This window comes from Oreochromis aureus, linkage group 19 (genome assembly GCF_013358895.1).
Source record: "Oreochromis aureus strain Israel breed Guangdong linkage group 19, ZZ_aureus, whole genome shotgun sequence".
NCBI classification, from domain to species: domain Eukaryota; kingdom Metazoa; phylum Chordata; class Actinopteri; order Cichliformes; family Cichlidae; genus Oreochromis; species Oreochromis aureus.
Window position 1 is genome coordinate 2,043,253 of NC_052960.1, and position 267,226 is coordinate 2,310,478.

General features: G+C 45.8%; 4 protein-coding genes and 1 long non-coding RNA gene across 15 annotated transcripts; 1 reads left to right on the plus strand and 4 right to left on the minus strand.

Annotated features, from left to right (window-relative positions):
* Positions 1-8,024: 8,024 nt before the first annotated feature.
* Positions 8,025-9,243, minus strand: LOC116310421. The gene is made up of 2 exons (XR_004198714.2): positions 9,093-9,243; positions 8,025-8,589 (listed from the first exon to the last, which is right to left on the minus strand). It is a non-coding gene; the product is annotated as an uncharacterized LOC116310421 (long non-coding RNA).
* Positions 9,244-11,463: 2,220 nt separating this feature from the next.
* On the minus strand, positions 11,464-16,979 carry LOC116310437. Its single transcript, XM_031727213.1, has 3 exons — positions 16,812-16,979; positions 12,190-12,391; positions 11,464-11,956 (listed from the first exon to the last, which is right to left on the minus strand). The coding sequence occupies exons 1-3, from the start codon at positions 16,977-16,979 to the stop codon at positions 11,649-11,651; spliced, it is 678 nt and encodes a 225-aa protein (XP_031583073.1). The 3' UTR covers positions 11,464-11,648.
* On the plus strand, positions 16,817-21,226 carry LOC116310496 (galectin-8-like). Its single transcript, XM_031727304.2, has 8 exons — positions 16,817-17,076; positions 17,255-17,343; positions 19,389-19,599; positions 19,679-19,798; positions 19,871-19,897; positions 19,983-20,071; positions 20,160-20,325; positions 20,405-21,226. The coding sequence occupies exons 1-8, from the start codon at positions 17,038-17,040 to the stop codon at positions 20,552-20,554; spliced, it is 891 nt and encodes a 296-aa protein (XP_031583164.1). The 5' UTR covers positions 16,817-17,037; the 3' UTR covers positions 20,555-21,226.
* Positions 21,227-22,350: 1,124 nt separating this feature from the next.
* Positions 22,351-70,856, minus strand: LOC116310466 (palmitoyltransferase ZDHHC14-like). Of its 6 annotated transcripts, none has more exons than XM_031727244.2 (10): positions 70,240-70,856; positions 69,364-69,658; positions 52,101-52,261; positions 40,490-40,642; positions 36,125-36,262; positions 34,325-34,373; positions 32,214-32,316; positions 30,424-30,533; positions 27,679-27,784; positions 22,877-23,347 (listed from the first exon to the last, which is right to left on the minus strand). In XM_031727244.2, exons 2-10 carry the CDS (start codon positions 69,603-69,605, stop codon positions 22,877-22,879), a joined length of 1,533 nt encoding a protein of 510 aa, XP_031583104.1. In that variant the 5' UTR covers positions 69,606-69,658; positions 70,240-70,856. The 6 variants fall into 6 exon arrangements, with proteins under 6 accessions (XP_039459743.1, XP_031583104.1, XP_031583112.1 ...); XM_031727252.2 differs by lacking the exon at positions 70,240-70,856 and adding an exon at positions 70,100-70,227; XM_031727261.2 differs by lacking the exon at positions 70,240-70,856 and adding an exon at positions 69,900-70,075.
* Positions 70,857-78,307: 7,451 nt separating this feature from the next.
* On the minus strand, positions 78,308-236,168 carry LOC116310428 (AT-rich interactive domain-containing protein 1B-like). 6 transcript variants are annotated; one of them, XM_039603461.1, is made up of 22 exons: positions 234,262-236,168; positions 213,762-213,965; positions 194,264-194,434; positions 180,909-181,013; positions 127,283-127,580; positions 115,809-115,895; positions 111,719-111,892; positions 103,634-103,955; positions 102,562-102,702; positions 96,890-97,014; positions 95,328-95,431; positions 93,218-93,412; positions 92,449-92,664; positions 91,172-91,394; positions 87,234-87,375; positions 85,127-85,296; positions 84,084-84,216; positions 83,850-83,969; positions 83,664-83,739; positions 82,176-82,902; positions 81,745-81,875; positions 78,308-81,487 (listed from the first exon to the last, which is right to left on the minus strand). In XM_039603461.1, exons 1-22 carry the CDS (start codon positions 235,501-235,503, stop codon positions 79,703-79,705), a joined length of 6,891 nt encoding a protein of 2,296 aa, XP_039459395.1. In that variant the 5' UTR covers positions 235,504-236,168; the 3' UTR covers positions 78,308-79,702. The 6 variants fall into 6 exon arrangements, with proteins under 6 accessions (XP_039459395.1, XP_039459393.1, XP_039459392.1 ...); XM_039603459.1 differs by having other exon boundaries at positions 82,176-82,899; positions 83,838-83,969; XM_039603458.1 differs by having other exon boundaries at positions 83,838-83,969.
* Between the last annotated feature and the right edge of the window lie 31,058 nt (positions 236,169-267,226).

Here is a 267,226-nt window from a genome sequence, read left to right on the forward strand (position 1 = left end):
TCGGAAAAAGCTTCTTTAATTTGTTTTGTATTACCCTGTAATAAGCAGGGATATAGGTTTTGAATTTTTCCTTTAATTTGTCATCTAAGGCTTCGATTTTACTCACGATAGATAAATGACGACCTCTCGTGGTCAGTCGCTGTTATTGCAGCTTCAGATTCTCCCATGACCCGGCGGGACTGTGTGCGTTTAAAGCTGGAGGGTGCTGAGGTGTCTCCGTATATCACAGGGACCGCTCAGACCCAGTGGTTTGGAGGTCAAGTTGGCGAGAAAAGGTCAAGATGGTTGGCAGCATCATCATCATCATCACCACCACGGTTGAAAACCAGGAAGTTAACAGTCCAGTTTCCAAACATGTCAGAATGAGTACTGGCTTCTGAAGTGTGTGAGCCGCTCGGACGCATTTTAAACACTTTGATTTCTAGTTGTTATTACTAATAATTACTGGTAGTAGTACTACTAGTCATTGTAGTATTATCCAGTTAAAATAACGGTTACATAAATAACCTTTGTCATGAAAGAAAAAACGCATCTTTGCGTTTAAATGAGGAAATACAGTGTTAGAGTTTGTCTGCCCATTAGAGGGCGCCAGAGAGATGTGGCATTTTATAAGCTACAAAATCAGAGACGAGGAAATAAAAACCAATTAAAAAGATTAGAGACAAAAATACTGTAAATAAACCCTGTTGTGACACCAGTTTCTCCGCTTCTATTCTGAAGGACTCACAGCAGAAAAAGCGAGTTTTATTCTAAATATTGTGTCAATAACGCGCACACACACACACACACACACACACACACACACACACAGGAGGTCCCTAAACTGCATAAAATAACCCAACTATGAACCGCTGAGACCTTAATGACGGCGTGTCTTCAGCTTACTGTAGATTTAGTCACAGGTGACAAATGTCTGAGATCATTCCAAACAGATGCACATGCTATGAGAAGATGTGCAAAGACAACAGAAAAGGACCCAAGATAGAGCCTTGTGGAACTCCAGATGCAGAAATTTAACTGAGAAATTCCTTTAAAAATCACATTTACACCAACTTAAAGCCAAACTCTCAACTCTTGCACAATATGACAAAGTGTCCTGTAGGTTTCACACTACATTTATTTTTTATCCACTCAGATTTATTTTGCACAAACATGTAAAGCCGATTGCTAATCTACAACATTGAACATATTGTGTCATTTCCAGCAGACTGAGCTGTCATGTATTAGTGAACTTCGTCAAAATTTCACAACCGAAAATTAAGTAACTTTGGCCACAAACATCTGAATGTACAGAAACACAAAAGCTTCAAAGAACCATTTTAAACAAGTACAGGAAGTACATTTTATTTTCAACTCTCAAGTGTGTATCTGCACAGAGCCTTTGACATGCATGTTTGTACATTACAACCTTTTTTGTAAAACAATTAACCATAATAAATAAATTAAACTTGCCATGTTTTTCTAAACTGGTTAAATAATTTAGTAGTATCATTTTAAATACATGTTACATTTCAATCAATAATAATAAGTATTTAAAGGAGCAGTACAAACAAATGTTTCCTCATGCCTGAGTAGCATCAAGCTCAGTCCAAAACAATATGTTCAGTGTACTTTAGAGTTTTTGTTTAAAATGTCTCAACAGTCTCAGGTTCCAGTTTTTACAGGATGTAGTGACAGGCTGAACATGTTGCATCAGTGCAGCATGTTTAAAAAGGGAACTTTATGATCGTACAGACAACAAATTACTCATCATGGCTGAGGTGCTGCTTCTCTTTTGTTCTTATTCTTGGTGAAATCTCTACATCATATACTGTACAGCGTTGATAGAATCCTTTATAACGTCAACTGAGCTGAGTCAGGCATCCTGCAAACCACAAGATTGCTAATTTTGCCAGCTAATCCCGTTTCTTCTTCAGAGTCATCACCATACAGTGGGATGCAAAGGTTTGGGCAACCTTGTTAAAAGTCATTTTCCTGTATAAATCGTTGGTTGTTACAATAAAAAATATCAGTTAAATAGATCATACAGGAGACACACACAGTGATATTTGAGAAGTGAAATGAAGTTTATTGGATTTACAGAAAGTGTGCAATAGTTGTTTAAACAAAATCAGGCAGGTGCATAAATTTGGGCACCACAAAAAAAAAAAAAGAGATGAAATCAATATTCAGTAGATCCACCTTTAGCAGAAATGACAGCTTCTAAACGCTTCCTGTAGCTTCCAATGAGAGTCTGGATTGTGGTTGAAGGTATTTTGGACCATTCCTCTTTACAAAACATCTCTAGTTCATTCAGGTTTGATGGCCTCCGAGCATGGACAGCTCTCTTTAACTCACACCACAGATTTTCAATAATATTCATGTCTGGGACTGAGATGGCCGTTCCAGAACGTTGTACTTGTTCCTCTGCACGAATGCCTTAGTGGATTTTGAGCAGTGTTTCGGGTCGTTGTCTTGTTGAAAGATCCAGCCCAGGCGCAGCTTCAGCTTTGTCACTGATTCCTGGACATTGGTCTCCAGAATCTGCTGATACTGAGTGGAATCCATGTGTCCCTCAACTTTGACAAGATTCCCAGTCCCTGCACTGGCCACACAGCCCCACAGCATGATGGGACCACCACCATATGTTACTGTAGGTAGCAGGTGTTTTTCTTGGAATGCTGTGTTCTTTTCCTGCATGCATAACGCCCCTTGTTATGCCCAAATAACTCAATTTTAGTTTCATCAGTCCACAGCACCTTATTCCAGAATGAAGCTGGCTTGTCCAAATGTGCTTTAGCAAACCTCAAGCGGCTCTGTTTGTGCTGTGGGAGGAGCAAAGGCTTCCTCTGCATCACTCTCGCATACAGCATCTGCTTGTGTAAAGTGCGCCGAATGGTTGAATGATGCACAGCGACTCCATCTGCTGCAAGATGATGTTGTAGGTCTTTGGTGCTGGTCTGTGGGTTGACTCTGACTGTTCTCACCATTCGTCGCTTCTGTCTATCCGAGATTTTTTTTGGTCTGACACTTCGAGTCTTAACTTGAACTGAGTCTGTGGTTTTCCATGTTCTCAATATGTTCCTAACTGTGGAAACAGACAGCTTAAATCTCTGAGACAGCTTTCTGTGTCCTTCCCCTAAACCATGATGGTCAACAATCTTTGTCTTCAGGTCATTTGAGAGTTGTTTTGAGACCCCATGTTGCTACTCTTCAGAGAAAATTAAAAGAGGAGGGAAACTTACACTTGACCCCCTTAAATACTCTTATAATTGGATTCACCTGTGTATGTAGGTCAGGGGTCACTGAGCTTACCAAGACAATTTGAGTTCCAATAATTAGTTCTAAAGGTTTTGGAATCAATAAAATGACAACAGTGCCCAAATTTATGCACCTGCCTGATTTTGTTTAAACAATTATTGCACACTTTCTGTAAATCCAATAAACTTCATTTCACTTCTTAAATATCACTGTGTGTGTCTCCTATATGATATATTTAACTGACATTTTTTTTATTGTAACAACCAACGATTTATACAGGAAAATAATGACTATTAACAAGGTTGCCCAAACTTTTGCATCCCACTGTATATAAGGTGAGGATCATGAGGATGAGGAAATGAGGATCAGCACCTCCAAATCTGAGGCCATGGTTCTCAGCCGGAAAAGGGTGGAGTGCCCACTCCGGGTCGGGGATGAGTTCCTGCCCCAAGTGGAGGAGTTCAAGTATCTCGGGGTCTTGTTCGCGAGTGATGGGAGAAGGGAGCCGGAGATCGACAGACGGATTGGTGCTGCGGCTGCAGTGATGCGGACGCTGCACCGGTCCGTCGTGGTGAAGAGGGAGCTGAGTGTAAAAGCGAAGCTCTCAGTTTACCGGTCGATCTACGTCCCGACCCTCACCTATGGCCACGAGCTGTGGGTAGTGACCGAAAGAACGAGATCGCGGATACAAGCGGCAGAAATGAGCTTCCTCCGAAGGGTGGCTGGCCTCTCCCTTAGAGATAGGGTGAGAAGTTCGGCCATCCAGGAGGGGCTCAGAGTAGAGCCGCTGCTCCTCCACATCGAAAGGAGCCAGTTGAGGTGGATCGGGCATCTGACAAGGATGGGCACCTCCTGGGCGCCTCCTGGGTGAGGTGTTCCGGGCATGTCCCACCGGGAGGAGGCCCCGGGGCAGACCCAGGACACGCTGGAGAGATTATATCTCTCGGCTGGCCTGGGAACGCCTTGGTGTTCCCCCGGATAAGCTGGAGGAGGTGGCTGGGGAGAGGGAGGTCTGGGCTTCCCTACTTAGGCTACTGCACCCGCGACCCGGCCTCGGATAAAGCGGACGAAGATGGATGGATGGATGGATGGATGTATAATACCAGTCCTGACAGTGCTGACCCTGTAACAGCTGGGATGGGCGCCAGCAACACTGAATTAGACTAGGAAGGAAATGAATGGATGGAATTCTGAGTTTTCGTGTAATCTAGTGGTAGGAGCCACACCTGAGGGAAGAATCACGACACAGGGTGCACACAAGGATGTGTTCAGTTTAGCTTTTAAAGTTAGAGCAGTTTTATTGGCTTTATGATGAAACACTGCAAATGAGCAACTTTCCTGTTTCACTTAAGTGAGGTGGAGAAAAAAGGGAATGTGCCATTACACACCATAATCTTGATTTTTCCACTGCACCCTTTGGTGTCACCACAGTGGATCCTCTGCCATCATCTCATTGGATGCTCAGCATCAGAGATTATAGATAATCAGGTTGGTACAGTTGTTGGGTTATTTCTTAGTTGTGCTGCAGTATGTGAAACAATTATTAAAAGCTACACTTTAGCTGAGTGTAGGCCCTTCAGGCCGGCCCATCAATCCAAAGTGGGTCGATCCACCGGGAAAACGCCCAGTATGTCAGATTGCAGCCCTGCCGAGCATCCTCCTCTGCACAGTTTCCACTGGTGGCCAACACCAGGTCTCTTTAACCCTGACTGATCCAGCACGGAGACGTTATTATTAATGATTCACATGTTTGACTTGGTCATGATTTTACTTGAATGCCCCATGGCAGAACCCGACTGCCTCAGTTAAGGTCAGAGGTCATGATTCAACTGTAAAGAAACACTGTGGGAGAGTCGAAGAAGGAAACCACTGCTGACCAAAAGGATCACAAAAGCTCATCTCACATCTGCCAACAAACAGCTGGATGATCCCCGAGACTTCTGGGTATTTTCTGTGGACTGATGAGACAGAAGCTGAACCATTTCCTGTTACGTCTGCATCAGACTAACAGCGTTTCATAAAGAGAACATCCCAGCAGCTGGCATACACTGTGGTGGTGTGATGGTCTGGGATGCTGTGACTGAGGGAAACATGAATTGTGATCTCCACCAGGAAACCCAAAAGGAAGATGTCCGCCCATCAGCTTAATCATTGTCCTGGTGTATAACCCAAACACACGAGCCAGTCACCTCTGAATGTCTGAAAACGCCAGAATTAAGGTTTTGGAGTGGCCGAGTCAAAATGTGAACTTTAATCGGGTGGAGATGTTTTGGCGTGACGTCAAAGTTCATGCTGGAAAACCTCCAATGTGGCTGAATTCATTTCACACAGGCCTGGCAGGTTTGGACAACTTTGTTTTAACAAAGAAAATCTGCATTAAAACAAAAACACGAAACACCACGTTGTATTCACTGACTTTTTCCCAACACTGTACATCATGTGGATTTATAAACAGGACTGAGTTACAGTACTGACTTTACCCACAGCCTCACAGCAACATCATCGTACCCTTATCATCTTATCTACAGGTTTTATCAGGTTTATGAGGGAAACAACCTCAGATAAACACCATTTACAAAACGCAGAAGCACCGTCTGAAACACTGAGTCTGCACCATCATCAGCTCAGAGAACCACTTTTAGCAGCAATAGCTTGAAGTAATAGTTTTCCGTGTGACTATATCAGTCGGGAGGAAATTACACACTCTGCTTTACATCATTGCTTCATTCAAGGTTGGTGGTTTGGGCTAGTGCAACCCAGGCTTCAGCTGCGGGACAGACGGCTAACACTTTAGTACACAGGAGCTCACGGGCCACTCAATGACTGCAAGGTGCCCACATCATCAGCTGTGCAGGTGTTTGTGTCGATATGTCGAGTTTGGTTTTCTTGAAACTGTGCTCTGCATTCCGGGCAAACGTCTCCACTTTGTAAAAGGACAGATTTCTTTCTCTTCTCAGTTTTTACAGAGAAGAGAAAGACTCTTTTTAGAGAGAGAGGAAGTGCCGGTTGGGCCTTATCATCGGGGCATAATTAGCAATTTATCTTAAAAGTGCATTTCTTTGACTTATGACTTCCTCGTTCACTTCATCTTGGGTTTGATTATTATTTATTTTAATGAAATGCTAAACTGTTGGTTATGTTACTTACCAGAGGATTTTATGAATATTTATTTCCCCCTCATGTGTTGAACCGGTGTGATCTGCCAACATTTAAGTTTCCTTTATTTCCTGTGTGTTAGGCTGCTGTTATTCTGTCAGTTTGGAGGCTTGAGTTCAGGGCCTGCTGTTGTTAGTTTACTTTGGATATTTCCACATTTTAGGGTAAATAAAACCCACTTTTTCCCTAATCACCACAAACTCACACTCACACTGACCTTGAGGTGAATTTCCTGGGAAAATTGTCAGCCTCTTAAACGTCTTCCACTCATGGATAATCTCTCACTGCAGAATGATGATCGTTTGTTCTTATGAAAGCCTTCACAGACTCTGGTCTCTAAAATCACTACTGACGTTGTGTCAACACACCTAAATGTTGCAGATCTGCTAACTGGTCTGACAGAGGTGCTCACACCTGATGAGGATCAGTTAATCGAGTGTGTTTGATTAGCAGCACCTAGCTCATAGTTACCCTCATAACGAAGCAAGGCTGGACTTTGGCTTCGTGTTTGTGAAATAATAGTGACACATCATGTAATATGTTGTTCATGTGAAACTGTATTTACTTAACTGAACTCAAACCTTTTAACCACGACCACATATCAAATAATCAGCCTCGTCACATTTATCAGACTCCTCACACTGTTTTCAGCGCTGTGACTAAAACCTGCTTTATTTTTTCAGTTCATCCTCACTCCCTCATTGGGTCTTGCTTTCACCTGTGATCTACACCTGTCCATTATTCCCCAGCCACACCCCTGCATCCTGTCACAGCGTATACACTCCGTCTACTTTACTAGATAGTCTCCCTCAGTTTGTCAGTCTTTCTAACGTTCCTACTGTTTCCAGTTTTCACTTCCTTTTTTATTTCTCATCTGTTTGTGTTTGAGCTTGTTTACTGATTCTGACTTCAGCTCCTGGCATTTTCCCTTTTCTTCCTCTGAGTGTCTCCCTTTTGAGTCCTTTCCCTCCAAGTTATCACAGATTCACTTTGCAAATATTATTTCATCTCTTGGATCTCTGAGCTCATACTGAAAATATAATATGAAGGAAGTTGGTATAATTTTACAATCCGCTCCACTTTTAAGTGATCCGTGCTTTTGACACATCCAGGCAGAGTTACTGCAGTTTTTTGTGTCAGATGGGCCAAAAGGCTCCTGGAGATGTGTCTACATGTTAGAATTCACTTCATAGTTTTCATACTGGTACTTTCAGCAGGTCTGCAAATGTTAAACAAGCTGAACGTAAAGAAGTGATTCAGCTTTTGTGATGAGATTCAAATTATAAATAAAAGTTTTATTCAAGCGAGATGTTTGACCATCAAACCTCTACTGCACAACCAAGTGTTCTATGCAAAAGAATAAATGCAAGCAGCTGCGTAAATGTGCATAATTACATATTTAGAGCAGAGCACGCTTAAAATAGCTGCTTTTCGATTCTATCAGCCACATGTTTATTTACAGTCACCCGAAACCAGATTAAGCTGAGCCTGATAATCCGCCTGTGCGGCTGACACGGACACCAGACCTGATTATCAGTGTTCTCAGCTCACCTGCTCCAACTCTTCCAGTAGCATCTATACTTCATACTGCAACACTCGACGGGGAAAAACAAGAGCTCAGTCACGTGTTCTTACAATTTACAGTTTTATTCTTTGTATAAAATTCGAGAAACCTGGTCTAAAGTACAAAACTCGTTCGTGTACAATCACTTTAAACGGATTTTCTTCTTCACAGGTGGAGTGGCGTCATGCTCCTCCCTCCCACAGACCCCCACCCTGAGGTCACCGGCCTCTGTGCGAGTTCACAGCGTGAAGAGAAGAGGCAGGAAAAGCAGCGGTGCGCGTGCCCGCCGGTGCGTAAAGACCGGAGCCAATCGGGGCGGCGCGCGCGCCTTTTAAAACCGTTCCCATCAACACTGAAAATTATTTCACTTCAAAGAAAAAAAAAAAGAAGAAGAAAAACATTGAATCTGTAATAAAACTAAAGATGCGTCTCCAGTCCACGCGTGGCGGCTGTGCCGTGTCCGCTCCCTCACATCAGGCGTGAAACAGAAGAGCCGCGAGCAGCAGCGGGGACAGCAGCAGCGTGGAGAGGGCGGGACCCCCGCAGCCACTCTTAGTGGGTTCACTGGTGGAGACGGAGGTGGGGGTGGTGGTGACGGTGGTGGGGGCGGTGCTGTTTGCCTCAGCCCTCTGAAACACACAAAAGTGAACTGATCACGGAGGGTCACGACAAACTGCTGATCCCGTGAAATCTTCATTTTTAATCATTTCATCAAAATTCCACAAAAACAGAATTTCCCCTCAGGTTTACTTCTACCCTCAAATCTGGTGAAGAAATCTTCCACTCGGGATTCTTTGCGCTCCCACGATAAATGTTACTCATTCCACATTTTTAACACTGACGTTATTTTTCTAACTCATCAGGGAGGAGGCCGCTCCTTTTTCTCCTCGGTGTCAGCACGAAACCCGCCGGTCTTTATTTCTGCCCAACTTTATTTCCACAGCACTAAACTCGGAGTTTATGGAAGTTTCTCCTTCAGCCTCTGATGCTCCTCAACATAAGCCTTAAAGCTCATTAAGTCCGCATTTAATTAGGGGCAAACAAACTGCGCTACTACAACAGTTCGCGCCCATCTTTAAAAGAAAAGGTGCTGAAAGATTTTTAATACAAACGATTTAAGGGTGAAACTGACCTGAGAGGTGAGACAGAGAGCCAGCAGCAGAACTGCGAGGGAAACGATGCTCAGCTTCTTCATGCTGGAGGTGATGGAGGTGATGGAGGCTCCTTTACTGTGCCGGGTGGAGGAACAGTGAAAGGACTGGAGGTGCAGGTCGGGCTTTTATAGGCTTTGATTTTACCGCTGATGGTGACCTCTAGCGGCCACTCGCTGCCTCACAGATGCTGCTCTGAAGAGTGTGTGTGTGTGTGTGTGTGTGTGTGTGTGTGTGTGTGTGTGTGTGTGTTTTAACCTTGAACTCTATTCCAGCCACGTGATTGGTTCAGCACTCCGCTATTCTCATTGTCATTGGCCTGTCAGTCAAAACAGGGACAGAATGACTTCTATTGACTTTATATTGATCATGTCTCACTGTTCTATTGAGGAAACGTTATTTTGACATCATTAACATGTCATCAGCCACACTGAGCTGTAAAGACTGTGAACACACTGATTTCTGCTATGCAGCTGGATGTTTTGGTGCGTGAGTCTGTGGGGACCCAGAGTTGTCTGTTGGGCAGCGAGCAGGAAACCCGTCCTCCAGCCTGCTGATTTAACCTCACAGTGCAACGGCCAGCTGGAGGTTACCTCATCAATGTGGATTGTTTACCTGCAAGCTAGTAAGACTCCTGTTACTAAAAACATCCCCTGCATGAAGCTTCTACACAATGACCCACAGAAGGTGTTTTGTGAGATAAGGTGGGCCGTGCATACCTGCAGGCTGTGTCGACAGGAGTCCGAACTGTTAGAAGTGATTCAGGCCGTTAAACTGGCTGAGAAGAATCGTGGTGTTTGTACCAAATTTCAGTCCATTGTGCAGAAATAAAGAAACCTCAGAGGTCATATAGAAGAAACACTAACAGGCTTTACTAACCAGACACTACAAGTACTCAGCTCTGCATCATATTTAGAAAAATAAAGAGTGAATTATGGATGTTTTGAATGCAGCACCATCAGGTGAACACCCTGAGAGAAAGAGGAAACCAGCACCGGTCTCAAACAGTAAAGGAAATACGCAGTGTTATTTTGAGGAAGGTTACATCATCCTCACAGACCCACACATATCTCTGCTCACGGCTTCATCGCTTACTTTCTATAAACGCCCTCTTTCTTCTCACTCGCCCTGTTTCTGTTGTAGTTTGTTTCTAACCAACGTGTTTCCAGTATTAACACGTCTGATGTGAAAATCTGCATAAACAAAAGGTTGTTAATAATTCACAAAGTGTCTGTGCAACTCGAGGCAGCAGAATAACTGAAAACATATCTTCACTGAGTCATAGAGACAGAATATGTGGGGACATCTCAGTCTGGACTAACAGAAAAAAACATTTTAAAGTGTTTTAGCAGCGCATCAAACATGACGACATGTTGGTGACAAATGTGCCTCCTGCTCTTCCCTTAAAAGGAAAGTGCACTCTTCAGCACATCGTGACATCATCAGCTTCACCTCCCGCTCTGACCTCAGAGCTTCCAGCTGATGGCGGCGTCCTGTTGGGAATCACAGCGATGGAGGGATCTCCACCTCCAGCATCTGTGGAACTATGAGCTGTTATTGATGAGCAGCAGAGTCTGAGCTCGTGTTTGAGACCCACAGGGAGACATGAGACATGGTTGGAGTGCCCCTCCCATCAGCTAAAAACAGGAAACAGGCTGATCAGTCTGGATTCCTGTGATTTGGACAGTGGAGTTAGATTTTGGTGTAAACATGTGAGCATGGATCCATCCCGCTTTATACCAGCAGCCTGTGTTGCTCAAGGTGTGGTGAGTTTCTGTTGAACCCTCATCAATGACCACGGTGTGGCATCTGACGGCTGTTTCAGCAGAATTAAGACAGGCCCGCAGGCAAAAGCGCTCCAAACCAGGACTACAGCGTACATGCTAAAAAACACACTTTATATAAAAGACGGACGCAGTCACGCGTTTTGGTCCCGAGGCAGTTTCACATTTATGTCAGCTGCAGATTTGATGAGTTCCAAATTAAAATTTTTCTGCATGTACACACAGAAACTTCTGAATCTGCAGTCTTAAACCCAAGTTCACCACATCTGAGGCAGAAGGTGTGCCCCGTGTTAAGAGCACCATTACTACAGGAAGCTCAGATTTTAAGATAAGATAACCTTTATTAGTCTTTACTGGGTCCTCGTAATAAAGATAATCTTTATTTGAAGCCTCAGACACAGTTCAGGGTTAAGGTGCCAATTAAAAATGCAAATACCTGAAACCAGATTAAGAGGCTGAAGGAGCCCAATAATCAGACGTGTTTTGACTGATCCACAGTGGGTCAGATCATCGGGCTGAGCTCACTCATGCAGCTTCACTTCTCCCGCACAGGAAGGAAACAGTGACGTGGTCTTAGATTTTAGTTTTATTCAGTTTACATCGAAGCACAGCCTTTCAGTCCCAAATGTTTTACAGCATTTATACAAACTTCATAATCAGTGCCACCAGAAACAGGATCACCTCCACGAGTCACTCCTGTTCTCTGAGTTCAGGAGGAAACCCAGCTTTTTATTAAACCTCCTTTAGGAAGACCTAAAGTTTCCATGGAGTCCAGGCCGATTCGGATCCAGTCATCCGGACCAGCCGTGGAGGAGAGCCAGGAGAGCCAGCAGCGGCGTGCAGGCGGCGGGACCCCGGGAGCCGGTCCCTGTCGGAGGCCTGGTTCTTGGAGAGGTCGTAGTCTTCAGCGTGGAAAGGGTGGACGCCTTGACAGTGGACGCCTTGACCGTGGACGCCGCGGTCGTAGTGGACAACGTGGATGCGCTGAACGTAGAGGCCTTGACCGTAGACGACTTGACCGTGGACGCCGGGGACGCCGTGGACACCCGCCCCCAGGCCACCTGCAACACAAGAGACGCCAAGAAGCTGATGAAGTGCGGCTGCGCGCCGTGAGGAGGCTGAGAGGTCAAAGATCACCTACACCTTTGATCCGAGTCTCGTGTTTAAATTTAACGTTTGACAAAAAGATTCTCCCGCAGCCTCCCCCTCCACGCGAGATTTAAAGCTTCTTAACGTAATGCAAATTCTCAGCACGAACACGACACCCACGCCACTTGGACAAAAGGTGACTCACCTGTGAGCTGAGCTGGAGAACCAGCAGCAGCGATGCGAGAAGGACCACGCGCAGCGTCTTCATATCGGCTGTGATAGAGGCGCTCTGATCTGCTGGGGGAGGAAAGGTGAATGACTCCGGAGGCGCAAAGCCCACCTTTTATAACCCCCACGCCTCGACACACCCCTTTATCTGCTGCGTTCACGGGATGTCGCAGATGTCGCTTCTCAGAGAGATGAAGTCGACCGGGATCATGTTTAACACCTGAACTTAATGTTGTTTTATTTTTATCCAAATATTTAACCAGTCATGATGTTCCAGAACAAACAAACAAACAGAAAAGTACAATAAATTGCACCGGAAGTACATTTTTTTGGAGTTATTTATTGCACGGGATGAAATTTACACGCCTGTGAGTATCTATCAGCCTGAATCGTTGGCACCTGTGTGAGTTCATCTCCATGAAGGATGTCTGCTTTGTCCAATCAGAATGAGCCTCCCACCTGTCAGGGCCCTGGTGGCTTCTGAGACAGATTTTTTTTTTTTTACTCCAAAACAAACCATGGCAAAAAAAAAGTTGGATATAATTAAACAAAAGTCTCATATTTTAATCACAGGGTGTCATGAACATATTATCTTGATTTGAACAGGTTGGGTCTTCTCAGTGCTGTTTGAGCTCATTAATAAAGTGTTTGGTTCAATAAGACATGATGAGTGATGACTGTTTTTAAATAAGAAACACCTGACAGGACGACACACGGTGTAAACTCCTCTGCATGAGACAGAAAAACATTTTGATTAAACACCTGACCCACTGTCACATCTCCGTCACCAACCCACGTGTGATAAAGGAGAACCTGGTGTTTATATCAGATGTCCTTATTGTTCCATACTAAGTCTCTGTGTGGGGAGAACAGATGAATCCTGTGATCACAGGTCGTGGTTTCTCCTGACGATGTGCCACGTCCAGCACACCTGAGGTGCTGCGATCGGCCTCAGGGACCAGATCTCCTCCACTCCTCTTTGATGCTCTCACCAGAGCCTGAGGAACTCATTCATTTGTTCTGCAGCTCGGTTCTCTTTGCATCAGCTTCACCGTCTCCTTAAAGACTGAAATGAGAGCTTCACTGATGGCTCCAGTCTTGGTTGTGTTTTCCTTTGCTGTGTCTTCAAATTTATTCTCTCGTTGATTTTATCACAAATATTATGAATTATATTATTTTGGCCTTAGACGTCTGAGAAGCTGCTTGGGTGGATGATGTTTCTTTCTGTTTGACACACAATCATCCAATCTTAGATTTGCAGGAACAGGAATGTCGCTTTATATTATATTATATTATATTATATTATATTATATTATATTATATTATATTATATTATATTATATTATGACCTGTCATGAATAAACGGCGCCCTCTACCGGTCACTTGCTGTTACTGCGGCAAACGTGTGAACGCTTCACGCATGATCCCGCCGGGATTTGTTTATTTGTTTATTTATAAGGAACCCCATTAGCTTCCACAACAGTGGTTGCTAGTCTTCCTGGGGCCCAAACCATCAAATACCATCGAATTAAATGTTACACAATGAAGTGGATGCAAAATATCCACATAATTTGGCTCTTACATCCACAGTAAGGTTTTACAATTCTGAAAATATAAGCATATAAATATAAAAAACACTCAAACAAAATACACAATTTCCATTACAAGTGACATTACCCTCTTACAATATTTACAAATAAAATTAAAACTGCCTAAATAGGCTTTTAGGTGACTTTTAAAATTATGAATAGAAGCCAATTCTCTAATTGCATAAGGCAACTATGCAACGGGATGCCGTAGTTTTGCTTCCAGATTTCTTCGGGACGAAGCACAAACCGGCAGCTTCACACAGACAGAATAAAAATACAGAATCTGCTTTAGTTTAAATATGTTCAAGCATCACGTTAATATTTTTTAAACTAATAAGTTAGAAAATTATTAATGAAGGTTTGTTGTACTAATGTTCACTCCAGGGGCGATTCTAGGATCAGAGCTTTGGGGGTGCTGAGCACCCAGAGAGCTGCCCAGCCAGGCAAGATAAACTTTACACGTCACGATGAGACTTCTTCCCTGTCTCTGTCAGTCCCTGCATCCTTAAATGTCTCCAGTTGTCCCGAGTTCTCTCTGACTGTCTCCTTGGTGCATTTAAACCCCTGTTCCTCCCTGTCCTCATCATCTGTTGTCTTCGTCTCCGTTATCAGTCATCATAATTTTACCATCTCTGTGCAAGTCTGCAAATTTCTTTATTAAATCATAAGATTCTTAAATTCATCAAGTCTCTCTGTGCCTGGGTCCTCGTCACAAAACATGACATCACTGTTTTGTACATTTTAACACAATTTAATCCCCACATCTGTGAAAGAAAAGCAAAACACTTTTTTTAAAGTCTGTAACAAAATCATAAATCTGATAAAGTTTATTTAAATGCTGCAAAAGAAGAATGGATTGGAATAAAAAAATACATATCCTAACCTTAATTACTGGGGGAGGATAATGAATGATGCTCATAGTGAGTAAAAAGTAAGCTGAGTGCATTTTTTGGACAGAGATTCACTTTTAATGTGTATGTATAATATAATACAGATACATAAAAAACACTCCCAAAACAGAATAAATTATTACAAATAAATTATTACAAAATATAAAAACGGAGGCAACTTTGCCTGTGGTAAAGTGTATACAATGTATGTAAAAATCTTTACTGCAGATACTAATTTTACTAATTTAATAATACTAATTTTGTGTTGTAAGATTTATGAGTTTCATGCTTTCATAGTGGTCCTTGGGAGAGCTTGACATTTTTTCTCAGGTGGTACACACTGTAAAAAGTTTGAGAAACACTGATAAGTGTATGTGTGCTTTTGGAAAACATTTAAAGCTGCAGTACAGAATCTTTGAAACAAGCTTAAAACATTTTTAGAATATAAACAGAGCACTCTGCTTCTCTCTACAGCTCCTCACTCCACCAGGGCTGTTTGGCACTTTCTGATAGTGCGCAAATGTGGTGCACGTATTGCGGCAGTCATACAGACAACTGGACGGTCCAAAAGTTGGCCCACCTATTACTGGCTGAGGTTTTAGTAGAGTTGTGGCTGAACCACATAAAAATATATCATTAATTTTAATCTCCCCAATCAATGATAATGTTATGTTGGAATGTTGTTAAAGAGGGTCAAAAGTGTTTCAACCCAGTTTGTTTTGCAGATTCTGTATAGCAGCTTTAATATAGGGAGGACACAACTTCCAGACTGTGTGAGTAAAATCATTTTTTTTGTCTTTGTCAGTTTAACAGTTTCTGTTTTGCCTGTCACTGTTCCCTGTCTGTTTCCTTACCTGGTTCTTCCTGACCTTGTACTTTCTCCTCACGTTCCCCTCTTTCCTCTCTCCCTCTTTGGACTGACAATCATACACAAATAGATTGTATTCAAATAGATGAAAAAATTACATTAATATGAAAAAATACTATTAAGATCACTAATGAAAAGTCCTCTCTCAGTGTACTTTCAACCAAAAGGCAAATAACTAAACCACATGAACATCTAATAAAAGATATAAATATTGAAACACTGATCTAACATTATCCTTGATTGACGGATCATTTGTTCTTACACTTTTACCTGAATGTTGCACCTTTTTTTTAAAAAAAAAGACTTCCTTATATCCATTATGAACCTGACTGTCTCTCTGTACACACACACACACACACAACAGGAGTTATAAGGTTAAAGGGCATTCAGTCAGTTAGCTAGTTAGTATCCATTTACAAAAACAGGACAGTGGTAACAACAGCAGGCTACGGACAATTTTAAGTTTTAGATTTTAAATAGGCTGTATACATTTCAGTGGGAGCAACAGGACGGTCAAATGTCGCTGAATTTACTACAGAGCAGGACGGATTGTAGGGTAGCAAACATCGTCGGAAAACACATTTTCTACACAGCAGGTTACCTGGTGTAATGTTTTTCAGCTAAAAAGAAACATGGTCTGACTCCTACCGAACTATATAAAGAGTAACTGCAGGTAAAATGCAGCTAATATGTCCTGTTTTCAGCCAGTCACACCTCCGCTCCGCTGCGTAGCTGGAACAAACCATTTTGGGAGGGGGGGGTTATCTATACTTTTGTTGTTGAAATGTTACGTCTCAACCAAGTACTGTATGCTTTTTAGATTTTTAGTAGTGTGTCACGAAAACAGCAAATATTGTCAAAAAAGTAAGAAATCTTTGGGGGTGCTTTGATTCATTGGGAAAAAATGGGCTAAAATCGCCCCTGGTTCACTCACATTTGGTGAAAATAAGTCGGATTGTTTTAATATCTGGTTTAAAGACTGCAGAGCCTGGACATCCCTGTTATCATTATCATCATCATCATTATTATCATTATCGTTGTTGTTGTTGTTGTTGTTGTTATTTCAAATACTTCCCGCTGCTCGTTTTGCCTGCAGGTGAGCGCCAGGTGTTCATTTAATTAATTAGACTCTTTAAATGCTTTGAATGAATCCTGATATTTAATTAAAACACCGGAGATCACGTGGGTTCTGTTCTCGGATGGATTATGACTGACGTCATGTACTTCCTGCAGGTTCACGTGACGTTCTCACGGTCACGTGGGTGGGCTTCATCCGTGTTGTTGTTGTTCTCGGGTCCTGATCACATGGTGGAGTTTTGCGCATGCGCGTGCTGTTAATGGCCGATGGAGAGAAGATGCCCACTGCCTCAATCCCCGTGTAGCGCAGGAGAGCTCCAGCCCGCTCCCGTTTGGCGCACATTGCGCAAACTGCCGTTTTTCCGCACAGCTGCAGGCCGCAGTCCGACACGAGAGGCCCGATGTCCGTGGCTAACGCGAAACACACGGTTCTGAATCCGGTAAGCGGATTATTATTATTATTATCATCATCTCCATCAGCCCTCTGATGGCTGCATGCTCTGTTGTCTGCACGCATGCAGCTTCTAGAGCTGCCCACACATCTGCCCACATCTGTCTGTCTGACCACACTCGAATGAAGACACGAGGCTCTCTGAGGTTTCCATGTCCGCTCTGCAGGTGATCCCATACACCGGACCCATACCTGGTGGCCTGCACCCCGGGGAGATCATCATTATCCAGGGCACCGTCCCCCCGGATGCTGACAGGTAAGATTCAAAGATTCAAATCAAACAGCAGCAGTTTGTTCTGTTCATGCAGGAAAACCTCCAAAGAAAAATTCACCCCTGCAAACATTTTCAGCTAAAAGAGAATGAAAGTTGGCCCATGACGCTGTTTTATTTACTGTATTACTGAACTCTTCCGCACCTGCTTTGCTTGATTTAAAGTTCACAATAATCCTTCTGTATATTATTCTGGGACGAAGTGCAGCATCTCAGTCCATCCTGCCTGAAACAAACCCCCCTTGTTCTGATTGGCTGCCCCTCACAAACTGTGCTCACAGCCTGAGCCTGTCATGTTTGGCTTCTGTGTCTCGCTGCAGATTCAAAAACTTCATTTTGTGTTGATTTGAAAAATCATGGAAAAGTTTTTTACTTTAGCTTAATAGTTTCACAAGTCGTATAATCAAAGATATTTAAAGTGCTTATTATAAACTGTGGCACCTTTCACAATCATATAGATTATATTATTGAACCACAGTTATTGATCTTTGTGTAACTTCAATGTTCCAGCTGCTGCTGATTGAGATGATTTTTATATTGCAGGGTAGTTTGTATCTGTGCAGGTGTGCTGTCACATATGTTACCGACACTGCTCTCTGTCACGTGTGCGAAATGCTCGAGAACCTGCTGACGTGAAATATTCAGTAATTCATATTTTGGTGAAATGCGTCATTGAGCAGCAGCGTCACATGCGAAGCAAACGAGTGACGCTGAAAAGAGGAAGGAGAGCGAGACGAGGCTGTGGCGGTGAACAGTTTGTTTTTATTGAAATATTGTTACCACACACAGCGAGACCTGTGGTTGGTTGTTTCCAGATGTTACAGCTGTTTTGTTTGCTGATAAAATGAAACTTAAATCTGTTCTCCTGTGAGTTTGTAGCACAAACGTGTCTGACTGCAGGTGCTGTCCGTGGTTTTGATGTTGTTGATGTTACGTGATATTTTTTTGGTGTGTACAGTGTGTGTGTGTGTGTGTGTGTGAGGGCGAGAGAATGTGAGGTTGTGTATCTGCTCGGGTACGATGTGGCAACAAGGACCCAAAACCCCCGGAGCCTCTCACAGAGCTGTTCACTTCTCACTCATGCTGCAGACCTAACCTGCTCCAGAGCAGTTTGTGTTTCTAGATTAGAGATCAGCAGGTTTGAAATCATCGTCTGCTGGCCAATCAGAAAACAGTGCCACTGTTCCTGGAGCCTCACAGGGTCTGGAGGTTTTTAGCATCCAAAGTCTTTATGTTTTGAGCATCAGTAAGAAATATAGAAACTTCATTCCTGATTTATTTCCTGTAATTTTCCATAGCAACACATTGTTCTGTGATCTTTAAATATGGATGTTGCCCTAAAATGCAGTTTTTATACTTCTTTCCTTAAACGGCCCCGATGCTGCGGCTGAATCGAATGTCTCACTCACATCTAAACCTTCATTTAATGAAGATCAGATCACTGCCAACTCTTTCCTTCCAGATTCAAATAAACTTTATGGACACAGCCTGACAGAGCAAAGCTCTGGAAGCTCACACACACAGTCTGTGTTTAACTCGTCAGAGTTTCTAATCTTACAGTTTTATCTTCGTCTGTACACTGAGCCACTTCACTGTCAGTAAACCTGTCCGTGTTTCTGATTGGTCAGATGCTGCAAACCCCCCCTCCAGCTGGGTTTACTGGGATCGCTGAGACGATGAGAAGTTACCCTGGATGTGCTGATCTGTGCACATTCAGTTTCAGTTGCAGAGAACAGGTCCAGGATCAGTTTGGATGAATTTTATGCAGTTTGATGGAAAAGTAAACAGCTGACATAAATGAGCTTGTTATTCTCTTCAGTGATCATGCATCGCTCCCAGCTCTGCTACAGTCAGGCCACTCAAAGTCTCTTTTTCTTTAATCACACCTGTTCTTCCAACTGGGTAAAATAAAAGGGTGGAGTTACCATCACACCTCCATCCACGTGGAGTTTGTTTAGGTTAAACGTTGATGCACGACAGCACGGCATCATTTAATAATCGGCAGTCAAACTGTGGCATCCTTTGTGCAGGTTTCAGATCAACCTGTCGAGCGGCTGCAGCACCAAACCGCGCTCTGACGTCGCCCTCCACTTCAGCCCTCGCTTCAAAGGCTCGCCCTGCGTGGTGTGCAACTCCCTGCTGCAGGAGAGCTGGGGCAGAGAGGAGACGCTCCACCAGCTGCCCTACAAGCGCGGCGCCCCCTTTGAGACGATCATCCTGGTGCACGAAGACGTCTTCAAGGTCGGTGAGCCCGAGCTGGTAGAGATGAAGGTAAGCCCGCGTGTGGAACCGAAAGATAATGCTCCGTGTTCACCTGCAGGTGGCGGTAAATGGAGCTCACCTGCTGGAATACAAGCACAGAATTCCTCTGAACAGGGTCGACACCTTCTCCATCTGTGGGAAAGTCAGGGTGCACGCTATCGGCTACATCCCAAACTCAGTGAGTACACATCAGTCTCATATTTGAGGTTTTTTCCCGCTCTGGTCTAAATGTGCGGTTTCTCCCTCTCAGGCAATATACTCTGAATCAGGTGACCTGGTGAGTTTTTACCTTTAAACTGCTAAAACTCGATCACATGTCCAAACTCTTATCAGACGTTTAGAAGGTTTCACTGCTGTTTCAGAGCCTCCCTTACAAAGGCAGCATCCTCAAAGGCCTGAGCCCAGGACAGCACATCACAATAAAAGGGCAGGTCAGCATGTATCCTCACAGGTAAACATTCAGACACGTATATGAATCTGTGTGCGAGCTATCCAGGACCGACCATCTCACAGTGATGCACGCTCATACGTTGCTCCAGTTTTACCGTGAACCTCCGGAACAGCCGGACGGAGAACATCGCTCTCCACCTGAACCCCCGCATGAAGTCCGGCGTGTTCATCAGGAACTCGTACCTGGGTGAGTCCTGGGGTCAGGAGGAGCGGGAGCTGCCCTTCTTTCCATTCTCCTCAGGAGAATACTTTGAGGTAAGGACCACCTGCAGCTTCTCAGCATTTTTAAGGCCTTCTGGTTCGTCTGAGACTCGATTTTAAATTTCTTCCTCAGATCCTTCTCCTCTGTCAGCCCCATCAGTTCAAGCTGGCGGTGAACGGCTCGCACCTGTTCGAGTTCAGACACCGGGTGCAGGACCTGAGCAGCATCGACCAGCTGGAGATCATGGGAGACCTGGAGCTCAGCGACATCAAGCTGTGGTGACTCACACGGAAACCGGCGTCACCGACGCTTCTCGGTTCTGGTTATCGTGCTAAATTAGCTTAGCCACAGCGGCCTGGGCGATGGTTTTAAGCTAGTCTGGCACGGAGGCCGTGGACGGGTCCTAAATGAACGGTTTCCAGCTGAGACTGGATGGTGCATGACGGTAAGCCGTGCTGCAGACTGTGGTGTCCCTGGACCGTTTCTTCTCTTGTCTCTAGTGCATCTCTGCTGTGATACAGCCTGTGTAACTAAACCAGGAAATAAATGTGAATGTTAAGAAGCTCTCAACACCTGGCTCTGCTTACATGTTAATTATAAGACGGTCAGCAAAACAGTGAAATAAATATAAGGACTACATTCTTCTGTACAGATCATATACAAAAAAAATCCAGGAAGTGCAGTTTTTACTGCATCATTGCGGTCACAGCTTTCATTTGCATTTGTTTATATAATTTTAAAATAATATTTGCAACTTATGAAAATGTCCCACACACCTGACACGCAGCAGTGGGTGCAGCATGGGATAATAATATTTAAATAGTCAGAGCAGCGACTATTTAAAAGCTAAAGCTCCCTCTCATCTCCTTTACGATCGCCTGTGGTTAAAAATGTAACCAAATCACGCTGTATGTACCACACATTATTTAATGACAAATAAAAGTGTTGCTGTTATCATTCTGTTATCATTCTAACCTGAGGATGACCAGAAGCCTTCAGCGATTCTTCACCTCCTTAGATTTTAAGAGTGTGCAGCTGATGTACCAATCACAGCCCACGTCCATCACTGGGAGCCTTTTTTAATACGATAGCCTCACATGTTCGCCGGCCTCTGGATTTAGACCGCCCATAGCAAAGATTTAAAAGTATTCCCACACATGCTGATGAATACGTTTTCCTCCATATCTGTGTCCCCGTCTTTGGTAATAAAACATGTTAATAAAAACAAAATAAACCTGAATTTCATTCATAATAGAACAGAAAATATGTTCCTCGGCACAGAAATGTGAAGATTTCAAACCTGTGCAGCCTTTAAAAACATGTTGCTGCCCTCAAATTCAAAATTAGCCCATTTTTCTTAATGCGCTTCATCTTCTCAGTTTAAATATTTAATAGTTTTTGTTTACGTTCTATTATGAATAAATTATGGGTTTAAGAAGCATATCCTTGTTATTATTTATATTTTACTTCCTCCCAACTTTCAGGAATTGTGTTTGGAGTTCTTTAACTTCACAAACACAAACATGGTCCCACTGCAGAGGGGTCACATGGGGTCAAAGACTCATCACGAGGCTCAGATATGAACTTCAGGGATCCTTAAATAATAATGTGATTTTTGCTCGTAACTGCAGACCAACAAAGAACTGTGCGAGTCATCCCGCCGTCTTTGAGCCTTTAAAGTCAGCTTACAGCTGGTGTGACCATCACACCAATGCTAGTAAACATGAGACGCACTGACATCATTTCCTGTTTGTTTAATAAAAGAACGTAAATTAAAAAATTCAATCTCAGCTGCAGTGTTTCTGCTCGACCACAAGGGGGTGGAAGAGGATTAAAGTGGGAGTGTCAGCGCGGGCCTTCTACCAACCAATCGACGTCTTTTCTTTGGCCACAGACTGACTGACCCTCTGAGGTGTGCGGACCCACAGCTCGTCTGCTTCAGGTCTTTTCTGTGCGTCCGGCTCACAGAGCTCCTGAAAATCATCCATAAATGTTGAAACTTGATTTGAATGCGTCTCACTGAAGGCGGCTTTCACCGCCACGACTCACATCACGCCTTCAACAGAAACACAGTCGAATGTGATAAAAAGATGGTTTTATTAATATCCACAGGAAATATAATCTGTAAATTGTAATAACCATGGTACAGTACAACAGTCTCTTTTACATAGAAAAGCTTGATGATATGCAACATGAAGACATCAACCATCGCACTGCTGACAATGTCCAAGAAAAAAAGGCAAGAAGACACCGTCCAATCAGCAACGGGCACAGAAAGCTTTAGAAAAGGAGTGCGTCAGAGCTGCGACACTCAGCCTTCTCACCCAAACTTTTATTTTGGAATTTTTTTTGCTTGAAATGGAACAAAAACCTGAAACGTCTCCTGTGAAGTTTCCAAAGAGTTAACGGATTAAACTTCCCCGGAGTTTCAAACAAAAATAACAGGAATGATCTTCCGGTTCCAGCTGAGACGTTTGGGAAGAAAAACGTCTGAGACAAATCTCATTTAGGTCCACAGGTTCCAGCAGCTGAGTTTAAACCACCACCTGTGAGCAGGGGTGGGGGTCAGCTGATTTCAGTGATCTCAGTGTTTTCATTAGGGCGTCAGACGGAGCTGAGCTTCACCAGCCCTCTGACAGAGTCCTCGTGCAGCGAGTCTTGGCTGGCCGGGTCGTAGAAGCCGGCCTGCGCCGTGTGGCTGTGGCCCATCGGGCTGCCGCAGTGAAGCATGCCGGGCGGCGACGGCACTTCCTCTGGCGTAAGGAAGTGGTGCTGGAACACCGACTCCTGCAGGGGGTTGCTGTGGTTGTGTGTGAGAGTGTGTCCGTGGACCGGCAGCTTGTCAGTGGCCTCGTGGCAGCTTAAGCTGGAGGTGGAGGTCGGAGGGGTGGGCTGGCCGAGGGGCAGCGAGGTGCAAGGCCCCGTCAGGGCGAGAGAGGCGCGGCCAGTTAGCGTCCCTCCGTTTTCCGGGGATGTGGTTAGGATGACGGGCTCGCTGCTCTGGTGCTGGAGTAGCGGGGTAGCGGCGGCCTGCAAAACGAATTTGGTGCTCTGAATGCACTGGTCTTGGTCACACTGAGAGAAAGCGCCAACGAGGAGAAGGGAGATGAGGGAGGGGGAGTGCAGGTCAAAGCAACAGACATGGGGGGTGGGAGGGGAGGGGATGGCAGTGATGCAGTTTGAAAATTGCACAGAGGCAAAGAAGAAAACACCAACGAAAGGAAGGCGTGAAGACGACAAAGGAGGGAAGGGAGAGAAAGAAAGAGAAGGTGTTAGTGCCCCGTTAGGATGCAGAGCCACACAAACAGCCGCTCAGGTCAATACACAGAGCTGCTATTAAGTCCCTGCTTCATGGCCTATTGATCGTCATCGCCTCGCTGTGGATGTGTCAATAACGAGCGGTAACTGGGTTAGGACGCCGAGAGTCGGCGATAACACACATCAGCCACAGAGAGATGAGCTTTAACCCCGAGAGCCGTTTGTCACCACAAAGTCATCAATGTTACAGACCGGCTGCAGATGAAAAGCCCACAGGGTGTGAGAGGTACCCGAAATTAAAAGCATAATAATCAGGACGAGCCCCGTGCCGCTCCCGAAGCCTCACAGAGAGGAAATGTGAAGCACAGAGGTTCGTCCTCCATATCTCACCTTTCTGCCTCAATCTCACTGACCTGAAAAGAGCAGATTACAGACATGATGTAAACACAGGCCGGGCGACCTTTGACAGCAGAACAGAGGTGCTTTTAAGTGCTATCCGTCCTCCACGTATCGACTTACGGAAGCTAGGCTCAGGTTGTTGCACTGCAACGACAGAAAACACGCTCACCTCCACCTTAGCGCCACGCTACGTCATTTCATGGAAAATAAAAATAGAGTGCTGTCAGGCTTTGTGAACACTGACTGACTCATCGTTGGCAGGAAGGCAGAAACAATATGTAGACAGGCTGCTGACCGCAGGCCGTGTTCACATTCCTGTAATCCCAACATGAAGCCCACATTTACACCTTACTCTGGTTTGGCCTCAGTAGAAGGAGACGCAGCACTTTATTTTCTCTGAACCATAGAGCAGGAAACCTGAGAGTAATCTTGTGGGGTCACGAAATCTGACCTTTACACTAATGTGCGAGCCTCTCTCAGAGTGACTCAGACACTGATGCATGGTTCGATCAAACCAGACGCTCAGCTGTAGGAGCAGAGAGCACAGCAGCGTTTCTGTTTGTATTTAGGACAGTTTTATTTGCGGTCACGTGTCGAGTACAGCCAGGTAAACAGATTTTGTGTCGACCAACATGCCGTCGTTTGTTCTTCGTCAGATTTACTGATTCTACTTGGAGCTCAGCTCTCGCAGCGTGCTCAGCGTGTTGTACAAAGCCGATTCTACTTGTGTTTCATATTTAAACAAATCTGAAGAGGACTGGAGATTCAGCAGGTGAGTCCTGCTCGATGTTCAGAGGTTAGAGTCACACGTGTTATTCCCGACAACATTAACTGATCATGAGTCAGACAGTGGTCTGGGACATTGGAACGTCTGACCCGAGCTCTCTGAAGGTCCGAGATGCTTTGCGAGATCTTCCCTCCTGCAGGACTTAGTCCCAGTTTAAAGTGGGAGGCCTGTGACGACTGCAGTCAGTCTCTCTCCCTTTACTGAGTCAAATCCAGAAAGCAGGGTTTGTTTATCAAAGCGCAATGACATCGTTTCAACACGCAGTTACCGTGGCAACAGCTTAAAAAGTCTCCTCTGTCAATTTAAAGCTGCATCACAAAGAAACAAACGCGCGTTTGCCAACACGGAGCTAAAAATGGCCGGCTTAACGTGCGACACACACCAACAACAAAACAACACACACAAAGACGTGCTTCGTGTGCGCGCTCCAACCTGCCAACACTGACTCTTTGCTTTTAATCAAAAATCTGATTTAAATGCACTGAAGAACATCGTTGTACACACTGGTCCCACAGCTGACGGCGTCCAGACAAACAGCCAGGACGGCTGTGGCCGCTCATCATGACCCCTACAGAAGACAGATGGTGGTTATTTGTGGACGTGCTAACGTTGGGGAATGTTCCCGTGGCTTTCAGCCCAACACAACGGTCCATTCAAGAGATCATGACTGATGACGTCAGTGTTTAACATCTCAGAGAATAACCAGGACGAGGTCGAGCCTGGGTGCCAACAAGGACACGACAGAGGGAAAGATGTTCAGTAGCTGTGTGGAGGTGGTAAACTGGACCCTACGAGTGAGGCGGGACTCAGCCTGACACTGCAGGAAAACCTGTTCACGGCCTGCGGTGTGATCTCCATTCTCACCTTTTCATAGGCCTGCTGCAGTGACAGACGCCAACCCCTAGCAAAAGTCATCGAATCAACACATTTGGATGATGTTCATTCAACACATTCAACACTTTTCTTTTTTTGGGCAGTAGAAGAAAAATAATGTTGGAATAAATTTGTTGTTTTCATTTCTATCTGCACAAATCTGAATATGAAAAGTCTGCAGAGCCAAAATAATGTTTGTTTGTTCCCTGATGACGTAATGTTTCATATCAAGGGCCAGATTTACTCAGCGGGGTCAGTTAGGTGAGGTTAGTTTGGGTGACATACAACAGTTGCAGTTTTCTAAACACAGACGAGCTCCATGTCAATATCAAGCACAAAAAAATAAGACATGCTTCTTGTCCTGTTGGTGCAATTAGCAGTAAACTGCATCTCAAACTTTGTAACTCAGTTTAAACACTTGATTTAAATATTTTCTTCTCTATATTTTGTGCAAAGGAACATCCAAAGACAGCGTCCGCCCCTCCTCTGTAATCTTGGCTCTGTGTTTGTTGTCAATACTGACAGTATTTCGTTTTAGTTTGTGCACAAAGCTAATCTGCGAATTGAAAAAGTTGAACAAACATCCTCCAAATGTGCCGATTCCAGGAGTTTCCATAAGATTTCAAAGTGAGCGTCTTAAACATCCTGACGATGAGCAGCTGACCAGAAATCAGAGACTGCACGCCACCACATCACCAAAACCTTCACGGCTTCTGCTGACCTGACTTAAAGAAACATGACGTGGTTCATGCAGACTCTGAGAACTCGCCCGCTGTAATCCAGAGCAGATTCATCCATTTCAATCTAGCGATGAGAAACACTAGCTGGATTTACTTTCCCCGACCAGAAAAAAACAAAAAAAACAAGCGGGGTGTGTGATTCAGGGCGTCCAGCCTCCGTGCCTGGGCCGACTTATCCGGCCAGCACGGGATGCCTCAATATTCCTCAATCTGACATCATCATTAGAGGGTCGACCGTCGGCATTGTTCACGACAGCCGCACGAGGACCGGCCAGGACAACCTGATCCACGCCGGAACCAGATTTGTTCCACACGTGTACGAAAACAGACGTACTTCCTGTCAATGCTGAAATGACAGCAATAATTAACTCGTAAAAACCATGTAGGAGTCGGATTAAAACTATTAAACTGTTTCTACCTGACAGCTGTAACTTTTTAACACTGAAGCACGTCTCCCCTCTCTGAGTCAGTTTATTAGATTAGGACGTTTCACATTTAATAAACATTTGATCTTCATTGGTCTAATTCTTCAGCCACACATACTGATATAATAATGTTTAAAGACACAGTCTTTGCTACAATAATAATAATAATAATAATAATAATAACAATAAACTTCACAATTTGTGTACATGGATCAAAAAGTTCACTTGAAAAGTTTTAATTTAATTTCTGTTTAATTAGTTCCATATATAAGAACCAAAGCAAGAAAAAGTAATTTTTTAAAAAATTTATAACAAAAATAAATGTTCTATTTCATAACCAGTAAAATCAAAATTTTATGTAATGCTTAAACACAAGCCATTTCATCTTACAGCAAAAATGTCAAGGGCTTTTACTGTGAAAGGAACAGGAAGAAGGCCTTTTCGCACATGTAGAACAAATCAGGTGCAGATTATACACTCACTGCAACTTTATGTAAACTCTCTAAAGTTAGGAAGCAGCTTGATGATTAAAATGAAACTCAACTCTTTAAAGTATTTTAGCTTCTAGTTACTGAAATACCGCGGTCTTTATTATCCTCTCTTTGTACAGGGTGGCTCTTATTGTGAAGCAGTTACAGAAACAGATTTGTGCTGGTTCGTTTAAACGTATATAAAGGGCAGAACCAAACATCTGTCATGTCCAGCAGGAGTGAGCTGCACACGTCTCATCAACAACATGGCTGAGAGAAAAATGGATTCCATGGTTTTAGTTTATTTGGTTATGGTTTCGCCATGAAAAGAGATGAAACACTGTTCTGTGCCATTTCTGACACAGTGATATATGCTGCATAAAGCTGCATTTGAAGGGGAGAGGGAGGGGGGAGGGGGACGGTGGTGGAGTCGGTGGTCGGTTGACAGTCTTACCATGTGGCTCTGCTGAGACTGGGTGGAGCCATACATAGTGATACCATTGGTTGGTGGTGCCAACTGTGGCACGTCTGCCTCGACGAAGCCGCGTCTGTCGATGAGACTAATGAGAGAAAAGCCGAGAGCATGGTTACCGTCAGCAAACATTACACAGCAAAGGTCACTCAGCAGCACAATAAGACAGCACAACGCTCCGACAGGTCCGACCCGCTTTAACCAAGAAGGAAGGAAAAGGTCGAGCTGATCTCGCTGCGGGTCAGCAGACGACCAAACAAAGAAAAGGAATGAAACTGATTTTGGGGGAACGAACAAAAGAGCTTTGTCACTCTAACAGAGTGACTTTTATTAAACTCTGACCCTGAGGTTTCACTGTTGACGATAAAAAGCAAAGATAACTACTGTGTGTGGTGTGAACTGTTTTCTGATACCCCTGCTGGAGGTCAGGAAATACCAGCTTCTAAAATGATTTAAATACAGTCTCAGATGAACAACACATGACCCGTTCCAGCGTGTCATCATTTAACAAACAGCCCTGTGAAAAACTGAGCCCGCCCCATGATTCAGTAGCTTGTAGCGACACCTTTGGCTGCAGTAATTTAAAGTAATGACTTTCTGTGACAGTGTTGTCCTCTTTCTTTGCAGCGTTGCTCTCATTCAGTTGTGCAGACATGTTTTATGCACAGCTCTCTGAAGGTGCCACTACAGTATTCAGTCAGGGTTGAGGTTGGACTTTCACTGGACCGTCGCTGCTGTGTGTGGGATCACTGTCCTGTTGATGACCTCGTGCCCACACCCTGTGGCTCTGGGCACATTGCCCTCTGCCAGCCTGCTGACAGTCGGTCATGCTCGGATGCTTCAGACCAGCAAACTACCAAAACTTGTGCTTTTATAGAAGTGCTCGCACTGCTGGCTGTTACTTAAAGAAAGGATGGTCTTAGTGATTATTTAACAAAAACTGAGACTGTACTATGTCACCTGAGGTTGTATTTGCCTCATTTTAAGAGCAGCTAATCTTATTATGCCCTGATATGCAGCACCTTGGAGGTAAATGAGGGCGTACTTTCTTTTCACTGTGACTGCACAGTCGTTCATCTGTGGAGCGAACCATCATTTCCAACCCAAGGTTAATGCTGCACAGCTCTGACATAGCTGGTTAGAGAACAACCTGCTGAACTGTGCACAGTGATGGCTGTGTGCGATGATAGGGGCTATTTATCAGCCAAACACAGGCTGATCGGACACAGCTGAGGCATCAAGCTCGATAATAATTTAACACAAAGTGTTGACGGCGAGTTCCAGCAGGACTGAGCTGGAATTAAACAGAAACCTGCAGTTTGATGCATTTGAAAGTGTGAGTGGAGAATCTGTGCAGGGATTAAAACAAAAGGCTTTTGTCTCTGTGGGTCTGAGCTCACTCAGTCCGAGAGTCCGGTGAGGCCAGCTGTGCGACGCCTGTGGCCACACACACGAACACACGGCAGCCACCTGTGCGCCGAGGACTCTCCTTTGCCACCCGCTGCAGCCGTTATGGGAGATGTACAGCTTGTGACGGCAAAAGCACAGAACAGCCAAACACACTGACACATCACTGCTGTTCTTATACATGTGGATATACTGAGGAACTCTGCAGGTACTTAAATGCAACGTTAAAAGCTGCAAATTCCTCAGGATAAAAAGATATTTGTGCTGCTCTGCTCTGAGTCGATCAGAGGTGGCGCCTCATTTCTAACCACGAAATCAGAGGAAACTGCAACTTCGGGTTCACGGATGAGTAATGAGAATTAGCGCTGACGGGGAAACAGAATCAAATGAATTTGCAGAATAATCACCATCTTCTGAAACATTAAAACCAACCACAGAGAAAACTTTGAATCTCTGTAAAACCTGCAGCAGAGAAAAGAAACTGCAATAAGAACGAGGAAGCTGAAACTGGAAGAAAAAGAAATGAGGAATGGAAACAGAATTCATGAAACTACTGATTCCTTGTTTCAGACAGAGTTTTCTTACCTACATAATCTTTAGTCATGTAAAGTACAGTTTGCCTTCAGGACTTCTTTGTCTTTAAGCTTTTCTAAGGTTCGGTATTTAAAGGTGGAATGTGGTATTGTGGGGAGACCTTTCACTCTCCTTTAGTGGAAAAATATGAGAAGTACAATATCTAATCTACAAAGTAAGGAACATGGATGATGTGTTTGACAGAATGTGGAGTTGTACGATGGAAAACTAAAGTAATGACTTCCTGTGTTGTTCCTTCATGTGATAAGTTTTAAAGGTTGTCCACGTGTGCAGGCATAAGGAGGAGCAGTATGTCGACATATACAGATGGGGAACTGAAATCTACCCTAGCACATAAGAACGACGCCGGGGGGGAAAGTGCAGTCGCACAGACACGAGCTGACAGCTGCTCTGTGTTTTTGTTCGATCACATGGGCAGAAAAGTATAAAAATCTAATCAATGTGGGAAACTTTGATCTCGGATTTGGTTGAAATAGGCCTGAAATGCTTTGCAGTATCTTTGCTATGTTTAGAGAAAAGGCTGCAGGCAGGCTCATTTCACAGCAGCTCCTCACATCAAACACTTCTGAGTAACAGTTTTATTTTTGCCTTTGGAGAAAACGGAAAACTACGATGACACAGTGATGGCTTTTCCCCCCCAGAGCAGGGAACGATAGGCCTTTTGTCCTCATCTGACCATCGAGGAATGGGTACATCGCCTCACAGAAACACCCACACCCAGCCTACCTCGGTGGCAGGGGTCCACACAGCGCTGCGCAGCAGTTGGTGAATATGTTGCCATAGCTGTAGGGGTTATAGTTGTCCTTCCCTCTTTTAGATGACCATGAACCTTTTATCTGCAGAGATGCAAAGCTTCAGTGAGACAGATAAATATCCAAAGTGTCACAGATAAACAGACACCGCTGTTTGTGTCTAGTCTGGAGCTCAAGCAGGCCGTGCGCACTTCTGTCCTGTGACCTTGAAAATTATCAGCGCCATTCTTGAACCAGCTGAGCTCACCGACGAAGCTCAAGCACCACTCACTCACAGTCTGACTGAGAAAGGAAGTTAGAGCTCCAGCTGTGAGTCCATGCTTCTGTGCAGCTTATGAACACACACCATACAGATGAGCAAATAAGCAGAAATAATATTAAAAACACTTCTTGTAAAAGGATTCAAATGCACAGATCAGTGTGTTTGCAGTTTCCAGATTTTCAGGCGAGCAAGGAGCACCAACGTCACTCAGAACACTGAACTTTAAAGCTGGTTTTACAAAACAGTCACAAATCAGAATCTCTGATTGAAACAATTAAAAAACAACTAAATGTGATGAGCTGGAATTTTAGAAGCTAATTTTGAATTTTATGACGGGAATATGCTTCCAAAAAGAGTTGGGACACGGACATGTTTACGTTGTTTCAAACATTATAAATAACCACATCATTATTTCATTAATTCGGTTGAAATACTTCATTGGTCGTGTGTCCAGACACATGACAGAATGCACGTGCAGAAATACGCCCCACCCACCCACACACACACACCCACACACCCCCACACCCTTCAGCATTAATGAGGCCTTTACACATTTTATTCAAGCTGCACCAACACACACTCACGATGTCCGGCTCCTGTGTCGGCTGTTGAACTGTTCTCTCTCCTCTTTCCTCCACAGGAAACAACCCCAAATTGTCCAATTTTTGTTACCCATAAATATCTGGTCAAGAGGTCAGTGACCTCAGTGACCTCATGGCTCAGGGCCAGCGTAAAAGAATAATAATAATAATGATAATGATAATTTTGGGTGACCATTTACAGCTACCACAGTTATGCATTTATGTGTGAAGCAAACAGGCTTAAACAACTCATCGATGTTTTTGATCATTTCTATCAGAATTTAAAATTGAAACTGTTTCAGGAAAATGAAACAAAGAAACTTTGCTTAGTGTTGAGGAAAACTGCAGGAAGGCGACGCGCGTGCTGCAGAATGTGAGAACGAGCGTTTCCCTCACATTTGTGACAAAAAATAGAAACGTGCTCTGTGAATAACAACTTTTCAAAGACTTGGCTTCTGTTTCTCCACAGTGAAAAGACTAACAGCACAGCGGCAGTGAATGCGATCACATGTGTAATTTAAATATGAGCTCGTCTTTGTCTCTCGGGCCAGTAAAACTCTGATCCGCTGCCTCGGGGCTCCTGTGGGGAGCCGTTCCCCCACTGAGTCTAATCACGTTAATATTAAAACTAACGAGCAGTTCGACGCTGCGGCAGGTGTGTCGTTTTAGTATCACACAACTCTTCCCGTGTCGTGTGCCTGCTACCTTCCAGTCTGTTGCTGGCACCGAATTTAAAATGAGTGAATGAACCAATAAAAATATCAAAAGGTTTTAGTGCCGTTTCATTTTAAATGATTAGAAAATAACATTCTCCGGCGCACCTGCCCTTTAAATGGAGTCTGTAAGCACACAGCACATATGGAAGATTGTGCCTCGTTTCTGCAGCATGTGTGGTGTAATGCACTTCGTGTCCATACTCACATCTTCATTGGTGGTCTGGTTGGAGCTGATCAGGTAGGTATGGAAGCCTGAGAGGCCCACAATGGACCACACAGAGAAGAAACACACCACCACTTCCAGCACAGTGACATGAAGAAGTCAAGGAATAACTCTGCTGTGGTTTTCATGCAGTGACAGATGATAATATGAAAGTTTGTAGGAACCACGGAGCCAGCCCGGACACTGAGGTGCTGCTGTAGCAGCGAGCACATTGACCATCAGTCTGGGGGCCGTCCTCCTCTCGCCAATACTTCCCAGTAACCAGTTTGTTTGGCTTGTACTGCAGAATGCTGCTCATTTTCTCTGCCCCACATACACGCACTGTTCGAGATGAATCCTCTACACAAACAAACACCGCTGACCCTTAATGTGCACTGCCTCCAAGGATGACATACAAATACCCAGACACCATAACTAAGTGCCTGAAGGGCTGCTGGAAAATACTCAGTAGGTTAGCATCATACTGCATCCTCTCAGAAACTTCACATAATGCCCTCACGCTCTTCTTCTCTCTCCTCCAATCTCTTCCTCCTCAGCAAGGACAAAACATGTCATCATTCTTCGAGCACAAAGGCCTGCTGCGATAGTATCGACTGCAATTCAGCTTTATTAAAGCCCTGTAGGACAGCAGACTTTATCAGCGTGGCTTGGCACATTTCTCTGCCTCACAAAGTTATTGCACTCAGCCACAGAGAGAAGGGCGGCGAGCGAGCGGCGGCGTGGCAGCCCGTGCTCTGAACCGGATTTGTGTTGTACACCGAGCACCGGGATCATTTAGAGCTGCTCTTTATTTTTACCTCTGAACGGGCTTATCAGTCCTGACCTCGCACAACTCCACGCCGTATTTAAGTGAGAGAAGACATCAAAATGTTTAAAGCAGAAGAAAATACATTTAAAGGGCTGACAAAATATTCCTGAGCTGTTTAATGATTCTTTGTGATTAAGAGGTAAAATAAAAGGAGACTCTGCTGCCTTTATCTAACCTTCTGCAGCAGAGGCCACATTAACACTAAATCATCATGTGAACAGTTCACAGCTGAAAGGCTGAGACGAACCTCTTTGCTCGACTTTATCTGATTTACAACAGTCCAGACGTGATTACAATAAACACAATAATTGTAACAACACCCGCACACACCGTCTGAGTCACATGACATAGCTGAAGAGCGACGCAGACGAGTCAGAGCCAGATAAAAATCAACCAGAGCGGCGCTGTCCTGCGTGCTGCGTAAGCCCCGCAGTACAAGACTAATCAGATGCATGTAAGTCATGCAAGAAGCACAGCTGGAGAAAATAACAGAGCGATGGAAGGCATGACATGCAAATAAATCTGACCTATGGAATAATCTACATGTGTAACATCAAAGTAATCATTGGGAATATAGATGTTTGTGAGAACACTGGCCGAAATTCAGATTGAGCCAGTTCACCACAACGTTCACCTGAAGGAATTTTATATAGTACAGATCCAACAACCAGAGCAGCGCTCGGCATCCTGGGAAGTCCCAGAGGACCCTGAGCCTGAGAAAGACAACCAACGGAGTCACCTGATCCAGCTGTAACCATAAGCTTTAAAAAACGGTTTTAATGTTAAAAGTAGAGATGGTGTCTGTCTCCTGAATCCACACTGGGAGCTGGGTCCACAGAAGAGGGGCCTGAAAACTGAAGCCTCTGCCTCCCATTCTACTTTTAAATACTCTAGGAACAGCAAGTAAGCCTGCAGTGTGAGAGTGCTCTGTTAGCATAACAGCTACGAGTTACTGAGGTCCTAAAGCTTATTATAGCTTATACTTATTCAAGTAAATTCAGCCAATGCACAGAAGCTAATTTGGGATAAATATGATGTCTCATGTTCTCTAGTCCCAGTTAGTGTTTAGGATCACATGAAGGTTTTTCTAGTCTGATGATAATGAATTACAATAACCCAAGCTGATAATAATCCAGCAGTTCTCCAGCATCACTCAGGCAGATGTTGCTATTTTTAACAACACTGACGAGATGAAGGACAGCAATGACACATGTGTGATTAATGTGAATGCTTAAAGAAATATCCAGGTTTAAGTGGGCACCAACGTGGAACAGTGAAAGGATATCTGGCAGGGCTGTCTTTAAGCGCGCTGAGGAACCCGTTTTGATGAGAGCCTGTGAAACAGGAAAAACAGTTTCTGTTAGAGCAGCACGCAGCTCCTGTTTGCTGTTACATACACAGAATATCAGCAATAAACAATGAATGTGGGACTTGTACGGGATACTGAGTGCTACGCCATTACCTGCTGCAAACACTGTCCTGAGTAAAGGTTAAGAGTTGACAAGAAGAAATGAGTTCAGCTGAGCGTGCCGCTTTAATTGGCTTTCCAATTTAGCTTCCAAGAGTGTAGAGAAGCAGCACCAATAAGTGGTTATAGGAGGCATCTGTACTTACTGTGCTCTTCCTTCATTCTCACTTACAAAGTGGATTAAAGGTTACAATCAGTATCTATGAAGGACTGCAGCCACCTGTATACCCACTTTGAGCCAGGAACATTCACAGTGTCTAACATGGTCTGCAAGAAGAGTTTTAATCATCCCTACAAGCTAATCCTGACCCACACCACTGTTCCCAGCACTCGCAGTCATGTCTCCTTGGCTTCAGAGGACTTGGTCCAAACTTCCTCTAACTATAACTCAACCTTAAGCTAACTTCATGTACCTTTTTAAATAAAAGGGAGATTGCACATTCATCAACATGAGCACGTAGGTCCATTTTGTAAATTTGCTGCCTCATTTACATCTGCAGTCCCTGAAGGCTGATGAGGTCAGAATCATACGAATAACACAAAGACACGATCACTAAACCACAGATGTGTAAAAACAGTGACTTACAGGATGCTGTTTCACATTACGACAGATTTAATTTTCCTCTATTGTTTGACAGTCTAGGAGAAAGATGTCAGAGATATTATGTTCTCAGCTGTGTGGGTTCAGTATTTTTCTCAAATCTATTTTACAGTCCTGTCTGGTAGATGTGGGCGTGTTGTGATTCGCTTTAACAAACTGATCTAGAGCAGGTGGATGCCACGATATGAAAACTCAAACAGTAGTTTCCCAGATTAAGAAACACATTCAGTTATAATTTTACACTGACATGAATCTGTTAGAGATTCAGTCTGTTGATTGTAATGTTATCCAAACTGCATCCAGCTGGTGAGACAGTGTTGATGTGCACCTTTTTAGGCCTCGCTAGTTACAAAGTTACTAATGTCTAAAATTTGCTCAAAAAAATTTGACACAAATTTCTAACTTGTGTTTTAAAAGAGAGCAAAGTTCCAGTATGTGGACATCAGTCATTTATTAACTGAACATCAGAGGACCTACAACTGAACCTTGAGGTGTGCCAACAATATTATTGTTTTCCTGCTAATATATATCGTTTTCTCTCAGTAAGACATGATTTTATCCACCTGATTACAAGAGATGAAAACAAAAAACTTTGATAATTTGGTAGGATTAGCTGTATGAGAAGCTCGACTACACCTCTACGATCCTACTTAACATCCACATTTTGGTAAAAGAAAACAACTTGCAGGTTCTGTCGAATACCTGAGACCAAAACTGCAAAGGATGCAATAATTTGTTTTTTTTGTCCCCATAAGAAAGGCTCTCTGATATGTCTCGCTCCCCACAACATGAGTAATGAGAGAAACACAAACACACACACACACACACACACACACACACACACACACACACACACACACACACCCCCCGCTGCCTGCTCCCAGCTGGAAATATGGTAACGAGCCAGAAAGCTGCAGCTTTTCACGACGCCCACTTACAACCTGCTGACTGGAAACAGCCCGGAGGACTGTGCGTCTGCACTACGCCGGAGAGCACGCGTCCTTGTGGCTACTTACTTAAAATGATGTGCGTGATGACAAAGGCGAAGATGAAGATGGTGAGGAAGGAGAGCGAGAGGATGAACATGTAGAAGAAGCGGTAGTTCCTCCTCCCCACGCAGTTCCCCACCCAGGGACAGTGGTGGTCGAAGCGCTCTGTGTGGAGAGGGAGAGACGCACAAGTTTATTCTGGTTTCAAGGACAAGCGCACCTAACGTGGCGTCCCTCCAACGCCTCAGTAAAACTGGCTGAAACATCACGTTTCTCATAAAGCACAGATGTTCACAAACAGAACCAGGTCACTTCAGTGCAGATAAACAGCACAAATCCAGAACTGTGGGAAACTGGGGGAAAGGGGAAGTGTCCCTCTGGGTCTTGGCATAATAATATAAAACATTTTCACAAAGAACAATCTTCCTATTTATATAGCGAGCTAATAGAGAAATGATGGGCTTTCTTACATGACTGAGTAAAACACTCCCTGCCACGGTGGGACCAGCTTAAATCCAAGAATGTTTGAAATCGACCGCTTGAATAAAATTGCCGGTAATTTTTGATAAACTGCGCTGTAATTCTTGATGCAGTTTGAAACCTTCAGCTGCTTGTGAAATCCTTACCAGTAAAAGTCAGCCGGTGACATTTTATTCAGCCAAACTGAAAGCAGCTCCAGGGCACCAATCATCTCACTGATTGCTGTTAGAGCTGTTACTTCATCAGCCTCACTCCACAGTCCCATCTCTGAGTGTGGAACACTAGCTGTGCACAGTGGTAGCCCCTTAACTAATTAATCAGAGCCATTATTGGTTTAGTGAGATGACATGACCTCATTTTGTCTCCATGAATCACCGCCTGGTTGAACCGGTGCCTCCCTTTAGACAAACACTGTAAACACAAACAGTAAAAGCTGACGATCACAAAGTGCGCCCCCTATGGTTACCGTTAGGTGACCAATGATAGTGGAAGAAGGAAAAAACATGTTTTATTTGGTAATCGTGCGCTCTTTGGCTCGAGGGATACCACAGGGTCGCGACCCTGCTTTGAAAGAGTTTTTTCAGACCTAAATAAAGTAAAAACAAAAGCTAAATATCATTCCTACAGAACAAAACCAAAGACAGCAGAATAAACCACTTTACATGTTCACTTGGATGACTTTGACTGAACCTTTTTTATTTCTACATTCCAGCGTCTTCCTTAAGTCACTTCCTGTTCCTTTCTTCTTGAGGTTGTACAAACTTGTGTTGACCCATCTTATCAGACTGTTTGTCAGGGTCCCTGTGACCCGGAGCAGTCCAAGCAGTGATGCTCAGACCCGGCTCTCCTCCAGGTGACTCCACCAAAGCTCCTCCTACCCAAAGGTCACAGGTGAGAGGTGGGACATAGTAAAGCAATCGGTAAAAATCAGCCGCTTGATCTTCACCACAACAGACCGGCATGGCGTCCACATCCCTGCTGATGCCACACCAGCCTGTCTCCACTCTCCCTCAGACATGAACAAACTCCTCCACCCTTGATACATGACTTGACTTTATCATCTTGGAGTTTGAAAATCAAATTTAGAACTTACAAATTCAAAGACTGCAGAAATGCCGTGCAGATCTCAGCGCACGGAACAATATTCTGCAGCGATTGAAGGATGAAGCGTAAAATAGATCCTGTTTCATCTCGTTACCTCTATACTTTATGGATCAGGTGGAGACGGCTAACACAAGATAAGACTGCAGTGATATTAACCCATAATTAAAACTTAAATGTATTGCCCTCGCAGTTTTAGTACAATGATTCAATACATTCCTTTTCTTGTTTGTTTTGGTTACGTAGTAATGTCATTTCCCCAATGGGGTCATTAAAACTTCTTCTAACAAAATAAGTATCAGAAAAAAATGCATCACAGCAAACGACCCTGAAGTCCACCTTCCACAGCGTCCACTCACAGCTGGAACACAAACACAGACCCCACTGTACACACTGTAAAGAAAACAACAGAATACGACTGCAGGGAAAAGGAGGTGGCATCTGTGTGCTTCATAATTCTGCACTTTTATAAGCTTCTTCTATGACTCCCGAGGGGATAACCCTCTTAAAAGGAAGTGACTCTACCATCCTCCTATCCTCCGCTTGCACCAGGGAGGGCCTATCCATTCTAGCTCCTTACTTATTTAAGAGCTTGTTATCCCCCTGGCTTTTAGAGCAGCAGCGGCGGGGAGCGAGAGAGTCGAGAGGCAGGGAAACATTGCCAGAGTAATCCCCATTTACAGTTTAAGAATAAACGCCAGTCGAGAGAAGAGGTCCCAGAAAAAGCCTTATCAGACCCGTGAATGTAAGTCATCCAGCTCCCAAACCATTTTTCATCATTAGTCGGGTGGAGGCCGAGAGCTTAGAGAGCAGCCTGGAGAGTAGAGTTTATCACCCGCACCCACCTGCAGCGTGGAGCCCAACTCTTTGTCCCGTTTCCCTCCATCTGTGACTCACATCTCACAGCTGGAATCTAAACAGCGTGTTTAGAATTCATAACCAAGGGTCTTTATGAGCCGCACTGCTCTGTGACCATGTTTGGTTTGGGGAAAGCTTTTTGATTCACTTTTTCCAATCATTTACTTTGCTGTGTGTTTTTGGGGAAACGTATAAAATGGGCCTTTCCCGCTACGTTTCACAATTTGATCGCGTGCATATAAAGTGCACAAATTCATTAAAACGTGCCCCTCTGTTTGCCAGGATACCTGCCCTTTTATCTCTGCGCTCAGCTTCCAGTCTGTCTTCCTTCCTGTCAGCGTGCATCTGTCACATCTGCTTACCGCCACATCTTCCTGTGTTTACTACTTCCTCATCTTTGTCTCCCAGGTTTTCAGTTCCTCTTCTGACAAGGAAACAGACAATTCAAAGGCTGAGCTGTCTCTGAAGAGTGAGGAGCACAGAAACCCAGATGAGACAGATACCGACACAAAGGTCTCCGCATCTCTGTCTCCATCTTTTACTAATTACCTTGCTGTGTCTCGGTTCTCTCAGGAGACGGAGGATGTGGTTTTATAGAGCAGCAAAACTGTTTCAGCCTGTTGGTTTCTAATTCCAGTCTACTCCGTGGATGCCAAACACCTCCAACCACACAGTATCTGCTGTATATTCCCAGAAGGCCCGCATCACTAGCTAAACATTTATGTATACAGGTTCATACATGTTCATATACACAGATGCAAACTGTAAAATCATTTTGACCCAAACAATTTCCAGGATATAGTTTCCTATTGGAAAAAACAGGTTTGGGTCTGAATCAGAGGACAGCAAAAGCTGAACAGTTTGCTTTTATCCTCGTGTGCTAAGTCTGTCCTTTTTCATCTTTCTGTGGCTCTTCAGTTCATCAGGAGCTAAAACAGCCTGGTTTTCTATACAGGGAGAAAAAATGAGGATCGGGGACAAAAACACTAAAACAACAAACCAAAGGAAGAACAGGACTTCCACTGCTTCTAAGTACCATCTGTAATGACGTGAGAGAAAAGGCAGTTGGAAGTGACTTGAGGAGCTAAATTTAAAAGAATATAACAAAGACCTATTGCTTTCAATTTCACACAGGGAGCAGGCACACAGCACAGAACAGCCTGTTTTACAGCTCTCTGATGAAACACTTGGGCTTTAATGAAACATCTTTACCTTCGTGTCCATTCTGGAACTATTATTTCTTCTCTGCAGGTTGTAAAACTCCCAAAAACACTTTTTGTTGGGGTAATAACATTTTTTTTTTTTTTAAAGTGATGATTTGACCTTTTCACACATTGCTGCCCGGAGACAGCGAACTTCCACATCTGACTTTAAACCTACATTCCTACTAATAGCCACCAGGGGGCATGCCGGTGGTGGGGGGGAACCAACAACAACAAGCTTCAGTTCTTTTTCTAGAATTTAGTCATTATAAGTTACAGTGCGGTTAGACAGTAAGCTCCGCCCCTCACTCATCACATCCAGTGATGGGTGGAGTTACTGACAGCACCCACCTCAAAGTTTCATTAACAACACTTCGTGAACCAGTGGGTGATGTCTTATTGGCTCTCCCCATTTTTTATACAGCCTATGTTGCTGATCTGTTCTGCTATTATGTTTTAATATTTTTATTTTAATAAATCCTAATTATTAAGCTTCTTATTGGAACATATTTAGATTTGAGCTTATTTTGTGATCCTGAATTTGTTTATTGACCATCCCTGGATTTTATGTTTTGGCTGCTTTAACATAAGAGTTTTTGGATGAGTAAAAGCTTGCTTCTTACCTCACTGACCTTTAATTAAAATACATATAACCCAGGAAGTGGACAGAGAACGAATAGATGCTCCGGGGTTTGTCTCGACTCTCCAAATCCCAAATTCGTAATCTGCAGACAGCATAACTGCCACTTACCCACACAGTTGTCACAGAGGCTGCAATGAGAGGCACGCGGTGGTCTGAAGATTTTGCAGGTGAAGCAATACTTCAGTTTGACTGTCTGGCCGTTGATGACCACCTCCTTAGTCCTGGGAGGGGGCCTGTAGCCGGTACCGCCGTTAGCCACATCTTGGGGAAAATAAAGGAGAGAAAAACAAGAGAGAGACATAAAGATCAAAGAGAAAAGACACCTGATGTCAAAGCTCCCACACACGCTGCAGCGTGCACGTGGCATTATTGCTGTGGGCGTGTTATCACTACTGCACTGGCAGGGTGCAACCAGATTAAAAACAAGGAGAATAGTAGTAACCCTGTGAGAAGTAAAGTGCCACAACTTAACTCAACATTTGATAGAAAATCTAATGCAGGCTGCACGTTATGAAAGGTGATCCTGTGCAACTACTAAACTGATAAATCCATTAATCCTGGTCTTTACATTTAAAATGATCCAGTTTGCTTTTGAGTGCCTGAATATGAGTGACTATGGATGAAAATGGCTGTAATTCCTAAACAGTTAAAGCTTCAATCACATCTTGATTGCGTAATAAAAAAAATCCTGTGTGGTGAACAGACGCAAAATTACACACCGTGAGTCGCTGTCCAAATACTAACGAACCCGACTGTAAAACTGCACCCAGGTCAGGCACTACTAAGTGGAATTAACACAACAATGCTCAGACTACATTATGAAAAGAAAACCGCTGCCAAGCTGCCCTCAGTGGCTTCTGGTGGCGGAAGACAGCGGCGATGACGGGCTAAACGGTAAAGATGAGAGCGATGACGGTCGTGAAAAGGTATAGACTGGATCCCATTATTGCTCTGCTTGCTTTGAGCACTCTCACACATGCTGAGAGCAGGAGATGGTGTGTGTGGGAAGATAATTTTGAGATCATTTACACAGAAGCGTGTAGCATTGCCAACAGAGTGGGGTGTGGGGGTGTGTGTGTGTGTGTGTGTGTGTGTGTGTGTGTGTGTGTGTGAGAGCAGGGGGATGGCAGGGGGTACGGGCTGAGAGGCTTATGTGGGTGTTTGACATTTCTAAAGGAGAGCAGAGGAAATGCAGCCACAAAGTTCTCTTCTATTGAATTTGTCTCATTGTGGTCGCTGCCTACAGAGCGCCATCCCAGTCTCATACTTGCACTCGTCCCGTTTCTCTGCCGTCTCAAACAAATGAGGGTGAGAACTATTCAGAGCTCTGTTCACCTTCCACGGTGTTAATGCTGCATCGTTTAGGTATTCTTTGCACAGTAAAATCTATATTTAAATTAGCTCCTATCAAGCCAAATAAAGAACGATGACAAGTGGAGGGTGTTTCTGAAGCATCAGAGTAAATCTTTGTCAAGCACATTCTCTGATCTGTGTAACGCTGGAAAGAAGGGAAAGGCACATACTGACAGACTCGTGTCACGTCATACAGCAATTTTTAGCAGCAGAGAGGCAGAATCAGAAAGTCGAGCACACGTTTCTAAATCAGATGTGCAAATATTGTGAGCTCTCTTTCAAACATTCGCTTCGGTGTCTCACTACAGGGAACACTCTCTCTCAGCGTCGTCCTCTGAAGCTTCTACATCATCACTCCAGCCCGGCATCGGCAGTCGTGATGCTTGTGTCACAGAGGGGCCACCCTCCTTCCTATAAAGTGTGCAACGCAGCATCGCCCGTCATTCAAATTCCTCTTCTCACTTCTTAGAAACCTCGTCTCTCCTGACTGCTAACCTGTGTGCTAGCTTGACGGTCCACTCGAGCGAGCTAACACCTTGGGCATCGGGCGCTAGTCGCCTGCTCTTCACCATAGAGCCAGGTTGGAGAGTATGTTAACTGCCACCACACACCTATTACAACACCTAGCTCAGCGGTCCACAAACACCGGCAAAATCTAGTCCTTATTCTGACCCCTGAACCTGGAACATCAGGCACTAGGAAATACTCGAAGTGTTACAATTTTTTCTTTAATTATTTTATTGCTCAGGTTTCCTGATGTGATTTCCTGTGCTCTGTAAAACAGTCTGTGACAGTTTTGAAAAGTGCCATAAAATAAAGTTTTATCCTTCTTCATGTTTTCACGCAGATGCCAATCTACTCACAGCCAGGCCTTAATCGCCACTATTACTGCAAATCGGCAGCATGCACACCTTAAGCAGCCCATCAACATTCAGTGCACGCTACACTCAAAGCAGCTTTTCTGCTGAACAAAGCCATTCGAACACTCAGCCGACGGGGCGGCTGAAGCTTAGCCTTACATCAGTGTCTGGTGGGAGATCCCTCAGAGAGATAGGCCGGGTCCAAGAGCTTGAAGCGAGATAATAAGGCAGACTGGAAAGTGATGTAACAGAACACACAAGCATGCACACGTACACAGTGTGTGCCCACTTACACCCTCACACTCAAAGTTAAATGAGGATTCAATGTCAGCCAAACTGGGCTTGGTGCTGCCTGCTGAGGTATAAAGAGAATCTAATCGCCATCGTGTTGTGTACACGCAAGAGAAATCTGCACAAGGTCTGCTGGAAAACAACTCCGGTACAAAACACACACACAAGCACACACACACACACACACACACAAGCACACACACACACACACACACACACACACACTGACCTTTAACTGAAAGCCAAAATTTAAAACTAAACCCAGAGTGCAGCACAGAACTAAGAAATACAAAGGTGCAAATAAAACAATGATATATAACCCATTTAAATACCAAATACAGGCTTGTGTTAGCAATATTAAAAAAAACACAAAACTGTTTTTAAAAACATTTGCATCTGTTTGCTGTGAGTTTTACAGCAAAACAACAATCCAGTGCAGAACAGAGTCTGTCATCAGTTTGTAAAGGATCAGTATCAGCTGGTGTTAAATATTTGGTCTAACTGTACAGCCTAACACTTGATTTTATTATGAAACAGCTGCTGGTATCATGGACGCTGCCACTGTTGTGGTCACCGAGTTCACCGAGGCAGGACCAGCACTTTGTTTCCATTTAACCAAAAAGCAGTTCTGGAACATTAAAGCACGCTGTGGTGATCCTGGCTTGACTTTATCAAGGTAAATAATGATAATAATAGTAACAGTTAGGATTTTTTGTTTATGTAATATCCAAGTTTGACATTTTTGCTTTTATTTTCACACAGTCTCTGTACTTCAGTCAGTTATAAAAAGATTGTTCAGTGCAGCTACTCTGGACTTTGTTAAGTTCACCTTCTGCACATCGAGTCAATCTGGCTAACAACAAAATCCATGTCAGACAGTTAAAACAGAGTGGATATTTTTCAAAATGAAATCCTTTAAAAACAGCCTCACACAACAGAATTCTTAATGATTAAAAAAATACAAATTTAATAATTACACTTTCCACCTTTATCCAAAGCAACAAAGCTTCAGTTCAGGACTGACAAAATGATACAAAGTTTGTCGAGTGCCTTTCAAACCTAACATCCAGCTCCTTTCCTGGAACATTTGTTTATTTTTGTTTGCCACACCAATCTGCTTTTACTCAGGCTTCATATGTGTGTGTAATGCAACGCACAGTGTTCCTGTCTGCTGTGGTCTCTGTTCAGGGGACTGAACTTATCTAAATCGAAGTTATTTAACAACATTTCAGAGTAGATTCTTCCGTCAAAGCTCAGCCTAGAACAATCTAAACCGTTTGCCAGAATGAGAGCTTGATGTGAGACGTGCATGCAGCCTTTCACATTCACAATCACACCTATGATATTTTAGCTAATCTGGGAGGAACAGAGACCACCTACACAGACCCATGGAGAACATACCTGTGTGGGTCTAAGACTGTTAGTCTTCTAGACTCTGTACTTTGTCTCAGAGGTAAACTAAGAAAGACCATGAAGACTCGATTCAGCAGAGATGTGACCTCTGCCTGAGTGAGATATGACAACTCGGAAGGAGACAGCTGCTGCTTCACGGAGGACTCCTGACCGGTTAACCGAGAACAACGAGACCACCGCGAAAGACCAGGCCAAGGCAAAAGCAGCAAAGACTGGTGCTAAAGTCATTCTTAGCCACGTGGTCCTGCCTGCACCGTGTATATAAGGGGACAGGGTCAATCCAGGCCAGTGTAACGGCTCCACGCCAAGTTTGTTTGTCACTGTCTGTTATTTCTCTTTTCTCCTGTGAGCTTCAGTGAAACAGCTCTACAGTGACGGCTCTATTTCTGTGCATTCCTTTGTTAGTGTCCCCTGCAGCTCTGTCATCGACTCATCTCTTTCTCTTCACGTCCACGTCACTGTAGATCTGCGAACGAGCCATCAGCAGCCTCGACACAGAAGAGACAAAGACTAGAGAAGATGGCTGTTTTACATCAGCCGCAGTAAAACGACTCCACAGCACACTTGATCATGACACAAACTGTCAAGGGTTTGGATGAACCTGTGTGTTTGTTACATAACACTGCTCTGTGTCTTTGGAGCTTTGCACGCAGATGCCACATGTAGAAACCGTCACTTCAGACAAGGTTTAAACACAGGCAGCACCTGTGGCTCACACCTTTGGTCAGTTCTGTATGTTTCTTCCCAATTAGCTTCTCGTGCCTCCGAACAGTTTCTCTCTGTCTCGGTGTGATGATGAACCCTGTTGAGCTTTTCTTTCTTTATTGACGTCCCTCCTTTATCAGGAGATCCATGTAAAAGCAATTCACAGATGCTAAAGTGAAGCTTTGTAACAGAGCCTCTTTCCACTAGCTGCAAACCTTATTACTTATTATGAAGCCGATAACAATGAAGTCAAACACAAATGTGATCGAAGGCGCTCGCCACCAATGAGCAGAGGGAGGTGAAGCGTGCGGCGGTTTAAGTGTGAGCGTGAACGATGAGAAGATCGTAATTTAAAACAAGGTATTATTCATTCATCCCTGAGACGGGGCAGATGTGGGGTATTTTGAAATTCAAAGAGCCAACCAGGCTCCAGGATGAATTAAACTAGCTCCCGATACAGCAGGTCACTGCGAGAGCATCTCTGATCTCTTCTTAAAGCCTCTGGTGTATTCTGGCTCATTTATCCCTGCTTGTACATTTGGAGAGTTGGCGGTCAAGACTGGGCCAGCATCGACACGGCTCTGTGGACTCCATCTATGACCAAACGAATTCAAATCGGTGCCAGCTTTTAGTGGCATTTAATGGCCGGGATTGAAGGGCCAAATACGCCAGAAGGGAAGAGACGAGCCGTGTCAGACATCTTATGATGCTCAAGAAGCAGCTTGTGATCATAAAAATCGTTTCAAGGATAAAAGCTCTTATTTGTTGTGCAGTCTCGAAATTTGCCCCCAGCCAAAATACATGAAATGCTGTGAGCAGACCTACAAGGTGTTAAAAATCCAACAAGCATGTTTGCAGTGTCTTATCGCTGCAGGCAAAGGAAGCTGTATCTAATGTGATTAAGCTGGCTCTCTTCATAGAGAACAGCTCAAGCTAGTCTCTCTCTGGTAATGGGGTGTGTTTGAGCTTGCCATCTAAATCAAGGTTTTGCCAAAGGCGCAGGCAAAGAATAAACACAGTAATTAAAAACAGGGTGCAAGTCAGAAAAGAGACTTGAGAGCAGAGTATAATGTGGGTTTGGTGATAAGATTACAGGAAATGTGTTTAATAACTGCCGAACACTCCAGGCCTGTTATGCTATTATAAACAGTCATAGTGGACTACTACAGGTTGTGTGCAGTCAACCTCAAAGATTAAAGCTAGCATTAAGAACATAAAGTCTAAAAATAGAAGCAACAATTGAAGGTTATGAATGTTTGCAGGTGGATAAAATGGTGTCATCTGCATAACAGCGGCACTGACTACTGAAGGATAAAACGAGGTGTGAAATGTGTATCAAGAACAAAAGAGGACCTATAATGGACCCTTGAGGGATCCCGCCTTTAGTGGAAGCTTGCGATAAAGTGAAGAGTGAATGACTAGACTAGCCGTTCCCAAACTCAACATCACTGCGGCTCAGTTTGTGTGATAATCATCTGCGACTTCCCAAACTTCCCACAAGTCTGAGCGACAGACGAGCTGAAAATCAAGTGTTTACTTTGATTTACTCGTTGACTTGAATCTCCTTCAGCACATTTACGTTCCAGATTACATTTTTCCAATTAACGGCAGTCTCGTTCATGATCTAAAGGATCAATAATAGTAAGTAATGTTTAAACTCATGACATTGTTGGATTAGTTCAGTTTCTGTTTATAAATATAAATAATATCAATAATAACAATAATAAACAAAACACGAGTCTACACATTCCAAGGACTTAAAAAAAAAAAAAAAGATCTATTTAATTTGATCTTATAGCACTAACGAACGATTTCAGTTTCAAATGGCTCTTAATCTTAAGATCATCTTCTTTGGACACTGGTATTTCTTTTGAACTTTTGATTTGTACTGGCTAACCGGTATATTTTTTCTTTTCTTTCCTGTTTGTTTGTGTGTTTGTTTTTCTTTTTTTCTGTGCTTGAATGTTATCGTTTTTGAATCTTATGTCCTTTGTCTGGCAGAGATGGGCAGTAACGCTTTACTGTATTCTGATTACTTTTTTCAAGTAACGAGTAATGTAAGGGATTACTATTGCAAAAACGGTAATTAGATTACCGTTACTTTCCCGTAGGAACGCTGCGTTACTGCGTTACTAAAACCGTGATTTTTTGCAAGAATGTCTCATGACAGTGACGTAAGCGAGTGCAACGTTGGTGACAACAGCTGTCTGCAGATCAACAATGGATCGAGTGCAGAGAGAGTATGAGCGTGCAGCGTTTAAAGCATGGAAGTACTGACCTTACTTTGAGTTTGATTCCATAAAAAGTGACAAAAACATTAGTGTCCGTTGTGCGTGGGAAGAAAACTTCTTTTTACAGCGAAAAAAACCCCTAAACTTCCAAGCAAGCACCCAGTGTACTACGAGAAACTCGCGGATTCTTCCACTGACCGCTGCGGCACACCTGCACCAGGGTAAACCTCCGCCTACCCCACTCCTGCTTTACAGGTGAAAATAGAGCAACAGGGCCGCTAGTCTTTGATTTTATTTATTTTCTGCTGTGTTTTACTTGCATCTATTTGAAAGAGTGAGTGTAAACACAAAAAAATATTTTATTTTATGTGCTGGAATGTGCAGAAAATAGGTTTAAATGTTAAACAAATTTCTTCCAGTCAGAGAATGTTGCATATAATTTAATTTTTGCTTGATGCATAAAGTTAAAAGATTAAAACTAATAAAACAAGTTTTAAAAAGAGACGTTTCCATTTGATTACATTTTGTATGATGGATTATGCAGAAAAAGTAGAATTGGGTTGAAAGATCTATCGCTTTATCACCTATTCAGGTTGTAAATTGTGTTTTTAAAAAGTAACTAAGTAATTAATTACTTTTGAAAATAAGTAATCAGTAAAGTAACGGGATTACTTTTGGGGGGAAATAATCAGTAATTAGTTACTGATTACTTTTTTCAAGTAACTTGACCAACACTGTTGTCTGGTGTGATTTTATGTAACTTCGAACTTAAAATCTTATAAATAAACATTTTTTTTTAAAAATGGCTCTTAAATACACCTCCTGCATTTATGCAACATTTAACTTTATCCATTAAACTGAGCACAATTCCATTTTCTGAGTGCTTTCAAACTTTTGTCTTCTCCTGTATAACCAACTAGTCAATCAGACACAAGGAACTGGACTAAACACAGATATAAATATACAACGATAAGGAGGGGAAAATAATGTAATGTAGTTCTACCTTCAAACACCCAGTGATGAAAAGCCTAAATGTGGCTGTATCCCCTACTGATGTCCCCGTCCTTCCTCCAGCAGTCCACGCTCTAAGCCTTCCAAAATCTATTTCCTCTGCTGGCCTTGAGTCTGGCTGGTGGCTTTGGAAAAACAGCGAGGCTGTCCTGACATTCACCAACTGGCCTGGACCACATTAAGTGGGAAAAAGGAAACCGGCAGCTCTGACCATCTTTCCCTCTGATTAATGCTTCAGAGAGTCTTTCGGATTTGGCATGTGATAGCTGAACTGATGCCAGCCTGTCTAGTCCTGACATATTGGGCAGGCAGGCAGACATGCACACACGTCAAATGTAGCAAACTGAAGAGAAATCAGCTCTTGTCTCGAGTTCAAGTTGAGATAAACAACAAGCTGTGCTGCCTTTCCTGACCCCAGACGTCCTCCTGCAATGATTAACTGCACTAAGTACAGTGACAGGAAGCAAGAATGTGGATCACAAAAACTGCGTTTTATCTCATAACTCTCAAATTTCTGCCTGTCCGAACATGCTGTATATTTGATTCAAGAAGGTAGGCAAAACTCCAGGCTGACCACTCTGAATATCCGCTCACGATGATGGCATCAGAGGTCGAGTATCAGCATCGTGAATGCAGGGATGCTGAGAGGCCTCGATGTCTCGTACTGTACAGACATCTGCTCCTCTGGTGTTGAGCCAACCGATCAATAAGAGTGGTGTCATTTTTGAGCCTTGCAGTACTTTAACCTGAAAACATCATTATTTATGTATGAGGTAAAGGCTTTATGGCGCTATATGCACTCAGAACACATAAAACACATGCATTCGAAATACCCTGAAATATCTAGTTTTGATTTATATTTCTGTTAACTACGTTTTTTCTTTTTTCCACACTTCGTTTTAGCTTTTGTTTCCTTAGTGCTCAACAACACTATCACCTTGTTTTACCTGGGATTCACACACACAGGTGTAGGACTCTGTCAATATACAACCACAGGTGTGCATTTCCAAAAACGTCGCGATTTCTGCTCATTCATAAAACGGTGTCAGCGCTGCTTACACAGGTTTGATTTCAGGTATCCTAAAGCAGCGTAGTACTGTGGATACTGGACATAAATATAGTAAAGCTGCATGGTTTAAAAAGAAATAAGGGTGGATGTAGAGTTGGGTGTAGTAATGCTATAGGAAAAAGAAACAAAAGCAGCAACTGAGCACATGGGAAACAGGCCTGGAGCGGAGCAGAGACATTACATTATGGCAGCGCATGTGAAGAAGTTCCCCAAGCTCGCAAAGCTGCTTTGCGATTATGAATATCTGCACAGTTACATAAGCACATATTAGGTTTGAAATTAAAAAAAGAGAGAGATGAGAGCCGTCTGAATCAGAAGATAAGGCTGCCAGGAGTGAGTCGTGTTGCAGATAAGAAAGGAGGAACTGAAGAAGGAGCGGACGACAAAAGCATGGCTGTGCAAATTCACTGATACCTGAAAACTAGACAAAAATTGTTTTTTTTTGCTTTTTAAATCTCTCTTTTAAATCCCAGCAGTGAAGAAGAGAGTGCCTGAAAGAGACGGGCACATGCTGGGCTAGTTGTTGCTGGGACTTGAAATGGATGATCAAGTTAAGAGCTAACACATGTGCTGCTAATGTCTTGCATATCAAGCTTCCACGCCATCGCTAGAACCAAAAAAAGAACTGTGAGAGTGTGCACCCAGGAAAAAAAGGAGGAGGAGGATGAGGAAGAGGAGGAGGAAGAGGAGGAGGAGACAGTGTTTGAATGGAAAAAGTAACAGGAGGTGTGAGAAGAGACAGGAGCTCTATGGAAAATACATTTGAACCAAGTTTTTACCACGTATGAAGCGTGTGCATGTGTGTGAGATCCTCATGCCATTACAGCTGAGGTTCTTTCAAATTGCACATAATAAGATCTACAATGGTACCAATAATTAGGCAGCCTATTAATCTACTGGCATGTAGAGGATTGGATGGGATAGACTACAATCCTGGAATGTAAAAATTAAGGTGAACACTCCTGTGGCACAGCGGTGCTGATATACACCCTGTGGTTACCTCAGTGAATGGCATTTCGGCTAATGATTCTCATGTCCCTGTCATTTTTTCACTTGGGACCCGTGTAGAGGGTTGACTCTAATATTGTTTCAATCTATCCTAATTCATGCAAATCCTGCATCTACAGGTTACAAAGAAGAGTTAAATATGAATAAGAATGAACACCAAAACAAAAATCGGCATGCTTAATGCCTCTAATCATTTCACAGCCTGTGCACAAAGAATCAGCCAGACACCAATCATCAGTCTGTGAGTAAGAGGTTCCAGTTTGGAGACAGCCTGCTTGGACATGCACAGCACAAAAGCCAGTTTTGGTGGGGGTAGAGGGGGTAAAGAGGTATTTGGGTCAACATTTTTCATATTTTCGGCCTTTCATTTGTTTATCCTCTGGAATACCAACATAACATACTTCTGCACAGCGCTTTCTCAGCCCCGCCGCTCCGAGCTCTCTGTACTGTACCTTCCCTCCAAAAGCTTTTAAGTCTCCTAATGAGATTAATTAAGCCGGTCCAGAGTTTGTTTAATGAGGCCCTAGTGGCCTGAAGCACGGAAAAAGACCCATGGCTGGGAAATGGGAGCTTTGCATTCCAAATACAAAAAAAAAAAAGAAAAAGAAAAACAGCAGAACTTTAAAGAAGGCTTTAAAAAATAGGCTTTGCAAAGTTAAACCATCAGTTAAGTGGTGGTAATCCATTTAGCTACAGAGCAGCTGGACACATTTACAGATCAGTGAGTCAGTAACTAAAATTGATACATTTTCCAGTGCAAATTCCAGTCTGGAGCACCCTTGATTGTTTCCTTTCCTTCTCTGAAAGAGGCCTCAGGAAGCAGACTACACTCCCACCATCACTGGACAAGTTTAGTGACTTCCATCAATCTTTGTCTAATTCACTTCTGATCAGGTCAGTTGCCTTTTTTTACATTTTGCTTGGATCAAGCTACAAAGCTCAACTTCAGCAGCTCTAATTTAAATAAAAAGAATTAATTTCGACGACTTCAGAGCTTGCCATCACCTTTGATGTGGAATCAAACGTTTGCTACTGCCACCAAGTCTCTCAGATGGGAGAAGCAGCACTTTTAGGTGTGCTCACAGGAAAGTGAGCCTTCATTTTTAACCGCTGCCCACGTTTCTCAACACTGCCAGCAGCCTCCTAGTACTATTTGCTTGTAGTAATGCCTCAGTATCTGTGCACCGATACGACATCACGCACGCATTTTTTCTTTTCTGCATATCGGCTGATTTTGCAGCTCGCTTTGGTAACAAAATAGAATCAAACACAGCAGAAAAAACACTCAGTGACACAGCAACAAACTTCATTAACAGATCCACATCTCAAAATAATCTTGGCTGTTTTTTGACTTGTGCTTGTGCTCTGCTGCCAGTAATTCACTTACCTCATATCAAGTATCTCCTAATGCATCAACAGTCTTATCTTTCACATGACAAATTAGATTTGGAACTTATCAAAAGATAATTTAGTATAGTAAGTATTACATCAATGGCCATTTGGTTAAAGTAGCGCCAAGAACTTATCTCATCCTGGATGCAAAGTGCTGTTACAGTCAGTCGGAGCTGGATTCCCGAAAACAAACGATAAACACAACACAGGTGCTAAATACACACAGAATGCTAATTAGCCATGTGCTCATATACCTGTAATCTAATCAAATAATAACTAAACAGTGTGATGTGAACAATAAAGGCCTCCCATATGCAGAGAGTAGCACAAAAATGCAAACTTTAGTTCAGTAACAGGTTTGGATCCCAGTGTTTTTTGTCTCTTACCTATCTGCCGCTCCAGGTCGGCGGCCTCGTCTGGGGTGGCCCTGGGCAGCACTCCGGGGTCACTGAAGCTCGTTCTCAGGAGCGTCCCCAGCACAAACAGAAACAGCACACCTCCTATGACCGGGATGACTGGAGTCAACTGCTGTGCCAGGAACGGACAACTGTAGGACAAGAAGAGGCAACGAGGAAAAGATGAGCAACAATGACAGCAGAAATGCAGTTTTGGTGCAACACTGGACAAACGCCGGCAGACTGCCGGGCTCGATTTAATCGTTAGCACATAACGGACACCAGCGGAGACGAGCGCGGAAGCTGATGAAGTGGAGACACCAAAGTCTCGCTGCTTAATGACCAGTAAGTGGATATGACCGCTTAATAGACCGACGCACATGTAAGAGTCAGTCCCCCGTGTTTTAATCTGCTTTAATGAGACAAACTCACATAATCCCATTAAACATCCAACAGCGCAGGTGGTTATTACAGTAATCACATTTAGGTCCCACAGAGGCAGGGCACAGGCTGCTGCATCCCATTTCATCTGTTAGGCCGTGGTCTGCTGGATCAGATTTGAGGTCTGCAAAGAGGAACTACTCCAGACACGGACAGCCAAAGGAACATGTGGCAGCCGTATGCTGTGAGGGATGTTGCTGAGCAGTGCAGAGCAGCACTGCCACACCAGCAGGACTGAGCACATGCCGCTGACATGTTACGCAATTTATGGAAACTCCAAACCATGCAGCATGCATGCTTTTTCCCTCGTGATGATGTTTTACTCACCGTGTGATGTCACTGACCAGTGTTATGCTCTGTATTTTGAACACATTTTTGGGTAACTGAGCTGTACCCATAAACTTCATGGGCCAATAAGTAAGCACACACACCAGCGAATCAGCAAACACAGTTTTTCATGCTGTACTATGCAGCTCGACCAGCCTCGAGTGGCCTGCAGAGGAAGTGCAGATGTTTAGCATCGGCTTCTTTTTTCAGCTCAGGTTGGTTTTATCATGCTGGTCTTCAGATGGAGGCACCTTAGGGGTAGATGCATCCTCTGATATGTGCCAACAGCAGGTAATCTGCTGAACTGGGCCATATTTAGACCTGCCATGCTGGGTTCTTCTAACGATAGTGGTCTGAGTGGACGTACATTTGAACTGGGATCCAGTATCTTCTGTCCTCTCATAAGAAAAGCACCCGAGTGTAGAATTTACACATCCTGCCGCCATCAGTTCGTTTTGGTGTGAAGTTAAAAATAAAATCTACATAAGAGGCTCTGTGAGATGAATACCAAGTAAAAGATTTTATGATTCAGGAAGACTGAAGCTGACCTGAGCTGTACCCTGGCTGAGTGCAGACAGTCCAGTCCTGCTGCTCTCTGCATCTGCAGCGACACCGAGCTCAGCAGAAAACTCTCGACTGTCAGCGGGAGGCTGCAGACGGCACAGCTCCCAGCAGGAAGGCGTTTCTCCTGCTCTCCTTGGTAATTCATTAGTGTTTGCTTCAAATTTGAATCTCACCTCTTTTACGTCAATATAAGTTTTAAATGATCTAAAAACACTGCTTTCTCTTTTTAGGGTGTGGAGACCCTCTGTGCTTCACGCCTCCTGCTTCTACACACCACAGGAGAGATATCATCCTCTAACACTGTAATCAAACAGAGCATGTTCTCGTCACTCGACGAGGCAGCAGTGCAGCCCACTTTTATTTATACAAATCTGGGAGGAAAAATCATCACCAACTCAACTGTAAATATTAAATCTGGCTGCTCTTCACCTCCAAATATGTTTTAGTGTTTAAATACAGCACAATGAGCAATATAAGAGTATTTATCACATAGATATGTATGAGCTAGGGCTGCACGATTTTGCATAAAATGAGAATCACGATTTTTTTGCTTAGAATTGAGATCACGATTCTCTCACGATTTTCTTTTCGAATATAAATATTTATTGCACTTATTAACTGCACATCAACTTCGTAACAGTTGAGACTGAACATAAAAACAATAAATGCCTCACATTTTGTGGTTGCCGCAAAATGTTGTACTGCTTGTAATTCCGTCTCCACCGTTGCTCGACACTGCGTGTATAGAGCAGGTAGTGCAACAATAGAAAAATAGTTGCGGGACGGCACTGTGTAGCGTTTGTCTAGGGTGTTGATCATTTTCCTAAATCCCTCGTTTTGCACAGTGTTGATGGGAGCCATATCTTTGGTCAGGTGATAAGTAATAGCCTCCGTAATTTCTTTGTGCCTGCGGGAGTTCTACGTGTATAGGGAAGCGCTGTATAAGGTTCCCGTTATTGATGTTTGGGTGGTTGACCGGGACGGATTTTCTCCTGTCACTTTCTCGTCATCCCTGACGTGCTCTCCGTTGTTTTTTCCCTGCCAATTTGAGCATCTCGGCACAGCTTCTGTATCACGTGGTATAAGGCTCCGCCCTTGTCATTTGTTGAGCAGGAAGAGTGAGCGCTTGTTTTCATGCAGATTACGTCCCGGATCAAAATGCGGTACAATCGTCGTCGTCGTCATCTTTTTTCTTTTTCTTTTTTTTTTTAAAATCGTTGTCATTTGGAAATGAGATCGCACATAAGTATGAATTGAGATCGCGATTTTCTAACGATTAATCGTGCAGCCCTAGTATGAGTAGTATAATATTTGTTTCCATAAAAACCCAACAAGGGCCTATGCTGTAAATTCGGGGTGTTAAACATAAGGCCCGGGGGCCCCAGTTGCCCCAGCAAAGAGGCCCAACAGGACATCTCTGGAACACCTGAAGGAGGCCATAAACTTTGAACTGTTTTACTGCTTGTCCTGCTGATGAGGACCTCCCCACAGTCTTTCACACCACACCAAGTAACAGAAAAACAAATGACAGAAGTTATTGAAGCCCCCTCCCCGCCCCCCAAATAGAAATTTATGTTTTGGTTTGGTTTTTTTTGTTTTGTTTTTTTTTAAATAGCATGTCCACAGTAAAATACATGAGTGTAAATAAAAATAGGATTTTTTTGGTGAATTAACGAAACCTTTCAGCTTTATAATTCCAGGACAGTGAAAAATGAGCATTGAGAACGTTTCCTGTACATCTACGGATCCTTTTACAGTGTAAGCTCAGAGTTGTGCCGACAGATTTCCTTCATTAAATCGAGCAGCGTTATTTCCTCGTATAGTAAAAGTGAGACGTGCAGTTAAATTCTTTTTCTTATATTGAGCAGCGCGCTGATCAAATGTGCAGCTAAACTGACAGAAAGGGGTTTTTACTGGTCCGGGTCACTGACACTCTAGTGTGACCTCTCAGCTGTAAACGCTGAGTGAGTAAACGGAATGTAAAAATAAATCAATAAGTGATCAATAGGAGGCTCAATCATTCAGAGATGTGAGTGAATCAGATTTGTAATCATGTTGTGTGTTCTCTGTGTTTGGGCCACACAGTGTGCACATACAGGGCGGCTCGCACTACTTAAAAGGTGCACGTTAATCCCATCCTCCACCTCAGCAGCGATCAGCGTTATCTGCCATCGGCAATCACACAGGGGTGCGTGAGGGACGGGGACAGGAGAACTGGACTATGGAGCCGATCGGCCGGCCCTGCCATTGATCCCTCTGTGAGCTGGGAGACACAAACTGACTGGGAAACTGCTCTAAGTTGCTCTACTGCTAAGAAGCTGCAATATGTGTGTTTTTAGAAACTTAGCTGTAGCTGCAAGACTGGAAACAAATCAAGCTGTACCGAGAGGACTGTTCTGGTGCCAGAAACACATTTTTAGCAAAGAACATTAAACATAAAAAAAATGTTTCCATCGAGCTCATTCTCGTGTTGACATTCATAACTTTCCCATGCCGTCCAAACTGCTCTTTGCTCTCGATGGGTTGTTTAACTTTGTGGTGTCTAAGTAACTTTTTCACTTTCTTTAACCTAAAATGCACATAGTAGCAATCTAATCTAATCTAATCTCAGGTCATTTCAATCAAATCATGACAGTTTATTCAGGACTCTAAGCCATGTACATCCCATAATTCAGTAGCAGCAGGAAGCTGGAGCAGTCAGTGACTTTATCACTCTCATATAACTGCGGAGGCGACCCAGTGTTTCTCACTTCATTTACATTTACTTACACACAGCTCTCTTTAGGTCAAACTAACCTTAACTATTCCTGGTCTAAACTGAATCCTCATGGCCCTCTCTGCGGCAGTCCCAGACTCTGGAATAATCTTCCTCTGAATATCAGATCTGCACAAACGCTCAAACATTTTAAATTGTTACTACAGACACATTTTTATGGTCTGGCTTTAAACACACCTAAACATTTTGGTTTTAACAGTCGTTGTTGTTGTTGACTTATTTCAATATTTTACTGCATTATTGTTGTGCATTTTATTTATTTTAGTGGCATTTTACATGGTTGTACAGCATGGACTGTTGGTAATGTGCTGTATAAATAAACTTAACCTAAGTCCCACCGCAGCATTTCAGTCGGGTCTGCACTCTTACTGGGTCAGTGCAACGCCCAGTATGACCCAGTCTAGGCCGAGCTTCAGCTGCCAGACAGCTGGCCTCACACCTGACTCTAGAGAGGAGTTCATGGTCTACTCAGTGACTGCAAGGTGCTTAAATCATCAGCCCTCCACCACCGTGCTGACAGCTGGTATGAGGCGTTTGGTTTTCTCCAAACGTGCTGCTGTGCATTCTGGACAAACATCTCCACTTTGGTTTCTTCTTTCCAAAGAACATGCTTCCAGAAGCCATGAAGGCTTTCCCCTCCAAACCAGCCATACTTGTTCATGCTTGTAAACAACTGCACTGTCATGAATTTTAGCCTTTAACATGCTAACTTAGGACAGTCTTTTTTGCATTTCTCTGAGCATTGCAGACCTGAATCTTCCAGATCTGCAGACTGCTAAAAGATCTGCTCACACTTAATGATAAGATAATCAAGGGCATCTGATTGTCTGGCTGCTACTAAGGCAAGTAAAACCATAAAGAAGGAACAGCTGATATTCTGTCTGTATGACTTCAATAAGCAATAAGTTAAGCTAATAAAACAATAGCATAGCACAAAGGGGAATTTTTTTAGCCATTAATAAATGAGCCTGCAGCTTGATGCTGGAGGGTGAATCACAGCAGCTGACAGAGACCCACAGCCTGCCTCTGTCAAGTCTGCATCTGTCCCATGAAAACACACAATTTCAAAGTCTTGTGTCATTATAGAGCATCTTTTCATCCGCCTGCTCAATCTTGCCTCTATTCTCTATGATTGGTCACACACCACATTAATGAATCCACTAATTAGAAGTGCTAATGGGAAATCATTACAGTTGTAAAAAGCTTGGCAGACCTCGTGTGAGGGTGCTGCATCTGTAACAATTAACCCAAAGCTGAGATCTGCACAATTCTGAAGTAATCAAAATCAAATGAATACATGAAGGACTGCGGGGGATGTTCTCTTTCTGCTGACCAACAAAGTGCACGTGAATGTGCGCTCTGTTGCAAAAGAAAACATTTCTTTCATTTCAAAACTTGTCATCCAGGGAATGCCTACGGAGAAGTCTGAGAGCAGAGCGAAAACCTGCTGCCTGTGTCCTCAGGTGCTGTGTCTCAATGTGTCAGACATGGGGAACATAATGAAAAGGCAGTCATGTGTGATAGAAAGTGACAGGTGGGTAGAGCTGGGCAGAGATTAAGCACTAAAGCCATTAGAGGAGCAGGACAGGAGCGACATGAAGCCTGCCTCTTCTATCCACATGGATCGATAGAAAAACATGGACATGCTCTAGGCAACCAACATCTCGCCTGGTTTAAGATCTTCCTGACAAAGTCTTTAAAAAAAAAACCTTCATCAGCCACCGAACATGAACCGTAAAGACTACAGGCCACTCTCGCTGCCTTTAAGCTTTCACAAGGAAATGCAAATTAGCATCTTTACTTCTCTTTACTTGACACAAAATCTTATATTTAACTGGGCCTTTGTTGCCATGGAGACGGACAGTATCCAATGTCAGACGTGGTAAATTTCGAAGGGGGATGTGGTTACCCTGGAAACAGCCACAGGAGTAAGGCTGAAGCTTCCAAGGAACAAGGAAAAAAAAAAAAAAAAACATAAAAAAATCAGACGAGACAGCACGATGGCATTCGATGCAGCCCCTTTTAGATGTCTCAAGAAATCGTTTGGTTAATAAAGACAAAGAACTGCTGTTGATGTGATCCACAAAGACCACAGGGGAAACCTGAACACATGTGACTAAATAAGAACAAACAGTGACTTATCTGATGTTGGTATCATCGCAGTGACAGTGAAACAGAAAAAATGCCTGTTATTTATTACAACCTACGAGTTTATGGGCCTTTGACGAAGTTTACGAGCAGAGTGAACTCAATGCTGTGAGTTCACTCGGCTCGCAGTGAGTCTGTTGGGTTATTTTGCAAAACCTGTTCATTTCCTCTTGTTTGTCATCTTTACTAAAAAGACTCATCCTGATAAAACACAGTGAGCTGTATTGGGGGGAAAAAATTAAACTTTCACTATTAAACGTGAGCAAAAATGAACAGCTGCACTGTTTGTTTAAACATTTAAAAGGTTTCCACACCAAAGAGGACCTTTGTAAGCTGGCGTCTGGTGAACTCTACAGTAATTTTTCCTATTTGAATGTAAAAATCAAAGCTCAGTTTCAGCTCCTGTTTACAGAGAGTTTGCATGGTTCTGTCCACTGTGACACATCAGTGTCGTCAGTCATAAGAAGGTAGAAATTATAACTTTTAACAACAAATGATGCGACCCAGTCGGTTCCACTGCGGTTCTGCAGCTGCTAGAGCACCGCTAACATTTCTGCAGACCCGTCCAGCAATTCATGTACATGAAACCAAAGAGGCGGAGGTAAAAATATAGGGAAAGAAAAACAGTCTTCCTGAAGCTCATTTCTAATTTACTAACATCACTGAAGTAAGAGCAGTGTGTTCCTTCTAATGGGCAGCAGGCAGTAAATCCTCTCACCGCACAAAGTGTATTTGAAAATCCTACACGTCACTGATCTCCAGCAATCCCTCTACTGAGAGCTCACTCAATAAAATGATGTTCATTTTGTTAGTTATACTTCCTTTTAAAAATAAACTAGATAATAAATGCAGGGAAGCTTTACTTCACTGTGACTGAGCCATGAATATGATGGCCAAAACGTGGAAGTTAGGCCCTCAAAAGAGGACTTGACAAACCACCGGGTGATGTCACGGTGGTTTAGATACAGCCTACGCACCAACTGCAAAGGTGACAGATGACTGCTCTCTTTCCAGCTCATACAGATAATTATTTATAGGGACTCTTGGTGAGTGAGTGTACAGCTTGATTTCTCAATCTCTATATTTTGCCTGCAATAAAACTAACAGGTGACTCCTCAGGCAAACACTGTAATGAGATGACATGCAAGAGATATGAGGGCATGTCACTTTTAGGCAAACGACCACATTACACAGTAACAAGTAATGAGTTGAATCAGAAGATTATAATATGATATCTGTTTCACATTAAACACGGATGCTAACAGTACACCACTGTCTGCTCATTCTACTGGCAGGGCGTCGCAGTCAAAAGCACAGCGCCACTCCCCTCATAGCTGGGTCAACTTTAACTTTTGGACCTTTGTCCCCTAAAATGCTCTCATGTTATCCTTCACATACATACATACTGGACGGGGAAAATAAGTTAACTGATTACTTTAAATATTCCCAGTTTAATCTATGATGCAGCATATTTTTTGTATTGACAATAAATAAATAATAAATCATGATTAACAGCTAAAACTCAGCTCTGCATGCTGCAAACATCACTTTTAGAGAGAGCCAACAGCTGCTGTCAGATTCATACAATTATAAGATTTCTCCAAACTAAACAAACAGTTGGTCTGCAAACAGACAGCTCACATTTTAGCTGCGATGCTCTGTGTAGCACGACCGAATTAAAGGCTCCTCTGTGCAATTACTATTTCCACAGTATGCCAAAGATACAATCAGGTATATGAAGCACACCACATGTAAAACATGAGGGACACAATGGCTGCCAGTGGAGCAGGTCTGTGCTCAGATTCAGACACAGCTCCACAGTGCAGATGGATAATGACCCAGAGCAAACTGCAAAAACAACCCAAGAGTTTCTCGCCGAAAAGAAATGGGATATTCTTCAACGATCAGCAGAGTCTGCAACAGTTTTTCATCCAAGTATTAAAAACTGCCATTCTATGTAAAATGATCTGAGCTCCTCCTGATCCCTGAAAGTTGGGGCTGTAATTCCTAAACAGTTAATAGCTTTTCACAGCTGCTCCCTTAATTGCGAGGGGTTACCACAGCAGATGGATCTGCATGTTTGATTTGCCAGATTTTACTGATGCCCTCCCAGAGATGTATGCCTCCTCCCAGTTTCCAACTGGGGCTCTTTCACGTGTTAACCACAAACTACAGGGGATCCCTAAACAATTTATGCAGTACTTTCATTAAACCCCAGGAATTGAAGCTGAAAGTCTGCACTTCAATCTCATTTTAACTGATGGGATTTAGAAACGCTGTGCTCGTGTACTCGCACAAAAAAAAAAAAAAAAGGAAAAGGAAAACTGTCCAAATACTTTTGGGCCTTTGTACCTCAACAGGGTTTCCTGAGGTTTTTCTACTCATTTGCCTCTCAATGGGTGTACTAATCTTAACAATAATCCAATCCAGATTTACCGTTATCACATTTCCTATTAAATCCTCTTATGATGCCGACCAGTTTTTCTAAACTCAGCTGGGAGTTAAGCTTGGGGGACTTTCATCTCTGCTTGATGTGACCATGTGACTCAGTGCTGTTCCCTGGCTGTCCTTTCACTGTCACCTGAGATAAACCCCTTTTTTATTTCTTCTTCTGTCATACAGCTTTGAAGGAAATCAATATCCTGTGATCTATTTAAAAAGACAAACAGCTATCAAACACGGATATCCTCAAACATACGATAGCTGGACTTTTTTTATTATTAATCTGTGCTTTTCTTGAGAGGAGATGTACTATATGGTACTATTGTGCCCCGAGATATCCTCCATGATATCGCAGCACCAAAGTGTTCAAAAATGTGCTTAACACTGTGTTAATAATGCACTTGAAGCACTTGGCTTTGTGGCCTTTCATTCTAAAGTCTCATTACTCATCTGGGCTACATGGATACAAGGCTTTGTCAGCTTTGTTTTTTATTACATTTTGATTGCTTTTGATGGAGGCAAGGGCAGAACATGAACCTCCACTTAGCTGCAGGCCAAGTCATTTGTCAATGAAACAACTGAACATGACAAGCTTCTGCAAATGCTTACATTTTCCCCCAGACTGCTTGGTGCATTCACCACTTCCTGCTACACGCCAGAAAAATGTCAGCAGTGAGCGGGACAGCTTCGGTCAGTCGTGCTTTAGAGAAACTCTCCACATCTACAAGAATAACCTTTAAACGTGTGCCAGAGGTCCCATCAGTTACCTCTGGCACAGGGAGCTGGTGCCAGCTCAGAAGAGTGGGATGACAAACAGTGGGTGCAGGGACGATTAAAGGCTTGACAGAATTCAGGAAGAAAACAAAAAAAGCCTGCAAAGCCTGGACAGACATGTTGGTTTGAGCACAGGAGAAAGGCAAAACAGACAGCTGTGAATAAAACGTATGCAGAACACATTTACTTCTAAATGACCCACATCAGACTGTCAGGTTTTTCATTGGGCAGCGCCAACCTGATAACTGGATCGGATATCGCTCCCATCCTGGCTCTAAAAGCTGGAGCAGCTGATCCATGTCAATGAGCCGAACTATTGCTGATCCATTTACTACACCATACATCAGCAGCAGCAGCGTTGTTAGCAAGAGAGCTGAAACACTAGGCACACAGGACTAGAGACAGGTTAGCGATTATCTGGCAACCACAGGTCACCAGAGAAAGATGTGCATTCTCCATGCGGGTGGGGAGCGGAAAATTGCTGTCTGTGCAACCAAACAGGTTTTTTAGTGATATCCACAGAGTTTAAGAGGAGCAGTTTACTTGCATGAACTTACCATTTTCTCCAGCCGCACTCAATAGTTTCAGAGAGCTCCTCCCTTTTTTGGTGGTGTCATGAGAGTCCCAGCTGATAAGTTTTTACAATGAAGTCTCAACTAAATTTTGAGCTAAAGTTGAAACACAAGCTTGGCCTCTCTTTGTGTTGCCCATCAGGTCGCCTCGCTGCATAAACTCTGCATTCTCACACTGAGCTGAAACCAGAAACAACCCAAAGAAATAACCTGAATATGATTTTTGTTTCTAATGTATTTTTGTCCCGCTGTTTGTCACATTTCATTTGCCTTAAACATAAAGCACGATTCCCAGTCTCTTCCAAACATTGATGAATCCAGCTGATTCATTTAACACTGGTATCAAATCAATATTCAGCACTCGCAGACGCCTGAGGACGAGGTATCTGAATCGGGGCTAAGATGGAAAAAGTTTTACTCATCACTAAAACAGTCCAGTACGACCTGCCCAGTGTCTGTGTCGTAAAACCAGAGTGTCATGCCGTCAAGTGAACCGCTTCATTTCTGCCAATGAGCTGACTGGAAGCCAGGGAGGGTAAATCTAGAATGGCAGCGCACTGCTGACAGCTCAGTTTGAGGAATGCTTTTCCTGGGAAAGCATGTCTACACTGGGTGTGACTGTGGACAAAGACTGTTGTGCAACAGCTCGTCTTGTGACACTCCAAAAAAATGACTTTTCATTATGGCCCAGAATGCAGCAAACACTTACTATTCTTCTAGGGTATTACTCAGAATCAACAGCGTAGGAGACACACTGTTAGCATTTCATCGTTTTCACCACATTAAATTTGTAGCTACAGGGCACAAACATGGCTTTTGCTAACAAGTCTGATGTATATATATGTGTAAGCAGTCATACAAGCACTGGTGTATTCATATAATGGCAGAAATGACCCAAAGGAACCAGATCCCAGCTTGTGTGTTTGTCCAGTTCTTAACAGGTCGTTGTATAAACCCATTAAGAGAGACACGATTATTTTGGATTAAATGTTTGAGGTCTCTGTACAAGATCCCAAGTACGTGCCACCAGAGGACATATTTGTGTCCCGTACACACGTGTGTGTATTTGAGAATCAATGTTTTTGTCTCCTTGGATTCTTTTCTTAAAGAGTATTTTAATGACAACAATAAGAGCTGTGTGTTTCAGTACCAGCTATAAATAAACCTTTGCTAATCTAAGATTGTAATTTTGGTCCAGTACCACAGATTCATCTGACAGCAGGTCTGCAGGCTGGTGCTCAGCTAACATTATTGTTACAGTGTATAGTTTATAGTGAAGTAGTGCTTAGTTGTAAATAAAATAAGGATTTCTGTGAGTAAGATGCTGTGACAGCCACGAAGCAGGCTGGACGACTTCTCAAAGGCAGCTGGACTTGCTTCTTCCACAGGTCATGTGACCGGCTCAGTTTACCTGTTTGTTTTTGGATTTCTTAGCTGACTCACTTTAATGATGAATTTACATGAAATTTGAGGTGTGGCTTGGCTCAACTTTGGAGTCAATCCAGGAGTTTTGAAAAGGATTCTTTACAATTACAAGATCGGGCAGAATAAGATGTTTCACCTCGACCTTTAAAAACACACATTAAATGAAACGGAAAATTCAGAGACGTCGTGATGTTCAGGGGGAAAACATTTAAAAATCAAACCAATCCATCTGGATCCAGGGATTTAGTTGTTGTATGTTGTGCAGGGACGTGTCTGACCTGAGTAGAGTTATACAGCACTCCTGCTGCACACTGTAATTTTTTGCTTCCCTGAGAGCATCCACTCTTTTCTTTAAGATCTAAATTAGATGTGACTAAACATGTCAAACAGTTAAACCAAAGCCAAACAAATAGTTGTATCAATGTAAAGAGCAGCAGCCTGCATATGCCAATATCAAGTAAATGTGCTGCCGTATTTTCCTGACCACATACTTGTCTTTTTCCTAAGCATTTCCCCATGGTAACAAGTGAGCCGTGTCCCATGTTCTCACTATAAGACAGCAATAACACCACTCTAAAGGAAGGATTAAAGAAGACGGGTACACGAAGAGTAATGGGGAAAGCCGTTTTCCACATTGTTTTGCTTACAGTGAAATTACAAAGTCAGTTTGAATGTATGGAAATCAGACAACAGCAGCTTGGAACTCACAAACACTGCTATGCAAACTTTGTCTGCTGCAGGTTCACATTCCTGTAATAACAAAATCCTAAACTGTTTCAGTGATTTTCACTAAATCATTTTCATCTCTGGTGAAGCTGGTAGGCCTCAGCCTTACTGCTTATAGGTACTAACACAGTACCTACATTTATTTAACCATCATACCTGATGGCCAGGTGATAAAGAGCAGAGCACAAAAACAACCTGACTCTTTCACCAAAATCAGCACGAGTTTCAAGACAGACAGAGGGCCTCGGTACTGACGACAGGAACTTCCCATACGTTACAGACAAATGCAAATCAATAATTCAGATGGGTGCAACACAAGAACAGCCTTATAAAGAGTCCAGGAAAACACCATTCAAACATACAATAGTGGGCATTAGCTTTAAGGGTTGTAAAAAGCCTCCAGTGCATATAAATGACCATCATTCAGCACTAATATAAATACAGAGGCAACAAATTTCTGTCACGCTTTATTGTTTGCAAAGGATTTTTTTAAAGTCTGTTCAATGTGGATGTTTCTGATTTGTCTTTTTAATCACCATCTGCTTCAAACTGTAATCTGTCTTGAAATAACTCGCCAACTTGGCGTCATTGTTCAGAATGATTTCTTTCTGAATGAATGGAAGCAGAGCTGTAACATTACATCTGATTTTAAAACAACAACAACAACATTATTTTTGTGACTTTGGACCTCAATATTTTTAAACGATTTTCGCACTGTTACACTACAACGGCAATAACAATACGGGCTCTACATGTGTACTATGATAACAGCAGATATGCCTGTGACCAACACAAATGACTTCAGTGCTTTGATTGGTTCTTTGGAGCAGAGGGAGGACAATAGCCACCTTTGCTGTTGTAGAATTGCCCGTTAGATTTTTAGCTCTAATGTCACCAACACTTGTTTTCTGGTGGCTCAGAAAGTTAAGCAGCTGTCCTGCTGCCACAGAGATGTTGGTTTGATTCCTCGTGCACAGCAACTACATAATGGATTTATCTTTAAAGGTCATTCAGTAATCAACACATTGCTCAGTGTCACAACCCAGTCCTGTGTTAGTACCTACATTGCAACACAGTCTATAGTTTGTCAGCTGCAAACAGTGCTGAAGCCAACTTCTTGTCCTTTTTTAAAGTCTCAAACTGTGCTTCAGAACAACCCTTCAAACATCTGCCTGAGTGAACTTTTACGAGACATAAAGGAGAGAATGTGCAACAACAGCCCACATGTACGTCTGGGGGAGCCAGCAACAGAATAATAAACAGAGCAAAGTCTGCCGGTAACTAACAGGGTTTATTGTGCATGGCTGAGCACCCCTCAGACAGACACTAAGAAAACAAGCAGAAAAAAGAAATAGGTTTAATGTAGTGTACACGTCTGCAGCCCTCACTGACCATCTGCTGACTCTTTCTGGGGCCCCAAAATAAGAACGTCTTTAAATACATGTAAAGCCCATGTTATCAAACCCAAGGCTAAAATGAAAAAACAAGAAAGAACTAATAGCACACGAAGCAACAAAGACAGCAAAAGCCACTAGAAAGCAAGTGAGTAGATGTTCCTCTCTATGCTGACAACCGGGGAGCGAGGGAAGGAAAACACAACTAATCGAAATGCATTACAGTTAATGACAACAGAAGCCAATGTGCAGGTCTGCTGACTATCGCCCTGTCTGATAAATGTCTCCTTTCAGCTGATGGGAGAAGGCTAGAGGAAGGGAGGCAGGAGGACTCGGCCAGCCTGCAGGCAGGGACAGTTAAACAGGGTGGACAGTGTGAAGCTCAACGTGGCCTCGTGGTTACACACTGAAGTTTGGTTTTTTTGGTGAAACTGAAACATTTGATTGCTTTGCTCATTTTTATTTATTTATTTATTCATTCATCGTTTTATGGAAGTGAAACTCGTGAGATTAACAATGTTTTTGCAGGAGTGCACTGAGCGTTGATTTTCTGACACATCAAATGAGTATGAACTGTTACGTTTTGGACTAAACTGAAGAGCCTACCAGATCGAGGCGCCGCTCCTATTAACCAAGTCATTCTAACCGACAGATTATTGAACTGGGTTGGTATCTCTGGCACTGCTCTTGAATGGTTTTCATACTTATCCCACATAAACTTCAGAGATAGTATTAAGTACATGTTCTCATCTGCTGCTCCAATGTGGCGTCCCTCAGGCTTCAATCCTTGGGTCACTTCTGTTTTCCTTATATACACACGTTACCTCACAGCTCATTACACCTTTTAATTCTCCCCCTAATTCTAGTTTACTGTGACTTTTTCACCTGTCAGATCAGAGACTTTCGGATGTTCCACCCGCTTATTTCAAATGCAGAGCCTTCACAGTTGCAGTGTCCTCCTTACATCAGGTCAGCTTACTGAAAACTCACTTTGCAACTGTACGTTTTAAAAACTGCTTTACAAATAAAGACCTAAACATGTTTTTCATTTTACTTGCACGGTTCATATTTAATACAGATTCTGAAATCAATGACTCACTTCCTACTTACTTTCCTGTGTAGTCATCCCCCAAAGGCTCACTTTGAGGCAGGAAAAACCCTGATACCGTCCCTGAAAACTGCCCCCTCTCGTCATGACAAACAGGACAGCGCCCGGCTCCACTCACTGCACCACGTAGGAAGCAAAGCTGTTCGATGGGAGGGAGAGGTATCATCAGGAAGCACCTGGCATCCTACATGTGGGTCCCGAGGGAAATCCAGGTTCAAACGGACACTCCGTGGAGTTAACCTCTCATTATGGTATTTCATCAACTGTGTCACTATGCAGGGAGCTGGGTGTTTTAAGTCCAGAGCTCCCCCTCTCCAGCTGTCTACCCTTTGGTCTTGGGTTAAGTCTGTATCTCTGCTGAAGTGACAACGTATTGAAAGATGAAGTGGTCCAGAGGTTACACATGTGTAGCACTGCAAGGGAAGGAGTTCCAATAAAAGGCACACACAAAAATCCATTTCAACCATTCGTTTAGCCAAATATTAGAGCTGAAAATTAGAGTCGCTTCAGTTTTCAACACATAAGATTAATTGCTTTTCAATTAAATCGTTAGTACTATAAGTTCTTAAAAACACTTGTTTTCCGGAGCAGATGGGGATATTTTTAAATGTCTTGCAATTAATCTACTTACTCTAATGCAATCCTTCCTTTATGTTTTTTTAATTGAGTTTATCGTCATTAGTGGTGATTGCATTATAGGGAAAACTGTTTTTAAAATTTCAACACTCCATTTACACACACAGAAGAGGACAGAATATTAGGAACACTATAGTGTAGATAACATTAACCTATGCATGCATTTTGCCTATAGAGCATTCTTTAACTGTGAAGCACTTTACCCTGAAGAAGACTTTTTTTTGTACTGAACAGCAAACGATAGAGCACGACTCTTATCTAGCATAGATGTGGTTTCAGAGATGGCAGATGACACAGGGACTGTTAAGGGCTAATCAGATAGACACAGACTCTGACCTCAGCTATGTGCTGCATTGTGCACCAAAGCGGGTTTAGTCTGTGATGAGGTGAAGATGAAGGGTTGAATGAAGAATATGCTGACAGCTGATTACAAGTTTTATACCAACAGTAAAAAGAGAGGACTTATTTTAGGATAGTGGGGCTGTAATTAGAGACAGACACTGCGGTCGATTAGCGGTTAGACTGAGAACCTTCACCTGTAGTTAAACTATCAGTGGTGAGGTTGCAGGCTGCGAAAGTTGAATAATGAGTCGTTCCTTGATAGTTCATCAAATACGTGTTTTTAAACATTTTGGTTATCATAACCGCTCGTTCTGTTTCCAAAACAATCTTTGGCTGCTGTATACAAATGACAAATGATACACCAGTCAGGTATAACACTATGACCAGTGCCACGTGAAGTGGATAAAACTGATCATCGTGGCACCTGTTAGTGGGTGGGATATGTTAGAGAACAAGCGAACATTTCACCCTCAAAGACGACCTGTTAGAAGCAGGAAAAAGGGGCAACTTAAGGATCTGAGCAACTCTGATAAGAGTCCAACTGTGATGGCTATACAAATGGATCAGAGCCTCTCCAGAATCACAGCTCTTGTGGGGTTTGAAGTGGACAGTATCTATCAAAAGTCATGCAAGAAAGAAACAGTAGTGAACCAGCGACAGAGTCATGGGCGGCCAAGCCTCACTGACATACATGGGGAGCCAAGGCTGGCTCCACATGAGCTGCTGTAGCTCAAACTGCAGAAAAAGTTCCTGACAGAAAGGTGTCAGACTACACATTCACCTGATTTGAACTGTTTAAAGAATATTATGAGTTTGGCATAAATCAGATATCAGTCCTCTAACTGCAAAACTACTGTTTCTACAGGTCTCCAAATCTGCTGACAGAGACTGGACGTCCAAACAATTTAGGGACTTCAACCTGTTACCCCGAGCTCCCCTCCTGAGTGTCCATAATGAGCCATAGCTCAAAATATTTACCCTGAAACACTTCAATGACAGCTGAAGGAGTGTTGTAGATAATGGAATTTTAAAATGAAGAGTAACGACAGCAGGGACCTGATTTTTTGCACAATTCCCTTTAAGAAGGGTAACTTATCACTGGAATTTTATCAGGCAACTCTGAGATGTTCAGGTCATTCTAGCTAAATGAATGCCTGCACACAACAGCCTGAAGAACTCAAGCTGTAGGGTTACATGACAATGGTGACGCTGACACTGAGCACTGCCTTTCACCTCTTTAGGCTGAAATCATCACGCGAAACCACGTAAACTATAACCTGCAAAGAAATGAAGACCAAGGAAACCCACACCCTGTACTTTCAGCTGCAGTCGCTGGCGAACTACACCTCCCACATAAATAGATATCAAAAAAGAAACATGGATGCCTCCACCTCTCCCACTAGTTTATAGTAACATTTTCCTGATACACCCACTCCACGCAGATGCCGGTGACATAACTGAATTGTGTCTTAGACATTTCATTGGCACCTGCTCGTATGAAATGTAATCCTGAATGTTGCTTTGCACAAATAAAAAGCAGATGGGAGCAAAGGGGAGACCGCACATGCTCACTACTTACTCAAAGGTGAAGAAAAGTCCACAAGTGACTAGAATGAGGATAAGGGTGAGGTAGAAAACCCCGGTCTGCTTGGCCATCATAATCCTGCCATCGCAGTAAAACTTATTCCGCCCCGGGAAGATCTCCCACTTCCTCTTCTTTGGGGTCCTTTTCTTGTACGGGGTCTCCATTGGTGTCGAGCTGCGAGTACTGATCTGGCTGTACTCGCACTCTCTCATGGACTCTGACACCCCGAGATGCATCAACGGCTGATTAAAATCCCCAGAGCTGAACAAATCCCGGGGCAGAGGAGCCTCTGTGGAGGAAATACACCAGTTCAGTTTAGCATTCAGGCTAGGAGAGCAACTTATCCGACACAGAAACACAGGGTGGGGGTGAAGAAAAAAAGTTTGTGAGGGGTGCAGCACACACTTCCTGTTATTAATAAAACCTCGGCTAAAGTTCACTTTACACCTGTGTAGCTCCCCAAGTCCTGGCTGTGGAGCCGGGTTCGTAAAAAATGCAAATTTAGCCATTAAAAAAGTTAGCTAACTTACGCTCACATTCCACAGCTTAACGTTAACAGCCCCTCTGTTAGCAAGCAACCTGGCTAGCTACGACACGGCAACCGAATCCAAAGTGTCGCTAAGGAGCTAACATGGCTAGCAAGTTGCTGAGATAAGTTGTCGTTATACACGTTGGCCAACTCTGGCAATTAACGACTAGCCCTCCGGCCAGTCATCTCACCCACACACACCTACAAGTACTGACTTCGATGTTTTTACTCCTAACTGTCCTGCACGGTGCCTGGGAAGCTTTGAGGGCACTCCTCGGCTTAACGGTCACAGACATCCCGGGTGGTGTGTGTCTGCTCCGCCCGCCGCCGAGCCGACTCACCGAGGGAAAGTCGTCGTGTCGGTGTGTTGTCGCGTAGCTTCTCCTCTCGTTACCCGGGTTTGTTACGAGCCGAGGACAAAGCGAATGACACCATCCTTTAAAAAAAATAAGTTTAAACAAATGAGTTTTTAATTTGGCTCGTCGGTTTAAGAAAAGAAAAAAAATAAGTTGGTTGTGGAAGCGAAGGGAAATCCAGACACGGCTCCACACACGGCGGGGTGCTCTCAGACGAGCTCCAGCATCCTCAACGAGTCCCTGCGCTCAACACCGACCGAGCAGGACCGAGCAGCCATATGGCCAACTGTTTCTACAGCAACCATCCGCGGATACCGTCAACATCCAGCCAGAGATTGGGAAGAAAAGTTGCAGCTTTTCCCGGTAAACGCGCCGCCAGGCCAGTCGACAGCCCTCCGCTCACATCGTGTTCCTGTCCACGCACGTCGCTGCCACCCTCGCAAACAACAAACATCAACATGGGAGCGGAGCACACAGCTACTCAGCCTGCTCCTCCCCTTCCACCCAGGCTGGAGCCCGAGTCACCACACTGATGAGATGCACAGGGAGGAGGAGCCGTTGAAGTGGGGCTTCCCAAAACGGGCTCCGGAATCCTCCGGGTGGTTGTTTCGGGAAAGGTGGGAAATAATGAATCCCCAGGAGCAGGGGTGTATCCAGAGGTGGAGCCGAGGTGACCGTGCATAGGGTGCAGTTTGAACTCCACCGTTGCGCTGTGTCAATAGACTGTATAAAAAGGTGGAGTTGGCTTCAGGGACAGTAAAACCCAACCCTGCATTCTCTTTAGTGGTCACCAGGGGGCGATACTTGTGGATGCAAATTAGACAGATTCTATGAAAGTCTATGGGAAAATGACCCCCTGCCCCTCACCTCTGTAAACATTTTCCTGATGAACTGAAGGCTCAGAAAAACACAGCTTATTCTATAAATTATCATCATTGAAAGTATTAGAAAGGAGGATGATTCCGGCTATGCTCAGTGACCCGATTCACCTCTCTCCCCAATCACAAAACACCAGACGTGGCAAAAGCAAAGACACTCAGCTCAGGGTTACATCACAGTAACTATGGCTAGCTGCTAGTGTTCAACAGTGTTCTTCAACAGCATGTCTTTATCCTGTCTTCCTTCTCTCACCCCGACCGGTCGCAGCAGATGGCCCCGCCCCTCCCTGAGCCTGGTTCTGCCGGAGGTTTCTTCCTGTTAAAAGGGAGTTTTTCCTTCCCACTGTTGCCAAAGTGCTTGCTCATAGGGGGTCATATGATTGTTGAGTTTTTCTCTGTAGGTATTATTGTACGGTCTACCTTACAATATAAAGTGCTTTGAGGTGACTGATGTTGTGATTTGCCGCTGTATAAATAAAACTGAATTGAATTGTTATTGTCTGTTGTTCTGTTGAAGTAGATCCATCTGATTGCATAGCCTGCTGTATTCTGCTTCTGGATACTAATGGGAACCATAATTTACTAAATCAACACCTGAAACTAGCAAATGAGACCATGAAATCATGGAAACCTTCTTACAGAAGCACAGGCTGATGTCCCATATACATGTACAGAATCAGACTTTTAATTTGTAACACAAACAGCTGCCCCCTGCTGGTCATTAGAAAAATCCAGGTTTAACTTTTCAAACCCAGATGCTGGTTTTCCTTCTGTTATCAGATGATAGCTCAAATGTTCCCAGACTGTAAAAACCCAACCTAATATTGGGGATAAGTTGTACTTTTAACAGCTTGCTGTATTTCCCTTACAGTAAAAAGATAAATAAAGACAGCTATCGTTTTGATCCTTTTAATAAGCACTGGCTGTGTTGCCTCTAGCCAAGGCCTCATTAACTATATTTCTTTGTGCACAGCTCCACCATAACGCACCAAAAGCCACCGGGCAAAATGTTCCTTTGAAGGTGTGAATACAGACAGCCTCAGTTATTCAGACTCTGCTTAAAAACTATATCTGAATGGCTAATTAGACAGATAGGATCTATTTTTGAAGATTAGTACATTGCTAGGATTGAATGGGGATACAAACCACAGGTGGGCTGAGGAAATCAGATTAAAGGTGCCTACACACTGTGAGACTTTAGCGGTTTTACAGGTTCCTCCAGTGAATCGGGGCCAAGAGGCATGACTGTTTCCTCTGATGTTCATTTCTGCGCTGCAGCTCCTTTGCAGCTGTTGTGATAGGAGTCGGATATCGAACAAACAAGCTTCTGCTGCACCAACTCAACTAGATTTTCTTCTTTGTTGGCATCTCAAACATTTTGTTCTGCATGTTTTACCTTCACTTGTGTCACTAGGGTTTGTTTGGGTTTTTTCCACAGTGAGTACCCAAACAGCAAACTCCACTGCTGAGGAATGAAGCCAAAGCCAAGCCAAAGTGCCAAAAACTTCTCTTCCTCCAGCCTCGTTCTAACTGACTGTGTTACTGAGCACTAATTAGAAAGTATCTGTGCCTGAGCAACGCACCCGTACAGAGCCTGCTAATTTAATGTAGCGATCCACTCTCTTGTCCTATGATGGGAACTTTTGGCTCTAAAACACAAATTTGGCAGCGGCCAAACTGTTTCAAATGTAAAGTCCCAAAACAGTGGGCAACATCACAATCATAGACCGCATGAAATATGGATGTTACCCATTGTTTAGTGAAGTCCTGTTATGAAGTCTCGAGGTAAACTTAGTATTTCTGGATGATGAGATCTGACTGTGAAACAATACACTCGTGTCCTAAAACTCCCTGAAAAGCCTTCAGTTAATCCAAAATGCTGCAGCAAGAGTCCTGACAGGGACTAGAAAGAGAGAGCAGATTTCTCCTGTTTTGGCTTCCCTTCATTGGCTTCCTGTTAAATCCAGAATTGAATTCAAAATCCTGCTCCTCACATACAAGGTCTTAAATAATCAGGCCCCATCTTATCTTAATGACCTTGTAGTACCATATCACCCTATTAGAGCACTTCGCTCTCACACTGCAGGCTTACTTGTTGTTCCTAGAGTATTTAAAAGTAGAATGGGAGGGAGAGCCTTCAGTTTTCAGGCCCCTCTTCTGTGGAACCAGCTTCCAGTTTGGATTCGGGAGACAGACACTATCTCTACTTTTAAGATCAGGCTTCAAACTTTCCTTTTTGCTAAAGCATATAGTTAGGGCTGGACCAGGTGACCCTGACTCCTCCCTTAGTTATGCTGCAATAGACGTAGGCTGCCGGGGATTCCCATGATGCACTGTTTCCTCTTCACTCACCTCTCACCTTCACTCTCATGTCTCTGTTCAGACATGAGATTCTTTTTTTGCATTTAGTCATTAGTTGTTTGGAACTTTATAAATAAAATTGAATTGAAATAAACTCAAATGTCATGTCAGTCGAACATTGTTAGCCAATGAGCACAATCGTTTATGACTCTTTAGTTTTTGGTGGTCATTGAAAAGAATGCAGGTTTATATATGTTCCTGACTACGTGCAGCGTGCGTGTATACACAGCTTAAGGTGGACCCAGAGAAGCAGATCCAAGTGGCCTGCTGTGGTACTGCAACAAGCAAAGAAACTAAATAAAATGAAGTAGTTTCACCATAGATTTCTATCATGACTGTCCCTTTAAAACTGATGACAGCACAGCTGAAGTAGCATTTATATATAGTCACTTCATATTCACTGTATTATTACTTTGCTCCAGTTCCAGTCAGTTAAATGTGTACTGGTCTTTTGCGCAGCTCCAGGGTGAGACAATAATTCATATATGCAGTGCATATAACACAGACCATTGATATTAAGGTTCTCATATCACACTGACGATTTCAGCCAACTCTAATAAAATGGTCAGTGAGTCAGTGAAATATTGTGTGTCACAGGTTTAAGTGTCCTCCAGCAAACTCCATATATTAGGTTGAAGGTCTCTTTATAGTCCTCACCTGCAAAGAAACATTAACCTTCAAAAATGTCCCTCAGCATGTCCTCAGGAACGTCCTAACACGCAGGTTAACCAGGAAGGAGGAGCGCTGAAGACAGATACAACAAACATTTGCTGAGAGTAAATTGTTTGTTAAATGGAGCCACCACTGCTCATATTTACTGTTTCTACTGAAAACAGGCAGCCATGCTGCACATAACTCGTGCTTGCTGAGATGCCAAGTGCAGTTCAGCTGTGACGCAATTTCCTGTTCAGCTAGATTAGTACAGATGATTTCATCATCAGCCCACAGTTCTTCTGTCATCCATGCTCCCCTCACACACACACACACACCTCCTCATCATCAGTCATTGGCTGCAATTATCCACTTTCTCTGAAAAGAGCCCTGCTGCTTTTCCTGTAATGTGAGAGGACTTAATTGGCCAGAATCAAACACCATGCAAGGAAGGAAAGTGTGTGTTCTCGTTGCACTTTTCTAGCCTGCAAATGCATTTTTTATGTGAAAGCTGGGTTTCGTGTTTGCCATGCCGCGCCCGGTCTCAGGCTGTAGGTTTAACACGCTCCCCCCCGTGTGAGTGCAGAGCGAGCAGCCACGGTGTGCTTTCCGAGGAAGTGGTCTTTTACCCTGCTGCGACATGCTTCCGTCATGCATCTGCAGATTGAGGGCGAGCAAAGCTTTCACCACCGGCCATGTGAATCCACCAAGTGGCACATGCCACACTTGATCTGCTGCAAAGCTGTGGATGTTTGTAATGGTTGCTAATGATCTGTAAGGCCTCCAGACTAATTCTTTAACCGCGGAGCTCGTTAAGCAGCCTGATGACATACGGCAAGAGCCGTGTTTGTGTTGGCAAACGGGTGGACATGATAGGCCCTTTGAGTCAGAGTCCAAGAACAACATAGGCTTGACTGACATCCTGCCAAGGCCTCGTGCAGACAGTATTGTTTAGTTTAAAAAGCTGGACTGAATGAAAGAACACACGAGCTCAAAGCCTCATCAGGGGGCTAATATACTCTCTATAGTCAAAATTACCGGATGAAGTCAAACCTGACTCATCACTGCTGCCTTACGTGTACTGTAGCACATCACTAGAAAGGTCAGTCCTGTCTGTTTTGTTTCCACCCAGTGCTCATTAATCTACCAACGAGAGCAGTGAGAGGCAGCAAGGCAGCGGACCCCAGCCAGCGGTAGCCAATGACAGGCTCGGTTTCCTCCCGGCCACCACATCCATCCTGTCAGAGCTCAATGACTCAGCTTTTCAGAGGCACGGGAGAGTGGGAGGTTTTCTCCTGCGCTTGGCTGCCTACGTGAAACGCATCCTCCATCACCAAAAAAGTACAGCAGCCCACTTTCCCTCCAAACTCTGAATGACGGGCTGAAATCAAAAACACTCTGAAGTATGTGGGCGCTATTTATAATGTGCAGGTGTGTACCTGTAAGATGCGCTCAGAAGGATATCAGTCATTTCCTTCTCTGCTGAAACTGGCTTCAGTTAGAGATCAATCAAACTGTTAACCACGTCTCAGGCAGGCTGTAATTAATTTTAAAGTGTCAGTGAGAGTTAAATAAGACGAAGATGAGTGATCACACTTCTCTGCTGTCAAGCAGCCAGACTCGCTCTCATTCTTTGAAGCCAAACCTGTGATGGGACCACTTATCGGCTGTGTTGTTAACCTCAGAAATGTTATTATTAAAATCAGCTTAAAATAGGACTTGATTTCATGCCCATGTTTCCCCTGGCAAAGGAAGACGAGAGAAAGATGTCAAAATTCCAACTAAAGAGGAAGTAACGACACTGGGGAGACACAAAAAAAGAGAAAACACCAAACAAACTGTAGACTCTATTCAGTAAAAACTCAAGTGTGGTTGATGGTATTTGTGTCCTTCTTGGAAACACTGCTAGAGGACGCAATAAAGTCAGGGGGTACATAGAGTGCATCAGTCATGTGTCTCTGCTCCTAAAAGCACTTCTGATGATCGTGTTTGCACATGTGCACGTCTTCATTAACAGAGGAACCTTTATAACCTGTGATAATGAATGAAACACAGCAGATTAGCATTTCTGGAGAGAATAAGAAATGAGCTTTCTATCATTCGTCACAACATTATCATCTTTGATGTAAGACTGAGACGTTTATGTCGACTCGTACAGTAAAAGCTTGTAAAGCTCGAGTTGTCTAAGGTCAAACACAAACTGAGTGTTTTAACGTGAAAAGCCTGAAAACAGGGGGAAACACAGAGTGACTGTTGCTTATGTTGTCTGACTAAACTATGATGATAACATGCACATATGTAAGGTTTTATGAGCTCAGTGTTCCTCCTCTGAGAGCAGATTAGAATAAATATAATTCCATCTCTAAAAAGACTCAGATGCTACATCTCTGAATCCAGCTTAGTTCTTTGATTTAACTGTGCTGGTTAATTTTGCACATTTTAATGAACTAATTCCAAAGTGAGCTGTAAAAAAATTGAAACCAAAATGAGTGAAACTATTAATTATGGAGGCTTTCTGAAAGCGAGGGAGTAATGTGTACAACAGATGGGAAGCAGCAGCAAAGAGACGGGGTAGCTGTACCTCCCATGATCTGGAATTGATCTAAGTGTGCAGCACAAAAACAGAATATTTTTAATCACAATTAGCAGAGTTAACTAAGAAAATGGGTGTAAATAACTGATCTAAGCCCTGCATGGGCTGATTTTCCGTGACCGTGCAGCGACACTGCTCGATAGATCTGTTTGGGCTGAAACACCTTGATCCAGGACCTCAGTTGTGCTAAACAACACAATTAACAGCACGTACAGAGAAATGCCAGGACAAATATGATAACTTAGCACTGTGTGTGTAGTGGAAAACAAACAAACCACAACAAAGAAAAAAGAACAGAAGATAACAAACAGCTGTCTTTTCTCTACGGCTATGAGGAAACTTCCAGATGGAGTAATAAAACTGTTCTCATGGCACCCAGTAGTATGTTTTCTACTTGATATTAATACTTGTAATATAATTACTTGTATGTTTATCAGGTCGAGGCTGTGAGATGAATTCTTTCTTTAGTTTGGCTTTAAAGCGCTGGCTTTGAGTCCAGTGAATCTGAGAGCTGGTGTTTCTGCAGCGCCTGAAGACTGAGATGATCCATGACACAATAAAATCTGACTCTAACTGAAGGGCGGGACTGATGCCCAGACCTGCGTTAGATACACAGCCTGAGAGTTGCTGTGATCTACATTTTGTAACAATAATCAGCACGTTGTCCAAGAAACAGTCAGCTTTCAGGAGAATCATCACATTCTGCTTTTTACTCTTCCCAACAGCAACTTATCACCGTGCTCACTTATACACTTTATTAGGGACACCATTGGATATTGTTGCATTAACACAAATATGTAATCAGCCAATCATATGTCTGCAACTAATGGATGCTTTTGGGTGGTGGTGAAGACGAGCTGCTGAGGTGTTTTGAATGTGGTGTGGTTGTTGGTGCCAGGCGGGCTGATCTGCTGGACTTTCCCAAACAGCTATGGTTTACATAAAAATCCAGCGAGCAGGGGCTCTCCAGGAGAAAATCCTTGTTGATGTCAGAGGAGAACTGGAGCTACAGTCCACACAGGCTCACCAAAACTGGACAACAGACGATGGAACGACGTTTCGTGATCTGATGAGTCTTTCTCTGCTGCAACATTTGGATTAGAGTCTGAGTTTGGTGTAAACAACCAGAAGCATGGATCCATCCTGCCTCGTACCAACAGCTGATCATTACAAGGATAGGATGGTGGGGGTGTGACGATGTGGGGATAGTTTCTCGCCACAGTTTGGGCCCCTGAGCACCAGCTGAGCATCATTAAAGCTCCACAGCCTACCCAAGTGATGTCCGTCCCTTTAGACCAGTCTACCATCTTCTGCCCACCATGCCATGAAGCTCAAATCCTCTCAAACTGGTTTGTTGAGTTCACTGTACTCTAACGGCCTCCACAGTGTCCATCGCGATCCAACAGAGCACCTTTGGGATGCGGTGAAACGGGGGATTCTCGTTACGGATGCAACTGACAAATCTGCAGGAACTTTAGATTGCTGCAGACCAAACTCTCAGATGTTTCCAGCACCTTTTTGAATCTGTGCCACAAAGAATCTGGATGAAACCAATAAAAGACAGCCCACGTAAGCAGTTGATGTTTGTTTTATTGGCCTAAGATTGTCTGGACATAATGCAACGTCTCCAGTGCTTAACGATGTTCATCGTACATTTATTTGTGACATGTGCAGCACAGAGTATAAATGTGTATACTGAATAAAAGACATGGAGTCATATGAAAAAAGGCATTTTTTACAATGAGCTTTCAGGACGTTTTGATGGATCTTTTCACGTGTTTTGTTTTCGAGCATCGTGTAGATTCAAAAATATGCCCACTGACATGAACGGAGGACAGGAACAAACAGAAACATGTTCGGTTTCCTCGCGTGGCGTCTCCACAGTCATCCTCTCACCCTGGCACTTCCACGTTTCATTACCAAAGCGATTGTTTTCTCAGCTATAATACAACGCATACAGGATTTTTTTCTTCTTTTTTTGTTGTTTTTGTGTGTTTTTTTTGAACGGTGAAACATCAGATACATCTGCCATGTTCAAATATTTGACCCCATTAACAAAATATGTATAATAACAATACCAAATTTACCAACAATAAAAGCATTTGTTATAATAGTCAGAAAGTCCCGTCTCCTGCTATGCTAGATAAAGACCGAAAGAATCGTGTGTACAACAGTTTATATACACAGTGATGAAAAAATACAGACATAACACAAGTGATCAGGAAACACAAAGTTCATCTGTGAAAGTCATTGAGGCTATGATTGATAAATTAGACGCTTCTCTGACGGATGCGCTTCTCTGATGTCGATTGGCTGGTGCAATGCTGCCTCCTCGTGGCCTTGAGCGCACACTGCGGGTGTCAGAAGCTTTTACATCCTCTGGTTTTCAAAGGGACAACTTGCTCCAAGTCCTATTGCACAACGTATGTTCCAGCGATGGAGACGTTTCAGTTTAAAAACTCAGTGTTTTCTTTGTGTTTTTTTCCTCCACCGCTGTTGGCAAAAAGTTCAAACTACTGTACAGTGTCACATTTTAAATAAATACTCTCCATTAACAAAATGTTGATGAGCATATTGGCGTTTATAAAACTGAAAAACATCTCATCGACTCTAAAGGAACCACAGAATTGAGCACCAAGATCTGGTGGCAGCTTTGGCTGAAAAAGTAAACAAAGGAACAAAAGAAAATAATGCCAAACCAAAATATCAAACGCAGCAATCCAACACCAGCAGGTATTAAATATTTGTATTAAAACGAGCTTTCAAATCCCGACATTGCCCAGAAGCTATACATATATATATATTTATATATATATGTATATAGATAGAGACATTTTGTTTATGTGGATACTTCTTTTAAAAAAACACAAACATTTTCTGTCATTTTAATAAATAAAAATAGAAAAACCACAGAAATATCTGGTTAGCCTCAGCGTGTGCCGCGCCAGTCCCGCCTCTCCTCATGTCATAACTTCCCCAAGTGAAACAGGACTTGGCAAATAATGGCAACCACTCCCACATTGAGCACCGAGGAGATGGAGATGTCTAATAATCTGCTTTCATACAGTACAAACTCTTTCTTGTTCTCTTGCACTTTGGCCATAGCCAGGAGGCCTTTAGCTGCTCTGCACATCATGTTTATACTGGGCGGGTCCATGGGAGGGTGGCCCATGTGCAGCAGGCTGTGAGGGTTCTGCTGATACTGCGCCATGCTAACGCCGTCCTCCAAGAAAACTACCAGGTTACCCACGCTGCCCTTCTGCATGGCTATGGCACGCGCCGCTGTGGGGTCTCCCTGTGCCAGGTGGGAGAGCACAGCCACCGCCATCTCCCTGTACACCTGGGCCTTCCTCTGACCCACGTAGCGCACCAGGACCGTGAACAGTTTCTCCTGTCGGCTGAATGGCGGCGTTGCCAGCAGGAGGTCCACGTTGCCCTCCTGGATGCTCAGCTTGCAGAGGCATTCCAGCACCAGCCTCTGGGGGGTGAGCTGAGAATGGGGTCCAGCCGACGGAAAGGGGTCCTGGGCTTCGGCTGAGGGGCAAACCATCCAGTGGAGGAGGCCGTCCAGGATGGGAAGGCAGATGGTATCTGGGTAAGTGGAGAGATCCAACTGGCCAGCGATGTTGGCCAGAGTGACCATGGCGTTCTCCCTGAGCAGACTCAGACACTCCCACCACCACTCGTCCTTACTGCTCGACAGCCCCCGCTCCTGCTGCTCGTCTCTTTGGAAGCTGGGAGGTAACCTGTTCCTCTCGGGGTGCACGTGGTGCAGCAGAAGCAGCCTGCCCAGCAGAAGAACCAGAGCAGGGTGGCGGGACATGTCCAAGTCATTCCCAGGGATAAAGGACAGACTCCGCACGATGTTGGAGACGCAGATGCACCGCTTGGACAGCGAGTCCTGCCAGGCAGACGTGGTGGTGAGCGGAGCCTCGTCCAGGCAGCGTGGCTCATCCTCCAGCAAGGTGATGTGGTCCTCCTCCCCATCTGGGTGCACCCTGAAGGGGTACGAGGGCAAGGAGCGCGCGGGGTGGCCGTAAGCGAGGGCGTCAACGCGGGCGCACAGAACGTCGTCGATAGTCGCGGTGATGTTTTTCAGAGGTTGCTTCTTTTCGTGGTCCATCTTATTCTCCTGTTTGCTCTTGTTTCTCCTGTCTTCATCCTCGGGCCCTTCGCTCCGGGGTTCAAAGTGTGTCTGAATGTGTGCTGTGGAGTCGCCTCCACCCGCCTGCCAATGCCGCAGCCCGCTGGTAAACTCTGTGAGGTAACCGGACATGTCGTCCCTCAGGTCCTCTTTGTGAACAATCTTGATGGGGAACTTGTCGTATTTGCTGGCTTGTTTGGGTTTAGGCTGTCCCTCTGCTGCGGGCCGATCCACGGACTCTGCTTCACCCTCTGCTGCCTCCTCTTCTTCTTCTTTTCCCTCCTTTTCACCATCTTCTCCACTCTTGTCCTCCCTGCTAACGCTCATGTTGGACTCCTCTGTTTCGCAGTTCACCTTGGCCGGCTCTGCAGCGACAGGTGTCACTTCCTCCGTGACGCCCTCGGCATGCTCCACCTGGGTCTCCTCGGCTTTGGAGAGCTCAGGCTGGACAGGAGAGCCAGAATCCCACTCAGGTCTTTCTTTCTGTGCAGACGCTGGACTTGAGGACCGTTTCTTAGTCCCCACCTCAAACTCTTCCAGGATGCCAAAGATCTGAATCAAGCAACGGCGGAAGTACTCGACGATCAGCTCGAGGAATCCAGGCAACTGGACAGAGAAAAATAAAATGTGATCAACGCTGAGCAGAAAGAAGTCAGACGAGCTATCAAGTAGTCCCAGACGATGAATACGAGCCAAGAATTTTTAAGTAGATATAATACTGCAAAACCTCAGAAGTGCATAACTGACTTCAATCTCATGGAGTTTTATTGCAAAAGAAAAACAGGATCTAGAAGATGGTGATAAAGAAAGGCTCTGTGCTGTCACAGCATGCTCTTTTCTGTGGGTCATTCAATCAGTTTTACCTGGGAGAGGTTAAAGGAGGCCACTGTGCTGTCATCGTACAGCAGGATATTGATGGTATCTAGCGCCCACGTGCTCTCTGCCAGCAGGCCAGACTTCAGAGACATCATCACGCGCCAGGCCTCAGGCGTTCCTGGGATTAAAAGAGTGGGATTTTTGGAACCAGGAAGAAAAAAACTGGCAATCAAACGTCGCCCCGAAGATAAGAGGGACGCTAACCAAAGTAGATGGTTGTAATTTCTTTGATAAAATTTGCCTCATGTTGTGCTACTGTTAGCTGACAATGAGCTGTACCAGTGCAGCGCTAGCGGAGCTAAAACACAGTTTCTTTACAGCTGGAAAACACGGAAAACTACAACCTTCCACCGGAGAAGAACCAGGTTTAAACAAGCTGCAAATATGTTGTCACTTAGAACCTAAAAAACGATCTTACCACTGTCCTTGGATGTTAGCTTGCGTCGAGGCTTGAGAATCGGCAGGGTGCCCTCCACTGAACCCGGTGGGTAGTTAAGGTCCCTCCTCAGATTAGGAGGAAACTGCCCCATGGGTCCACCGCCCTGCGATCCCATCATGGCCAGGCCGGGTTTAGGCATCTTCATGGGGGACATGAAAGGCGCTTTGCTGGGGGACAGTCGAGAGTCCATGGAGCGCTGGAAGGCCCCTGGGCTCGGCGCTCTGGGCAGGTGGTTGGCCATGGACGGGGAGTTGGAATAAGACGACGGCTGGCGTGAGGACAGGGGGGGCATGCCGCCCGATGATGACATGTACGGAGACTGCCGGTGCCACTGCTCCGGCCCGGGCCGCCCGTCCATGTCGTCTCTGCCCATCGAGCCGTACGGGGGCATTTGTGATCCCGGCCTGCTGGGGTAGGGGTAGCCGAGGTCTGTCCTCGAAGGCCACATGTTGGGCCCGTCGGCAGCGTGATTAGGAGGGGGGCCCCCGCCCAGCATACTGTGCTGGCTCTGGCCCGAGGGGGCCATACGGTCGCGGGGGTACGGGTAGGGGAACTGTCCCTGGAGCGGTCTGTGTTCAGAGTAACCGCTGCCATAGTGGTTGTACATGTCCGGCTGCTGGTTGGTGTACTGCATGGCGTACATGTCGCCCTCGTGTCTCTTGGGCGGGGGGCCGTACATTCCATCCAGCGGACGTTTGTAGCCCTGCTGAAGCAACGGGGGAGATCATTAGCGACGACGCTTAACAAAAAGCAATCACACGATGAAAACATGCTTCCACGAGACGTGCACATGAAGCTCACGAGAGCATCCATCCTTTTTCTTCACATCCACCTGTCAGTGGGCGAGAGGTGTGGCGCGCGGCTCGTACTTCCATTATCATAATTATTTTACTGGAATGCTCCATTACATCTCCAGCCGGGAGCTCCGCCGATCTATCAAAGACCTGAAATATTCTGAGTTGTGAACTAAATCTGAAACCACGCTCGTGTGGCAGAAACGCTGCAGGACGCCGCAAAAACATGCGCTGGATTCTGCTCAGAGCGGTCACCTAATGGCCAATTACCTCACACTATTTTCCTCCGAGACACAGAGAAACAGTTCTACTCGACACCATAATTACGCCGCTAATAATCTTCAGTTTGACAAATGACGTGCACCGGCGAGAGAGGACCATTGATTAGGCCCATTCATGAGGGTCATTATTAGGAACGACTCAAAACAAGCAATCATCGCTCTGCTTTACTTCATTCTGATGGTTCAAAAAAGGAGAAATTGATTGTGATCATAACGACAACAAGAAACAACCACAGTCACAAAACACATCCCACCCACTGTGCTGCTATCTTATTAATTTATTATCTCTGGGCTGAGATTTGACACTCTAATCAAATGTCTTGTTCACAGCAGGTATGATTACAGTAAAACTCCAGAAGAATGACTGAGAGCGCCGTGATGAGCTGTCTCACCTGCTGCTGTGGGTACATCCCAGATGGATGCATCCCGTATGGCATGTTGGAATACTGCTGCCCGTAGCCGTCGTGTCTGAAGCAGAGGACAGAGGGGAAAGAGAGTATCACTCACTGATTGTTACAGAGCACAGGCCTCCAGAGAGGCACGCACACTCTGCTGGAGACACGTACGAGAGCGCTGACCTCTGCTGTGAGGAGTATCTGCTGGGTGAGTACATGCTGCCCTCACTGTTGGAAGGTCCCATGTTGTTCTGGCTCCCAGGGGGGCCCATGGTCCCCTCCATCCCCATCATATGGTCCGGTCTAAAGACAGCAGGACATGCTTTACTGATGCTGTGCAGTACACCACGGGCCGACGTTCAGGACAGAATAAAAAAGAGGAAACTGATTCCCCCACTTTGTGTTTTTTATACCCACCTCCTGTCGTAGCCCGGCCCATACGGGTACTGCGACCTTTGGCTCATGCTCAGGGCTGATGGGGGTCGACCATACATGTCCTGCATACCGCTTCCGGGCATCTGGGCTGGAATATAAGGATCGGCTCCTGCCACTGTGGAGGAAGGAAAGCAAAGACGTTAGACTGGACCTCATAATTGAAATTATATGAACGCATGACGATATAGCAGTGAAAGAACAAGGAGGGGAAATGGTTTAATTTTCCTGGAAATATCCAACAGCAGCTAAATGTGCATTTCTGAATGCATGAACCATGTTTCTGCTGACCAGCAGGTGGCAGCATGCCTCTATGAATATTCTCCACTTTGCATGATTAAACCTATTGTTCTGAGTTGTTATGCAGCTATCATCCACCATATTATTCATTCAGACTCCATTCTCTCCAGCCTTCAGAGGAGCCGCCATTCTTTCTAAAACTCCTGTTTGTTCTGAAAACCAAACCACACGAGTTGGTCGAAGCAGGTGCTTCACAGCGGGGGGAAGGATGAAAGGTTGGAAACAAGAGGATGAAAAGGAGGAACAAAGTTAGGATGAGACGAAGACTAAGCTACAAGAACTTAAAACGAGCTGGTGTGTTTTGGATAAAGCGACAAACAGTTCTCATCTTTTTTCATACTTCTAGTAGGAAAACACACACACACACACACACACACACACACACACACACACACACACACACACACACACACACACACACACACACACACACACACACACACACACACCTGTCCTGATGTAAGATGACACAGTGACAAGATAATAAATTAGACCACTGAAACAGATGAAAGCCCATTGTCTTTGGGAAACATGATTCACTTTGACAAAGTGAAATCAAAGCTTTTGCACAGTTTAAGGATGAAGTTGAAAACGACCCCCCTGATTTGTCGTACCTGTGGATTAAATGAATCTCAGAACAATGCTGTTCCCTCAGAGTTCAACTAAGGAAAGTAAAAATGGAGAATCGGGTTTGGGTGGAGGTTTATTACTCCATGTGTCTCACTCACTCTTCCTCATCCCGGCGAAGGGGTCCTTGGCATCGTACTGCATCCTCATCATCATGTCAGGCATGCTGAGGCCCTGCTGGTACGGAGCCGAGGGGGGCAGGGCGGGAGTCCGCTTCTGGAAGGCCGGGTCGCTCACCTCTGAGAAGGGGTCCTGCACGCTCACACTGCTCCTGGAAGTGAGGGGGGGGGGATGAGAGGCACCGACACAACACACTGAATGTTTGGATACAAAAACAATAATGTTGTCAGTTTCATTTTTTAATAGCAGGAGTTAATCGTGACATATACTTCAGAGGTAATAGTATTTGGTCATTTTAATTATTTGAGCCACTCCTCATGTTTTTTTAAATTTTCCTTTGAAAATGGAAAAAGGTGCAGAGATTTACTGAAACGTGCAGACACACAGAAATACAGAATATGAGGCACAAACAGTTTGCACAGTTCCAACGAGCCTGACGGTCATCATTTGGTGTGAGCGCCTTTATCCTTCAGCACAGACTCAACTCTGTGAGGCGGATTGCTGTGATTTCTCAGGTGGGTTCTCCAGGATGTTCTAAGCTCTTCTTTGGATGGTTCTGCCTTTTATTGTGTTCTCTGTCAGGATGATCCCACGCTGCCTCAGTAATGCTGAGGTCCGGGCTCTGGCGACACTGATGGTGTTTTCCTGTGTGCTTCACTGTCATGCTCTCCACATGTTATTGCATGGTGGATCAAAATCTGATGGTACTTTTCTGCATTCGTGACAAGATCCCAACACCACCAGCTGAAATGCAGCTCAAACCTCCACCGTGCTTCACAGATGGCTGCAGACTCACTGTTGGACCCCCTCCTGACCTCCTCATACATACTGACCATGATTTGAACCAAAGCTTTTCAAATTTATACTCCTCACACCATCAGACCTGCTCCACTGAGAACATTTCTGATGAAGCTTCAGTGAGCAGTAGATGGATCGGCTGAAGGTCCAAATACATCTTTCAGATCCTGAATCAGGTCTTTACTTTTTTTCTTATTTTTGTTCAGTTTCCTCAAATTTTTTAAGGACACAATGCACACCACGCTGAGATAAGCCAGCTCTTCAGCTCACAGCTTTTTAGGAATCACCTTGTTGGTACAAAAATACTATTTTATGTCAAAGCGTGTTATCTTTGGTATTTTTCACAGACTCAAGCGAGGACAGTAACAAAATGAGACCAAATGATGTGTTTTTGTGACATGAAGACTAAAATAGTCTCTTTGCTAGGTTGTCTGTTATGTGTAGAGACAACACAGTTTCATCTGCTAGGAGCTTTTTTATGCATGAATGACTCAGAGGTCAGAGTTAAGCAACTTAAGTCATTTTTTTTTAGGTTTTTAATGTGGAAACAAGGACAGGACTGAAACAGGAAATCGGAGAATTCAGGTCCAACAACAAAACTGTTTTATTTTGTGTGAATAAATCGAGTCGATAACTTTTTTGTTGGCTTTTGTTGACTTGACTGGGAGGCCTGTGAGGAGGCTATGGGGGACACGCTTTTTATACCAGATTAAAACACATCAATTAACTGTCCAGTGTGGCCCAGCGTGTCCCAGCGTGTCCCTGAATGAAACGAAGTTTGAGAGCCTCGCTGTGATGTGTACGAAAAAACCTTAAATTTAAACGTGACTAGAGGCCGTCAGTCAGTGTGCAAAGTAAAACCTTTGATCTAAAATATGAAGCATAAAATAGTAACATCCAGGTAAAGAGCTCGGACACCAACTATCCCATCACTGATTAAACACTCAGGCTCAGCAAATGTGATTGTTGCTGTTTATAATTAAAAGCAGCAGAGATGAAGGCGGGCGACTCAGATCGTCACATAAAGAGCAAAAAGAAGCGAAATCACACATCCCAGTCTCACCTAAACATAGCAGCACACTGAGAGCATCCCCTTATTTAAAGCTCACTCCACTACGCTGTTGTTTAATTTTAGAGACAATGTTCACACTTTTGGATACCACACATCAGCAGACAGACTGTGCTGACACACAAACGATATCACACAGCCACACAACTTATTTTAGAGAAACAGCAAATGAGTCAGCAGCACACGTCAGTAAATGCAGCACCAGGAGCATCTGTCTGTACCTGTTGGGGGGCAGTGGTGTGACCTGTCCCAGGGGGGTGGTGGCAGGTGTGGGGGGCTTCAGGTCCCCCGCTGCCTCTGCTGTAGAGCTGCTGGCAGAGGACTGAGGCGTCTGTGGGCCCTGGAGGGAGCCGCCTGAATTAGCTGGGAGACAGAAGTAGGAGTATTAATACAAGTTCTGTATCGTAAGAACACATTCACACTGTTGGTCTTCCACAAGTCTTCAGATCTGGAAGTTGAGTTAGAGCTGGTTTTACTGCAGCGATGTGCCGTATTAGGGAGACAACTTTGGGCTTAAGGCCAAAGCACTCGCAGCGATGCCCTACACGAGACGTGAGCCTACAGGAGGCGAGCGGAGGATGAGGAGGCAGGAGGAAGAGGGAAGGGATGTCACAGACCTGCTCTTAATGTGAAAGCTGTCTGAAGACGGTTTAGCTGGATTTTTTTGTTTTTGTGTGCCATCGACTTAAGTTGGCGAGCTAAGCTCGAGGCCTCAGATGTATGAGATGGAAAATTAAACAGCCAATGTGAGGGAGTCATGACATGTTCAAGCTAACGCTTCAGGAAGCTTTCACACAGAAACTCAGACTGGGGTTAAGAGCGGGTTAGTGTGAACTTTTGTTATGACACCTAAACTCCTGATGATGAGGCAATTAGAAGAAATTTGAACCCCCAGCCTGATAAGAGCAACGGATCCAAATTCCCAGGAGCAGGTTTAACAGAAGACGCGGAGCGTTCCAGTGAAATCATGACAAAGACGGAGACAGAGAGAATATGAAAGCGTCCTAATGAGCATTTAGTGTAAGAAGCCTTTCTCTCGAAGATCCTGAGTGGCCTTTCCCTGCACCACACGTTTCCACAGAAAGACTTAAGCTTTAAAAATTCATGCTAATTCTGAATTATTCAATGATACCCTCTACATCACAGGAGACGGAGAGAAGGAGAGCGAGACAGGGAGAGATGGTTATCCCATGATTATGAGCAGGAGGTAGGAGAGGGGGCAAAGAGGGGTCAGCGAGCATCAGGGATTCTTCACTTCCTGGGATATCCCGGCGTCAAACGGAAAGCACGTGCGGGGAAGTGCAAACAATTTCAGGGTCAGTCGGGGTTAAGAGGTTTACCATTCTTTAAGAGCGGCGGCGGTGGGGGTGGTGGTGGTATGAGGATGGAGGGGAGGCAGAGGAGAGCGTGAACTTAAGTGCCCTCTGCTCGTCTTTTAGAGCGAGACGTGAGGGGGAAAAGTGTGTGTGGCTGATGTTTGATGTGTGCGCACACAAAAGCTTGTGTGTCAGCGGGTGACATAATCCAGAGGGGTGGCAGCGGTTAAGGGGGAGGGTGGGGGTGGGGTGGAGAAGGGGGAAAAAAAGTCAGTCAGCTGAGCTGTTTTGTGAATGAAAGGTGACGGCGAGGTCGGGTTTGTTTACGTTCTACATTCCAGCCCTCATTAATCACTTCCCACACCCCACCGCCACCGCCGCCACCTCCACCCGCCCTGCTGGACACACTACCTCAGTGACATCACTGGGCTGTCAGTCTATATATAGGCTGGCAGGGAGTCAGTGGGGCAGTTCAAAGCGCACAGAGGCAGCGAGCGCATTAACACCGAGCGAAGGACAAAAACGTTTTCCTGCCGTGTGCACGTGCGATACGGACTTCTTTTCATAACACAATTTTCCCTTTTTATGTGCAAGTGCAGTAATTAAAAAGTCTTTTCGCATATTTATATAAATTTATAAATACAAAGGTAATTATGCATATTCAGTCTGCCTGCTTCTTAAACATCAAACATTATTGCACGATGGTTAAATTTATTAAGTTTCTTTCACTTAAATTAAACTTTGTCTATATTACAAACTGCAAACATTTCGTTCTATTCATAGTTTTCAAAACAGGGAAAAATGAAAAACGCCTTGAGTGCATCACTGAGTGGATATTTAATCATAAAATAACCAAAGTGAGCCCTGCAGGGCAAAGACGAGCTGCAAAGTTAGTGTTTACAGCAGATCACTCTGTTTTTTAAAGATAAAGCTAATCTGAGGGCAAGCTTGCCCACTGCCACATGTAATGAAATAAAACAGATAAAAAAAGGAATTAAATGCTAAAAAAATTACTTTCATTTTTTTTCTTTCCAAAAATTAAAAAGTTGTTCATTAAATACACAGATATGAGCTGGGTCCTAACATAAATTGGGGGCTCGTCCGGGCTCTTTTCTGGGTGTTTCTTCGAGGATGAACAATGGCTGACGTCAGGTGTTCACAAACTCTCTGCAGTGTGTGGCTGTGCTCGTTTTGCTTGTCTGTTTTTTTTTGCATTTGGTAGTTACCCTGGGTGTGGATCTCACGGTCCTCTGATCACTGCAGTTTTAGGGGTATGAGTGTATGAGAGGTCCTGAGTCCTGGATGTGTTCTGCCTCTCTGCTGCCAGCTGGAGTGCAACAGTCTTTGGGCGTTACCTACACCTGACAGGTTTGGGTTAAAGGTCATCTGTGGTTGGCTCAGTTTGCTCTGCTGGCTGCTGTTTTCATCTTGATATTTAGAAACAATGTATCCATAAACTCTGGCATCACTCTTTGTTTTATGTTGTTGCTTATGAGCTGGTTCATAACACATTAGGTCAAAGTAAAAAAACAAAGCAGGAACAAAAGAAAACTGACTATCAAAGTAAAACAGGAAATGAGCAAACGACCAATACTGAAAATGAAACATAAAAATCAAATCCTAAGCATGAAGGAGATGATTCAGGAGGAACACGGATGAACAAGGATATAAAGAGAGAGGCGAAGGAAAACAGGGAAACACTGAGGAAAGAAAAAAACGCAACGACAGAATCAGACTCAACGACACGATCGTAAAAGTGAAACTCGCCCAAATTAGAAACACATGCTTTACTGTAGTCTGAGTGCACTGTGGGCACTCTGCTGCACAGCCCTGCACAGACACGTCTCTTGGTCTTCAGAATCGCAGTGCTAGCTGCAGATGCTGCTCTCCAGCCACTCTGATGGCGGTGCAGGAGTGTCGTAGCGTGAGCAGTTCACAGTCGAGCGCTGCATACCCAAAAGCCAGCCTAAACGTCACGAGCGTTGACCTCTTCGTGTTTTACATTACAGACTCAGCTGGCAAAATGAGATTGTGTAAAAACTGAGGTGTTTAAATCCCCTCGAATAGATGAGAAGGCGATGAATTATGAATTGTAAAACTTTTACGTGAACTCCTCGCACGTGCATGCATGCATGCATGCGTGTGTGTGTGTGTATGCAAATGATGGCTGGTACTCTTTTCCGCCCACCAGGAAAAGCAATCTGCGGCGTCTCAGGCGGGTGAAGTGCTCCAGTGTTCTATTTAAAAGCAAGGGTCACTTTTCTCATCTCCGCTGCAAATTAGAGACGTGACTCCTTCTCTCTCCCGTCCTCGTCCTCCCGTTGTAATTGTGCGCAGAGGCACATGGCTCCGACAGGTAATTCGCAAAAACAAAAAGCAACCTTTTGTGTTGTGCTAGTGCACCAAAACAATATTACTTAACCTTCCGACGCAGGGTAATCAAATAAAGGCGAGGCTCCGCGTGGAGGCACAAGTGGTGATCATATCTCGCTCACCTCTATTAAACCAAGACTCATCTCACCAAAGCAGTGTTAATGTTCACTCATCTCTGCGGGGTTCCAGTTGTGTACGTGTAATCAGGGCGTAATATTGAGCGCTATTTCTAATTTTAAACGTAATCCTAACTGTAATCTAATATCGGCTGTCTGGATGTGCTATCGGAGGGTCGTTAAGGAGTCAGATTCTTAGACTTATAAAAGCATCCAATCTTCTAAATGTATACTTCAGATTTCTGCCACTTAACGGTTCTTCAGCACTGCTACAGAGGAAGGTTTGAGTCAGGTAGCTGCTGACAGATGGGAGGGTGCAGAGAGAGGCTGAGGCAGTCTGTTATCAGGACTTACCAGGTGAAGGCGGCTGGATCTTGACCTGCTTCCTGTTGTCCCCTCCAGCCATGCTGCTGCTACTGCTGCTGTTGTCCGCTGGCGGGTCTTCTCCCCTCTCCATCTTGCACTCGTAGGCAAACAGATACTGGATGTACTGCTTCTTGAGCGAGCTGGCGGTGCTGCTGGATGTACCCACGTTCAGGGTGCTGGACAGCTCACGCCACTTCTTGTTCTTGTTTACCTGAGTCAAAGAACAACACGATGTTAGGAAGCAAAGTGATTGGCACACATCGTAACAACTGAGATAATTTCTCGCCCGCCATCCTGGTAGTATCAGCTGCACACTTATAATTTCGCCTGCAGTACGGGAGATCACATCCTGCTAATCTAATCAGAATAATCAACCCCGCGGCTCAGCGCTCCGTGTTTGCAGGAGTCGCAGGTCACTTGCAGATAATTTTCATGTTGTAGGTTTTAATGTAAAAGCAAAAAATGCGCTGTGTTAAACAAGAGAAGAGTATGTGAGGCTGACCTGACCACACACTTTTAATCCACAGCCTGTTTTTCACGGTGTGTAGAAAGATTCAACTAATCAGAAAGAAGCAGAAGGACCTGATTTTAGCTGAGAATGAAACAGGCAAACTGAACGTAAGCAGTAGAAACAGAGAGGAATGCAAAGGTGGTTCAAATGGATGTGTTAAGGTCAAAAGGGCAAAAATATCACTGGTTAACTAAAGTGGTGAACCTGCTAAAACTATGAGAAGCTGATTGTAGCTGACAGGAACACATCTGAAGACTGTCTGACAGGTTTTAGGTGTAAAACAACTACAGATTTGCACTTACAGAAAAAAACATGTTACATTTTATGTTCCTGTTGCTAATTTTGTGGTGAGGAACATCTGCAGAGAATCTGCCTCTCGGGTCCATCAAAGAGCAGAAAATGCCGGCCGCCGTGTAACACGAGTATCCGTCAGGTGTCCGTATACTTTCGCTTCCTGTTTTCCGTCTTTCTGCCCAACCTGACCTTGCCGGTATATTAATTTCACATTTTTATCACATGAGGAATGACATGCTTGGAGCTGCGTTTCAGGACGTAGGCAGCTTTCTCTGAGGTTAATTTGATGTATCTCATTCTCCTGAGAACATTTCTCAACATTTACAAGCTCGCCATATGCCGTGGAGATTTATGAAGAATACTAAACAGCCAAAGAGTGAGCGGAGCGAAATGATTTGGCTGTGTGAGAATACGAGCTCCTCCACATTCAAGTCTGTGTCTAACCCTGCCTGCGCATTACCATGGCGAGGCCTCCTATTTCCCGAACAGCCATGTAGAGCTTCCACAGGTCCAGCGGCTTCTTGCCCACAGTGGGAAGCTGACTAACAGGTGTGCCCCGCTCCTCCATGAAGTTCAGGTAACGCTCCACCCAGCCTCGTCTCTCCGGCTCTCCACCGAGCTCGTACAGCCGCGTGATTCGCTCGCCGCTGAACGGAGAGGCGTTAGGGTTGGCTTTCTAGGGATGCACATAAGCAGAGGAGAAAAGTGCCTGATTAAACTCTGAATCTGAATATGTGACATTTTATTTTAATGCAAAATGTATAAAAGTACTAAGTCAGGTTGTTTTTCTGCCTTCTCATGCAGATGCATAATTTTAATAAAGACGTGCTAATTAGGAAACTCAGAGTCAGTGTATGTTATATATGTGATGTACATGCTCTGTTCTGCAGGATATTATTCTTTTCCACAGTAAGCCACTCTTCCCACGGGGATCATTAAAAATTCATTCCTTATTTACACATTCTGAGTCGGCTGCAGGTTGAATGACCAAGGAAAAATAAATACTTCTCTAAAGCATTTGGTTTAGCGTGTGCAGCCGGAGCCTTTACAAAGTTCCTGCACAGAGCATTCAAGTTCAAACCGGTGGAGTTAATCGCACCAAACTTTAATCCTGCTTCAGGAGGATGTCCGTGCTCTAACAAGCAGGTTTCCAGTGACTACACGGAAATACGTTTTTTTGTGCTTTTAGTGCATAAATGCATCCATGCAGGATGGAGTCTGGTTCTTACGGGGCTGGAGGGAGTCTTGAGAGGCCAGGGGGGGCTGCTGATGCTGTCACTGTCATCTCCGTGGTAGGAGGAGAGGCTGGCGGGGCTGGGTGAGAGGGGGGAGGGCACAGGTAGGGCGCCGCCCGGAGTGGGTGGCTGGGAAACGCACTGCTGGGAGCCGCCGCCGCTGTTATTGTTGACGTAAACGTCCGGGAGCTGTAAAAGAGAGAGCAGTGGGATCGCTGTTCAGCGCTGCACAGAAACATCTGACTGGCTGAATGCAGGATAACAGTCACTGTGGAAGGCAACAAAAGAAGGCAATTCAAAACCATCAGCTATCACCTGTCGATGCTTAGCTTTGTATTATAACTAATCCTCATTCCTAAGTGGACTGTACACACTGACTCGCACACAGAACAGAGGCCTCAGAGGCCATGTCAGATGATAGCCGCCGGGTTTCTGGACTGTGGATATAAAAAATACTCCAGGATATTTATGAAATAGGAGAGAGAGCTCATTAGTACAACAGCTAGAGGTGCACTGATTAAAGGGAAGACCTTTAAAACATCAGAGAATTTGATTTTGAGTGTTTTCCTGACTTTATGAGATACGCTACTCGGACAAAAGCATTGGGTCAGACCTCTCCATCTTTGAATTCAGCTGTTTGCAGACATCAATCAAGCACCGAGCCATTCAGCCTTTACAAACATGTGTGAAAGAACAGGTCGATCTCACTGGATGAATCAGAGTGTGGTGCTGTAACAGGATGCCACAGATGCAACGAGTCTGCATCACCCCGAGTTTGTTTCATATCCTGAAGCCACATCGGCCAAACTGATCCTGAAGAATAACGAAATATCAGCGCTAGTCTGTGACAGCACCGAGCACGCTGTTTAAAGACACCCTGAGCTTCCAACTGCATTAGGGATTGGTTGTTTTTAATGAAAAATATCATTGGAATTTCCAAGAATAGTTCCTCTGGAATTCCAAAAAGAGGAATGAGGTCACGGCAGGACCACAGAAACAGAAATATTTCACAAAAACGAGCTGAAAGAAATTCTTCTCATTCTGAGAGGCGTGCTGCAATCAAACAGTTTAGACGGGCCGGTCTGCAAAACCTCATCTCACACACCCAAGCTGGACCTCAGCTGCTTTACTGAAACAATAAATCTGTGCAAGGACAGCAAGGCTTCATGCATGTATAAGACGTCTGTATGTAAAAGACTCTATAATGAATTTAACACGCATTTAGTCTCCCCAGTTTAAACGTGTGTGTGTGTGTGTGTGTGCGTGTGATGGGGAGAGTGTGTAAAAGAGGGAACAACAGCTTGACAAGTGCTTCTGGACTGTGTGCAGAATGCTCATGTCAGCAAAACCTTATCTTTCTCTCTCCCTCGTTTTCCCTCTCTTGGCAGACAGATCATCTCTTTCGGGAGCACTGGGGGTCTTTCTGGCTGCTCTGACTGCCTTAAATAATTCAGAAGACCCTACTACCATAATCAGCAAAAGAAAAGACAGGGATTTTTGAGGGAAAAGATGTGTAGTGGATGTGATGGAGGCGAGTGTGCGTGCGCGTGCGCGTGACTAGGAGGAACGTTGTTAAGCAAAAACAAGAGGAGGGGGAAGAAAAGAGCAAAGAGCAGAGTTCTGTTGTTGCTGAGCCGAGCTGCTATTGTAGGGCAAAATGAGAAGTCAGCAGTGTGTGTGTTGGGGCATTTGTGTGAAAGTGTGTGTGTGACACAGATGGAGAAGGCTAGTTAGAGTGTGTGTTTTCCGTCTTTGCGTGCATGCTGTGTGTGTCGGCGCTGCGTTTGCTTGCGTGTATGTACATGTGTGTGCTGCAGATGCCAAGCCCCCTCTCTCTGTGCAGCCTGGGCTGCCAAAACATCAGCAAGGAGAGAGTGCTGGGGGCAAAAACAAAGCCAGGAAAACATTAGGAATGGTAAATGTTAAACAAATCATTAAATATGGTGAGAAAACAACAGCGAGACGGCCTCTGCGCTGAGGCAGCATACGCTGATCGGGACTGGTCTGCTTCGTTAGCGGAGAAAGATTAAAAAGAACATTTACAAAAGGATTGAAAGAGAGGGGAGAGGAAGTGGGAGAGCGGGGAGGACGGTCAAGGAGTTACCTTTGGTTTGTGGGGCTCGTTGGCGGGGCCGCTGTCATCTTTCACGTCCATTTTCGGTTTGGCATCTGGGCTCATTATCCCGTCTCCTGACATTCCCATGGATCCTTCAACAGCAAAGAGCAAACGTTGACTCAAAGCAGTTGCACCAAACTTCTCACAAAAATAAAAGATGCTCTGAATTAGCACATTTTTTTAAAGCTATTCCACGACCGAGCAGAATAAAGAGTAAAGAGAGATTTTACGCATGTTTGTGTATTCTGCTATAATCAATTGGCTTTAACTCCTTAAATGAATGGTGCCTTCACTGTGTGGACTGAAAGCTGCTGCACAATGGTCTGTATAATGTCACAGGCACAGTCAGACAATGGAAAATGCTTTAATGTCTTTCTGCTGCTGAGCTTCTATCCTTTTGTGCTCTCAAGGCCTCCCTAAAGCCTGTTCGCCCATTCATCCTAAATGGAAGACGGCCAAAGAAACGTATAAGAGAATAAGATAAGAATCCACTAAAAGCAAGCCGGTGTCAACTTGGAAGAAGTCATTCATGTTCTCACATATTCAAAGCGCGGAGAGAATGTAAAGGTTAGCGTTGACGAGATGTTGGCTGACAAGACGTGGTTCTGATTTCTAAGGCGTTTGTGTGCCTTCATTAGGTTTATAAGTGAAGAAGAGTTGAGATCCTTAAGACTACTTTTCAAAGTGCGAGCTGCATATTTCTTATTAGCAGAAAGGAGAGGTCCTTGGGTGCAAGGCTCCCCTCTGTATTTCCTCCGGTGTACGCTGTGCCGCGGTGGGCAAACCGAAGGCTTTTTACGCACCCAGGGGCAAACCAGATGAGTTTTCAGGAACCTTGGTGCTCTAGTCTGGCTCAAGTTTTACAAATGTCATGCATTCTGATGTATGGCTTCATTTTGGAAACTCTCCGATGTGTGTTTAGCAGCAATGCAGCCGGGCGGGAAAGAAAAACCGATGCACCACGTTACGCTCTCCAACTCTTCAGAGCGTCATAATGAAACTCTTTAGTCTTTGACTGTCAATGACCTACACGGTGTCTCTGAGTGGGTACGCTGATAGAAACATCACATCGATGCTGTCATAAAGGTTCGACTCTATTGTATCAACATGTTTTCTGCAGATTCAAGACAAACCAGATTAGATCAGCTGTAACTTCATCTAAGTATCAAATTTATTTAAGCTCTGACAGGGCGAGCTAAAGTAAAGCTCGCTGGGAGGGAACAAGGAGCGACCCCAACTCTTGGATATGTGTTAAGGCGGCCTGTAGGGGGGGCACACAGGCTTGTGTGGATACAAAAGGCTCATTTTAGATGTTTTGGGCCACAACAGCAAAGCACAGAAGCCTGGGACACGTTACGTGAGACGTGGGGATTTCAAAGTTTCATGCTGCAGAAACACAACTGCATGCAAATAATGCAAAGATTCAAAACTGCAGCTGTGTTCTGTCCTAAAGAAGACGGTGAAGAGAATGTCCTGCAGGGGATGGCAATGTTTGTTGGCCTTTGCTTATGAGCTTTTTCCTCTACAGCACGCTGGCATTAATGAAATACCTGAAGGAGGCATGTTGTAGCCCGGACCTTGTGCGTTGCCTGTGGCTGCGGCGTTGCTGCCCGCTGGCTGACTGTAGGGGACAGCGCTGGCTTGGCTCATGCCGGGGCCTTGGTAGTTGCTCTGCCTACGATAAAAAGAAAAAAAAGACATTGGGAGATTTAGTCGGGATGACTCCAGCTGGATTCATGATGTGGAGAAATAAGCGAGTAACAGTGAAAGCTGCAGAGGAACAGAAGTCACATAATCATACAGGGATGATATTTGGCAGCCTGTCACTGCTGCGCTGCTTTATTGTTGCAGTGAAAACTGAGCTGCATGTATATCTGAGAGTCGCGATAAAAAGCAAAGAGCGCAACAGATCCCTGATCAAACACACAGCTCTTCCAAAAGATTGAAGATGAGCACCGAACATCAGAAAAGGAAAAACTCTCCTATCCTCCGTCTCCTCCACAGCCCTCCCTCCCTCCCTACCTCCCTCTCTTCCTTCCTCTCCATCCCACAAGTCATAATTTAACTAATTAAGGTGTGCTTTTGGAGAGGATCATGTTATTTGTTGCCATAGTGACAGCAAAAATCAATGCCGCTCAGCCTCCCCCGTCTCTCTCGGGCGCTCATCACATGGTGTCGCGAGTGACATCAGAGGGGCTTATCTGCAACCTGCTGAACACTAGCCATCCATGTGCGTTTGATTGAAGGCGGCGTCTATCATTGCATGCCAGGCCGGTGACACAGAGGCTGAAAGGGAACACCGTGTTTGGAACAATTTGCTCTATCTCCTGCTGACTCGAGATTATCTCCTGGACAACCGCATGAAGAGAGAGAAAAGGGACGTGAGGTGAGGAGAGGCAGAGGCCTCAAACACGGGAGAAAGAGTCACGGGAGGAAGAGAGGTGAGCAGAGGAGGAAAGGAAGGAAGGAAGCCACACGTAAAAGGCCGCAAAACGTAAAGAAAGAAAAATGTTTGTGTGGATTTCTGTCACTCAGTCCCCCTTAACTGGCATCTTTCTCCCTTCCACACAGACACATAATGTAATACCTCGTGTTGGAACCGATACACATTGCCTGAGAGGAGGGATTGGCTTGGTAAACCTCCCCATAATCTCATCTCACAGATGTAATTAGTCATAGAGCACGGCTGATGATACATATGTAATCCCTCTATGGGGGCTGAGGTGCACAGGGGAGCTCCGTGGCAAAGAAACAAGCACACCAAATCCACGCTTATCTGGCCCCATTTCCCTATAATGGGGTGGGGCGGCGGCGGGGGTATAGACTCCTTCGTTCGCTGCCTACGTGTTCCCTAAAAAGCTCCGCGTGAGTCAAGACACAGAAATAAATGTACCTTTTGATCGCTGCACCTTCTCAAGCAAGCAAAAATGTATTCTGCATGCAAACTCCTACAAAGCAGAGCAGGCGATGAGAAATGAGTTTAAACGCGCCAAAAGCCTCCGAACCTCATTTATCCGCATACTGTAAAAACGCCCTCACCAGAACTTAAGCCATCTCGTGTGAACGGTGAAAAATCCAAATCAACAACAACAACAACAACAACAGTGGTTGGTGGTTTTCGACTGTGGCGCTCTCCCATTATGACTAATTCATGTCATAAAAAAGCCCATTAGAAAGCACTTGATGGAGGCACCGCACAGCGTTTAATCACACTTAATATATGCATGTGCCGCCATCGGGGGTTGGGGGGTGGGGGCAAGCACGGCGCATTCATCTTGCTCTTGGGCACCTTTGTGCCGGGTAAAAAAAAAAAGCATCCTGTTGCCGCAGAGAGAGCGAGAGGGGGAAGAAAGGAGGGATGGAGAGGAAGGAGAGAAGAAAGGAGGCAGAAGGAAATTAGGGAAGAAGAAGCCCGAGTGTGTGTGTGTGTGTGTGTGTGTGTGTGTGTGCGCGTGTGTGTGTGGGTCCCCGGTGGACCGATGGGGGGCGTATTTTCAGCTCAGGGCCCCAGAGCTGGAGGTAATCGCTGTTCCATGAGACTAAGCTGAGGGAACGCACACACGGAAACATCCATCCTAGCACCATCAGTCCACTGCACTCGCAGTTTGTTGTCGAGGAGTGGCCTGAGGAAAAAAGTAGTGAAACAGTGAAGGGAAAGTATGAGTTCACTCGACGAGTGCTGGCTAAGTTGGAGCGCTCTCGTGCTAAAAGGAACACGCATGAAAATGCAGATTTTTCACTGAAGCTTTTGTTTGGGTCTCCAGATTTTAAAAAATGACTCCTGTCACTTTAAGAGCGGCAACAATCCTATTGTTTTTCTGTCTACATGCTCTACCATCACTGTCCTTCACTAACCCCCCGTTTATTACACACACACACACACGTGCACACGCACACACACACACGTGCACACGCACACACACACACACACACACACACACACACACACACACACACACACACACGCACACACATGAGCTCTCGTCTATTCAGTCCACATGTGTGAAGGGCATCGGAGAAGGCCACTTTCACACCATGGGTGAGTGTGTGTGCCGAAGTGTGTTTGAGCGTGTCCTTGTGTTCGGGTGGGTGCCGTTGCCAAGGGGATGCCATGGTTACGAGGTGCCAGCCAACCAGCTGACGGTGTCTCTCTGGAAGTGGCGGCGCCTTTGTCTTTCATTCGCAGTGACAGGCCACGCTGACGCCTCTCGGCTCGGCTAACCGGACGAGACAGCGGCGGCGGCGGCCGGACTGCAGGACCGTGTGACGGCTGAGCGGCCCTCTCCATTGATCCCTGAGCTCGCTGCGTGTTTAAGTGTCTGTGCAGAAGGAGGCGAGAGAAAGAGAGCCGGAGAGAGGCTGCTGGATGGAAGGATGGAGTGGATCGGCTGGAGGCTATGAATTATATATGGACCCAATCTGTTCTCAGGGCAGCTTGGGCTCATTGCTCCTCCAAACTCCTGACTCAACTCCACACACACACACACACACACACACACACACACACACACACACACACACACACACACACACACACTCGCAGGGTAAACCAGAATAAACCCCCAACAAAAATAAAAGGACAGCTTTTAACATATTAAATCCAGAAAAAAAAGCTACTCTTCCCTCTCCCGCCCCTCCTTCCCAAACATCAAACGGCTCAGGATGGATGGATGGAGGAGAAGCCATTTATTTTACCCATCTAATGAAAGCAGAGCGCTCCGCAGCGCTGCCAAGACTGCGAGCGACAAAGCGCCACAGGCAGCATCCCCCGTTCTTGACATTCAAGCGCTGCTCTTATTTATTTAGCAAATTTACTTACTAAGGAGGTCAGAAATGAATTATTTGGCGAGGATTTGCCTGGGAGCACTCTCCTCTCTTCTCTTCTTCCCTCTTCCAACATTTTTCTCCCTTCAATTTCCTTTTTATTTACGGCTCGTTTTTTTTTTCCCGAGCTTTGCTCTTCTTCTGCTAAGTGCTTATTTTTCCGACAGTTCGCCGTTCCTATAGCTCCGGGAACTTTTTGTAGAGTGTCGCCGGCAGCGTTGGAAAGTCATTTGAAAACCCAATTCTGTCCTCAGAAGCTGCTGCCAAGAAAAGCTTATACCTTTTAATACTTTGTGTTTGCCTCTTTTCCAAAAACGAAAAATCCCTAACATCAATCTCCCCCCCCCCCAAAAAAAGGTGTACTGGTGCATTTTTCCAAACATGCTCCGACCTCACTCGCCTTATTTGAAGGCAAACTTTTCACCTCAGTGTTTTCCATGAGACCCACTGAACTGCATGGTGCTATAAATAGGCACGTCACCAAACTTTATCATGAGGTTCAACAGGAACATCCCTCGACTCTGACTCAGACCCACAAAAGTGGAACATTTGTTTCTTATTCGTGGAAGGCTCGGGGGGAAAAACGCTCCCTATTGCACACTTTGCAAAGATTTGATCTCAGCTCAGACCTGCAGCTGCACGCGGCCTTCCTCTCTTCAAAATTCTGTCGGTCGGTGTAATGAAGCCAGAGTGTGAGAGCCAGCAGAGGACGAAGATGAGGCATGAGAGGCAGAAATGTGGAGCATTATTAGTGGAGATGTAGTGAAGGCATGTGTTAAAGGAAAAGAGGAAAGGAAGCAGAGACCAGTCAATGATCTCACTGCTCGACTAGCCCCTGATTTGGAAGGTTGGAAGCGGGTGACTGTGGCAGTCCCGGTTAATGCATCAAAGAACAAAACTAGACACGCGGTACGACTAACAACTTGTTTCTCAGACAGAGAAGAACCGGGTTTGACAATGTTTCACAATGCTGCACTGAGATCTGGAGCACAAACAGGGTGCTGGAGCCTTTAACTGCAGGTTTTTCGGAGGCCAATTTTCTCCTGATCTCCCTCAGATGTTCTAAAGTGGGATCTGAGGAAGAAAAACATAACAAGGCTGTGCTGGAGACAGCGGAGAAGAAAAAGCAAATTGGGAGGAAGAAAGACTGAGCGAGATAAAACAGTCTGGGTAGGATAACAGAGCTGCACGGAGACAAAGAGGGCGATACAGTTGGTAAAAAAGAGCGAAACAGGTGGGAGGAGAGGGAAGAGGAGCAGACGAAGAGGGATGAAAGGATCGGAATGATCGACAGCAGACGAGAACAACAGTGAAGGTGAGACAGGCGGCAGGCGCTCTGCAAAAATGTCCATCACGACAAAACATTCTGGCACATTTGAGTCTGAAATAAGTCAAAAACACACTTCTGCCAGCAGAGGAGACTCATTTACGTTTTCATCCGAACAACTCGGTATTCTAAATAAAGAAGGCGGCAGATTATTCACATTTGTGAACACCGATCTGCTTTGGAAACCAATAGTCTCATTTGTTGGCACATTTCTCTTTTTTAACACTAGTTCATAAAAGTCTTTTGTTGTTCTAAGCATCCGGCGTCTGCTCGATTATTTTCTCCAGCGCCGTGGAACTGATGCTGCGGTTTAAATAAACGCTAACGACTGGCGAGCCGGCACACATTTCAAAGAGCGGAATCAAAAGGAGACGGCTGTCACTGCACCGGACTCTTTGCTTCCAATGTGATCTTTGCAGTGCGGCGAAAGCAGGAAAAACACACATTAACAACAGCTTAATGCCGGAGATGGAGATGAAACGGCAAACAAAGGAGCCCGGGGATACTTGCACAGCTGACAATAAATCAAAATAGGTCGAGACACAGACGAAGACGTGAACATACTTTACAGGCAGATTTGTAAACACGCTGAGAGAGAGAGAGAGCGAGAGAGCCCCGCCACAGCCAGCGACACCTCGCTGCTGTCTGAGGGGAGACTGACAGGCCGTCTGATTGGTCCCAGCAGTGGGGATCATGTCATGCCACTTCTTATTGACAACTCAACCATCTCTTAATGGCTTGGCTAGCATTTGCATTGCTGCGAGTGTGTGTGTGTGTGTGTGTGTGTGTGTGTGTGTGTGTGATACTAGGGGCGCTCACTTGTTGTTGCCATTAGAGTGACTAAGAGAAGCCTGTGATACTGATGACTACAGTGATGATGATGATGAAGGTGATGATAGCAATTACAATGGTAATGATGATGACTCCTCTTGTTTTGCTGTCAGATGCAGCGACGAGAAATGCCACCATGATTGTTTTAGCACGGCTCGGTCACATGACACACCGACATGCACACACAAACTGATTTGAGGGCACGCACACACACAAGCGTGGTGATGGACGTGGACCTACCTATGTTGATGCGAATGGATGCATGGAGGATGAGGTCGGGGAGGGGGTGAAGGCAGTGGACAGGTGGAGGAATGGTGGGGTGTGGGCCAGCGGGTGGAGGTGGGCTGCGTCTGGGCTGGGGGCCTCGTGTACAGAGGCATCCTGCAGACCGCCGACAGAAAAGAGAAAGCCACATGTTTCAGCGGATACGGATGAACGCTGGCAAACGCTAATCTGAGCGCCGCCGAGGCTGCTCCCATGATGCATTTGTTAGGAAAAGCGCACCCAGAATGGCGCGAATGCAGAAAGCCATCCTTCCTCTCACAAGACAGCGATGTTTTCACAAGTTCCCCCGGCAGGGTTCAGCGAAAGTTTACTGCCCACACAATCCCACAACAACCCCTCTGCCTCCAACACTGCGAGCGCTCGTACAGTCAGAGCTCCCGCCCTGACGGAAAATAATACCCCTGAACTCACACGCTGTTAGAGCTTCAAAGAGCTGTGCATTTGCGTTAAGGTGCTCGGTGTCACTGCGGTCTCTGGTGTTTTTACAGTCAAACCTGCGGTTTGCATTTTTCTTCTTTTATGTTTCGACGGTGCTGCGTCGAGACCGCGCTGCCTGCTCTCGTGCCAATATATCTCTTTTTGCAAGAAAATGGCACTCGGTGCACCGAGCCAGATATCAAAATGTCAGGTACTTTATGAGATGTGTGAAAATAGGGACAGTTGCACAAGTGGCTCATAGAAGAGTGGAACCCCTGAGAACAACTCTTGCCTGCACGTCTGAAAAGAGTCTCAGAGAAAAAGAAAGTGTTTGGCTCAGAAAGCCTCTGCGGTGCTTTTCAGCACACAGACGACCCGGCAGATCGATGTCTCTCGTTAGACGGTAACGCACGGCAGAGAAGCTCGACGGCACAGAATTTTAGCGTACAGTGAGCATACGGCACAATTCACACTAAAATTTTTCACCATCAAGACCACTTACAGCTACAGCTGGGATACGTTAGCTCACATGCACATTCATTAACACACATGCAGCATATGCACAACTAATGTGCTGAGTTTGCAGCCGGAGCCCTTGCCGCGCTCTTACCTGTTGTGCACTGAGTTGGCAGATCCCGGCACGGCAGCCGCTGCCGCCTCCTGGGTCTTGCGGTTAGAGCTACCCAAAGAAGGGGGACCCATCCCGGGCCCAGCTGGCTGGGGTACGCTGGGAGAAGTGGGACCCATGGCCGGGTACACCCTGTTCTGGCTGCCTGGGCCTGGGCCGCGTCCTCCGGGCACGGGCTGGCCGGGCCCCTGGCCGTGCATGGGGCTGGTAGCGTTCATGCCCAGGCTGTTGGTTACGCCGGGGCCGGGGCCACTGTAGCCGGTGCTGGCTGTCCCGCTGTAGTTGGAGGGCCGTGCGTAGTTGCCTGGAAGAAGACGACATGTGAATCAGCCAACAAAAGCTCATTAAGATCACAGAAAATCAGAAGCTACACAGACGGTGTCGCTGAAACATAAAACATGGCTCGCTGTCGTTTCAGAGTCCTCTTAAATTCCACGATTTGGTTATGAGAACGGCACAAAATAGCTTCAGTGACAAACTGGAGCTGCAGATGGGTCTTATGAATCACCTCATTTGAGACAAATGGAGTGTGCTTGTCAGCTGGTGCTCATATACCTACCACAGTGACACATACAGCAATTTCATCCATCAAGAAAATAATGCCGCGACAGCCGCGGAGCGTAAAGAGCAGGATTACACCGTGATTCACGGCCTCCGCAAGCCTGCACGGATGCGAGGAGACCCACTCTGAGGTGTGGCCGGTGAGCTGTGTGGCCCTGGGAACAATTGGCGAGCTTAAGGCTGACTTTGTGAAACACTTGAGAGGAGCTCTAATCTGCAGTAAATGCTTTCTTGCTGCCCTGGAGTGCCACGCAGCCACGATGCCAGGAGCTTTCCTAAGGCACACTTAAACCCCTCCATTTTGGCTTTAAAAGCCTCGCTCGACTCCAGCCTCAATAACAGCTCAAAGACAACACGCGCATGCACCAGACACAGCAGCAGGCACCTATACATGTGAGAGCCGTCCACACCCACGGCACGCAGCGCACATAACAGCGTATTCCCTATTTGGGCACTGAGATTTTTCCACAGGGGACAAATCCCCCGCAAAATAGAAAAGTGGCATCTTCCATTGTGAAGGGGGCTATTTATTTTGATTTGATTAAGGGTGCTTTAGTTGGGCCTCGCTGCGTAATCCCCTGAGAATATGTCTGGAAAAGGGGATCAAGTCTCTTTAAAACCTGAAGGCTTTTCTGTGCGCTCAAACGAGGGAAAGTTAGACGACAATGTTCCACACGGGGGGGGCGGAAGAGCGATACTGAATATGGTAATGGCTTCACGGTGTCCTCGAGCTGCTTCGGCGAAGACACTTTCCACACGACATAAGACCGCTTGTCCAACAGAGACGGAGGGAGCGCGAGGGGGCGGAAAGAGAGGAAGACAGACAGACGGCGAGGGAGGGGGAAAGGCTCCTACCCGCCAACCCCCGAGATAGGATTTATACTGAATCAAAATAAAAGTCTTTCCCATAAAAGTCAGCAACTCCGCTTGAATTTGTCCAGAAATTGTGATGAAATCTACTGTGGGAGATGGGAAAAGAAAAAGCGGATTATTTGTGGGGAGGCTCTGGTGAGTCGGTGAGCTGAGTACAGCTGACACCTGTCAAGGGTTTTGGGGCTATAATAGGGAAGCGTTCAGGAAGAAAGGATGCCTGCTAACGAACACAGGAGGATATGTATGGTGCGCTCTGTGTGTGTGTGTGTGTGTGTGTGCGCATCTGCCTGATTGTGTGAATGCATGTGTAATACTTTGGAGACCTTGCGAGCACTGAAACACGCATTTCCACGTTTCTTCCACTCATAATGAGCGACTGGCGGAGACGCTGTGGAAGATCCTGGGAGCGGTGCCCTGCAGCCCGACTGCTCTCGGCTCAGCTGGACGAACAAGGCCCCAGTCAGCAGCCTCTCTCAGCCCTCTCTGGATGGCTGTTGGGACCCACGTCATGGGCCGCCATCTATTCCAGGGGTTCGTTTATAGCATCTGGACACTGAATTCTTCTCTCTGAAGTCCCAAAAGCGAGGAAGCGTCTGGAATTTTCCATCTCAGCGTGTTCACTCACTTTCTTACTATTTTTTCTTTTTGGTGAGGTGCTAAGCTAAATCTGTTTTGAAAAACTGTGTCATTAAGTCGGCACGCCGCACTGAGGGAACTTATCAGTTTTGATGTACTACCATTCAAAGTGATGTGGGCTCAGTCGCCTCGGCTGACAGCAGAAAGACAGAGTAACTGCGGGATGGGGTTAATGTAAAGCTTTCCTATGAGAGCCTTGCTCTGTCCTGACAAGAATGATTCACTTCCTGAAGGATTGGTGCCGAGCCAGAATGCTTCTTCAAGGACAGATAGCACGCTAACCCACTTTTTAAAATGACTGAGAGCTCAACCTCAAAATCCTACAGTAGGTGTTTTCATAAGAGCCATTCGGGCTTTCAATGACTTTGGAAGTGCTGTAAGATTACATTAAAACGGGAAGATGGATTATTGCTGAGGTAAAATTTTGTCCAATTTAGAAAAAAAAGAAGCAATAATGACTCCCTGTGCTGATATATTTAAAACGCTTCAGGGGTAAAAAAGTACAACTTAGTGTTAACTTCCAAATGCTTCCAGAAAAAAAGCACTTCCTGTCAGGAAATTCATATAAAAATGTGCATCTTTTCTTAGCCATGATTTTGGTTTTATGCACGAGAAACCAGGTTTAAGATGTCCAGTGTTAGCTTTCATTATGCACATGCATACGATGTTAGCATTAAAATGCATCAACAGAAGTGACTCTGCCTTCTCTGAATGTTACTCCTGCTGCTCTGGAAACTAACCAAGGAAGGACAAGAGGAAAGGAGGACAAGGAGGATGCCATTTCTTATTTGCACCTTCTCGTGTCCTTGTAGCTCAGTCTTGGTTTCTCGCCTGCTTCTCAGCACTTGTGCCTTTGGGGAGTCTTGGTGGTATTTATAGCGCGATAGAGGGGAGGAGAAGGAGAAGGAGCGCTCGTGGTGCTTCGTTCACAATTACATGGATATTCCCGGCACGGTCACGCATTTGTTGGACGCTATATCCTGCGCCGGGTTTAATCCCCGCAGTCCCGCGGGAGAGCTGGAGCGTGACCGAGCAGATTACCGTCGACTGCTTCCTCAGCAGGCCGGACCCGCCGACGCTAACGGCCGAGGCGGGAGCTCTGCCGTCTGCAGCGGAGCGAGGTGTGATGGTGCACCGGTGCACCCTCTGGACCTGTGAACTCCATCAGTGAGGAGTGGAACGCAGATTACATGGCTACATGCTTGAGCTGCCAAGGACGGGAGCGTGGGCAGGCTGTGCACATGTGGCTGAACACAAATAAAAAAATTCAATAGCATTTTTCCTCTTTTCCTTTCTGTGAATGTGGTGGGAGTGAGCTGGGAGAGGTGGGCTTAGTTGGGGAGTGTGTCAAGTATAATCAAGCCGGTAATCATATTTTAGGAAGCAAGGATGTCTCTGTTTCCTCCTCGAATCGTTATGAAACTGCTTTACTTAATAAAATAACTAAGTCTTTTTAAAGCTGTTTAATCAGCTTTAGCACTTCAAATGTTTGACATCAGACGGGTCAATACAGACGCAGGAAAAACAGATTCTTTCCTTGCTTCTCGCTATTACACTGCAGCGTTCATGTACAGCTGGGTGGGATGGATATATATTGTGTTTTTGCAGCATCCCCTCTTGCCCGAGGCCCCCACATCTTCTACCAGCCACCTCAGCACCTTCCCCGGCAGGGTTTCTGAGCCTGAGCCGGGCTGGGGTGCGCCTTGGGGCTGCTGAGCTCCACACACTGTCAATTTCCTCCAAAAACATCCACTCGCTCCCTTAGGCATTGGCTTGAGTCATGGCTTTTTCTTTCTTCTTCTTCTTTTTTTTTTTTGGCTGAATTACTCTGTGGCTCCGGCAAGGCACCAAGGCTTAAAAGTCCTGTCTGAAGCACGGTCATTACCAGTGGAGTGCTTAACCCCCGGAGGGGGGTCTGTGGTGGAGGGAACTATGCGATGGGTGGGAGAGAAAGCAGAGCTGAGACAGTCTCTGAATCTTTTTCCTGTAATAGCATAATATCCTCCTCCCCCATGTGTGTGTGTGTGCGCTGTTCTCAACATGCTGCTCTGCACCGTGTCCAAGTGCAGGTCTTGGAAACAGCTGCTGAGGACATTTGAGTCTCGAGGAGAGCCTGATATCAGCTGAGATCAGGTAAACTCGGGATATAAGGCCTTTCAAAGCACCACGATAAACACGGAGCAGCTTAAATGTTTGGACCGCCTCGCTGCAACAGCTCTAACACACAGTCACAAACAGCAAACCTCTGGTTAGTGTTATCTGATCAAAGATCGCTTCAAAAAGCAAAAAAATATGTAAGTATTATTTGCAGAGAGGCCGTGTCCTCCAGCAGACTCATGTATCACATTAACTGTGTACAGGATGGAGCTTATGTAGCTGATTACACAAGTTCAGCTACAGTCGTTTACCCGCTGATAAAAAAAAAGCAGTCGTGTAGCCTTTAAAGTTACAGACACCAGACTGTTTTATGTATTTTGCTGAGCTACAAACTGCTTTAGTGTGTGTGTGTGAGAAATGGCTAAAAGACAAAATGCTGTTACCCATTACACACAGAAACACAACCTCTCCCAGCACAGACAGGCCAAGAGAAACAGCAGAGCAGAGTTCAGGAACTTGGAGCTAGTTTCTGTGTTGGCTAATTTGCTAGTTCGCTCGGGAGAGGGAAGGGAAGCAGATGGAGCTGTCATTAAGAACAATGACCAGCAGCTGTCTGGCCTGTTCACTCTGCTAAGGACCGGGGCCTGGCTATGTCCTGGAGTCAATATAAAGCCTTAGACCAGGGGTGGGCACCGAGGGCCGGTGTCCCTGCAGGTTTTACGTGTCCTTGAACCAACACAGCTGATTTAAATGGCTAAATTATCTCCTCAACATGTCCTGATGTTCTCCAGAGGCCTGGTAACGAACTAATCATGTGATTCAGGTGTGTTGACCCAAGGTGAGATCTAAAACCTGCAGGGACACCGGCCCTCGGGGCCTGGAATTGCCCACCCCTGCCTTAGACGAAACATTATGATGTGAAAGTGCACGTAAGTGGCAATCTGAACTCGGCTGTTTACCTGTAAAAATAACCACAGACGGCCACAAAAGGAGTAAATTAGGGGGAAGCTGAAGAATTACAGGCCAAGGGTGAATTAAGGGTGTTGGCTTTGGCTCTTCAGCAAGTTTGCATAAAGAAAACACAGGTGCCATATTTGGCACCCAGGATACCTGCACGTCTGTTATATCTGCACGCGAACATGAAGCACATACACATGTGCAGGTCTGAGCTGCTCCTTCTGATTTTGATGGAACATCTCTCCTGACGTCCAAGTGAGATTTCACGCTCATCTGCCTCCAGAGCTTCTCGCAGGCTAGACCGCCTCGCCATCGCTCTCTACTTACTTCATTTCTCTTTCTCCTCTCTGCTTACTGGGCTGTCAGCGCAGCCAAAGTCACATTAGGAGATAAGAGTGGGTGGAGAAGGAGGACCAAATACCAAACGCATTAGGGCTATTAATCAAGATTAACAAATGCGAGGGAGACGCCGCAAATTTGGAAAAACACACGCGCGGATGGGCGCATTTATCAAGGTGACACATTAAAACACACATTTACCAAAAAAATACCATAATGTTTGGTCTGGTGTGGCGCCAAAGGCAGAAAACGAACTACAACAGCAGATGTCGACGTTTGCCGGCTGGCTGGGAGTTTCATGTTGGAGAAACAAGCGAGCGCAGAACGTTTAATTACACAAAGCGATCCAAACTTTTTTTTTTCCAGTTTTCCTGGAATCTGAGACTCGTGATTTTATCCAAGTTTCTTTTCTCCTGAGAAAAATCTGAAAAAGCTTAGACTGATGGTCAGTGCAACTGGCCCTCCACAAGGCTCCTCAGACAGGCTGAGAGGACGTGCTGGACCATCTGATTACTGCTCAGACGCCAAAGAAGCAATAAATACTCATGAAGAGATAGATGCATTTTCCCTGCACTGATCACTGCACATTTATGTGACCTCAGAGAAGCTTTGACTTTTTAAACAGACACATTAAAATCATACACTAAAGTTAACATCGAATGACTCCAAATGAGTAATATCAGGAACAACTGCAGACCCTACAAAAATACACACGGAGAAAAACCCAACAATCATATGACCCCCTATGAGCAAGCACTTTGGCGACAGTGGGAAGGAAAAACTCCCTTTTAACAGGAAGAAACCTCCGGCAGAACCAGGCTCAGGGAGGGGCGGGGCCATCTGACATATGTACATCCACAGCACAAAAAGAGAAAAAAGTAAAAGTAAGTCCCAGACCTTTGCTTGACTAGGAAAAAACTGGTGATTGCAAGTTTTTTGAATTAGATGACAGTAGTTGCCGTCACCTACTGGTTGCCTGCAGGTTGCAAATTGATTGCACAGGTCACCTGGTAGGAGGCAACAATCGTGGTCCAACTGAGACCGACTCCAGTGACTCTCAGACAGATTGCCAACATGCTGCACCCAGGCTGAGTCCATCTGCGACTGGTTGCCTGCTGGTTTTAATCTGCTTATTAAAAACATCTATATATAAAAAATGAGGTTAAAAGCAAGATCCATGTCATGCTGCAGAGAAACTCCAAGATGAACTCAGAGGAGAAAGAACCAGCGCTACCAACCGAGCCACCCAGACACCAACATTTACGTATTCTTTATGCATTTTGTCTCATGTTTGCATGCTGTGCATTTTGGTCCAAAAAGCTTCTTGCTCTGGTTTTTGTGACTCATTCCTGCTCGTTCTAAATTAAGATCTCCAGTAAACATGAATGAACTGGTTCATTTTTTGCACAGGAGGTGTCTCATCAGAACACACATCGGTCCCCATCAGTAGGAAGGAAGCGATTCCTGGACAGTTGAGGCTAAAGGATCACGTGAGGCTTGATAACCTACTGCAGACACGACACTGGACTGTATGTATTTGAAAGAAATGAAGCATTTCTTGCTAAAACAGATTCATTATGTTCAATTCTTTTAAAAAATGACTCGTTTTTGTTTGAGGCCGATATTTCTCCAGATCATGATTCAGCGGATGAAGCTCGTGACGTGTCAGCCGCCTCGTCAGTCTGGAGCTCATAATCTTATCATGAGGAGGGCCAAGAGGTGTGTCCAGGGTTCAAGTGTCTCATGAATATTCTGAGTCACGCTGGCTTTGAATGCCCACGATGAGACCTGCCACACAGGATGATAGAGGACTGTATCAGCTGTGTGTGTGTCGTAGACTGTAGGAAACAGTGAATGGAAACGTCTTTCAAAATGACTCTTTTTGTATTCCTCATTAGCAAACTGTCTTTGACACCAGTGACACCGAAGTCAAGCCCGGTGTGACGGTGAGCGCGAGGCCAGCGGTAATCAAAAATGACAAATGTGACTCTCCAATCTGGGGCCAAACTCCTCCGTAACCCCTCTGAATGGATGATAGGCTGGACTGGTCCTCCCAGCGGACCAGTCAGGAAGCAGAGGCTGCTGCACAAATGTGATGTCAGTTAAAGTCAGCGTGGGGCCTGTTAATGGTTCTGGTGATTATAATTCAGCACGAAGCCTGACAGCGGTCGCAGTTTTCTCTGCTTTTTTAAACTATCGCCTGAAAGTTCGACTCTCACGTTTGAGGCGTTCGTGCTCGCTCGAGTTTTAACAGACTTTCTGGTAAAATGACACGTGCTAAATATAGACTCGTGAATCAGCTCTTCAGCAAATTAGGAGCTCAGAGTAACGCGAAATCCTCAGTTTTAGAAAACATTAAACAATTATGATTTCAAGGGTTTTTACACTACAGCTGACGTCCTACATCCTGTTTGACCATTTCTCACCTTGTGACAAAACTGTATGAGATCCTTACAAACGTTTTGTGACAGCTCTCGTCATCACATCACCATCTCTACACACATATATTTAATAATGTTTCCTGTAATAATAACGGACAAACAAATATTCGAAGATCTTCTTTTCATTTAAATGTTTGACGATGACGTTTTAACAGGCACCGACCTTGGTGTCCATACTGAGGTGCGTGCGGTCCATAAGGGCCCGCGGGGCCACTCTGGGAGTACGGACCCACTCCAGAGTAGAGGGGGCCCCCTGGCGATGGGTGGGGGGACATGGGAGGTCCGGTCTGTGGAGACGCAAACTGAGAGGCAGCCTGGTTCCTCTGCATGTTGAACCCTGAAACACAAAAACATGCATGAAAGCAGCAGAACCAGCGGAGGATTTGTCTGAAGCGGTTGTGTAAGTCAACAAAGCGGGATATTTATTCAGTTTCCTCGTGTAAAAAGAGCCGTGTTCTGATAACGACCCTAATCTTTTACCTCAGCGCTGGCTCCTGTTACTCGCAGATACACTTTGTGCAGTAATACACGCGGTCCAGGTGTTAGACGCCGCATAAAGAAAGCGGCAGGCTGACACAGGCTCGCTCGCTGAGAGAATTTCAGCACGGGCAGAAGCACAGGGTCGAGTGTATGCATGTTCTGAAAGACGCACGCAGCCGAGTCTGTGCGCAGACAGAAAAGAGCGGGTTGGAAAAAGCCAACCGTTTGCTCGACTCTTCACAGAATAGCCGCCGATTTGACCGCGGCTACTATGGTTTTCTAAACCATTTTGTCAATAGATGTGTCAGAGCCTCTCAGGCCCAAACTCGCCCGCACCATTCAAATTGACATTTGGAGAGCTCCTCGCCTGGGCTTCGCTCTTTCAAGCTGCGCCGCTGGTTTTTAAACCCACAGAAAGGTCTCCCGATCCACCGCGAATGCGGAAAGGTCGTCGGGCGGCCATTCAGGGAAAAGAGAGGTTGCGTGGGTGTGGAAACGAGCGCGTGCGGTAGGGGATTGCAGATTAGGGCGTAAATGGATCGGGCCCGCTCGACTGTAAACTCTGATAGCGATCCGCTTTGCTGAATGGGCGCGCGGGCCGACTCTTTAGCGAGTTTGGGGTTTAGGGAAAAACGATAGAGTTGGAAAAGTGCAAGTTGACACTTGTATAATTCCTTGTTTCTGCTAAGAGAGCATGAGAAAATGTGAGGAGAGGGGAGGGAGATGAAAGTTTCACTGCATGATGGCTGTGTGCGCACACACGCATGTGTTTGTGTTTCTCGGTGTGTGTGGGGGAGATAACGGAGAAAGAGAGCAATAAAAGTGTGTGTGTGTGTGTGTGCAGCGAAGAGATGAAGGCCAAGACAGAAAGAGAGGCAGCGAGAGAGAAAGTGTGTGTGGGAGGAAAGACAGTGTAACAGAGGGAAAGAGCGATCGGGGCCTGAAAGTGCTTAGGCTGCGAGTGCTGGGTTTAAGGAGCGAGGACATTATTGTAATGTTTTGCTTCCATTAGGGTAAGGGGATTCTGGGAGAGCAGGAGAAAAAATACAGTGTGTAATACCGCACTTTAAATTGCCTGGAAAATGGATGGGGAGAGGAACATTGTGCAGACAGTGCTAAAAGCAAATAACACATTCAAGGATTTTTCTGTCTCTCTGCTTCGTTCGCTCTCCACACTCACACACAAACACACATCACGCACACAAACCTTTCTCTCTTTCGGGCAAAGTGAATGAAGCTCTCAGCCGGACAACAACAGGCGAGCGGCGGAGCACGCGAGAGAAAGCGGGGAAAAAAAGGGACATTCAGCGGATTTATGGAAATGAAGAGTGGAGAGAGGCTCTTAGGGAGGCAGCCACTTGAGCAAAGTGGGGCGTGCGTGTAGAGGAGGACGAGGGGGGGCGGTGGGAGGTTTAATCCTAGCTAGGAAAACAGCAAAAACAACAGCCAACCCTGTTAACCTCGCCGTGTTTTCCTGGACTGGGCTGGGGAGAGCGCGAGGTTTACAGGCATTAGAGAGCAGCACTAAATCTCCGATTTGATTTCATCATGTTGGGAAATAACCTTTTACAGTGCCGCTCCCTCTCTCTCCGTCTTCATCTATCCACTCCCTCTGTCTCTCTGTGATGTTAACTGCTCTTTGGTGGGTGATAGAGAGGGAGCATCGCAGTAATTCCATTAAGGTTGCATCCCACTCTTTCAGGCTTTTTTCAGTGTTGTGTGGATGCAGATTTTTTTTTCACATGAGCAATTTTGCTGTTTTTAGTAATAGTTGAGAAGTGGCCATAATTGCTGGAAACAATTTTGCAGTTTGGCCAACACATGTGGCTTGCGGGTGAGCGTTCGTGTTACGAGCCTTTGGTAGCGAGTCGGGGCCAAAGCTGAAGTGGCTCCATCAAAAGAGCGCACACTCGGGTCTGAATGAAAGACTTATCTGAATGTTTACTGTGACATTTTTACACAACCGCAATTTTACCATAACAATGAAGTTAAAACATGATGCTGCGTGCGTGTAAACTACATGAAGTGCAGAATATTTTAAACATAAATTCTTTAGTTTAAAAATGCTTTTTGTTTTATTTGCATATACTATTAAAAACCTGATAAACCAGCAGGGACTAGAAAGAGGAACAAAGGTTTTCTCCCACTTTATCTTCTCTTCATTGGCTCTCTGTTAAATCCACAGAGTTTCGTATCGCCTTATTAGAGCTCTTCACTCTCACACTGCAGGCTCAGTGTTGTTTCTACAGTATTTAAGGCCACAGTAACGTTTTCGTTTGAAAACACACCTTCTCTCCGTTTTGGCCTCCCGTCCACACTGAGACGGCGTTTTAGAAACGCCTCCAAAGCGGATACATTTGAAAACGCCGTTTTCGCGTCACAGTGTGGACAGCGTAACTGCAGGCTTTCGGAAACAATGACGCATTTTAGTCATATGATGCAGTCATGTGACCAATTAAACTAAGATAGCGGAGGGCATTATACTGCAGTTGTTTTTTCTGCAGCCCTGTTAAAGATTAATGTCAGTCTGTACGTGCTCCAGATAGCTTTTCTTCAAATTCTTTAATTCTCACTCGCTTTTGTAACTTTGTACTTTTGTTACTCGCAGCAACAACTCCACCTCATTGTTACTCCATTTAAAAAACTTGGTGCTTTTCCTCCACATTTTGCCGCCACGTTTCAAAGAGCCGGAAAGTCAATAAGCAGCCGACAGAAATGAGGCAGGTCGAATCGTCTTACGTTTCACGCATGCGCAGCACAGGACTGTAGCGTTTCAGTCTTTCAGTGTGGATGAACAACTGTTCAGAAACGGCTGGAAACGCTAGTGTGGTCGCGGAGCGTTTTTAGACGGATTAGTGTCGACGCAGCCTAAAAGTAGAATGGGAGGCGGAGCCTTCAACTTTCAGGCCCCTCCCAGTTTGGATTCAGGAGACAGATGACGATTGGCCGTGTTCACATTTGTCTTAGCTGATACCATCCTATGCTTGTCGCCTATCATAGAACGTTATAGCTGTATTTAATATGCTTGAGCCAGCCTCCTGTGCTCAGTGTCTGCAAGCTGCTTTGCAAACCACCTTAGTGTCATGCAGTGTGATGCTTGTTGTCACTGATGCATGCTCGGGTCTGGGCTGGAGGTCTTCCTGCTGCTCTACCTGCCTACAGCTTCTCAGTTATGCCCATGGAAGAGCGAGGAGGTGTCCTAGAACAGAACCATGAATCACTGCAGAAGGAATGATCTTCTTAGAGAGAAACCCGGAGCACTCACTACTGTGGCGAGTGGGAAATTCCCACAGTCCTTTCTCTGTCTTTTGTCTTTCTTTGTAGCTGCGTCAAATGACTTGTTTACATCTCTTTGCTAACATCTTAAACTCCAAGTCTTCATATTTCCTAAGAAAATCTTTCATTACACTCGCTGGTTTCGTCTGTGGTGCACTAAGATATCGTTTTTGTCTTCTGATTGTTACGGCCTCTAATCCTCCTGCACCGCTCGCTGCTGTTTCATGTAAAGACAGAAATTATTTCTATTTCATCGTCTGCTTTGTAAGTATACAAGCTCTTCATCTGAGCCTGATGCACAATGTGGATTTTCTGTAATGTAATCTATATTTCTGTACAGAGCATGTGTGCTGGCCACTAAATGTTTCTGTAAAACATCTCATCAGGGTTCCTTAAACTCGCCATTGGCTAAAACAGCGATTCCAGTCCTTTAACGTAAGCCTGGGGCAGCTGTGCCCTGGTAGGCTGACTCACGGGGCTAACACACACAGACATACCTCTCTCCTGAGCCATAGGTGAGCGTGTGATTGGCGGGTGACCTCCATCAGGTCCGTTTCCAGAGCTCTGCGGGGCCATGGCTGAACCTGCAGACATGGATGTGACATCATTACCTGCTGTGACCTTGTTGTTTTAAGAAAAGCTTTCACATTCAAAGAAAATGTTTAGTGTGGTGTAAATTCCACTTTTTGCACAAAAATGAAGGAAACAGAACCGGATTCATATTTGCTTTCTGTCTGCTTGAAAAGCGATGCAACAATTAAGCCCTGAAGGTCCACTTTTGTCTCAGCCGCACAAAGTTCTCAAAAAGTTTTCTCCCGCTTGACTGACAAATAAAAACAGAAAACAATAAGAGCTGCGTATCAAGCTGAAGGTTATTTTTTGACTGCCTTTGTTTCTTGAGCAGCGATTGATCGGGTCAGAGGGTCTGATGCCAAATTTAGCCTTTGCAGACGCACAGCGGGCTCAGCACAATTACTACACATGAAGCTGTTTGTGATTCACTATCAGCTAAATGACAAATGCACTTCCAGGAGACATATCAAGTCATCGGACGCCGTGCCACTTCCTTGTGTAAGCATTAAAGCTGCAGCGATCCCCTATAGAAAACCGGAGCCATTCGAGGAGCATCGATTGGGTGGTTGTGCGGGTCTTTGGGCTGCGCCTGTTCCATTGAAATCCAATAGCGAGTTGAGGGTCTGATTAGGACGATGGCAGACAGAGACTACGGCAGATTGATTTGGCCTAGAGGAAGGAGAAAGGCAAATTAACCTTTTATCTTCGAATTCAGGCTGGCGACGATGACGGGGGGAAAGGCGAGGGAAAGTCGCCGCCTCTGTCTTTCTGCGGATTCGCCGCTTGGATGTGCAGCGAGTGACAGGCAGCGAGTGCAATCATGAGGGAAACATATGTTCTGTGATGACTATCGGTGCGTGTTTTTAAGATTACAGAGTACGAGCTGACCCGTCTCAGTGGGAATATATGCAGAAACTAAGTGTTTCCTCAGGATGACACATGACGAAGTACAAACAATTCTGTCGCCGCTCCCGAAAACTCACATTGAATATAAATCCCTTATTATAGAGGAAACACTTCCCATTATTCAATCACTCAGTAGAAAAAGTGCTCTTTCCACAAGTGTGTGTGTGTGTGTGTGTGTGTGTGTGTGTGTGTGCGCGTTATATGTCTGTCCATAGCTGCGGTAATACATGACTGGAGGTGACACACTCTCCACATAAACAAACCCAATTAAGTCAACATAATTGCTTTGCATAAAAATACATAAACAACATTTCCATCCACCCCCCGCCTACACACACACACACACACACACACAGAAATACTTCCACAAACAAGTGTAAATAAACAGAATCAAGTGCACAAAGAGACGCACGTGAGCGCACAAAGCCACATAGGGTACGCAGTGAAACGTTCGCGCACACGCGCACACAAAGACCCCCTGCCTCACGCATGAATAGATCCAGCGGCGCTGCTTCAAAGGGAGAATATTCGATTAGTTAGTCTGTCACCGTGTTGCAGGAGAGAGGGGGAAAAGTTAGCCCGCGAGTGTTGAAGCGACTCAGAGATAACGCTAAAAACACCGGCTGCACGCTTTCATGTGGCGGCAGAAAAAGACGAGAGGAAACAGCAACAGCAGTGTAGAAACACTCGCTTCATTCACAGCTAAATGTAAGCAAAAGAAGTCATTACGTGCAATATTACAGCAGCATTATTTTTAACAGTGCAATAACAGGACACTGTCATAATCTAAGTGCATCTAACAACAACGTTTCTTTATACAGCGACAGTTCACGCCCGCCATCATCTCAAGGTGATTTATACTGTTCTATAAATCACTGCCTGTTGTATTTATATAGTGGCTGGAATAAAGGGAGTGCAGACAGAGCAGACTGCATGTTCTACTTCCTCGTGTACATCAGTGTACTGTTTATGTAGTAATGTGAAGGGTCACGGCTGCTTAGAGCCCGAGGAACACATTCAGCTGCGGTCCCGGTTTCCTCGCTTTAGATTGGCTGGTAGTGAAGACGAGGTCGTCTAGCAGGAGTTTAGTGAACCCCTAAACTAAGGAAGTCGACCCTACAATGGAGGCCAGCCTCGCTGTGTGTGTGTGTGTGTGTGTGTGCAGGGATGCATGCCAGGCACCAGCTTTGCTGTCAGCCTCTGTTTGTTTGGATGGCAGAGTGCTGGTGGCAGCAGCCTCTGTGTGTGTGTGTGTGTGTGTGTGTGTGTGTGTGTGTGTGTGTGTGTGTGTGTGTGTGTGTGTGTGCACCACTACCAAGGTAGACCCAGGGAACACTGCCCTGCATGCTCCACTACTCTCTCCACATACTCATGTAAACTGTCACCAGAGATGAATTAATGCAAAGACAAATGTTTGTGTGTGTGTGTGTGTGTGTGTGTGTGTGTGTGTGTGAAGAAGACAGAAAAAACAAAGAAGATTACCGAGAAAAGGAAGCTGCTGAACACGAGGCCTCAGCTCCGCCCGCTCTGCTGCCAAGACTAAACTTTGTGCACTTTATAATTATTTCACTACCAATTAATGTCCAAACAAAGCTCCTCTCTTCTCACATTTTTTCCCTCTTCCCTTCCTGTCTCGGCTCTCTTCTCTCCCCTCCTCGCCATCATTTTTAACAAGGTGCCATTAAATAATTACGTCCAAATAAAACAAACAGGCTCCACGGCGAGTCCTGGCACTTTTAATCCACGCCATTAATAATTCATATGCTCAATCTTTGACGTGCAGCTCTTCCCCGTGTGCTGCCGAGAGAGGGAAGAGCGAGCTAAATGTCAGCAGGAGCTCAAAGTATAGCTTCTCCGTGTCCGCAGACTTCCCAGCTGTGGATGAAAATGTAAAAGTAATGAAACGATAAAGAAATGACGCCGAGTTCAGGCGATCCTGGTACACGTGCGTGTGATTTAATAACGTTGTTTCCTCTTCGGTGGGAGAGACGGTGATTTTGAAGAAGAGCAGGATTCATGTGTTCATCTGCACGTGCTCCAACAGTCTGGATATTTCTCCTCACGGCTCTGTGACGCCACAGCGGTGCAGGAATATCTCTGCTCTCATCCTCCACTTTCACCCACTCATCTGCAACTTAAACTCTCACAAAGACCCGAAATCAGCTCCAATGAATACAAAAAAGCTTGTTTATCAAATCCATACATATTCACTTTAAAGGTCCAGAGTATCAAAGATGGATCGGGCTCTTATCTTTAATTCACTGTACTTTAATTCTTTTAGACTCTTCTTTGATTCCTGCCTTGAAACACGACTCATTCATAAGACATCTGAATGCACCTGCGCCAGTGTTTGTCTTTAACTCTGACCCTCGGGGCTTTAAAGATTTCACGCCGATTGTGCCGACGGAGAAAACACGGGACCTGCGGCAGGAAGAACCAGGAGAAATCTAACACGGGGATGCTCTTTGGAATGCGGTGGAAAAGTCGAATAACTGTAATTTTCTTTTTCTGTAAAAAGCCACTTAGCAAACATCCATTTTTGACTCTTTCCTCATGATACAAGGCAGCAGAGCCAAGAGTAATGGGAGTTCAGTGCGTTTTTGGAGATAATGCTCCTCGCTAAAACCCAATACACGTTTTAAATTTCTCTTCCACGAGGACTGTCGAAGCAACCCCGAGTCTCCTTTGAAGAGAGGGAGTGTGGGCTTTGAAGCTTTTTTCATCAGGGTTTCAAACGCAAATGCTGCTGAAGTTCAAAGCCGAGGGAGAGCACTTGTGGCCATATTTCCGTTTTGTTTTCGGGGCCCTGGAAATATTAAGCTTAGGAGTTATTCTGCATGTGTGTGTGTGCGTGCGTGCTAATGAAGTCAACCTGAGATTCAATGAAAAAGCTTTTAATAATTGCCAGAGAAAGAGCCGGTGCATTAGCAGATGTGTGTGCACAAATCAGCCATGACATTAAAACTGTGTAATACTAAAAGGAAGGAGCTCAGACCCGCAGCACCTTTGAGGTGGGGGTTACTGGTGCGGTCTGGCACCCGAGCACACCCGGAGAGTACTGTTGTGGATCGGACTTGTGCACATCCTACAGATGCTCGACTGGATTGGGAGCTGAGTCAATAGCTTGGGCTTTTTGACATCCATCTCCACCTGGGGGTGGAGGGTGGGGGTGCTGCTTGGCCTGCTACAGTTTTAAGGTGCACGTGTCAGAGAAGCATCCTCGTGAGCACCGCCACCTGCAGAGTGGCACTGAGACGATCACCGTTATTCACCGCTGGTGGATTTGATGTTGTGGCCGCTCGGTTCTTGGACACACACACACACACACAAACACACACGTCCAAACTGTTTCTTACAAACAGCCGACCCCCCGGAGCAGCGAGGGCTATTTTTGCTAAAGTGAGGTAACTGTGTTGAGCACTAATAGACTGACATAGAATACAGAGAAAGGGCTGCTTCAGCACCATCTCTTAATACAACCCTCAGGCTATAAATGCACACACACCTGCACCTCCCTGCAAACACACACACACACCCAGGTAATATCCCCTATTTGCCGTGTCTTTAGGGGAAAGAGGCAGATAAACAGCGGGCTCCAATAATGGTGGTTTAGATCTCAATGGGTGCGAGTCAGTGCCTCTCCGAGCCGGGGGCTAATGCCAGTTAACACTCCCTGTAGGGGACAAACGCAGGCCTGCAGTGGCTCGCAAAACAAGCCCTCTCCCAAGATCCTCATTACTTCCAACGCTGAGCAGCAACTGTAAGTAAAGCAAAAGTGCAACTTAAGCTAAAAACATAGCGAGCGGGATGCGGGGGAGAGAGAGTGCGAAGGAGTGGAGAGAAAGCAAGAAAATAGGTGTTGGGGAGGGAAAATAATTGCACACTGTGCTCCTGTTAGGGTTTTCCAGTCGGACAGAGTTAGAATGGGATTTCTCTAAATGGCTAACGCAGCAAGCAGGTGCTGTTTTTTTCCCTGTTTTGGCCGACGCTGTGCTTTGTGAATATAATGCTTGCAGGGAGCGCGTTTAGCCGTTTCACTGCGAACACGAGCAGCCTTCAGGACGACAACAGACAGACAGGGAATAGTTGGCTAGATGGCAGCAGTTGTGCTGCTGCTGCTGCTGGTGGATGAAGAAGAATAAAAGGAGGACAAATTCAGAGAGAAAGAGCTGGAGGAGAGATGTGGAGAAATAAGAGGGAGGAACCGAGGCAGAAATATGGATGGAAAATTCAGCCTTGTTCCTCGGTGGGAGTCCTGTACCACAGCAGCGCTCTGAGCAAAGAAAGCAGAGACAAACAGAGATGGGGAGGAAAGGGTGGGGACGAGGGAACCCGAGACACAAGAGGGAACATGAGAGAAGGCGAGCACGATGAAAATAATGAGAGAAAGAGAGAGGGACAGGGACAGCCAGCGGCGGTGTTCCCACCACGCAGCCTCTCAGGGAGTGGTGTGACTGGAAAAGTTGCCCAGCAAAACACACTCGCACAAAAACTCGCCCCCACCCTTTTACCCATGCTTTCTTCTAATAACGCGCACCACAAGCAGAGGGAAAATCAAGCTATGGCCGAGCACCCCTGCAGAGCCTGCTCTGGGCTGATGGTTTGCAGCTTTTTGGGGAAGTCATTTAACTGCACGACCACCTCTTTGCATGCAAGTAAGCGCTCAGGTACCTTCGGGGCATCGCTGCTTGACCTCTGACCCCAGAACAGGGAAAAAAACAAACATCTGTGGTCACTGCCATAATTGCAGATTTAAAAAAATAACCACAGACTAGGCCGCGCGATGATGTAAAGGCAGGAGTGGATATAAAGCATTTTTCAGGAGTTTCACATATGAAAGGACCCTCGAGGTAATATACTGGACAGATCTGGCCTTCCCTCTGTCTATCCCTCCTTCCCCTCTCTCCTCCCCTCGCCCTGACCTCTCTGTCCTTTTCTGGGCCCCGGAAGCTCTTGAAGCGAAGCGCAGATAAACAGCTTAAACTCTCCTGAGCGCTCGCCCGCAAGCTCCAATCACCTTATTAGACGAAAATAAAAACTTGGAGGGGCTGAGGAGAGATGGAAGGAGGGGGAGGAGGGAGAGCAGGCAGACAGTGTTAGCGGGACCTCGGAGGACCTTGGTGGAAACAGAAAGAGTATTTGTGATCTTGTGCAGCAGACAGAGCGAGCCGGCCTGTGCAGGAGTGTGGATGTGCTCTGTGTCAATTAGTAGCTGCACAAAGTGAAAAATATTGTAGTTTGGCCTTCAAAGGCAGTCGGGCACACAGACACCGTGTGCATACATACAGCCACTGTAGTTTTTTTGCATCACTTTTTTCCAAGTGGTCAATTATCCCAACAAAACAAAGCTTTAATAACACATCATCACCTTCTATTTCAGCAGCATGAAAGATTCATCCAAAGTTTCTCTGACACCTGAATGAATTATTAGAGGCGCACATTCACTGCAGAATACAAGACCTTCAAAGTTACTGTGAGGGATTCATCGGAGCAGACCCTCTCATTTCTGGGAGGTTTTGCTATTTTGTGGCAGATTTAAAAGGTCAGGCCCGTCGGAGCGTTTTCTGGAACACGGTGACCTGACAATCTTCTGCTGGGCATCTTTTGGTTTGAATCTGTGGAGGCCTCAAGGACAGAGTGTGGGGAAGGAATAATAAACGTACGTGCTGAAACATATGTGCTCATCTCTGATCACCTACAGTGGATATCAAATATTTCTATGTCAGATTCTGTGTCAGATTCAGAGCGATCTTACTAAAGAAGACAGTCGCACATTTACATGCCATCTCCAAGGTAACAGCCTGCATCTCTGACACATCTGGAAATGCTCCATCGGTGCTAAAAGGTAGATACAGATTTTAGAGCAACATCTGCTTCCCCCAGACGTCTTTCAGGGAGGACCTTCATATTTCAGCAGGACGATGCTAAACCTCCAGAACATCTGCAGCATCATGAAACCAAAACCAGACAAAGAAGAGCCAGGAAGCCTGAGCAGCTCGAATCCCACATCAGACACGAACGGGACGACATTCCTCTGTGAAAGTGCAGCAGCTGCTCCCCTCTGTCACAGACTGTAGTTAAAGGAAGACAGGAAGCTACAGACCTGTGCAGACCTTTAGAGACATGCTGCTGCCATCAAATTCATATTTTCTTATAATAGTTCATTTTTGCACTTTATTGCATCCTGGGTTTTTGTATTTTACAGTGTTGCAGCTTTTTTGGAATTGAGGTTGTACACACATGATTTTTACAGTCTGCTCTCTCACTGAACGTCCAATCAGGTCCAAAGGCAGAAGAACAGTGTATTGTTTGCACTCACTGTCTGCACGCCAAAGGAAAGCCAAAGGAGCACAGAGGAATCGGAGCTGTGTTTGTGTGAAGTCTGATACGTATCAGATGCAGTCTGGTAATGAACATGTCTTCACCTCGTTGTTTGGGAAACACGACAGTCAGCCTCATCCTGACAGGAAGTGACGCCACACTGACAGGCTGCCAACCTGGAGACAACCTGTCACAGCAACCTGTGCACGCACACAAGCCTAAAAGCAGCCGCTGCGTTATCCACAACTCGAAATCTGCAGCAAATGCGAGTTTTTAGAGCTTTAAACATGCACATAAACGATGCAGCATGTCTGATGGATGCTGGGGTTTTATTAACATAGAGACTAGTCACTGAGCATTTTTAGAGACTCTACTGGATGAACTCGGCTCTCCTTCCCACAGCTAAGAGTCAGCTTTGGAAGCTTTAACACTGGCGTTCCCATTCCGCCACACCATCCATCCGGATGAGAGAAAAATGTCTGCCCGCCTCGTCCCCAAAGTCTCATATAGGGAGAAAAATATTCTGAAGATGCTCTGAATTGCTTCTGAGACACTGGGAGGAAGGAGATGTGTGTGTGTGTGTGTGTGTGTGTGTGTGTGGTTGAGATTCTGTTTTTGCGTGTGTGTGTGCATACAAGGTAGAGGAAGAGGAGGTGGAGGTTGGCGGTTGAGCAATGTGATTTCTGCTCGACTGTCACAAATCTAGCGCAACAGGAAAATCAATTTATCCCTGTGTGTGCCTTTTTGGCTCCGGGAGAGAATCCAAATAGCAAGGCGAGGCCCGGATAATGTTACAGTGTATTGGATTTGCTTCATGGAGAGACAGAGAGAGGGAGAGAGGGAGAGGGTGAGAGAGGACAAAGAACAGGAGAAGCGAGGAGACGAGGGAATCACAGGCGCGCTGCGGAGCTTCGACAAGATAGATTTGTGCAAGTGTACGGGTGTATGATAGGCTGGCAATCTGTCAGTCTCCCCCTCTTTTCACCCCGACTCCTTCTTATTTTCTCTCTCACACACACACACACACACACACACACACGCGTGTGCAGATCACACCGTCAGTCATCCGAGCGAGCGTATATACAGAGGTGATTTATGTGTTCAACAATATATGTAAAGTCAAACCATGAAATCAAGTTTTTATAGGTATTCGTGTTCTTATGTGCAGCTGTGTGCGCTCACTCCTGTGTTATTCTGTGTGTGTGTGTTTGACAGCCAGGTGAAAGGATGACATAATGAAGTTGCTCTCCTCCGACCGTTGTCAGGGGTAACGTGTGTGCTCATCCATGTGACGTGTCGCATCAGTCCACCGAGTGAGGCCGACAGGTGACATAAACACGGGGCACACACACACGCATATGTACGTGCACACACACACTTGAACCTACTTTTATATATTTTTGTGAATAACTGCACACACTACATAGACCACATAGCAAGATGAGTGTATTCCAGACCTGCATTCTTTCTAATGGCCAGCAGCTGGCGCAGCACAAGTCCAGCTGTTTGGAAGTCTGTGGAACGTCGACCCTTCGGCTGGTTTTATGTCTTACTCACTGCAACATGTCACTAACTTCAGTCAGAAAGAGAGTTGATCTCATTCTGTCTGCAGTAATCTGTATTTGATCGTGTTCTGGGACGTCACACAGCAGAGAGCAGGGACAGTGTCCACAGACACAGCATGAAAGAAGGAGCTGAGGATGTGAATCAGCTGACCATCAGCTGATCTGCAGGTCCTATCAGCTGAGTCCCGTTAGAATGATGGGTCCAGTTTCCTCCAGTTTCAGATGTGACGACCAAAACGCTCAGTTCTCTCGTGTGATGTCAGGGTAGCTACATCATGACACAATGTGCTGACATATACAGCACAAAAATAATTTAATAGGATAAAAACATTTGAAACCATCTAAACCATCAATGCCAGCAGCGCACACTGACGTCAGCCGAGGGATCCAATTTATAACCGGCTGCGATGTTTCCACTGACAGTCGCCCTAATGGAGCAGAATGGAACAGAGCAACAAGTCATGTTGTGTTTTGACTTCTTGAGTGGAGCTGAAACTACTGCAGACAGGTTTTTCACACTAATTAAAGCGTTTATTAATGCTTGTGTTTTGTTGTTATTTAAAGGGCACTACTTTGAATATTAAAGAGCAGGATTTGATGGCACCGGAGCAACACTTGGGGAACAGCGCTCGCCTCTACATAAACAGAGCCGGGCCTCTGCGCTCATCTCTCCTCGCCGACTTGCTCCAAACTAAAGAGACAACGTTAACTAAAACGTCCCAACTTGTGACAAAGTGTTAGAAAAGCGGGCGTTAGTAATCAGATGTGTGCTAACCACATTAGTTCTCCCGTGTCTCTGCGAGGCTGGCTGCTCCTTGATCTAATCCAAACTGATTGTAGTACAGCCTCTAAAACACGCCAGATGTTACTCACTGCTCCACGCTTTATCGCCATTTATTTGGCACAGGGAATATTTTTGAATATTTTCTTATTAATCACGTCCCAGCGATCGGTTTCGCTTCCCATCTTTGCCGCTTCATTCCGGATTCTCGTCATGATTCTTGGCACGCGCGCCTGGAAAACCACTGTCCCAGTTTTTCATTAGCGTCAATCACTCCAGTAAGCGGCTGTGAGGGGAACAGCAGGAGGAGGAGGTGGCGGCAGGATCTCGCTCAAGACATTTCGCCCCGCCTCGTCAGAGTGACTGACAGGTCCGAGACATGCCGATGTGCCGGTCAGCCGCTCAGCTGTGAGGAGAGGAGGCGGAATGACAGCGAGGCCGCGCGCACATTCGTGCGCCTGTTCCAGGCAAATCAAATCCACACTGTGTGTTTATCTAAATGGTTATGTGCTCTGCTATGGCCTCGGGAGACAGACAGGCACACCGTGCATTGTCTGATAATCCTGTTGGTGCCTTGTTTAGCCTGCCATATCTCAGATAAGGCTACAAATCAGATGGGAGGTCCTCCACTACCAGTCGCTCTCAATTCATTAAGGCTCCGAGTGGATGGGAAATATCGCCCGGACGTGGATGTCGGATCCACAGGTGGAAGGAAGACGGACGTGATTAAAATTCCACCGCCATGTAGGGACGCGTTTCTACAACGCTGTGATCAAAGACTTAACAAATGTCTACTGTGCTAGGACAAAAACTGTGTGCAGGAAATGAACAGGACGTATTCCTATGCCGTAATATTCCTCAGCGCTGTGAATTATGAGTTCAAATGGGCCCGAGATATCAAAGTCTAGACGTGTGGGATTGATATTATTTAGTCTTCTGCTGCAGTGTGCGCTCAGCTTCATCCCGACTTCTACCCGCAGAATGAAAATTGATCTGGATGGATTACATGCCGAGTTGGAGACGAGGGGAAAAAGAGATGCTATTAAACAAAGATGTTGGCAGATTTATGCTACGGGTTATCTGCACCACTCTGAAGAAGAAAGGGGTGAAACTGCTCTTCAAACTCCTGATAACCTTCTTAAATGAAGACGCTGATTAGGTTCAAGTTTTTGATGCGAAAGCTTTATCCTCACCTTCAAATGGCACGCTGTTATTTGTGAAATCGCGGTTCCGCTTCAGGGTCAGTTTCTACATGACCTTTTTAAAATCCTATTTAAATGGGCATATTTAAAAACAAATGAAAACAGCAGTATCAATGTAAAGGTCAAGCAGAGAGGTGGGCGTGATGACTGGGATTCTCTCCAAGAAGCAACAAGTGCTGGGACGGAGCTGCTGTAAAGATGCTGCACAGAAAAAACCCCAAACAGAAACATCGAAACACGATCTTAGCCACGCCCCAATCAGTGATGTCACAGCTGCTCATCTTCATCAGCTGCCAAAGTGCGCACGGCTGCACGGCCCGGGTCATGTTTTCACAGTTTTTTTAATTTGCTTTCCAACAACAGCCTCATTTGGTGCCACAAAGCAATTTCCCTTTAAGCTGTAAAGCAATTTTAGGAAATTTCCCAGGGAATCCAAGACGGAGGTACAAGATGTAAAACGCGGCGTAGCGTCTGCTTTCAGCTGCAAATCTTGTCACTGACAGTTTTGTTTGTTTGCAGTGATTAAACTAATACAATTATCAAGCTCTAAGTTGCACATTTCATCAAGACAAGATTAGATTATCAGGATGTGTGTGCACGTCGGGCTCTAATGGGAACCCTACCTGGCACAGAGGTGTTGGCAGAGGGTGCGCTGGCAGGTGAGATGGGGCCCGAACCCGAGCGGGACTGCTGGGACTGAGTGGAGCCGGCCGGGGAGCCGACGGGGGACGGAGAGGGCCCGCTCCTCTGGCTGGGGAGGTGCGGGGAGGCGTGAGGGGAGAAGGGGGACTGTCCCTGGTTACCGGTGCTTCCCTGCTCCCCTTGGCTACTGCTGCTGCTGCTGGAGGAGCCCCCGGCGCCGACGGCCGAGCCCAGGCCAGCCTCCCCGGTGGGGAGGTCGTCAATGGAGCCGGACAGATCCTGGAAGAGAAGAAAAGACTTACAGTGAGTATTTACAAAGCTCACTCCAGCATTTGATGAGAGCTGACGTGCAGCAGGTGGCAAATGTAAATGTAAGTTTCAGCAAGTGCAAAATTTTCCACCTGCGTGTCAGAAACGCACAACGGTGCTGCGAAATCCTCCTTTAAAACAAAAAGTTAACGATGCAACATATTTCACAGGGTTTCATAAGGTGGCAGAGGTTAAAGATTAAAGGTTTAGTTTGCGTGTGCACGAACAAGAGCTGGTGGCTTTTCTGGGAGCTGCTTTATCCCTGAGAAAAAGTCACCGCAGTCTTAATGACGGCGGTTAACACGGCAGAGAAAAAAACATCCCACAGAAGAAACCGCTACACCGGCTGCTGTGGTGAAAATGAATTGTAATGGGCTTTCGTTCAGACCAAGGGTGAGTTCATATTACAGTTTGCATTCCCTGTGGTGAGTGGAGCGAGTGTGTGCGCACTTAGCAGATACACCCCCCAAAACGATTCCAGGGAATCCCCGGGAATATCGCTGACAGGATCCTGACGACACAAAGGTGTGGAGGAAGCGGGAAGGACGGGGGACCGGCAGAGGAGGAAGTAAAGAGAAGACCAGATGTGACGTGAAGTGATGAGCTGTGATGGAATGTGATGGCTGCCTGCTAACCACACGCCACACACACTCGGAGGACGCCGGCTCTGTCCCAGCTGTGGGGGAAGTCACCTGTGAATGACCTCGGTTTTCTGGCTGGTGCCTGCTCAGAGAAGGAGAAGGGTGTACGCCAGCTGATCCTACCTGCAGCACCCGGCCTGTTGACCAATCTACTGGTGAACCACCTGAGCCCTGCGTGCACAGCCACGCCTGTCACCGCAGACAGATGCCTACGAGCAGAGAGGCTGTCATATTTCTGACATGTTTGCTGTAATGTGGTCCATTCTACTTAAAGCTGCACTTTATGACAAGACTGTGGCTTCAAGTCATGTGAAAATGGTTCGGCGGTTCCAGTCGAGCCACTCGATGGTTTTGCTGGGTGTAGAAATTACACATGACTGCACATGAGTTTTAGGGGTTTTGCTGTTTTTCACACCAGCACGCACCGTTTTGGAAGTTGTTATGAAGTTTACAGCCTTCCTACTGACACTGGGGATGGTTAAGATGTGCTGACATGTTGATTGTGGAAAATCTAACACAAGCTGTTGAAACGGCACTTTTTCCTAAGAAATCTCAGGCTGGTCATCAGCTCATTTGCATTTATATTTTCAGATTGTGTTCACTTAAAGAAAGCACGAAGCTTGTTAGAGTTATTCTACATATGTCAGAGCGAACTCGAGAAATGTGGGCTGAAACCAGCATGCGTGCTTGGACTTTATCTGCAGCAGAGGCTCTTTGTGTCACAGCGAAACGACTTTTTTCTCCTTCCTCTACCAGCGTGTAAAATCTCGAAAACCGAGACAGGCGTCCCCCATCTCTCTCCATCCATCAAGCGTGGCTTAGCCTGTGGAACTGACAACCAAGTCAGTGTGGCAGTCTGTCCACGGCTGCTTGTTTTGGTTAATGCGATCTCGGCGCTGACACACAAAGCCTTTGTTTTCCATCATGCTGCTGTGAGTGCCCACCCGCTCTGCCAGCCTGCCAGTCTGTCGCCTGGCATTATCTACCCCCGCTCAACTGAGCACACGGGGCACTTGCTTTCCTCTCTCATGCTCTCTCTCCTTCCCTTTTCTCTTCCTCGCCCATGGTACCACTCCTTGTCCCGGCCAATCACGTCAGCCGGTGTTCTGAGCGCAGTGATGTAACGCGCCGCCTCCGCCAATGGGACCGAGCGTTATTTTTCGACCGACCGGCTGCCTCGGGTGCATGCCGTTTGACACGGTGGGGTTACTGTGAGAGTCGATGTAACCATGGCGATGGCTTTTCCAAAACACTGAGAGCTAGCTGGTCGTACAGCTATGTTGTTAACCCACAGGCTAATTGTGTGAATGGATGGGAATAATTGCATTTCACCTAATTGGGAGCTGTTGCCAGCTTTTCCAGTGGCAGTTTCGGGGTGGGAAAATGCGTACCAGTAATTCGTTTAAAGACTGTTAGGCTCATTTGGATTATACACACACTTGAGCACAGCTGTGTGGCCCGAGACCAAAAAGGAAGAAGCACTATGCAGCCCAAAAAGCCGGGTGCGCTTTACTATAGAAACGCAGATTTTAAACGATGCTTTAATCAACGTCTTCACCGTCAGCGTTCACAGGGCGGCGTGGTACCTGGCTAACTGGCATGTGCAAAGAATCAAAGGCAGCCAGCGAGTTAACCAGCCAGGCAGGCACACGGTCGGGGGATCCAAACGCCCAACAATCTGGGGCCCCAATCCAAAGTGGCCCAAATCCAATTTGTTTGGCTCAGGGCTGCAAATTGCTCTGTGCATTGAGTCTCCAAATAGCTGTCAACCACTCCCGCTTGGCGTCCTGTATCACTTAATTCGCTCCTGGAGCATGTAATTGTCATAATAAGAAAAATATTGAGGTGATAATAACCAGTTACTTTGAGATGCCCCCCCGCCCGGCCTCGAGACACACACACACGCACACACGCTGGCATAAATGCGGTCGCATATACACACACATAATGGGCCGAGACCGCCATCTACACATTTCACACAACATTGGAGAGGCAGTCGCTCATGACCCTTCACCTCGCTGGTGTTGGTGCCTGCCTGCGCTCTCGTTTAGTGCTCCTCTGTTTGTGTGTGCGTGACAGGAACACAGGCTGCCGGGCTGTCACAGCAAGACATGCTTGAGCACTGATGCGGCCGAGGGGACAGATGAGGCAACGCGCGCACACACACACACACACACACACACACACACACACACACACACACACACACCCCCATTCCTCACTCATACTATTGACCTGCTCTCACTCTCACACACTCACACACACACACCCTGGGAGGGGATAAGGCATCAGTGTGAAGCAGGGAGCTGTCACATCCAGCAGACTGCGGGCCTTTTCCCCTGACCATGGTGCTGATGTTGTCTCCTCTCACCACACACTGGGAATTAATCAAAGTTGCTATGGTGGAAGGCACCGAGCGTGCGTGTGTGCAAATGTGGTTGTCTGTCTAGACAGGGAGGAGCCAATGGCTGCAGCTTCCTGTGGGCTACAGGAAAACAGACGACTGAAGAAACTAGCCTCTCTCCTCTCTTTCCCGTCTACACATAAAAAAGCCTGTTTTTTCTGTCTGCCCCAGTCAGAGGTGCAGTATGGCTCAGGGCTCTGCACCAGATGGCTAGCCAGCTAACCCGAGCCTGAAACACAAACTCAAACACAGTGACCGAGCATTCGAAAACAACCTCCCTCATATGGACTTCAACTTTTATAACTCGGCACCAAACATAAGAACACGGCTCCAAACTGTGCCCTAAAACGATGGAGCCAATATTTTCCTTTGGTCCAATACGGACGTCCGCACTCGTCCTTAGCGGTCAGCTCCGTCAAATTACTACACATAAATATTTGATCTCGCTGCGAGAGTCTCTGGGCACACACGCGTCTTTCCAGGTTGTGAAATATCTGCCACTGAACGCTGTGGCACTCACACAAATGAAGGATTACATTTTTAAAAATTCAGCAGCAACATCTCTTGAAACAGGCTTCCTATTACTATAGATAATCAGAGAACAGCTGTCAACAGTGTTCACGGGGACTCTTTCTGTTTCTGGAAATGATGTTGTTGAATTATTTAAATGTCACTTCTTAATGCTGTTGGCACCACAGATCGAAAGCCCTTCACTTGCACTGGGGGAGGCTGTGGGAATACTTTCTATTCGGTCCCTCAGTTCTTTCAGCTGACTTTTGTGCCGTGAACATCTCTCTTCACAGACGTGTAAAAGACTAAAAAGAACTCGATCGAACCTTTTTCAGCGTGCGCGCAAACCCGGGAGTATCATTTCAATGTGAAATGTGAACATTACCTTGAATTCTTTTCAGTGTGCATTTCATTACATAGCTGATGTTTTTTACCGGTGTGACTATACATCCATACAGGACCCGCTTTCACAGGTCAAGAGTGAAATCCATTATGATGTTAAACCTTGAAAAGATGCGTACTCGGCTTCGCCGCGCTGCAGCGTGCACTGAAATAACACCTCGGTGGGCTCAGAGGCCGGTTTTATTCTCCGTTTCTCTTCTCTGGGTAAATACGATGATGTAAACTGTAATTAACTCCAATAGTTATCGTTTGCAGGCCTGAGGGACAGGTCTTCTCACGGCAGCGCCGCACTCGTTTATCGGCTCCGGACGCAGTACTTTCTATCTTTATGGTGCACTGGAGACGAAGAGGAAACGCTATTACACAAAGATGCTTTTTTATCCTCTCCCCAAACCGTAGATTGAGGCAAAATCCAAATGAAATGCCATGCAAATGAATCCAAATGGACTGCTGAATGTCTGCGCGCGTGTGTGTTTGAAAGGGTTTTAATGCGATGCCCCATGTAGAGCACCAAACCGTAATACCCTTCAATAAGTGCTATTAAGCACAGAAATAAGAAGAGAAATGAGAAGAAGAGAGACACTTTGTGGAGGAAGATTTAACATAACACCCACTCCATAATTTCCCTCTCTGATGTCAATCAGCTGGAATGTGTACCGAGGCTGCGGCGATGATGGTAATTGGTGACGATGATGAGAATTGATAGAAATGAAGATTATTTAGACACTCGCTAGCTGCGCATTATCATACATCGTGCCACCGTTTTAATATTTTTTGTTTTGTTCACGCAGGACTGTGCAAACAAGTCTGTGCAGGATATGTGCACGTGGGTGTGCTGATGTATTTATGTGCGTGTTTGTGAAGATAAGAGTTTGTGACGAGTCTCTGCCACTTCCCGAGGGTATCAAAGTAAAACCTTCTGTGAGGACGAGAGGCAGACACCGAGACTCCAAACACACTCGGGGGAACTCTTTGCAGAGATGTTTGCCATGCTTCAGGCTTGCCAAAAACCCATGTGGGCTTTAGGCTAGCACCCAGCAGGCAGTGAAATATGTTAGCGTGCCAGCCCACAGACCTCTGCCTGGTGCCACGAGCTTCCAGGATGAGTCCCGAGCGCCTCGAGTTTCAAACTGCCAGTCATTTAAGCCTGCCCTGGACCGCCACGGCTCCTTTCATTTATCCACTGACCATGACTTGGCAACAGAGCACAGCACGGTATTTAGGGTGTTATGCTAAAGCACATTAGGACACTCTGCATTACAGAATCCTCCATGTTGGTTTGCACGGAGGATAGCGACCTGCTCGTCCTGCTGCAACTAAACTGAGTTTCTTTCTATTGTTTGTTTGATCTCCCAGCTGTGGCTTTAATGTCTTTATGCTGTGAAGCATGCATGAATCATTGCTCTGTGGATTCCAGTAGTGCATTTTAGCCCTAACCATCTCGGTTTAGTAAAACCAACCAGATGTCACAGGCGAGCCGATCTGATTTGGAAACACCGAGTCGCCTAAATCCTACTTTATCATGTACTTCACTCCTACTGTAATCTGTGACCGAGGCTGCACATTCATCGGGAACGCGTTTATCGAGGTCACAAATTACACGAGAATTATTTTTCCAACAACTGTTCCTGCTGATGGTTCATCTTTTCTATACAGTCAACGATCAGGACACTTGAAGTCAGCGAGGATGATTGATGCACAAACATTTACAGGTGTACAGGTGTTTTTTTGCACACCTGGCCTGCTGGGCCGCATGCTGTGGAGCTGTTTTAGGTGTGATTAGGTTTTCTAAGCAGTCACAATGCTGCAGTTGTAAGGTGGAGCGATGATTCCCGGCTCTAATGTAAATATATGCAGAATCAACTCTGCACGTAGACGCTGTTCACAGGACATAGGCCTGTATTATTGAGCTAAACGCTAGTTTGAACCACAATTTGTGAATACAGAGGAACTATTTTGTGGTTTAAAGAGCAGTCTGCACTATTTGGAAGTCTACATTGTTAAAGACAGTCCCTTTGCTCTCTGTCTGTTTTTGTTATCTGGAACAAAAGACGCCTAAGAACAAACCGTTCAGGGCTTCCCAAAGTTGTGCAGAGGAGAGCCACAGCAGCACTAAAAAGCAATTGTGCTTTTCTCTACACTCCTGCTCCTGCACACTTCACAAAGCCTCGACAATATCTTGATAATACCGCTGCATCTTGATAAGAGCGAACCAAAGCTCTCTTTGTTTTTCAGCACCAGCGCCGGGATGAAAACCTCAGAGCGGTCCTGGAGTTAAGGGGTCAAAGAGTCGTGAGGACGCCCGACACAGGATACCAGCAGAGTCGCCGGGCTGGGGGTCGACGCTGACATCGATTCCACCGAATTAACAATTACTGCTTGTCGTAAGATAGGATAGGGGCTCGCTGAGTGATAACTGCCCGGCTCTTAAGCTCCTCATACTGTGGAGATACGGGCAGGGCCACTTTGAAAGGGACATTTGAGGCCCTATTACCCCTAAGCTGTTAAAGACGCTCCAAATCTAGCACCGCTTGTCTCCAAACCAGAGGGATTAGTGTTGAGTTTCATTCCGATTCCCCCTGATAATATGCCAAGCTGTGGCAGCTAGAAGTGCTTAGCCACTGGGCCGTATTCACTTAACGCCCCCCACTGTTCCCAGCACCGGGAATAATGACAGGAAAGCGATTCGAACGAGCGACATCATCCTTTAAGTGGCTAAATGCACACGGAGGCCGGCCATCTTTGCTCAGGTACAAAGTCGAAGACGCCACAAACACCGCCACCTTTCACACGCCACGCTCGGTCATCGGTATGCTGCAGTAGTTTCACGGCGGGCCGAGCCCGCTCACTGTCAGAGCTGCTGAAAGTTTTTTTTCATTAGTCCGCAAAGGTTCTTCACACTTTAGTTTTTAATGCACAAGCCGACCACGCGCGCACACACACACACACACACACACACACACACCCTATTTGTTCTGCACGTATTGGTTCTGCTAATGTTTTTATTTATGGCATTCCAGCATGACATCCTGCCATCCACCCACCCCCTCCTCACCTCTCCACTCACCCAAGAGAGAACTGAAAAACAACGCATGACACACAGCGTGCATATGTGTGTGTGTGTGAGAGAGAGAGAGATGGAAGGAGAGGAGTGAAATAAAGAAATAAATAAAGGGGCCCAAATTCCTCATTTCTAATTCAACTGCTCGTTCAGCTTAACCTCTCTCTCCTCAGCAATTAAAGCGCACGCCACATCCTTCACGCTGCGTACAGCCGAGGCTAAATAATGCAGGGGGCATCCAGCACCCGCATCCTTTATCATCCCAAATGACAGCCATTTGCATATCTCCCCAGTCAATTAGAGCGCGGCGGAATAATCAGCCCATAATTGGGGGAGAGCGTCGGTAATCACCCGCCCTGGCACACCGACAGGGCCATTGGAGGAGTGAGGGGGGAGAGGTTGGGTGTGCGTGTGTGTGTGTGTGTGTGTGTCTCGGGGAGACAGTCCACCCGACTGCAGACTCTTCACTTCAAACTAACACATCCAAACAACGAGCCCAACTTCTCCCTGTAATGCTCTCGTCCTCGCTCTTCACTAATTTGCACGTAGCAGCTGCCTCGGTCTCTCAGACTCGCCACATTGTTTCTAAGCGATATCTTTCATCAAAATGGGTCAGTAAGGAACTTTAATAGCATCAAAACAACGGTTTCATTCCAGATGTCATTTCTAAATCGAAGCTCTGCTGGCGTCCAAGCGGGATTCGACGGTTCACGATCGCTGACGTCAGTAATATGTTTTATTTCCGTGCCAGCGATTCGGTGCATGGATCTGCCCAAGGTAACGCGACATGTTTCTGCCTGCCTGTGAGTCTTCTGTGAAAGCTTTTAAATTCACACCCTATTCCTTTTATATGGCAACAAAGCAGAATAAGGACCAGCCCAGAACATTGTGAGAAAGACCGCTGAGACACTGGGAGGAAAATCCCTCGCCTGTCCCCTTTAGATGCAGACAGAGTCGTTTCATGGGAAGTTTTCTGGGCAGCTTTGAAGTGCAGCAGCTTCATAGCCTGTGTACTTCCTGCTGAAAGGGGAATGACCATTTTTGTCAAACAACGTTTCCTTTAATACACTGTAACCTCCCTTTCCTCGGATGCTTTGGTGCTGTCCTCTGAACATGACAAATAAAAGGATGACTGGAGAGAGAAAGGGAGAACGAGGGGTTGACAGTAATGGGTGCAGAGTGTGTGTGTGTGTGCAGAGTGTGTGTGTGTGTGTGCAGAGTGTGTGTGTGTGTGTGTGTGTGGGTGTGTGTGTGTGTGTGTGTGTGTGCGTGCGCACACGTGCAAAGGAACATCAGAGAGACCCAGGCAAGGTTAGTTGCCGTCTGCAGCTCCATCCTTTTGTGTTTCCCCAGCTGCTTTCTTTTACCCCGTGCCTTTGTATTTACTCTACCCAATCCAGTTCAATGCTAGCCAGCGCCACCTCTGTGGCTTTTCAGGTTTACTGCTGCTTTGGAGAGATGAAACACTTCTCCTTGATAGAAGTTGCAAGAAATAAAGAAAGGAAGTTGGAGCCTGGAAGGAGGGGATGGAGAGGGACGGTGCGGGGAATGACGGCGATGATGATGTGGTGCGATTTAACCTCCACAGACGGGGCAGAGCAGACGGTCTGTGAGACAAAGCAGTTCAAACAGAAACAAAAAAGACGTTTTTGAAGCGACTACAGAAAACACAAGAGTGGCAGCGTCCTTTACCAGCTCTCGCCGTCCACAGAGGGAGGAAACATCGATTTCCTTTTCACTCTCTCTCTTTTTTTAAGGGGGTGTCTTTTTCTGTTTAATCCACCATTCCTCTACTCTCGGGGGATCTGTGGCATTTCCTGCCAGCCAGCCAGCCCTGCGCTGCAGAGACTTATGCATCACTGTCAAAATGACTCTGATCAAAACAGGGGGGGAGCGCGGAGGGAGGGGGATCTGGTTTCAGAGTCTGGCTTGATTGGTGCATGGCTAAACTCTTCCCCCGTTGGACGTTCTGCCTGTCGGCGCGTCTGCCTCGGCAATCTATCAGCCGGAGCTGCCGATCAATAATGGGAATGGTGGAATTTGGAGACATGTCTTGTCGTGATCTGTGCACACTAAGAATTTCTGTGCTGTAAAATCATCATTTGCTGCAGCATCAAGGCAGAAAATCAGAGCAACCACTGATTATTTTGGGGAACAACATTTGTTCTGTTGTTTGACCTTCAGCTGGGATTATTTTGCAGCTCAGATTTAGGAACGTACATGTGGGGCAGGGAAATACAGCCAAAAATATTTATCACAATATATATTTGAAAATGTGCAATAACGATATAACTGATGGGAGACAAAATACTTTACAACTTTATTACTGCAAAAAACCCATCAATGTGTTTTCACTTAAACAAGCAGCTGTTTTTATGTGCATTAAAGCTATATAGAAATGTAACAGTGCAAATGCAAAGTCCTCGCTGACAGTTTAATCAAAAGGCATTTCCAGTGGAAATTGGCCAACATATCCTCAGCATAACCATGTATAATATCCACAAATCTTAAAAAGAGGTTATACACACACAATACCTAATATTATGTTGAAGCACAGTACGTATCACTCTGCGAGGCTCCTGCCTATGATAGCTGTGATGCTCCGACAATCCATTAAGCGGTGCGGCTTCGTAGCTCAGCAAAGTCGTACTCAAACATTTGACAGATGTTTGAGCGCCGTGTGCCACATAAAATCGGTTCGGTAATAACGACGGCCCGCTTTCATGCTCTACCAAAAATAGTGCTTTGTTGTGTATCTGACAGATGAAGGCTAAACCAGTTCCACACCACTGAAGTTTCACCATTTTTACAAACCAGTTCTGGTTCATCTGTTTCATTCAACGATCCGCTGTCGCCCTTCTCATTCTCCGTCGCCGCCATGCTTTTTCCGCCATGCGCGTATGAAAACAAAGGCGCTGCACATGCGCGTTTTACCCATATTCTATCGCCATATTTCATTTTCTTATCATTGCCTAACATTATACCGGTGTTACTGTGAACAGTATGATATGGCCCCACGTACATCCAAGATTTGTTCACTGAGTGCAGCTTATTTCAAACTGAATCTGACCCCAAATCAGAGCTCGGCGGACCAAACTAATAAAAACTTGAATCAAAAATGTATACACAGGTTTTTTAGCCGATTATGAGAAGGAAAAATAAAGTGAGGTCCTAAGGGGACATGTTTGATCTCTTATGTGGTTTCTACATTGTTTCCATATTTATAAGGAGACAGAGCAGGTGAAACGCGTAATGTCACCATAAAAATTTAGAGAATTATTTGAATATTTAAACTTTTCTGGGACGTTTAAATATGTAAATGTATCGTCTCATTAATTATGCACTGATTTGCATAAATCATTTGGAAAGAGCAAAACAAAATATAAAAATAATTATGCTAAAATTTTGATCATTTGAGTGAATATTTGAGAATCTGCGTTCACGAGTTTGTGGCCGTTTGTTGTTGCGTCCGCACGCAGGCGGCTAAATCCATCTTTCCCGTTGTAGTATTCCATGCATCCTCACAAGGAGCTTTCTAAATGACCGCCACTCACTTTGGAAGCTAACAGAGGAATAACGGAGGATTCTCAGGTCAATCAAAGTCACATAAGGTTATTACGGCAGACAGACAGACCGCGGCCCTCTCAGGACAGGCGCTCGTCGTCAGCCCACATTTCAGAGCGTTCAAACAAACTTTTTAGCGGTGAAAACAAATTGGGCTCACCATCAAAGAGACTTTTCAAAAAGCCATTTCTCTATGCCAGTTCAAAAGAAGCCCGGTTGGTAAACAGGCATGGAGAATTCACAGCACAAATATTGCAGGAGGTACAAATGGCTGGAGCTGCACCACAACAAAGGCGCAGGGAGAAGGAGTGGAGGGGTGTAATTCATCACACACTCAACAAAAGCAAGTGTGACTGACTGTCCATGACCAAAGAAACAAAACAAAACAAAAAAACTTCTCCTTAATTGGAGAAGCCGTTGTTTTCTTCATTCCAAACCCTCTCCATCTTTGCTTTTTTCTCTCCATCCAATTTCGTGCTGCTCAGTCTGTCCTTGCCCTCTACGCCTCCTCCCCAATCTCCTTCTTTTTTTCCTTCCCCTCCCTTTTCCCCCGTTTCTTCATTAAAACAGCTGTGAGTTATTCTGGCCTCCGACTCAAATTAGAAGCCAGACAGCACTGCAGGAAGAGGGAGAAAGAATTAAGGGAGAGGCGGCTAAAGAAAAACGGGTGGGGAAGAAAAGAAAGGAGTGGTTGAGAAGCAGAAAAACCTCTGGGTGCTATACGGCTTGTGAGATTTCTTAACAAACAGACAGGCGGGCAGAACGAGGCCTCGCCGCGCATACCGCCTTCCCATCTACCTCGGGCAAAATCTCATTTGTCGGGGATTCGGCTGAAGACCGGAGGATGGAGAGACGGAGATCGAACGAGAGCGGCAGACTCGAGCCGTCATTAGCTATGCACGAGACAAACTGCTGACACAAAGTCACACAGCGTGCTGAGCGGGGGATTGTGGGTAGGCAGGAGGAATCCATCCCTTCGTTCCTCCACCTGCCTATCGACATCCGCGGCTCTCCCTCGTCTGCCTCCGGTTTTTGCAATTACAATGAAAAGACAGCATCCCCCCCCCCCCAGCACTGACTGACGGCTTGGATTAACCGAGATGCGGAGAGGCCTTGGGATGCTGTGTGTGTTTGCATGCGTCTGTGCCTGTCAGCAGCCCTTCCTGTCCGTCTCTGCCTGCATCCTGTATTGTTTTGTATGTGCGGCATGCTCCGCCGTCAGGATTGATGTGCCAGCTTCTGCGTTTGTGTCTCTCCCTGTCTATCAGGTGATTTTTGCTTGGATATTTGCAGGTGCAAAGTATCAGCATGTGGGTTTGTGCATGTCTGCACTGCTGCATTAGCATGAATCACAATGCAATTATGCATTTCAATTAAATCCCACAGTGTGGATCATTTGGAGTTTTTTGTTTTTGGCCAGATTCTGCAAATATATAATCGACTGATTTTCATCTTCAAAGGCTGATAGATATTAATATTTGATTTAAGCAGCATCTTAACAGGTACAGACAATTTTAAAGAGTACGCTCAGAACTGGGGCTCTACATTTAAAAGACACGACAAACAGAGACACGGAGAAACGTAATGAAAAGTGACAACACAAGCAAATCAAAAATTTGAGGATATGGAAAGAAATCACAAAGCTGTCAGAAACAAAAGAGCGCGTGCACACGCACCCTCCGAATTAACTTCAGTGTTGCGCCGCCACGTCAAACATGCAACCGTACAGAAAGCCGTCCCTCAGAAGGCAGCGGATAAAGTGAGAGGAACAAAAACACGTCAATCTGCTTTGTCCAAAAGAATGTGAGCTGCTGCGTCTTCTGCAGGATTGTTTCCTTAACTCTTCCCTGTTAGACATCGACCGACGTCATCCATCAGAAATGACAAACGTGACATGACAGCTCTGCTTAGACGGGAGACGACTCACAGCAGCGTGCGGCGAGGCCGCGGCAAGAGCGGCACGCCACGCGCTTCAATCTGCTAATCTCGCTTTGTCCTGAAAAAAGGTCGAACGAGGGCAACTCTGGCAATTAACCACTCTAGCTTTATTTGTCTTTAGCGCTCAATTTTGCCAAGAATCCACAGAGCCCGCCCTAAAGGACGCTCTTAATCTTAGAAATATGCCAAAGTTGTCATTTTTAATTTAATATTTTCATTTGAACTCATTTGACAAATTCACACAGCAGGCCCTCAGGACATCTGAAATAATTGGAATTTTAGAAACACAAAACATTTTTGTGCAGATAGCATCGTGCTTGTGCTGCATACTTGTTTTAGTCTTTGTCTCAGAGTAGAAAGCAAAAAGCTCGTCAGTGATTGGTTCACGGTTCCAAAGTACAACTTTTCCAACGTGAAGCGGCGCCGGTGATAAGCACGCGGGAGGCCGGACTGACCTGTGAAATAATACACAATCTAAAGACGGCATCTATAAATACGCCGGCGCCGCTCTGATTCCTATTTACAATTCATATGAGTCGAGCTCCCAGTTTGCATATTCGCACTCTGGTTTGAGATGGAAAGCCATCCCGGATGCTCGCTCTCTACCCGGAACAGACACCAGCCAGCCAACCAGAACGTCCTCACGGAGCCGGTGAGCCAATGGCCGCCCGGCTGCGTGCGCACGAGGGCGTGAGTGCGCGTGTGATGTAAGCGCGGGGAAAGCAGAGGTGACAGCGGCGCGAGGCTGATCTAATAAAGGGAGAAGATGAAACGCTGTCAGATGCTGCGGCGAGCAGCTCAAACGCCAGCAACGTTTGGTAAAACACACACGCGTCTCCTCCCAGACTGTCTCCTCTGCTCACACACGCATGCACACATTCTGACACACACATTTCTGCGTGACAGACAGTTTCATAGTGTCGTCGCTGAGGTGTTGGCCTATAAAAAGCAGTGCTGATATGATTTAATGGGCGAGTCTTATTATAAGACTGTCGCTGGGCCAGTGTAATCTGGCTAGCGCTCCGGGGCACGGCGCTCAGACACATGCACTACAATGCTCAGCAGCAGATAATATTGCTATGTGCTACGTTGCTATTATAAGATAGAGCCATTTGCCACAGTGATGTGCCGTGTATAAGACTGTCATTTGGGAAGGAGTGATTTATGACTGTGAGGCAGGAGAATAAAGACAGATTATTTTTATTCATGTGTCTTTAGAGGCCAACTTCAGTTCTCTTTTGTTTGTACTGCACTTATTTTTACACCGAATCAAAGGGAAACGGTCCTCTGTGCGAAACGCACCATATGGGCTTTGTGGTATTTATATAAGCTCCGTGGAGTCTGGACCACCCACTCAAAAACTGCACAGTGTCACTTTGACATTGATTCTGAATCTGCACTTAATGGAACGAAATCCTTCTGTTAGCTGTCTTCCAATTTTTGCTGGGACTAAATTGCTATTAATTATAAATAGCGGAGCAGCTGTCTTAAAATATATGACATATCTACGAGGGTATTAGAAACTGCGGCGATATTGCCTCTCCTGCCACTTTTAATATCAGCGCCCTGGCTCCAATCACGGCCTAATAATGGCTTCTCATTACGAGGTGTGTGTGTGTGTGTGTGTGTGTGGGAGGTGGGGGGCTTCAATTTCACTACTTAAAAGCCACAGATGACACCTTGTAAAAAGTTAATTTCATTTTAGACATTTGCAGAATAGGGCTGTAAATTTAAGCTCTCGAGGTGCACCATGAGGCTATCAGCTCTGATAATTGAGATATTGAATAATTAGATGTAAGCAATTTATTATGCGCATAAATGCAAAGCAGGTGAGGGGAGAAGAAGAAAACAGCGAGCTGCAGAGTTTTCAACCATTGTTTCCCGGCTGCAACGGCGGAGCTCGACAGGAGATGGCGCTGTGCTTGCTGCGAGCACAGACGAGCATGTGATCAGACTCAGAAGAGCAGAGGAGGGGTGCGTTCAGGATCAGGCAACATTACTGACTGCTTCACCAGGCGATCAGCGATGCTGACGCGCTCGGTTATTAGCGCGGGAACGCCGAGCAACAACAAAAGTCTCAATGTGATCCTTTCCCATGAACACGAGTGCCATCTCTGATGGGTTTATGGATGTTTGATGGTTCACGACGCCATTGCAACGTTCCTAAAACACTCTCAGATACACTTTGAGCTGGCAGATGTTTACAGCATGCATCCAACATTTTATTATCTGTGTGTGAGCGTGTGTGTTTCAGGGATTATGCGACGCTTATAGTAAATCACTTAAGATGATTTCATTCGTACAAACATAGCTCTGCACATCATAAAAAAATGCATCTTCACACAGCGTGAGTCTGCAGTCAGTGAAAGAGAACAGGAGAAATGCGCTTGTGTCTCCCTCCTGAGGTTTTCTTCCCCACGTCGTTACTTTTTTAATGCAACAAAGGGACTCGCTGCCAGGTCCATCTTTAAACTGCTTTAATTTTTTGCTGTCAGATAAGATTCAGTTGGACGAGAGGAGAAAGGAGAAGAAAGCTTCCACCTGACTGTATAACCCCCCCGCCTCCTCCTCCTCCTCCGCCCACACACACACACTCACAGCGTCCCCGCTCCCCCCCCCTTTCTCTCTCATGGCCTCTGTCTTAATTTCACAGGGGAATCATTTGACAGATATTGCCCTTGAAGAGGCAGCCTGTGCCTCGCCATTGAGAGCAATGGGGGGTTGAGGGTTGTTGGGGAGGTGGGAAGAGGAGAATTGAAGGGGGGTGATGGAGGAGAGGAAGCCACAGAGAGTGAGAGTGATGGGGAGAATGAAGGAGGGGGAGTGGAGGGTAAAAAGTTATTAAGTGGATGTGAAAATGCAGCGCAGCCAAAAAGGTTAAGTCTGGAATAGGAAATTAAAACTTGCATCGCTTTTGGCTTTAAATAGATTTGGTTTCATTACGGGCGCCAAGGCCAGTTAGAGTCAAATCCCTCTGGAGGGAGAGGGGGAAGGAAGGAGAGAGGAGGAAGAGAGACAGTGACACGGGAAGGCATTGGGAGGCAGAAAGAGAATACGGAACAATGGGAGAGAGGAAGGAGGCAGACTATCATGCAGTTCACATTCATTTTCAATCTCAGGCTGTTTTTCCCAAAACCCCTTTCCACAGTCAGGCGAATACCAATTCTACATACCATTACTGATTTAGTACTTAGACTTTAAGTGGAATCCAAGGCCGCTGCGAAGCATGAATACAAAGAACGCGAGTGGCATTGGCTAACAGGTGTGTGACTATTTTTCTCAATCCGCCTGTTTTTTATTTGCATCGACGTTTTATGAGCCTTCGGTGGCTCGAGTTAATTTTCTGACCCTGGAACGTACGAAACCTGCTCAGACCTGTCGCTGGCCGTTACCGATGTTTGCGGCGCGGGCCGCTTACGTTTCAGATTCTGCACTTGAAGTGCACGTGCATGCCAACACACACCTGCACGGGTTACGCAGGCTGACCCTCTCACGGCTCTCTGGTTATTGCCTTCGTGGTCTCCCAGGGAAGGACACAATAGAGAGGCGCGAGATAGATTGGAAGAGAATGGATGAAGCCGAGGAGGGAGGGAGGAGAGAAAGTAAAAAGAATGAGAAAAAGAAGCAGAGAAAATGTGATAAAGATGGTGAAACAGAGACGGGGAGAAGAGGAGACTGAGGGAATGAAAGAATTAGAGATGGATAGATAGTCCGAGGTGTGTGTGTGTGTGTGTGTGTGTGTGTGTGTGTGGAGGTTGCACTCTCTTAAAAGATCTTTATCGTTTGCTACCTCTGGCTATGCAAGTAAACAGCAGCAGTAATGAAACAAAAGTTGGAGCATGCATGAATAAATAGGGCATTTCAGCAGAGTTCAGCTCATGACCATTACGGTTCGGATGATTAACTGTAGGCGACTCGCTGCCTGCAGACTCACATCGCTGCATTTTTTCACACGTCTGATTTGTCAGACCTTCGTGTTTTTAAGCTGAAACGCTCGTCTCTGCATGCACGCTGACCCCATTTACACCTGTCGCACCTGCGCAGGGAATAATGCAACGTGAATCTATGCAGACTGCATATCGATATCGGATCAGCAGGTGCGAATGCAACAGTTCTGAAAGCTGCTGCAATCGATATTTTTATATTAACTATGGATTAAATGACTCAGCTTAATGTGAAAGGAGCTGCTTGCAGTAATAAAGCCATAAAAAAATGATCACCTGATTGTGCGCTCGCTCTCAGCTCAGCAGAGACATTTCTTTAGCCGTTAGTGTCGAGATGCTCGAGCTGGTAAGAAAGCTTATCGATACCACCGGGATCAGATTTAACTGTCTAGATCCAGTCCGCCTGTTTCTGTTAACCTGGTGCATATGTGCACAATATCAGCACAACTATTAGACTTATCAGCGTGAGAGGAAAAGCAGGGGAAGAAGGATGTGAGAGGAAAACAGACGAGCAGGAAGGGAAGCCATTTTCTTCTCTTCCACCGACCTCCTCTCTGGCAGGGACAACAAACGACTGGAAATAAAAAGAGAGGACAATCTCCCCTCTTTGGCCTTCTCTCCCTACTTGCCTCTCTACTCCAGATTATGAAAATGAGCCAGTGACCCCACAGCTTTCATTGCATATTCAAGGAGGGGGGGCAATGACACACTCTGGATACTTATAAATAAAATAAGAGCGAGAGAGAGAGAGAGAGGCCAGGATGGATGATTTAAGACGACACACTCTGGTGGTGGAGCTGCCCACACCTTCACCCCGAGAAGGTGGAGAACGGTCCAAAAGTGAGACGCCGTCGACTTGATACCAGATGATTTTCACTGTTCATCCTCTCCAAAGAGCAGCTGGGAAATACAAAGAGCAATGTGTGCAAATGTAACAGCAGAGGTGGAACGCTCAACTACAGCATAACAAACTCACTGTTTCAGTGCACGACGTGCACGATTAACGCACCTCACACATATACACTTGCATAAGCTAACGTGTCAAGTACTGCGCGGCTGTCCCATTTTCCCAGGAGTCAATCTGAGCCTGCACGTAAGATTCGGCGAGCGGGCTTGCGTGTGCACGCTCTCTCTGCAACGCTTTATGTCTGTTGTCAGCGAGACATCTGTAGCATCTCCGGGGCGTACCACAGGGTAGCTAGCTACGGTGGCTCATTGGCAAACATGAGGCGTGCTGCTGTAAAAACACTCACTCCAGACAGGAGGGAAGGAGGGGGGGCTTTACACTGCTGCACAAGGGTTGAACGGACAGTTTCTGTGCGAGCGAATGTCAGTGTGAGCGAGCAAGAGGGCTGGGAGGAAAGGAAAAGGTGCTGAGACAGAAAGTGAAAAGAAGAGCTGACAGCAGCAGGCGTCACAGTAACACATCATTTCTGAAGACATTTCTTTTCAAACTCGGTCTGACTGAGTGACCAACTGACTGACTGCACACGGCTCAGGTGAAACTAAACCTTTCTTGAATGCTCTGTGATGCATATTGTGAGCTAAATAGCAGGTTGGAGCTTTTGGGAAGTAAAGGTTGCCAGCAGATTGGCAGATACAGGCCCAGGTGCACAGCGCCCACAGAAGCAGGTAGAGCGGGTGGCATCACATTTAAGGTTAGTCCTCAGCCGGCACTAAACAGCTGAAATACTTTAATATGTTGTTATGGTGCAATAAGAATGAGAACCAGGTGTTTAAATGAAAGTTTCACTGCAAATATAGCTAATTTGACCTTTTGTAACACCTTTATGAGGTTGATTTTTTTTTAATAATTACATAAGCTGTTACATTTTTAGCTTAAAAGCTTAAAGTTGGCATTAATAGGACGATCAGGCCGTGCTGATTAGACCGCTAAGTGTCTGCTAGACTTCACCTCCTCTAATTCGAGCCCCTGAACTGAACCTGTCGACCATTTTTGTGCCGTTGGTGCCTTTTAAAGCATTTTTAATGGAATTATCTGAACAATAATGTGGCTGCTGTGCTGTAAGCTGTGCTAACAGATCATCCAAAAAGTCGCCTCTCTTGGATTTTATTTAGATGTTGCTGGGCACTAACTAGCAGGTACCTGCAGCCCACCCTCCACCCATGTATGTTTGTTGACTTTGGCTCCAGAAGTGCAGGATGGGGCCCTTAATGCTGCAAATGAAGCTTCAAAACTCCACAAACTGCTGGGTGATGGTTCGTCCTGTGGTTTGTGTGCAAACTGTGACTGACAGCTTTTATTTTTCACCTCTTAGAGCCGGACAACTTATTATTTACCATGCCAGTTTTGCCTCTAAGAATTTCCCATAGCTCCGAGGCAATGAATATGAATGAAAGGTGTTGTGGTGCCGACACACAGGGACTATTTCTTCTGCACAAAGGTAGAAATCTGCATGGCTGGAGGTGTTTTTCGCTCAGCGGCCTTCTCCTGTACAAACAGGTCAAGAACATTTTGGTCAGTTTGTTTGGACATGATGAGACGATCATGAAGCTTTGAATCCATCCTCGTCTGCAATGTCATTTCCATTTTCTCGGCTATTACCAGCACATTGCATTTGTGTATCTTTCATTTACAGCAAGTAATGCGGTGAATAAAGCAAACACTTTGTAGAGACCTTACTCAAAGCTGAGTGTTATTTATTCACTTTCTCTCCTCGCATATTCCAGGTTTTAAATTTGTGACCTTCCTGCTACAGCTACAGAAAACCGTTGTTTCTCAATCCACTCGGAAAGTATGACTAGAATTCAGCGAGAAATGAATTACCTTATCATGCAGAAGGGTAAAATCAGACGCTTCAGATATGAAAAGGAGATCTTTTGATGTTGCAAATATCTGCAAACTGCTCAGCATTGTCTGGATACACACACACACACAAACACACACACTTAGTGAGTGCTTCTCTTGTCTCTTGGCATCCCGTTGAAGGCCAAAGCCAAACTCTAAGTGCACAGCTTTCCATTTAGGTCTAAAATACGACTCTTCTTCCTCCAGCGAGGGAGGCCAGTGCTGTAGCAATGATGAGTGCACTAAGAAAAAATTCTGGTGATGTAGTCTGTCTGTGTGTGTGTGTGTGTGTGTGTGTGTGTGTGTGTAAGAGACAGAAAGTGCACAGGTTAAAGACGGTAAGATGTGATGGGCTGGCTGCCTTTCAAGGCCTATACTTTGTAGCCAGGGAGCTGAGGCTGTGTGTTAATGTGGATGTGTTTTTCTGTATACATCATACATTTGTGTGTGTGTGTGTGTGTGTGTGTGTGTGTGTGTGTGTGTGTGTGTGTGTGTGTGTGGTGGGGGGGTATAACCTCACAGCAGAATGGAGAGAGCGAGCACTTCAGCAATGACAAGTAGGTAAACAAAATCATCCGTGCAGAAAAAAGAGAGACCGAGATGGACCCCTAAAGAGGGAAGATAACAGGGATGGAAGTGCGAGGAAAGATAGAAACGAAGGGATAACACGGGAAGACTGGGAGGAGGAAGATATGAAGACAGACTTAATGCAAGAACCAACAGGAGGGAAACTGATGGAAGATTTTAAATAGAGGAAAGTGAAGGGAATGGCTTCACTCGGATGTATGGAAACCAGAACAGATACAGTGTTACAAAGAAGGAAGGACAGCGAGAAACACTAGAGGCTAGTAACAATTCAATATCTCACTGTATAAATTATACAAGAGCCTGCTCCATAATGCATTCACAAACAAATGCAACAAAACCACGATCGCTGCTGCTCAGCGCTCCAAACTTATCGCTTTTACATGACAGATGGCCCATACAGGCGGCAAATGCATTATGGGAAATCTCTGCGTGTCTCTGGGTCACCAGGGGCCACCACGTATGGACGCCGCCGTTTTGTGTTTACGGCGTCATCGACAGTAACATGAGCACAGTTACTAATCCAGCCACTCGAGCTAAATCACCGGAGTAAGTAGTTCGTGTTCATGAATATTGACAGAGTGTGAATGAGTTATTATGTTTGAGCATGTTTATTTTATGTGTGTGTGTGTGTAGCATGTGCTGTGCGCGACTGAATTGTTGAACATCTGTATGCACCTCTACCTCCCCGCTCCTGTTCCTCCTTTCTGCGTTTCCTCTCCGTCACGATGAAGTCCGTCGCAGGGTCCCCGACCCAATATCCAACGCCTAATAAACTAATACATCATTAATGAGCAGGGAGGGAGGGATGCAGAGAAACACAGATGAACTGAGTCCACTGCCAGGCTATAGCAAGCTATTGCGCCACAGCTCAATAGGCTTTCTAACAAGGCTCTGTCCTTGAGAGAGGCTGCATACTAAAAACTTCTCCATCGGCCGCCTCGCCAAGCAAGGGGAATTCATAAGTAAAGGACGAAGAAAGCGAGGCAGCGAAGAGGGGTGGGGGAGGTAAAGGAGGGCAGATGAGAGAGAGAGGTTCTCAGAAATGGGAATAAGGAAGAGAGCGAGAGAGAGAGAGAGAGGGGAAGGGACATGAATCAGTCGGCTTTAATTGCCCTTCCTTTATCTTACTGTTTGGTTTGGGTCAGACTGGCTGTCTGACCGGCTCACGGTAATGACACATGATCAATAACCGCTTTATTAGTGTGTTTGTCCGACTGTGCCAGCTCCACGGTTGCTCGTAGTTGCATTTGGAGTCCTCGTGCCAGTGTGTGCATGAGTGTGTGTGCGCGTGTGTGTGTGTGTGTGTTGAAGAGAGAATCCCCGTGGGCGCGAGGGGCCGTAAAAGAAAAAACGGGGCATCGCTTAGCTTTACGGCATCTCCATAAAAATGAGGGAGGGAAGCCCTGGATGCATCCTCTCACAGGTAGGAACAGTGTTTACACAGAAATGACTCTACTTAAACACATCGCTGGACACACACACACACACACACACATGTGCCAACAGCAAGTAATTTGGAAGGAGAGAGCCGAGAAGCACTTCTGTCAGTTACGTAGGCTTGCACTCGTGCACATGTGTGCACGCCGGCGGGCACGCACAAACTGCGCGCCTCTAAGCAAACAGTGCCGCAGGCCTAATTTGAATGGAGATAATTGAAAATCAGACTTGTTTATCAGGCTAAATAGAATGACAGACACTCACAAAAGGAGGCAGAGAGAGCGAGCTTAGCGAGTATTAGCATAATGTTCACGGCTGAATGATTTCTAGGTCCATTAGGCCAGGGAAGGACATTTGAGAAGTTCACTCTTCATAGCTGGGGCTAAATGCTGAAATATGACTTAATTTCGAGGTGTTATTCTAAAATGATGTATTGGCATTTCGGTGCTGACGCGACGGCCGTGCGGCGACTTTGAGAGAATACTGCAGATGAAATGAAAAAGAAAGGAGCACAAATACTCGGGAGAGATTTCGGAGTCTGTCCAAGACTTTCATTATCTTTGATGCAAATGATCAGACCCCATAATTAGGCCTCTCATATTCCGCTCCTTCTTTTTTCTCTCCGTCTCCTTGTGATCAATAAAGCACAGTGTGCAGCCGAGCGGGGCGGCGTACCCCTCTTATGGTGTTTACTTCTCTCGAGGCCGCTGTCGTGGCTCCGAGTCGGGTTGTCCCTTTCAGAATAAATCTGATTCAGAGGGACACAAAACATGTTAAACAAACTGAGCGAAGCACACGTTTAGCTGACGTGCAGCGAAAGTGTAAATACTGAGAAACAAGCAGATGGAACCAAAATTATTAGCAAGATAGTACACAAGAATTAAAGCGTGCTTGCTGCATTCAAATAAAAAATGCAATCAATTGCATGATCACCTGAAATCCTCTGACCGCCCTGCTGATCCTATCAACACAAAGCTTTGAATCAGCAAGAGGAAAATACAGTAAACAGCAGAAATCCTCGGGCCGTAGCCCAGATCGCCTCAGGACAGCCCTCAGATGATACAACGCTGCCCTTGGCCTAACAAATTAGAACTACACAAAAAAGAAAACACTACCTGGAAGGAGAAGCACAACAAAAAGCCCGTTTTGACGCTTTCAGCATCCTAAGTGAAGATGATACTGTGTTAGATTACATGACAGCAGGGAAAATTGGAAACTTAGCAAGACACTAAACAGAGAAACAGAGTAACAAACAGTCTGAGAGAGCTCACACGCTGTGTTCTCACAAAGTGACGGCTACACGTTCTCCCGCCCTGAATCCGATCTCCCCGAATAACCACAAATACAAAAACGTGCAAGCTTCACGCCGGCAGCCGAAGTCCAGCGTTTACCGCAGGATATTTTGTCAGAGGAAACCCGACGAACGCGACGTTTTCACGCAGCTCGCTTTTCCAAGTCAGATTCAACCAAACGTCTCACAAACTTCTCTTCTAATTCTTCTCTTTTAATCTGACGAGAGCGATGGGTCCAAACTGTAACACCGGGACAGCCTGCACGGTCCACAGATTCGAGTGGGGAGTTGACACACAGTAGTCCACGTGGATGCTGAGACAGAATGTCTCTGCACAGTGACGGTCTGCTAACAGCTGATTTCACTACACAGTTTTAAACATTTAAGTCAGATTAATGTGATTTAATACTTAAGTAGCACAAATGTTTTCCATTTTCTTCAGCTGGAAAATGGAAGATGACCACTTGACCACGAGACTGGGCGTGGGCAGGGAGGTGTGGCGGTAAGCCTCTTCTGCAGGTGATGATACACGTGTTTAAAATTTAAACAGGGTAACGACCTTAAGCCACTGACACACACAGACAGGCACGATAACTGTGAACAGCACCGGAGAACATCTAAGGACAGGGTGCAGTTTACCTAGAGGGCGCTCTGGAGCTCAGCCTCCATTAAAACAATGAGACGCTCGGGTTAGTTTCTATTTGAAATGGACGATGGTTCGGGGCGATAGGGTGTGCTCCACTGAATGCACCTAATCTCTGATGCAGCTGTTTATTGCAGCTGATGTGTAATAAAGCATGCTGCATGATAAACCTGTAAGAATAAAAAAGCTGCACTATTGCCCCGATTCTTCACTTTTTTCTGAATGTCACAGGATTTCGGACTCTTTCTCCTCCGTATGCTGTCGCAGCACTTCAGATTAACAACAAAGATCACCGCGTGCCGCGCTGAAAGGATATGCTGGTTGGATTTAGCTCTGCATGACATTCAGGTCAACATCACGACATTAGAATGTTCTGTTTAAATAAAGGTTTGTGTCAGCGCCTGAATGTGCACTGCAGACGATTAGAGAGGTGAAAGGCAAAACACAGGTCTTCATCAGCTGTGTGTGTGTGTGTGTGTGTGTGTGTGTGGTGGGGAGGGATTCCCCTTCTTATCCCTGCGATAGGTTAATGATGGGATTAGCTGCCTTTGTGGAGGAAAAAGAGCACTGGGAGTCATCTGGAGGACTTGCTGTTCGCTCTCTGCCGCTCTCTCATTGTTGTTTCGGATATTTATAGTTTATTAGGTTAAAATACGACTTTAATCAAAACTAGATTTCAAAGGAAGTGCTCTGAATATGACAGATTGACAACACAAAAGTGAGCCAGATAAAACAGGCGCGTAGGCAATAGATCAAAGAAAAAGCACTCCTATACAAGTTAATATCCTGGCTCACTGCCCTCGTGTCAGGTACAGACATCCAAAGGTAAAAGTCAAAGTCAAGCTTCCCATCTCCCTGGTGAGGCGGCGTGATTAGCAGAAGGAAGCACAAAGCAGAGTGGGAGGCTGTGCGGGGTGACGGAGGCAGCCAGTCAAGAGAAGGATGGCTCAGCAGCACAACAACCAAAAGGTAAAAGTCAGACATTTAAAGGTCATTTATTGTAAACCTGGAACTAAATTTGAAGCCACATGAAAAATAAAATCACGCCTGATTTATACTCAACGATTTCCTACTTTTGGTTGCATGATCTCAGCTCTCGAATGCACAATCAACTCGCATAAATCATCAGTGCGCAACAGAAGCTGTATGATTGTAGTGACAAAGGGAGAAAATCAACATTTAAACATTAGAACAACACTGGAGTCCTGCATCCTCTGCGGTAAACTCAGCGCGCCACACGGCAAAGACGAAAAATGTTTAAGGTACAAACCTCAGAAAAGAGGGAATCAACAGCAAAAATCATACACCCAGCAACAGCAACGAGCTGATGTTTCACACCACGCAGAGTAATTAACAGTAGTTAAACAGACCTGGGAGAACAGCAGCAGTTAAGTTTTAAATGCATGTATATAACTGCAGAAGACCTTCCATGCAAAGCTTCTCAAAGTGTTACGTTTGCTCCAGAGGCGTCTTCGAAGCGACACGTAACACAAAATAATGTAGGAGGCACAGCAGAGATATTTAAATACTTTTAAATATCTCTAATATTTTACTTTGATGTCTTATATTGGCAGCCAGTAAATCAGCTGTTAGGATATACAGGAAACAGGTTCATTATTTAGCTCTTATTTAACACTTTAAGGGGATTTTATAGTGAGTGAGCCTAAGCCGAGAAAGAGCGAAGGTTGCAGCTCGTTGACCTTAAAATGCCTCAGCCAACAGCGAGCGTTCCCTCCACTGATGCTCGTGTCCCTGGAAACCGAGCACATGGTGATAAGGCAAAGGACACAGGGAGGAAAAATAATAAAATAAAAGCAGAGGACAATGACACTTAACCTCCTTTGGGAATGAGGGTGTGCAGAGGAGGCGAGGATGAGGACAGGAGATTGGGAAGGCGAAGAAGAAGAGGAGGAGAGGGCAATTTGGTTTCCACTCTCCTCTAATCTAATATGTGTAACTGTGACTGATTCTCTGTCCTAAACCAGGACCCCAGACGGAGGGAAAGGGCACCTAACTTCTCCACTAGCCTGAGGGAGACGAACCAAGGAGGGAGAGGAGCTGGAGGAGGAAGATGGAAGCAGAGCGAGAGAGAAGGGAACAATAATGTGTCAGCTCTGGTGAAAAAAGACCGATAGAACCAATTCCAGAAACAGGAGAGAGATATTCCCAAAGCTTGTGTATTATTGCCGGGATGTTGGACAAAGCAAATATCTAATACGGCGCAGTAAATCCTCGGAAGGTGTCAGCGAGCGCGCGCTGGCACGAAAGGACGAGGGCTCCTCAGAGAAGCACCGAATCACAAATTTTTCACACCGCCGCGGGAACATGCTGACTGTGAGGCAAAATATATGTGAGCCCGTCTGAAAGAGCAGCGGTCTGGTCCTGTTTGGCAAAGCTAAGGTTAGCTATTTGCTCTTTTCACAGTTCACAGGGTAAAAGAAGACTCGGAAGCAATGGGGGATATTCCGCCATTAAGACTTCCCAAATCCTCCTTTTCACCCTGGGGCAATATCCAGTATGGCTGGCCCCTGCTTTGAGACACTAATACCTACCAAACTGACGCACACACACAGTCATGGTCCTGCATTCTCCATTAGCTTATTGATTTTGGGAGGGAGAAAGGGTTTAGGGCGAGATCTCTCTCTGGGCGATGGCTTAAAAGGCAAGGTCAGCAATGCAACTGTGCTTAAAATGCACACAAAATGTTCATAACTGTTTATCTGTAAACTGTGGGAAGAAAAGCTTTGTCATTAAGGCCCAAATTCCTCAAAATGCTTCATATAGAAGTTTTAGAATAAATGAGTTTTGTTATTTAACAGAACAAAACAGATCTGAAATAAAGGTCCCCCCGTTTCTTTGGAAAAAACTGCTGCAGCTAATCCGCACATTTTCAGAGGCACAAACAAGCAAACAAACAGCTTCTCACGGTGCTGACTTCAAACACGAGAAGAGCGCTCTGCGTTGGAGTCACTCATCAAATGCAGACGCAGTAAGCACGAGGACGAAAAAAAGAAAAAACTGCGTGTGCAAATATCTCCATTGTTTTAGCAGCGCTGCTTTGGTCTTTAAGAGAACTAAATAACGACATGTTAGGCTTTTTTCTGACGGGGTTATCAGCAAAGTGCTCAGCTCGCACGACTGCTTTTTACATATGTAGCAGGATTTTGCATATCTGGCTGTTATTTTTTATAATATGATGAACGTAGCTGCAAACGTCACAGCTGTGCAGCTCTGAAGCCATCACAACCGATAAATTCAGGATCTGTGACACATCCACTCGCTCCTCCACAAGTGGCCAGAATCCCACACATTCTTTACCCGCAGCCCCACATCTGTCCCTCACAGCCACTCGCACATCCTCACCATGCTTTCTCAATGTCAAACCGCAGCGCCATCCGACCGCGTGGCGCTGAAGAGCAGGGAGGGAAGCATTTATGCATTTAGTGTGAATAATGTGGAGACACACTCTTAAGTAACTGTGTGTGTGTGTCAGAGATGAGTAGCCATGCACGGCTCTTAGATAAGGCCCGTTACGGGGTCCTGAGAGGGACAAGCAGAGCGAGGGAAGGAACATATGAAAGAAACCCTCACTCACACAGCCTGCTCTCTCACTCTCTTTATCCCTGACTTACTTTCCCTTATTTCACCTCACACACACACACACACACACACACACACACACACACACACACACACACACACACACACACACACACACACACACACACACACACACACACACACAGCTTACATATTAGTCTTATTCTCCTACAGGGGGAAATCACTCTGTGATCTCTTTCTGTCCATGTATGAAGACATATTGCATGACCTAAGGTTGCTGTGCATGATTTCCTCCTGTGTTTGCTGTTTGTACAGCTGAGAGCATAAAAACGCTCACAGAGCTAACATTAGGCTTCTATTTGCAGAGGTAATTAGGACGGACTATTTTCCTGTTTTTGAGCCGCTTTAGAAGACGTTAAAACGACTCTCTCGGCTGTTTTAATCAATTTAGTAGACTTTGGGGAAAAACAGCAATAAAGCACATTAAAAATCACTTACCTACATGATGGAGGTGCAGCACATCCAACGGCGACAAAGACACGGAGAGAAAAAAGGAAAAGGCCATAATTATAATGCGATCAGCACTGTGATATCAGTGTAATTACTCATATATTCCATAGCATTTACATATAATTATTTCCATGCAAAAACATGCAATTCATTAATTTTACATGGCTGCGTTACAGCCGGCGTTTGGCTTTTAATTACATATATTCCCAGCAATGTGTCCCAACACTGGCGACACTTTACTGTGTGATAGTGTGTGTGTGTGTGTGTGTGTGTGTGTGTGTGAGAGATGTGCTCTATTTAAGAGGTTGTTGGATCATTAGTGCTATTGAGAATCACAGTAGATTTCACAGTCTTATAATGACTGTGTTTGCACATGACAGAGCCCGAGAGGAGGGGGGGGGTCAGAATTAGCCTTTATTACCACAGACATGGAGGGATGAGTGGAGTGATGCACAAATACATACGAAGAACTTAAACTATAATAATGAGTATTTAAACACGACAGAGGGGAAGGAGACGAAAGCAAGAGATGTCCAGGACACCGATTGGCTGCTGGGATGACAGTCACAGAATCTGGCCAATAGCGCGAAAGAAGCCATCCACCATTACATATGATACACGCCTGCCACGCAGCCTCTCAAACTCCCCCGTTTCTCTCCTCGCCTCCCTCCGCCGCCCCTCCTCTTCCCCTCTTCCTATTTTCAATCTCTGTGCTCTCATTTTAATTACCCAGAACGACGGCGAGAAGCCTTCGCGAGAAATTAAAAAGGAAAATGGAGAGCAGCGAGGCAGGGAGGGAGGGAGGGAGGGAGGGAGGGGAGTGAAAGGTAAAGAATGGAAGGAGGGGGGAGGTTTTGTAGCTTCAGATGGGATGATAAACAATCCATCGCTTTAAGTGAATTAGAATCGGAGTCGGGGAGGAAGATGGGGGGGGTGAAATGGATGAGGATGGAGGGGTGATTTTTATCATGATGGCAGCAAAAGAAAAAAAGGAAGAACAGTGAGGTCACTGAGGGTGAAAAGAGTGAAGTGGGATGGAGCAGTCAGTGTAGTGTTAATGCTGTCACACACACACACACACACACACACACACACACACACACACACACACACACAGATATCCCTTATGGGTGTTGAGAAACCACAGAGATACATTTTGACATTTTCTTCTAAAATCTATTTCTGTGGAGTGTGTGTGTGTGTGTGTGTGTGTGTGTGTGTGTGTGTGTGTGTGTGTGTTATACGAGTGCATGTGTCTCACGGGGACGCTGTAACGTGTCCTTCAGTCTCCCAGGGTGAATGTGCCCCTGCTGTCACGCAGTGCACGTACATGTGTGTGCGTCCCTCCGAGCTTTGCTGCTAGCCTCTGGATTTCTATCAGCACATCTGTGTTGCTGCCACTGTTAGCCAGGCGTGTAACACACGAGCACACACACACACACACACTCAGTGAAAGGAAGGAAGCAAAGCGGAGCACGGAACGGGGACATGATTTCAAAAGCGCTGAAACGAAATCCTCCAGAGTTGAGATCACAGAAACACTAAAAAAAGAAAGAGATGAAAGTGCAGTCACTCTCTTTCTGAGCTCCTCTAACACACAAAACATCGCCCGTGCTTTCGTTTTTTTGGAAGGTAAAAACTCCGCCATCAGTTGTGCGTTTGAAATCTCGGTTCGGCTAATACTTTCTTTTTCCAGCCGGTCCTCTTATTCTTGTGTTGGAAAATGATTCGCCGCTCTCATCCCCCTACAGACATTTTAATAATTCTCTCACTTGCCATTCACTCTCTTTCTCCTCAGCCTCGTCATTTCTTCCACCCTCCTGGCTTCTTTCCTCCTTCACTCGCTTGTAATTTAAATATTTTGCCTTTCTCAAGTGCAAGGACAAAGTTATTACGGCCGCATTCTCTTTCCCCCGTTTTCACCCAACCTGCCTTTTCCTTGTCTTCTGGAGAGCGAGAGAGGCTCAGACAGAGGGAGAGAGAGAGATAATGAGTGTTAAATGAAGAGAAAAAAAGGCTCGAGTGGTGATGAATAAAAGCTGCTGGACACTGAGATAAATCAGACGCGGAGCAAAAGGAGGAAGGTGACAGACAACCGGCAGAAATGTGCACAGAGATGAGAACAAGGGAGTGAACGAGGAGACGAGATATAAAAAAGAGAGACGGCTAAATCACAGAGATGTGTAAGAACAAAGAGAGAGGGAGTGAAAGTAGCCTGGCTGCACATCTCCACATGTCATTGAGCCAATCAGAGTTTTGTTTGCAGGAGTAAGAGCAGGGGCATCATCTTCCTGCGTCATAAAATCCAGGCCAAAGCGCGGCTTGTTATAAAATGAGTCATAAACCTATATATTCCTTGAGTGGTCCTAGCCGCCGCCGCTAACTCACTCTGACGTCGACGGGGGCAGATCTGTCAATCTACGGCGAAACAACAGACTCGCCCAAACAGCAAACGGCAAACACGAACACTATTATTCTGCTCCGTCTGAGCGTTCCAGGCTGGTTTGGTGTCAGCTATGTCAGACTGAATAATGGGGTGAAAACGAAATGGCAATTCAGTCTGATTATCAGGGTAGAGCGACAGAGAAAGAAGTAACAATTATTGAATTTAGAGCATTAAAAGCGATTAGAGAGAGAGGGGGGACAATGACGGCCACAGATTCAAAGACAAACAGGAAGAAAGACACAGACGCGGGTGTGACGGAACGAGGGGCTGCATGTATGTGCAGACTGCAGCGTGGCGCGCTGTCTGAACGCAGCAGGAAACTCAATGGACTGGGGTCCTTCATTATGCAGCCCGGGCACGGCTGACTGAGGAGCTGCCTGTTTAAACAGCTGAACCAAAATGCATAGCTGACTTGTGACACACACACACACACACACACACACACACACACACACACACACACACACACACACACACACACACACAGAGAAGCACTTACCACACATGCTTTCATATACAAATTAAGCTCCCCAGTTTTTGCATTCTCTTTCACACACAAACACCTTCGGCTGACCACTGTCACTCCTACACACACACACACACACACACACACACACACACACACACACACACACACACACACACACACACACACACACAGGTTAATGCAAACAGAAGTGCTCGCAGTGTGTTTACATCTGCTGATGAACGAGAGCACACGCGGACATGCACAAATAAAACTGGCGGCGGCGTCACCGATACGCTTTCGCTCATTCTTTCTTTCTTTAATTAAAAGTAAAAGAATGACCAAACGAGCAATCAAAGAAGGAAGAGAGGAAGAACGAATCGTAAAAGCTGGACTGCATAGGAAAACTCCAACATTACGAGGAGGGATTACAGCGCAGTGCAAACACTGGATCATCATCGCATTTCTTCTTATAATGTTTACATCTGAGTGTGGGCTGTTTCAGCACTGACGGATCTTTGTGTCTTTAAATTCACGGCTCATTTCCCAAGAAGCTTCCAGTGAGATGAGGAACATGTGCTTGCACATGCATGCTATGCTAACAAACACGCTCACGCTGATAATAATGCAAGCATGACGGGAAACATACGACAAGCGTGGACTCTGCAGGTCTGTGCATGTGCAGGAAGTCGAGATGCATACAAAAAAATTCTCTGATATCTCTTATGATGTATTATCCAACATGCATCATGTTCTCTGTGCGAAATGAAACTTTTCTCAGCACTCTGCGTCGCTGTGGAGGAATTCTGTCCCACTCATCTTTGCAGTGTTGCTTCAGCATTCATTCACCACAGCATTTCTATCAGCTGGAGGTAGGGACCTTGACTGGACCACTGCAGCACCTTGACTCTTTTCTTTTTTAGTCATTCTTTTATAAAGTGCTTTGAGTGTCAGATAAGATAAATAAGAACCAGTCCATTTGCCATTCAGATTTGCTGCTCTGTTTGGGATCTTTGTTCTAGACGTCTTGCAGTTTGTTCAGATGCAGCCATGTTGGTTTTGCCAGAGGGAAGAGGCTTTCTCCTGGTAACCTTTCCTAGAAAGCCATACTTCAGTCTTCTTCTAACTGTACTGTCATGAACTTTAACCTTTGACCTGCTAACTGAGGCCTGTAGAGTCCGAGCTCTGACCTTTGCTGGGACGCCCACTCCTGACTAGATCGCAGTGTTGTATGAACACACGTGACTGCTCCAGCTCAGCAATCTGCCAAAACGTCTGTTTATAGACTCTGCTGCTGATCAGTACCGACCCGTTTAATTCCTGTGGAAGCAGTAAGGCTGTACAGTCATTGGATGGGTACCACCACCGAGCGAGAGTCATGAAGCTGGCTCTCAAACCTAAAGATCTCAAACTCAGACAGAACATGACTCGCACACTGATGGAGACCCAGAGCGTCTTTCACAGCACACGCCTTTGAGACGACTCAAACACTCAGGCGAAGACGACCTCTGACTGGACCTGCTGCTGACACTGTTTACTTCCTGCAGGCACGTTGGTAACACTGCGCGCCTGCTTCACTTCTTGCAAACATTGAAAGCTGTCCTCTATAATAAATGGAGCGCTATTATAGCACTCCACCTCCTTCCTTTATCTCTTATAGACGACTTTCACCTCTCACCTACAGACCCGAGCTGCTGGAGTCACTGTGACGGTCTGAGAGGACCCAAACGTTGAACGCCGTCGTCTTCAGTAGAGCGCCAAAATCAGCTGGGAAAGCTGTGAGACAGGCTTTTATTTATTCTATTAAATTATTATCATTAGTGCAGAGCTGTCTGCAGTGTAAACACACACACAGATGTAGAGTAAAATACATGTTTTTGTGTGTGTATAAATACATGTAAATGCACCGGGGACTTGTATAATTCGTAAAGATGATTCTAAAACAAAGTTTACAGGATACATCAGAATCCATTTCTGATTTCATTATCTGACGTTAATTTATTCCAATAGATATTTTGGGAAAAATAACTTTCCGCCTTGTTTACATATTCTAATCCCTGAGATGTAGCCGGCTGCGGCTGGGTGTGTGTCTCCGTGCTGGCGGATGCGTCTAATGAGCGATCCTTTCCTTCCAGCGCTCCCAGTATCAAACGTCTCCTTCCACTCCAGTCGTTTACCCGGGGACTGATTCTCTATGAAGTCAATGCTACTGCTTGTTCCAGCGCTTCGGCTTCAAACGCCAACGTGCCTTTTGGGGCTGCGCGCAAATCTGCTCTCTTCCTCTTCCTCTCCTCCTCTTCCTCTCTTTCCCTGCTTTTTGTTCCCCTTTTCAAGTCTTCCCAGGCGTCTACCAGGCTTTGTCTTCTCACTCTTTCAAGTCAAGACAGGTGGGAGCAAACAGCCTGGCAGTTTCTCCTTTTTATCTGCTTTCTTGCTTTCTCTCCGTGGCTGCTCTCTCCATCTTTCTGTCTTCTCCAAATTGAACTGAGAGAAATCCTTGATCTAGCATTTTGAAGGAGGTAAGTCAGCTTTGGTGTATTTTTACACACACACACACACACACACACACACACACACACACACACACACACACACACACACACACACACACACACACGGGGTTGGTCTACTATATGTACACAGACACTCCAGCACCATAAACAAACAATGAGATTAAGCCAGGCTGAATCAGAGAGCTGTGCATCAGCCGGCCTCCTGCACACAAACCAACGACACGCATGTTGAATATGAGAGCCACACAAACATCTGAACACACTGACGACGGGCCCGTTAGCGTGTTTTTGTGATGTTGGAGGTATCTGAAAAATATCTAAAATAATATGATTCTTTTAATAAATAATAATAATAATTTAAACCAATTAAATTGAGTGTGAAATACTTGGTCATGCATCCAAATATGTGTGATTTCCATTTTTAATACATGTTGTATGTTTTATTAGAACATGCAGGTGCACATATATCCATCCTGCTTCTTTCAGACTGTTTTTGGAAGATGATCATCAAAAACCTGAAGGCTTCTGTATACTGTATGTAATATTTGATGATGGATGACTCAGACAAGTATGAACAGTAATTTTACACTCTGAACATTTTTTTTTTTTAAAGCAATCGCACTATAATTACAGTAAAAGACAACTCTGGTTCGTTAGCTCTAATTTTTTTAACTGTACTGTAATTGCGACTGAGCTCAGCTGGATCATTTCAGTTACAGGTTCATATTAAAGGGCTGATTTTTTATGATTTATCTGTGCAGCGCTGCTGCAACAAGCTACGAGGTCACAGAGGCCAAAAGTTCAATTTTATTTCAAAACAAAACTAAAAATGTTCTTTATTTATTGTGTGATGCTCTAGATGGCTTTTACTTTGGCTTTTTACTTTATTTTGTCTTATTTCATAGTCTTCCATATACCGCCCTGCGATAGGCTGCCCCTCTGCGACGCTTAACTGGATAAGCAGAAGAAAATGAACAGATCGAAATTTCTAAAAATAAAATAAAATAAAAATAAATAAAAATCTACACATTCCCAACAGCAAAAAGAAGGAAGATGTATTAAATATAATTCTCCAAGAGTTGGGATGAGGCGCAAAATCTGAACAGAACACAATGACTGGCAAATCTGATATTTTGTTCACAGCAGAAAACAAACGTTAAAACTGAGACTTTTTACTATTTCATGAAAACGTGTCATTTTGATTTTGACGGCAGCAACATGTCTCAGAAAAGCTGGAATGGGGGCAACAAAAGGCTGGAAAAGTAAGTGGCACTAAAAAGAAACAGCTGGAGGAACATTTTGCAACTAATTAGGTTAATTGGCAACAAGTTAGTCACAGATTGGGTATAAAAGAACATCTAAGAGGCTGTGTTTAATTTCAGTGGTCAGGTTGGCCTGTCTGCTCTGCCAGGTGAGCTGTAGCAGTGACCCTCACCTTCAATATTACTGATTAAAGGTTAGAGGAAGTCCTCTGAGGAGCACCAACACTTCACATATTCACTTTTACCTCTTAAGGTGGTATGGGCCATGCTAGCTAGTTAGCATGCTAGCTTCAAAACAATATCGGTGCATCTACATAGAGCTCTAAAAAAACCATTTCTAATGTTTTTAATGGTTAAATCAAAGATTCCATATAAAACCTTTAATTTTGTGAGGCTGTGCCTGGTCCTTGGTTTCTTTTCACTGCAATGTCAAACATTCAGTTTTCAACACGTTACACACTCGTTGCCTTGGATGGCCTCATTTGCATGAACTCCAAGCTGCACCTCTCCGTTTGCAACCATACACACTGCAGCTGATGTGGAAACAGCAAAGTGAGACGCAGAGTACATTTGAAGGTCAGGAGAAGCCTGCTGTCACTGCACTGCTCGCACTTGAGTTTGCATTACTACAAAAATACAGAAGAAGCTTTAAAATCTGACTTTTTAAACCAAGATTGTGATTTAAAAAGAACACGGGATTGATTTAAAATATATAGATATGTATATTTGATATAACTCCAGCAGAATTATATTCCAGGCAACGTGGGGAAGCTTTGGTAGAAAATCAAAAATATTTTAACTACAAATAAGTTGTAAAACAAACTCTAATAACAGACGAGTGAGTGGTCAAAGAGCAGAATCAGTCCTACAGCGGAGCGAATTCATTTACAGGTAAAGATCCTATCAGCACGTGTCCAGTGACAAAACGCCATCAGAAATAAACAGAAAGAAGAACACTTGATTTACAGTGAAAAGCGTTGCGTGCGTGTGTGTGTGTGTGTGTGGGGGGCATGCTTCCTCTGAATATCTTTATTACTCCCTTCCAAAAATCATCCCAATTACAGATCTAATTTTAGCCTCCAGTTGGTGCGCGTTGGTGTTTCTACCTTTCCAACAGATATAAAAAATAAAGAGGTTTAATACAGCACGCAGAGGTCGAGCTAACTAACCTTTGTAGGCTTCACACGGCTCATAATGCACGATACTGAGCTGGGTGCTGAGTGTGTGTGTGTGTGTGTGTGCAGAAAAAAGAGAAAAGAGCAAGAGATGTAACAGCATGCTCTCCCAAAAGAGTGTGTGTGTGTGTGTGTGTGTGTGTGTGTGTGTGTGTGTGTGTGTGTGTGTGTGTGTGCAGCCGTGTGAGAGCAAAGTCGACAGCTTGCATGAAAATCCCTACATTTGTGATTGTGCCTGTGTGTGTACTGGAGCCTAGTGCATTATGTTGCGGTGTGTTTTTCAGTGTACACAACTGCCAAAATGTCATTCCTGTAACACAACGATCATCAAAGCCGTGCGAGCTATCCTAAAGACCATCGAGTGATATTCATAAAGAGCATAGCAGATAACAGCCTTGTCATGTTAGCTTCTCTATAATCCAGACGTCTAGCCTTTCATCTACACCAGTGCGTGTGTGTGTGTGTGTGTCAGAGAGAGGATGATCATATATGCTCCTGTTGTTAAGGCTTATCTCTGGGATCAGAGTGATGTCAAAACAGCTGCGTGCTGACAGGTGATGACGCGTACGCACAAACGCACACGCACGAGCATATTATTGTTGAAAGGGTTCACACGTTCACACGCCACGGTGACAAACACGACCACGTGTCAACAGCAGACACACACACTCGTTACATCAGCAGGAAGCACACACACACACGTGCACAAACACACACGTGCACACACACACACACGTGCACACACGCAGTTTTTCCCTCCAGACAGGTGTAGTAGAGTCAGTCCAGGTATTGGAGCTGCTGTAGCACAGCCAGCAACAGCTTCAGTCTAATTACCTCTGGGACGACAACATCACGCCAGTAGCAAAAGCAGGTGTGTGTGTGTGTGTGTGTGTGTGTGCATGCGTGAGAGGAAGTGAGAGTCATGACTCTGTATTTCTTTCTGTAGACACTCCAAATTGAAATGTATTTGAGGAGAGAAATGTTAATAGCAGCCTTGATCAATATTTCACAAACCACAGCTGATTTTCTTGCTAACAGGTCCTCGATTTTTAGCCACAGGTAAAAATGTTATGAATATTTTTAACTGAATTTCTCCACACTGACATTTTACTACAAATAAATGTCTGCTGTGGTGCTCCTTTGTCACTAATCACTGATGCAGAGCTGATCAGCTGCAACATGGACCAGTGTTACTTACTGTAATCACATCACAACATTACGTTGTGTTACAAAAGTTACATATAAATAAATGCTAAACACTACAAGAAAGGTGGTCTGTGTGTCCTGATTGGGACGGGGGACGGGGGGGTGTGGGGGGACGGGGGGGGGGGTTCACCCTGCCTCAGGTTTATATGGTTAACTGGTAATTATGAGTAACGAGAAACGAGTACTGTAACAAACTACTGTGTCCAGAGAGTAACTATGTAACCGTGTACACCGAAGGAGACAGAGGTAAGACCGGTGGAAGCCAACATGGCCGAACAAACAATGACAAGATCTCTGACTCTGCTCACAAAGAGCTACAGCACCACCACACAAACGCGCACAAAACAAAACGCACAACCGCTGCAGCTTCATCTACTGATTCATTTATTGTGTTTTCATTACTCCATGTGTGTCTCCATCTCTGCTTCAGCATTTCCTGCTCAGTCCAATCAATAACTTGTTACTGCAGCATAATGCCTTCCACACACCCACACGGGCATACATCAACATGTACTTAGGATCAAAATGTAAGTGCACATGCACACGTTTAACTGTTTAAAGCGATGTTTTTCGCCTGGTGAAACATGCTAATTTCCAAGGTCCGCAGTAAACAAAAGCTCTCGAGAGGCGGCGTTTCAGCTTTAGAGCCTAAACTCTGTGAGCCCAGAGGAGAACGAGAGCAGGAAGAGAAAAACACGAGCAGAGATATGACGGAAGGGGAGGGGGGAGAAGAGCAGCCATTAGTATATAGAGAGAAACCAAGCAGGAAATGAAAGTTTAGATTGTGCCCTCATCTGCTGCGATGGGCCTCGTGGCTAAGACCATTGGACCTGTCCTTTCACTTATACAGTCAAGGGGAGATGGTGCTTTTCTTTTGTTATTTTAAGTTTGTTAACTCTAAGTGTTCAACATTTACAGAAAGCACAAGAAGAGGAAAAGCTTCAGTTTATTCTTTTGATGGCTGCTTGTGAAAAAGGTCAAAGGTCAGGCTGTCCGGGGTTTATGATATTGCTGTGATCAATGAACAATAAAGTAAGACAACGCTGCCGAGACAAAGCATCCCCACTGCAGACAGACACAAAACCATGTATTGTTTGTAGGAGAAGTTAAAGTGAGTTTGGGGTCCATAACAGCAGATGCTAAGCGACCGCTCTGCTCTGACCGGCCTTTTAAATTCATTTCTTCGCAGTAAACGAGGTAAAGCGAGCGTGCGTCTGCAGCAGCTGTCCGCCGCTCGCTGCGGGATGAGGACTTACAGCAGAAAAGACAAACTTGAGCACATTTTTCAGAGAGGCGATTGCCGTAAACACAGCCTGACTGGCTCCATCGATCGGCACATATACGATCAAAGAAAACGTTTTTGTGAAGATGGTTTTATGTGGACGTCCACGGCGGCGGCGGCAGGGCGAAATGCCTCCTGGGAAACACGCTGCTAAAACAACAAAGTGAGAAGTGGATGTTTTGGACAGTTTTGCATGCATACATAATCAGATTTAATCAGTTCTGCAGCTGATTCACGTCTTCTACTGTTCCTTTTCTCAGCAGCTTGAATCCAGTGACCTCTGACCTCCCCCTGAAGCCAGCCATTGTGCTCGGTGTAGTAACAGTGGGTTTGTAAAAATACATAAAATGCAACACGCACAAGCGCCCTCCTGCACGCACACATCCACTTGTGTTTGCACTTCCACTTGTGCACAGCATCCTTTTGTTCCAGCCTTTGTTTTGCCGTTTCTACTTTTTCCCTGGCTGAGGGTTTGAAAGTGATTACCGATGCGGTCCACTTCATTAGCATGAGAACAAAAACAGTGTGGGGAACACATTATCACTTCACAGAGAAAGACCGAGAGCTGTCTGCCCGTTTGTTTACGCTGTTGCATTCGGACATTTTCTGCCAGCGCTGCCACTGCCGTCTCACGAGGACAGCATTTTCTGCAGCAGCAGAGCCAGGAGGGCGGGAGCAAGAAAACACCGGCGGGCAAAGAAGCAAACAGAGACCGAGGTATATTACTCTCATTTGTGTTATGCAAAACCAAGAGTATGCATCAGCCATGGAGTGAATATTCCAGTTATTTTGCAGAAGCATTTTCAGTCACTGTTTCTTCTTTGGACTGAAACTTGCGTATCACATACAGAGGAAATGAAAGCCTCCATCGCTGTGCAAAATAAGGCAACAGCCAATCACGTTATGGACATCAACCAATATTTGTCCAAACAGGTGGAGCACAAAGTTATCCCAACCATCCACAGGCTGTATGAATCCATAGATACACACACCTGCTAATCACACAGTTGCATTTCACTCACCTAAGCTTTGATCAGCTGTTAGTACAATTATTAACAGCTATTTGTCAGATATTTGCATTAAAAAGCTCCAAGGGGGTCAAATCACAGATATTCCACTGACACGGTGAGTTTACAGAGACTAAAACTGATTTCTGCTCCATGTTTGATTTTCTGGGCACTTCAGGGCGTCTGTGGTGACCAATTTACATCTTTGCCAGCTTCAGGTGGCCATGTGAGGAACTGCAGCTTCTGGCACTCCTCAGGCTGCCTCTCGGTCTGCATGTTCACAAGCTTTGGGCTGACCCTCACAGACACATGATGAAATTTATGTCTTGCGGTGGCTACGCAATGTAGACAGCAGAATCTGACCCAAGGTTTCTTTGGTTGTTTAATTCTTTCATCATCCAGCAGCAGGACTGGCTTTCCAATTGGGGAGTCAAGGCTCCGAGGTCAACTCTGCCAAAAGGTCCTTAAGCAGCACTGATGCCCCTTTAGATCGTACTCATACTAGATACTCATGCATGCTTTAAAAAGAGAGGTGCATCAATTCTAATCAGCAGAGTGGAGGAAAAAAGCAAATGCAAATTGATTCCGGTCACATCACACTGCAGGAGAACCACAGGTCCAGCCTGTTCATTGATCGGTGTGCTCCGACTGTGCCGTGACTTGTACACGTATGTACGGCGTTCTAAATGTTGCTTACTTAAGGCTCGATGCTGATATCATCTGGCAGGACAAATATGAACTGTAATGAATACTGTAATGCAATGCACATAAAAACCAATTAACTTTATAGTCTAATAAAATAATGTGTACGGGCACAGTGTAGCGTTTCTCTGCCAGAGGGACCACAGACCACAACCTGATATTATGTTGTCACTAGATCCCATATGGAGATCTTTAATATTTATTGAAACACTTTCAGCACTGCATGGAGAGAGAGCGCGTGCACCTTCATGCAAGCGTGGCATTCTTATAACATCTTCTAGAGAAATAAAACAAACTGACATGATTCCTGGTTTTGCCAGAAGGCCCCAAGAGACACATCAGCCCTGTGGGACGTCCGTCAGTACGTGAAGCAGTCCTGAAACTTGTGTTTTTAAGACTTGTGCCTTTTCTTTTGTCTGCCTTCGTCTCCTCTCTCACCTCCTCCTGCAGCCTGCAGGGAGGCGTGCAGCCACAGAGGAGAGAAATATAGAGCGGAGCACACCGTGGCACTCCAGAAAAAGCTATTTGGAGCTGGATGACCTCGGGGTCAGCCGGCTGGCCAGTTTCCTGGTTAAAGGGGATTGGTGGGGAAATGGAGGCAGCTCTGGTTAGCCAATCACAGTGCACCAAAAAGAAATCAATGACGTTCCATTAAAAATGTCAGCTGGGACTGACCTTTCAGAGCCATCCTGAGTCAGAGAGGAGGAGAGCAGGACAGAGACCGAGGAGGAGGATGAAAATGAAAACACCAGACGTAAGGATGAAGCCAAGAGTAATGATTGTTTACAGGTACAGAAAGCGCACAGCGTGCCTGCGTTTCACTATTAAACAGTCATTTTATTCACATTTTCCTGGATCTTAAATGTGCATGATTGAAACACCGAGACCAAAGCTGTGTTAAAAACAAAGGAGGCTCCACCTAATGAAGCACCTCCGGATTCATGACTTTCCCTGTGTGTCTGTGCCAATCTGTCTTTATTCTGACACCAAGCATTTCTTCCAATAACGGAGCCAGAATTAAGTTGGCCGAAGAGTTTGAGTGGAAATCACTTTAGAGATGGAAAGAAGGAGGAAGAAAATGACGAGGTGACCTTTATTGTCTCCTGCCCTGCTGCTTCCTCATCTTCACCAGCCTCTGTGGACCCAGAAGGAGTGAGAATGAAAGAGAGAGGGAGAGATGGGGGAACACGCTCTCCATCTGGCCTGGTGATGATGTGAATAATTCTTTTGTAGAACAAATGTCTCTTGGTTCTAATCCGTCTCTTTACACCCTGAGATCTCTAAAGTCTGCTAACATCTAACAGTATTTTATCCCCCTGTCATTACATCCTTCCAACTTCCTGTGATTTCCCTCCATCCGTCTTGTCAGAAACTGACAGTCGAACACGGAGCGCGGGAGACATTAATCATGTTTGATTATCCTCCTGGAAAAGTCAACAGTGAATATTGAGCACTAATGTGAAACTGTCATTGCTTCCAGTGGGTGACCTTTAGGTCAAATGCACCAATAAGATCCACAGACTGCTGCTGCAGGATTCTGAGCTCAGGCTGCATGCAGTTGCAGAAGTATACCCCCCACACAGGTGCATACATTAATAGTAACATGCAAGTGCTAACACAACAGTAACGCAGATAAAAATGCTAAATTCTAAAATAACATGACAAAATGCTCCATTTTAGCTGAAAGTGGGAGATAATGAGCATCACTTGATTAAAGATCCCCTCTTCTAAAACAGAGCACCACTCAGAGTCCCCACCCCTGTCGGTGCCTACCCAGCCGCTTATTCTGTCTTACATAGAAACAAGGAGGTCAAAGGTCACTGAGGCCCAAATGAATGCTGATTTCTCCATCCTGAGTTGACTCACACCGTCGACCTTCTCCTTCTCCTCTGTCCCAGGTTGTTTTTAATTGGGAAGGGGGGCGACGGGAGAAGGACGAGCGCTGCTCTAAGCCTGGCTGCTCTTTGATGATGGAAGGATGGCGGGGAGGGTGATGTTAGAGGAGTGCAGCAGCAGATCCTCCTCTCTTTTCCCTCTTTCCATCTCAAACCCTGCCGTCATTCCTAACACACACACACACACACACACGCACGCACAAGAAGGCATTTCTCTTTGAACTGAGTGCTGCAGCGTGTTCAAAGCAAAGACGACGGCAAAAATACGGGGGCGGCGAGGGGAGAGAGAAGGACACTTCAAGGTGAATTTGATTTCCACTTCGTTTTAACCGCCGCACGCGCGCCCAGCACATGCATACAAACACACGTGCTACCCAAGCCACGCCGGCGAGGAAGCGCAGAGATACCACTGAGCAGCCGCCCGAATACATTCATGCAACGATTGACACGCACGCTGGAGTGTGTGTGTGTGTGTGAGTGTGTGTGTGTGTGTGTGTGAGTGCACGCAATGCATATTTATGAGATTATCTCATAACCGAGGATCACCTTTAAACTTCACCGTACTCCAAACTGTCTGTTTGTATATGCATATGTGCGAGATGGAGGGTGTGTGCCTGTGTACATAATATGCATATTGAGCGTGCAGGAGCAGAATGACTCATGTAAAGTTGAACACTGCACAGTCCCACGTTCCCAGGACAAAACATCACAACAATACGGTGCACAGCAAAGACTGCTCTAACCCGTGTGCCAGTGTGTGTTTTGCAACTGTGTCCAGCCAATTAAAGCAATCAAGTCGAGTGCAATCCACCCACCATGCTGCATATTGATAAGGCTGGGAGTTCAACATGGGGACCGGGGCCACCGTGCCAAAGTCCTCCGATCTCTGCGTCCACTTCTGCCACCCGCGCTAACCAAAACCGCGGCGTAAACACTTTACGCCACTCCGCTCTGCCGCAGTCCACGCACACGCAGAGGAACACAGGTTAGGTGCAAACACTGGCTTGACAGTATGACAAATATTGCCTTCCATCCAGAACGAATGAGGTAATGACAGGAAAAAAAAGAATCAACGGCTCATTAGAAAGATAAAAACCTTCCAAAGCCCAGAGGGTGAAAGAGAAGGGGGTGGAAACAAGAAATGAAAAAGAAGAGAGGGGAAAAGACTTGAGAGACGACAAATCATAACAGCTGTAACTCAATTCGGAGGCCCTGCTAGAGAAGGCTTCCTTTATGTCTTTCGCTCTCTCTCTCTTCATCTTTTAATCTCTCACTCGCTCCCTCTCTCCCCATCCCAGCTTCTTGGCAATTTTTCCCAACAACCAATAAGCCATTATGTGGCAGTAATATGGTTGCTAATGGATGCACCGACCTGGGAGGAAGCACGCAGCACGCCATTAGCCCAAATGCTATGCAAAGCTATCACAAGACTTTCAAAATTACTCAGACTGAGTGTGTGTGTGTGTGTGTTTGCATGTGCGTGCTGATTTATGTGCGAGACGCCTGCAATGAACAGGACTAATCTTCTTGGAGTTCTTCTCATGCGTTTATTGTTTTGTTGAATAAACTGACATTTGTGTTGGTCAGATCGCTTTCAAATCGAGGAGCGACAACAAGCAGGATGCTGTCGACAAACGCACGAGACTCAACGCCGTGCAGGAAATCCTACATTTAAAACATGCCCGGTTTAAATGTTGGAGCTGATCCCGTTGCGCGCTCCTTGTGCAATGTTTGAATCACCTGTTTTGACCACTTGCACATACACGAGAGCCCTTGGACCTTAAACTGTGCAGACAGCAAACATCAAACCGATCACACTTTCACGGTGCGACGTTTTTTTAGCCTCACAGGCATCACTCACACCGACGCTCCGGATTGGCTTCATTCTCTTTGTTCTGAAATTCAAGTTCCAGGATCAACACTTCAGCAGCTTGGGAGACACGCAAGAGGTCACGCTAGGACTTCCATGACGAGGCCACATGTAACAGGAGGGGGGGCAATGATGCAGAACCTGCTGATTGTATTTTGTTGTGACAGCAAAATGTGCTCGAGGTAATTTTACTACAGTAAACTTTGTTGGTCACAGCAGTTTTTTGTGTAAATGGACATAAAAACGTGCATTTTGTGGTACACAGAGGCGTTCCCAGGCCAGTCAGCCTTTGTTCTTCCACTTAGGCATGGTTTAAAAATAACTCCCAGGAGGCATCCCAGTAAGATGTTCATCTGGCTCCTTTTAACACACAGACACCACAAACAGAGATCGACTGATCCAGTACAATGATGCTGCTGATGGTCCACCTCCTGGTCACCATAACTTCTGAAGAATCTCATGTTTGCAGAGTCCTTAAATCTGTCAGGTCCTTGTTTAACCAAACTGAGAGCTGCAGTGTTAGAGGCTGAACCCTTCTCCATGCTGCTGCACATACTGTTTATAATATTATTTTACTAATGATTCACAAAACTGCATTTAAAGATGGTAAAGCAGTAACAAATGCTACTCACCCTACCCTGCACACTGCACACCTGCCAAATACCAAACAGCAGCATGCAAGAGTCGCATATCTGCATCAGGCCGACTCCAAAAACAGAGCTGGCGCAATGAAACTATGAATATGCAGTTTTTACAAGTTGGAGCAGAATACAGTATAATGTAAACGCTCAAGTGAAAGACGATCGCTTCGGGCTTCGGCTAGTTGTCTTAGTTACCATCTGCCACTGCGTTTGGCATTTTTGTACACACAGTCCTTCATTAACACAGCAGGTCACATGGGAGAAGTGGACTCGGGGGACTTAATACATAATGAAACAACCAAAACAATTACTCAGTCCACGGAGAAACATCAATTAAAACTTTGATAAAAATCAATTAAAACCAACATTACTCAGAACTCACAGAATAATTTCCAAGAATTGGAGCTCATAATGAAGCGATTAAAAAGACGATGTTTTCTCTGAACAGAATGGATAATGTTTCTTAATTTCAAGCGCGCCACATTGTTTTTGAGAGGGGAGCTTTATCTCAGCAAAACACAAGAATAGACACGAGCAACGGGAACGAGGCTCGGAGCTCGTGCCTTAAAAAGCCCCGAGCACGCCGGCAGAGGGGATTTTCATGCTTCTCCGAGGTCACAGGTTGCCGGTATGTGCAGGGAACCCAGTCGCACACACTCGGGGAGGAAAAAACAGAGCTAGGATTTGTTTAATCGTCTGGCCAACTCTGACAGATGGTCGTACATTTCCAAAAGAGCAGTGCGACTGGAAAATGGGCCATCGGTGACCCTCGCGGTGTGCCTTAGTGTGTGCACGCTTACGAATGTATGACAGTGTTACAAAAGCAAATGCTGCACAAGTATTGTTTCAGCCCTACTGTAGCCCACTGCCAAGCTCTGATAGTAATAAGCTGGCAGGATAGTAAACAGCAGAAGTGGGCTGAACAACAGACATCAGACAGGCCTCAATGCCACGAGGAAAAAACCCTCTACACCCCAGTGCTCCCTTCATTTCCGCCTTTCCTCCCCACCTCTATCTTTCTCTCACATTCTGCCTCCTTTCTTCCTGAACCTTCCAGACACTGAACCTTACGTCTCCCATGGTGTTTCTTTCTTTTCCATCATTTGTTACAGAAAACCTGTCCGAGCAAAGCTGGACTACACATTCTGTACATACAGTAAATACATACATGCATGACATCATGCACATACTGCTGGGACTAACACTTTGCAACATAAGCAATTAACACGCTGTTGAACTGGCCTTGACATGAGCAGAGAGCTCAATTACAAACACACAGAGCAAAAGATCACACACACACACACACACACACACACACACACACACACACACACACACACACACACACACACACACACACACACACACACACACTCTCTGGCGAGCGTCCAGGCTGAGTCTCGTTGCTTGTGTCTATAAAGCCCTGAGCACCATATCGACAACTGTAATAACTGTGGCTGGCAGGAGACAGCAGATTACAGTAGCAATCATAGGCCCTGAGCACGCACCCCACACACACACACACACACACACACACACACACACACACACACACACACACACACACACACACACACACACACACACACACACACACACACACACACACGCACACCTTCTGGTGTTGTCCAGTGTTTCTTTTTATCAACCAACACAGACACACACATTTCCAGGTCCATGCTATGCTGTGTGATAATACTGTAGCAGCAGTAGAGCTCTATGACAGCACGTCCACTGTCAGATGAATATGACTGACACACCTGCACAGTCTGTGAGTAGGAAACTGTACATTTGAAAATATTTGAGACTAACTCCTAAATGTGTTATTCTTTCAACACAATTATTTACAGGTGTAATCATGATAAATATCGACTCTGCTGCAAATTGCAGAGTGCTAAGCTTATCACGAGATGACTCACACACGGGTGTTTGGGGGCATTAGCAGCTAAAGCCACCGGTGGGAAATGAAAGTGGGCAATACTCTCAATACACTATATGGTGCACAGGCCAAAAGAAAGCCTGTACACATCATGTCCCATTGAGAAGCATTTAGCATTATGGTCTGGATTTACACATTACCACACGGACAATGAGGGTGACTCAGCTGTGCATATGCGGGTCACAACAAGTGCTGAAATCAGGCACAGACGCCTTGGCTTTGAGGAGTAGCTCTGCTTTATTCCTCACGCAATTATCTCATTCTCCTTCGGTTTTCCACCTCTTCTCGTTCCTGCACCGTTGCTACGTCTCTCTTACCTCTTTCTTGTGCTTTCCACCAGCCCCCGACCAAGGAGAAGCAATTTGCAGAGGCAATCCGTCGCTAATTCTCACTCAGAGTTCATGAAAAATGTATAGCAGGCTGACTGTAGGGAGATGCAGATTGGCGCTGGGCCCTCAGCAAGAGCCTAGCTCTGCATTAATGGAACATTATTTTGCACCCTGTTCATACATCTATCCATCTATCTATGCTTTTTCCCTTCTCTTACCGAGTTTGACCAAACAAAGTTCATAAATATTCCACATCTTAGTAGAATATTAGCATCTTAAACAATCCAAACACTGCTATCTGCAAATCTTAACAACTCTGCGTGTGTGTGTGTGCGCGAGTGTGTGTTTGTGCGTGCATTTGCCTGTGAGCACAGTGTGCAGCCAGCTAAACCTTCTCAAAGATAATAAGAGGAAAAAACTTTATCTTAATCTTTAAAAGGCACGACATGAAGTTTGAATCCAGCTGTGAAATGGGTCGTGTGTGCGTGTCTGAATGCGTCTTAGCATGAATTCGCAGATATGTTCGTGTGTGCACGGGATGTGTTTAAAGTACACATATCTTATGAGAGTAGATTAATAACAGCACTGTAATGCCATCAGGACTAGTCACAGTGTGGATCATGCATAATAAACCTCCTGAGGAGTTTACACACACACACAAACCCGCACGCACACACACTCTTCCTGTCACTATAGCAACACTGGCGATGCTGCTGCCCCAAACTTCAAAGTCAGATGTAATTTCAGCCTCCCAACAGCCAGAGGGAGCCATGGTGATGACAGACTATTCCCCCTCTGATGGCTCCTTCCTCCCTTCATCCCTCCCCTTCAGTTCTTCCACTTTGCCTCTCTTCCATTCCTCAGCTGGCTCCCTCCTCCCCCCTCCTGCCTAGTTAGCCTGCTGGGAGTCCAGGCATCCAGGACCCGGCGTAAAAATAAACCCAGAAATGTCAGAAGCGGACGTCTGAGGCCGGGGAAACGGGGAGTGAAGGGAGAAGGGGAGAACGCTAGAGAGAGGAGATGTGACGATAGATGAAGATGAGGGTGGAAGGAAGGAATAAAGATTTCATCCTTTATTTATTCTTTCCAAGTACAGACACTAGTTTCACTTTCTGCCCTTTTTCCTCTGCTGAGATGGACGTGAGAACAAAGATGCTCAAAAGAGGCAAAAGTCACTGAGCTCCCAACATTTTTTATTTCAGTCCTCATTACTATCCACCGAGGGAGGGAACATCTTCCAGATTCATACACTGAAATATCATTTGGCAGGAGATGTCCGAACTATTAATGAATATAAAATAGATGTTTCCAATCTTCAGTTCAGATTGGCTCAATAAGCCATTTTAACAGTTAATTTAAATATTAATGTGGTAACAGAAAATCACCATTTATAATGGAGGGCTTGGTGCCAGAAGGGTGTATCTGGCGATAATGGCTCACGAAAATGAAATCTATACATCACTTGAGGAGAAGTGTTTGGAGCTCTGACGTCAGTATGAAAAAGTGTTTAATCAAGCGCAGAGCGAACGAGCGAAGCGAGGTGACGTCCGGTCGAGGGTTTGGGACGAGAGCTTCGCTTCGCATTTGAGAAAACAACGTCGGAAGTAACACCTAAAAAGGACAAGCAAAACCGATAAAGCACGCAGAGTGTCACGTTGGCTTACTGCGCCCAGTCGACATCCTGATGTAGCAGCGTCTGCTTTCACACACTGTCACGCCGTAGACTGTCCCGCGGACGAACGGGGAGGACAGTTTGGAAGGTGTTAACGCTCGAGAAAATCACGCACGACAAACGGCGAGGGCTCCAGACGCTAACAACATGCAGATAGTGGTATTTTCTACACTTTCTACACAGTATTTATGCAGAACTGTGTGTGTGAGACCAAACAACAAACTGCTGCTTGTTCTCCGTCCTCTTTGTCCTGAATTTGAACTACTCTGCCAAATCTGTTAGAGGAAATCAGCTTTGACAAAAGCCACCAGCCAGAGGGGAAACTGACGGGCAAAGGATTAAAAAAAAGATGCAGTTGGGGAACATTTCTCTCCTTCTAGGGTCAGTCCTCGCTCACGTTCCTCCTCCTCACTTATCTTCCCCTCGGCCTGTCTCTCCTCCTCTGTAGGAGAGGTTGGTGGAGAGGCGCCAGCCGAGTCGCTCTGCTGTTTTCTTAACCAAGTTCATCCCTCTCCATTTCCCTCTCACTCTCAAATCACAAAGCCTGACACACTTGGAGTGCACGCATGTGTGAGCATAGGGGTAGGTGAGTGTGTGAGTGTGTGTGTGTGTGTGTGCACGTATACACACAGGTTTACTATCTGCCCTTCACTCTGCTGTGCAGGGCTTCTGTGAGCCAGTCTGTTAAGGGTGGCTGGGTATAAACATGCCCTCCTCTGCAGCTGAAGCTCCCCCCCCCCACCACTGCTGCTCAGCCTTGTGTTACCAGTTTGTTTAACAACCTGCACTGGCCAACATAGTTCCCCGTAGGTAGAGCAGTGTGTAGCCATCAAATTTTGCCATAAGAAACAAGTGAAATCCTGCAGGCAGAAATGCTTTATTGATCCCCAAAGGGAAATTCTCTTTCAGTGTGTCTGTCCTCTGCAGGAGGATGAGAGTGCAGTGTCAGCTGCTGAGGAGAGCTGCTTGGGATGCAGTGTCCTGCTAAAGGACACTTCAGCAGTCTCCGTGCTTGACACGGTGGAGATTTGAAATGGATGTTACAAGCTGATTGGCTCCTCTCTATCTGGATGGTAACAACGCAGGCCTACTTTACAGTAAAAACGAAGAACACGCCTGTGAGTCCGACTTCAGACGCCACTGCAGGTGCGTCCTCTGTAGGTTAAACACGATACTGGTGATGTATAAAGATGAAAGACCTCCAGAAATCTCCCCACAGATCAATTCCGCTTCCTGTGCATCTGTGTTTTCGAGCCGTAGGGGAACGAATGGCAAACCCCGGGAAAAACACGTGTTCCCGGCTCCTGAGGATCAAAAACACCAGACGTGTACATGAAACTGTGTGTGCGTGCTAAATGATTCATGAGGAGCAAACGAAAACAGGTTGGCATACAAGCGGAAAAATAGCCTGTCTGCATTTTAGATGAAGTCAGGGTCCGAGGTGAAAGAGGCGTGTAGGCATCGGAGGGAAGCAGTCTAACTGCACGCTGCTCCTATGGAGCGTATAGGACGAGCGGCACATACGGCGGCGCTGTATCAATCACTCCTACTCACACAGGTCTACAGGTTGAAGGCTGGCGTGACCTCGGCCATCTCCTGTACCTCAGAGTGTGAAAGCTGCTTCAGATTAGCTGTCCTATTCTCAGAGCAGCTATGTGCTCACAGCAATGGCAGGGAGCTGCTCTGGCCTTCAGTGCTGCTGTCTGTTCTAAGAATAGGCTGCAGGGTCCAGAGAACATCTCATCTCTGAGTCTGCCTGCCTCCCCCTCCTCCCCACACACTGTTCTCATGTAAACATATAAAAACACAGACTTTCCTCCATGAAATGCAATCGATTTATGCTGAATAATTTGCATCGTAATCACATTTAACCTCACATCTAAAACCATAATATGAGAGATGTGCTTTTTATTCCACATAAGCGCCACCTTTCTTTTCCTCTCTCCCCATCCCCGTGCTCCTTTCTTCTTCACCTCCCTTGTATTTCGTTGCTTTCCTGCCTCCTCTCCTCCTCTCCTCCCCCCCGTGTGCACTAATGTGGAGGCTGAATCTAACCCTGCTGGATGACATTACTGTGCGCTGCCTGCTGGCCTGTCTGCCTGCCTGGGGACTCTAAAATAAAACACAGCAGTAGGGAGAGCCAGAGTGAGAGCACATACTGTATAGGCTGCCTGACTGACATGCTCCGATAGAGTACGCACACACAGAAAACGGCTCGCAGAGGACAGAGCGAGCATCAAAGTATGTGCCGAATGTGTGTTTGCGAGTAAAGACGTGTGTGTGTGTGTGTGTGTGCGTGTAGTGAGGGGAGGCGTGCAGGCCTCTCCAGCTGTGCCCTGTCAATCATTTATGACCTAACGCTCGGAAAAGCAGAGGAGGGCGAGGTGGACAGCACTGAGAGGGAGAGATAGTGTTTCTGAATTTTCCCTTTTGTCTGATGGAAAATAAGTCAAGGAGGGGCAAATGAGCACTGAAAGACTTACAAGAATGTTTCTGTGCGTGTGTGTGAGTGTTTGTGCGCGCGCTAGTGTGAATAACACACCGCTGCCGGAACCCCGTAGCCTGAATTCAACATCCCTCACCCCGAACAAGTGACAAAAAGATAACCACGTTTCACTTCATCGCTTCACGCCCCTTCCCTCTCTCTCTCTTGCATTCTCTTCACCCCACTTCCTCACCTCACCCTCCCACCCCCAGCTCTCACTCTGTCTTTCCACATGGGTGGCCATCCTCTCCCATGTCCCAGAGGATGGGAGGCTGCGCGGCAGCTTGGCAGGCTGTCAGGGGAACGCCAGAGAGCAGGGAACATGAAGTGACTGGAACAGGGATGGGGAGGATTTGGGGTGGGGGCAGCCCACTGTGGAAGGAGCAGCTTGACTTAGCAACGTTAGGCGAAAGATGCAGAGGGCTGCTGACACAGATGCAGACCCCCCCCCCCCCAAAAAAAGAAAAAACTCGACTGCTGCACATAGCTGGAAATAACAAGGCAGCAGATGACATGTCATCCTGTGCCAATCACGCGGGCCGCCTCTAACACGTTGTCAGCCACAAACATGTCACCATTTATTGACCTGTAATTGCTCTGCACATCCTGCAGAAATCAGAGCAATTCTGGAAGAAGACAACATTCAACTGAGAGAAGCACGATTTCATCAAGTTCCTGTGCGAGCTCAGCGGCGGTGTCTGCTGCATCGCATGGAACATATCAGGATAAAAAAACAAAAAATCCAACCCAAAGACAAGAGCACTAAATTACTTTCACATAAAGGCAAGTCACAGCTCCTGGTGACTGAATGATGAGGCACAGCCAAGTTCATCTGGTCACAGGATGCTCTTTGCTCTGATTTCACCAGGTTGAGTTTAACCAAAGCTAATGTGAAGAGGCTAGTTTTAATTATACGGCACCAAATCACAACAAACAGTCGCCTCAAGACACTTTATACGCTAAGGTACAGACAACAATCTGACGACCCCCTATGCCCAAGCACTTGGCGACAGCAGGAAGGAAAAACTCCCTTTTAACAGGAAGAAACATCCAGCAGAACCAGACTGGTTCACATGCTGTGGAAGAGAAGCAGAGATTAATAATAACTGATGATCAAATGCAGAGATGTGTATAAACACACAGTGAGTGAAGAAGAAACACCGAGTGCATCATGGGAACCCCCCAGTGTGACTGAGGGAGGATTCAGGGTCAGGAAAGGAAAGTTTTAAGACTAATCTTAAAAGTAGAGATAGGGTCTTTCTCCCAAATCCAAACGGGTACACGTAATAATGCTAACAAAAGTGGTGGTAAATGCTAATGTGTTATTCTAAATACAAAGGCTGAAATCAGAGACCTGCATTCATGCGTGACTCAACATCAGGACCGAAGCTACGTGGAAACGCACACATACGACCAGCTGCAGTAGCAAATGATGCAAGCTCCCCTTTTCTTCCTAACCTACCGGAAACATTAAAGGAAAGGCGATTTCACATTAACAATACAGATACTGTACAACGATACAGAACACAAGGCGCTCCATGTCTCCAATACATTTTCCGAGTCCCGAGGGGAAGTGTGACTTGCATTTGTGATAAGTCACTAAAGCACTTCTCCCTTTGGTCTTCCTTCAAAAATCCCGCCACATCACACAGCAGACTCGTCCCAAAACAACAACATGACACTCTGCCGACCCGCGCTCCCTCCCTCCTGACGGAGAGAAAGGGGGGAAAAGATGACAGCAGCTTTAGATCTGACATCAAATGCCGGTGAGAGAGTGAGAAAGAGAGGGGAGGAAAGGGAAAAAAAGCGGTTACATCTCTGCCGTGACAGCTTGCTGGAAGAGCCTGGCAAATGCCGAGTAATTTCTCTCTCCTCTTCTATCTATCCATCTCTCCCTCTCTGTGTCTCTCATCAAAACTTGCCGCCGATTAGGATCTGGGCGAGCCGCACGCTTTGGATGGGATGTGAAAACACACGGAGAACCCAAGGGGTAAAACGCCGGGATTAAAGTGGTGAGAGAACGCGGGGTGATGGTGGTGCTGGTTCAAATAGATCGGCCCCCGCGACTGCAGTGGCTCCTCGCCTCGTCTCGCTCTCTCGCTTCGGATTCACACACCGATACATCAAGGCCATTTCTCATTATAGCACAAGGGGGGAGAAAGAGCTTTCATGATGCTGCTTTAGAGAGAAAGACAGAGAGCGAAAGGGAAGGGGGCTAAAGAGTGTGGGAGAGTGAAAATGAAGGAAAAAAGAAGAAAGGGGCCACATACTGTTAGCACATTATGGACACGTGTGCACGAGAAGGATGACAAACAAAGGGCCGAGCAGAGTAATCGAAACAAAGTCGAGCAGACCGTCAGCGCACACAGACTTCAGAAGTGTCCGTGCACCAAGTTCATACACTTAATTTAGCTTTTCTTGCAGTTTGCCGCTCCTGGGGCTGTTCCAAAGTATCGAGTAAATTAAACTGCACACACCTCAAGCAGTGCCAATATTTGCGACCATTTGGAAATGTCTATTTATTCTATTCTTGAAAGTGCTGCAGAGCTGCAAGCAGAGAGAGATGATGGAGTAAAAAGCGATTAGGTTGGCCAAAAAAAAAAACCCAGAGCAGCCCACATCTCTCCCTGCGTGGATCAGCCTGGTCTCACCATTTCTTCTCAATTACTCCTCCAGTCAACCTGCTCGACGCTTTTCAGCTCGCCCAAACGCCAGCAGGCAGCGCTTGTGGGTTTGCATGTGTGACTGCGTCGTGCACGTAGAAGCGACGTCTGCGTCGGTGCATATGTTTTTCTGCGCTCGTGGGCGTACGTGTGAGCGAGGGGACGGCACTACAGACAAGGACACGACACATCTGGGCCTTTACGCCTTCGGCGTGGACGCCAGTCAAAACACAGGCGTGAGCTCTAAAATGAGCAATCTAACCTCCTGAGACATCAGAGAAAGGGGCAGGTCACAGGGTGAGCGGAAGAATCTGATTGGACAGTGAGGTGGACATGCAGTCAAAAATGACCACGATACATCTCTGAGGTTTGACTGAACGATGAGACTTTTGTGCAGCAGCGTCTTTTTGCACTTTGGTCGACAGGACTGTCAATCACTCACCGGCAGACTTGAGGGGCGTTCATGGGAGACGTTATCCTCATTGTTAGCCTTCCCAGAATTCCCTGGGGTAGGACCCCTGATGCTGTAGCTCTCCTGCTGGGCCTCCTAAAGAGAAAAACAGGCAGAAAGAAGGGAACGCAGTGTCACTGAGGAAAAGGTTCAAAAATAACGGACTGATTTTTTTCTGCGTGCGGACAGACAGCCGTTCTTTGTTGACGTTACTTTTCGTGCACTGTGACAAAGTATCCACCTGCTTTTCTGAACCTAAACCGGAATCTCACAAACTCAACATCCGCTTTGTCTGATGGTGGTGATGGACGTCGCCACATAAAGGTGCTCGTTTCAGAGCCTTCGGGACACGCTGTCCACTCTCTAACATACAAATGTGGATTCTTGTTGAAAATAGGATTCCTGCTTAAACGTACATGAGAAAAACCTGTGAGTCAACACATCTTTGTTCTCCTCATTAATATTGGTGGTGACATGAGCTAAACTGCTGAGTATCCTGGAGCTGAAATCAGTCGTGCTAAGCATCAGTTACATCACAGATTGAGCGTCTTCGGCCATGATGACGAGAGCCTGCAAGCGTGTGAGAGAGTGTGCAGAGCGTCGGGTTTGCAGGACCGCAACAAACATTCCCAGTTAGATCAAGTCTGAACACAAAGAGGCCGTTTCACAGGGAGCGCGAGCGTTACAGTACAGGCGGCTGGAAAAAGCATCCAAACACGCACCCATCAGCATGCCATAGCCACCAATTCATTTCAACCAAATCCTCGCCTAACCACCCACTAATCCTCCAGACATACGCACACTCGTACAAATACACACCAGTGCACACACTCCTATTGTTCAATCCAAGTCATTTTCTTTCCCTCTGTAATCACGAGCCTATCTAGTGTAAACCAATTTTCTCGCCATTGTCGGAGGTGTTGCCCTCTCCCTCCCTCTGCATCTCTCCCTCCTTCACTCTCACTCTTCTTTTCATTCACCACGAAGGTCGTTCCTCCATCATGTTAAGCGTCTGCGGCACAATAGCAACTTGTTAAAGAGCTCCGAGTGGAAGGATTAGTGATAACTGATCGGCGAGACACAGCGAGAGATCACGCACAAGTGCCCGCGCACAGTCCCACGTAATATACAGTACACGCACGCCACACGCACGCCGCACGCAAACACACGTCTCTGGGTATTTTACTTTGAAAATCCATTTTTCCCCACAGTTTGATTTCTTATCTGTTGTGTGATTATATTGTAGTAGGTGGGCAATATTCCTGTCAGAAAGGTGATATAATTTTGTAGCTGGAGATTATCCTCCACAGCGAGAGATGTATCATGTGAAAATTGATCTATTATTAGAGCATTAAATGTGTAATCGTTTGTGGATCCAGGCTAGAAATGATGTAGGAATAATACAGCACGTCTGGAGATCCTTAAGAAAATCTGATATCGAGTTGGTTTCTTAAGCTTCTGTGTGGAGGCTGCTTTAACCGCACACAGGGAAGGTGACACTCTCACTACAACTTCTACTGTTTGTCTAAATGAGTATTTATACATTGCTTTGTGATGCTTTCATATTTTACCTGGATGCCTTTTATATATAAAGTAAAGCACTTTCATTTTTCCTTTTATTCTGAAATACGTGGAACACAATTAAACTCGGCTCGCCTCAAGTTTAAACACATATTTAAATGATTAATTCGTCACTAAAGCACCAAATGAAAAACAGCTGAATGCTTTTTAAACACCCCGATGTTTCCTGAACTGTTCATAAAAGTGTTTGAATAAATTCCACAGACATTTAAAGTACGGCTCCTGAAGCTGGTCCTGCAGCATCGCTTTGCTTCATGTCCCTCAAACTGCTTCACATGTTAATATTTCATCACATAATCCTCTCCACAGCTGACAGACTGTGATTGTTCTGATTTCAGTTTTACATATTTCTCATTCTCAAAATCTAGACTGGAAACGGTCCTACTAAAAAAAACGATGCATTATGAAGTAACTCGTTGCTTCTTATGAGTAAAACTAAACACAAAGTGACATTTTTAAACAACAAACTCTTATGTGAAATTCGTGATTTCTCTTCGTTTCAGTTCACATGTTCACACCTACACACATCTGTGTAGGTGACAAAACAAGGGAGACTGATTATTTCAAGAATTTTAACTGATAATTTGTGTTGTTTTTTATTATTGTGTCTCTGCATGTGGCAACTCTGCAGTCAGAGGTGACTGGATCAATCTAAATGTCAATAGCATCGATACAGGTGCTGGTATTGGATATTTTGTTTCAGAATGTAGCTTTAAATAAATTAGTTCTTTTAAATGTAAAAACATGCACTATGAAAAAACCTTTGAACTGTAGCATCGATTTTATTTTTCATCTAAAACACATTTAACCTCCTAGGACCTGACGTCCACATATGTGAACACATGTCCAGACCAAAATACTAAATTTTGCTCTACAAGGGCCTCACATAATTCTTTGTTTTTACATTCATCAGGTCCCAATCAGCCCAAATAGCAAAGAGAAATTAAAAATGCCATGAAAGAGTTCGGTCTGCGGCTGATGTCACTTTTTTCATTTCAAATAATAAAAACAAAATGAAATCAGTCATCGAAATAAATCAAACATGGAGCAATGATCACGCCACACCAGCTCATCACTTCATACCAGCACCCCTCCTTAGCTGGAGGGGAAACCCCAGAACAGCACGATGGGATCAATCACTGGGTCACGTGTCCTCCCAGATGTGGGTGTGTGCACGGAGACGTTAACAACAGCCTCACAGTGAAGAATGGAGGTGCTATTTTAAAAAGAAAGCCATGCTAGTTTCCCTGTCAGGGCCCTCGGCAAACCATGTGTTTGTGCACGCATCCCCCCAGTATTTGTCACGAGGGGGAGGGAGGGCTGGATGCACGCCAAACGTCAGGCTTTTATTACACAGAGACCCAGCTTAGACACAAGCGCACCTCCACAGGTAAATAACGGCCCGGGGAAGGAGGGAGGAGGAGGATGGGGGGTTTCGGAGAGGTGGACACGTGCACGGATACAGACGCTCACACGCTGAACAGAAGAGCGGCTGCTGACCCAACTCCAATATTTACTCAGGCATGAGTCTCTAGTGTGAGCGCGCGCATACTCGGGGGGATTTCTGTTTTAAGTGGGTCAGAGTGAGGTTAGCTTCATACTACTGTTTACACTCATGTTGTTACATCATTACTGTCAACTGTAATATGGACCGAGGGGGAGGGAGGGGGGGAGGGACGGGGAAAAGGAGACGCAAAAGAAGTGGAAAAGGAAAAAAAGATGAAGGCTGGAAAAAGTGAGAGCGGAACAACATCAGAGGCAAATGAAGGAGTGCTGCGAGTGCATCCTTTCATTTGAGTTTTTTCCAGTCCATTGTCTCAAAATCCCATTTCCCAGCTAATTTAGAAGCTTCTAAAATACACTCAACTCCATACCTTAAGCCTAAGGCCACAGCTAATCCTGTCTACACACACGCACACACAGACACGCTCATTCATCCTCCGTGCTTTTGAAAAGACTTCATCTTGGCATAGTAGACACGAACGAAGGATATTGAAGGCAAGCGTTTGAAGTACATGAGGGAATGCAGGAATCAAACTGTGAGTTAAATGCTATTAGACAGCTGTGTGGAGAGGCAGTGTAATATTAGATTTGATTGAATAGATGACTGCTGAATGTGGTGTAATATATAGAGCCGGAGAGGCTTTATGCAGACGTAAATCAATATTGCAGCACCACCTTAATCCCAGCCACTCAGGAGTGCGAGTCAGCCGGTGAGCGGGGAAACGCGTGGCTGTTGTGCGCCGTCGACTTGTTTTCCAGACTTTCGAGCGCTTTTAAAAGTAACTCGCAAAAATTCCAGCCTGGGATTTATTCTGTTTCTATATCGAAACACCGCCTCATACGGAGGCCGCACTCAAACGGTAATCACGACACGCATCTTACGCTTTCTTTTCTTTTCGGCTCACAGCTCATTTAAGAAGGTTGTATCGGGCCTTTTTGGTTGGTTGCACCGCACACTTTCCGACTCTCTATTCCAGCAGGGAGCAAGGTGAAATGTTGCCTCGCTTTGCTTGTATGAGTTTGATTGTCTGTCTTGGGAAAGAAAGAAATAAAATAAAAAGCAATGAAGCTCGTATGACAGCGAGCAAAAGCTATTTGATGGCACGGTGGAAACAACAGAGAGCGAGCAGAGCCAGATTCAAAGCGTTTAAGTGAAGCTGATTTTGATTGACAGCCGTCTTGATCGTTGTTTCTTTTTATTCGTGATGAAAATATGTGGCTTACTTAATCTACACTGTACATAACATGCATGTGAACATCTGTGCAGCCGTGCCGCTCTGGGGGCAGCACAGTGTCCTGCTCAAATCCAAGCCTGCCTGCTCAATCAGCTTTTTACTTCCACTCTGCTTTCCTCCCCTAATATATTCTATTTATTTCTACTTTTTCTGCCAACCTTCACTCAAAATCTACCCTCCTCTCTCTTTTTATTTGCAACCCTCCTCTTGCTTCCTGCTTCCATCTTTCCATCCCACTGACACGTCTCCATCACCACCCCTTCCTCCACTCTGATTCCTTTCATCAATATCACCTCCACACCTCTCTCCTGTTTCTCCCCTTCCCGTCTCCTCTGCTCATGACTACCAAATAAATTAGTCACCCCCCCAATTCCCCTGCACCTTGGCAAATGCACATCTCCACAAAATCTGACGCTAATGCCATTAATATTCATTAAAAATTAAGCTTAATTGCATGTCTTTAGGAGAGAGGCCCTATTCCTGCATGCACACACACACGCATGCATTTGGGCACCACCTCTTGCCATATTACAGCAAGGACAGGGCATCTCTGTTGTCCACATGCACACCCACACACACACCTTCAGATGTACCATAGGATGCAAAGGTCACACTAACCCTCAGCAGAAAAATCACCTGGGAGAAGCTTCATAAAAACCCCACCAAGTGGTTCCTGTGGCTTAACATAAAAAATAAATGAATTATAATAATAACAAAGACATAAACGGAACAGAACAAGTCACAAAACTAAACAAAACCCACCCGCCTCACTGGAGCAAAAGTTGTGTGTTTCATTTATACACCATCACAATCACCCCGCTCACCTCCAGCAGCGGACTGAGCCGCACTCGTGTTGTTTTGCGAGTCACTGACAATCAAACTGTTGTGCTGCTCAGGTTTAAGGACGTGCTGGTCCGTGAATGTCTTGAATGTCAGTAATTACAGTTGAATACAGTATTTTTTTTATTCATTTGTCTGAGCTGTTAACAAAGGAAACGCTGGTTTAAAAAAAAACATAACACACATCCGGGAGAGGCGGGGCGGGGGAGGTGGGGGAGGGAGGCAGGACATCCATATTCAACACCCCGCGTTCGCGCGCGCGCGCGCACACACACACACACACACACACACACACACACACACACACACACACACACACACACACACACACACACACACACGCTCGCACCAATCAGGCTGACTGAACTATAATTGAAGCAACAATCAGCAGTGAGAGCAAACTCTGCGCTGCAAAATGTGACAAATCACTGCCGGTTATCATGTTCTTGCCTTTCATATTTTCTTGACACTTGGATGTTTTGATCCATTTTCAAATATTTGAAAGACATTGCTGTTACATGTGCAGTTGGAAATGCATTGCTGCTTTTGTCACTGTCTGCCCGTGTAAGTGATGAGCGTTTATTCCAACATGCAGCCTGTTATTACCATCAGGGAAAAGGTGACCATTTGAATGGAAATAGCTGCGTACGCGAGGACGTGTGCGCGCTTGCCTATATACTTGATGCACACACACAAGTCTATCTTAATAGGTCCATTTGTAGCAGGACCTGTTCTAGTGCTGTGTCCTTCAGATTGGATTCTATCTCAGCAATCCCCCTGACCTTTAGCACAAAGAGACGACAAGAAAGGACCACACACACGGACACACACGCGGCTTGTGTGCACACACAGCCACAAGTAAGCGTTCCTGTTTGCTTATATAAACACACACACACGCGGGCATGTGTACAGGCCTTCCCCCAGGAGTGATGTCATAGCTAACAGCGCTAGCTGCCACTGCCAGGGCTTTCATTTTTTATTCCTCTACACAGGCTAATCAAATAAGAGCCAGTCTTTTTAACCATCTTCACTTCATACAGTCTTTGCAAGTCCCTGTCACCGCCACCCCCGTCCGCCCATTCACTTCAATTGCTTTGGCTCACATTTAAAAGAGGACATCCACCCAAACCGGTGTACACCCACATGACTTTTGCTGAAGCGCGGAGGAACGATATCGTGTTGGCGAGCTCGACTTTGACTGTGACATTCTTTTTTGGTGTTTTCTCTTTCTCTCCCTGTCTGTGAAGTCTGTATCCAGGAACAAATGTAGCGGCATTTCCTAACAAATGGCAGCTAAATGAGGCCCCTAGGGTGCTGTGCCGCTAACTACCGGCCCCCTTTTTTTCTGAGCCATTATGATTGTCCTAACCGTTCCAAAAACACCTCTCCTGTTCTCGTTCATTTGCATTTGAATTGCAACTCCGGCTGTACAAAAACAAACATAAATCAAAAAAAGAGGGAAAAAAGGGAGAGAAAAAACACTGGCGGATTCTGGCCGAGCAATTAGCGAGTGTCAGTCAATGTGGAGGTAAAAGAAAAACACACACACCCGCACGCGCACACACTAAATTAAAAACATTGTCTCAAACACATGCAGACACACTGTCACACATGCTCGTACACAGAAGAACGCGAGCTGACATACTGTATGTGCTTTAAATATATATTTTCAATTTTATCATTTAGTTTTGTGCTGAAAACTCATCAAGCTTAAGTGCTCGTCAGCGGTGGCCAATCACAGTGTGGCAGGCCCAGGGTTGCCGTGGCGATATGCGGGGACATTTAGAGGACTCCGATAAACTCTGCCATTTAAAAGGTTATGACAATTAACGCGGCTCTCCGCAAATTACCACTGCCAGACCTTTACCCACGGACGTCTCTCTCTCCCTCTTATCACCTTGCGCCCAGCCTCGCTCGCTCTCTCTCTCTCTCTCTCCTCCTCCTCTCTATCTCGCCATATGCCCTCCATTTCCGCAGCCTACCCCACCCTTCCCTCCGCCCGTCCCCCTTCCAGCCAGCAGCACTTTTAATATCCCGTTAATTAACAGAGTTCTTCTCTTAATATTCAAATGGTGACCAATTAATGACATTGAACTTTAGGTGCCCCACCCACCCACACACCATGCCCCCACAACACACACGCACACCTTTAGTGCAACTCCTATCACTTCCTATTGAATCTCTCTCTCTCTCTCTCTCTCTCTCTCTCACACACACACACACACACACACACACACCGCTTCCCGGCTCTCATTTCCTCCTCTCCGTCCCCTCAACCTCTCCGCCATCACCAAGGTGAGCTCCCATTTCCGTGTGATTGAAAGAGTTTTGTGAGGCAGCTGAGCAAGTATACAGCGAGGGGGTAATAAAGTCGGAGGGGGGAGGGGGGCCACAGAAAGGCACCGTGGCCTTTTAATTAACCTGGTGTGATTAAAAGCGGGGGTGGCGGAGGGTGGGGGGAAGGGCCTGCTGCTGTAGCCGGGTGGGGGCAGAGAGGTGACAGACAGGAAATAGGAAATGACAAACTGGAAGTGGGCCCAATCGATGAACCCGTTTGTGGGAATTTGACATGTATGCAAGTCTAGTGTAATGTGTTACAAAACGATGCATTAAAGTAATCTGATTCCTTTGCCCTTGTAAGATTAGTTTTGTTGCTCGAGATGCAGTTTTTAGTTATGTTTTCAAATAAATGTTTACAGTTAAATCGACACATTGTCCTTATTTTAACAATGAGCAATATGGCCGAGAGCGCCGCCTTTAAACTGTGGAAGTATTCATATTACTTCACATCGGGTCTTAGGGAGAGCTGGGAGCTGTTAAGGAGCTAAGCACAGTTCCCCTACACTGGTGAGGCCTTTGGAGAATATAACTGTAGGTGACCAAAAAGAAGTGTTTACAGTCATGTAGAAAGTCGGGCATGCGTCCATGCACAGCTCTGAAGGTGCCGCTACAGCGATTCTGTGAGGCTGATGTCTGGACTATTGGCAGCACGTTGACTCTTTTCTTTTTCAGTCGTTCTGTTGGACCTTTGCTGCTACGCTGGGATCTTTGTCCTGTCGATCACCCAGTTTGGTCCAAGCTTTAGTCACACAGATGGGCTGACTTTGGTACACAGAGGAAGTCAAGGTCCACTCAAATCCTCATCCCACCTCCACCGTGCTGACAGCTGGTGTGAGGTGCTGGGTTTCCTCACCACAGACAAATATCTCCACTTTGGTGTCGTCGTTGTTCCGGCAGTCTTGTGGTTCTTTCAGATAAAACTTGCTTTCTCCAGCAACCCTACCAAACAAGTCATACCTGCTCAGCCTTTTTCTAATTGTACTGACATGAACTTTAACCCCGAACACGCTCTAGGGTTTTTGCAGTTTCTCTGAGCGTTGCACAATCGGACCTTGGGGGGAACTTGCTGGAATGTGCACTTCTTCAAACCAACAAACTGCCAAAATGTCTGCTTTTATAGATGTGCTCACACTCACTGATAATGAATTAATCCAGTGCAGCACCTTGGTTAGCAGCACCGAGCTGCTACTGACTGTCTGAATTTCCATGAACGCAGTAAAGCTGGACTTTCTTGTTTTTAATGTATTTGTGGAAACACAGAAACATTCAGCAACGCTTCAAATAACCGGTAAAATAAAGTAAATGCACTGCTTAACACGCAGAATCACTCAGGGAAATTGTTCTTTAGATATCATACTCTGATACCAAACTATATTTAAATTATATCTGCATGCACCTGGCTGTCTCCCAGTTTTCTGAGCTATATTTTACAGATGCACGTCTCTCACGAGGTTTTGCTGTTCACCTTTTCAGAGTTTTGATGAGTGACGCAGCGCTGCACAGCAGGCACACATGCAGCAGTTACTATCCAATTCAAGATAAAGCTGAAGGAAAGCGCGTTAAAAGGGAGACCTGCAAGATTGGTCATGTTTTTCTTCTTTCCTCTGACAGCTGACACGGATGGAAAACCGTTGTGCTCAAGTCACTTGAAAGCATCTAACCCAATGAATCAGCTTCCTCCCATGTAGGTCCCTGCAAAGAGGCTGTGTCTCCTCCAATCAGCTGAGAGTTCATCTGTACTAAAGCGCCCCTCCCCAGGGGCTACTCTCAGGCAGGAAGGGGAAACAGTCAATAGAGAAATTGGAATCAGTTTCACAAAAGAGAGTGGGATGGGTGGTATTTTTTTTCCACTCACTTCCTTTTCCAAAGGCTCGCAGTCGAATCCAGATGACTGTAGCAGTCACCCAAAAACCGCTGAATAGAACATCCAGCATAGAGTTTAAACAAGCCTATATTCTGTTGCATGTAATTACTCTGCAAACATCAATTTAACACACTGTTCCTCAGTGAAAAATTAAATAGTGTGGAGTAGCTGATCAAAGCCTGCGCCGTGTCCTTACAACGTTATGAGTTTAAGTCTGGCAGTTGGCCAACGTTGCATTTCACCCCCTCCAGTCTGTCCTGTCATACTGTGCTGTATACTACCCAATAAAGCAAACACGCCATAAAAAATTATCTCCAAATTCTTGAAATTATAGCTCTCTCGTTTTCGTTTTTATGAGGCGGAGTGTGTAACACGGTAACAAAATATCACTCGCTTCATCTGCCGAGCGTGAAGCGTAATATAGCCATCAAGAGAAAGAAAGGGCGCACATTTCCTCCTTTTAAGTGATTTGTCTCACAACGGAGCTGCCGCCAACACTGAGGGTCGTGATATTTATAGGGCGTCTTTAAACTTTACTTCCAGAAAAATGGGCTTTTAAATATTTTTCCACATAGCAGGAGTAATTCTTGTTACAATTTTATTTTTTAAAGAGGATTAATCCCACACGATTAGGTGGAATCTTGTTCATATACGAACAATCGAGTAGTTCACGTGGTAAAAACGAGGGTCAAATAAACTTTACTGTTACTCATAATCATGGCTTTAAAAATATCTGCCTTTCTCAAACAGCCATTCAAAATCTACCAGCACATGCACTTTTATTTTTTTCAAAGCGCACTCCTTCCCTGGTGGAAAATATATATATTTTTACTTTTTGTATGAGCCTTGATGTCTTCGAAATGCCTTTTTAGCCTGCTTTGCTCCTTGCAATCAGATGAGGTCACAGCAGTGCAATAGACTCAAAGAAAGGCAGCGTTTTCACTTCGATTTGTTACAAAACCAGCTAATAGCGGTCGGTTGCAGAGCAAATTCTGTGTCAAAGGCAGCTGGAATGGTTCCATCAACTGGAGGATGTCCTCTGGCTAGGGTTAATGGGAGTGGAGTGGGGGGAAAGGAACCGCGGAGAGCGCCGGAAGAACAAAATAAAGAACTTTTCAGCTTGGATTTCTCAGAGTAATGCGGGGTCAAAAAACAGGGGTCAATACCACAATGACATCCTAATCTGGCGCGCGCTGGCTATCGCGCGTATGCGTGTAATCCGCTCTGTGCGGCTCGCATCATGTCTCATTTCAGCCCAGAATCACAGACAAAGGTCACCGTTTGACCTTTTCGCAGCTCCGAGTTGCCGCGGCGCACTCGGCTGATTAGTGTACACGCAGACACAGTGTACAAAAGTGACAGGAAGCCACACGCTCGCTCAGAACAGAAAAATGAAAGCGATACAGCGCCGAGCTGAAGGCACACAAAACCTTCTATTTGTAATCTTGGCCGAGCTCGCCGTGTAAGTTCAATTTTCCAAACGTGTTTACCTCTCAGATCCAAAATCAAAGCCGGCCACCGCGTTTCTTTGTTCTTTAAATTTATTCTGGTATTTCCTGGTATTTGTTTCCCTCTCGAAAATCCTCTCTCGCTCAATCGATGACCAATTAACTTTGTCTTAATGCCACCGCGCTTGCTTGTTTTTGTTATGTTTAAAATGTCATGTTTTTTAATGATCAATATTGTGAATTTTCAGTAATTACTGCAGCACAAACTGCTGAAATACTGGAAATGTTTGGCTACTTCCACATGTATGCCTGTACATGCTAAAGATCCACTTTGTTCCTAATAATATGTAAAGTATGTGTGTAAATGGCTGCAACATAACTGCATCCAAGCCGGGAGCTTATTAGAAGATGGAAAGAATGAATTTAGCGGGTCTTTAGTGTGACAGACAGGCAGGAACCAGGAGGTGGCGACTCACTGCCTGCTGTGCTAAAGCAACATTAAATGCTGCACCGTTGTTTCAACACGCAGGAAGGGCGTCGTGATTACAGGTAAAGATGGTGGGAAGCTGCCGAAGGTATCGAGCCTTTCATGTAGCCGTAACAAGCTTGTGTGCCTGCCCTTAAAGGAGCACGCTTGCATAACAATGAAAAACAGAGGGAGACCAGCTCCCCGGTCAGCACACAAGTTGGCATAGCAACCAATATGGGACTTATCAGCACAGGTGAAATGACTTCGGCCAATGGGAGCACTCGGGCAGAACTACCTGGTATATAAATGTCAGCGTGGGTCAATTGCCGCCGTGTGATCGGCAATGATGAAAACACACCATTACTGTCACCAAATGTCAACGCGGCCATGGATCTCAGCCTCTCCCAGTTAGAGTGACTAATGTTTGCTCAGTAGGCTGCACAGCCTGTGTGTGTGAGCATGTTAAGTGAGGAAACAAGAGTAAGAGCTTTTTCAGCGTGAGACAAAAGGCGCGCTGGCTGAAACATTCACTCAGCATGAAAATTACTATATGCTAACACTGATGATTTCCTTTTTTGACAACCTGCTTTTGTGCTAACGATGGCTTTTTGCTCAGCATTCCGTCTCGGTGCGCTCGGTATTCAAGTCTGCCGAAGAAAGTTTTAACTACATCTCGGTAAATCACAGTATAACAGCTAACCGCCGCCGCCAAACGGCAGTCAGCCTGCGCAGATAACGGCCTATCCAGTGCATGTGTCGGATGACGTCTCTTTGCATGGATGTTCTCTGTAATGAAGGATAACATGCATCATTATAGAGGGAAAGCATCCTGATCCGTGTTGCAGTGTGCAGTGCTCAGTCATGCACTGGCTGCACGGATATCATCAACACATATCTGCAGCTGCACTGTGATGTTACTGTTAATGCTCGATCCATATTAATGCACGCTATTTTATGTACTTTTTTATTTGCCACTTCAGCCTTTTGCCTCACACTGAAGTGCTCTTTTTTTAGGCAATCCTGACTGAATTAAACTAAATGCCTTTATCAGCTATGATCCTGCGGAAGGGCTCGCGGCACCACTGTTTCCATAATCTGACATATCCTGTTCAAACTGATCTTCTTTCCTCCTCTTCAGTCTGATCCGTCCTTTCCCGTCCACTTCTTCTGTAATCTCTCCCGTCTTCTCCCGTTTTACTTTTTTTCCTTTGCTCTGTTTTGCTCTCTCTGTAATGATCCAGGGCAACACTGCGAGCCAGAGTCACTCCATTCAGGCTGATAGATAGATCCCTCTGGCTGCAGAGTGGATGGGAAACACATGGGCAGACTTCACTCAACTCAGAAAAAACAACTGCTTGAAGCCAGCTTCCCAGTGGAAATCTTCTACAGAACATCACGCTAAAACTTGGCAGGACACGTCTCGATCCATATCTGCAGAACAGGCCCTTTGTTGTTCTGAGAATTCGGTTTGCACTGGCAGGCCTGTGCTCATTGAAAATATACAATATGTGTTTATACACTATGATTGTCCAATCTCTGAAACACGCATTGCATGCAAATGTTTCTGCACAGTGTGCGTGCTTCGAGAAAACAGTCAAATATTTCGAAACGCAGAGAGTGAGCTCTACCTAAAATATGTCTCATGAATAATGTGAAAGAGTAATGGGCCTGGACCCCCCCCCCCACACACACACACACACGTCAGGTTTTCATATCTTGTGGGGACAGCTAATTGACATAATGCTTTCACTAACCCAATTGTAACCCTGACACTAAAACCACATTTTGAGTCTCAAACATGTCTTCAAACATGTGGGGACCAGAATTTTTGGTCCCCACAAAGATATGAATACATGCACACACACAGTTCCTCTGTTCAGATGCTTTTTCCAATCTCAGCACAACTCAAACATGGAAAAAGATTTGGATGAAACCTCGTTGTGTTGATTAATTATGGCTACTATTTACTCTTTCCTCATGTAAAGGGGAAGTAAACGTGAATGTGTGCACAGCTGTTTCCTGCAGGAAGCCTCACTGGTCTCGGTTTACGGCCCGTGTGCTGGTACCTGTTGCAGTGGCGGCCGAGGCTGCAGGTAGGAGCTTGGGGTTGGTCCTGGAGGGGTCTGATGAGGGGGGCTGAAGTACGGAGGGGTTCCCTGCTGCCCCCCTTGCTGCTGCTGCTGCTGCTGCTGCTGGCTGTATCCAACCATCCCCTGTTGGCCATATGGCACCACCTGCTGAAACAACCAACCACACGACAGTTAGAGGGGAGGTATTAAGGTCAGGACTGAGAGCAAGACTTTCACTTTAAATTAAAAGCAATGCAGAGAGGCTGCCAGGTGCAATTAGTAGGATATCAAAGCAGGTGGCAGGTAACATACTGCAGTAGTCAATCATACATTTGCCAGAAGCAAAAGCATCCCACACAGGTCTACACAAACTGTCCCTTATCCTTTTTTCCAATTGGTGTGATTGTCCCTCAGCGAGAGGCTCTTAATTTAGCTCCTTGCAGGCTGACACGCGCCTCCCAGCAGCGCTCTGCCTAATGAACTCACGCTGCAGAAACCGCTAACTTTATGTCCTCTGCCTTGCCAAACGCATCCTGCTCTCTACATTAACTCCGACTCGGACAGCTCGCAGATGGGATGAGGTGCGCCGGATATTACTGTAGTCGCCGTCCCAGGCCGTGACCTTAATGAGGGACACGCGGATGAGCCACGGCGTTCCAGAGCAAGAGCGGTTAAAAAACTAACTCAGGAGGGCGAAGCCATGCCAAGTGCCAATGCTGCATTACATGGTGGTTATGAGAGAGAATGTGAACAGGGAATGCATGTAACAAGCTGGCACAAATACAAATCTAGCCTTAATCCCTTCTTGTCGTTTGTTATGACTACAGACAGCGCCAGGTGCTCCTCGCTCCTCTGCGGATTTCCTATGGAGGCTGGGGTTTTCTCATCACACGCACGCACACACGCATGCACACAAACGCACATTATTAAACAACATTTACGACCACGGGTGAAGCAATATGACAGCACGTTTCATGTCATATTTCTTCCCCATTATGTCATGTGGCTTTTTTTTATTCCGCCAGGAGCTCTGCCGCAAACTCATTAAACGTGCACACAGGCTGTAATTTGGGGCGCGAGCGAAGCCGTGCGCCCCGAGTCCTAAACTTTGAAATGTCCCTTTAAATCTCCTGTGGCAGGCTTGGCAAAGTAAAACTCAAACTCAGAGTGATTTATGGAGGATGGCGTTAGAGGGGACTCCAGCGTGACGTAACCGCCGCACTGCTGCCTCGTCAGACTAAAAGCAACGCTGGAGTTTTACTCTGACTCTTGTGAGCGAGGAAACCCACTCGTAAAAGTCATGCAGTAACTGATGGCTGGTGTAAAAATATTAAAATCTGATCTGGCTGCAGAGGAACAGTTGAGATTAATACATTTCAAACAGTTTTGAAGAGTACCTTCCTTTGAGTGGGTCATAAAAAAAGAAATATTCTCTCCGCACCGGCAGAAGCTTTTTGACTCTCTGAATGGAGATGATTGGACAATGTGGAATACTTTTCACTTCAGTGGAAATTTGATTAGGAAGGACAGGTTTCTGTGCACGAGTGTGTGTGAGTGTGTTGTGCTTCGAGTGTGAGAGTGTGTCATTAGGCCGATGAGACAGACAGACAGGGTGAGATCAGTCTAGCTGGCAGAGAGGTTAATAGCATGGCCCCGCTCATGCCAACAGCACCACTGGATTCATTACTGCAAGCCGGGGAAACACGCGCACACACACACACACGCGCGCGCGCACACACACACACACACACACACACACACACACACACACACACAGTATCTGATTCCGACATACTTAAGTGAATGCACAGTCGTCTGTTCGCAGGGATTTGCTAAAGTAAGAAATACAAACAAACTCTCTCCCTCTGTCTGTCACACACGCCATTAGCTGTGGATCAAAGCCACTCCGACTTAACAGAAGCAACTCTATCCCGCCGTCGGTGATGACAGGCCGCCGTAACACTGTGGGTCTCGACTGGAATGCTACTGTTCCGGGATTGGTCAGGATCGGGTCGCCATGGAGATCGAGACCAGACAACCACGGGTGGGTTTCTTTCCTCCTCAGACAAATATGATGACAGGCAGGCCGACGGATACGGGCAGACAGTGACAGATAGACGGAGGAGCAGATAGACGTGGGCAGCGTGACAGACAAATCACAGAAAAACAGGTCCAACAGAGAGAGCGTGTTTCGGTTTGCACCTCCAGAAAAGATCCTCTTAGTGCTACAAATACCCTCCTTACAAAAGGATGGAAAGCTAAGGAGCAGATAATAAACTCCACCAGACTCGGTCTGGTCTTTGAATTTGGATATAAAAATGCAGTTTGGACCCATCAGTCACAACTGCTAACTCTCTTTGTTTTCTATTAGAAGGAAGCTGCTGTAAGGGTGTAAATACACCAGCTCTTCAAGTTTTCAAAGTGCAGTGACTTATAGTTTGAGTCCTGTGAGGCTTTACGAGGTGCATTCCTTTTTATCTAAGGCTACCCAGCTGATTACAGCACTAACAGTGGCTGCATATCATGTGGAGGCCTTGTATTGTGCGCACAGAGACCCTTACATGGATCAAAGCCACTGTTAATGTAATTAGTGCTATTACAGCTTCTCCTGCTAGGACTGGTCAAAATGTGTGCTGTGAACAAGCTGATTAAATAACTACACATTTTATTTTTTAAAGCGATGGTTAATTCTTAGTGTGGCTCTTATTGTACTGCTGAGTACTTGAATAGCCCACTGTCTTCCACTGCACTGAATATAAAGTGTGGACATGGATGATGTCATGGAAAAGTGTGGGATCACCTGTGTGGTGCTCTCAGGTAGGAATCAGGTGCATATAAACACAAGAATGCATGAGAATTAATATGAATGTATATTCATTCTTCTCATTTAAATTAAAATGAACGATGTTTAATAATGTGACAGATAGTTATATATGTGTTCAGGTCAGCTGTAGGGTGTCCAGTCCCTGATCAGAACAATCACATCAAACATACATTCATGTGTGAGAAATGATACCAATCGATTCATCGATGAAACACATCGACACAAGTGGCAGATTTTACAGGTTTGAACATTGCTCGAAATATTTGGGATAATGTGACAGTTGAGTCTTTTCGGGATTAATGCCGTCCTCGTAAGCACGTCGCTAACATTAAACAAATGTTTTTCAGATACGTAGCTCATCATTGGCTCACAGAAACACACACTCAGTCCACAGCGAGCCATTTGGACAGTCTGTAGAGGAATTAAGGCAGAATTAGACTCCACAAGAAGTGCTTCATTCAACATCATCATCATCATCGTATCACGAGCATTAGCAAAGTGAGTAGTGGACTTTCATTGACAGGAAGTGTAAGAGGCTTTAAAAGCTGTGAATGGATGACTGTGGCTGAGTTTCTTCATCCTCTTTCATCACCGAATGCAGAATGTGTGCTACTTTCAACAACACCGCTCTCCCAGCTGATCGCCCATTAACCAGCAGCACTGCCGTCTGCACGGGCCGCTCCGACATCAGCCCACTGTTTATATGTACAGCGAAAGAGCTTATAGCGCCATCAACTCAATTCAATTTTATTTATACAGCACCAAATCACAACAGCAGTCGCATCAAGGTGCTTTATATTGTAAGGTAGACCCTACAATAAAACATACAGAGAAAAACCCAACAATCATATGACCCCCTATGAGCAAGCACTTTGGCCACAGTGGGAAGGAAAAACTCCCTTTTAACAGGAAGAAACCTCCAGCAGAACCAGGCTCAGGGAGGGGCGGGGCCATCTGCTGCGACCGGTTGGGGTGAGAGAAGGAAAACAGGATAAAGACAAAATAACAAGTGTGATTCAGTGCAGAGAGGTCTGTTAACTCATAGTGAGTGCAGAAGAAACACCCAGTGCATCATGGGAGTCCCCCAGCAGCCTACACCTATTGCAGCATAACTAAGGGAGGATTCAGGGTCACCTGGTCCAGCCCTAACTATATGCTTTAGCAAAAAGGAAAGTTTGAAGCCTAATCTTGAAAGTAGAGATAGTGTCTGTCTCCTGAATCCAAACTGGAAGCTGGTTCCACAGAAGAGGGGCCTGAAAACTGAAGGCTCTGCCTCCCATTCTACTTTTAAATACTCTAGGAACAACAAGTAAGCCTGCAGAGCGAGAGCGAAGTGCTCTAATAGGGTGATATGGTACTACAAGGTCATTAAGATGAGACGGGGCCGTCAAAGGTGGTTATTCTGAAAAACAGATTTTTTTGTAGTTAAATGAACATTTGAGAAGAGCTGCTGCCAAAAAAGCAAGCAGGTACACAGACAATCGGGGAAAGCAGCAGAAGAGCCAAACAAGAAAGAGGCAGAAATGCCGACAGTCAGTCAAATCAGTACACACAGGCAGCAGGCTGACTGGAGGTCTAACAAGTAGCAACCTGTCACTGTGGCTTTGGGAGGGAAGAGAGAGTCATTCAAATGCAGCTTCTGTTTGATTGCTGGGCTCGACTGTATGAATGTACTGTACCTGCTGAGTACACACCAGCTGTCTGAAACCTGATTCTCTTTGACTGAGAATATGCTCGGTGATAAACAGACTCGCTGTGCTGCCGGTTACAACAATAAAAATAACTGCTGGAAGTAGAAAATAAGACCATTTTCTGCCTTTTCCCTCCACTCAGGTGTGTGGAAGCCGACAAAATAACAGTGTGCTTTATCCAGAGAGTCTTGGCAGGCGCACAGTGTCAAATAAATGTCTGTAATGAAATGACAACAGATGTGAAGTGCTGTAGGGAGAAATGACGCAGAATAGACGTCCTGTGAAGCAAATAATTCACCATAAACTGCAGAAACAGTGTGATGAAAACAAAAGCCTTGGCGGCATATTAAGATACAAAGACACAAACACGAGCGCAAACACTGAGAATAACTCAATCAAAAATCTATCAAAACAAGACTCGTATGAAAAGGCAGACAATATCTTCCTGCTCTGCAAATGGTGGGAATAAATAGCTGCGCTAACCCTCATTGTGTGTGTGTGTGTGTGTGTGTGTGTGTGTGTGTACGTGCACGAGCGTGTGTGTGCCTTAAATCAGCCGTTTAAAAACCTTGCACGGAACAAGGCGCTGCTTGTAATTCAATTGGGCCAATGAGCAATAGACAGGAATTTTCATAACACTGTCAAAGCGCCGCTACGGGTGGCTGCTGGCCGGGACCACAGGTTACCCATTTTTGAGTGACAGATGGACTCAGCCAACCAGAGCGCTAAGCGGTGCCACCACCCCGACCCCTAAACGCACTCGTACGCACGCACTGACAGGCCTGACAGGCCCACACATCACAGGATCGCCATTAACATTCACGTGCCATTGTGCTCGTCGGCCACCGCGAAGCTGCTGCTTAAAATGGAAAAGTTAAAAAGTGTAGCAAGAAGCAGGAAGTTCGATGAGCTGACAAAAGACTGAACCAGAGGCTGAAACAGCAAGAAAAAAAAGCAGATACAGAGAAAGTGGCAAAGGAAGATGTTTAGAGAGACAGAGATGGATAGATAGTCGGAGGGGAGATAGAGGACGGGTGTTACACGCTGCCATACTTAAAGCCACAGATAAAGCGATGGTTCACGTGATAAAGACAGAGAGGGAAAGTGATGCAGACGTACAGATATGTGGAGAGAAAAAGTAAAGCACAGGAAGGAAGATGAGCCTGAGAGCAGGGATAGGGATAATGCAAAATAGCAATAAAGATAAAACTGTATGAGAGAGGAAGGGCAGCAAGATGACAGATACAAGAACAGCTCCGGATACGAGGCCTGCGCGCTTTTAAGGATGGACGTGATGCACAGCAGCAAACAGTCAACAGGCTGGACAGGGCGGCAGCTCAACGAGGCGCTGCTATCATCGTAAAGTGACCGATGCCAAACAGCAAACAAAGCATCACCAGTATGCGCACACATTTTTCAGTGTATGATAATACTTTATCACATTAGTTTAACTATAAAAGACTGCTGCGGGCAGTCGGTAAAATATCACAGAAAAAAGCTGTTTTCCAAATATTTAATGTTGTTTTTGTTGCCGTTTCATCATCAGACTCCAATTTTAATTTTTTCATTCTGGAATGAAAAACTCCTTAATTTCCTCTGCGGGACGCATCGTGTCCACCAACAAAAAAATCAATTCAGCATAAATATTCTGAAAACTTATTTTAGTCACTTTACAATTTGTTATTTGCAGAATAAAACAGGCTGCTGTCCCTCTGAGGCCTCTGATCTATACATGCATGCATGCATGCATGCCATGCATGCATGCATGCCATACATGCATCACAGCAGCAGCCTCACATCATCTGATCAGGACATCATTTATCAATAAAACTGATTTGACCTGATTGATTGACTGATAAACTAAAACTAGGTGTTATAATAATTTAAAAAACCTGCTTGGTTAACTTAAATAAAAGAGAGCAAAAAATCAAAGTTATAATATGAATGAAAATGAAACTAAAATATGGAGGAAATGTTCCCAGTTTGGTCTGTTTGAGCCAGACAGACGAGGCTTTGAGCAGATGCTTCTTTCACACACTGATAAATGTGATACTGATATATGATATATTACAGTTTAAAAAAAGAAATACAAATAAAAACTAAATAAATAAAATGTAAGACTTTAGACACTTTAGGTCGGCACAGTGTTGAAGTGATCGTTTAACTGCTGATTCTAAACTGACCACAGGTGTGACAGTGAATGATGGTCTGTGTGTGTGTGTGTGACTGGGATCTGTCATAGTCGGGGTCGACTCCACACGCCCTGCAACTGTGAGCTGGCTGACCGGCTACGAAAACGCATGAAAACTGCAGTAACTGTGTTTCCAGCGGTGTTCGTTTTTCTTTTTTTAAATGACAAAAGTCTTCTGTCAAGCTGTGCCGTCTCAGATGTTGACGGCGTGTCACATCTCAGCACTTCCGCACTCCGCAGTACAAATGAAGCCCAGAAAGTGAGATGCCAGACTTGACCTGCGTAACGACTCCACAGAGCTCCAAATCCGTCCTGTAACACGTGTGAGTCCTCACAGTGTATCTGCATGCTTGGTACGCACCTTCTAACGATCGACGGCCTTTTCACAGCTGAATTATAGTCGCGCTGGTTAATCATAGCATCACTCAAAGACTGAATGTGACTATGCAAAAGCTGGCTGCATTACAATAATGACATTTGTAAACACAGCGCAAAATGAAACAGTGGATATTTTCTTTTCCATATTTACATTCTCCAGCAGGTCGGCAAGTCTTAAAGCGAACTTAATGGCGGATAATCAAAGGAAATTTCAGCGAGGGAGCACAGCGGGGAAAAGGTACGAGAGAAATGGCAGTGCTGACAGAGCTGTCAGTCAAAACAATGAAAACGTGCAGCGGTATCACAATAACTCTCAGGACTGCTTTTTCTAACGTGGAAATAAAAACATTTCAACATAACTGAGATGCTCTCACAGAATCACAAAGCCAAATTAGAATTCAGAGGGCATTACGTGTTGTTGAAATCCTCCAGAAAATGCTACATTTTTAGGAAAAATCACCATTTCCTAATTGTTTGACCCCATCTTGTCAGTTTTGGAAATGCTCAGCTCGTTGCCGCCGTGGCTCGAGCTAAAGATGCTTTTGTTTCATGTTGTGCAGCTGATGCTTTCACCTCAAACTCAGCTCTGATCTTTTGTGGGAATTTGACTTTTTCTCTAATTTTCAAGACGCGCCGACGTCTAAAGCGTCATAACTGTGCACACGTTCTGCTGCAGCACAAGGACGTGACTATCGCCTCTGCCATCTCTGCAATGCAAAAGGCTGACATGTAAAGAACAGCACCGGGCTGAGCCGGTGCAGCCGTCAGGAGGTTATTATTCCACTCCGGACCGAAACAAATCAACCAGTGTCTCCAGCTTTGTGTGGTGATAAGATCAGCCACTCGGAGTCAATACCACATCCAGCGGTGAATTGCAAACGAAGGTGAGTCCCTTAATGAAATGCAAAGTGTCGGAGGCAAGGATCAGCACCAACGGGCTCATGATTAAACATAAGGGAGCAGGAGAGGGGATGCGGCTCTCGTCATCGCTCTCCTATCTCTCTCCCCCCAAGGTGACGCCGCTCTCCGTCTCTCTCTCTCCATACTTCTCTTTGATCTCTCTGTCTTTGGCTCCTCCCCCTCCTCATACACTGGGAGGCCCTTGACACCTAAGCTCACTCCTCGGGTGCTGAGGGAGGAATGGGAGAAAAAACTGAGGGACAGGAGGGATACGCAGCACTCCCATGCCAGTAAATCTGGAGCCAAATATTAAAGATACAAAAAATAAATTCATTTTAAGAAAGGAACGTGAATTTGCCGGCATTTTTCTGCACAGTGCGCTTCATATACTGCAAGATTTTTCTCTTCCCAAATGAAAACATAAGCCGGTCTTTTGAAGGAGTGTGACTTCTTGACCCGCTGATAGCATCAAATCGCTCTGACGGCGAGAGAACGCGAGCAGATAGTGTAGCCATCAACCGATAGACGCACAAGCTTTTTTATATTTCCATCTTGGATCCTTTTCTGAAGGCTGCCAAAGGCTGCTCTCTGCCCCCCGTCTGCCTCTCTTTATTTTTCCCTCTCTCTAATTCTCAGTTTCTGCTCGCATCAATTGATGGAAAAAAAGAAGCATGCACAAAGGGAGCGCTCGTCGCTGGCATTTTATTGCTGGCTGACTAGCAGTGGCTCTGTTGTTCTAGGCAGAGTCGTAATGGAGGCATTTGGAGAGGCAGAGCAGGCCAGGTTAATGCTCTCCGTAATGTGTGTGTGAACAGCCGTTTATTTATTTATTTATTTCATTTTTTTTTTTTTTGCGAGAGGCTCTGGGCCCCGCGCCACCGGCTCCAAATGTTTTTCACCTACTAAACTCCTGACCCCAATCTGACGCCAAGACAGACAGAAACGCGAGGGGAAATTGAGAAAGAGGCAGTGAGAAAAAAGCAAATGTGATTCAGCGAGGGTCAAACATGGAGCTAAATAAGCGAGGGAGGAGGAGGAGGAGGAGGGCGAAGAGCGGGTGAAGTGAAAAGGATTCAAGTGCTGATAATGAGGGAGGTACAGCCAGTTATCCCAAAATAAAAAACAGATCAGTGCGATGTCTTGACACAGAATTTCTCAATGATTATACTGGAAATTCAGAAGGAACGCCAAATAACACCAGCTCAGACTCAAACTCGACTCAGTCCTGACAGACAGAAAATCATCATCATTAAATTACCAAGAAAAGAAGGCTCACGACACATGTAAACATCACAACTGAGCGCAAAATAGCCCCGAAACGTCTTTCAGATCAATCATTTCGACACACGCCGGCTCGGCTCGTTTTTCACCGCTTGCTGTGATGACAGGCTTGAACTTGTGTAGGAGTCATGTCAATTACATCTGAACGGGGAGAAGGTGGAGGGGAAGGGGAGGGGTTGCTTTGAGTTGGGGAAAAAAAAACGCTTTTTCGCCATTAGCGGTCACCGTGAGCTCAGGAGATTATACTCGTATTTTACATCCCCTGCTGCGAGGCTGTCTTTCTGGGACGCTGACACGACGAGGCGCCGCCTTGTTAAATGACAGCGACACAATGGATGGCTGAGCCGCTTCTGTGCGCCGCAGATCAATCAGGCGCTGGCGGCGTGATGATGACGGGGTTAAAGGGTTAAGGGCAGGTAGGCATTTTTGGAAGGATCGGCTCTTCAGACAACGAGCACGCAGCGCCTTTAATAACATCGCTGAAGTCGATCCACGCTAACGCGCTCGTAGGCACGCCGCCGTCTCCCTGCTGCCATAGTTCAAGTTACGTGATTTGTTCTTGGGGTGGAATAAAAGCCTTTAAAATATGTAAAGACTACAAATACAGGACACCTGCTCAGCTCTTCTTGGACTCTGTGGGCTGATTGGCTGCTGCTTTCATAGTTGTGGGCCTACGATTACCATATTAGGGATATCCCCTCTCTATGACATCATAGAGATCCAAGAGCAGAAAAAATGTTCCGAGACCAAACGTTTCGAGCAGCCTCATCCAGGGATCAAGTGAAAGGCCGGCCATGTTAAATATGAGTTAAGTCAGCGGTTCCCAACCTTTTTTGCGGCGGTTTATGTCCGACAATATTTTCACGGACCGGCCTTTAAGGTGTCGCAGATAAATACAACACAATAAAACCAGTACTGGTACCAAAAAAAAGAAGATTTATTCATAACACACGGGAAAAGACCCAGGGAAACCGAGTTAATGATAAAACCAATTAAAAAAATAAAGACTGATAAAAACCCTGAAAACCATAAATTTCACACCCGAGCCTCAACTCTCGCGGCCCGGTACCAAACGACTCACGGACCGGTACATGGCCCGGGGGCTGGGGACCGCTGAGTTTCCATGAGTCTGACCTCTTTTGATGGTGTGTGTGTGTGTGTGTGTTGGTAGGGTGGTGGTGGCTGAGCTGAGCTGTAATTTTAGTTTGGTGGATGTAGATAGAAAATTGTTCCTACATCACAGTTTTGTAGCTCTTCCCTTTTTGGGGCTAACCAGGTTATGATTCCTGGAAAGCAGCGCTGCTGCTCATTTGTGCCCTCTGGTTACATCCTATTTAAGTGACGGCAGACATTTCTGCAACAGTGAAAGAATGGAGATGGATAAACAGGCCCGAGAGTTTGATTTTGTTTGGGGGTAAACTGACCGTTTAAATAAGTAAATATATTTTTAGCAGTAAGTAATACACTTTTAAAAGCTGCTCTCTTTAAAACAATTAGATGGATGTTTATTCGCTGATTTAACACCCAGGCTATACAAACAGGCCCCATCTTCGTCTGCTCCTTTTACAAAGCAGCAGCTGAATCTAGGTAACAGCGTTATTATGCCAAGCTGTGCCGTCTCAGATGTTGACGGCGTGTCACATCTCAGCACTTCCGCACTCCGCAGTACAAATGAAGCCCAGAAAGTGAGATGCCAGACTTGACCTGCGTAACAATCTATCTAATCTGGATGAAAACTGAGATGAATTCTCCGTGAGCCAATTAGAGCAGCCACTAATCCCTCTGTAACTCGGAAAGACGTAAAGCATCCCTTTCTTTTCCCTCTCTTTCGCGCTCCCTCCGTTTCGCTCGCTTTCATCTCCCGGCTCTTTTATCTTATCAGCAGGCACGTATAGAGCGCCGCAGACACAGAGCGCCGAGCCCAGATCTTTCAAAGACACACCGTTTGTGACGTTTTACACCCGCTCGCTGCGTTCAGCACGAAATGATATCAAATCCCAACATTACTTCACCTCTCTGAGCAAGAGCGATGGAGGACTAATGCAACAGCGAGAAATAACTGACAGCTGCGTTTGTGAAAAAGTATAATCCACAGAGTCAAATATAAATACACTAATAAATGTGTAGAAAACAGGTTATTATGTGTTTGAGCGCAGACAGAAGTCCATCTTTCTTGTGCAGCAGAGCATATAGAAGCTTTACAGTGACATAACTGATAACATCACTTAAACCACTCTGGATGGGGAGGGGTTTTCCCCCACCCCCCTTCCAGTTAATGGCCATGTAGCATGGGCTCCACGCGGCATTTGATTGGCTGAGAGCCACTCCACAGCAGCGGGGTAATAAAAGTTACAAATGAGAGCAGGCTATTAGAGCCATTGACGTGCGTAGGCTAGCTTGCTAATTAATTGATCCCGAAACTTCATCTATTCTGTAGCCAGAGAGGAACCCTTAATTAATCAGCCTTTCCATATCGTTGTCTTCCTGTTCTTTCAATCCGGCTCACTCTGTTCTTTATACCGCCCTTCCTTCTCGCTCCCTCTCTCCTAATGCCTGTTTTAATTGTGAGGTGAGAATGCTCGGGGTCCCGTGGGTTGGTGTGGAGAGCTGGTCTGAAGGTGGAGGAGCTCGAACAAAGAAAGTGCGCGTCATGTGCACCGGTGTGGATGACATTAGTGGGGAGCCTGCGACGTTTCAAGAGCTTTTCAAAAAGGGAGGGCTGTGATGAAGCTGGAGTGGTCCCCTTTGCACCCCACCCCTCCTCTCGCTCCATCTTTCCTGGCGGAGGGGCTGATTTAGTGGGGCTTCCCAGCCATCCGTCAGAGCCGGCAGCACAGGCTGCATTAACCCCAGAGACACCCGGGGCCCCTGAGTGCTAACGAGTGGCCCCCTCTCTCGACATCGGTGAGGCCACGGAGAGGTGACTTCTCCACATCAGGACGTGAACGGTTAATAAAAACACGAATGGCATCATCAGCTTTTATTAAAGAAAGTGTGTCTGTTTGGAACGACAACATGGGGAGGGAAAAGCAAAAGACATGGGTAACCGACGAACTCGCTCCTTCCCCCTCGGTCTGCATCTCTACATGGAGACAGAAGCAGGAAGCAGTGACTGAATGGAGTCCGAACAACGATAGTTCTGCCTTCAGTTCACACTGGCTAACTCTCGGTCACTCTGATGTGACACCTGTGGAGTATTTGGCTCACAGTTACTGCCTGTGCCGTCCACGTGCACTTCACTTTAACTGACTGACCTCCAAGCACGTCCGCCCTTAATAAATTGCTAGTTGAGAGTCCCGTCACGATGTGAGAACTTGCAGTCCTTCAGCTCTTTCATCAGTTTGAGATGTTTTCAGTCAAAAATACTAAAACAGCGGGGGGTGTAAGTATGAATGTATTAGCTGAAAAATCATTTTTCACCCCGGCACTAATGGATCGCTTAAAGTATTATCTGTGTTAGGTCGTTTTCATAGCAGACATTCTGACTTGTCATACGAGGACAGGCGTTATTAATGACAATCCTGGATTTTCCTCCCGTTTTCCAGCAGTGGGAAAGCGAGCACAAAGCCCCCCTGAAACAGAAGCTGCCGACGTTTCTGTGATTAATTACACACAGGTGAGTTTGATACGTGACGTGAAGTATGTCAATAAACTCACAGTAAAGAAATAAAATAAGCTGTGGAAACTTCAACTGATTTCACTTTAAATGAACAGTTCAGGAAATTCCAAAAATATTTAGTATGTTTCTGCTAATGTTTCATCTCCCAGCATGTCCAAGCTCTTTAATCAAAATGATATTTTTAATGTTAAAACATAATTATTGTTGTTATCTGTGAATTATGACAATAGAGTTTTACAAAAAAGCACAAATAAACAGTAAAACACTTTATTATTTTTTGATTAAGGTACCAAATTACAGTTATTTGCTTCCTGAACAGAAAAAATAAAGTTTCGTTGTTGAAATGAACGTGTCAGACGAGTCCAGCATCTCGCCTCAAATTAAGCAGGAAACATGAATTAAGCTCAGTAAATTTAGTAGTTTTGACCAAAAAAACATGAAAACAAGCGATAAATAATCGAATCTGAGGCCTTGAAATAAAATCAGAGTCGGCCCTCAAAATGACACTTTTTCCTGTTTGCGTTGAATTAAAGTCTTCTCGGGCTCATTCTTCCAAACTCAGACGACTTCATCCCTGTTTACATGTTTCAGCGTCATCTGTGCGTGTCACAAAACATACGAATCATTTAAAGCCATAAAACCTCCAAATCTGCAGCTCACAGATTATTATTTTGTTTTCATCACTGTTGAGTGATGGAGGATGCTACCTGGCTAGCTACTTGACTAGCTGCCATTACCCAGCATGCCGTTCAGCGGTGTAATTCTGTAAACTGTTGGTTTCACTTTTTACAGAGGATTACAGTGTTTGCTCTTCTGTGCATTATTAATCGCTGTGTTACATTAATGTATATAGAAGACAAATGATCATAAGCTTGAGTGAGCGCTGGGAACAAAAAATAGAAAATAAATATTTACTCATTAATTATAATGGATGCATCCACCCATGTTCTTGTGCTTATCCACCTCAGGCCGAAGGGGGCTGGAGCCCATCCAGGTCTGAGGTGGGGGGCACAGAGAGTTCACTCTCGACAAGCGCGTCCTCGGACTGTGGGAGTAAGCTGCAGTACTGCAGCTAAAGGCCCCACGCAGGATTCAAACCCATGCACTGTCACATAATTAGGATACCACCTACAGCACCGCCCACCGATCCAACCCCCCGTCCTAACGAGGACTCAAACACCATGATCGATCCGGTCCAAGTATGAACACAAAGCTTTGTCTTAGCATGCTGTGTGTGCAGATGCTTGCAAAGACCTGATGCGTTAGCAGCAGTGGATAATCGCCGCTGGCCTGTGCTCAGTTGGCACTTTGCTGCCTCGCTCTTATCCTTTTAAGCAGTAAAATTAAAAACAGCCTTCACATCCTCTGCAAACTGTTCACCCATTTTCCTCCTCCGTGCACGCCGACTGAACTCAGGCCTGCAGCGCGAGTGTGCAGGCACCTTTGTAAAGAGCTGCATCCAGCACTTGTTGGGGGGTGTTGTCATTATTATAACACATTGCATCATATTAACTCGATGTGTGTTTGTTCTGTTAAACTCATCAGGTTGTATTTCATTTGTATGTGAAATGAGATTTGACGACTGTCATCGTCGCACGTACAGGAGTGCACAGAGAGCCATGTGAACTCTTATAAAAGTAATGCTGTCAGAGTGTGAGGAGTTCTTATTTTTTAATTTAAAAAGACTAATAAATGCTGCCTTTATTTAACATAACACAGTGTGCTTTTTAATTATTTCTCATTTACATTAACTTAATCTAATGGAGGATGCAAATGAAGAAATATGTCGTATTAAATGAAAATATCTGAGTTGACTTTATACTGCAGGAAGGTTTTTTTTATTTTATGGGTTTACAGTGCAGCGATTTAATTCCAATAAATGCTTAAATGTCTACAACTATTTATAAAATGAAATTAAATGCAGTTGCTTCACATTAGCTTTGTGGTTTCAGCTGTTTTTAGAAGCACTGAAGGACACACTATTGTATAAACGTGACAAATGAAGCGAACTAAAGCGGAGACACGCCGTCTCTGGATGTTGCTTAATATTTAGGAATGTGCACAGCTGTTGCCCAGATGAAACAAATGCAGCCAAGCTTTTTAAAGAACACTGATGCATTATTGTTCTCCTTCTTCCCTCTGATGATTACTGTGTAAAGACGAGGCCCAAAAAATAATCTCTGCAAAGTGAGCGTGGTGATAAAAGCTATAAAAAGCCCTGAAAGACAGACTGTTTGTGAGGAGCTGTTGTGTGTGTGTGTGTGTGTGTGTGTGTGTGTGTGTGTGTGTGTGTGTGTGTGTGTGTGTATGTGTGTGCTGAACAGGTGGCGGGTCAGCCACATTTCCACTTGACTTTAAATGCTTGGCTTCTATTAAGTTGGCCCAGTGTGTAAGGAACAAACAGCCAACACTGGTAATGGTTTCTGCCTGACCCGCTGACACTTTCACCCCCCGCACGCGCTCCTTCCTTCTTCTCTTTCACTCTCTCTCTCTTTCATTTCCCAGGATATTTTTTTCTCCTGCTCGTTCTCCCACCACATCACCCCTCCCCTCTTTTCACATCAAACACTAATGTTTCCTTCAAATTCCTTTTCCTCTCCATCTGCCAACTTTGACATCACAGGAAATTACGCTTAGAATTGGCGGCACAGTTTCTTTTTTCGTTTCTTTCCTCGTTTCAACTTCATTCCACTTCCACCAAACGGACGTATTTTTTTCCCTGTCATCCCCAAGACACCCGCCCCCTTCTTCTACTTCCTCCTTCCTCCCCTCCTTCTTCTGCTGATATATTTGTCCTGGCTCCCATCACTCCACGCACACTCTCCTTCACTGCTTTACATGCACGCTCCGTCTCTCAGCCTCTCTAACACACTCAAACTGTCTCTCACACGCATGCAGACACAGCATGACACTAACTACACCTAATGCAAGTTCTAGGCTTATTTGCTGGAGGCTCGTCGGGGTGGAGAGGATGTTTTTTCCTTCTCTCTGAGACATCAACATCGAGACTGGCGTCTGTGCGTGCCTCCTGTGGCTGGATTAAGGAAAGGAAGCCACGAGAGGAGAATTTAATTGGTGAAATGCATTGTTAACAACGTGCTGGTGTGTGTACGTGCACGCACAATTGCATCGGCATGCCTGCACATATCCGAGCAGGCCTGTGTGAGACGGAGGTAACTCCTGACATCAGGCTTCGGGGCCTGAACAGGTAATCGAGGTCACACTGAAACACTGACTCATCTCCAAACTCACCGAGTGGGTTTACACTAATAACCTTCCATCGGTGAAAAAGCAGATTAAAGATGATAGTGCAGTCGAGATGTTTACACGAATTTTCAGAGAAGGGTTTGTATATGCTTTTAGCTTCTCACCTCTGTCTCCACATAAGCTTTTAATGTGTGTGTGTGTGTGTGTGTGCAGCGTGTAGGTGTAAGTGTGTTTAAATGTCGCTGAGCAGATATGACACCTTTTTAATTGCATCTGTATAGAAAATGCAAACACACACAAACATATAGTTACATATGCATCAAAAATACTACCACTAACAGAAATAACAGAAATAATAACACCGACTTATTAATCAGCTTTAATTTAATTTTAACAGCAAGCTTTTCATTTTTGTCATAATCAAATCATGAGAACATCAAATGTTCTCATCAACCTTCCTACAGCAGGAGCTTACTTCTGATTGGATCACTTCCAAATTCATCCCGCCCTCTGCACAACTTCATTAGATGTGATTGGAGCTCGTCTCTCTAAAACGTTTTCATCTCGTTTTGATTCAGTGGCTAAAGTGTCAATAAATGTCATCACAGTTTTTGTCCTCGCGCGTTAGTTTTTCTTCAAGCATTGATTGTTTTTGTCGAAAAAGAAAACTATGGCGAAACAAAATGATCACTGTAATTACTGGAAATGTAACCGTGCACAGTTCATGTTAAGAGGAGCCCCATTCTGTGTGATCAATCATATTCAAGGAGACTGTTTTCACTCACTGACATGTGAATTAATGAATTTGGGGGAAGATGGGGGGATTTGAACTGTCCAGCGACCTGTGCTTTCACGCTGCGAGTACCAGAGATTAGATTCCAGTAACATCACCAGTAATCAAACCATTATGTGTCAAATTATGACAAAATGGTTAATTATGTGAGCCTTACGCAAAGGATAGAGGTGAGCCCTTACACATATCCAATAACTGCAGAGGATGAAATATACATATTACCGTGGGGTTCATATTTAAGACGAATGAGGCTTAATTCTTTTGCAGAGTTTAATCATAATAATGAAAGAAAGTCAAAAAAGACCTTTTAGTCTGCTGTTAAAACCCCAGATACACACACACACACGCACGCACACACGCACGCACACACACACACACACACACGCGCGCACACACACACACACACAGTCCCAGGGAAATCACAGAGATAGACCAACGCAGATCTTTGTTGACGTCACGTTGCCTGGCAACAACCCAGCATGCTTGGCTGTGACAAGCTGAGGTCTCAGCCCCGAAGTGCGATGCATCATGGGGGATTGTGTGTGCTACGTCTTACATCACCCACAATCCCCCTCGCTGACGCAGCTGTAGTCAGGACTGCTGTTTGCAGCTGATCCCGAGGTTAAGAAAGAGGGCTTGCTGAGAGATGCAATCACGTCCATCATCAATGCAATTCACGCATCTTTTGATTTTTAATTACCTCTCACTTTAGGAACAGATTCACTGTATATTTTCCAGTAGACGTTTTTTTTTACCCCTCCCTGCTCCTCCCTGATCAAACCCCTGACCGCCTTTCTGTAGGTGAGGCTCATTACGCTCATCTGAGAGTGTGGAATTAAACCTCCTCCTCCAAACTCATTACTGTGAGCTAGATTTCACCAGCAGCAGATAGGCAATGCAGCGGTGCTGCTTTTAAAGCCAAGCCAGATAATTAGAAACTTTAGAAGCACAGTTCCCATGGCTATAGCCAGAGTGAACAACTAATTCTATTTGAACTAATTACATTCCATAATGCTAGGCAGTGATTGCTACCCCAACCACAGCCTCCCATATGTAATCCAGCAGAGGATTTCATCACAAACACAACCGGGGACGTATTTTTCTGTGTGTCATTGGCTGTATGTTATTACGCATTGGCATTACTCTCTATGCACAGCGTGGCTTCACATACACACACCCCCGCTCCCTCATAGCTGTTTGCATTTCATGCTGCAAAACTCCTCCTGGGCCTCGATGCGACCAAGTCTCCCAGTGCTGACGCTAACCTCCCAGGACAGCACTGCCTCAGTGCAACAGCTCCCAAAACACAATAAAAAAAGATATAAATCGTTGCCTCGATGTATCGTTGTATCAAAATTTGTTACGCCTGACCACCTTTCTCTGGATTTAGACAAATGAGAGCAGCTCCCACAACCTGAGTGGATCAACAGTAAACGGCCATTTTTAATGTTTTCACAATGTTTTCAAATGACACATTTTCATTGCATAATAGGAAAGACAGGTCGGAGAATGTGTGTGAATGTGTGTGTGTGTGCAGGACCATCTTCTCTGCTGCTGCCTGTACGCACATTCCACAATATTTTTAGACAATACAGGAAGTCTGCCTGTTAGTCAATATGTGTTTCTCCTCTTCTCTCTCTCTCTTTTTATACTCTCTTGCTATGTGTGGAAGCTCGCTCGCCCCAGTGAGAGGTGTTCAAGTCCAGACCAACAGACCAGGCAGACTAAATATAGCCGGCAGTGACAGCAGGGAACACTGTGCTCCCCCCTCTCTCGCTGTGGTGCTCGGCACTGCTGCTTCACTACAAACTACACTGATGAATTTAAATTGCTATCTGCACGCACACGCACACACACACACCGAAGAAGTTCACTTTCTGCCAAAACTGTGGCACACACGTATCATTCACACAAACGCAAAGATAAAAGGGACGCAGATTAATACACACACACACACACACACACACACACACACACACACACACACACACACACACACACACACACACACAGACCATACCAGTCCAAATGGGATTTACTTAAGACTCAATAAAGCAGACAGAAGCACTATTGTCTCCAACACAGACCTATTGTGCTGCACGGAGACTGTGACGTGGGCCGACTGCGCTGCGTCTGTTTACTACACAGACAGCATTCCACACACACACACACACACACACACACACACACACACACACGCCTACAAAAGTAAATAGAGATGTACAACAAAGTGCACAAATGCACCGTCAAACAAGCATTAAGAAAGAACTGGCTTGCACACACACACTCACACACACAGCATCAAACCCATCTCGCTCCAGTGGGAGTCTAACGGGAACTGAGTGATGAACAGGAGTGACACCACCACATGCCAGGGTGTGAGATGCGCTGCCTGGTATTTTAGGCTGCGTCTCAAATTGAACATGCCAAGCCTTCAGGGGGAAATCGTTGGATAATGTTCGTGCGAGAAGCAAATGTCCCATTGCAATATCGCTTATAAAGGCAGCTGCGATATCTGGAATGGCACTGCAGAGAGGGCCGACCTATTCGCGATGCACGCTGGAGGACAAACGCGGGTGCAAAGATGCAGTGCTCCGGTTTGTTTGCTTACCTGCTGCTGAGGATACTGCATCCCACCCATGCCCATTTGACCCCTCCCCTGTAGGCTCATCGGGTATCGATGCGGGGGAGGCGATGCGTAGGGCTGGCTGGGGGGATAGGGTCCGGCCCCCGGCTGCTGCGGGGCGGAGTAGGGATTGTTGGACATGCCGTACAGCTGCGAGCGCTTCATAGCCATGAAGTCCATGGAGGAAACCTGCAGGGGAGAAGAAGAGGGGTTATTAATGCGTAATCAGCATTTGGTTTTTGGCTAATACTTCATTCATGACAGTGCATTGTAATTGCCCGAGAGGCGTTCAAATTAATTCATCCGCTATCTGCCAAGTTGGAACCCCTAACTGAAGTCCACTTAGTGCACCACTCCAAACCACAGCCATCGCTGATTTATTTCATAATTGCACAACAAGTGAAAGCTTTAAATTAATGTCAACAGATCATAAATGAACAACAAATGGAATTAAATAAGCAAAGATGTGTATTGAATAGCTATTGGGAGCAAAAGTCTGCTGGAAAAGAGCCAAAATAAAATGATTTAATTAAAACCTAAAGCTCGTATCTTTGTTTTAATGTCTCTGAGGCTTTTACAAGTGTTGTAAATGTTGTTTAAAGCAACAGGAGGCAACGGCAATAAAAAACCTATGGCCGCATTCCTGCAACCAGAGCCCCGCGGTGCCAATAACCACTCGTGCTATACGGCTGCTTACAGCAAACTGGCAGATAAAGCGATAGTTATTCTATTACTGCAGTCGAGTTTATGTACTTCCGAGTTTAAGTAAAGGTTGTGGGTGCAGGGGCGTGGATCCAAGCTTTTTTCTTTAATACATTTGTGACGGGTCATTTCAAACTCGCAAGCTCGAATCCCAGGAGGGAATTCAGAGCAGCAAAGCAGTCGGGACCTGCTCTCCAAAGCCACACCTGGAGAGCTCGAAAACCAAAGGCAGGACAGAGAATGTGTCAAGGGTAATTTATTCCATTGTAAGTACTTCAGAGCCCTTTTACGGGTTGTTTGGGGTCCCAGTGAGCCATTGGAAAATTCCGGTACAGTGCATCAGGCTAATGCTAATCCGTCACCCGCAGCGGCGTGTTTGTCTGTCTGCTGGGCAGATAATGCAGACTTCTTCTATCTTCCCTCTTCTTCTCTTTTGTCTGCGCCGCGTAGGATCATGAGTGATTTATGACACTTTGTTCCTACTGTGTCTCTCTCTCTCTCACACACACACACACACACACACTTTCACTTCTCCTCTCTCATTTCCAACTAACCGCCACCGACCCCCCCGCACCGCCTCTCCTTTCTCTTCCACCACCAGCTCCAGCTCCCTCCTCAGTTCCCTCCCTTCTCCCCAACTCAATATCACCTCGTCTAGAGTGGAGGAGAAATTGCCGCTGCCTCATATTGCCAGGCTAATATCAAGAAGACATGTCAGGGGATGGGAGCACTTTATTCAGCAGGTTACGTGGACAGTTATGGCGCTCCAGCGTTAAAGCGGTCATGTCTACTGAGGCATGCACGTGGAGTAGTTTGGAGGGGAGAGAGAGAGGGTGATAAAACTGTGTGTTTGGGCGGGGAAAGAGGGAGCGAGAAAATTAGCGCTCTTAAAGTTATTTCACAGCAGGTGTGTGAGCATGTGTGAGGAAAGGGGGCTTTCCTGCAAAGGTCTGCATCGCTGGATTTGTAATAGTATAATAATGAACTGCAGACACTCGCTGCCCTTTGCTTTTTCTTCCTCCGTGCATGAAAAAACAAAGTGAATCATCCCCCGTGTGCGGGAGGAGGAAGTCACCGAGTGCACCAGCAGAAAGGATCGACAATGAAACATTTAAGCAGAAGAGGAAACGCGACATCTACTCTGACAAAATGATTGCCAGCATTAGACTGAAGAACATTAGGGAAGAATTAAAGTTATGAACCATTGTGAGGAGAACAAGTTTTAAGATGTTTCTGATAGAAAAATCTTTTTTTTACTGACAGACGGAGCGTTTTCAGAGAAAAGTTTGACTCATCGTATTGTATGCTTTTTCTTCTTATTGCTCAAAGAGACAATAAAGAGCATGACTGAGTGAGCTGCTCAGAATACTAAAATACAGCTAAAGCAGAGTTAGCTCTAAGTGCATCAGCGCAGTGTAATATACAGAGTTAAACCAACTGAACATCAAAGGGGAGATTTGTTGCGAGTATTTTGTTGATATGCTCAAACTGATGCCGGTCATATGTTTCAAATAATGGAGCGGAGGGCAGCGCATGACCCGCTCGAATGTTTGCACACCCACAGCACACAGACAGCACTAAGCGATGAAACGTCCTCGAGTTTCTGAAAAATCCAGGGCACTGTGCCACCCGTGATATGGGACACACACACACACACACACACACACCCTCCCCAACTCCATCCAGTTCACCAATCCAGCTCAAGAGGTCCTCGGTTTGCCAAAAACGCTGAGCGCAACACAAATAAATCCCCCACACGCCGCTGCCAAGTGTGCACGCATACAAAAAACATTAAACGCTGCACTTACAAAGGTACTGAGGATGGAAAATAACCTCAGAGGTTTTGGAAGCGGAGAAGTGGACACTCGATTATACACACACACGCACATAATCGACGGCTTCAGAGGACACTGCACTGGTTTGCACGTTCATATCTGCTCATAACTGTTAACATAAACACTGTGCAGCTCTGCACCACCAAAATGCATCTTTTTACAATTATTTGTATTTTTTAAATAGTAAAAGAGGTGATGATGACGAGTGCAGACGTTTGTCCTGATTAGGGTCTAAATCCTCCTCACAAGCCCACCGCAGGTCCTTGAAGAGAGGCCAGGGCGACAGTGGATCAGGAGACCCGCTTCCACTCGCTGGATCTTGCAAACCGAAGGCCCTGTTTCACAGTTGTGAACCAAAAAGTGACTGAGTCTGCATTTTATAGCCAAAATGAAGTTAAAAATTCCCAGTTTACCTGATTCTTGTTTTCCATGATGCCAAAAATCAGACTTGAAATTCAAATCTGATTATTGGCCGAGCCCTCCTCACCTCGTTATAAGGACGACACATAAGAGAGTTAGGCCTCCCTGTGAGCAGGGCTGGGAGACACACACAGACTCACACAGAGACACACACAGACACACACAGACTCATACAGACTCAGATGCACACAGACACACACAAAGACACACAGAGACACACAGACGCACACAGACTCAGATGCACACAAACACACACAGACACACACAGACTCAGATGCATACAGACTCACACAGACACACACACAGACTCAGATGCACACAGACACACACAGACTCACACAGACACACACAAACTCACACAGAGACACACACAGACACACACACAGACACACACAGACTCACACAGACTCACACAGAGACACACAGACGCACACAGACTCAGATGCACACAAACACACACAGACACACACAGACTCACACAGACTCACACAGAGACACACACAGACTCACACAGACTCACACAGAGACACACAGACGCACACAGACTCAGATGCACACAAACACACACAGACACACACAGACTCGTAGTGGCAGATTCTGCTGATGGCTCTTTGTGTTCTCACTGCATCGCTCTCATCTCTCTCCAACTTTCTCACACACTTTGGGGGAGATCTTAAATAAAACAGCCACAATCAAATTATATCTGGTACCTCGGTCCACCTTCGACGCGCGGCGTTACCGCAGGCAAAGGAAAAAAAGAAAGAGTATTTTCCGCCTCCCCAAACGGAGCCTCAAATCTGCTCTCATGACAGGTTCCGCTAAATGAGATTTCAGCCCACTGCAGCCTTTTCCTAGAGATATGCCCACGATTTCCCTCACACCACCAGGCACAAAAAACGACAACCATTCCTGACAAATTGAAAAGTTATTTTTTTTTCCCTTCCCGGAGAGAAATGACTGTACTTAGGAAAAAAATTATGAAAATGACACGAAGTGAATCTTGTTTGTGCCAGGAGGGACAGCAGATAAAAAACTAGAGGGAATACACAGAAATTGTTTTTTATTTTCTTCAAATGTGTTTTTCACTTTTGTTCATCTGGGTATGCCATTCAACGGAGGAGGGGGAGGAGGCACGGGAGACAATAGTAATTCAACTGCTAAATTTAAAATTCAATTTATGAACTCCTCTCCAGCGCTGCGACTCTCGTGAGCTTTTTAGTTTTTTTTATTTATTTTTTTTTATTTTGCAAAACAAAGCCATTAAAACAGAACATGGGTGAAATTACTGTGGGGTGAAACCTGCTAAATTGCTTTTCTGAGCTCAATCGACAACATTTTTATGTTGCGAAAATGATTTTACTCCTTCTTGCTTTAATGTGCTAAGTTGTTAATCAGAAAGAGACAAAACGCTCGACACAAAAGCCTCGGATATGTGGATTATGAGACACACACTGGGATCAAACAAACATAAAACAATATTAGTAAATGGTTATTATTCCAGTCCCATTTCAAATGGAGGAATTATTGGGAAAAACTGGCCCATTTATCCGCCGTGGTGAATGAATGTGCAGGCGCGCCCGAACAGGTCCAGGCAGCCGTGGCTCGTCCTCACCTGAAAAACAAAATACAGAGGAGAAAATACGCTTTCCTATTCAGCAGGTGCAGGAACGCTCCTGACGCTCGCCTTCAGGGCTGCAGAGTTTCCACTAATATCTCCACTAAGGCAGTTTCCATCCAACCAAGAGTGGAGCAGAATGTGTTCCCTCATATGATGTTCTTTATGGTCTACAAGCTGCTTTATTGAGACACAGCAACTTGTGAAATTATCTGACCATCAAAGAGCAATTCACTGAACTATTACGATCCTTGTATCACCTGGCGGTTTAACGTTTTCTCGAGCAACACATTCCTGCTGGTTGGATGGGAGCGTTTCATTTCAGGCCCAGTGAACTGGCGGCTACGGTCTGCAAAAAGAAGACGCATTCTCAGGGCCTATTTGGCTGGAAAATCAGTGCCATGTGAAAATATAACTCTAAAAAGATTGCACCTGATTGTGTATGAAAATCATTGATTATCGTCTCTTTGTGTTGGGAGGACTTGTGCAGAACAGCAGCTTTAATTCCTGTGTAATGAAAGCGTTTTAGCCTGTGTGTATTTGTGAGGAGAAACAAATAAGGATAATTATTGTCAACGGATCCTCTTTATCCTCTGCGCCGCGCCGGCCTCCGGAGAATCAACACGCTGCAGCCAGAGCCGGCTGGTCTGCTGGGACAATCAGCCTCGTCTTTTATGTTATTTATTTGCACCGTGCAGCAGAGCGCTCTCCAGCTCCTATTACACTGCGGGGCCGGCGTTGCCCGGGCCTCCAGAACAAAGCTCTGCATTTCAGGCTTGAAACCCAGAGCGCTTTGGGCCTACTGCTGCACACAGAAAATAAAATGGAAAGGGTGGAAAAAGAAAAGATGGAGGCGGAAAGACAAGAAGAGAGACTGCAGCAGTGGGCGAGTGCAGATCGAGTTCCATATTAATGTGTGCAAATTCCCCCGCTCCTGCTGACTAAGATTAGAAAAATTAATTTCATGGATGCAGAGACAATACTGATGTCATCAAGCGGAGAGGAGAGGAGCAGCACGCCGTTAACTCCTGCCTGCCCGGGCTCCACGAGGAGCACATCAGCCTTTAACGCCTCGTTTCGATGCCAGATTGAAGGAAACGCGGACAACAAAATGCCACACTTAGCCCTGACATTTCTTTCTTATCAATTCATCTCATCCTGAAAGCAGAACTGTGGCTGAGCGGCGTGCGCGCCGGCATTCCCGTGTGTGTGTCGCATCGCTTGGAAATTCACTGAATTATGTCCTGAAACACAATCTCATCCTGCATCTCAGCACGCACGCCTTGTTAGTAAAAAGTCTCATAACGAATGACAGTGTGAAGAGCAGCAGCGGTCCGCGGGGAGCTAGGTAGAGCCAAATTGCGTTTCCTCAGCCCAATATGCCTGTATGGCACAGGCAGCTAGGCGTGAAGGCTGGCTAGCGATGAGACGCATGAAATTGTCTGAGGAGAGAGAGGTGCAGGGCGCGACAGCCGTAGAGGAGGCGAGGGAAACGTATACACGCGCGGCGGATGTTTCCCAACGGTGCCGTGAGTCGAGGAAGAAAGGCAGACAAAGAGAAGCCAGATAAGAGGTTGTTGTTATGAGGCCGACCGGCGGGCTTTTGTGTTTGGGGCAGCGCGCATAATAGCTCTCTCTCCTCGGAGCCGGCGATCGGTGCGCCCTCTACGATTGACACCAATATTTACACCGCGCAAGCGCACGCGCTCGCACGCACGCGTTACAGCGCTCAAAACAAACCCACCCCCTCCCGCGTGCTTCGGGAAAAGTTGCAGAGTGTTGTGTTTGTCACGGCCGGCACAAAGACGTCATTAACAGAAGGGGGAGGAGGGGGATGGAGGAGAAGAGAAGAGAGGAAAGGGAGGAGGAGGAGGAGGAGGCAAGCGGCTGCTTCATCTGTCTCAAGTGAGATTGGGGTCGCGGGGTCGCCGGAGCCCTTTTCCTTTGCTGAAGAAGCGGCGGTGAGAGAAAGAAAACAGAGAAAGCCTCGATGACAAAACGAGACGCGGCCGACATGCCAGCGACACGCCATTAGAGAAGGAAAACAAATAAAATGCCATCGTCTGCAAACAGTCAACGAAGCATGTGTGAAAGAACGCACGCTGCAAATTTGCCAGCCGCGTCTCCTGCCAGCGTGCAGTTTCCCAGACTGAATCATTCAGATTTTCACTGCATAACGAGGAGAAAAAACGGGCGGGTTCTGCTGAGAGCACATGTCAAAGGTCATGATTCCTTTTCACGTGTTGAGCGTGTTTTTATCAGCTTGCAAACTCAAATGCTACAAATCAGCATCGTACCACCTTAAAAGAAGCTTGTCACCGGGCACAGAGCACACTGAAAAGCCTGGAGGTAAGACCATGTACAGCTACAATGCAAATGCTTTCAGGAAAGAGCACCTCCAACAGGGCTGCTTGCCTATTTTCGCAGAAGTAGGAGGCCTGCTATATTTCCAGTCTTTTCTCATCGCCAGGCGGGACTGACGTCTTTGGCCGGTGCCTGGCGCGACCCCGGGATGGAGGAGGGCTGCTGAAAAAGCCCATTTCATCTCAGGGCCACGGTGGAACGAGAGGAATGCGCTCCTCTAACTTCCCCGGCCCGCAGAACCCCACGGAGAGGTGCTGTGACACGACTGAATGAAAGGGAGGAAAAATGGGCAGGAGGGAGCAAAATAACAATAACTCTCTCCGCCCCCCCTCTCAGAAAGGACTAGGCTATTAGAGTAAATGTGCTGCCCTTTTGCTTCCCACGTCTCCCGGTGCCCAAAGGAAATGCTGGCATTAAATATGCAGGCCAGAATCCCCCTTATTCAAGGAAATCACCACCTTTTTTAATGGAATGCTGTTGGAGAGAAACTGCTTTTCTGCAGCTCGGATAATTATGAACGAGGCCCCGTATCATAAAGTGTGTTTATGAATTAGCAATGGTTATTCATGATATTGTGCTCAGAGTAGGGTGAAAATACATAAGCGAATACTAAGCGAGCGGACCGACAGAAACGATGCTAAAGGGTCCTGAGGGGGCCTTCTTTGCCATCCATTAGTCTTCCCTGTAAGGCGAAGCTTAACGAGCTCCTACAGGCTGGGAAGCTGGCCACTGAAGGAGAGGGAGCAGCGTAAATTATGAATATGAAAGCATGAAAAGCAAAGCCACAATAAGTCCCCCCTTCCTGTTATTGAGTTCTTGTCCGATGCGTCCTCGTTGATTTTTGACATGCAGGTGTAGCGTCTCAAAAACGTCGTTGAAGGAATTAACAGCGATAACAATTCCATGGCGTCTAAAAAAGGAAGTTGTCAGAAACTAGGTCATCCCTGTGGTGCAGTTAAAGGGCTGCCCAACTAAAAACAAGGATTTACATTCAGCCAGTTTGTTTTGGAGGACTGCCCAGTCCCCCCAGGGTGGAAGCATCCATATTTCTCCTGCGGGTGATCCATCACTTAAGCCCCCCCCCAAAAAACACAAACACAAACAACAAACAGATATCCTGACCTTCCTTCCTCAGGCAGATATTAAATACTCATTAAAAGTCACCTGAAACCATTTGAACCTAATTGATTTCATTATCGGACTCTGCACGACGCACAAGGTCCCCACGTCTGATAGCTCAGCTGGAAATTTGCAAAGTTAATTAGAAAAAAATTGATTTTCATATCATTTTTTTCCCTCTGCTCAAACGCCGTGAAGTGACGTGGAGAGAGACGCGCTGATGGAGCTGCGGCGATGTTCAGCGTGGACGGGAACACGACGTGTTTATGCCTGCAGAGGTAATGTGTGTGTGTGTAGCTATGACAGATTGTGTACTAGTGTGCTAAGGTAATGTTCTACCCCCCCGCCAAACCCCCACACACCAGTACCTCTTAACCCCGTCACCTTCAGCATGTCTACTCTCCACCACGGCCCCATCTCGCTCCCCACACGGCGGTCAAGGCAGCGCCAGCAGATGTGGCCTTCATTTTCTCCCATGATGAATGAGAGTCTCCGTGCTTCCTCCTCGCTGGGAAGACTTCTCCCAAAACATCTCCTTGAGTCTGGAAATAGGCTCCCCTCCCTGTGGCCCCCTCCGGGTCACCCTCTGGGAGGCCGAGGCTTTGTCAGTCCAGGCCAGGCCTCCCATCTCCGGGGCTCTGACTGGGAATCAATCACTGAAGTTGGCTGGGAACATGAGGCGGGGGAGCTGGGTGGATCAATGAGAGGCTCCAGGCCTGTGGGAGCCCTGATGCATGGCCCGACTGCACACACACACACACCTCTGACTCCAGCTGAACTCCACCATTTACTCCCATTATTGCGAAGCCCCAGGGCAGTTGTGTTTACGGTGGCCTGGCTGCACCATATGAATACCATGTGACTGGTAAAACTGAGCGATATTTGCAGTTAAATGGCCTTAATTAGATTTCAACGTGATGTCTCCGGCACTCCTGAGTATGCACAAAATGAGTTTTCATCAGCCCGCTTTGTTTTTGCTGCACGAGGAATGAAAAACGGGGGAAAAAGCTGCTGAATTGCACTTGTTGTGTTGAGTTGGACATTTGTAAGAGCGCAGCTCGAACCCACAGCAGCTCGAGCCAGAATAACTACCCCGATCGTGACTTGTTTTACACACCAAACCCTGACCGACCTTTAACTCTCAGGTTTTTATTAAGAGCCAGACATATTAAAGGAACGCGTATATATTTCCCAAGAGAGGCTGCGGATCCTTGGCTGCGACACACAGACTCCACCATGTGACCAAATCTGTGTGTTTGTCGGTTCTTTGTACTGAGCTGCACTCCATATATATGATTTTACACACTGTGGATGCAACTTAAAAGGATTCTGAAAACGGCCGTGTGCCTGAGTGTGTGTGGAAAAGCAGGAATTGAAACACATCAGCATAACTGTAAGTGCACAGCATGCTGGCGAGTGTCTGCCAGTACGAGTGAGAAAATGTGTGCGAGCATTTTGTGTGTGTGCGAGCAGTGTGTACCATCTGTGTCCAGATGTTGAGTAGAGAGCAGCCTGCATGGACAGCCAAACAGTTGGCAGGCCTTCTGACAGGCCTGTGTTCCTTATTGATAGAGGGATCACAGAGACAGAAGAGTCAGCCGTGCTCAGCTAGACCACAATATTGTTCTCTCTGCTGTTATTCATCCCAGTCAGCCAGGAGAAAATGGGATGTTCTGAGCCAAGTTTGGAGCTGTCAGATCTGGGCCAAATAAGAGTTGAATGGGTTTCAAACATTTGGAAAACAGCACGAGGAGCGTTTGATTTGTCACACGCACGCAGCCAATTTCTCGTATGTAGAGCAAAAGAATTTCATTGTGTTTCAGTTCTGACGCACGTGTTGTTAATGCAGGTGAAAATACGGCTGAACCTGAAGTGCACATGGGGGTGAACGGCAGCAAGGGCCAACATGTTGGCGGAGCGGTTAGACGGGTTCCTCGGTTTTTACTTGACTGACTGCAACTCTTAATCCGATCATTTCTGTGCACTCGTGAGGCCGGCGTGCAAAACAAAGCTGAAGAAATACGGCGCTGCAGACAACTACACTGCAACGAAGAAGGTGACGTGACAACACGAAGCTAAACTTTGGGGCACGTAGCTCCTCTCTGCTGTTTCTTCTGTGGACTGCTTCGTTTCTACGACTGCCTTGGAAAAACCGCTTCCCTGACCCCTGAACCCTGTGCCAGAGCTATGAAGCAGAGCCGACATTTATGGAGGGCAGACCCTTTTCTGGGAGCTTTGATCCAGAAAGTTCTACAGCCGACAGTTTTGCGAGGGTCATCCGGGAGGAGCAGCCGCGTGTGGAGGCGAAAGCACACCGAGCTGTGCGTGTGCACGTGTGCGGGCGCGGCACACAAAATCACGCAAAAATAAAAACAAGTGCCAGAAAACAGCGTATCGGAGACCGTCCCGAAATTTTATCAGGCGATATCGAGGCTCTCATATCTGTCATCTCTCTTTCATCAAACTCCTCCGTCCCGTATACAAATTATTCATGCCAGCAGCTAAATGTATTCATACCATTCTGTTTACTTTATTACTCCACTTTTATTCTGCTCTTTTCCCCACATTTGTTTACAAGAATAAAAGCCTACTCTGACAGAATTATCCCTCTGCACAACAAAAATAAATCACAGCGCTTGCACACACATCATTCACATTCAAAGAGCACAGCTAAATTATAGATGGCCCCTTTCTCCCCAAATATGCATTTCATTAGCATTTCCTTCGCCTGTTGTCTTTTTTTCCCCTATTCTGCCCGCCTGCACACGACCCACTCATGTGAGTGTGGGTGTGTGTGTGTGTGTGTACATGACTGGAGAATGGGAACAGACTTGCAGCAAAGCAGGACGCGTCCCCTTTCCCAAGCCTAATTTAGGATTCAATTACAATACTCTTTAAAAAGCGTCGACTTCGCAATTAATTATTTTAAGATTAGCCTGACAGTAATGGGCCTCCCACCGACGCCAGGCAGCGTACGACTGCCCGTCTGCACCCAGGACTGCTCTGTCTCTTCATTCACCCCACACACACACACACACACACACACACACACCTATGCCTTTACTCTTTCATTCTCCATCTTCCTCTCCCGAGGAAACAGATGAATCCTCCCCCTTCTCACCTCTGCCTCCCTCCTCTCCTTCTACCTGCCCTCACAGTTGCATTTCACTTTGTTTCTTTGCGTTGTGTTACGATCTGTCACACAGCTGATGTTGCTTCAGCACAGCGGACTGCTTTTCACGAGCCACCGGGGCCTTCTCCCACATCCTCCCGCGTCCCCGGGAAACGTTGACGGATGAGCCCCGCAGTAATGTGCGCACGCACGTCAGCACTCGCACCCGAAGGCTCACGCACAACCGTCTGTCACTGCTGCTGCCAGGCGTAAGCGAAAAAACACGCCGCCCTCCTCCACCGCTTTGATTGGAGCCAAGCGAAGCATTTTTCCTCCCCCTTCCTCTTCACCGCCGCCGCTGCTTTTTCTCCCACCCTCCACCACCCCCGACCCCCCCAAACCTGTTTTTTTTTCTTTCCTCGTTTCGGAAATGAATGTCATCATCCATCCCTTTACTCCCGCCGCCACGACTCCCACCCGTCACCCCCGGGCAAACCTCAGCCGAAGCCCCCGATTCTGTTTATTTAAATATTTGATATGTAAGCAGTCATAAAATAAATGTCAGAGAGGGGAAGGGAATGGATATGTGGGGTGTGGGGAATGAGGCCATTACGGGTAATGGTTTCTGATGCTCGTCACCCCCACAGTCTAACACCCCCACCCCTCAACCCCACCACACGCAAACCTCCACATGACAGAGCCTGCAGTCGCTGAAGCAACAGGGGAATACATGGAGACAGGGCCTGAGCAGTCTGAGTGTGTGTGCATCACAAAAGCATAGATGCAACAGCTGCACACACACACTCACACACACACTTGTTCGACTAGCGATATGGAAAATAGGCCCTCCCATGCACAATTGACTTCTAATACATTGTATACTCCTCAAACCATCCATTTGCCAGGCATTGCAATTTCAGGGGCCCTGAAAGCAGCACTTTGCCAGCACTTTGCAAAATACCTTAAAAAATCTGCAGCCTTTACAAACGCGCTCTCACAGTAACTGCCAATTCTAACATGTCTCTTAAAGTGACAACACAGCCGCGTTCCTGGGTATATTGAACGCTGCTTTATCGACTCGCCAGAATTTTCATGTTGGACACAAGACCCCACGCTACCTGCTGCTTAGACACCTTGTCCGCCAATACCATTACGTGCACGCTCACGTGTACGTCTCCCAGCTAGTGGCACCCAAAGGATTACATGTCTGTGACAATTTCACCCAGGAACTGATAAAAAACGAGAGGTAGGTGGAGTGAATGCATAAAGCGCAGCCACTGAGAGAAAGAGGGAGAGCGCACTGAGAGAGAGAGAGGCTCTGATGGTGTACTGAGAACAACCTTGAGTTTCTCCTTGATGCTGAGATACTCAAATACTGCAGATCAGCACAAAAAAGAAAAGATCTCCAATTAAGAACAAAAACATCACAGCAAAATGTTCATTAGCGCCGATGGTGTATTGGTTTGGCATTTTAGGGCCTTTTATTCTCAGACCTTTGCCTAACAAGCTCCCTGGCCACACCAAGGGCTGCAGGGGGGACAGTGACATCACATCGGGAGTCAGAAGTCAAAGAGAGGTGTTGCCGGCTATTGACCTCGTCACCTCTAATTGCTGAAACGTGCTGTGATTTTCCCATCTGTCAGCATGCAGGAATGTCTGCGAGGATACGCATGTCCAGCCTTGTCTTGCGGTGTAAATGAAGCGCGCACACACTTCTCCAACACCCCCAAACTCCATTTTTAGCTTTCACGCTCCTAATCGTGGCATAAAGAAGCCCGTCCCCACAGCACTGCACATACATACACTCTGTGTCCCTGCTGTCCACACACGCCTATGATTCCTCAAATACATACCTGCATTTCCTTCACACACACACAGCCCTGCTCCCCTCTGCCCCTTCAGAGTCTGGGTCAGGGAGCCCTCCAGAGCACCTCGCCCTCTCCGCTGTTAATTACCGCTAATTGGCCCCGCTCGTTTTTCCCCCCGCTATAATGGAACCATTCATCTTTACTACTTAATGAGTAGGCAGTGTAGTCACCAGCCAAGGTCACTCACAACTCGCATCCAAACGACAGAGACTTTGGAAACAACTGTGGGGGAAAAAGAGACGAGACAAAAGAGCAGAAAGAGATAAACGGGCTGTTTCACACACAAAACGGGAATTTGCACCAGTTTGCACACATGACTTGGCTCTTTGGAACCAAGCCAGCGTGTAAGAAAAAGTTGAGAAACGTCTGGGAGCTGTGGGAGTCTGCAGCGTCCGACTAAAACCACAACACAGAGAGGGAATTTCCAAAGACAGACTAATTAAAATGGGGTTATGTGAATGAAAACAATAGCTCTCTAAAAGCGATGCTGAAAGCACCGACCAACGCCGTAAATATAAAAATGCATTTTCCAAATGAATTAAGAGCCTTCTCTCTGGCTTTAGCACACACGATTATCAACCCCCCCCCCCACAGGACCCCGCCCCAGCAGGTGAGAGGCCAGCACGTTAGGACGTCTCAGCCACCATAAAACACCTAATTAATACTCAACGCCTCAAATATTAGTCCAGGGGTTGCTTTGCAATCGTATCTCGGGAGATTCTAAAAGAAGGCAAGTTATTGCTGGAGAGGAAATAACCACACAGAGTTATGAATATCTGGATAATGATGCCCAGGAAAGCTGTATTTAAATTCCCTTAAAGACACTCGAGTGAATCTAGAGAAAGAATTCAGGTCTTCCTAAGGAAAGATAAAACTCTGCACGTCTATATTTGTCTGATGCTGATAAATTACTTGGAAATAAAGTTACAGCTCAATGAATGAGAAGAAGATTTTATGGTACAGCATGTTTCACATGTGCAGCGCGGGGTCAGCGGGTCAGACGGGAGGAAAATATCTTCATGCCGTCGCCTGTGTGAGCCGGGAAGATGCCAGTCTTTGCCTGACAGCCAGCAATTTCTTTTCAGACCTTTGGTCTTTCCCTCAGAGAAGAATGGCCGTGTTGTGGTTTCTCCTTTCAGCCTCGTGCAGCGCAGCAGAAGTGCGAGCGGTCACGTGCTCCAGCAGAGCTGTGGCGATCAGCCCGGCGCGTCAGTGTTTATAGATGGGCCGGTCTTCTATGGATTATGTTAATGTGGTATTCCACGCTCCCCTCTGGCATGTGTCTGACATTACAGTAACCTTTGCATGTTTAGCCAACAGTAACTACGGATGTTCATCGAGCTGGGCGGCGTGCACGCGTGCGCACATGCTCAGAAACGCACAGACAGGCAGGCACAGCAGCACGGGGAGATTAACTCCACACAGCAAACATCTGCTCTCGCAATCCGTATTGATATTCTTTGAAGGAATTAACATCTTAAAGAAATAAGACATTTAAACACCAAAATAAAGTTCACTCGTGATGTCGATATCTAATCCAGTTCATCCGGTTTGTGTCAAAGGAGTGGCTGGAATGTCGAGCGCACACGTCTGGTCGTATCACAGAGGCGGAAGGAATAAGACCAACTTCTCTCCATGCTCACAACAACTACATTTTCAACACAACCTCTCATCCCACAGACACCAGCTCCAAGCACTGTGAAGTATGCATCTGTGTTGTGCGTCCACTGTGGATCCAACTCTGCACAGACGAGGATGTGGTGTGAATGACTTCCTAAATTATTGAGAGAAAATGGATCTAAATGAAGCAGAGTTCAGCCAGGAGTGACCAAGAGCATCCTGTTGTGACCAGTGTCTATAAATTCCCACAATTTGGGGTTTGGAGACATAAAAGATGACAAGATTATGCTGTGGCTCTTAAAAATATATGGCTGAGAGAGATCGGCGTGGTTGAGTTTAAGACTGAGCGCATGTGTGGAAGAGAGGAAAACGAGAAACAGACAGGAGCGATTAACAGAAACTCGGAGCATCTCTGCGTTGCATCGTTTTCCTATTTCTGTCTTCACAAACGACACGCAGCACCGTGCTGGCGGTGTTTGCTTTTTGTTTTTTTTAGCTGAACAAATGGTCCCACCATGCCAGAGCTGATTAGGATCAACTCAAACCAAACAGCAAGATGTGTGACTGGAGAGCAGAGCCTACAGTCTGCTGCAAACAGTGAGAAGTGCAGAGGCTTTGATGTGGAAAGTGACAGATGACGGCGATGATAATTTTGATGATAATGATTTTCTCACAGGCTGGTAAGAGGATGGTGGCAGCACGCTATTCATACATGAAGTCACACACACACACACACACACACACAGGCTGTGTGTGTGAACCAATCATTCTTCCTGAGCAGTAAATAAACACAGGCCTGCATCCACTACTCTTACCTTCACATTATTATAAGCAGAGTATTCTATGAGCAGGGCCAAAGACAAACCTCAAGGTAAAGAAAAACAGGGGGATTCTCATGATATGGAGGGAAAATAATGTGCACCAAAAATCTTCTGAATTCCTGAAAACACTCTGAAGATAATCTGCCAATTAACCTCCTCTCCTCTGCTTTTGTTGCACTGAAATGTTGGACCATTAGCTCTATTGTACAGAGGAAAGTGAGGGAGACTTGAATCTTAAAATGTCACGCTGGTATCTTAAAATTTTCATTAATTGCAGCAATCACAGAATTGCTCATTTCCGAAGGGACCGGCGGCTACGCTTCCCGTTTCCTCTTCTGCTGCCCACAGAGGGGAGAAGGGAAGCGGAGTGTGCAGCCCACAGATCTGCTCAGTATTGTGTATAAATATTCGATAGGACACGCTTACTCTCTAAATACCTCTGGCCTGACCGCTGGTCCCCCGGGAGACCTGCAGAGCTACTGAGAGCCAGGCACAGAAAAGCGATAGAGGAGAAAATACAACACGAAGCATCTCTCTAAGCAATAAGTGCATCAACCTATCTGTTTACCCGTAGTTACATTTATGTTCCCGAGCAACAAAGAAAGAGAAAGAAGGAAGCCCCTTCCTGTGGTGCTCGGGGGTCCGTCCATTCAAGAGCTGCACGTGGCTAATTAGCATATGTGAAGGTCAGAGCGGTGGGGTTGGGGGAAGCTGGGGCACCACGCCCCCCCTCACATACAGAAACAGTAAAAAAGAAGGAAAAGAGGAAGCTCAGTGTCTGTGTGTTTGAGTCATGAATACTTCTTTTTCTTCACATTTTCATAAAGCTGTAACTGTGCTGACATTTCCCAGAGTTCACACACTCATCCTCTCTCTCTCGGTAAACTCGGCCAGGTCAACTCCACAGAAGTCGGCGGGCCTCCGTGTGACTCACGGCAGATATCGCCTACATTTCTACACGTGCAGCCTTCCTATGGTCCGTCTGCCTCCTCGCACGCAGACAGGACAGCAGCCGTGTTTATGTCAGTGCCGAAGGACCTCACGCCTCCTGCTGCAGCTCTGTGTTTAATTCTGCGAAAATGGTTCAAGTGGCATTGATACGTCTGCGTCTGGTCTATCAAACCTGAGGTAAAGCCTAGCAAATAACAGGTTGTAAGGAAGAAATGAAAACCAAATCAAATCCAGAAGACTTCTGACTACTTCATCCACCTCGAAGTGTCAAATCCTCCCATATGAACAATTAGCCGTCTTCCCCAAAACTGCTTTGTTTTTTATTTCACGGCCGCCCCCTGACACCGGCAGTTCAGGGAAGACGGAGCTGAGAAACAGCTGACACAAAATCAACACCCGCTCACAGTAATTAAATCCTTTCTTCAGGGCATTTACTCACCAACCTTTGACTCCAGGGGATGCTGTGAATGCATAGCAGGGCCGGAAGGGGGAAAAAAACAAGTACAATCATTTTATTAGCCGGCTAATAATACACAGGCTTTACATCAGTGATGCAACTGGGCAGTTTTTTTTAATTCTTATTATTTTTCAGGATCAGAATTAATTGGTGTTTTGTGGAAACCGCATGCAGACCAGGGAGAACCCCGGCCTGCCAATTACCTACGCGGGCTCAACGTTTCATCCAAGGAAGATGAAAAATGCTGCGCAGGCCCTTATCGGACGCAACAGAGCAAATTAAAATTTCACTCTAGTGTTGCTAATCAGCATCGCGCTGGCTGGCCAAGACAGATGTAAACAAAACAACATAAACAAACGGGGGCTCGAGAGGGGCGGGGCTGAGGTTGGACCGCTTAGTGCTGACGAAAGGACTTCAGCGTGCCACGGCCAGCACATGCAAACAGAGGAAAGAAACACAAACGCTCAAGGACACCCACACACAGAAACATCTAAAAGCACACAGCCCACACACACACACACACACACACACACACCTGCGTGTCCATTTCCTGACCAGACCCCATGGGCTGTCCATCTGATGCAGAACATGTACCATAAATTAAATTCCAGCAGCCATAGTCAGGCCCATCACTATGCACAAGGCTCCCCGAGATAGCCGCATAATACAAAGTGACATTGATGCATTGCTCCCATTATAAAGTCTTTGTTCGTATCACACTAATAATTCATAAGAGAGAAATGTAAACAGTATGCACTGGAGAGCACTGCGAGCAGGGATCATTTCAAGGTAAGCACATTACCCAAGGATGGGATTCGCTCGAGCCTTTGATAACGCAGAGCTACCGAGCTTTGATTTCAATTCTAAGAAGAAGAAGAAAAACACACACAAAGGAAAACACTGAACATAATAGTGACAAATTAGTGGAAACTGTAAATATCCATTAATTTTTGTTTTATTAGGTCAGATTTTAAAAGAGTCGCTGCTGTAATTATCTCAGCAACACTATCTCCCTCTTACTAGGCCCTCATTATTATCTGCTAATTACTTTTTTTTCTTCTGTGTGTGTTGTGTGTGTTCTGATTAGGAGACAACAGACGGATGCTAGTCACATATAGGACGAGACAGAAAGCATTTCATTTGCGATGTAAACTTAAATAAGTCATTAAAATTGCATGTGCTGTTGTAGCAGTGTGATAGGTGCACGGTGTGTGTGAGGGGAACCAGAGACAGCAGAGAAACACAGGAGGAGGCATCCCAGCAGAAAATCTGGAACTACAGCCACAACAATGCTCAGCTGTCCTCCAATCAAACGCAACACGGGAATTAGAAAAGCAGGTTCAATGTCATTTTCAGGAGTGTCGACATGCACCTGTACACACACACACACACAGCCTTCATTTTGGTGAATGGCCACTGTAGTGGGATGTTGTTGTGGGGGGGGGCGGCAGTATAAATGAGGTGCACTCGTTTCGTTCACAGCTTGCTCCTGAAGAGAGGCAGTGGGGAGGGAAATTGAATTTGAAAGAGGGGAAGCTGTGCCAACAGGTGACAGAGGCGTGCTTCGACCAAACGCATTCTGAAGTGAGGCGCAGTCATATCACGGGGCCAATTTGGAGGCAGTATTATGCACTACACCGCTCGGCGTTTTTCACACAGCCTGTCAGCGCGCAGGAGAGCACCGCTGCCGCTCCAAATATGAATTAAACATAGGCCTTTTGTAGCGTGAATATACCGCTGCTGAAATGTTGGTAGAGTCAAGAAAAAACAGAGTAGCACACTCACTTACTCCGAGAGTGGAAAACTGCAACAAAAAACTGGTAAACGTGAGAGAAGTTTGGATGTGTGGTGTGTCAGAATGAACAAAAATGCAGGCGGAATGAAGCTCATGCACCTGACTGATCTGCTGTCTGGGATTTAATAAATATAACTCATGCAAACAGTCACTAATAATTAGCTATTGTGCTACAGAGTTAAATCGCTCTAGTTTTCTGGTGACCATCTTATCAGTGCATAATTTGCTACAATCAACACAACAGCAATCCCTCCCACGCTAAAACATTCACTTCATTTCCTCAGCATCTAACACAAATTGCCTTTGATTGAAACAATGTAGGCTAATGAAGTGCTTTTGTTTTGTGAGAGGCAGACAGTATAAGCTGTGCTCAGCCACCTTGCCCTCCAGTCGTCCAGATGTGCCATCCAGCAGTGCGCATAATTTAGTGCGTCGAAAACAACCTCACGATAACGGCTCTTCTGGAGAAACTATGATGTTTAGGTTCAGGGTTCTCGACTGGCAGCTACTCCCTCGCCTGGCTGCAGGTCTGCAGGCAGCAGAAATGTTGGGGGATTTGGGGGGCGGGGGGCACTTGCTTCGTCTCCAACACTGTCACTGCTCATGTCCCCAGGAGGAAAGCATTCAGCCTCAGCTGCTGGAGTATCCAACAGCTTCAGGGGTTACAGGGTAAAAGCTGAAGGAGGGCTTCTGCAAAGCCTTTTATTTCTAAATATATCTATTATTATACTGCATTATATATTACATGGAAATGAAATAAAATAAATAAAAGTGTTGTACAATTTTTGACAATTCTGTTTAATCAGAATAAACACGTGATCGGTCCTTAAAATTTAGCCAAATAATTGATTTTTAAAAAATGTTCCACGCTGAATTCAGCGTGTTTCCTTCTGTTGTGGCAGACACTGCAGCCTTTTGCATGTCTGCTCAGCGAGGAGACAAATAATAGAAATGATCATGAGCAAGCTAACCTTCAAAAAACTTCAAATATTGCACTGAAAGGCCTCCAACGCCACAATGTTCCCAAAAGACGCGAACGCATCACCACTCCAGGAAAAACATCCCTGCAAGAAATCCTCCGGATTTTTCCTGAATGCATTCTGCCCAGCGGGGCCACAGGGAGCCAATCAGATGGCTGACTGGGTGTCAACTGTACGCCTGGAGTACACAGAGCTTTTAGCTACTTTACCTCCACTATTCAAATTCCAAACAGGGAATAAACAAGACGCGCAGGAGCGCTCCAGCTCCACGCAGAGCGCGCAGAGGAGGACAGGCGCCTTTTCCACGGGCGCAACGGCCGATGCCATTTCAAATGAGCAAAAAGACGAATGCTGTAGTTTGTTAGCATGTTATCTTCTACGTGAATTTTTCACGAGTGCTTCGAACACAGCACCACCTCAAAACAGGGCCTTTGGCACCACGTCGGCACAGAGGTGAACCTTCCAGCACGGCCGGGTTTTAGTTTGGCGCATGAAACTGCAAAACTGAGGAATACACAGCTGCAGTGTGGACATGTACGCTGTGGTGACAAAACTGCGGAACGCGAGCTATTAATGAGTCCATGTGAATTTTTAAAAAACCAACTCCAATGCGTCTTTGAAAAAAAAGAAAAGAAAGAAATACATGCGCGCAGATTTCTTCCCACTGTTCATATTAAAGCCTCAGTCAGAAGTCTGAACTGTGTGTGTGTAACAGGATTTTAAAGGTCTCTCTCTCTCACACACACACACACACACACACACACACACACACACACACAGCATCATCAGGACACCGGAGGGCCTCACACAAGTTTCCTAAACTCACCTGCGTCCTGCCGAGGCCCTGCGTTGCGTTTCCAGGATTCATTGCGTGTGGATGGCTCCTCTGCTGCCCTCCCCAGTGGGCCGAAGTGGCTCCATACTGGGACCCCACGTCTTTCCCCGGGCCCATGCCGGCTTGCTGCTGAGCCGCAGGGCCACTGTAGTCCTGATAAGCACCCCCGTAGCCCCGCATCATCGGGCTGGGGGACGTCAGCAGTTGGTTGAGGGTCGGGGTCGCCCCCGAGGGATGCTGCTGCTGCTGCTGCGGCTGGGTTTGTCCCGGGAACCTCTGGAAGCCAGCCGAAGCAGCTCCCAAAGGAGACTTGCCGTGGCTCGCAGAGGAGTTGCTGCCCATCATCATGTTCCCAGGTTGCCGACATCCAGAGGGGCCCATCATCCCGTAGCCCCCGCCGCCGTAGCCCGCTCGGTAGGCGGGATACTGGCCGTACTGGCTGTTGTGGTACCCTGCTTCGTGGGAGTTCTCCATGCTGTTATGTGCCGAAGAGTGCGTTATCCCCATCCCGCTGCTTTGTTGCTGCTGCCCGCCATGTTGCTCGTAGCAGGGCCTCGGAGTGTAATAGTTGTTATTAAACTCGGAGTTGTTACTCGGTGGCCCCAAGTTCGAGTGCTCGTACCTGGCGGCCATCATCCTCTCGGAGGGCTTACAGGTGAGCTCCCCTTCACCTTTCCCTGTCATGTGCTGCTGCTGTGGCTCCTCCTGGCCCCCCAACAGGTTCTCTTTGCCGCTGTGGTGTTGGTGATCCGCGCTCCTATCCCCGCGGGGCACCTGGCCGTTGTTACTGGCGCTGTTGTTACTTTGGATCTGCCGCTGCTGATGTGGCGCAAACTGGCCGAATTGCGGCGGCGGCTGCTGCGGTGGCTGAGACTGAGGGGGATCTCCGCTCCCCGCACACTTCAGCTTGTGGTTCGCGATCAAACTCGACTCCATCGAGGAAGCGCTCGAATTAGTCGACGCCGTGGCGGACGCGAGGTTATTCCCAGCCTTGTCGTGTCCGTCCGGAGCGCCGTGACTCGTGGAAGTTGAATGGACCATGCTGAGCTCGTTCCGGCGGTGATTATCTACATTATTCAGAGTCCCATCTCCAGCAGCCAGCATCGGTCCCGTTCGCTGTCCTGTACCTCCTCCTCCGGATTTCCCCGAATTGAGCTCGGGACCCAGACCGCCGGCTAGTTTCTTATTTTTGCTGTTGGTTCTGGTCGGAGCCGATGCCACTTGCGCAGCCATGGTCACTCCAACATCTCAGCGCGCAGTGACAGCGAGCCCCGACCAGCCGCGCACGCACAAAATAACACAGAGGGGAGAAAACACGAGCTCGGGGGTCAAAAATAAAACCCGAGGAAAAAGCTTCGCCTGGCTGTCGCGCTCCTGCTCCTGTGGCGTCAGCGAGGCTTCATCTTCAAAGTTTCTCTGGCAGGTTTAAAGAAACTTTTTGCCTTCCCCCCTCCGCCTCTCCTCCATCCCGGTTCTCAGTAATGTGTAGCAGCGTCTCCTGGAGCCCTTGTGGCCCAGCATGGCACGAGAGAGAGCGGGCTCTACCAGCTTATCCACCTCCAGGGCTCCGGCGCGCCTCACATGGAAAATCCGGACTGGAGTAGCGAGCCATTACGCACACCGCGTGACGGTCTTTCCACGTTTACAACAATTTGCGAGTCGATTTCACGATAAAAAACGACCCGCGCGGTGCCAAAACGGTCCTCGCGATACACAACATGCCCCCGGAGTCATCACAACGCCCAGCTTTAATTTATCAGCACATCAGGAAACCAAGACGGAAAATCCGACCTTTAACTTCAAAGTTTGTTTCGTTTTTGGATGAATTTACAAATCACGCACTCGCCTGCTGTTCCACTCCACGGCGACCCTCCAGATGAGCGCGCTAACGAAACATGAAGTTAGGCTGTGCGAGTTTCTGCGCCATTATCCAGATCAGATTTTCCCTCTCCCCACCCTCCCTTCCTGTCCCTCGGCTCAAGCCAGTTCTCTGCAGCTCTGACAGCAGTCGGACACGCAACCGCAAGCGGTGCGCAATAATGTTGCCATCCGAATAAGAACGTAAGCTCACTTTATAGCCGCTTTAACGCCCCAACACCTCCACCACGGTTTCCATCACAGTCTTGTTTTCAACCCTAAATGATCTAATACCTCTCCAACAAAGAGACACGGTAATCCTGTAATAACAGGAAACCCAGGAAATCTGTAATAACTATTAATCTATAGGACTAACTGATGCGACAGCAGATAGAAACCGCATTAAACAGGATTAGGTAACTATAAACGCGCCTCAAGTCTCCATAGGAATGGAATATAAGTGTAGATTAAAGCTCTTCCTCATCAGGGTCTTATTTGAATACAAGTCTACATTGTTTAATTTCCTTTAATGGATTTACTTTGTCAGAAAAAACTTGTCTGAAATTTGAATGAAATAAAAAAAGAGGGGGGGTAGGGGGGGAATCAACCCCGGCTGCAATGTAGGACCACACGAAACCAAAGTCTACAAGATATGCTACCCCATCAATGGTAGTCAAACATGAATGTAAAATAGTGCTTAGTAAAGAAGCCAGGGTGTCTGCTGGGACTTGAATGAGCAGAGGGTCTGCTTTGATGAGATCAGATGCATTTGATCAACAGAGGGAGCTGCGGATGAAAGAGAGGTGGGGGGGGGAGAAGGATTTGGAGATGAGAGTTGTGCTGAGGATGGCCGCGGTAATGATAATGACTGCTGGTGGTGGGAACAAATGTGAGGAAGCTGAGGATGATGCTGACGGTGGAGGTGATCTGACTACAGGCGCAGCGATGGTCGTATTTTTCTAACACATAATTGATGCCTTGGGTCACACGGGTTCAAATGAGGAGACACAGTTTGCTCCGCCTGAGAGTGTACTCTGTGTTCAGAGTGGGATAATTCACTACCAGCCATGTCCATGACAATGGGAAGACCCCTGCTGGTGGTACAGCGTCAGTACAAGCTGTAGGTTAAAAATATAAAGGTTTAAAGATACAAGAAAAATACCACATAAAAGTATACATTTGTGATTCCACCCTCACGATGCACGCATGCACGTGAGATAAAAATATAGCGTGCGACAGCAAGAGGCTCAATCCCACTTTTACACCTGGATGCTTGCTCACGGAGGCAATTTAAACCGAGTGACGTCCCTGGAAACCTTCACCAGCCACTTGCCTTTATGAGCCCATACCCAGGCCCTAAAAGCTACAGCTCTGAGCCTCTAGAGTCTTCACTATTCAGTATGCTGAGGCCCAGCCTATAGCAGCTACAGGCCCAAAGACGATGCCATGTTTACATCCTGTGTGCAGGTGACAGGAAGGAACTGCACCAGTCTGTATTAGGAGAAAAAAAATGCAGACTTTAGCAGTTTATGACTGGTTATGGGAACCTTGTCTGATTAGAACGAGCCTCATCCACACCCTTCCCGCTTGCCGTACTTTGTACACATGACGTTTGTGGCTCCCATCAGTGTCCCAGATCAAAGCACTGATCTCATCTAGAGCACCAGCACCGCTGACAGTGAGGGGACCTGGGGCATTAGCATATTCTATGATGGCGCCCGGCTTTTCAAGCCGTTGCCTCGGCTGCAGCTCTGGGTGTGCCGCGCTGTGGCTTTGCAACTGTAATTTCCCTCTCTCGCTCATTAAAAAAAGCCCACTGTTCTCCTATTAATTCGCAGACACACTGATCTGTTTGAATGGCTAGGATGGGTGTGTGTGTGTGTGTGTGTAGGAGGAGGGAGGTGGAGGAGGGCAATGGCTCAGCGCATTTGCATTTATGTTTAATTTATAACCTTCAGGGGCCCCCTGATGCAGCAAGATTGAAACAATAACTCCAGACAAACACGGGGAAGAGAGGAGGAGGAGCCGGAGGAGGGTGGATGGAATTAAAAATATACAGATCTGGGATGGTATGTGCTTTGAATGTGTGTGTTTGAGCATGTGTGTGTGTGTGTGGATGGAGAAGGATGCTGCTGCTGTCTCTGCACGATATGCATACATTTTTGCAAGTATTCGTTTGTGCATCTGCATCGCACACACACTCAGGCTCTCTAACAGAGAGACAGAGGTCTCCAATCCGCGGGGGGATAACATGCCACGGTGAGTGTCTGTCAGGAGGAGAGCTGGAGCCTGTTCTGGGGGAGTCTGCAGGGATCTCCCCCTTAGCAGCACAGAGCAGCAAAGCACAGCAGCACAAGCCTGGCCAAGCACAGAAAGTGGGTCAGCCCGAAACGCACGCATGCACGTATGCACAGACACACAAACACACGGCTAAGATAGATGCAGCCCTGGTGTCACGCTGTGGGTGTGTTTGAAAGAAACAGACAGAAACAGAGTGCAGAGAGAGAATGCACACATGATGTTTGTGCAGATCAGAGCGACCGCGGTGGTATATTTTGCATTAGCGATGTGGAGATGGGCGCCGCGTTTAAGATGAGGGGTAGATGGCAAAGGAGTAAAGGGGGGTAGGGGGTGCAGCTGAGACAAAAAGCCAGCCAGCCATTGTGAGCACACCCTATGGAAGTGCATCAAATTGATCCATAGCCTTTTCATTTCAGGCTTGGGTAAATAACAGAATTTGCATTGATCATTCTGCAAAACCAGGCAACGATGGGCTTGGGAGCGTACGGTGTGTGTGTGTGTGTGTGTGTGTGTGTGTGTGTGTGTGTGTGTGTGTGTGTGTGTGTGTGTGTGTGTGTGTTGGTGTGGCCGCTAACAAAACACATCTCTTATTCCTTTCAGCTCCTTGCGGAGTCGAGGGCCTCACCAGAGCCCTACAAACAGCTATGATGGATAAAATGTTTTCAACAACACTTCAGAGGAGTGGATGCTATTGTGTCCGCCTGTATACTGAAACACAGAATCATAGAATTCCCAGGACACCGCATGCTCTATTTATGTGTTATGAAAAACATGACTCAAAAGAAAACGGAAAACAGCCATGCTCTACTTTCACCGTCAGCTATCATGTGAAGTGTGAAGAGGAGGAAGCGGATGAGAGTGAGATAGAGACGGGGAAAGGAGAGTAGAAGAGAGTGATTTTCTTCATCCGCAGATTCTATCCTGATGGTGACAGGGGACTGGGCTCTCAGAAACACCCCCCCACTTTCTCCCCCTCCAGTACCTCTATCCCCCACTCCCCCCTCTGATGCCTGTCACTGCTACTCTCTCCCTCCCTTCTTCTGACTGGAGGAGTGTGTGAAGTGTCCCCCGAGAGGCACCGACTCAAAGACGGTATTTACAAGATCCACACTGAGCCCACTTTTAACTGCCTGTGAAGAACTTCTCCCGCCGCCTTTGATGTGCCAACCTAATGGGGAAGAGCTTGCCGGCAGTCATTGCATATGTTAGCGAGGCAACGTGAGCTAATCCGCTAGCATTGCAAGGTAGATTTCAAGCTGCTTGTAGTAACGCTGAATGCTGTATAGTTTTGGTGCATTGCTGCCCTGAAAAAAGGAAAATCTCCACTGGCAAACAGACCCTGACAGGATGTCTGAGCTTTTAAAGAAGGAGCAAAAGGCAAACACTTTGCCTCTTTCATAGTGCGTTTAGCACATCCTGACTCCAGACTAAATGTACAAGGTTATTGTAATTTCACTAGCATAGCCTACAGTTAAACTTTACAGCTGACAAACATTTTTGCATTGAATCAAAACGCTGTTTGAGTCGCCTCCATTTGATATTTGTATCAGAGTGTATATGCATGCTTTCTCTAATGACCAGCAGGGGCGACTCGTGTGGTTGACTGTATAGAAGTGCATCTCATTTTCTCATTTCAAGAATGATGTTTTGGTAGCATGTAGGGTAAAACATTTAAACCATAAAGAAGTGCATGATTTCTCAGCCAGACAAGGGTCCAGGATGAGCCGGGGGGAGAATCACAGACGCACAGGGGCGGCTGTCCTGATCTGTTGTGGTAAAATATGAAACTGTCAATCGATGTTCCTGCCCTCCTCTATGCTCATGAGCTGTAGAGACAGGGTGAGGAGGTTGGTCATTTGAGATGGACTCAGAGTAGAGCCGCTGCTGAGCCACACTGAAAGAAGACGGCGGAGGTGTTCGGGCATCCGACTAGGACGCCTCCCGGGTAGCTCCTAGGTGAGGTGTTTTGGGCACGTCTTGCTGGGAGGAGGCGCTGGGGCAGACACGAGACTCGGTGGACAGATTTTATCTCTTGGCCAGCTTGGCAGTGACTCGATGTCCAAATGTGACGAAGTTCGAGATGCTGCTGACGGTGGAGGTGAAATGACTATAGTGATGATCATATTGTTCTAATACATAGTCGATGCCTTGGGTCACACGGGTTCAAGCGAGGAGACTGAGAGTGTACTCTGTGTTCACTACAAGCCACGTCCATGACAATGGGGTATGGACTCGGTGTCCACTCGGTTGAGCTGAAAGAGATCAGCGGGAAAAGGAAATCTGGGCTTCTGATAAGTGGTAGAAAGTGGTGTTATGACACAGCTCCCCATGACTGACAGTTTCTACTGCATGACTGCGCACCAGCAATAGTGAAAATGACCAAAGGAACACTTCAGAAACACGGCTGACCAAAAAACAGTGGTCGACATCCTGCTGGCTACGTTCATGTTCTACTTGATATGATATGATATCGTTTGGAGAGACAGGGACTGGATTGGAAATGAGTATTTCAGAGGGACAGATCAGGCTGAGCGGTTTGGACAAAGGATGATGAGGATGGAGCTGCCAGGCAGGAGGAAAAGAGGAAGACCTCGGAAGTTCACGGATGCAGAGAAGGAGGACATGCAGAGGGTTGGTGGGATCGGGAGCAGGCAAAAGATGAAGAAGATGATGATTTTTACCCAGGAGGTAGAAACGTTTCTGCCTCCTTCTGCTAATTGAAAGTTTAAAGGCCATGTGACACTTTTGGGGCCTCGTTTGCCGAGTTAACCACAATCGCACACACATGCACACAAACTGCACACAGCAGCAAATATCCAAAGGTAAAACACCGATGCTCATCCAACTTAGTTTTACCTTTAACAACGGCAGCGAGAAGGAAGGCTTTCATAACAAACAAAGGCATTTGGAACGATTTTGAATTAGGCTAATTAGGTTTGTGTTTTGTTTGTTGTTCAGGAGGCATGATCAAAGTGATATTTCAGCAATTTGTGTCAGCTCGGGAGAAGAGGGGGAAGAGTTTGGAGAATTCTGCCTATTAATCTCCTCAGGTTCGGCGCTCTGTGAGTTAGGGACGGCAATCAAAACAAGAGAATTATGAATAATGAAAAGCGTTGATCAGAAAATGAAACAAAACTGTAGATTTGTGCTTTATTATAACAAAATTGGACTCTGCCATTTTTCCCATTTTCCTGTTTCCAGCCCTTTAAAGGAGGGGGCGTCACAGTTTCAGTGCATGCCAAATCCTCCGTGCTCAGTCTGAGCGGAAGAAGAAAAATCAAAGAGATATGGATGACTTGACCCAGGAGCTCAAAGTCTGAGAGCAACCGGCTGTTTTGATCTTATCTAATATTTATGAATAACTTCCTTGATATTTCCTTCACTCCATGAAGCCGTCCGCTTTTACACTGTTACACAATGATGTCTTAGAGGGGCAATGACGGAGATCAGACGGGGCCCGGGCTCAGAATACTGAGCGCGCTCTCTCAATAGCCTGGGAGGAAACGCAGCAGCGAGCTATCTAACGCTCTGTGATTGAAATACAAGCTCCATTAGACTGCGGCGTGTGTTGTGATGGTATTTGTGTCTCTGTCAACGCAGGCTAGGCACAGAGAGGGAAAAACGCCATCGCCGTTTGAGCATGAAGATGAGCGTCTCCGTGTTCGTGCATGCAACTGCGTCCTTTGCGTGTCTGCCCCTACATATGTGCGCCGCCTGCGACGGGTACGATTCTGCAGTCGGCCTGCCCGCGCTTTTCAGAGACGCAGCTGCCGTGGAACCATTCAAGGCTGTTTGGATCAGTAATGGCCTCTGATGCTTTTCAGTATCTCTTCACAAAAGTCAAGTGTTCTCAACGTGTTATTTGCCCAAAGTGGCCTTGTTCCAAGGCTCTATTGTTAGCCTAATGGAGGCGAGACGACACCAAGACTCTAATTACGGACACCGACGATCAGCCCTGATAATATTGAGAGTAAAGTGGGTAATTTGTGGCTGTTGTGTTGAAGGCTTGATGGGAGGCAAAGAGAAGGGAGGGGGTGGTGAGGAGGAGAAGGAAGGTGGGGAAGTTGTTTCCTCGTGTCATCACCCCGTCGTCCGTCACCCAATTATTCCCCCCACGAGCAGAGAGTGGAGACGTGGGCACAGCAGGAGAATATTAATGGGATGTGTGACATTACGGTTCCCGCCCATTCAAAAGAAATGTTCTATTACATTATGGGCCATCAACAGGTGATTTCTCACCGCTCGCTGAGCTTCGTGGAAGTATATTCCTGTTTCATAAAGCGCCGGCGCGCCGCAGCTGCGCTCGTTCATCTTATTAAACACAGATATTGCAGTGGGCCTGCGTTTATAGATCAGTGGCTTGTTTGTCCCCGAGCTGGCAGCGTAGATAACCTTACATCCACCTGAGAGGTCAGCCGTCAATAATAAAAAGTCACGTGCCCCCAAGTTTGGCCTTTAGCTCAAGTGCGGCCCGAGGTAAACACCCCGCCAGTGCCTGTGACGGCAAGACAGACACCAAAGCAACTCAGCAAGCCTGTGCCTATTCTGTCAACACCCAAAATCAAAGCCCCTCTCCCTTGAGTGATCTGTCCAAACAATTAAAATGGAACCTCTTTGTACCATCACACTTAACATGTCAGACAGAAAAATGAAAGGAGCCTGGTGTATTGGAGCCGCGTGCCGTCACGCCTCCTGTGACAAGCCCCACGGAGAGAGCGGCACGCCACAGGACTGACAGCACTGTTCAAATTTTAAATATGTTTTGACACAAAATCAAAAGTTGCTCACCATTACGGGGGAGAGATTCCCCCTTTTCTGTGTGATCACTTATTAGACCCCTAGGTGAACGAGGCAGAAATACTGACACCTGAATATTCTCTTTGCGCTTTCTTTGACATTTTTGAGCAGATCTGGGGATCGTTTCGCATTGTGAGATATCATTTCGTAGTAAGATTGAAGCTCTGATCTCTCCACATCTGAGGCTCACCGAAAGCCACCAGTGATCAGTGAGGATTCCTGCCTGAGTTGCTCGGCTTTATCTGCCTTCTGCTGTCCAAAGCCAGGTTTGCTGCTGTTCCATCTCTGATTATTATAATACAGAGGACTTGACAGCTTTTGTGCAGCAGCTCTGACAGCCAACGCCGGGTTGTGTCTAGGAACCTGAAAATACGCAGTAGAAGAATCGCTGGGCTTTCTCTGCCTGCTCCAAAGCCGATCGGCTTGACGAATTTGATCCCACAAGCACACCGAATGGACGAGAACTAATCAGCCGGCCAATCCCATCAATTGAAAGAGCTGCCATCTGACATCTTCTTGTCATGTGACAATGGAGAATAATACATTTTCCTTTCACATTAGTGAGCTCGAGTGGCTTTAAACATAATGGAAAGCGAGACTGTTTCACGGGCTCTCGCCGTACTCTACGCATAATCCTGAAGATGAAATTCCTAATCTCCTCCCAAACAGGGAAGAGGTTTTTAAAGCAAGACCCCAATTATGCCCAGCCACAAATTAGCATGTTTAATGCAGCAAAATGTTTTAATAAAGAATAAAAGCAAAGCAGCAGAAAACAAAAGCCAACTGGGTAATAAGATTATCTCTGCCAGGCGCCCAGTGCACATCATTGTAGTTCACACAAACGGAAGAGATTATAAGTCACATTGAAAACAGCCTAATCCGTGAAAGACTCCCGATATGATTACTTTCTATTACGTTCGGTGACTGAGTGCGATGGATTTATCTCAAATCCTGAGGAGTCTTTAAAGTACAGTTGGACATAAAGGCAAAGAGCCAGTTGAAGATTAGTCGAATCCATCTGCGATAAGCTTCAGCAGTTTGGCCACAAACAGAGATAAACACCAATCTGAAGACCAGATGATGTAATACGCATTGGACAGCTATAGATTATCCCCGCAGATCACAAATTTACATAATGTATCAAAGACGCCGGCGAGTTCCAAAAACCCAAAATGCCTCATTTCTGTCGGAGCGGCCACTTAAACGCTGCCGTTTGGTTTATCGCCGTCTCCTCGGTCGCTGCCGCAGGTGCTCATCCGCCGCGTCCCGTCTCTGCCGGAGCCATTAACTGACCTACTCTTAGTTCCCGACAAGGTCAAACATCTCTTCTTAGGGAGAACCAGGCCTCGTCTGTTGCCGGAGAAGTATCCAAGTCGTACGTGGTGAAGGTCAGGGGCTGCATAATGAACTGGAAAATGTCACTTATATTACTCCCCATTTAAACAGCGGATTTTCCGGCACCAGGAACAAGGGTGATATTTACCCTTTTTCCTGCACAGGCCCGGAGCAAAGAGCCCTCTTAATCCAGCTCGGGGTGTGAAATTGAGTCGTATGTGTGAGCGAATGTGATTTCCTGCTTCCAGAGTTTAGTCTGTTACACCGCAACCCAGCTTCCCTGTGCATTACAGCTACACGTGGCTGCTAAAATACAGAAGTGACGGCGCTGACCTTATGAAGGAAAATAACGGCTAAATACGATAATAAATGTATGATTGATATTTGTCTGTTGCCAAAATATATGCCCGTTGCAGTGACGGAGCAAATCCTAATTATTAGTCTGATTATTCACATTTCCCAGCACATTTACGCAGCGACAGGAATGTCAACGCCTGCATAAATTAGTGTGAGAATAAAACAAGAGAGGCGACAAGGCAGGGATGACGAAAGGGCATCCAAAGGAGAATGTTAATAATGATTCCTCTAAAACAATTTCCATTAATTATCAGCCTTCTCGCCGGGGAGTAATATCTACATGCCCGAGGCAGGTTTAAATTGCATAGTCTGCCTAAGAAAAGAGACAAAGACTCCCCAGTGTCCAGCTACTCTCATCAGAACAGGAAGGCTTGAGGAACGCCCAGGAGACAGCGCCACAAAAGCAGAAGCTAAGCTATTAGCACAGCGTCACGCAAGCAGCTGGATCTACCCGCTGCTCTTTGTGTCGAACGATGCTGTGCAACAACAAACGGGAGACATGAATGGGCTAGTTTTCACTTGATGATCACGCACACGCCACCTGAAGTGGACAGCACTGCCAGATTGCTGCTGAGTCTGAGCTGCCCGCTGCACAGCTAACAGACAATGTCAAAGGTAGGACGTGAATAATACCATCATTTCATATTCCGACTCTCTGCCAAGGAACGTGTCACTTGGACACCAGGTCACATACCCAGGCAGCATGTGAAGGCAGAGCTGGGGCCGCAAGCTTTGCCGAGAGGAGAGGGAAGGCGGCCAGCTAATGTCACGCACGCTGGCGTCGGGGATCTTCTCAGCCCCCCCCCCGAAAGTTATTCTGCAGCCAAGCTGGCATCTCGCCTCTCTTCGCGGCCTACGTGAACCTGCTTTGCTCGGTGACACCGGGCGTGTCTCCTGGGTACGGGCACACCTGGCAGACTGTCAGCGGGCACAGGTTTTAAGAGAGGGCAAAGAGGGCAAGGCAGGGAGGGGCGGGCGCTCTGGGATATCTTCAGGCAAGAGACGACAGCGCGTAATAAACTCGGAGAGCGAGTCAGCCTTCACTGCAAGCCTGCAACTGATGTGACACACAGTAAATACTGATATTATCCCAAGTTACAGACAATGGTGCCATGCTACATATCATAACTGTTTAAAAAAAGAATTAAAGGATCTTTTTTGTGAGCTATATTCACATAAGCAAGCAGACTTTTTATGCACTAGCTGGTCATTAGAAAAAAAAGAACACCAGCTTAGAAATCGATACGAGAATCAGAGCGACTGTTTTCACACGGATATGAAAACAGTGGGCGACAAAAAGATCTCGACTGACGCAGCACAGCCTAGATATGAAAAGCTAATTTCTTAAATACATTTCCAAACATGCAAAGAAAACAGAGCTGAAGCAGCACACATAACGAAAGCCAATGTTCCTCTCGTTAGAACCTTTCTAACGTCCCAACGCTCGCCGCTCTGAGAGGCTGGACGTCTCATTTGCAAGCGAGGGCCTGGAGAAGAGACGGCTGCCCACCAGCCTGTCCGTCAGAGGCGCTCACTGGGGAGAGTGTGTGCGCGTGAGCTTCAAAGCGTGTGTGTGTGTGTGTGTGTGTGTGTGTGTGTGTGTGTGTGTGTGTGTGTGTGTGTGTGTTGATTAATATCGAGAGGGCAGGGCAGTGCTCAGGCTGTCGGTGAGAGCGAGAGAGGACAGTTCTGTTCACTGCCGCCCAGGGAAAAGTCTGCTGGCGGAGGGGGTAATGAGCCAGAAACAGGCTGAGAGGAGAGGAAGAGGCACAAGGACAGGCCGGCACACTCCACCACCGACCTCACACATGCACCCTTCACTCAATCTCTGCCTCTGCCATCCCTTACACCCCCCTCCAGGAAGCCGAGCACCATCAAGGCTCCTCTCATTTTCCTTACTTTCACTATTTGACCCTCCTTCCTTCCTTCCTTCCTTCCTTCCTTCCTTCCTTCCTTCCTTCCTTCCCTTTCTGTTCATTTCTACGTCACACTCCACCTTGAAAAACACATTTGTATGTGGCTGCATGCACACGGTCACAGGTTAAGCATACACGCATCCTTGCACTTCTTTTCAGACTGGCCGTCCCCATTGTGTAAGGTTACATACACACTGTGCACACGACAATACATCCAATTACTGTGAACGAGGCAGCGGTTCATAAGGTTACGTGGTTTAAAAAACACCAAAAATGCTTTTAAAAGGGTTTTTTTTATTTTGCAGTCCCTCCGAATTCTAATCATTTTGTTAAAATCCTTCCAGTAGGAAACGTTAGTGGTTTATATACAAATCTGAGATTTTTGTAGTGAATATTTTTGTTTTTTACCCAAACATCATAATGTCTTTTATTCATGCGTCCATCCATGTGCACATTTTATGAACTGCTTACCCACCTCAGCCTGTCCCGGGCGAGAGGCGGGGTGAACCCCGGGCAGCTCGCCAGGCCATCACAGCCCCGTGCAATACACAACAAACATTATAATACTTACTTATAATACGTATTATTTGACTCTCGTTCTCACTGATAGTTTAGTTATTTAAGTTAGTCAGCAGTGTGGTAACCACCGTCACAGTAATGTTAGTGGTTTATATATAAACCATGTTCTGATATTACCAATAATCCACATTAGTATGTAAAATATGAAAGCTAATGCAGCTTCTAGAGAGGCAGCTGTGCAACGATGAGCACACCGTAAACATGGAAACAGCAGAAAGTCTAAACTGTGACTGACTGTTTGTCTCTCTGTGTTAGCCCTGCAATAGACGGGCGACCTGTCCAGGTGTACCCCGGCTCTCCCATCGCCCCCTCAACCCTGAATTGGATAAGCTATTAGCAAAACGGAAAAATGATTATTTGCTGGGTCACCTTAAACGTCACTCTAAATGAATGATACTCCTACTCAGCGCCTTCTGGATGTGCAAGAAGGCAACAGTTCACCAACAGGTTCTCCATACTCTACGATGTGAAAATACAGCACGGCGCTGTTGTGTTTATGCCTTCTTGTACTACCCCCAAGTGGCCAAAAAACGGATTAATGCAGGTTTCATCCATCTATTTCTCTTATCCCCGCTCGCCACAGGGCGAGAGAGAGGCTACACCAGCATGCAGGTTTCAGCTTTGGCCAAATTTAATCCAAATCAAAGCCCCAAAACAGGGGCAGTGCTTCACCATTACATGAAAAAATAATGTTTTGAGGGCCGGTAAATCTCTCTGACCACATAAGCACTCAGACAGTGCTCATAACAGCGCTAGCCTCAGAGAGTTAGGCCATAAAAAAGACACAGCCACGGGACAAAATGGGCCAGCGTGTGCCTTTTCACGGTGGCCGGAGGGTGATGAGGTAAACAAGAGACCACGGGTGGGGATTAAGAATAGATGGTCGGTGTTACGGCCGGGTCACGGTGTCAGGGGCTGCTCATCCTGTCGAGGAATATTACTCTCCGATGCATTTCTGGGCTGCGTGCTTTCTGGGTGCAGGATCGAGCTGTGTGGGGAGAGAGGACACATCTAAGACTTATGAGGGAAAGCTGGGCACAGAGGGTGAGGGGCAGGAAATAACATGAGCAATTTCATAAATGGAAGGGAGAGGCTGTGACTTCCTAAATCGTCTGTGAAAGACAGGGGGAGGGAGCGGCGAGGCAGGGGGAGATGGGAAAGGGGACGTCGGGGAGAGAGATGGAGGGAGCTGAGAGGCAGCGTGACGCAAAGTGTGAAAGAGAAAGAAGAGAGAGGAGGGGGGAGTTGGAGGTTGGTGGTAAATGGATGTAACTGGGTGAGGGAGGCAGGGGCGACGTGAGAAAGAGAGAGGCTGGAGAGATGAAAAGATGAAGAGGGCAGATTTCCCACCAGCTGAGTGAGCACCTCTATTACCCTTTCTCTCTCTCCTTCTGCCGCTTCCCTCTCCTCCTCTATCTCGGTGTCCTATCAGCCTCGGTGTGGCATCCTCTCACATCAGATTAGCTCCAGCCCAGAGAGACGGTTCAAACTCCTCTGTCAAAGTTATTTAAAACACATCCGACGCCGAGGCCTCTCTGCTCCCTCCCGCCGTCTTTCTTTCTCCCCGTTCGTCCTTGTCACGGCCCAAAGTTAGGCTGAGGCTGAAGCTCCATCCGTGGCAGCTCAGCTGGGATGCACATCTCCCCGTGGTGTTGAAAGTCACTATCAATCAAACATGAGGGTGCTGGGGAGGACCTGGGTGTGGCAGGAAGGGAGACTGCTGGAGACGAGCCAGGGGAAAGTGCACTGATATAAGCGTGACCCACATGTTTATGTCAGCGAACTTTATCCATCTGAATGTTCAGGCTCATTTAAAACTTTATTGTTTTCATGTCAGCGAGACTTTCTTTTACCGCAGAGTTTAAGCGTTTACTTGGCATCCTGTCCTGCTTTTTTCTTTTAATTCACCACAAATCAATAACAAAATGTTAGGTGAAAACAGAACACGGCGATCCAATCGAGCAGCTGAGGAAAGCATGACTGTGCATTGCCCAGCAAGCTACGGATGACTCCTGTGAGTAAGAGGAACATCTCACGCCACGAGCCACTGTGTCAAGGCTTCATCCCTCCTGATGAGCGAGGCCAGGTCTGTGTGGCAAGCCACAGCCCATTTTCTGACAGAGACGGCTGTTTGAGCTCTCCAGTCATGGCCTCGGTGATGAATGGCCTTCACTGCCAGAGAAAGAAAGGAAAAGGGGGCCTGGGAGCCCTCCGAGGATCGATACGAACGCACAGGAGGACCTGCCTCGCATGTTAAAAACCCCGATCCGGCCCCAGCCCCCCGCTCACTCTCTCCGCTGTCTCCTGCATCACTGACGGGCAAACCTCTGGGAGCTTGTGGGCGGGGAGCTGAGGCTGTGGAGGAAAGCTTTAGAGTGTGTGTGTGTGTGTGTGTGTGGAGGCATGTGTATCTACATGACGTGTGTCAGCAGGTTTCCAGAGGGGCTGGCACATCAGCAAACTCAAGGTCGACACGCTACCCACGAGTGCAAGACGCCACAGACACGCACAACTTCTGCAACCCACTGTTGATGCTGTGAAAGGGGCCACACTGTGACATGGTAATTCAGAGGTGTCTAAGGCGATGGATATCCTATTAATGAGCCCAAAACAATGACTAGACTAATGAGCTTATAATGGGAATATTGAATGCATGGGAATGGGATTGGGCCTTGTGTGAGCCAAGAAGGGGGACCGTTGAATGAGAGCCAATGCACAAGGGCTAGAGGGCTAAAAGCTCGAGACGAATACAAACTGCGAGGGGCGTCGCTGGGGCTAAAGGGGTAGGGCTGCGTGGAGAGGTGCACAGTCAGCCCAAATCAATACACCCCCCCTCCACCTGGCTTGCCTTGTTGGGCCTGTGATATACGAGAGCAGGCAGCTTATCCGAGTATAAATAAAACATGAAAATGCTACAAATTATCAGGCCGAGTGGACATAGATCTATTTACTGGGTAATGCTGTATTTTTTATTTGTCAGATCAGTCTGGGGTAGGAGGCCCTGATTGTAACTCTTGCATCCAATTTGAGTCGAGATGCGATTCGGCCTGTTTGCGAATTAATGAATTAATCAAAGACTGGTTGGTTTGAGAGGAGGACGAGAAGCCGACCAAGTAAAGCTGTGACGGGCTAATAGCTAGGAAAGGAATTACAGTCCAATCGCTCGGTCCTATTCTGCCTTTCGCTGCGAGCCCGGCAGCCCCCTCCGTGTGATTTGATTCCATTTGGAGAGCCTTATTTTCCTCTTGATCTCACACATTAAGGACCTTTCTATTCACCAGAGCAGGAACAGGGGGAGGAAAGTCAGGGCAGCGGAATGGATTAGCACACAGCTGTTGAGACCGGGCAGGTCAATGTTTTAAATCTCTGGCCCTGTCCGGTTAAATCTGCTGGCCTGTACTTCAGAGATACTCGGGGATATAAGAGGGATAAATAGCTCTGAGCAAGATGGTTGACAACATGAACCTCTGGTCTAGGAAGGGGCGAGGTCATGCCCTGCTAAAAGTGCGCCTTTAGTTGCCAAGTTAGATAATCCTTAAACGTGGTTTAAAAACAACAGAGGCTACAAGGAAAGGATCCTAATAGGGAACAGCTGACTGCTCCGTCCACTTGTTCCGTGAGGAAAAACCTTCCTGCACTTTTGAAATGCTTTAAAGTGTTTACGGCACATTAAAAATAAAATATACTCCCCAAACGCTCTGCTGCAGGACCAGCCCGGATCAGGTCCAGTGCTGACCTTCAGTGGACAGATGTGTCGGCTGTGTAGTGCGTGTGCAATGCTGAGGTAGGGGATGGAACTTTACCAGCTGTGCATGTCTGCCCAGAGTGCAGCCAGCCAATTATCCCTCTTAATTATCTATTGACGAGATGGAATTGATGTTTTTGGAGCGCTGATTGGATAATCAGGAATTTTGGCCACAGTTATTCTCCTTGGCTGGTCTCACTCATCTGTCCAATCTGGTCTCCTTGTTTCAGTAATTTGCTCAGTTGCACAACATATTTCTACTGAACAACAATTTACGATCGCAGCGAAAGGCGTGGGAGATGTTGCATTTTGCTACCGAGGTTAGCATGAGTGCAGTGCACGGGTTTAGCAAAACACATCGCCGGGCTTCTCTCCCAGAGGAGCCGTGTTTTCGGGAGCACCAAAGGCAACCTTTTCCATTCTGCTCCTTCATTAACCTCCACCTTTATCTGCAGACAGGCCGATGCTTCTTACGGGGCTCCATTTCCAAACCGGCCTTGTTCCAAACAAAAGAACGTAGCCGCATTAATTTCTGTCCCTTTTCTCTTTTCACATCAGCAACTCTTTTTTTTCCGAGTCTCTTGGAGAGCTCGCTGGCACAGGACCAGGCAGGCACCGGGAACAGGAGAGCACAAGTCTGGAGTGACACTGATTGTGCTTCCTCTAATTAAACCCTACCTGACCCCGGTGTTGAGACATCATTAGTTCTCCGTCGTAATCATCGCAGAGCAGCAATTACATTCTGTTTGGCCCCATTTGCATTTCACAAGATTTCCTCGAACAATCAAAGATGGACTGGGAAAAGAGGAAGAAGACAAATAAAGCACAGAGTCCTAAAAAAGCAGCTATGCTCAGTTTCACAACAGCGTACTGCAATGGAGCGTTGCAAAATATCACGGGAGCATTCAGATTAAAGGTTAAATATGTTGAGTCTTGGAGGCTGGGATTGCAGTCTGAGAGCATTCTCCCACTGTGCATTAATGCTATCCTCATGTTCTCTGCAGGGACTGGAAGGTAAGCCTCTGAACCGCGAGTGTAAAATTCTGCCAGAAACCAGACACGGGTTTATTGTAGAGAAGCCTGCCTCAGTTTGGTAACGCATGGTGACAAAGAGAAACTGAGACACCAGAAATAATCGCACTCCAGAATACTCTGCTGCAGTGCCACGCTTGCAAAAACTGCACTAGACAGAAAAGACACACACAGCAGTGCAGAATGGAGCCATCTATGTAAGCATGTACTTCAGGCAAAGTGCACAAGGGCACATCCTCCATCTGTATTCTGGGTGACAGCAGCGCTGCGTCGGGGTAGAGTTTCTCTCCCTGAGATGCCATCTACACAGAAACAGTCGTACGTCACGGACATAAAGGAGCGCCCCCTGAAAGCTCACATGCACACTCGAACAAGCCGAAGGAGACTTTTTCCTACCGGCTCCTCTCGTGCCTCTGCCGTTACTAAATCTGACAACGGCAGCAGAGTAAGGTCGTTGTGTTAAGATGAGAATTATGCTGGCAAATACCCTAGGGGCCTCCCGCTTTCTAGGCAGCAGACGATCGGACGTGCAGTCTCGTTTCCACGCCGCGGTAAATAGAAATGTTGTCATTAGAGTTCAGTCAACTGAACGGATGCAAAATAACACACAAAAATATGTGGATACAAAATATCTGCAGCAAAATAGGCACAAGAACATCAGCTCATATTTAGAGCATCCACAAAACTTTGCTCATGACGCTCGCATTCGTACAATAAACATCGCAGATTATTGTCAGTTTGCTGATACTCACCATGCAACTTTACAACTCTATCCCCCCTGTGCACCCCCCCACCCCCATCTCCTCTCGAGTGTTTCTAATCTCTATAAAGTCTGTGGAGAGACACCGCTGTGAGACGCACTCTTCACTGTGACTCCAAACAAGATTATCTGACTGATACCAGGAGGTGCTTTCATTGTTTAGAGTTTGCAATAAAGCTTTACTATCGTGTCATAACGGGGACACTGCAGAGCAGGGGTGTCAAACAAGAGGCCCGGGGACCACAACGGGCCCAGCAAAGACTCCAATCCAGCCCACTGGATGGCTTTGAAAAATGTGAAGGGCATAAATTTTGGACATTAACTGCATTTTCATAAGTTGTACAGCTTTTCCTGCTGATAGAGACCTCACCATTGCCATTCCTAACTATTAAATAAACAAAAGTACTTTTCTCTAATTCTACACATTTATTTATTCCTGCTTTTAAACCAGGGGTGTCCAACTCCAGGCCTCGAGGGCCGGGGTCCTGCAGGTTTTAGATGTGTCCTTGATCCATCACAGCTGATTTAAATGGCTAAATGACCTCCTCAACATGTCTTGAAGTTCTCCAGAGGCCTGGTAATGAACTAATCATGTGATTCAGGTGTGTTGACCCAGGGTGAGATGTAAAACCTGCAGGGACACCGGCCCTCGTGGACTGGGATTGGGGACCCCTGGTGTAGAGTGACAGAAAGGGAAGTCTCACTGACTCCTTCAGATCAAAGATCAAAAATATGATACATAACTGGAGATATTTTCTGAATTTCAGTAGCGTAGCCACACCTCATTCATGCTCCTTCTGGCCTCAGGCTATATATGCCCCCTTAACCAATACCTGCTGTTCTCATTTTCATGCCCCCCCCCCCGTCCTTTCTTCTCTTCTTCCTTTCATTCACTTCTCATTAGTACAGGGTGGGCCATTTATATGGATACACCGTAATAAAATGGGAATGGTTGGTGATGTCAAAGTCCTGTTTGTGGCACATTAGTATATGTGAGGGGGGCAAACTCCTCAAGATGGGTGGTGACCATGGTGGCCATTTAGAAGTCGCCATCTTGGATACAACTTTTGTTTTTTCAATAGGAAGAGGGCCATGTGACACATCAAACTTATTGGTAATGTCACAAGAAAAACAATGGTGTGCTTGGTTTCAACGTAACTTTATTCTTTCATGAGTTATTTACAAGTTTCTCTTTGTTCACAGCCATTGACATGTCGAAGAGGTTAAGACGTGAGGAGCGGATCGAAATTGTGTTGATATCTGGTGAACGGAGCAACCGAGTCACTGCAGCAGATTTCAATGCAAGACACCCTACGAGACCACCCATCTCCCATGCTACAGTTAGCAAACTGCTTGCTAAGTTTCGTGAAACTGGTTCAGTGTTGGATTTGCCAAAATGTGGACGCAAGAAAACTGTCACTAATGAAGAAACATCAGTGGCTGTCCTAGCTTCATTCAGCAAGAGCCCACAGCGTAGCACTCGCCGCATGTCACTGGAGAGTGGCATTAGTCGAACATCCCTTCGGCGGATATTAGCTACTCACAAATGGCACCCTTACAAACTCCAGCTACTGCAGCATCTCAACGAGGATGACCCAGATCGGCGCACAGAATTTGCAGAATGGGCAAAACAAAAATTGGAACAGGACCCTCAGTTCACGCATGAAGATTTTGTTCAGTGATGAGGCAAACTTTTATGTGAATGGTGAAGTTAACAAACAAAACCACCGCTATTGGTCTGACACTAACCCACATTGGATGGATCCCTCCAAGACTGTTGGAACAACAAAAGTGATGGTTTGGTGTGGTATATGGGTACAACGATAGTGGGTCCATTCTTCGTCAATGGAAACCTCAAGGCCACTGGATATTTGAAATTGTTACATGATGATGTGTTTCCCTCTTTATGCACTGAAGCTGGCACGTTCCCTGAGTTTTTCCAGCAAGATGGTGCACCACCACATTATGGGTGCCAGGTCCGAGCATTCCTAGATGAACAGTTTCCTGGAAAGTGGATTGGTCGTCGTGGGCCAGTTGAATGGCCCCCAAGGTCTCCCGATCTGACCCCCTTAGACTTTTATCTTTGGGGTCATCTGAAGGCAATTGTCTATGGTGTGAAGATACAAGATGTGCAGCACCTGAAACTACGGATACTGGATGCCTGTGCTGGCATTTCTGCTGCGGTGTTGCTATCAGTGTGTGAAGAGTGGGAGAAGAGGGTTGCATTGACAATCCAACACAATGGGCAGCACATTGAACACATTTTATAAGTGGTCAGAAACTTGTAAATAACTCATGAAAGAATAAAGTTACGTTGAAACCAAGCACACCATTGTTTTTCTTGTGACATTACCAATAAGTTTGATGTGTCACATGGCCCTCTTCCTATTGAAAAAACAAAAGTTGTATCCAAGATGGCGACTTCTAAATGGCCACCATGGTCACCACCCATCTTGAGGAGTTTGCCCCCTCACATATACTAATGTGCCACAAACAGGACTTTAATATCACCAACCATTCCCATGTTTTCACCTTTTCTGCCCTGATCTCATCACACAGCTAATTACTGACAGTCTTACTGGAAAAACAGGAAAGGCCCCTCGGCTCAGTCCAGGACTGAATACATTTATTTCCCCCTGCTGGTTATCACTGCCCCATAAACCTGGCACAAGCAGAACCACCAACACGCCGTCACTTTTATACAGGCTGTAATAACCTGAGAACGAGCAATTAGGAATCTCGATTGCTTTCATAATGTCTTAAGTTAGAAAAATGATAACAACAATAGATTATAAAAGTGCTATCACTCCGATCAGAGAGAGTAAAAAATGCTGATTTAAAAACAATAATAAATCACACTCAGTTTGATGAGCGCTGCTATGAAAATTGTCTTTATATTTTCACTTGACTGGCCCACAATAAGCCATACAATAAAATCCACCTCTTTCTGAAATTGCAATTACTTTGTGAGGAAATGATTCATAAAGGAACAACGTGATAAGAACTGCTAACAGGTTATTTAAGCATGCGGCGTTCGTCGTGGATAAAAACTTAGCTCGTACCATCAGGAGAGAACAAAGTGCATTCTGGTCCAGATTTCACATTAAGGCAATTTAAAATATTCCAGACTGCCTAATTTAGGGGTCGGACTTCTGTGTAACTTAATTCGACAAGATTAATTATACAATTAAATCCAAACTTCTCTCAATTATGCGGAGAAATACTGCCTGCCTGCTCGGGCCGACCCTTCACCTTTGCTGAGGCGAGGTACCTGATAAGCATAATTTTCAACAGGAGCAGAAGAAATTGCTGCCTATTTTGTTGCCGCGCTCGACTCAGCACATTATAGTCCTTTAATTGCCGGCAGACTTCGTCGCCGTGCCCTTGACACGGAAAAGCAAAATGTTATGCTATTCGCCGGCACGTTAGAGAACGTGGGGAGCGCGCTGCTGATTGACAGGCCGATCCACGGAAACAAAAGACTTAATTGTGTCAGTTGATTCTGTAATTACAATCGGCAGTCTTGCCACTTCAGTTTCACAGATTCATCATCTGCGACAGGCAAATGCCTGATGACACAATACGGCGCCGGCATCGGAGAAGGGCGCGCCGTCTCCAAACACGTGGACTCGGCCTGGTTAACCTGACTGAGGGTTAACGGGACGTTACTGCCCAGGCAGACTCTCTTTGAAAACGTGGTCCTCTGCTGTCCTTTTATTCACATTGTACCCTTTGCAGCTACACTAAAGGGTCACCGAGAAGCACGACGTAGGGTTGCTGCTAACCTCCCGCTCGCCTTCCTTTTCATATTTATGTCCAGGCTACGAGCTTGAACCAGTAGGACGGACTTACAAAGAGCAGGTGGGCTCATCCTCCCTGACAAGCAGCCATTATCAGCACAGTTCTTGGAGCGAGAGAGCGAAACCACCAGGGATGGGTGTAAAACCTCAAAGACCTTCAAAATCCCACTTTCTCCCCTCACTCCCTCTCTCTCAATCCCTCCTTGTCATCATTTTATTTGCCCTCTGTCTGCTCTCTTCAGAGAAGGCGGGGGAGGCGGGTGGGAAAGTGGGGTCTACTTGACCTTAATCTGCCCAGGAGTGAGTTTCAGAGAGATGACATGCAACCTCAGAGGTAAAGGGCAATTGTTTTTCCCCCTCTTCTGAGAGCCAATTTACAGACCCAGGGGAGTTTTTCCTAAAGCTGGGAACTATTTCAGGTTCTGCCATTGTTTTTGATTCACTCAGCTGGAAGGGGCTAAAAGAGCAGCCTGGCTTTTCCTTATTCTCGCTCTTCCCCCGGTCCATTTAATTCCATCCGCGGCTCCTGTAACGCACGGCGGTACACGGAGAGACGTCTGCGCCGCCACCTAAGAGAACGTGTTCCTGCTTCACACCAACGTCACAGACGCCTGACAACATCCAGCACGAAACACTGATAAGTAAATAAGTCCAAAAGGTGAGATTCAGCCTGAGGAAATGAATGAGAAGTGTTATCAGCAGCACAAGAACTGTCTCCACAAATCTGCATCAAAACCCTGAAATCCACAACTGGACTACCTGCGCCCCCGTTAGCCGAGGAAAACGTCCAAATGTCCTCTCGCGAGGTTTCTGTGATTAGAATTTTCTACTTCAAAGCGGCACGACTGATTCGTGTGTTGATAAGGTCGCAGTTAGCGCCTGGCGGGGGACCGATACAGACGACGACATCAAAACGGGGCCGATGATTGCCGGATTGATGGGCGCTCCGATCAGATTCACCTCATTAGCTCAAACGTGAGTCAAACGAGGACGACGTGAGGACGCGGCTTAAATGACAGCCGCTGCTCAAAGTGATCGGCTGTATCAAGAGAGGCCGCATCAGCATAACGTGCAGAAGAAAGCGCATCTATTTCCCCAGCTTTAAACAACGCATCAGTTAAACTGGAAGGGTCCAATCAGCATGCAACAGACAAATCTGAGGCTTGGATTTTCTCACAAACGCTCTGACAGAAGCGCTTGTATAGAAAAGTCAAGAAGTGATGCATATTTAACAATGTAGAAAAGCAGAGAAATTAGCCACCAGACGACTGTTTTGCTGAGCCAGTGCGAGCCATGAATTAATAATTTGGAGCCAAGTTATAAAGTTATTTGTTAACAGTAAATATTCTGTATGTGTCCCTGAGAGCATGACTTTTTAATAATTTGGGATTGTTAAACTTTAATGTTTAGCTCTATGCTGGAAACAACGGTGCTTAGGCGTAATTGATTCTTCCGGTACGGAGTAATTATGATGGCTGTGTCGGAGTGAAGCCTGATCCACTTGGCCCTGGGTGAGAGGGGAGAGCGAGGGAGGAGATTTGAAGGCGAGAAGCAAAGGTTTGGATATATCTCTTGGCAGACAGCCCGACTGAACCAGAGGCAGAAAGCAGCACAGTGCTGGGAATAGCCACCAACCCTGAGCTATCGTCTAATCGTGACTCGCTCTTTTCTGGCCCGTTCGTTCCACGTCTGCTGGTATTGTTTATCTAAACGTTCTGGGACTGCTAGACTCCATCGGCGGTTCTTCCCGGACCTCTTGCACATATCACTCTCCGTGACACCTCTCTGCCATCCGCATCCCCAAAAGCGTCTCGTGTCTAGCAGGTCACTGCGCCAAAGGCGGCAGACAGTCGATCTCAGCAGAGGCAGCATTTAATCCGTCAGGGCTCGGTGTTAATTACTCACACGTCCACGAGGCTCTGAAGTCAGGCCGAGTTGACGTGTCCTGGCACTCCTCTTCAAAGGGAACGATCCCACGACCGTGTTTGTCGAAGGCCGTCAACTTGGCAGATATTAATATGCGATGTAATATGCTCACAAACACATTTGGTAGTCAGGGGTCAGAGACGAGCGGGGTGAAAACAAACAGGAGGCGCAGTCCCTCCTCAGGTAAAGGCGTGCGGTCCACTGCCACTGATGGGGTTTCCCGTGGGTCAGTGACACGTACCGCTTCACGGGAACCGCCAGGAGAAAAATGCCAATTGTCTCGTAGGTTGAGTCTTTATAGCAGATGCACAGTCATACACGGGTCCCATCTAGAAGTGGCGTAGCAGGCCCTGGTCACAGCTGCTCTCCCCTGCCTCGGGAGGAATTGCTTCCATTTGGCCTGTCACTTTGGCCAGGGCCACTGTGGCTTTTCTCATTTGTCAGCGAGCGGGGCGATCCTTTGGCTCTCATGGCTAATCTGCAGCCGCGGGCTACAGCACACACACACACACACACACACACACACACACACACACACACACACACACACACACACACACACACACACAGTGTTTTCTCATATATAGGCTTTGGTTCACAAGGGTCTTTTTACTCTCCCTATTCAGCAGGGGAAACAACAGCAGCACAGAGGGGACAGACAGAGATGTCAGCGCCATCAAGGACAGACGTACAGCCTCTTGTGGATCACACAGATATTATGTAGAGTGATGACAACATTATTTTCCCAGAACCTCTGCAAAATCCTTTTTCTGCTCACTTAGAGCTACAAACAACACACAAAGGTAATTGGACACGGTTTTCGTAATTATCCCCCGACGGAGGCAAAAAGCATTGCTTTCACTGTGACACCAGTCTGAGTCTGACTCGCTCATTCTCTTACATGCATGAGCGCTCAGTTAGCACTTGATTACAGAAGGAATGACTCTCAGGGAGGGATATGAAGGTCCAGATGAACATTCATACACAGAGGTATGGAGCTCTTTGAGCTCAACTTTGTCTCGCTTGCCTTTATTATGCTCTAAAGAAATGTGGCATAATTATGGCACAATAACCCAGCAATACTGCCTAGTAACACGTTAAAGCACAGAGAGAATGGAGAAGTCCAATTAAAGAGCTGTCACACAAGGCTTTGAGGGAAACGTGGCCAACGTGCTGTGCCAAAACCGATCCTATCATTAGAGGCTGGCGTGGCTTTGAGGTACAAATGCTTTCAAGTCTTTCTTTCAGCGAGCTTCCGCCGCAGTCAACAGGTGATGGCTCTACTTGATTATTAGCCCGCCTTAAGCCTACTAGTATCAATATGCAGCTACCTGTGAGATCTATATTAGAATGAAAATTTATTCCGATGATCAAAAGCAGTTCAACACCACTTTGTCTCTCATGATAAAAACAAGCAAGTCAAGGCTTCCTTCTTTTAATGCTGAGAGACAAACTGAGCAGCTCCACATGTGCTCAGCTGTCAGAGCAACACCGGTTAGACGTACTTTAGAAATCAGGTACTAGATGTTTAGAATCGTCCATCTTCTTAACAGTTTATCCAAGTAAGGGTCACGTGGGCGGAGGGGTGGAGCTATAGCCTAGCCCAGCTGTCACTGGGCGAGAGGCGGGGACACCCTGGAGAGATTCCAGTCCATCACAGGGCTAACACAGAGAGACAGATGCTCATTCACACCTATGGCCCAGTTAGAGTCACCAGTTAACCTAAAGAGCACGTCTTTGGACTGTGGGAGGGAACCACGCAGGCTCATGGAGGTCATGCAAACGCCACACAGAAAGGCGACAGTGCTAACCGCTGTGTCTATAACCACACTACATTCACATGCTTAGTTTAGAGCCTGGACTGTCAAACATGCATTTTATTGAAAAATTCATTTTTTTTTCTATAATTAAAAGCGCTGCTGCTTCCTGTTTGGCGACAGAGGAAACAACGAACTGACAGCATCTCTGGATCTCGATTAGTCGTTTGATTGACGCCATTTCTGTTCCTACCAGTGAAGCCTCGTGTCTGTAGATTTCAGTGAAGTGTTCATTAAAGTCTGAATGTTTCCGGGATGTTATTCTTGATCTGATGGCACCGTCGCATCAGTCAATCCAAATCTGTCTAAGGACAGAAATGACAGGAGTGCAGGGGTCCGGACCCCGTATCACATCAGACAGGTTTGGACCTCTGCCTACTATCCTGTAAGTCCTCTACCTCGAGAAGGTGAACAGTTTTCAGGCCCCTCTTCTGTGGAACCAGCTTCCAGTTTGGATTCAGGAGACAGACACTATCTCTACTTTTAAGAATCCTCCCTTAGTTACGCTACAATAGACGTAGGCTGCTGGGGGATTCCCATGATGCATTGAGTTTTTCCTTTCCAGTCACCTTTCTCACTCACTATGTGTTAATAGACCTCTCTGCATCAAATCATATCTGTTATTAATCTCTGTCTCTCTTCCACAGCATGTCTTTATCCTGTTTTCCTTCTCTCACCCCAACCGGTCGCAGCAGATGGCCCCGCCCCTCCCTGAGCCTGGTTCTGCTGGAGGTTTCTTCCTGTTAAAAGGGAGTTTTTCCTTCCCACTTTCGCCAAAGTGCTTGCTCATAGGGGGTCATATGATTGTTGGGTTTTTCTCTGCATGTATTATTGTGGGGTCTACCTTATAATATAAAGCACCTTGAGGCGACTGTTGTTGTGATTTGACGCTGTATAAATAAAACTGAACTGAAGTGAACTGTGTGAGCCATTGGTCTTTACCTTTAACACCAAGTAGAATAAACCATATTCAGAGTGTATTATGCTGAGCATCACTCTGTTACAGAGCAGCCGTTCATTCCACAATTAAAATCATCAGAGTCTGCTCAACTTTCAACTGATTTTCAAGTGTTTTAGATTCTGATTAAATCATCAGATTTCTTATATACATATATCCCCCCCTCCCCCCACCTCTCCAAAATTAGGCCTACTTGAACTCAAACTGGGCAGTGTATGAAGTAAACACAGGCCTAATTTGGACTTTTAAACCCCCCGCTGACTCAGAGTGTCTGACTTTTATCTTGATTTTTAGCATTCAAAGATAGACATCCACGTTCACGTCTACTGCTGAAGTCTCCGAGGCTGCAGAAGCGAGCAGCTCCAAGGACAGGCGCTATAGCAGAGGCTCCTTCACCACAATAAGACGCCGTTTCTGAGAGCGTCGTCTCTAAAGAAAAAACAAACCAAAGATGGAGCGTTCCTGTAACTAAGTAACCAGTATCCAGTTTGTCGTACACATTGATCAAAGTCTCATCTTTAATTTACAAATCATTGCAAAATATATTAGAGAAAACATCGTCTGAGCGATGGTCATAACTTTTTAAGTATTTCTGACAACCTTAATGTATTCCCAAGTTTAATTATTTCTTAATATTGACATTTCTAATTAAGCGGCATAATTGGAAAGCTTGTGCGCAGTGGCAATCATTTCGGCGGCCGCTGAAAAATTAATATAAAAATTATTAATGAATACTACCGCTTTTAATTGCTGTGTACCCATATTCATAATTGCTGCAGCATCCTCCTTGAAATGACATGATGACAAATACGAGTGTCATGTCAGCGCTTTGCTTCTTCATCTCACACCTCAATCAAAGCTAATCCATTTCACCTAGCTATGAACACTGAAACAAATTAAAGCCCCATTTCATTTTCCACCTTCATTAATGCATCTTGTTTCCAAGGTTACAATCATTTAGCAAGTGTGCAACAAACAAATTCAAAGAAGCACACGCTTTGATATTTGGAGAGGAAGACATGGATGGAGCTTACTGGGAAAACAAATCGGCACAGAGTCTTAATCCTCCCGGATCCAAAGTGTTCTGCACGTGTTTATCACCAAACAAAGCCTTTTTCATCTGAACAAACATTTTAATATTAGACTTTAGGAGCTTATGCCCACAGAATTATGTTCGTTTTTTAAACTTTGCCTTGCTAAAGCTAGACCGGTAAGCAGCTAGGAGTCTGTATGCGAGCGCTGACAGGAGGCAGCGTGAGCAGTAGCTGCAGAGTGTCATTACGTTCGGTGTGTTTCCTCCTGCAGTGTGATGTGACAGTGCCAGACACAATGACCCAATTTGCCTGAGTGGCTATGGGAAGGGGGACGGGGGGAGCTGCAATAGTAGGCTCCTGCATAAATACTGTACAAAGACTTCAGGCTCTTAGGTAACAATGCAATTTCCTGTATGTAATGCAGTCATGCAGACTGTTTACACACCGCACTTCCCTCTTTGCTCACACATAAAGGAAAAAATAATGAAGAGCCTAAAGAAATCCAGGGGATGGAGGTGGCTGGGGCAACGATGAGTCCTCCGACTAGCCTCTTTCGCATGCAAATCATATCTGAATTTCTCATTAGCATAAATGCATGAGCAGCTTTAAATGCTTTTAATTTTCAATCTCGCCAAGCAGAGGAGTAATTTGTCACTGTCAAGATGGGAGACTAAAAAGAGGAGGGGGGGCAGACCGGAGGGAGCCAAGGACTCCACACTAAACTGGAATCACAGAAAATTTCTGATTTACTAATTGACTGATGTGCAGTTCAGTCGAGTTGCCTTGAAGGTGTAAATAATTCTGTGTATATTCAAATGGCAAAAATGAGAGAGTGCGGGGTGGATATGGAAAAGCACATTACATGATGCTTTTCCCCAGGCCATACTTTTCTCTGGTGATTCCAATTTCCAGCCTTTTACGTTTTCACTCTGTCTCTCTAAAGGGGTGCGAGTTTGCTGTTTTAGCACATAATCACAGATAATCAACTGGAAATTAAAAACAAAATGTCACATTTTTTACATCTTGCTGCCATTACAGAGAAAGAGGCTGCTCAAAGCTATTCATCAGCGAAGCACAAAACATTCCTGCAGCTTATCACATAAGCAGTTGTAAGTCATTTAAAATTTTATCTCCTTTCTTTCAAGATGTGAGATCAATTGACAGTGCACTCTGAAGTCTAAACCACTAATGCCTCGGTTTTTGAACAAAGCAGTTCAGATTCACACAGACCTTGTTAGCTAAATTTAGCTGTAGGTGAAAACAGGGGGAAAAGATTTAACAAGCTCCCCCATTTAAATGACTAAAACCAATTATGCAAACATAATTAGTATTCCATAAGAAAACTAAAGGCGTCTGCGGCGCGGGGCGAGCTGCTTACCTCCGCACCAGGTTTCCAGAACCATGCTGCGGCTCGCCAAATGAATTTACTCACCTCACCGAGTGAGTGCCAGTCTCACACTTCGAGCTCCAGAAGCTTCAGAAATTTGGGAGAGCCGATCATTATGGTTTCAACTTTATGTGTGCTGTGGGGAATTACTGCAAGATAAAAGAGACAGTGTTTTAAAAGGAGAGAGAAGAAGATGCTGAAAAGGTGTGACATAACGGTAATTTAAGGGTCTCTGTTTTTTGTGCTGCAGTTAAAAGTTATGGCCAAAAATTATTGACAGGACGTCCCATACCAACCGTACCAACCACACCATAGCCAAAGATGATACCACCTTTTTAATATATTCGCTAAAGAACTGCACCGAAAATAAAACCCTTATTTGGCTGAACAAAAACAAAAAAACCCACAAAAAGGCAGAGGAAAGAGGAGCTGACAGAGTCCATCCATCCATCCATCAATCCATCCATCCATCAATCCATCCATCCATCGTCCGTCCATCTATCCATCAATCCATCCATCCGTCAGTCCATCCATCCATCAATCCATCCATCCATCCGTCAGTCAATCCATCCATCCATCCGTCAGTCCATCCATCAATCCATCCATCGTCTGTCTGTCTGTCCGTCCGTCAGTCCATCCATCCATCAATCCATCCATCCATCCATCAGTCCATCCATCCATCCATCCGTCAGTCCATCCATCAATCCATCCATCGTCTGTCTGTCTGTCCGTCCGTCAGTCCATCCATCCATCTATCGTCAGTCCATCCTTCCTTTTCCATGTATCCAACTTCAGAGTTGGGGGAGATGGGGAGGCGGGTTACAACCCAGACAGGTGGATTCAAAGCCAGGACGTTCTTGTTGTGAGGCAGCAGTGCTAACCATTGCGCTGCCTAAATCCAAAGCACATCATCATTTAATAATTTAAAATTCTAAAGTTTTAGACATTCAAGCTAAAATGTAACCCTTTTCCAAAAAACTCAACACTACAGTGAAAACATGAAGCAGACCTCAGGGCCATGACATAGTCTAACCAGCCACTTCATTAGTTACACCTTGCTGGTACCTGGTAGGACTTTCTGCCTTCAGACCTGCTGTAATTCTTCATGGTACAGATTCAACAGGCTGCTGGAAACATTCCTCTGAGATTTTGGCCCATATTGACATGACAGCTTCACACAGCTGCTACATATTTGTCGGCTGCATCCATGATGAGAATCTCCCGTTCCACCGCATCCCAAAGGTGCTTAATTCGACTGACATCTGGTTGTAGTGGAGGCCATTAGGGTACACTGAGCTCACTGTCATGTTCAAGAAACCAGTTTGAAACAATCTGAGCTTTGTGACATGGTGCATTATGCTACTATCAGAAGATAAGTACTGTGGTTATAAAGCCGTGGTGTTTAAATGATGCTCAGTTGGTACTAAGAGGCCCCAAGTGTGCCAAGAAAATATCCCCCACACCTTCACACCACCAGCAGCCTGACCCACTGATACAAGGCAGGAGGGATCCATTCTTTCATGGTATTTACACCAATATCTGACCCAACCCTCTGAAAGTTGCAGCAGAAATCAAGCGTCTGAAGGCAATGTCCGTGTGAACTGTAGCCTTAGTTTGCTGTTCTTACCTGAGACAGTGGGTCATTCTCTGTAAACCCAGGGCTCGCAAAATCGCTAGCCCGACGTCCCGGGGCTAGCGAATTTTCCAGTCGGGCTACCAAAATCTATCTCAGCCCTGCCCGTCGGGCTATCATAGGAAGGAAAAATATGTGTCAATGCTTTTGCATTCTTTCGGAAATGTGGCTGAGTAATTATGTCATTGGCATCGATGAGCCACTGTCAATATGTGACACATTGAAATCGCGTTTGAATTTGCGCTTGTTTTTTGCTTTCACTTTCACTTTGCGTTCGCGCGAACTGTGTGTAGAGAGCGGCAGCACTGATTGGTGAGTGACGATTAATTGCGCACCAATTCCTCTGACATCGTCTTATCACTCATTAGCTTACTATTCAAACGTGACAAGTGAAATCTCCCACAGCAAGCTTAAACATGTGAGAGGTTGATTGCGCAGAGAATCGCCGACCGTTATGTAAGTACGTGTGTAAAAGCAGCAGGATTTACGCCGGTATTTTAGTTCTGCTGAGCCAAATAAGACAGGTCAGGGTGAAGAAGGGGCAGCCAAATAAAAGCCGACCACAAAACGGAAAAGTTATGACAAATCAGACTACGAGGCAAAAAGAAAGCTCAGCTTTTTTGGTTTCATGGACAAAAGAATTTATGTGGCTGGAATATGACGAGCTAAATAACATAATGTTCTGCCGGGTGTGTCGTGAGTTTCATTTCATTTGAGTCGACAAGCGCCTTTGTTACTGGGACCAGTAATTTTAAGAAAGACCCCATCAGAACCCATGAGAAATGCAAGAAATGCATTATTGCCCAGTCTGCAATATCTTTCCCAGAACAAACAGCAATTGCAAAAAACATACTAAAAATAAACCAAGCACAAGCAGAAGTCCTGAAAAATCTTTCCAAAGCGTACTATGTTGCGAAGAGTGAACTACCATTGTCAAAATGTAGCAGTCTTTGCAAACTTCAAAAAGCAAATGGCCTCGATCTTGGTTCCACTTACCTCTTACCCTTGACTTCAGTGGAAATTTCAGATTCAGGATCTGATACAGACTGATTCATGTTCTACACAGTTCTTACAAGTTCATAGAAATTTCTGTTCAATTAGAAACAAGTATTTGAGTTGATGACTGTGATTTTTATACAGTTGTTGTGATTTGTATTTTAACAACTTTCTGATTAATTTTTGTTTCCGTTACGGATACAAAACATTAAAAAAATTGCTCTCTTTTTTATTCGGGCTACTTAAATTTATTTTGGGCTACCAAAAACTGAAGAGTGCCTGCCCGAAGGGCTACCAGAGATTTTGAATTTTTGCGAGCCTTGAAACCCCACAGATGGTTGTGTGAGAAAATCCCAGCAGATCAGCAGTTTTTCAAATACTCAGGCCTTTCCTCTCCAAGCTGAGGCTCCATTTGGATTTCGGCACCTTTTTGTGACCGTCTCTACATGACTAAACATGAAGAGCAGTTGAACAGGTGTACCTAATGAAGTGACCGATTGCAAGCTGTTAAAGCAAAGTTAATGTTAACCTTTAAGTAATCAGTTTACTAGCTACATTAGCCAGTAGCTAAGGATTATCTCCAAAGTAATGCTACATTGAAACAGGAATTAATAAAATAATAGCGTTTTTTAAAAATACGTTTAAAAAATAAACTGAAGTGACAACTTACCTCTTTGCTGTGTTCCAGATGATTTTAATTGTGTAACTATGAAGCTATACATTTAT

Bases quoted from the DNA above. Each gene is read 5' to 3' on its own strand.
- LOC116310437 (XM_031727213.1), bottom strand. From the start codon at position 16,979: ATGTGCGCCAAACGGGAGCGGGCTGGAGCTCTCCTGCGCTACACGGGG. The intron at 12,392-16,811 runs GTGAGAACGTCA...CTCTCTGAGAAG, and splicing joins TGAAGCCCACCCACGTGACC to CGACATCTGCGACATCCCGT. The intron at 11,957-12,189 runs GTGAGTCACCTT...CTTGTGTTGCAG, and splicing joins TTCTCCAGCTCAGCTCACAG to GTGGCCTGGGGGCGGGTGTC.
- LOC116310496 (XM_031727304.2), top strand. From the start codon at position 17,038: ATGTCCGTGGCTAACGCGAAACACACGGTTCTGAATCCG. The intron at 19,799-19,870 runs GTGAGTACACAT...TCTCCCTCTCAG, and splicing joins TCGGCTACATCCCAAACTCA to GCAATATACTCTGAATCAGG. The intron at 19,898-19,982 runs GTGAGTTTTTAC...CTGCTGTTTCAG, and splicing joins ACTCTGAATCAGGTGACCTG to AGCCTCCCTTACAAAGGCAG.
- LOC116310466 (XM_039603809.1), bottom strand. From the start codon at position 69,605: ATGCATCTCGGGGTGTCAGAGTCCATGAGAGAGTGCGAGTACAGCCAG. The intron at 30,534-32,213 runs GTGAGTATGGAC...GCATCTCTGCAG, and splicing joins ACCAGACCACCAATGAAGAT to ATAAAAGGTTCATGGTCATC. The intron at 23,348-27,678 runs GTAAGACTGTCA...GCTTTCTCTCAG, and splicing joins AGTCTCAGCAGAGCCACATG to TGTGACCAAGACCAGTGCAT.
- LOC116310428 (XM_039603458.1), bottom strand. From the start codon at position 235,503: ATGGCTGCGCAAGTGGCATCGGCTCCGACCAGAACCAACAGCAAAAAT. The intron at 127,581-180,908 runs GTGAGTGATTGA...CTTCTCTTCCAG, and splicing joins AACGCCCCTCAAGTCTGCCG to GATCTGTCCGGCTCCATTGA. The intron at 115,896-127,282 runs GTAGGGTTCCCA...CCATGTCTGCAG, and splicing joins TGCCAACACCTCTGTGCCAG to GTTCAGCCATGGCCCCGCAG.